This window comes from Bufo bufo, chromosome 7 (assembly GCF_905171765.1).
Source record: "Bufo bufo chromosome 7, aBufBuf1.1, whole genome shotgun sequence".
In the NCBI taxonomy this organism is placed as follows: Eukaryota; Metazoa; Chordata; class Amphibia; order Anura; family Bufonidae; genus Bufo; species Bufo bufo.
This window is the reverse complement of record NC_053395.1, coordinates 55,633,124-55,921,481: the sequence shown is the minus strand read 5'-3', so window position 1 is coordinate 55,921,481 and position 288,358 is coordinate 55,633,124. Positions and strand designations below refer to the sequence as shown.

Sequence of the window (288,358 nt, the reverse complement as noted above, 5' to 3'; positions counted from 1 at the left end):
AAAATGGGAAAAGTTGTCTTTTGCCAAGATATTTCTCTCACCCAGCATGGGTATATGTAAAATGACACCCCAAAACACATTCCCCAACTTCTCCTGAATACGGCGATACCACATGTGTGACACTTTTTTGCAGCCTAGGTGGGCAAAGGGGCCCATATTCCAAAGAGCACCTTTAGGATTTCACAGGTCATTTACCTACTTACCACACATTAGGGCCCCTGGAAAATGCCAGGGCAGTATAACTACCCCACAAGTGACCCCATTTTGGAAAGAAGACACCCCAAGGTATTCCGTGAGGGGCATGGCGAGTTCCTAGAATTTTTTATTTTTTGTCACAAGTTAGTGGAAAATGCTTATTTTTTTTTTTTTTTTTTTTTCATACAAAGTCTCATATTCCACTAACTTGTGACAAAAAATAAAAACTTCCATGAACTCACTATGCCCATCAGCGAATACCTTGGGGTCTCTTCTTTCCAAAATGGGGTCACTTGTGGAGTAGTTATACTGCCCTGGCATTCTAGGGGCCCAAATGTGTGGTAAGGAGTTTGAAATCAAATTCTGTAAAAAATGACCTGTGAAATCCGAAAGGTGCTCTTTTGAATATGGGCCCCTTTGCCCACCTCGGCTGCAAAAAAGTGTCACACATCTGGTATCTCCGTAATCGGGAGAAGTTGGGGAATGTGTTTTGGGGTGTCATTTTACATATACCCATGCTGGGTGAGAGAAATATCTTGGCAAAAGACAACTTTTCCCATTTTTTTATACAAAGTTGGCATTTGACCAAGATATTTATCTCACCCAGCATGGGTATATGTAAAAAGACACCCCAAAACACATTCCTCAACTTCTCCTGAATACAGAGATACCAGATGTGTGACACTTTTTTGCAGCCTAGGTGGGCAAAGGGGCCCACATTCCAAAGAGCACCTTTCGGATTTCACAGGTCATTTACCTACTTACCACACATTTGGGCCCCTAGAATGCCAGGGCAGTATAACTACCCCACAAGTGACCCCATTTTGGAAAGAAGAGACCCCAAGGTATTCGCTGATGGGCATAGTGAGTTCATGGAAGTTTTTATTTTTTGTCACAAGTTTGTGGAATATGAGACTTTGTATGAAAAAAAAAAAAAAAAAAAAAATCATCATTTTCCACTAACTTGTGACAAAAAATAAAAAATTCTAGGAACTCGCCATGCCCCTCACGGAATACCTTGGGGTGTCTTCTTTCCAAAATGGGGTCACTTGTGGGGTAGTTATACTGCCCTGGTATTCTAGGGGCCCAAATGTGTGGTAAGGAGTTTGAAATCAAATTCAGGAAAAAATGAGGAGTGAAATCCGAAAGGTGCTCTTTGGAATATGGGCCCCTTTGCCCACCTAGGCTGCAAAAAAGTGTCACACATCTGGTATCCCCGTACTCAGGAGAAGTTGAGGAATGTGTTTTGGGGTGTCTTTTTACATATACCCATGCTGGGTGAGATAAATATCTTGGTCAAATGACAACTTTGTATAAAAAAATGGGAAAAGTTGTCTTTTGCCAAGATATTTCTCTCACCCAGCATGGGTATATATAAAATGACACCCCAAAACACATTCCCCACCTTCTCCTGAGTACGGAGATACCAGATGTGTGACACTTTTTTGCAGCCTAGGTGGGCAAAGGGGCCCATATTAAAAAGAGCACCTTTCGGATTTCACAGGTCTTTTTTTACAGAATTTGATTTCAAACTCCTTACCACACATTTGGGCCCCTAGAATGCCAGGGCAGTAGAACTACCCCACAAGTGACCCCATTTTGGAAAGAAGAGACCCCAAGGTATTCGCTGATGGGCATAGTGAGTTCATAGAACTTTTTATTTTTTGTCACAAGTTAGTGGAATATGAGACTTTGTAAGAAAAAAAAAAAAAAAAAATCATCTTTTTCCGCTAACTTGTGACAAAAAATAAAAAGTTCTATGAACTCACTATGCCCATCAGCGAATACCTTAGGGTGTGTACTTTCAGAAATGGGGTCATTTGTGGGGTGTTTGTACTGTCTGGCCATTGTAGAACCTCAGGAAACATGACAGGCGCTCAGAAAGTCAGAGCTGCTTCAAAAAGCGGAAATTCACATTTTTGTACCATAGTTTGTAAACGCTATAACTTTTACCCAAACCATTTTTTTTTACCCAAACATTTTTTTTTTATCAAAGACATGTAGAACTATAAATTTAGAGCAAAATTTCTATATGGATGTCGTTTTTTTTGCAAAATTTTACAACTGAAAGTGAAAAATGTCATTTTTTTGCAAAAAAATCGTTAAATTTCGATTAATAACAAAAAAAGTAAAAATGTCAGCAGCAATGAAATACCACCAAATGAAAGCTCTATTAGTGAGAAGAAAAGGAGGTAAAATTCATTTGGGTGGTAAGTTGCATGACCGAGCAATAAACGGTGAAAGTAGTGTAGGTCAGAAGTGTAAAAAGTGGCCTGGTCTTTCAGGGTGTTTAAGCACTGGGGGCTGAGGTGGTTAAAGAATATATCTGGGAATAAATTAACTGGACCTATCATTAAGCTGGCAAAAGAAATATATAAAAGTTTCCATCAAACAGAATTTTTTTTTACCATATTGTTTCCCTGGTCTCCTCTGCTTTTAGAGGGTGTTTTGCAGGGTGTGGAGTGTTTTTGTGGGCTGATTTGTTTCTTTGTATAGTGTTATAGTGGAGATTTACTTTGCGCTGTTTTTTCCTTATAAAATCATGATGTGCTTCTCTCTGGTACATTCTCAACAGTTCTAGTCAAGGCTGAATTTCAGTCTTCCATAGAAATGGTCATATGTTAAGTACTATTTCTTCTCCAACAATATGTGATGGTGATGCATTATAGTCAGAATACATGCCTATACCAACCTCGTCTGGAATTCTATTGAATTAAAAGTACAATGCTCATATACTGTATTTCATTCAACTATTGATGATGCTATACGGCAAATACCTTAACACAAGCTTTTCATCTGTTGCTATGGATACAAAAGCATAACTACCAGGTCAGTAGACATAGCAGCTGCTATGGGGCCAAGCTACAAATACAGCCATACAGCAATGGAGTCACTGATCGCAATGCATGCTGGAAGGAGAGGGTGAAAAAGGTGAAATTATGTAAACTTGCTGCTGAAAGGGCAGAACTTCAATACAGGTGGGATCTGCAAACGGTTGTATTGTAATATTATGTATTGTTATCTAATGTTATGTACACACTGCAGGTTGGCAGGGACGGGGTTAACCACCCTGCTCCACCCTTCTTGGTAGGAGAGGGCTGGTCCGACTTCCTGTCTCGAGGGAGGAGTTCTAGTCTAATGAGTGAAGAGGGAGGAGTTCTAGTCTAGTGAGTGAAGAGGGAGGAGTTCTAGTCTAATGAGTGAAGAGGGAGGAGTTCTAGTCTAATGAGTGAAGATGGAGGAGTTCTAGTCTAATGAGTGAAGATGGAGGAGTTCTAGTCTAGTGAGTGAAGAGGGAGGAGTTCTAGTCTAATGAGTGAAGAGGGAGGAGTTCTAGTCTAGTAAGTGAAGAGGGAGGAGTTCTAGTCTAGTGAGTGAAGAGGGAGGAGTTCTAGTCTAGTGAGTGAAGAAGGAGGAGTTCTAGTCTAGTGAGTGAAGAGGGAGGAGTTCTAGTCTAGTGAGTGAAGAAGGAGGAGTTCTAGTCTAGTGAGTGAAGAGGGAGGAAGGAAGTTCATGTGCTCCTTCTCCTAAGGCCTCACAAACCAGAGACTAACCAATCTCTGTGAAAAGTACAGCAAGAAAGAAAGAAAGAAAAGACTTAGAATCTGCATGGCCAAGTATAGGAGTCAGCAAGGTAACCTGTGACTTCACCTATACAGACTTTGTTGCTTATGCGGTATTACAGTTAAGACACCCATCACATGTAACCATGTCATGGCCAGATGTGCCTCTACAAGCTATATCCCGTCGTGAGCACTACAGCTATAACTGTCAGATTACATTTGTTAGCCAAACATTCTAGTGAGAAAACCTTTACCAAGATGGCATACTAAGAGTGCCATTATTTGCTACTTTGCCAGCTTCCATACCTCGCCATCTAGGAAAAGTATTTTAACTGTGCACAAATTATTGTTGGATGTATTACAACTCCTACTATGCACTTAAGTAAAAACTTCTACATCTGGCCTCATTTTCTGACTCCTTTAACATCATGTGCTAGCCATTGCACTACTACACCTCCAGGCACTCATAGAACCACTAACATGAAGGGCTTCCCAAACTACCATCAGACAAGAGCCCCAACTTCAGGGAGTTTCCCGAGGGAAGAAAGGGTGCACACTCCTCTCACTGCACTGGCCATAGGGAGCAATGACCTGAGGGAAAACACTGTGACACATCCTATACTCAGAGCCACTAACACTTCCATACTCTGCTTCAGCTTCTTAAAGGGAACCTGTCACCGGGATTTTGGGTATAGAGCTGAGGACATGGGTTGCTAGATGGCCGCTAGCACATCCACAATACCCGTTCCCCATAGCTCTGTGTGCTTTTATTGTGTAAAAAAAAACGATTTGATACATATGCAAATAAACCTCAGATGAGTCAGAGCTTGAAAATATAACTCTTCTCTGGTCACACAAGTAAGATATGACTCTTTTATGTTAATTTGCATATGTATCAAATAGTATTTTTTACACAATAAAAGCACACAGAGCTATAGGGACTGGGTATTGCGGATGTGCTAGCGGCCATCTAGCAGCCCATGTCCTCAGCTCTATACCCAAAATCCCGGTGACAGGTTCCCTTTAAGGGCTTGCCGCAACGCTCGTCATAAGTGTTTCTGTGGTTACTTTTCTGCATTCTTTAGGCCATATTCCTGCTCATCATTCATTTTTCCCTAGCTGAGATAGCTTGCAATTTTCAGAATGTTCTGTGGATTTTGCTACTTATTTCATCCTTTGGATTGCAATTTTTCACCACATGGATTTTTGTAGCATATCAATTAAGTTTTGATGTGAAATCCATAATGAAAATCTAGAAATAAAACATCAGGCATGAGCATTTCCGTTTGTATGAATTAGGCTACATGCACACGACCGTTGTGTGTTTTGCGGTCTGCAAATCACGGATCCGCAAAACGTAGGCCTCTTTCACACTGGCGTGTGCGGCCCGTTGCCGTATTGTGGCCCGCAAAATGCGGGCCGCAATACACGGGTGCCGTACCGTGGGCATTCCGCATCACGGATGCGGGCCCATTCACTTGAATGGGTCTCCAAATCCGGAGATGCGGAATGGTGCAGAACGGAACCACGGAACGGGACCCTACGGAAGCACTACGGAGTGCTTCCGTGGGGTTTCGTCCCGGACTTCCGTTCCGCAAAAAGATAGAACATGTAGTATCTTTTTGCGCAACGGCCGGATCACGGACCCATTCAAGTGAATGGGTCCGCGATCCGCTGCGGCTGCCCCACGGACTGTGCTCGTGCATTGCGGCCCGCATTTTGCAGGCCGCAGCACGACCACGGGCTGCACACGCCAGTGTGAAAGAGGCCTTAATGTGGTAATAAGTTTGGAATGGTTTTACTTATCCAACCGATTCTGTGACTGTTTTCTCTGGACACGTAAAACTTCATGTTAGTAGTACATACAAGTCGATAAAGTTTTACCTTTATTTACAAAAAAAATACTAAATTTACCAAAAATTTTAAAACATTAGCAATTTTCTAAATTAGAAATTCTCTGCTTTTACGCGGATAGTAATACCTCATAAAACAGTTATTACTAGAGATGAGCAAATTTTTCAAAAATTCGATTCGCCGGTTGGTTTTTTGGAACAAATTCAGTTAGATCTTAGCAAATTTACTGTGAATCCATATGACATGCAGATGACAGGCGTCGCTCTTAGAATCACTCCACACTTCACTTATTTGGGCAGTCACAGGGCCAAAACTGACCAAATAACTCAAGTATGAATTCAGCCTTACAGGTCAATGTTAGTGCCAAGAAGAAGCGCACTCCTTTTACACCGTCGGCAGCTGATTCCACATAGATGTCTACAAAACCTGTTCTATTAAACGCTTATACAAGTAGAGCCCCCCGACAGAGTGGAGAGGGTGTCAGCAGTAAGTTTGTGTTGACGTCACTGATTATTTTGCCCTTCCTCTGATCCGTCAGAACAATAACCCCCAAAAAAACGCATCCTGTCTGTGGAGCATCCACCTTCACTCGGTCAGCATTTGGTCAGTAATCCATCAGTATTGTTAATGCCCAAAAAAACAGGAGTGGATCCAAAACAGAACCACTGGGTTGCTGGTCAAGACACGACCGCTAGATGACACCGGGAGCTCAGACCTCTTGCTGTGACTCCTGCTGCCAATCCCCCTTACTCTGCTGCAACCTGTGCCAGAAACATTTAGGCCTCTGCCACTCCCCTGTGCAGGGCCTGGCACTTCTCTGTCTGACATACTGTTAGATCAGATAAATAAATAAAAAGGAAATTAAAACACCCCAAAAAAGTCTGCAATTTTCTCACTTCACCACACAACAGCAAATAAGCCCTTTTTCCCCCCACTAATACGCGCCACAAACGGCTTTAGAACATATAACAACACCGCTGATCATCAAATATATATTTTTCTTTTTCCACTAATACACGCCACAAAAGGGTTTAGAACATATAACCGCACCGCTGATCGGCAAATATATATTTTCTTTTTCCACTAATACACGCCATAAAAGGCTTTAGAACATATACCGTATTTTTCGCCCTATAAGACGCACCGGCCCAAAAGACGCACCGAGGTTTTAGAGGAGGACAATAAGAAAAAAATATTTTTCATTAGACCTCAGATCAGCAATCAGACCCCCAATGTTAATCAGACCTCAGCTCACAGCCCCAATTAGATCCCCAATGTTAATAAGATCAATGTTAATCAGACCCCAATGTGAATGACCCCCAATCAGACCTCAGATCAGAGCCCAATATAAAGAAGACCCCCAATCAGACCTCAGATAAGACCCCCATGCCTCATATCAGCCCCCAGCCATATGTGATCAGCCCCCAGTCATATAATCAGCCCCCAGTATAAATCAGCCCCCAGCCATATGTACTCAGCCCCCAGCCATATGTACTCAGCCCCCAGCCATATGTACTCACTTACCTCTCCTGCTCCTGGATGACAATGCTGCTCACATCGCAATCATCTTCCGCCTGCTGTCGGCTGTGCTGTGAACTGGCGCGCACAGCGTGAGGTCACAGAGTGCCCTCATGCTGTGCGCATCCTTCACAACCGACAGCCAAAGGACCAGGAAGCGGTGAGTGCAGAGCCTTCACCGCTTCCTGGTCCTCCGGTACTAATGAGCGCTTCCATAAAACGCAAGGGAATTTTTCCCCACTTTAGGGGGGGGGGGGGAGTGCATCTTATGGGGCGAAAAATACGGTAACTGCACCGCTGAAGGGCAAATATATTTTACTTTTGACACTAATACACGACAAAAAGGGCTGCAATTTTTTCACTTCATCACACAACGGCTAATAAGCTCTTTTTTCCCCCATACAAGCCAAAAATGCTTTAGAACATACAGTATAACTGCACCGTACAAGGGACATTGAAATATTTCCTTGTAATAAACCCTGTTAATGTCTGTATCAATCAGCACTCGCACCCTAATAAGAACGGTTTGCTGGAATTACAGAGCTGTATAATGGCAATTTGGATCCCCTGTTCAACAAAAAAGTTGGGGAATGATTCCTCCCTATCCTTTCCCTACACCTTGAATAATCTTTCTCTGCATTTGTAAATCTTTTTTTTTAGCACAATTAAGTTTTTTCTAACACTGTCTACCTGCACTAAGTACACTGATAAATGGCAGAATCTAAGATGTCTGCCGGTATTTATAGGGTTGTGACATCCCAGGGCTGGCTGGCTGCTGATTGGCTGCATGCATGGCATTATGGGTGATCCCGCCTTCCCAGAGTTCCTTGCTCCATGTCCTCACACGTGCAGCAGCTATTTTAGAAATTCAGATTTGGTGCGAATCGAATAAAACCTGAAACTTCGATTCGCGCATCTCTAGTTATTACTTAACATTCCCTGTATGTCTTCTTTATGTTGGCAGTATTTGGTAAATGTGATTTTATTTTTTAGGACGTTAGAAGGTTTAGAAGTTTTAACATTTTTGAGAAAATTTCCAAAGCCCATTTTTTTAAAGAACCAATTCAGTTTTGAAGTCACTTTGTGGGCAATACATAACGAAAACCACCCATAAATTACCCCATTTTAGAAACAACACCCCTCAATTTTTTCTAAACTGATTTTAGAAACTGTGTTAACCCTTTAGGTGTCCCACATGAATTTAAGGAAAACAGAGGAGACATTTCAAAATGTCAGCTTTTTTTGCCAATGTTCCATTTCACACCAATTTTCCTGTAAAACACCAAGGTTTTACACCTAAACAAACCTCAATATTTAATACCCTGATTCTGAAGTTTACAGAAACACCCCATATATGATCATAAACAGCTGTACGGCCACATCGCTGGGTTCAGAAGGGAAGGAGTGCCTTATAGTTTCTAGAGAGTAGATTTTGCTGGGATTGTTTTTGGATGCCATGTCACATTTGAAGACACCCTGAGGTAACCCTAGAAAGGAAAGTCACCAAAAAGTGACTCAATTTTGGAAACTACATCGCTCAATGCATTGATTGAGGGGTGTGGTGAGTGTATTGACCCAACAAGTGTTGGCTGTGAAAATGAAAAATATTTTTTTTCCCAATAAAATGTTGCTTTAGCCCCAAATTTTTCATTTTCACAAAGGGTTGACATGATAAAATGCCACCCACAACTTGCTATGCAATTTTTACTGAATACGGAAACACCTGTTTGGGGACACAGCATTGAAACTGCTGTTTGGGGGCACAGCAGCATTCAGAAGGAAAGGAGCAACATATGGATTTTCTAACATGGAATTTGCCTAAATTGTTTTAGGGGCCATAACTTTATTTATTTTTTGTGGGAAAAGCTGTATTTTTTTTACCATTTTGGGGTACATATTACATATTACTTTTTTTTATCACTTTTTATACCATTTTTTGGAGGTGAGGTGGGCAAAAATTGTGATTAGATCAGTGTTTTTATTTTTTATGGGGTTCTCCATGCGGCATATATTATATGATAACTTTATTCTGTAGGTTGGTAAGGTTATGGCGATACCACATTAATATAATTTTTTTCATGTTTTACAAATTTTTCAGTATAAAATCCTTTTTATTAAAAATAAGCTATATTTTGCATTGCCACATACTAACATCCATAACATTATTTTTTTTCCGCCAATGTAGCTGTCTGGTGGCTTGATTTTCTGCTGTGGCAGCACAGAGGTATCAAATATAGCCGAAGGTTGAAGTGGTGATCTTATTAAAATGTAACTTTTAATTGATATCAAGATAGAAAAAAGTCCCTAAATATAAACAAAATAACAAATGGGTGCAAAAATGACACATAAAAAAAAAAAATTGGTACACGGCGGCACCTGAGTATAACCGGTTGTCCTACCATAACCCAGGTGTCATCCAGGTGTGGATGTTCAGAAGATGTTCGTCATACTGAAAATAAATTCTTAGTGGTGGGTACCGGACATGGATGATGGAGAGCTCTAAGTCCCTATTTCACCCTAGTGTCACGAGTTGGAGGTCCCAGGAGAGACCACCGCGTCGTCAAGCAATAAACAAACGGAAATCAGGTACAGACACACAAGAGTTTATTGCACAAACAAAAATCAGGGAAGGCAGCACAGACAAAACATGAGCTCTATGTACCATCAGCACAGTGGGAGAAAACCCCTACTGCGCCACTGTCTAGTAATACTCCAGAGGGGCATGACTAAGCAACTCCTGGTATTCACTAGGGCCCCAGAAGGTAGGGTTAGGCTTTGCCGCAGGAAGTTGCCAGGGTCCACTCTGGAGCGTGAACTAGACAGTGACAGCAGTAACGAATGGACAACAGGTACCAGAAGGTACCGACGGCACATAGGCAAACATAACAGACATGCAAATACAAAACAGGGCAACTAATAACACAAGCAGAAATACATAGCAAGGAAACAGGAGTGACAATGAGCAGAGAAGGACTTGCTCCACCAGTGGTATACTGCGTGGCCTTGCGCATGCCACTCTGCTGCAAAGAAAGGTGCAACAAGGGCTTGCAGAACACAGACATATGAATAAACACAAAGTAACTAAAACATAACTGGCAGAACAGATAACAGAAGGACGGGAAAGAGGACGTCAAAGAGGACGTCAATGAACAAGTAGGGAAACCCACAGAGCACAGACAGACACGGATCCCATGGGTCAGCAGCATGGGAGAGAGAGTACAAACCAGGAGCAGGACAAGACAACACACACACCTGGAGAGCTGACACAGAACTGAGGAAACCTCAGCCTTATATACAGGTTCCATGGGTGCAGCAGAGAAGCCACACCCATGGAGCAGACAGAGGATTAACTCCTAATAGGCACACAGGGGAGTTAACCCATAAAGAACCACAAATAACACACAGAAACAAAACTTCAGCGAGGCGCGCCGAACGAGCAAGGACGGAAGTTCACAGCCAGAGATGGTGGCTGTGACACCTAGGATAGGGATACTGATTTGTCCCTGGTGTCCTAACCACGGAGCACTCGTCCTAAATAGAACGACCCCGTCTGGAACTTTACCCTTACACTACTTGGCCCTGTTGTGCCCTAGTGCAGCTAATCCCTACATGCATGTTTCATGTACAAATCATCAGGGGAACTGTTGTGCAGTCGAGCAGGGCATGAATCACCTGGAATGTTACTCCAAGTTGATTCTAACATTCACACTGAAGATATTCAGGTATAACAGAGTGAGTGGAGGACACTTACAAATAATGAGCCCCTGGTGTGGGAGCCATTGTGTATCAGGGCTAAAACAGGCCTAAAGAGATGGGGCCATATATCAAGACAGGGAGGTCTGCTGATGTGCAGGTCCCTGTAATACAGCACCGCGGTATGTCCTGAGGTTATAGTACAACCTACCCGAGGACGCCTGCCCGTGCTGTTTTTAAATCTGATCATGCCTCAGAAAGAAGCTTGGAGCGCAGCGTGGTGACACGATGGGGGAGGCTTGCTTACCCGCGCATGCGCAATCTGATCGCGCCTCAGAGTGAGGCTTGGAGCGCAGCGTGGTGACGTGATGGGGGCGGTTCACGCACCCATGCATGCGCAGTCCGCGCTGGAGATAGCAGCGCTTCCAGGACTATGTCTTGCTTTCTAGCCAGCCAGGCAGGCAGACGTCATTCGCAAGGAGCCAATCGGTTGTGTCAGGAGCCAATAAGCCAGACACTGTTACTCTATTGGCTTGTGGTGAGAGTTGTTGCTATGTAACCGGGATTGTTTATAGCAACTATCACCAGAGCGGAGCTCTCCTAACCTTAAGGAGGCGCTCCAAATATAGGCATTTCGTGGCAATTACATAAAGTAAAAGGATTTGCTGATTATGGAGACCCACTCACAGGCAAAGGCACAAGGGACATGTCCCATCTTAGAGAGTATACAGGTGGGACACTATGCATTGAAAGGGGAGACTTTATCTTACCAGAGAAAGATGTATTCATAGTCCTACACGATGATAAAATGAAACAGCTATAACAGAGCTGTTCATTTAGGCCTAGGGGGGCTACGGTACGTAAGACATGGATCCATCGGGCCTCATGTTGGAGCAGTATGCGGTCCCAGTCTCCACCCCGAGTAAGGGGGGGGGTGACCTTGATGCCCATTGCCCTGATACTTTGGGGGTCCCCATGATGGTACTCCTGTACATAGCGGGATACAGCTGTGTCTCTCTTATTGGAGATATCCCCCAAGTGCTCCCCAATACGTCTACGCAGTTCTCTCTTTGTTTTCCCTATGTATTCCATAGGGCATTCGCATGTTAATTTGTAAATAACGCCTCACGTTCTGCAATTAACAAAATCCTTAATTGTAAAGGATCTCTTTAGATAAACACTCCTGAATGTTTTGCCTGTCTGCATGATGCCGCAGGCAACACAGCCACTACATCTAAAGCACCCCAAGGGCTTACGATCTAGCCATCTAGCCATGTATTCCCCCTTGGAGGTGGATTGTAGTGGCTGTGTACCAGCAGATTTTGAGGCTGTTTGCCTTCCTAAATGTTATTTGTGGGTAGTCATGAATCTTGTCTTTTAATGTCTGGATCCATGAGTAAAATCGACCAGTGTTTCTGTAGGATGTTCCTAACACAGTTGGCAGCCTCATCAAATGTACCTATTAGCCAGATTTTTTGTTCGGTTTGAGGTTTAATTTTGGGTACCAGTAATTCATTAGGTGTTGCTGCGAGCGCTGTCTGATAAGCTGGTCTTAGAACTACGTCAGGGTATCCCCTGGAGAGAAATATGCCCCTGAGGATAGCAGCCTGTTCCACAAACTCGGGTTTATCCGAACAGTTGCGTCTCAAACGCAGATATTGGCCACGCGGTATTCCTCTCTTCAAGGGTAGGGGGGAAGCTACTGTTCCAGTGCAATACCGAGTTTGTGGAAGTAGGTTTGCGATAAATGCTAGTACTCAGTTCATCAATACCCTTTTTTGAAATTAAAATATCTAGGAAGGGGAGAGTCTTGTTGTTAGTCTCATACATAAAACGTAATCCTAGGTTGTTGCTATTAAGCCTCTCAACAAAGGTAGAGAAGGCCTGTTCGGTCGCGTTCCATATGATGAAAATGTCATCAATGTACCAGGTAGCACAGAGGTCCAATGAGAGGGAGCTGCCATGGCAGCACAGCGTCCCGATGGGAGAGGAAGGGAGATCCCTCCCTCTGTTAACCCCTTTCATACAGACTGCAGCATGGAAGGGGTTAAATGACTGTTGCAGCAGTTGATTGGGGGGCACAATCAGGGATATACCGCTCGACCATTTTGAAATAGGCCCGAGCATATTGGGGGCTGCAGTGGGGGGTCATATATACATTAAATAAGGTTCTGATCCCCACAGTCATGAGTCATTAGCTGGCATTCCAATCCTCTGATTGGCTAGTTTGTACAGACTAGCCAATCAGAGCAATCGCAGACTCGGGACACCCCTCATTGGTCCCGGGTTGGTTAGCTGAGATCCCTGGCTCTGTGTAACAACTGCAATCTCAGTATTGTCACCATGTGTATAGACATGGTGACAATTTAGTGCCATGACAAATATATTTATCATAGAGCACTAAGTAGCAGTTATATATAGCATTAGGGGTTAAACATTTTCAACAGTTTCTGTTCAACAGGCATCTCATTCTGTGAATCTACAGAATATCTCACTTTCTGTTTTGCAGAGACTCCTCCAGGGCAATTGATCTTAGGGCTTAGCCCTTATCTCTGAACTCCTGACAGCTCATAAACACTCATTATAGCTAAAGTCTTTCAAACTTTTCTGTAGATACATTGAAAGTGAAGGCTGTAGAACAGAAACAGTTGAAAATATTTTAAATAGACCAAACAAAAATTTATATTTTGCCCCAAATTACTAAAATGCCCCTGAAGGTGATCATAGCATTTAAAGGGGTTGGCCTATCTCACACTTTGGTGGCATATCGCTAGGATATGCCACCAATATCCCAGAGGTGGGACCTACACCTATCTCTAGAACAAAGCCACCAAAGCGAAGGAGAGCGCACCACACATGCGCAGTGTGCTCTCCATTTACTTCTATGGGAGTTCTGGAAAAAGGAGCTAAGCAAACTCGCTCAGCTATTTCTGGAACTCCCACAGAATGAATGGAGAGCACATCACTCAAGCCACCATTCCATTTATCTCTATAAGGGTTCTGGAAATAGACAAGGCGGCGCTCAGTTTTTTTTAGTACTCCCGTAGAGGTGAATGGAGGGTGGCCATACTTGTACACTTTGAGGGCCCCCTTCTAGAGATAGGTGCAAGTTCCAGATGTGGGACAACTATATGACATTGGTGGCATATCCAAGTGGAAGTGATAAGTTGCCTTTTTACAGTCTCTTATCTGTTCCTTTAAAGGGGTTCTGCACTTTGTTTAAACTGATGATCTATCCTCTGGACCCCCGCCGATCAGAAGCTGATGATCTATCTAGAGGGGAGATCATCAGTTTAAACAAAGTGCAGAACCCCTTTAAATAACCTACCTCTTTGTGTTGATTTTGCTAAATTTTTGCATCCAAGCAAATGAACTCAGAACATGTCACAATGTTCTATGACAACAGCTCTCTTCACACTCATGGATCTCTCCCGCTGGCCTGCAATCTGTTAGACTGCATGCATTGTATCCTCTGTTCACTACATATTACTGGTCCTGAAGGTGAGAGCATCAGTACATGAGATTCTAGCAGTCCATGCTGTTTTTTATACTGCAGATAAATGTGCTGCTACTTAATAGCAACATATTTATTACCATAGGCGTGCGAAGCCTATTGCATTAGGGTGTGCACCCTAAGGCACAAACACACACGCCGTGCGCGCGTATGTATGTATGTATGTATGTATGTATAAATATATTATATACACATACACATATATATACACAAATACACTCTGCATACATACATACATACAGACCCGCACTCATAATTATCAATATAAACAAAAATAAAAGTTATATTACCCCTGTATAATAATGTACCCTGATACCCCTAGTTATATTACCCCTTGTATAATTTACCCCTTGGGAGGAGCACTTCCAGATTGTTTTGTGGCGGTGGACAGAAAATAATGTGGTGCTTACTTATTTTTTTTTGTTGCAATGTGCAGATAGTATTGTACCCCTCCATCCACCCAGGGCTGTAGCTAAAGGCTCTTGGGCCCTTGTGGAATAGCTCAACTTGGGCCCCCCTTTCCCTCAGTGCCTTGTGGCCAGGGTTACGGAAGCACATAGCCTTTGTGCTGCCTGAGTCAAAAATGTAAATGCCCCCCCATGCCAAATTCTTGACCTAACCCCTTCCCTCCAGCCAGAGGTGTAACTTGACCAGCATGCACTTTCTATAATACCAGTGTCTTCTTATGTGGCACAAGGGTCTTTGGGCCCCCTCAGGCTCCTGGGCCTGGTAGCAACTGCTACCTCTGCACCCCCTATAGCTACAGTTCTGAAGATTCCAGCAGGCTCAGGATCAGTGCTCTGGGCAGCTGGGCTCAGGGATGGAAGTGGGCACCGCTCTATAGTTCAGGAAGGAGACCTCTAAGACGCACCTACTGTAGGTTTTAGAGGGGGGCAATAGGAAAAAAATATTTTTCATTACACCTGAGGTCAGACCACCAATCAGACCCCCAATGTTAATCAGACCTCAGCTGCCAGCCCCAATCAGACCCCCAATGCTAATAAGACCCCAATAAGACCTCAAATCAGACCTCCAATCAGACCTCAGCTCAGACCCCAATGTAAATGACCCCCAATCAGACCTCAGATAAGAGCCCCATGCCTCTCATCACCCCCATAATCAGCCCTTATGCCTCTCAGCCCCCACTATCAGCCCTTATGCTTCTCAGTCCTCATTATGCCTCTCAGCCCCCATTATGCCTCTCAGCCCCCATTATGCCTTTCAGGAGTCTCAGCCCCCATTATGCCATTGCCTCGCCGAGTCAGCCCAATTTATGCCTCAGCCCCCCCCCCCTTCATTATGCCTCTCAGCCCAACTTATGCCTCAGCCCCCCATTATGCCTCTCAACCCAATTTATGCCTCAGCCCCCATTATGCCTCTCAGCCCAATTTATGCCTCAACCCCCCCATTATGCCTCTCAGCCCAATTTATACCTCAGCACCCCCATTATGCCTCTCAGCCCAATTTATGCCTCAGCCCCCCCATATTATGCCTCTCAGCCCCCCACCATATTATGCCTCTCAGCCCCCAGCAACCTGGCCATTATGCCCCGATTGCCCCCAGCAGCCTCAGATAAAAAAAATAAAACACTTTCCTCTCCTGCTCCTGGACTCTGCCGCTCCTCACCAGCACTTCCCGCGATCTTTTTCCACCTTCTGTCGGCTGGCGTGCACAGCGTGACATCACAGAGTGATTCACGCTGTGCACAGCCCTGCACAGCAGAGAGCCGAGGACCAGGAAGCGGTGAATACAGATCCTTCACCACTTCCCGATCCTCCGGTACTAATCAGTGCTTCCAAAATGGAATTGCTGATTAGTATTTACAGCGTTAAAGGGGAATCAGCGAGGGGGGGGGCACCCCGGAGCACGGAGGTGACAGGCTTGATTAGGGTGTGCCCACCGTGCGCACGCCTATGTTTATTACTTTATATCACTGAAACACTAACCCAGGGATCTCAAGTCTCCCTGAAGTTCAGGGAGTCTCCCGCTATTAGATAGCGGCTCCCTGACACCCGCATGTGAGACAATATATCCAGGAAAGGTTCACTGATAGCAGAGCAGAGAGATAAGAGAAGTGACAGGACACAGAGTTTAGATTACAGGTTGAATTAACCCTTTAGGGTCAAATTGGCTTCTCAAGGAGATATATATGTTAAAGGCATCTTCTTCTGTCTCATTCAGTAGCTATATAACTATTGAGAGAGATGTATTTTTTTTAAATACTGTACATTTACACATTTAACCCTCCATTTTAATTATATTATTTACCCCAGTGTTAAATCGCCCCCCCCCCCCTCCCCGATGCTTGTTTTTTTCCTACAGTGGGGTAGATAATTACACACAGGGTTCACTTGCTTCTTGTCAGCTCAGCGAATGAACCGAAGATTCGATTCATGAATCGGTTTATTTGAATGAACTGATTCAAATGAACCGATTCATGTGAAAGATCCGAACTTCCCATCTCTAGTTTACTCGCAGTAAACCTTTCCGGCAACCTGTAGCAGTGTTCCCTTCTCGGCGCGTGCGCACAGTGCAAGAAGAAGCCGATGCCAGCAGTCCGCAACGGCTCATCAGGCTGAGCCTGTGCGCACGTGCGGGATCTCAAAGCGGGAGGAGGGGGGGATGGAAGGAGAGGCGGCGCTGGGTACGAACGGCGATGCGTGCGGCCGGGCACCATGCATCCACAGACCTCCCCTGCTTGGGCACCTTAATTCAATGATTGACAGGTTAGTAAAACCTGTTTTTCCGCAGAATAAAGCCACAAATAGCTTTTATAAGGCCACCTTAGAAATCAGAATGCTGCCTGGACATGAGCATATGTTTAGCTCACAGGGCTTATAGGTGGTGACAGAATCCCTTTAATCATATACATAAATATGATAATTTGGGGCAGGGTAATGAGCCCCGTCCTCCACACCATAGAGCAAGGTGTGCAGATACTGCATATGTCTGGAAAATGTAATAAAAAGTTCGTGAAAGAAAAAAAAAAGAAAACCTCCCTGAAATGAGAAGTGCACCTCCCTGAAATGAGAAGTGCACCTCCCTGAAATGAGTTTTTGCAGGTTGGGATGTCTGCTAACCGGTTAATGGCGTTCTGTAGTGTAGAAAAACCACGGACCAAGTAATAGATCATTGAATATGGTGCATGAGAAGCAGAGCTCACACTGTATAGGGTGATTGCTTTATGTTCTGTCTCAGGCGGTTTATACTATGTGTCGGATCCTGTCAAATATTCCACATCCACAACTAACAAAACCAAATGTATAGCTGTGAATTGGTTAAAAAAATGACGGTCACTGTAAAGCTGCATAAGAGTACTGTGGATGGGAAATCTTCAGCATATGACGTTTTCTGGCTCACATGCTTATCCTTCGGAGGGAGGGTGAAAGGGGAATCCTGTTAACAGTGCGGTTCTCTGTGGTTGCAGTAGGTGTGAACCTTCACTTGTGTTTGTTTCTCCCCTCGTCCTTTTCTCAGTGGTTCAGTCGCTTGTTCTGTGGTAGCTGGCTGCATTCCTGTTGTACTGGCTGTGGTGTATGCTGGTTCGGGATGTTTGCTGGCTGCTAACTGGTGTCTGAACTGTGTCTGAGTGTGGACGCAGTGGTCAGTGTGGTCTCTCCTGGCTGTTCGTTGGTTGGTTTCCTGGTTCCTAGTTAGTGGTTCCGGGGTGCTGGCAGCAGTCCGGGGGAGACTCGCTTGCACTGACACTGATTCTGCAACTTTTTTTTCCCCCCCTCCCCCGTTGTTTGTGGGTTCCCCACTAGCTTCCCCTTTTCTGTTGGGGGAGGCTTTGAGGGGTGGGAGTGTCACGGTCGTATTGTTATTTGACCGTGACACGGTTGCCATGCAGACTGGTTGCCGGGGGCAACGTGTAGCTTTCGGTTTGCACGCGCACTTCCTCTTTAAGGTGTGTCTCCCTGCTGTTTGGTGAGCGAGGGGTTAATATTCTAGCTTGTGGGGATTTAGGTGTGTTCTGGGTGTGGCCACGTTGTGGATATTACCTGTGGCTCCCTGGCTGGAGTCAGTGGTACTCCAGCTGTCGTTGGTGCTGGAGCTCTGCTCCAGTCCAGGGTGTTCTGTCTGCCCAGTCCTTGAGGGCCACCTAGTGGGACATCGATGTCTCCTGTGATGTCTCTCCATTGTCATCCCTCTGTCCTCCCTTCACTACCCTTGCATATGTTTGGTGATGATTATGTATGGGTGGTTGTTGTCTTGTCTAGTCATTGTTACATGTCTGGTCCCTTGGTGTTTGTAGTCCAGCATGTTTGCTAGACTTGTTCCTGTGTTGTGTACCTCCGGAAGGGGTCTGGTTTCCCGGATGGGGAAACCATAAGCCTGTTGTCACAGCCAGACAGCTGAGAAGCGCTCACAGGAGCTTCTCAGATCCTCCTCCTTGAATTTCTTTGTTTTGGTTTAGTTTCTCATCTCGTTAGTCTATCTCAGCTGTAATGCAGTTAGGACTGATTGCTACCCTTTAAGTTCCTCCCCATAATGCAGTAGTGTGCGGCTGATACAACTTCCTGGAGTGTGTGTGCGTCCATGCTGTTCCCAGTTCCCAGTCCTCAGTCGTCAGTCGTCTGCAAGATAAGTGCTGTTTATGTATTTATGATTTTGTCTTTTCTGGATCCAGGTGACCCTGACTCCCTCCGTGTCAGTGTAGGGAGCCGGTGGTCGTGTCCCTTCACTATTGTAGGGTCTTCAGGTAATAGATAGCCGAGGAACGTGGATATGCGGCCATCCACCTTTGGGGTGTTCGCATAGGCTGAGCAGTGAGGGAGAGCGGCAGGTCTATTGCAGGGGTCTCCCTTTGTTCCTTAGTTGTGGATCCAGAGAGACATTGTTTATATGGTATTGTCTTGTTTCCTGTACACCATCCGTGACATTATCAGCCGCCAAAACCGTCTCAAGCATGGATCCGGTTTCACTTTTGGCTGAATGCTTTCAGGGTCTTTCTTTGGAGGTAGCGGATCTCCGTAAGACTTTTTCTCAGTTTCAAGTGACCGGTTCAGCTTGCGTTCATGGAGTTTGTGCTAAGCCTAAGATCTCGCTCCTGGATACGTTCTCCGGGGGTAGTGAGAATTTTGTGCGTTTTAGAGAGGCTTGCAAACTCCATTCTCGCCTTCTTCCTCATTCTTCTGGTGATGAAGAACGGAGGGTGGGGATCATTAGATCGCTGCTCAGGGGTAACGCTCAGTCCTGGGCCTTTTCGCTGCCGGAGGGGGCACGGCCCCTTCGTTCAGTGGATGAATTATTTTTAGCCCTGGGTCAGATATATGATGATCCGGATCGTATTGCTCTGGCTGAGTCTAGACTACGTCTGTTATGCCAGGGTAAACAATCCGCAGAGATATACTGTTCAGAATTTCGGAGATGGGCAGCAGATACGGGTTGGAATGATGCTGCACTCCGAAGTCAATTTTGCTATGGTCTTTTAGAGGGATTGAAAGATGCATTTGCCTTTCATGAAAGACCTACCTCCTTGGATTCTGCTATGTCTCAGGCTGTTCGTATTGACAGGCGTCTTAGAGAGAGAGGAGAGATCTCTCCTTTCTGTCATACTCAGTCCCTGGACAGTGCAGCGGCCTCATTCTGTGCACAGGGGTCTCAGTCGCTGTCAGCCCCTTCTGAGCAGGAGTCCATGCAGCTGGGGTTGATTGCCTCTGACAATAGAAGATTCAGCCCGCAGGGGAGGGTTTGTTTTTGTTGTGGAGGTATAAATCATCTGGCAAATGTTTCTCCCTCTAGGAGATTCAGGCAGTTTTCTGGGAGTAATAAAGAGACAAAAAGGAAAAAATCTTTTAAAAATGTTCCGTCTGTTACTATTGGCAGGGTTGAGGCGGAACTTGAAGGTTTTCCGTTTGCTTGTAGTTCCCGTTTTGTCCTGCCTGCTAGGGTGGCGCTAGAGAGCAAGAGCATTTTTTGTGAGATTTTTGTGGATAGTGGAGCAGCTGTCAACCTCATTGATAATCAATTTGCAATAACTCATGGTTTCCAGGTATGCACTTAGGGAAAGGATATTCCTGTTTTTGCTATTGCTTCAGCTCCACTTTCTCAGAAATCATTAAAGGGCATAGTTCACAATATCCGTTTAATTGTGAGTGATGCTCATGTTGAGGATGTGTCATGTTTCGTCCTTAGCGGTTTGCCTACTCCTCTAGTGTTGGGGCTACCCTGGCTCACTAAACATAACCCCACCATTGATTGGCAAGCGAGGCAAATAAATGGTTGGAGTAACTTTTGCAGAGAGAATTGCCTCATAACATCTGTTTCTGAGGTTTCTACTAAGACTGTACCACCTTTCCTCTCTGAATTTTTGGATGTCTTCTCTGAGAGTGGAGTTCAGGGTTTACCTCCGCACAGGGAGTATGATTGCCCTATTAATCTCATCCCAGGCGCCAAGCTGCCTAAATCTCGTTTATACAATCTCTCCCAACCTGAGAGGGTCGCTATGCGGGCTTATATCTCTGAGAGTCTGAGAAAAGGACACATACGACCCTCGAAGTCACCTGTTGCCGCTGGTTTTTTCTTTGTTAAGAAAAAAGATGGTTCTTTAAGACCTTGTCTGGATTTCAGGGAGCTGAACAGTATCACTATTCGTAATCCTTATCCGCTTCCTCTGATCCCGGACCTGTTTAACCAGGTTGTTGGGGCTAAAGTCTTTTCCAAATTAGACCTAAGAGGGGCATACAACCTGGTTAGGGTCAGAGAAGGAGACAAATGGAAGACGGCTTTCAATACCCCGGAGGGCCATTTTGAGAATTTGGTTATGCCTTTTGGTTTGATGAATGCCCCAGCCGTTTTTCAGCATTTCGTCAACAGCATTTTTTATCATTTAATGGGAAAATTTATATTAGTGTATTTGGATGACATTTTGATTTTTTCTCCTGATTTCAAGACTCATAAGGAACACTTACGTCAGGTCTTGCTCATCCTGCGGGAGAATAAATTATACGCGAAACTGGAAAAATGTGTGTTTGCGGTTCCAGAAATCCAATTTCTGGGGTTTCTTGTCTCCGCTTCTGGTTTTCGCATGGACCCCGAGAAGGTCCGCGCTGTGCTTGAGTGGGAGCTTCCTGAGAATCAGAAGGCGCTGATGCGTTTTTTGGGCTTTGCCAATTATTACAGGAAATTTATTTTGAATTATTCCTCTGTTGTTAAACCACTCACTGATATGACCAGAAAGGGGGTAGATTTTTCTTCCTGGTCGGTAGAGGCGCGTAAGGCCTTTTCTAATATCAAGGAGAGTTTTGCTTCCGCTCCCATCCTAGTACAACCTGATATTTCGTTACCCTTCATAGTTGAGGTTGATGCTTCTGAGGTAGGGGTGGGTGCGGTCTTGTCTCAGGGTTCCTCTCCCGCCAAATGGCAACCGTGTGCCTTTTTCTCAAAGAAACTCTCCTCCGCAGAGAGAAATTATTATGTGGGAGATAGGGAATTGTTGGCCATCAAGTTGGCTTTTGAGGAATGGCGCCATTGGCTAGAGGGAGCCAGACACCCTATTACCGTGTTTACTGACCATAAAAATCTGGCCTACTTGGAGTCAGCCAAGCGTCTGAACCCGAGACAGGCCAGATGGTCTTTGTTCTTTTCAAGGTTTAATTTTGTTGTTACGTTCCGCCCTGGGGTTAAGAATGTGAAGGCAGATGCCCTGTCACGTTGTTTTCCGGGAGGTGGGAATTTTGAAGACCCGGGTCCCATTTTGGCTAAAGGTGTGGTGGTCTCTGCTCTTTTTCCTGAATTGGAGGCAGAGGTGCAGGCAGCCCAGTCAGAAGCTCCTGATTTTTGTCCTCCTGGGAGGTTGTTTGTGCCTCTCGCTTTGAGACACAAGATTTTTAAAGAACACCACGACACGGTCCTTGCTGGGCACCCGGGGGCAAGAGCCACACAGGATCTCATCGCTCGGAGATTCTGGTGGCCTGCGCTTCGTAAGTCGGTTGAGGGTTTTGTGGCAGCTTGCGAGACTTGCGCTCGTGCCAAGGTCCCTCATTCACGGCCATCAGGTCCTCTCCTTCCTTTGCCCATTCCTTCCCGTCCTTGGACACATCTGTCCATGGACTTCATAACGGACTTGCCTCGTTCCTCGGGGAAGTCTGTGATTCTGGTGGTGGTGGACCGTTTTAGCAAAATGGTGCATTTTATCCCTTTTCCTGGTTTGCCCAATGCTAAGACGCTGGCGCAGGCATTTATTGACCACATTGTCAAATTGCATGGGATTCCTTCAGACATAGTCTCTGATAGGGGCACGCAGTTTGTTTCCAGATTCTGGAAGGCTTTCTGTTCTCGCTTGGGGGTTCGGTTGTCATTCTCTTCTGCTTTCCATCCGCAGTCGAATGGCCAGACAGAGCGCGTCAATCAGAATCTGGAGACATATCTGCGCTGTTTTGTGGCGGAGAATCAGGAGGATTGGTGTTCTTTTTTGTCCCTTGCTGAGTTTGCTTTAAATAACCGTCGTCAGGAGTCCTCTGATAAGTCACCATTTTTTGGTGCATATGGGTTCCATCCGCAGTTTGGGACTTTCTCGGGAGAGGGCTCTTCTGGTTTGCCTGATGAGGACAGATTCTCCTCGTCTTTGTCATCTATTTGGCAAAAGATTCAGGATAATCTAAAGAGCATGAGTGAGAGATATAAGCGTGTGGCGGATAAGAGACGTGTGCCTGGTCCGGACCTGAATGTTGGTGATCTGGTGTGGTTGTCTACCAAGAATATCAAATTAAAGGTTCCCTCCTGGAAGTTGGGTCCTAGGTTTATTGGGCCTTACAAGATCCTGTCTGTCATCAATCCTGTTGCCTACCGTCTTGATCTTCCTCAGACTTGGAAGATCCATAATGTTTTTCATAAGTCCTTATTGAAACCTTATGTTCAACCTATTGTACCCTCGCCTTTGCCTCCTCCTCCGATTATGGTTGATGGAAATCTTGAATTTCAGGTCTCTAGGATTGTGGATTCTCGTCTTGTCCGCGGTTCCCTCCAGTACCTCGTTCATTGGGAGGGTTATGGTCCTGAGGAGAGGATGTGGGTCCCAGTGACGGACATTAAGGCCTCTCGTCTCATCAGGGCTTTCCATAGGTCCCATCCTGAGAAGGTGGGCTCTGAGTGTCGGGAGTCCACTCCTAGAGGGAGGGGTACTGTCACAGCCAGACAGCTGAGAAGCGCTCACAGGAGCTTCTCAGATCCTCCTCCTTGAATTTCTTTGTTTTGGTTTAGTTTCTCATCTGTCATGCAGTTAGGACTGATTGCTACCCTTTAAGTTCCTCCCCATAATGCAGTAGTGTGTGGCTGATACAACTTCCTGGAGTGTGTGTGCGTGCATGCTGTTCCCAGTTCCCAGTCGTCAGTCGTCTGCAAGATAAGTGCTGTTTATGTATTTATGATTTTGTCTTTTCTGGATCCAGGTGACCCTGACTCCCTCCGTGTCAGTGTAGGGAGCCGGTGGTCGTGTCCCTTCACTATTGTAGGGTCTTCAGGTAATAGATAGCCGAGGAACGTGGATATGCGGCCATCCACCTTTGGGGTGTTCGCATAGGCTGAGCAGTGAGGGAGAGCGGCAGGTCTATTGCAGGGGTCTCCCTTTGTTCCTTAGTTGTGGATCCAGAGAGACATTGTTTATATGGTATTGTCTTGTTTCCTGTACACCATCCGTGACACCTGTATGCAGCGCTGCCTGGGGCTGCCGTGCACCTTGCGGCATGGGGTCCAGGCAGTAACTGGTGTGCTGGATTCCTGTGTGTGGGTGTTGTTGGTACGGTGTCCTGTTTGGTGTGTGGGCTCCTGTACTTATGCACGGGTTCCAGTTATGGTGGCTGCGGCAGGTAAGTGTGTTTCTGTGTACTTACCTGCTGATTTAGTTACTCTATACAGTCTCCTACTTTTCCTTGCAACTAGGCCATTTGAGACTCCTGTTCTTTAGTGTCTGGGAAGAACAGGTCGTCTCTCCCTTGCTTCTATGAAAGGGATTATCAGGGCGAATCATAGCCAAAGGTATCCTGGGTATGAGCCGTACTACCATCCAGGTCCGCTCATACGGTGAGGAGTAAGGGCGAGGATTAGGGGCGCTTTAGGAGTTGACCTGCTCACTGATCCCGGCGTCCTGGCCTAGCTGCTTCCCCTTTACACCTGACATTGTACGGTGGGGGGTTTTCCCCACCGTGACAGGTATTTGGCGTGAAAGTATTGAGAACCACTGGACTAGGGGAAAGGCAGCACAATTTCTTCATACAGGAGTATGATATGTGGTATTTTTGTTGTCTGCCTATAAGGAAGCTTTGTATAAAAGTCTTGAACGCACTGATTAGTAAACCAGCTTCCTCCACGCAATATCATTTATTTAAGCAGTTAGTTGAAGACAACATTTGCACAACTTGTAGGTTTCTTGGAATTTCTCAGTACTTTTCTTCCTATGACTCACAAATAGGGGAAACATGAATTGAAAGTAGGGTTATTTTTAAACGTGATTTCAGATAAAGTGGTTGCATATTATACATCTTCTAATGACAGATGCCATATATACAACAACATGAGTCACTCACCTCACATTAAAGAATGACTTCAAGAGCCATCCCACTCTGTTTACTTTTTATTAATAATTTCCAAGTCACTGTCATCAAGACGTGTACTTCCAAAACACTTTCTTCTATGAAAATACGATACAAGAGTCAACAGGCGTCCTTCCTTCCGTATATAAGATCGGTAAATCTGCACTCCCAACCCCAAAGACAAGGACACCATAAAAATTCATGGACTTCATTCAGAAATGTATCCAAACACCTCCATTTTTATACAGAGCATGAAAGAGGGCATTGAAATCCTGGAACACGAGTGGTTGCATCATCACTTGCACCCTGACCATAAAAATGACCTATTGATGTGCAGTGAAATATAATCATAAAGGGCAATTATCAAATATAAAGAGTCCTGAGAGATGACCCTATTGTAGAACCATCAATCATGCTTTTGAGGACTCATGGACGCAGCCATAGCATCATAGAACCTACATAGAACCTGTATCCAGCTGTAATAAGCCTCCCATACCGTTTTATGGGGTATGTTTTACCTATGTATGCCTGCAGTTTCATACAGAAGCATAGGGAGATCTTTTTGGCTGGATTCCGAATCCAACAGAAAATGCAATTGCGCCATGTTCCATCAGATAGGTTATTCTAGGGAGAAACTTTCCACTATTATGGTGCTGTAACAGCAACATGTGATGTGCCTATGGCTCAGTTGTATGGAGCTATAGGACTCTCTGTGCCCCCAGACAGGATCCATGCATACAGTTCTGCTATATGCATGAGGACTTAGTTCTTGGAAACCCAAAAATGGCAGCATAATGTATCGGACACGCTGTCTAGTTTGGCTGATTTTGATGAATCTTTGATGAAATGCAGGTTTCTAGCCGTTGACATCTGACTGTTAGGAAGGATTCCCTGGTATTCATGAACTGTGAGGCTAACCCCCCACCTCTGGCCACTCGATGCTGATTTACAGCTTTCTCCCTACTACTGGGCATATGGAAAAGCTATCAACCAGTGGCAGGAGGGCATGGGGACGGGCACATATAAGAAACACATTGCTAAAATCAGTCTTTCTGTCATTAGCTTATGCTGCCCTCTCTCAGATGGTGACTAATACCCTTTACAAATTAGCTGCACCGGTCAGAACATTATATAGGAACTATTCACCTATTTAGCTATGTTTTCAAGCATATACATTTTTCGCAAGCCCTCCCCTTTTTCTTCCTTTTTTAATTTAGGTTGAGGTTGTCAGGTTTGCTCATTATTACAAGTTAATTGATTATGGGGGTGTCCCTCTGCTGGGAACTGCAATGTAAATGTCACTTTCGGAAACAGGAACAGGTACTTAGCGACATGTGGTGCTGAGTGTACATCTATATATGTCGGATTGAGTCCTATTAAAAGCTGATGTTAAAAGGGTCATCTCATGCAGGCAATCATTTTCCACTGGTTTGGAGCACTGAGGGTGCAGGCCGAGGTCATAACACGCAGAGTTTGTGAAATCTGATAAACAGTTCGAGTTCAGGGTCGACAGCTCAGGGTCAGAACAGAGATCAGGGAGAAGTCAGGTCAAGCAGAGAAGGGTCAAATTTGTGAAACAGGCAGAAATCGGTTGATTCGTAGATGAACAGCAAACAGGACACTAGCACCTCCCTACCAGTGAAGATGCCTTAAATGCGTTGGCCACTTTCTGGCTACTGTTCAATGTGTTTGTAAGGTGTCTACAGTGTGTTTACCTGATGAAGGGGAGTGATTTCCCGAAACGCGTTGTCTACCTGCAATAAAGATCTCAAAACTTTAACTCTTTGGATCGTGATTGGTATATTGCGCTGTGGAAAATCTACTGTTCATGAAAATTTTGCATTTCCTTGGAGACTCCAGGCATCTCCGATAGGAAGACCCTAGTCCGTTGCTGTGCTCTCCAGCATATATTGCTACAAGCCTTCTCTAGAGTTGTGCCTACAGTTAGCACAACTTTCCAAGGTGAGCCTTTACTTGGAATTATTAAATATATTGTCTTATACAGTATTTCCCTATGGTTCGTCTCCGTTTAAACAGCAGAAACAAAGCCTGTGGATACATTTTTAAGGTGTCTATATGGCAATTACTAATATAGTTTTTGTTGGTATTCTGCAGCGTTTTCTATATTTCATAATGTATTTTTCCCTGTTGGCCAAGTCTTTTTTTGCTGACCAGACAAATCACCCAGAATCCTCCATTAAAATACACTGCACCTGCACTACCCTCGCAAAATTGCAAGTGTAGAAGGCAGGTGTGGTGTATTTGAGTGGAGAAGGTTGAATGATGTGTCTGGTTTTGCCTGGTCACGTGACCGTCCATCAGCGGCCATCTTATGGACAGGTCTCCCATGTTGACAGCACAACAAGGAGACATGGCTTATGAAATGTAGGAAATGACACAGAAAATCAACAAAGGCTATATTAGTAAGTGTCATATTGTCATCTTACATATATATTGATCACAAGTAGCAAAAAAGTGGCCAACCCCTAAGTAACCCAGCCATTGGCTGGATAAGATTGAGATGTGTGCACTGGCCCCTTCAGAGCCAAAGGGTACGCGCATACATGCCCTAGGGGCACAGAAGAAGCAGACCATGGCCAGCATGAAGGAGCGCGAAGCAAGCAGCGCTACTCCAGAGGCCAGGCCCATCAGGTAGAAGGTGAGGAATGGCGGGAGGTCTATATCACCAGCAAACAGGTGCGCCGGAGCGGGTAGGAGATGCCTTGCCCCCCTTCCAGAAGGAAAGGAGCGACAGTGGGCATGGACTGCTAACATAATCAAATCCTAAAAAGTTTCGAACAATGACATTTCTTGCCAGAGGTGAGCATATTTGCTCTCTCTATAACTAATTCAGGGGCTCTTATTTTATGCACCCCAATAGAAAAATAATTCACAGGTAGGTGAAAAAAAAACATGTTGCTAAGCAAATATATAACACTTTATTGCCATTTTAATCATTGACTCGAGGGATGTGTCCGAAGAAAATAGGAACGAAGCAAGTTAATGTGAGACACAAATCAAATTTGGAAACTAATATGCTGAGGGCACATCCTCTTGATGATGTGTTTTATAGACCATTTTCCTTAATCAGCACATTGTATATATCCTGCTCAACATCTTGTTTCAACAATGCCTTTGGGGACAGCTGTGGATAGCTACTGAATACTGAAACTCGCTGATAATTTGCACATTTTAAGAGCTCCAATAATATTTTATTACACGTTCTAGATGACAGAAGGAAACCAAACGTGTAGAGTATAATATGGAAACATTAGACTTTTTCTATTACAAGCAATAAAACACTTATAGATATAAAGGTAAGTAGCAGAACAAGGATCCTATCAGGAAACCAGGAGTCCCCATGTTAAGGAATATTAGATTTTCTATGCATTGCTACATATGCCAAAATTTGTGGATTTCAGCATTTCTAAAGAAAACAAATCAAGAGACTCTCCGTAGGGCGCTCCACGGGGTGGATTTCATATGATTCTTTTGTTTGATGAGTTTGATATGATTATGACGGATAATGTCCCCAAAGGCTTATTCATTAGCGTTATTGTCTTGGGGAATATATTGCTATTTTATCTTACATTGACTGCTTGACAGTGACATATGACATTACTGGGCCAGAAAAATTGCATGGCCTTCAAATCCTTTCTGCCCTTTACTGATGTATGAATAAAAGGTCATGTCCCTCTCTGGCAATACATACCCCCTGGAGTAACCCTCTGATACATCTTACAGTTAGACGATGACGGAAATTGCTTAATACAGCATATATATAGATTCTGGCTGGGTGATATAAAGAGACTTTTCTATAGAAAAGTTGCTGGATCCAGAATAACTTTTGCAAATCTCCGGCAGTATGTGGCCATTTTATACATCCATTCAGGTATATTTGAGGCACGGTACTTCATGTCCTGCTCATTTGTAGCATTATAAGTATGTGCGGAGACAAATCTGCTGCTAGCCATATTCGCAAAAAAAACGAAGAAAGGCTGGCCATGCACATGAGAAGCCTGTAGCCCAAAGACTTGTTTGGCCAACAGCTATCTCTCCCGACCTCAGCTGGGCCCAGTGTGCTTGTGTTGAGAATGGGGGTAGGGGCGTAAGGGTCAGGTCACACTAAGTTTTTGGCACAGATTTTTCTGCCTTCAAATCTTCTCCAAAAATGCCTCAAAACTGCCCCCTATTCATTACAATGGGAAACAGCACTTGCATCTTTTTTTACACGTGTGAAAAAGTAGCAGCATGTCCTATCTTGGGGCAGAATCAGCGTTCATTTTCCCAAATTAATGGGAAGTAGGAAAAAAATCGCCATTTGAGATGTGCACATACAAGCATTTATTTGTGTTTAAATGCGCCAATAAACGCTTGTGGGAAAAATACTACAGAATTTAATACTGTAAAGTCAAAAATCTGCCTGAAAAATTATTTATAAAAAAAGCATCAAAAGACGAGCGTAATTATGAGGCCTAAAAATACGCTTGGATTCAGCACTGATTTTTTACACGTGTATTTTGAAAATTAGCAGTGTAAACTGACCCTAAGCTGCCGTCTCTGGCTGTGGCTTATCTGCACAAGAATAAAAGGATTGAGCATGTTGAAATTCAACAGCCTGATCCTTATCACTCCCGACACCTGCATTTTTCTGCTGCCCACGTGGTTATTGAGCTTCCACCCAAAATTTAGAAGATCACAACACCCACTGGGATTTATGCATAAAAATATACATAACATATGATATATAAATATACAATATCTATAATATGTAAATTGAATTCTTCACCTATTTGTACATCGTGGCGTTTTATCAAGTATGATTTTTCATGCCTGGTGCATGGCAGGTTTGCAGTGGAGAGGATACAAGGAAGGCAACTCATATAGGCTCTAGAGTGGGGGGGGAGCACACCCACAGCAGTTCGTAGGGGGAAAGCAACAGTTTGTAGGGGGGGCATAAACAGTTGTAACTTTTGGTCTACCAAAATAATTTTTGGAACATTTTTTTATGTGACATATTGGGCTATTTAGTATATTTTTTTACATAATTTTTATTTTTATTTTGGGAAAACTGTTCACAACATTTTTTAAACATATTTTTTAAGGACGTCCTCCATGACAGCACCACATGGAAGATGTCTCCCCGCCTACTATTGAGACAGGAACAAAGAAAGGTTAAAAGCTCCCCCTCCACACACACACCCACCACTGTTTTTTCCTGTCCCAATAATGGACGGGGACATGAGAGCACCACATGAACCCGGAGACTCTGAACTCTGAACCCGGAGAGTGGCAGAGGTTGGATCGGGGGGCATGTTCCTTTCCTTCCCTCTCAGTAAGGGGCCATGCTAAAACCCTCTAAGCTGGGGGTCCCTTAGCTGTTTCCCCAGCCCCTCCGGTACCTGATGGCCAAGTGGCTGTAGGAAGGTCGGAGTTCCAAGTAGGCCGCGGTCTGGGGAGTTGGTTGCCGTAACCTCGGTGGAGCTCTGGGCACCAGGCTCCCTCCTCCTCATCGACGGACGCCAGGACTGCATGGAAGACGCGGTAAGCACCGACATTATTTCCGGGGCCAAGGAAGGGCACCCGGAAACAAGATGGCAGCGCCCATAGTGGCTTCAACGATATGGCGGCCGGTGAGGAGGATTGCGGCGTCCATCGGCGTCCAGCATGGCAGGGGACGCTGGAGGCCTGGCGTTCCGGCCTCTCGTCCCATCCGGTTAACTCTCCTAGGATGAGAGGACGGGCATCGAGGCAACAGGAGGGGTAACTGCCAGTGGTATTTATACCTCAGGGGAGCTAGCATCAGGGTCCTCACATTATGGATACTTCAGCTATCCGCAGAGAGCAATCCCCAGAGCCTCCTGTGCAGGGACATGTAAGTAAATATCTTATCCGGTCCCTTTCTTTATCCCTTGGGGTATCTACTCTAAAAGACTGTCCGTCATATCTTCCTAGGGGGAAAAAGAAACTATCCATAAGGTGTAACCTAAAAAGAAGCCTAAAAGATGTGCTACATGCAACAAGAGGCTTCAAGATACGTACACTGAACAACTATGCAGTGATTGTATCAGTAAAATTGTAAAGGAGGAACAGACGTCACTATTGACGGACCTCAGATCGATAATAAGAGAAGTGAAATTCTTTCTTCCAGTGTGGCATCAGAAAACTCAAAACCCGTAAGCGCTATAGATAATCCAGAAAGGCTACAAAATAGAATTTTTGGAAATCCCCCAAGAAAAATATCTGATAACTTGGTATGGACAAAATGCAGTACAGCAAAACCTTGTAAGGGATATTTCAAAACTAAAACAATTAGGAGCAGTATTTCAGGTACAGAAACATCAGGAAGGCGAGGGGTTTTATTCGAGACTGTTTCTTATTAAAAAATAAAAAAAAATGATGGTTCTTTCAAGACTATAATAAATTTGAAACTCCTGAACAAATCAATAAAATACCGATGCTTCAAGATGGAATCGATCAGATCTACTATACCCCTAATTCCTCCAGGAGCGGTAATGTGCACCCTGGACCTGAAGGATGCATATTATCACATGCCGATTCACCAAGACTACCAAAAAGATTTAAGATTTGCAATAAGGGAGAAATTATTGCCTTCTTAAAGAGGAAAGAGATAAAAATTGTGCCATATCTGGACGACTTTCTTCTGATTGCAGATACAATTCAGACTCTCGTCGACCAGACCCAGAGGGCTATTTCCCTCCTACAGAGTTTAGGTTGGATCCTGAACCTAGAAAAATCAGACCTAGTTACAGACACCAGGAAGATCTTTTTAGGGACTGTACTAGATTCCAGGTTGCAGAAATCCTTCCTTCCAGGAAACAGACGGATGAGCCTATTAGAAAAAGTTGCGGCCTTCCAAAAGAAATCTGTATGTACAATAGAGAAGCGATGAGCATCCTGGGTTTGATGACATCCTGTATCATGACGGTCCCATGGATTCAGTTCCACTCGAGAACGTTACAAAAGATGATTCTCTCTGTCTGGGATGGAGACCAACAATCACTGAATCAAAAAATTCATACAGTGCCTTGCAAAAGTACTCACCCCCTTGACTTTTTTCATGTTTTGTTAAATTACAGCCTTAAGTTCAATGTTTTGTTAATCTGAATTTTATGTGATGGATCAGAACACAATAGTCTAAGTTGGTGAAGTGAAATGAGAAAAATATATAAATAAAACTATTGTTTAGAAATAGAAAACAGAAAATTGGCATGCCCGTATGTATTCACCCCCTTTGTTAGGAAGCCCATAAAAAGCTCTAGTGCAACCAATTACCTTCAGAAGTCATATTAGTGAAATGATGTCCACCTGTGTGCAATCTAAGTGTCACATGATCTGTCATTACATATACACACCTTTTTTGAAAGGCCCCAGAGGCTGCAACACCTAAGCAAGAGGCATCACTAACCAAACACTGCCATGAAGACCAAGGAACTCTCCAAACAAGTAAGGGACAATGTTGTTGAGAAGTACAAGTCAGGGTTAGGTTATACAAAAATATCAAAATCTTTGATTATCCCCAGGAGCACCATCAAATCTATCATAACTAAATGGAAAGAACATGGCATAAACCCGCCAAGAGACGGCCACCCACCAAAACTCACGGACTGAGCAAGGAGGGTATTAATCAGAGAGGCAACACAGAGACCTAAGGTAACCCTGGAGGAGCTGCGGAGTTCCACAGCAGAGACTTGAGTTTCAGGACGACCATAAGCCGTACGAGTTGGGTTTTATGGCAGAGTGGCCAAAAGAAAGCCATTACTTTAAGCAAAAAACAAAAAGGCCCGTTGTGAGTTTGCGAAAAGGCCTGTGGGAGACTCCTAAAATGTATGGAGGAAGGTGCTCTGGTCTGATGAGACTAAAATCTAATTTTTCAGCCATCAAAGAAAACGCTGTCTGGCGCAAAGCCAACATATCACATCACCCAAAAAACACCATCCCCACAGTGAAACATGGTGGTGGCAGCATCATGCTGTGAGGATGGGACTGGGAAACTGGTCAGAGTTTAGGTAAACATGGATGGTGCTAAATACAGGGATATAATTGAGCAAAACCTGTACCACTCTGTGCGTGATTTGAGGCTAGGATGCAGGTTCACCTTCCAGCAGGACAATGACCCCAAACACACTGCTAAAGCAACACTTGAGTGGTTTAAGGGGAAACATGTAAATGTGTTGGAATGGCCTAGTCAAAGCCCAGATCTCAATCCAATAGAAAATCTGTGGTCAGACTTAAAGATTGCTGTTCACAAGCGCAAACCATCCAACTTAAAGGAGCTGGAGCAGTTTTCCAAGGAGAAATGGGCAAAAATCCCAGTGGTAAGATGTGGCAAGCTCATAGAGACTTATCCAAAGCGACTTGGAGCTGTGATTGACGCAAAAGGAGCTCTACAAAGTATTGACTTTAGGGGGGTGAATAGTTATGCACATTGACTTTTTCTGTTACTATGTTCTATTTGTTGTTTTCTTCACAATAAAAAAGAAAAAAAAAATCTTTAAAGTTGTGGGCACCTGTGCATTTTACCACTTCATTACCCATGTGCATTCTGATACAACTAACATCTAGTAACCATATATATATTCTCGAATCGAATAGGGAGTTATACTAAATGAGACGAAGTCCCCCGATTGCTTCTTCACCAATTTCTGATAAAAACACATCGAAAACGCACAAGAACCGCATGTGCGTTTTTTGTTTGTTTTTTCTTGATCCTACATATATATATACTGGTATTCTATATGAATTTAAAGAATGGTTCATGCCTTAATATTTTTAATGTTTGTTGAAGTTTCTTTGCTGTCTTTACACCTATGCACTTTATCACTTTATTACCCATGTGCATTCTGATACATTTAACAACTAGCAATCATATATACATATATTTTTGAATCAAATAGGGAGTTATATTAAATGAGATGAAGCTCCCAGACTGCCTTTTCACCATTTTCAGAAAAAGACGCATCGAAAACGCACAAGAAACGCATGTGTGTTTTTACATATATACTATGCTCAAAAAAATAAAGGGAACACTTAAACAACACAATGTAACTACAAATCAATCACACTTCTGTGAAATCAAACTGTCCACTTAAGAAGCAACACTGAGTGACAATCAATTTCACATGCTGTTGTGCAAATAGAATAGACAACAGGTGGAAATTATAGGCAATTAGCAAGACACCCCCAATAAAGGAGTGGTTCTGCAGGTGGTGACCACAGACCACTTCTCAGTTCCTATGCTTCCTGGCTGATGTTTTGGTTACTTTTGAATGCTGGCGGTGCTTTCACTCTAGTGGTAGCATGAGACGGAGTCTACAACCCACACAAGTGGTTCAGGTAATGCAGCTTATCCAGGATGGCACATCAATGCGAGCTGTGGCAAGAAGGTTTGCTGTGTCTGTCAGCGTAGTGTCCAGAGCATGGAGGCGCTACCAGGAGACAGACCAGTACATCAGGAGACGTGGAGGAGGCCGTAGGAGGGCAACAACCCAGCAGCAGGACCGCTACCTCCGCCTTTGTGCAAGGAGGAACAGGAGGAGCACTGCCAGAGCCCTGCAAAATGACCTCCAGCAGGCCACAAATGTGCATTTGTCTGCTCAAATGGTCAGAAACAGACTCCATGAGGGTGATATGAGGGCCCGACGTCCACAGGTGGGGGTTGTGCTTACAGCCCAACACCGTGCAGGACGTTTGGCATTTGACAGAGAACACCAAGATTGGCAAATTCGCCACTGGCGCCCTGTGCTCTTCACAGATGAAAGCAGGTTCACACTGAGCACATGTGACAGACGTGACAGAGTCTTGAGACGCCGTGGAGAGCGTTCTGCTGCCTGCAACATCCTCCAGCATGACCGGTTTGGCATTGGGTCAGTAATGGTGTGGGGTGGCATTTCTTTGGAGGGCCGCACAGCCCTCCATGTGCTCGCCAGAGGTAGCCTGACTGCCATTAGGTACCGAGATGAGATCCTCAGACCCCTTGTGAGACCATATGCTGGTGCGGTTGGCCCTGGGTTCCTCCTAATGCAAGACAATGCTAGACCTCATGTGGCTGGAGTGTGTCAGCAGTTCCTGCAAGACGAAGGCATTGATGCTATGGACTGGCCCGCCCGTTCCCCAGACCTGAATCCAATTGAGCACATCTGGGACATCATGTCTCGCTCTATCCACCGTTACGTTGCACTACAGACTGTCCAGGAGTTGGCAGATGCTTTAGTCCAGGTCTGGGAGGAGATCCCTCAGGAGACCGTCCGCCACCTCATCAGGAGCATGCACAGGCGTTGTAGGGAGGTCATACAGGCACGTGGAGGCCACACATACTACTGAGCCTCATTTTGACTTGTTTTAAGGACATTACATCAAAGTTGGATCAGCCTGTAGTGTGTTTTTCCACTTTCATTTTGAGTGTGACTCCAAATCCAGATCTCCATGGGTTGAAAAATTTGATTTCCATTTTTTAATTTTTGTGTGATTTTGTTGTCAGCACATTCAACTATGTAAAGAACAAAGTATTTCAGAAGAATATTAAATTAATTCAGATCTAGGATGTGTTATTTTTGTGTTCCCTTTATTTTTTTGAGCAGTGTATATATTGGTACTTTTTTTTTAGAATTTTAAAGAATAGGCCATACCTCAATGTTGTTAATGTTTTTAATGTTTGTTGAAGTTTCTTTGCTGTTTCTATTCTATGGTAAGGAAAACATACCGAAAATGGATAGTTGGTATATACACAACTGTCCTTAGGATGATATGATAGGGACTATGAATATTATATAGGAATAGATGCTGAATAATGTCATGGTGACAATCTAACATGATAAACAATGCTCCACTATCAACCTATATGTGAGTCCCGGCACAATAAAATCGGGATCCATATCCATGCTTTCCAAGAATCCCTCACTGTCCCAGCATACACTGCACCAGCTATGGACACTATATAAAAGGAAGAGATCTGACCATCACTGTTTCAGCTACTGAGGAAGGGGTCCTTTTACCCCAAAACACGTTTAGTAATAACAGTGAGGGACCAACAAGAAAGAGCGCTTTGGATTGCATGAACATACACACGGGAAATTTAACAACATTTGAAAAAGACTGTTCGCATCCTAATATGGAATGAAGCTCCGCCTGAATTCTTAATCACGTGACCTACCCGAGAACCACGTGGGACGCCACACAGGTCCTTGCAGGTCACAGCGGAGATCAACACTACTTTGTGCAAGTGGACCTCCAGCAGCGAACGCAGGAGTGGTAAAGTACTGCACCATATCAATAGAGCATTGTTTGGCAAACGGCCTTTACTCATCTGGGTTGGTAATACATGCCAATACATGTGGTACAATCGCAATAGATATTCCAAAGCCCAGTCCCATTGCGTGGATACTATTGTGACAAAAATTTCGTATGCACCCCAAATGACTTGTCCCTTCATATAGGAGATACTAAAATGCAAGAATTTGGTCATATATTTGAGGATGCCATTTATTTAAGACTGTGGTGAACATTTACTCATCCCACCAACAAACCGAATCTATCTCCATTTTGCAACCTGTATGTTTTTTCCTACCATACGTCATTATGCGCTTTTAGAATCATGTTCATAATTAGTGGTTATGTTTTAATCATGTTTATTGAGTGTATTACAATTTGATAAATAATATTTTTGATAATTTTTATCTACCAGCCTATCATTTGCCAGATACTGAGTGACCCCCAAATCCCCTTTTCAAATTCTCCATGTTCTGTAAATTAAGTAATTCAAATCCTCAAACAATTCATGTTAATTCCAGGTTGTGAGGCACCAAAACAGGAAAAAAGTCGAGGGGGGTTAATACTTTTGCAAGGCACTTGTAACAGACAAAGATCGAGAATCTCTGAAATGGTGGAAAAATCAGGAGAATCTCTCAAGACGGACTCCCTGGAACCTAAGTCCCTATATTGTGGTAATGACAATATACCAGTCAGCAGGGATACCAGTGACAATGATACCAGTCAGCAGGGAAGGGGAGCCAAAATAGGATAACATTACTTCCAAAGAGTTTGGAATCAAGAAACAAAGGAGAAATCCTTGAACTTTCGGGCAGAGCCAGGATCTTTTATGTGGTTACCACATAAGAATTTTATCCGACAACATGACAACAGTAGCTTTCCTCAGGCATCAAGTGGTAACAAGATTCCCTCTTCTTCCAGCTCTTTCCCACCAGATCTTTTCCTGGGCGGAAAAGAATGTCTTATCAATCTCGGCAGTCCATCTCGAAGGATCACAAAATCAGTCGGCAGATTTTCTGAGCAGACACCACCTAGACCCGAGCAAATGGTCTCTGAACAAACAAGTGTTCAAAGAGTATGGGGTATGGGTATGGGGATATCCCGAAATAGACCTTTTCGCTACAAACGGGAATGCGCAGATAGATTCCTTCTTCTCCCTAAATCTGCCTTATGTCAAAAGTGGGCTATGAAGCTGGCATACGTGTTCCCTCCGTTTCCCCTAATACCGGCAGTCCTCAGGAAAATCAGGACGGAGTCATCAAAAGTAATTTTAGTGGCCCCATTCTGGCCGAAACAATCATGTTTCCAGTCCTAATCTCCATGGCTACAGAACAGCCGATAACTCTCCCTCTAAGACCAGACCTTCTTTCTCAAGGCCCAATCTGGAATCCGGAAAAAAACTGACTAAGATTGACAGCATGGATCCTGAAAGAGATTTGTTAATATTACAGGGATTATCAAACAGCGTTATATCAACTCTTTAAAAGAGACATAAACAGGTAACCTCAGCTATCTACAACAAAATATGGAAGAAATTTTACTCATGGGTGGTATCAAAAAATGGAAATCCTCTGCTCCCAAAGTTGGCAGAAATATTGGATTTTTTATAGGAAGGGTTTGATAAGGGTCTTAAACCCAGCACCCTGCAGGTTCAGATAGCATCCTTAAACTGGTTCCTAGATTATTCCTTGGCAGAGAATAGATGGGTAAGCAGATTTATAAAAGCAACAACAAGAATTAGACCAACTCTGAAATCAACTGTTCCTCCTTGGGATTTATCGATAATTGTCAATGGTTTAATTAAAGAACCCTTTAAGAACAAATACAGAATTGCTCTTAAAAACATCTTTCTCTGAAGACTGTTTTTCTAGTGGCAATAACATCGGTCCAAAGGATAGGTGAGATACAAGCCTTAACCATCCGGGAACCTTACCTCCAGATGCTAGATTGACAGGGTCATTCTAAAGCTGGATCCTACCTTTTTACCGAAAGTGGTCTCTACGTTTCATCTAAATCAGTAAATAGTATTACCTTCTTCTGTGCAGATCTGAAAAATGACACGGAAAAGAGCTTCCACATGCTAGATGTCAGGTGGACTCTTCTGGAATATTTGGAGGTTATTAGCAGATTTAAGAGGGATACAAATCTGTTCATACAGTTTGCTAGCCGAAATAAAGGCAGGAAAGCTTCCAAAACAACATTGGCCAGATGGGTAAAAAGGGCAATTATAGAATCCTACGATCTGCAGGGTCTGGCTTGTCCACAAAATATTAGAGCCCATTCTACCAGAGCAGTGGCGGCATCTTGGGCAGAACATGCGGAAGCTTCAATCGATCAGATTTGCAAAGCAGCAACGTGGTCGAGTTTGCATACATTTTGTAAATACTATAGATTAGACAGTGCAGAAAGCCATGACCAAGGTAAGGTCCTCCATGCCGTGGTCCCTCCCTAATGAGTGAACTAATCTGGTATTGCTCCATGTGGTGCTGTCATGGAGGACGTCCTGGAAAGTAGGAAATAGATCTACCGGTAATTGTATTTCCAAGAGTCCGACATGACAGCACCCGGATTTCCGTCCCTTATCTTCCTTTAGTTATGTTCAACGTTATATGTTGAATAATTGATTCAAAAATAGTTTAAGTTTAACATCCATTATTGTGTGATCCTTTAAAAAACACTAGTGGGTGTGTGGGAGGGGGGGCTTTTAACCTCTCTTTGTTCCTGTCCCAATAGTGGGCAGGGAGACATCCTCCAGGTGGTGCTGTCATGTCGGACTCCTGGAAATACAATTACCGGTAGGTCTTCCTACTTTTCATACTATGCTTCCTTATTCTTTGAATATGAAAACTGTCATCAAAATAAATGATTAAAATGAGTTCCCTTTTTTGTGTTGGTTGTTTCTATATACAGTATAATATGTATAGTTTTGGATTCATGGGCAATAATGTCAATGGTTTTTGTCAGTGTGGGTGTTTTCATATTTTTATCTCATTTGTATTTTATGATTTTTTTTTATCATTGTTTTACATATTTTTTTAATATATATTTTTGCCACATAACATGCCCCCACCCTCCGAATAGTCATTAAAAAACCTCTGGGGGACACTGACATTTTTTTTATTGTTATTTTGTACTTTTTCCATTTTATTCTTTCCTTTTATTTATAATTTATTACCTTTTCATTTTATTTTTATAAAAATGTTCTTTTTAAAAAAAAAAAAATCATTTTATATATAATGTATCTATTTTTGCTACATAGTAGTCATTGAAAGACCTCTGAGGGGCACTGACACTTTTTTTTTGTATCTTGCACTATATTCACCGTAACTGGGGTAATCAAAGGAGCCCCAGTTACAGGGAAAAACAGCCCTTTGTACAATGCAAAGCTGATCAGACACAGCTCTGCTTTGTCCAGAAGGGTGGGGGACGCAAACCGTGGCTCTGCGGGCCGCATGGGACCTATGGGTTGAGTACCCCTGTATTACTGAAAGGGTAACAAACTGCATTTCAGAGGTTCCGAAAATGAATAAAGCAAGATTACAACCTGGAACTTATTTCAACATTGTTTAATCAAGGTAAATGTTAACTATGTAAAAATCACTTTCCCCATATCCAAGGTGTCTGTCGCTTATAAATTACACTGGCAGGAAAAAAAATTATGATTTACAATTAGTTCTAGATTTAAAATGTGTACATTCATCACGTCATTAACTTTCTAGAAAAATTGTTACCAACCAAGAATCTCCTATATAGAAGGATCACATGAAAAACACATTCATACATTCCACGCAGCATTAAAAAGCTCGGTCTCAAAGATCCTTCACTGTGATGGACTGAAGTTTTATTTGATATTCCTGCAGCACAGAACAGCATGGAAATAGAGAGCTAAACTAATGGAGAAATCCGGTAACCTAGATTAATGCTTATTAGGCCCAAATCAGAGTGTCTGGCATAAAAAAAGAGCGAGTGCATCAATACCTTGTGCTTTCCAATCGGTAGAATTAAATGTACGCGCTGCGCTAATGGTATTGACTGTTCCCTGAACATAAACTGACATCAGGGATTTCTGCTGCTGCTACCTCCAGCAATCATCTTTAGGGCTCATGTACACAGCAGGGCCCGTATTGCTGCCCGCAAATTGGTTCTGCCATATACGGGCCCAGGCCATTTGTGCACCGCAGCACGGATGCAGACCCATTCACGGGGGGGTTTCTCTCCGTGCCACAGCACCGCAAAAAAAAATAGAACTTGTATTTCTTTGCGGTACGGACGGATCACAGACCCATTCAAGTTGAATGGGTCTGCATCCATCGGCCGGGCAATGGCTGTGTGCATGAGCCCTTAATCTTTGAAGGATTCTGGCAGCGAGAGTTCAATATCCCTGCGGCTCCACCCCAGGAGAATTAAAGCATTGCACAGTGGCCATTGAAATCAATGAGGATGGATGTACAAAGTCCTCCAGAGAGAAAATTTTTTAGCTTTTTACAGTTGCTCATCATTCTGACAGAGATCCCCATTTTATTAATTCAGAATAATCTAAAAGGGAATTTGAAAACCTTTCTAAACCCGGGAACCCCTTTAAACATAAATTAAAGGCTATGAACACCTTTGGTGGAATTTTTTTTTATAATTGCACTTTTTTTTACACATTTTGGGCTAAAGATCTTTTTTTTTCAATTGGTCTTTATGAAAAATCTTCAACTGTTTTTGCTCCACAGGATTCAAAGGGGTTTTCCTGGATTTTGATACTTATGACCTATCCTCAGAATAGGTCATCAGTATCTGATCAGTGGGAGTCAGACACCTGGAAACCCCCGATGAACAGCTGTTTGAGAAGGCACAGGCACTCCTATCCTCAGGATAGGTAATCAGTATCTGATTGGTTGCGGTCAGCTGTTTTGAGAAGGCAGCTGGGTGCCGTGGCCTTCTCACAGCTTACCAAGCACAGCACCGTACATTGTATAGTGGCTGTGCTTGGTATTGCACTCAACCCTATTCACTTAAATGGGGCTGAGCACAATACCAAGCACAGCCGTGCTGTGCTTGGTAAGGTCATCAGTATCAAAATCCCGTAAAAACCCCTTTAAGTTTCAGTGTATCTGAAGAGTATCTTGCTTTCAATGTCCCATTGATCATGTCTGGTTGCTGCTCTTCCATCTGGATATACAGCCCTTATCTCTGAACTCCAGACAGCTCATAAACACTCTATAAGCCATATTCTTATCAGTTTGAGCTGTCAAGAATTCAGAGATAAGGGCTATACATTCAGCCATCAGAGCTACTCTGCAGATACACTGAAACTTAACCTTGAAGAACAAAAACTGTTGAAAATTGAGACTAATTGAAAAAAATATATATACTTTTAGCCTAAAATGAGTAAAATGCAACCATATAAAATTACTTCCAAAGGTGTTCATAGCCTTTAAATCATAACTTTGTGTAGCATTGTTACTAGGTAGAACATGCAGTCTACAACTTTCATGAAACAATAGATTGTAATTGCTCATGTTATTTCTTATGTTTTTTTGCTGTGATTGTATGTTTTCTTTATAAAACCTTGCATAAAAAGTATAAGGCCAAGTTCACACCAGTTATTTGGTCAGTTATTTCCATCAGTTATTGTGAGCCAAAACCAATAGTGAAGCCTACTCAGAGATCAGATGTAATATAAAGATTTGCACCTGTTCTGTGTTTTTGACCTGGTTTTAGCGCACAATAACTGATCAAAATAACTGAATATGTACAAACCGGATTCCAAAAAAGTTGGGACACTAAACGAATTGTGAATAAAAACTGAATGCAATGATGTGGAGATGGCAAATGTCAATATTTTATAATATTTTATATGTAATAGAACGTAGATGACAGATCAAACGTTTAATCCGAGTAAATGTATCATTTTAAAGGAAAAATACGTTGATTCCAATTTTCACGGTATCAACAAATCCCAAAAAAGTTGGGACAAGTAGCAATAAGAGGCTGGGAAAAAGTAAATTTGAGCATAACGAAGAGCTGGAAGACCAATTAACACTAATTAGGTCAATTGGCAACATGATTGGGTATAAAAAGAGCTTCTCAGAGTGGCAGTGTCTCTCAGAAGCCAAGATGGGTAGAGGATAACCAATTCCCACAATGTTGCGCAGAAAGATAGTAGAGCAATATCAGAAAGGTGTTACCCAGCGAAAAATTGCAAAGACTTTGCATCTATCATCATCAACTGTGCATAACATCATCTGAAGATTCAGAGAATCTGGAACAATCTCTGTGCGTAAGGATCAAGGCCGTAAAACCATACTGGATGCCCGTGATCTCCGGGCCCTTAAACGACACTGCACCACAAACAGGAATGCTACTGTAAAGGAAATCACAGAATGGGCTCAGGAATACTTCCAGAAACCATTGTCAGTGAACACAATCCACCGTGCCATCCGCCGTTGCCAGCTGAAACTCTACAGTGCAAAGAAGAAGCCATTTCTAAGCAAGATCCACAAGCTCAGGCATTTTCACTGGGCCAGGGATCATTTAAAATGGAGTGTGGCAAAATGGAAGACTGTTCTGTGGTCAGACGAGTCACGATTCGAAGTTCTTTTTGGAAATCTGGGACGCCATGTCATCCGGACGAAAGAGGACAAGGACAACCCAAGTTGTTATCAACGCTCAGTTCAGAAGCCTGCATCTCTGATGGTATGGGGTTGCATGAGTGCGTGTGGCATGGGCAGCTTGCATGTCTGGAAAGGCACTATCAATGCAGAAAAATATATTCAGGTTCTAGAACAACATATGCTCCCATCCAGACGTCATCTCTTTCAGGGAAGACCCTGCATTTTTCAACAAGATAATGCCAGACCACATTCTGCATCAATCACAACATCATGGCTGTGTAGGAGAAGGATCCGGGTACTGAAATGGCCAGTCTGCAGTCCAGATCTTTCACCTATAGAGAACATTTGGCGCATCATAAAGAGGTAGGTGCAACAAAGAAGGCCCAAGACGATTGAACAGTTAGAGGCCTGTATTAGACAAGAATGGGAGAGCATTCCTATTTCTAAACTTGAGAAACTGGTCTCCTCGGTCCCCAGACATCTGTTGAGTGTTGTAAGAAGAAGGGGAGATGCCACACAGTGGTGAAAATAGCCTTGTCCCAACTTTTTGGGGATTTGTTGACACCATGAAATTCTGATTCAACATATTTTTCCCTTAAAATGGTACATTTTCTCAGTTTAAACTTTTGTTCCGTGATTTATGTTCTATTCTGAATAAAATATTAGAAGTTGGCACCTCCACATCATTGCATTCAGTTTTTATTCACGATTTGTATAGTGTCCCAACTTTTTTGGAATCCGGTTTGTATATGGAATACATATAATAAAGGGTGATCTCACAATAAGGACACATTTTAGGATTTTATGGCTGCAAAACCTGTTCTGGAAGTCATTCAATTATACTGAATGGCTCTTAGATAACCGTTCTGTAGTAGTCGAGCCGGTCCCATGTTTTCAAACCCTCTTACATCGGTAAGTGAACAGTAGGAAGCAGATAGAGTCAATGGTCACCAATAGAGATGAGCGAAGTTTTGTAAAATTTGATTTGGCTGCTTTGCAGAAATTTGACGAAATTTGTGACGAAATACTTTGTCATGAAGCGCATTTCTTTGTAAGTAGTGGGTGCAATGACAGGGAACGGCGATTGTGCTCAAACCGCCCCCGGTCATTGTACCCCTCAGATACTGTGTTTATAGCTGATAGAAATAATACAGTGTAAAATAAAAATAAAATAATACTTGCCTGACCCATTTGCTCGCAACGGGCCGGCAGCTGCCATCTTGCTTGAACATCGGGCGGGACCATTGTGATCAGGTAAGTATTATTTTATTTATTTATTTATTTTCCACTATTTCAGGTTAAATTGATTCGCTACCGTGAAGCATGAGGAAATTCGGCTTCGCATGAAAATCAAATTTATCCTGAAATTCAGACAAAAGTCCACTATGTGGACTTCAATTCGCTCATCACAGGTCACCAACATTATAAATAAATTTGATGTGGACCTTTATGTGCAGGGATATTCCTTTCTTTATAGCCCAAGACGCACATTTCCATATGAGCGCTCAGAAGCTTCTTCATTACCATGTTCCCCTAGCTAGAATCAATTAAGCAACCTGTACATTCTACGGAAAAAAGTGTAGCACAGAGATGCCTTGAGAAACAATTGAAATTTAAACGTACAATCTCTGGACACATAATAATTTGTGAAATTTAAGAAGCTTTTCTCTAGGGTCTGACTGAGCGAATTAATGTAAGAATTACATAACAAGGAATGAGCATTTGGAAATCCCTATTCAACAGAGAATACCATGAAAACGGTGCTAAAAGTAATCAAACTTAGGGGAAGATTAAATTAACTTTCAGGAACCCTTGTGTATTCTCCCAGACTATTATGTTCATTCGGCTATGAGGTGTAATAAAAATATACTACTGGCCCATCACATCTCCAGAAGCAAGCTCTGGCACGTACATTTAGGTTAATATCGCTATCACTTTGGGTATGCAGCTCTAGAAGAACTAGGGTCATTAAAGGGGGTTTCCAGTCTGCAGACACTGATGACCTATCTTCAGGACAGGTTAGTAATTTCAGACCAGTGGATTTCCAATCACCCAACAACCCCACAGATAAACAGTTTGTCGTAGCCGCCAGTGGAGCGGCAGTACAGCCACTACACAGTGGACATTGCCTTCTGCTTCTGTCTACTTTACAATTTCTGGCATCGGCAGCTGCCGAAAACAGCTGATCAGTGAGGGCACCAGGGTGTTGGACTCCCACGGAGGATAGGTCATCCATATCTACAGGTTGAAAAACCCCTTTAGCAAAAAACAAGATAATCAGATGATGACCAGATTCCTTTGTGCATTGTTATTCAAAGGGAATTTGTCATGGTAGCAGTCTCTGTATCACATGTGATATATTAAACAGTTTCCATTGGACACTGCTGTGATTTAGCAGCCATTGCATGGCCAAACAGGTGCTTGGGTTTCCCAGGATTATGGGTATTCCTTCTCTAGGATCTCTAAAGAACAGTGGTAGGGCCACTAATAATAAACCAGACAGAGGTATACTATACATAATGCTGAGTGGGGCCGCCTTTGGAGCCAATAACTTGCCTCTAGGGTCTATTTCTCTGAATCAAAAGACTATTAGACTTGATGATAAACCTATTAGACTTGGTCATATGGGGTTTGGGCCCCGAAAATTTTTCTCCTGGTGTGATGAAGGAACCTGCTTAAACGGGTGCTCAAGAAAAGCTCATCCATAAGAATAACCCTGATTGCTAATCCCCTTTTTTACCCCTTCAGTATGTACAGTATTACAGATTAACCAGATCAGTTGCCAAGTACTAATGGTGATATTGCTGCACGTGAGGCCATAACACTATGTTCAGACATTTAGAATTTAATGAGCATTTCAGCGTGGATATGTGCTGAAATTCTCATGAAATCTGCTAACATTTCAATGCAAGTCAATGGGATATTTTCCCATAACAGATACACATGCAGGAGAAAAAAATCTGTGCCAAATATGCAGTATACCCTTTCATAGGTTAGCCTCATTAAATGACGATGGGCCCAATCCTTGTGCCGATCCTATGGCAGAAATCTGAGATTCTTTGTTAAAGGATATAAATTCTAAGCCTGTGAACATAGCCTAAGGAGGTGTTCACACAAGGGAATTTCCACAGGAAAACTGTGCGCATTTGATTGCTAGTGGGAATCCATTCTGCCATTCATAGGGCTGTGTACTTTTCCATGTGGATTTCAAAAGCGCTTTTAAGAAAGAATATGTGCTTTTTTAGGGTACTTTCAAACTTGCGACAGAGGATTCCGGTAGGCAGTTCCTTCGCCGGAACTTCCTGCCGGATCCGGCAATCCAGACGCAAACTGATGGCATTTGTCAAACGGATCCGGATGCGGATCCGTCTGACAAATGCATTGAAATACCGGATCCATCTCCCCGTCATCCGGAAAAACGGATCCTGTATAAATTGTTTTTGCATTTTTAAAGGTCTGCGCATGCGCAGACCGGAAAGCCGGATCCGTTTTGCCGGAACACTTAATGCCGGCACTAATACACTTCAATGTAAATTAATGCGGCATCCGGCATTCCAGAAAGTGTTCAGTATTTTTGGCCGGAGAGAAAACTGCAGCATGCTGCGGTATTTTCTCTGTCCAAATAACGTAAGAGGGACTGAACTGAAGACATCCTGATGCATCCTGAACGGAATGCTCTCTATTCAGAATGCATTAGGATAAAACTGATCATTTTTTTCCGGTATTGAGCTCCTGTGACGGAACTCAATACCGGAAAACAAAATTGCTAGTGTGAAAGTACCCCTACTGCAGCTCCTGTTCAGAAACTGAAGGGAAGCCATGCCAGGTGTCCCCATGTGGACTAGCCCCATTGAATGGGGTAATGTTATTGTCGGATCTACAGCATTAACACTACAAATCTGTAGCAGTAGAAATTTGAGCGTCAGCCTTGGTTTTCGGCTATGGATTCCATGGCAAATATACATTGGATTTTTCCAACATGCATTTCTCCTGTGTGGACATAACCTAAGGAATACAGTGATAAGATAAACGCTACAGATTTTTGGTTTATCGTCGATCAGCGCTCGTCCTGCCCGAACATCAGGCAGTCTAATAGGGCCCTTCTATATCACTGGTCTGTTCATAGTTTAGTCCTCAGGACGGCAAAACAATTGAATCTAATGCCTTGCAAGAGCTGAAGGACCTGTGATGACATCACAGTCCATGTGATCAGTTCTAAATGCAGTACCTGAAAAGGACCTGCGATGATGTCAACATCATGTGACCAGTGCAGGAGAGGAGGGCTCAGCAGTGAAGAGAAATCCTGGGAAGAAGCTGTGGTGAGGTCTGCTACATGATGAGAGGTAAGTGAAGGGGTAGATTACTCAGTGTGATAGGCAGAGCAATGTTGGGAGTTGTAGTTATTTAACTGGGACTGTATGTTAGTGCTGAAGTTATTTATGTGGGACAGTGGGGTGGAGTGATTTTATTTACATGGGACTAAATATTGAGGGGTGATGTTATTTACATGGGACTGTATGTTGAAAGTGGCTGGGGAGGAGGTGATGTTATTTACGGGGGACTGTATTTTGGAGGGGGCTGTAGATAGAGAGGGATGTTATTTACATGGGACTGTATATTGGAGGGGGCTAGAGAGAAGGTGTGATGGTTTTTACATGGGACTCTATGGCGGAGGAGGGAAATAATATTATTTACATGGGACTGTATGGAGGAGGGGCTAAGGAATTATAATTTCTGAGGACAGTAAACAAAAGAATATAATTACAGAGGGCACTGCAGGGGGCATTATAACAGTAGGGGGCAATATAAATACTGGGGGCACTGTGTGGGCATTATAACAGTAGGGGGCGATATAAATACTGGGGCACTTGAGGGTGAGCATTATAACAGTAGGTGGTATTATAAACACTGGGGGCAATGTGGGGACATTTTAAATCCAGGGGACATTAAGCATTCTTATTACTACTGGGGGCTCTATAGGAGGGACTTATAGATCCACATTATTTCTATTAAGAGCATTATGGGGGGCCTTATTACTACTGAGGGGTCAGTAGATAGCTTTATTACCACTGGGATAACAATAGGGGGGCCTTATTTCTACTAGGGGCTCTGTAAGGACATTATTAATACCAGAGGGCTCTTCTACTAATGGAGGCACTCTTGGGGAGCACTATCACTGTTGGGGGCACTGTAGGGTGCAGTATTACTAATGAGGGAATTCTAGAAGGGAATTGCTATTGTTGGGACTATGAGGAGTACTATTACTCTGGGGGGCACTCATTTTTCGAGAATTGGGCAATATTCATTGGGGCTTGGGCCACGGATCTTTTGAGACCCTAGCAACGCCCCTGCCTGAAATACATAAAGAGTTCCTGCATTATATAATCTGTAGAAACCTGGTCTCCATTGTGAATTATTTTAGTTCTATGAGTAAAGTCAGAAATGTAGACAATGATAATTTTTTGACAGTTGCCATGGCAATGGATATGTATCTATCTCTATTATAATCATGTTTCAGTGTTTATTTAGATTTATTATAGGAAAAATCATCGGCGTGTGGACTAAACTCCATTAATATAGTTTACATGTACTGAATATTATTCAGGCCCCCATACAGGCAAACCATGTGGGCCCACTTGCACTGGCCCTTCTCACATTCATAGCCACAATTTTTTATATTTTTTGCATCAGGGTATTTTGCCCTAGTTTCACACATGGGTCAAGATAATCCAGAAGGCTGTTCCAGCAGAGGACAGCCTGCCATGGTTCTCTGGATAGTGCTGTGTGCCCGACGGACCCCACTGACCATAATGGGAGGCAGTGGGGATCCGGCAGCTCCCTGGCATATATGCCAGGATTTAGCCAGACAAAAACTGCAGCAATTTGTGTCCATTTGTGTGTGTGTTCTCTGAATCCCAGCTGAAATGCCAAATAGCGGTCAGATCCCCTATTCATCCCATTATAGTCAGTAGGATCCAGCAGGCACACACCACTATCTGGTCCGGATCCAGAGAACTCTGGTGGGCTTTTCTCTCCTGGATTTCTTTGACACACGTGTGAAAGTAAAGTATGGAAGATCTGAATTTCTATTAACCTATATAATGGTAAAATAAAGGGGAGAAAAAACAGATTTTACAAACTTTGTTAACCCTTCAGGTGTTGCACAAGAGTTATTGGCAAATGGGGATGAAATTTGCGAATTTCATTTTTTTGCAAAATTTTCCATATTAACCCATTTTTTCCACTAACAAAGCAAGGGTTAACAGCCAAACAAGACTGTATCTTTATTGCCCTGACTCTGCCGTTTACAGAAACACCCCATATGTGGCCGTAAACTACTGTACGGCCACACAGTAAGGCGTAGAGGGAAAGGTGCGCCATATGGTTTTTGGAAGGCAGATTTTGCAGGACTGGTTTATTTACAACATGTCCTATTTGAAGCCCCCCTGATGCACCCCTAGAGTAGAAACTCCATAAATATGACCCCATCTAAGAAACTACATCCCTCAAGGTATTCAAAACTGATTTTACAAACTTTGTTAACCCTTTAGGTGTTGCACAAGAGTTAATGGCAAATGGAGATAAAATTTCAGAATTTAGATTTTTGGGCAAATTTTCAATTTTAATCAATTTTTTCCAGTAACAATGCAAGGGTTAACAGCCAAACAAAACTCAATATTTATTGCCCCGATTCTGTAGTTTGCAGAAACATCCCATATGTGGCCCTAAATTACTGTACGGGCACACAGTAGGGCGTAGAGAGAAAGGTGCGCCATATGGTTTTTGGAAGGCAGATTTTGCTGGACTGGTTTATTTACACCATGTCCCATTTTATGCCCCTCTGATGCACCCCTAGAGTAGAAACTCCATAAAAGTGACCCCATCTAAGAAACTACACCCCTCAAGGTATTCAAAACTGATTTTACAAACTTTGTTAACCATTCAGGTGTTGCACAAGAGTTATTGGCAAATGGGGATGAAATTTGAGAATTTCATTTTTTTGCAAAAATTTTTAATTTTAACCAATTTTTTCCACTAACAAAGCAAGGGTTAACAGCCAAACAAGACTGTATCTTTATTGCCCTGACTCTGCCGTTTACAGAAACACCCCATATGTGGTCGTACACTACTGTACGGCCATGCGGCGGGGCGTAGAGGGAAAGGAGCGCCATATGGTTTTTGGAGGGCTGATTTTTATGGACCGATTTATTTACACGATGTCCTGTTTCAACCCCCCTGATGCACCCCTGGAGTAGAAACTCCCTAAAAGTGACCCCATCTAAGAAACTACACCCCTCAAGGTATTCAAAACAGATTTTACAAACTTTGTTAACCCTTTAGGTGTTGCACAAGAGTTATTGGCAAATGGGGATGAAATTTTTTTGACAAATTTTCCATTTTAACAATTTTTTCCACTAACAAAGCAAGGGTTAACAGCCAAACAAGACTGTATATTTATTGCTCTGACTCTGCCGTTTACAGAAACACCCCATATGTGGTCGTACACTAGTGTACGGCCACACGGCGGGGCATAGAGCGAAAGGAGCGCTGTGTGGTTTTTGGAGGGCTGATTTTTATGGACCGGTTTATTTACACCGTGTCCTGTTTCAACCCCCCTGATGCACCCCTGGAGTAGAAACTCCCTAAAAGTGACCCCATTTTGGAAACTACGGGATAAGGTGGCGGTTTTGTTGGGACTATTTTTAGGGTACATATGATTTTTGGTTTCTCTATATTACATTTTTGTGAGGTAAGGTTACCAAAAATTGAAATTCTGAAATTGTATCTCCATTTGCCATTAACTGTTGAGGAACACCTAAAGGGTTAATAATGTTTGTAAAATCAGTTTAGAATACCTTGAGGGGTGTAGTTTCTTAGATGGGGTCACTTTTAGGGAGTTTCTACTCTAGGGGTGCATCAGGGGGGCTTCAAAAGGGACATGGTGTCAATAAAAAAGGCCATCAAAATCGGCCTTCCAGAAACCATGTCGGTCCTTTCCTTTTGTGCCCTGCCTTTTAGTGATACAGCAGTTTACGACCACAAATGTGGCGTTTCTGTAAACTGCAGTATCAGGGTAATAAATATTAAGTTTTGTTTGGTTGTTAACCCTTGCTTTGTTACCGGAAAAAACGGATTGAAATGGAAAAGTGGCAAAAATAGCTGTTTTGGCACAGTTTTTTTTTGGACCGTGTTAATCTGTGGGGTTAGGTCATGGGGTATTTTTATAGAGGAGATTCTTACGGACGCGGCGATACCTAATAAGTCAACTTTTTTACAATTATTTAGGTTTTAGACTATATTATCAAAACAATTTTTTTGTATCTCTAAAGTCTGTCATTTTTTTTGTTTGTTTTTTAGCCGATTATCTTATGTAGGGGCTAATTTTTTGCGAGATGAGGACGTTTTTATTGGCACTTTTTTGGGGGCTATATGACTTTTTGATCGCTTGCTATTAAACTTTTTGTTATGTAAGGTGACATTTTTATAGAGGAGATTATTACCGACGCGGCGATACCTAATTTGTATACTTTTTTTAAAATTATTTTAGTTTTTACAATTTTTTGGGGTGTCTCAAGTCTGAGAACCAATTTTTTTTATCCGATTGTCAGTGGCTAAATTGGGATATAAATTTAGTACTCCATGGAAGTGTGGTACTCCCTGAAGCAACCGTCAATGCAGAGGCCCGGATGATCGGGGCACGTGTCGCACTGAGTAGTGGTGTCCTTCCGTATCCCCCTCCTGCGACACACTCTGTTCATCCCTTCTTTCCAGTATGGGGGACCACACCTGGAAAGTGTTGGCCAGGGACGATCCGGGCGCCTCCAGTTCCCGAGGTACTCCGGCCTGCTCTTTCCCGGTCCGAAAAGATCAGGGCCTTGAGGACTGCCTCATAGAACTGAAGGAATGCCCCTGTGTTGCCAGCGCTCCGGGACAGCACAAAAGAGTTGTACAAGGCAACCTGCACCAAGTAGACCGCAACTTTTTTGTACCATGCCCGGGTTTTGCGCATGGCATTATATGGCTTGAGGACTTGATCAGAGAGATCAACTCCTCCCATATACCGATTGTAGTCGACGATACAATCGGGCTTGAGGACCGTTGCCGCGGTACCTCGCACAGGGACAGGGGTGATGCCGTTACCATGAATTGTGGACAGTACAAGGACAGCCCTCTTGTCCTTATATCTGACCAGCAACAGGTTTTCACTGGTAAGGGCACGGGTCTTACTCCTGGGGATAGGTACCTGGAGGGGGTGGGCAGGGAGGCCCCATAGATTTTTCCGCACGGTCCCACAAGCGGACGTGGATCTGGCGGCGAGGCACTGGAACAAGCAGAGGGTGCATAAGGTCCCACACAAGTTTCCCGCTAACACCCAGAGTGGGGGGACATTCTGGGGTTTGAATACGGGAATCTCGCCCCTCGTACACACGAAACTTGTAAGTGTACCCTGAGGTACTCTCACAAAGTTTGCACAGCTTCACGCCATAAGTCGCCCGCTTTGAGGGAACATACTGGCGGAAAATGAGTCTCCCCTTGAACGCAATGAGAGACTCATCAACCGCGACCTCCCTTCCAGGTACATAGGCCTGTACAAATTTGGCCCCAAAGTGATCGATGACCGGCCTGATTTTGTACAGGCGGTCATAGGCAGGATCACCTTGGGGGGGACATGCTGCATTATCTGAATAATGCAGGCATTTCCGGGTGGCCTCCAACCGGGTACGTGTCATGGCCGTACTGTAAAGTGGGGTCTGGTAGAGGATGTCTCCACTCCAGTAATGCCTGACACTAGGTTTCTTGACTAGGCCCATGTGCAGCACGAGGCCCCAAAATGTCCTCATCTCGGCTGCACTGAACGGGGTCCAGCCACCGGGCCTAGCCAAAAAGGAGCCCGGGTGTTGAGCAACAAACTGTTGGGCGTACAGGTTTGTTTGCTCCACCATTAGATTTACCAGTTGGTCACTGAAAAAAAGACTAAAAAAGTCATATTCAGTGAAGCCCACTGTGGAAATCTGGATTCCTGATTGGCCTACAAACTCAGGAATCACAGGCTCAAATCGCTCTGGGGTACACCAGACAAGTTCACTGGTGGATTTAATTGGTGGGCCGGAAAACTAGTACGAGCCCCAGAGCTGCTCGTACTAGGGTGGGCCACAGGGTCCCTAGCATGGTGGTCCCCTTGCTCTGCCTGGCGGCGTCTCCGCTGCCTTGGGGGCTCATCATCATCGCTAGATGATGAGGAGGACGCGGGTGACAACAGGAAAGTGGGGTCATCCTCGTCCTAACTAGGACTCTCGGACTCAGAGGCAAGCTGGGCGTATGCCTCCTCGGCCGAGAACATCCGGCGGGCCATAGGGGAGTGTGTGTCTGCGTGTGTGTGTGCGTGCGTGTAAATCTTTATTCAGTGTGTGTGTGTGGGGGGGCACGGGTGTTCACGTACTTATCCCTAAAACTAAAAAAAAATAAAAAATGTGAAAAAAGTTTTTAAAATAAATTCAAAACCGCTGATCAACCATCCGAAGTTGATCAGCGGTGGGCAGCGATGGACTGGCCATCGGGAGTACCGGGAGAATCCCGGTGGGCCGATCGAATTATGGGCCGGCCAGGGCCGCCAGGCATCAGGGGGGTAAAGCTCCAGTAACAGCAGGCAGTGTGGGGGCGGCGCTCACTCACTGACGTCACACGCCTGCTCCTCCCACTAGGCGGCGCAGGCGCGTGACGTCAGTGAGTGAGCGCTGCCGCCCGCACTTGTTACTGGAGGCTGGAGGCGGGAGCTGAATAAGGTAGTAAAGACTCTTTACTAAAGAGATGAGCGCTGTGCCCCCACGTGTAGTAGAATACCTACCTGGAGCCAGTGCCAGACTGTGCACAGAAAGGGCACTTTGTCACTGTGGACAAAGTATGGCACTTTCTGTGCACAGATTGGCTCTAGGTGGGTACAGTGTGGCACTGCAGTCACTAAGGGCACTATTTATCTGGGCATAGTAGGGCACTATCTGCCCACATAGTCAACATATGGCGCTCTGGGCACTGCCATATAATAGTGTGGGTACGGTACGGCGATATTTGGTTCTATGTGGGCACTGTATGATTGTGGGCAGATAGTGCCATACTATCCACAGATAAATGGCGCATTTAGTGCCTGTCGTGCCCACATAGTGCCATATAGAACCCATACTCGGAAAGCGCCATACTTGTGTAGACAGAGTATAATTATAGGCAAAGTATGGCACTTTCTGCCCACGTTTTAGCTCTAGGTAGGTATGATATGGCACTTTGTGGGCACTGTAGACACTAAATACACAACTTATCTGAGCATAGTATGCCCAGGTCTTCCCACGGTCATACAGTGCTCAGATAGCGCCATGTTATGCACAGATAAATGGTGTATTTCTTGCTTATGGTGCCATACAGTACCTACCTAAAGTGAAAACCTACAGTACTTTGGCCACAGTCATACAGTGCCGACATAGAGCCAAAGTATGGCACTTTCTATGCACCTAGGTAGGTACTATATGGGTACAAATGCGCTATTTTTCTGTGAATAGGAGGGCACTATCGTGCTCTATGTGGGCACTGTATTACTATTAGGGCAGATAGTGCCATAGAGACAAAATGTCTCCCAGCACATTATACATGGCTCGTCATCATGGTTACGACCTCCCTGTAATCCAGCATTGGTGGTCGAAAAAAGTCCCAAACTATGTGCACTCCCACAATCCCGGCTACTCCTATAGTGTGCAAGCATGACCACCGCTGCTGGATTACAGGGTGGTCAAAACCATGGAAACGAGCAGTGCATAATGTGATGGAAAAATGACTCCCGCCAGCAAAGGAGGCAATATGGACAATCACAATACATTAGTAAGTGCCTTGTATTAACTTTCTCTACAAGATAAATGCCACTTGCTGAAGAGACATAACCCCTTTTTTGAGTGTGTTTGGGAAAAATAAAGTGGGCCGGTCTGGCTGAAGTCCAGGGCCACTTTATTGTCCCAGTCCATCCCTGGCGGTGGGATGAGCGATGCGCTAACAGTGGCCGGACGCTAAGAGTGACAGCCACAGTCAGCGTACACACAAAAAATAAAATAATGCCTGCTCCCCAAAAAAGTTGGGGGGGGGGGGTCAGGGGGGCAAGCGGCGGCACCCCTGGGGGGTCTAGGGTCACACAGCTGTGCTGTGGACCCCAGACACCCTACTTAGGGTGATGCAATAAAAAAAAATTCACACTAACTTTCCCTTTATTATCCCTGCCTAGCCCAACCTTTCCCTAGACTTTCCCTAATTACCTGCTGATCAGATGGGGGGTGCTGGGGCATAGATCGGGTCCTAGGGGCAAGGATGGGTGCTGGGGCACAGATGGGGTGATGCTGGCTCAGATCCACACGTGCATAGCAGCGCTCCTCTCTCCTCGGGCTCCGGACACAAAAGGAGGAGGAGAGGAGCGCTGGCAACATTTAAATCTCCCGCCCACCTACCAATCAGAGGCGATCCTGAGAGGTGATGTCACCATCACCACTCAGGATCGCAGGATGGTGATTGGTGGGGTAAAAACACACCACCGATCACCATCCTGTTCCGGGTTATCGGATCCTCAGAGACCCGAATAACCCGGAAACGCAGCAAACCGCAGGTCTGAATTGACCTGCGGTTTGCTGCGATCGCCTACACGGGGGGGGGGGGGGGGGTCACAGGACCCCCCGGCGCATTTGCCCCAGGTGCCTGCTCAATGATTTAAGCAGGCACCGGGTTCCAATCACCGCCCGCCGCGCGGCGGTGATCGAAAATACACAGGGCGTACAGGTACGCCCTGTGTCCTTAAGTACCAGGACATAAGGGCGTACCTGTACGCCCTGTGTCCGGAAGAGGTTAAAAAGTATAAGAAAGTAAAGCAAAACTTTCATTTTCCTGACATAACCTGTAGTGATGGACGAACATCGGCCAGGACGGTTCGCGAACGCAATCAAATGTTCACGAACCGCAAGTTCGTGGCAGGCCCCATTCACTTTAAAGGCATGCGAACCTGGAATACCTTCAGGTCATATTTGTAGCCATCAAATACTTACTAGAAGTGCACAAATAGTCCCACAACATGGACAGTGACATACCAGATGTATTATTCGAATTTGCGATCTCCATTCATTATTTTTTTCAATGCGAAATTGGATGCGATCAGAAAAGATGATTGGCAACAATTTTCGCGACGTTGAGGAAGAATTTTTGATCACTGTAATGCCTCATGCAGACGTCCCTGTCAGTTTTGGATCAGTGGTAACACGGACCGCGTTCAATCCGTGTTTTCTCCCTTGACAGATCCGTGTTGGGTCCGTGGGTCCGTTTTTTGCTGTCCGTGTTGCATCCGTGTTTCAAATTTGGCCCCAAATTTTCTAAAGGCCTCCGAGTCCACCAGTTTATATGGCAGTAGTTGGTGGGATAGCAGTTCTGACAAGCCGTTGGGCAGGAGGGTTATCCGACGTCATCATCTTTTTTCGCTCGAACATTTGGGGCAAGGAAGCCTGCCTTTTGCCAGATGAACGCGACAACGGCACAGTGGAAGGTGGAGTGGATGATAACTGGGAGGAGAGAGAAGAAGGAGAAGAGGCTGGACGGTGAGCGCCGGGAGTGTGGCTTTGTGGGTTCTCACGGTGTTGCTCCCACTGTGCTCGGTGATGGGAGGCCAGGTGCCTTCTTAAGGCGGTCGTCCCTAGGTGAGTGTTGGGCTTACCGCGACTTATGCGTTGACAGCACAGGCTGCAGATGGCAACACTATTATCAGCAGCTGACACATTAAAAAAAAGCCCACACTGCGGAGCCATGTGCCGGCGTCCTGGGAGCGCCAGATGTGAAATGCATGGTGAATGTTTAGTTCCAGATATATTAGCAGTCTGCTTTTTGCCTCCTGTGCACTGTAAGTTCTGCCTGCTTCTCCTCCCTATGTGCTGCTCCGTCTCTCCCTCTGAACTCCCTTCCTCTTCCTCTCTTGTGGGCACCCACGTGATGTCCATAGACACTACTGTACATCATCGGATTCGTCACCTTCACCACCACTGACATTAGAGATCTCGGAGTAGGCAGCAACAGCGGGGTCCAACCTCCTTGGGCTGATCTGGGTACTGTCATCAGACTGCTGGGTGGCGACTGTTTATACCTCCTCTTCCTGATCCAATGGCAAGAATGGCTGCGCATCGGTAAGGTCTTGGAATGTATGGGAAAATAATTTCTCTGACTCGAGCAGAGGGTATATGGTGGTGGTGTCTTTGGGGGTGGAGACAACAGAGAGTGAAGAGGGTGCAGATAGAGAGGATGAGGAGGGTGCAGAAGCGGAAGGCTGAGTGAGCCACTCAACCAAGTCTGGTGCGTCCTTTGACGTAATCTCACGCACTTTCTGCAACTTCCCACTTAGGCTCCGGCCTGGTGCACCTGCCCGACCCCTACCACCCCTGCGGAATGGCCTGCCTCTTCCTTTGCCTGTCATTTTCAAAATGACCCTGTGACAAAAGTCCCTATAGAAGAGCAGTATTTGTGGAAGAAGGTATATCGCACCCCTGCCTCAATCATTTTTTGGGGGGGGGCAACTGGTAAATCACACCAGTAGAAATTATTTCTTTAAATAGTGTTTTTCACTCTGTGTAGATGCGGTAACGCAGCAAAACCCGCAGACAAATGCTGCACTACATAAATGCACTATATAGAACGTATATTATATGTATATAACACTCCTGCCTCAATAAGTTTTTTTGGGGAGCAACTGGTAAATCACACCAGTAGAAATTTTTTGTTCAAATAGCGTTTGTCACTCTGTGTAGCTGCAGTATCGCAGCAGAACCGCACACAACTGCTGCACAATACAAATGCACTATAATATACTTTCTGTTAGAAAGTATATTATAAGTATATCACACCCCTCAGTATGTCACACCTATCGATAGCACACCTATACCAGTCCTTAAAAGGACTTTTGTGGCCCTATTAGCTAGCGATTTGTGTCCCTAACAGCCTGTCCCTGCTCCACACAGCAACCTCTCCCTACACAGGCAAAAGACTGAATGCAAAATGGCGGCCAGATCAGGTTTATTTATAAGGTAGGGGGTATGTCCATGTGCTGAAACGTCTCAATTGGCTGTCCTGTACCACCTGATGGATGTGTAATGGGTCAAAGTTCTTCACAATGTAAAATATTATGGCGGGCGCGAATATCGCCATATGTTCGCATGTTCGGTGAATCGCGAACGTGCAAAGTTCGCCGTGAACCGACTGCTGGGCGAACCGCAAGGCCATCTCTAATAACCTGTTTAGTAAGTGTGTGTGTCATCAATATCATATTGGTGGGGGACTGAGGTCCACCAACACTCAGCACAATGCCAATCAGAGCAACAGCCAGGGCTGGAAACTGATCATATATTGATAACCAATTCCCAGAGAACCTCTTTGAGACCATACTGACTGTGTCTTTAAAGGGGTAAGGTTTCTTTATATTACAATTTTTCCCTTATTGTATGACTAAACAAGTTAAGAATCCCCTTAAATATGTGTCTACAGGTAGTCAATTCAGCAGTAGACAATAGGGCTGGGTTGCCATGTAGTGGTCTTGGGTGCAAAAACCTTTTTGTTCATTTTTTTGGCAGAATCTGCAATGGAGGTCCTGAACAGAGCTTCCAATGAAGTTGTGACCATGCCTTTACATGGTGTAAAAATGTTATTGCTAAAGTACTAGAGGGGGGTTTATAAGATAAAAGGAATGCAGAAGGCTATATGGTTTCAGCAAAGTATAGTTTGCTAGAGCTGGGTTATTCAGACTTTGCTTATGGGCTGGATTTTTTTTGGAATGGTAGGTAGAATTGGTAGAGGGACCTATCATTCCACCCCACTCCAGTACAGCTATTATCCCTAGCCTGAGGTGTCCCCAGGTGTGGTCACTAAGATTGTTACTGGGGAATAAATAGAGGGCTTGGTGCCTCAGTCTGGGTCAGAGCCTTGAAGCTGGTAGACCTGTCTCCTGTGAAAAGTCTGATCTGCATTGGATTTGCAACCAGGTGAGGTAGAAACCACGGTTTAGTTAGTGCCCAGATGGGCCAGGACTTTGATTTAATGTGTATGTGTTATTTTGGGGCCTTGTACTTGTATAACTTGGATGCCTTGTTTTGTGCTGGATACAAAATAAACAGACTTTTAAGACTGCTGAACCCTATGACATCTGTCATCGCTGGCCCTTTTCACACACAGACGCCTACAATGGATAACTGTGTCTATAGTACCATCGTTCCAATAAAGGTAAAGTGGCAAAAGTTCCTATTTCCCGCATATCTCTGGACCGCTGGATTAACATTTTCTGTTACCAAGTGAAAATGCAAAGTCTGCTATAAATGTCTTTTGTCGAAAACAAATTATCTTGTCATGTTGCAAATTACCCATACTTAAATAATGCAGCGCCTATACACCAAACACTTTACCGAGAAATGTATTTATTAACACACTGTATTTATAACGCATTATATATTTTTAGTGTATATGTAATAATCAGCATGCAATGGGCAGCGACCTAGCAATTTCACTTATGTAATGAATACATTAAGTTTCCATCAAGTGGCTCCAACCTACTCCTGAGGAATCATACGGAAATGAACGCGTACTCATTCATCTAAATACAATCTATGTATGAATGGATTTCGCAGCCGATTGCTAATCCAACATTATTGTGACTTCCGTTGCGGTAGAACATGATTATCTTTGCCCATCAGCAGATTTTACAGCCAATTAAATGTGGTCAATCATGTCCCTTTAAGGGGTTGTCTCATCTGAGATAATGGGGGCATATGGCTAGGATATGTCCCCATTGTCTGATAGGTGCACCTATCTCCTAAACAGAGCCCCGAAAAGTGGTGGAGGGCGTATTGCGTATGTGCCCGCCGTTTATTTCTATGGGGCCGCTGAAAATAGCTGAGCGCCGGCTTGGCTATTTCCGTCGGCCCCATAGAAGTGAATGGGAGTGGTGGTCGGTCATGAGCGATGCGCTCCCATTCACTTCTATGGGGAGAGCACTTGATGGCGTGCTCCGTTCTTGATATAGCTGGGACCCACACCTATCAGACAATGGGGACATATTCTAGCGATATGAACCCATTGTCTCAGATGAGACAACCCCTTTAATGCCCTTCTACATGGGCAGAGAGAGTGGGCAGCGACCAGGAACAAACACTCATATGATTGGGTTGTATGGGGATGAACAATTGTTACTGCGATCATTCATCCCCAATAGAGTTTCCTTGTTTGTCGGGAGAACGTCCCGGTCTACGCAGGGCAATGAATGGGTATTTTATGTGCCACATAAAAGATGCAATCACCTGGCACATTTACATGGAGCAATTATTGGGAAGGAGCATTCATACCAAGACTCATTCTCCTGTCGAGTTGGGACTTCCCCATACAAACAAGATCATTTATGGGTTCAGACACCTTTAGGGTCCATATTCCTCGTGACTCAATAACAAGAATTATGTGCATAAATTTATGACCACTGCTCAACTGTGATCTGCAGTGGAACCTGGCATTAGATGGGTTTTCACTAAAGGAGTTGTCCCGCAAAAAATATTCAACAGTTTTCAAACCAGCACCTGGATCTGAATACTTTAGTAATTGCATGTAATAAAAAATTTAGCATAGCCGCTGAGTTATTCAATAAAATTTCTGTATAGCGCCAGTTGCTGATAGCCGCACATGCTCAGTTTCATCCTTCAACTGCCTCCTGTGCTGTGATAGGGAGAGCATGGACACGCCCCCTGAGCTGTGATAGGGAGAGCATGGACACGCCCCCTTAGCTGCAGCAGAAAAGACACTCCCCTGAGCTGCCAGCTTGATATAAATCTAGCAGAGCAATGACTGGGGAGCTCTCTGGATCCATGTGAGGTACAGGGCTGGTTCTAGCTTTGTTAGAAAGATATTGTCATGTACTATATGATGTCTGATTTTCATTTTTTACATTAGTCATGGGATCACCTCAATAACAAGGACAACCAATATTTATTCCAATTTCATGCTTGATGCACATTGCAATACAACCACAAACATCACACCAGCTGTATCCTGATAGTCTTAAAGCTGTGCAGTTACTTACACTGGGTGACAATGTGACCGCTTGGCCAATAACTGGCTGCAGGGACCAGGAAAAAAAGACCGGTGGAAACTCAATCAGCGATGGAACGGGAGTGGCTGGTTGTCATTGAGGTGAGTATTATTTTTAACATTTTTTTAACCCTTAATGACCCTTTTTTTTTTATATATTTACCAGCCTGACAGCCCCTTTAAGACAATTACTGCATGTCACATAATATGTGGAATTCTCTTCTCGGGGACCAGGAGAGCTATTATTTGTAGGACATTTTATTTTCAGTCCTAGTGCAAATTACTTTTGTCACTTTCAATACAATTTCCATTCGCTTGACCATGGCGGTTATTTCTCATATTCCCAGCAGTACAGCCAGCAGCTATGAGATTTAATTCAGGTTTTAAGTGCAATGATTTTAACATGCAGCGGCTCCCAGATGTGGCCGATACCTACCGTATTTTTCACCACCTTAAGACGCACTTTTTCCCCCCAAAAGTGTGGGGGGGGGGGGGAATGGCAGTGCGTTTTGTGGGGCGAATGCTGTCATTTTTACATCGCTAACGCTGATACATAGCCGGCTGCAATGCTACACAGCGCAGCGATGCATCAGCGGGGGAGGAGGGGCTGGAGGCCGGCAACTCGCGGCGGGGCCCGATGCAGTCACTGTACTCTTACACCGGGCCCCGCCACTCACAGCAGTATACATATCTAAACAGTAATCCTTAACCTCAAGTAACTTTAACTTTAGAGCAGCGCTATCCTGTTTACTACCTTACACTCAAGCTCCGGTAACAGGCAGAGTGGGAGGCAGCGTAACGTCACTCACTCACGTCACGCGCCTGCTCCTCCCACTTTAAAGCAGGCAGAGCAGACGTGAGTGAGTGACGTTACGCTGCCTCCCACTCTGCCTGTTACCGGAGCTTGAGTGTAAGGTAGTAAACAGGATAGCGCTGCTCTAAAGTTAAAGTTACTTGAGGTTAAGGATTACTGTTTAGATATGAATACTGCTGTGAGCGGTGGGGCCCGGTGTATTGGGGGACACTGTTATGGGGGGGATCTGTGTATGACACATATAGCATAAGATGCTATATAGTGTCATCCACAGATCTCCCCATAGCATGGCCATCCACAGATCCCCCCCATAACAGTGTCATCCAAAGATCCCCCCATAACAGTGTCATCCAAAGATCCCCCTCCCCATAACAGTGTCATCCACAGATCCCCCTCCCCATAACAGTGTCATCCACAGATCCCCCCATAACAGTGTCATCCACAGATCCCCCATAACAGTGTCATCCACAGATCCCCTCCATAACAGTGTCATCCACAGATCCCCCATAACAGTGTCATCCACAGATCCCCCATAACAGTGTCATCCACAGATCCCCCATAACAGTGTCATCCACAGATCCCCTCCATAACAGTGTCATCCACAGATCCCCCATAACAGTGTCATCCACAGATCCCCCATAACAGTGTCATCCACAGATCCCCTCCATAACAGTGTCATCCACAGATCCCCCATAACAGTGTCATCCACAGATCCCCTCCATAACAGTGTCATCCACAGATCCCCCATAACAGTGTCATCCACAGATCCCCATAACAGTGCATCTACATGGATTTGCTGTGGGCAGACAGCTGTACAACTCCATGCTGGTATTTTAAGGGTAAATGCACACGATCAGGATTGCGTGCGGATTTTCGCGTGGAAAATCCACAGCGTAGGTCATGTACATTGTATTCTATGAGAATTCGAAATTCTCATGCACACGGTGCGGATTTTGCAGCATGGCAATAGATTTTATTTTTCCTGTCGGATTTTCTCTATTCACTTCAATAGGGGAGAGGAAAATCCGCACCAATTGATGCAGATTGACGGCACGGATTTCCCTGCGGATTTCGCCCATAAATCCTGAACGTGTGCATTGACCCTAATGGTCCCCAAACCAAGTGAGAAACTCCCTTTATGATGAATTCTATTATTTGTGTTATTCTTTATTCCTGAACCAGAAGACAGCATGAAGAGCAGATAGAACTAGGCTGTGACAGAAGGCGGGCAGCCCCGGGACAGGACAGGACAGCCGACGTCCCGAGGGACAGAAACCGCAGGGCACCGCCCAGGCTGATCAATCAACACCCCGATGCGAGCCGGTGCCATCCAGCTCTGCTCCTGCCAGGCAGTAAGAGCGGATTGCCGAGTGTATCAGGAAGTCTAGCGGCGGAGTTCTTGTCTGGTTGTGTCTAAACTCCAGACACCAAACGGACCTGGTCCTTTTGCAGTATGGGAAATAGCCAGGTCTCTAAGAGCTGTCTAAACTCCAGACACGGTACGGACCTTTTAGCCCCCTAGTGGACGGGTCCGGAACAGAGCTAGTGTTTAGCCAGTTCACAGTGATTTGGCTAAACTCCAGACACGGTGCGGACCTCTCAGCCCCCTGGTGGTCAGGTACGGAACTATGATGGGATTTAGCAGATTCAAAGTGAATTGGCTAAACTCCATACTCCGTAAGGACCTTCTTAACCCTTTGTGGTATGTGATCCATTACAATTAATTTTGCCAAATAAAGATGAACAGATGAGTGGTAGAAAATCTCTTTTTTATTTTTAATCCTTATAAGGCCTCCTGCAGAAGACCAGATGGTTTTGCGGTCCGTTTTAAAAGGATCCGTTTTTACATTTTTTTTGTTTCAGTACTGTCTCAGCTTCCGTTCCGTTTTTCCGTTTGGTTTGCGTTTTTTGAGGAACGGAAATGGAAACAAGGCATATACAGTAATTACATTCTAAAATTCGGCTGGGCATAACATTTTCAATAGACGGTTCCGCAAAAAAATGGAACAAATACGGAAAACATACGGATACATTCTGTATCCGTTCATTTTACAGCCCCATTGACTTGAATGGAGCCACGGGACATGATTTGCGGGCAATAATATGACCTGTTCTATCTTTGAACTGAAAAACGGAAACTGAATGCATACGGAGTACATTCCGTTTTTTTTGCGGACCCATTGAAATGAATGGTTCCATATATGGAATTGAAAAAGCGTTCTGCCAAACGGAAACAAAAAACGTTTGTGTGCAGGAGGCCTAAATGTTTAATATCACCATAAAACATGAATCCGTATCATGGACGCACTTCATCCCGAGTCCTGTGAGAACAGGGTCTGAGCTCAGATGATGCTGCAGAGGAGCCTCTAATCACGGAGAAATGTCCGCCGTCCAGTGTCCGAGAAAACTAACGGATCGGCTCAAATTTTCTACTCATCAAGAGTTATCTGTGAAATGTTCCCATCAAAGTATTCAGATTGCAATACTCTGGCGGTAACCTGTGATCTCACCATCATCATGGTCAAAGGAAAGCTCAGCATGTGGCCCCATCAGATCTCCTGCTGGTGAGGTCCTCTTCAGGTATGGAGTTTAGCCTGCTCACAGTGAACTGTCTATTTCCCATACACCAGACAGACCTTTTCTATGTGTTATATAGAGAGGTCCTCCTGCTGGTGAGGTCCTCTTCAGGTATGGTGTTTAGCCTGCTCACAGTGAACTGTCTATTTCCCATACACCAGACGGACCTTTTCTATGTGTTACCTACAGAGAGGTTCTCCTGCTGGTGAGGTCCTCTTCAGGTATGGAGTTTAGCCTGCTCACAGTGTACTGTCTATTTCCCATACACCAGACGGCAATACAGGTGCAGAAGATGTCTGGCTTTGCAGTTGTAGTAGCAGTTGGTTGCAGCAGTGACAGTGTGGAACATGACGGACAAGATGCAGGAGATGATGTCTGGCTGTGGTGGGTTTGCAGTGCCGGCAGGAGTGGACATGTTACTAGTGGACGAACCTAGAAATGATTTTCTTTTGCCAAACATTTGCTAACCAAATCTACCTCTGTCTACCACACACAATTTTTTCCAGAAAGAGTTGCTTTACACCCACATTTTTCACTTTCACAAGAGGTAACAGGACAAAATGCACCCCACATGATGTATAGCCGCACGGAAGGCTTCAGAGTGGAAGGAGCACCATATGGCGGTTAGGAGAGAGGATTTAGCTGGAATGGTAATTGGGAGCTATGTCGCATATGAAGACACCCAGAGGTGGCCCTAGAGTGGAAACCCCTAAAAGTTACCCCATTCCAGAATATACATCCCCGTACAAACATTTTAAGTGGTGGAAAGGGTCCTTTTTACCAAACAGGAGTCTCACAGAAGGCAGAAATACTAGAGAGAGGATTTCGAAGCACACATTTGTAAAAATGAAAAATTACTAGCAGACCCCAATTTTTCACTTACACAAGGGGTTAAAGGAGAAAATGCACCCCAGTATATGTTCCCCATTTTGCGAACACCCCATATGTGCTCGTAGTCTGCTGTATTGGCGCACAGCAGGCCTCTACAGGCAAAGTGCAAAATATGGTTTTTGCAGGCCTGAATTGGCAGACATGGATTTTTGCTGCCATTTAACCACCTCAGCCCCCAGTGCTTAAACACCCTGAAAGACCAGGCCACTTTTTACACTTCTGACCTACACTACTTTCACCGTTTATTGCTCGGTCATGCAACTTACCACCCAAATGAATTTTACCTCCTTTTCTTCTCACTAATAGAGCTTTCATTTGGTGGTATTTCATTGCTGCTGACATTTTTACTTTTTTTGTTATTAATCGAAATTTAACGATTTTTTTTGCAAAAAAATGACATTTTTCACTTTCAGTTGTCAAATTTTGCAGAAAAAACGAGATCCATATATAAATTTTGCTCTAAATTTATTGTTCTACATGTCTTTGATAAAAAAAAAATGTTTGGGTAAAAAAAAAATGGTTTGGGTAAAAGTTATAGCGTTTACAAACTATGGTACAAAAATGTGAATTTCCGCTTTTTGAAGCAGCTCTGACTTTCTGAGCACCTGTCATGTTTCCTGAGGTTCTACAATGCCCAGACAGTACAAACGCCCCACAAATGACCCCATTTCGGAAAGTACACACCCTAAGGTATTCGCTGATGGGCATAGTGAGTTCATAGAACTTTTTATTTTTTGTCACAAGTTAGCGGAAAATGATGATTTTTTCTTTTTTTTTTTCTTTTCTTACAAAGTCTCATATTCCACTAACTTGTGACAAAAAATAAAATGTTCTATGAACTCACTATGCCCATCAGCGAATACCTTGGGGTCTCTTCTTTCCAAAATGGGGTCACTTGTGGGGTAGTTATACTGCCCTGGCATTCTAGGGGCCCAAATGTGTGGTAAGGAGTTTGAAATCAAATTCTGTAAAAAATGACCTGTGAAATCCGAAAGGTGCTCTTTGTAATATGGGCCCCTTTGCCCACCTAGGCTGCAAAAAAGTGTCACACATCTGGTATCTCCGTACTCAGGAGAAGGTGGGGAATGTGTTTTGGGGTGTCATTTTATATATACCCATGCTGGGTGAGAGAAATATCTTGGCAAAAGACAACTTTTCCCATTTTTTTATACAAAGTTGGCATTTGACCAAGATATTTATCTCACCCAGCATGGGTATATGTAAAATGACACCCCAAAACACATTCCCCACCTTCTCCTGAGTACGGGGATACCAGATGTGTGACACTTTTTTGCAGCCTAGGTGGGCAAAGGGGCCCATATTCCAAAGAGCACCTTTCGGATTTCACAGGTAATTTTTTACAGAATTTGATTTCAAACTCCTTACCACACATTTGGGCCCCTAGAATGCCAGGGCAGTATAACTACCCCACAAGTGACCCCATTTTGGAAAGAAGACACCCCAAGGTATTTCGTGAGGGGCATGGCGAGTTCCTAGAATTTTTTATTTTTTGTCACAAGTTAGTGGAAAATGATGATTTTTTTATTTTTATTTTTTTTCATACAAAGTCTCATATTCCACTAACTTGTGACAAAAAATAAAACCTTCCATGAACTCATTATGCCCATCAGCGAATACCTTGGGGTCTCTTCTTTCCAAAATGGGGTCACTTGTGGGGTAGTTATACTGCCCTGGCATTCTAGGGGCCCAAATGTGTGGTAAGGAGTTTGAAATCAAATTCAGTAAAAAATGACCTGTGAAATCCGAAAGGTGCTCTTTGGAATATGGGCCCCTTTGCCCACCTAGGCTGCAAAAAAGTGTCACACATCTGGTATCCCCGTACTCAGGAGAAGTTGAGGAATGTGTTTTGGGGTGTCTTTTTACATATACCCATGCTGGGTGAGATAAATATCTTGGTCAAATGCCAACTTTGTATAAAAAAATGGGAAAAGTTGTCTTTTGCCAAGATATTTCTCTCACCCAGCATGGGTATATATAAAATGACACCCCAAAACACATTCCCCACCTTCTCCTGAGTACGTAGATACCAGATGTGTGACACTTTTTTGCAGCCTAGGTGGGCAAAAGGGCCCATATTCCAAAGAGCACCTTTCGGATTTCACAGGTCATTTTTTACAGAATTTGATTTCAAACTCCTTACCACACATTTGGGCCCCTAGAATGCCAGGGCAGTATAACTACCCCACAAGTGACCCCATTTTGGAAAGAAGACACCCCAAGGTATTCCGTGAGGGGCATGGCGAGTTCCTAGAATTTTTTATTTTTTGTCACAAGTTAGTGGAAAATGATGATTTTTTTATTTTTTATTTTTTTCATACAAAGTCTCATATTCCACTAACTTGTGACAAAAAATAAAAACTTCCATGAACTCACTATGCCCATCAGCGAATACCTTGGGGTCTCTTCTTTCCAAAATGGGGTCACTTGTGGGGTAGTTATACTGCCCTGGCATTCTAGGGGCCCAAATGTGTGGTAAGGAGTTTGAAATCAAATTCAGTAAAAAATGACCTGTGAAATCCGAAAGGTGCTCTTTGGAATGTGGGCCCCTTTGCCCACCTAGGCTGCAAAAAAGTGTCACACATCTGGTATCCCCATACTCAGGAGAAGGTGGGGAATGTGTTTTGGGGTGTCTTTTTACATATACCCATGCTGGGTGACATAAATATCTTGGTCAAATGCCAACTTTGTATAAAAAAATGGGAAAAGTTGTCTTTTGCCAAGATATTTCTCTCACCCAGCATGGGTATATGTAAAATGACACCCCAAAACACATTCCCCACCTTCTCCTGAGTACGGAGATACCAGATGTGTGACACTTTTTTGCAGCCTAGGTGGGCAAAGGGGCCCATATTCCAAAGAGCACCTTTCGGATTTCACAGGTCATTTTTTACAGAATTTGATTTCAAACTCCTTACCACACATTTGGGCCCCTAGAATGCCAGGGCAGTATAACTACCCCACAAGTGACCCCATTTTGGAAAGAAGAGACCCCAAGGTATTCGCTGATGGGCATAGTGAGTTCATGGAAGTTTTTATTTTTTGTCACAAGTTAGTGTAATATGAGACTTTGTATGAAAAAAAAAAAAAAATAAAAAAAAAAATCATCATTTTCCACTAACTTGTGACAAAAAATAAAAAATTCTAGGAACTTGCCATGCCCCTCACGGAATACCTTGGGGTGTCTTCTTTCCAAAATGGGGTCACTTGTGGGGTAGTTATACTGCCCTGGCATTTTCCAGGGGCCCTAATGTGTGGTAAGTAGGTAAATGACCTGTGAAATCCGAAAGGTGCTCTTTGGAATGTGGGCCCCTTTGCCCACCTAGGCTGCAAAAAAGTGTCACACATCTGGTATCTCCGTACTCAGGAGAAGGTGGGGAATGTGTTTTGTGGTGTCATTTTACATATACCCATGCTGGGTGAGAGAAATATCTTGGCAAAAGACAACTTTTCCCATTTTTTATACAAAGTTGGCATTTGACCAAGATATTTATCTCACCCAGCATGGGTATATGTAAAATGACACCCCAAAACACATTCCTCAACTTCTCCTGAATACAGAGATACCAGATGTGTGACACTTTTTTGCAGCCTAGGTGGGCAAAGGGGCCCAAATTCCTTTTAGGAGGGCATTTTTAGACATTTGGATACCAGACTTCTTCTCACGCTTTGGGGCCCCTAAAATGCCAGGGCAGTATAAATACCCCACATGTGACCCCATTTTGGAAAGAAGACACCCCAAGGTATTCAATGAGGGGCATGGCGAGTTCATTGAAAAAAAAAAATTTTGGCACAAGTTAGCGGAAATTGATTTTTTTGATTTTGTTCTCACAAAGTCTCCCTTTCCGCTAACTTGGGACAAAAATTTCAATCTTTCATGGACTCAATATGCCCCTCAGCGAATACCTTGGGGTGTCTTCTTTCCAAAATGGTGTTATTTGTGGGGTGTTTGTACTGCCCTGGCATTTGAGGGTCTCCGCAATCATTACATGTATGGCCAGCATTAGGAGTTTCTGCTATTCTCCTTATATTGAGCATACGGGTAATGAGATTTTTTTTTTCCGTTCAGCCTCTGGGCTGAAAGAAAAAAATGAACGGCACAGATTTCTTCATTCGCATCGATCAATGTGGATGAAAAAATCTCTGCCAAAAAAAGAAAAAGGAGGGGAAAGGCGTCTGCCAGGACATAGGAGCTCCGCCCAACATCCATACCCACTTAGCCCGTATGCCCTGGCAAACCAGATTTCTCCATTCACATCAATCGATGTGGATGAATAAATCATTGCCGGGATTTTTTTTTTTATATATACAAAGTGTTTGCCAAAGTATATGAACACCGCCACCTCCTCAGCTCATATGCCTCGGCAAACATATCTTTTACTGCAGAGGAGAAATCTCGTCTTGCAGCGCCGCATACACCGACTTGCGTGTAATCTGACAGCAGCGCAATGCTTCTGTCCGAATGCACATCAGTGCTGCAGCTGGTCGATCGGTTGGTCCACCTGGAAGGTAAAAAAAAACAAAACAAAAAAGAAAAAACCAGGCCGCAAAGCAATAACTTTATTAACTTTAGAACAGAACATATTAACTTTTTTTAACTTTTTTAACTTTTTTACTTACCGGTAATTTTTTTTTTGTTTAGTTTTTTTTACCTTTATAGAACAAACCTCTCCTTCCCCATGGGACAATGTGCAAAGCGCAAATCGCCCAAAGATGTGGCGAAGTACGTTATGCACTTTATCCCAGGTGAAAGGAGAGGTTTGCAGCAGCTGTGAGAGAAAGGGCCCTAATAGCCCTGTGTGCCTGTCCTGGTGAGATGTGATCCCTATGCTAGGTGTACCTGTGTGTGGTACTTCCGGAAACACTCACCATAGCATAGGGCAGGGTGGTCCGGACAGTCAGGACAGAAATAGCGGGTGTCACGCCTTATTCCACTCCTGCTACAGACACAACATTTTTTTCGGGGTGGCGGTTGGGTTGAGGTACCAGCAACGACACTGGGGAAATGTCGCTCGTTTAGACGGCTAACTACACTGGTGGATGGGGCCACGGAACCTCCCGGATAAATGAGGTTCTCGATGATCTCTTCCTGGAATTTGAGGAAGGATCCTGTTCTCCCAGCCTTACTGTAGAGAACAAAACTATTATAGGCAGCCAATTGAATTAAATATACAGACACCTTCTTATACCAGCGTCTGGTTCTGCGGGAAACTAAATAGGGAGCCAACATCTGGTCATTGAAGTCCACCCCTCCCATGAGCGCATTATAGTCGTGGACTGAGAGGGGCTTTTCAATGACACGGGTTGCCCTTTCAATTTGGATTGTCGTGTCTGCGTGAATGGAGGAGAGCATGTAAACGTCACGCTTGTCTCTCCATTTCACCGCGAGCAGTTCTTCGTTACACAAGGCAGCCCTCTCCCCCCTTGCAAGACGGGTGGTTACAAGCCGTTGGGGGAAGCCCACGCGACTAGTTCGCGCGGTGCCACAGGCGCAAATCCGTTCTAGAAACAAATGCCTAAAGAGGGCCACACTTGTGTAAAAATTGTCCACATAAAGATGGTACCCCTTGCCGAATAAGGGTGACACCAAGTCCCAGACTGTCTTCCCACTGCTCCCCAGGTAGTCAGGGCAACCGACCGGCTCCAGGGTCTGATCTTTTCCCTCATAGATCCGAAATTTGTGGGTATAGCCTGTGGCCCTTTCACAGAGCTTATACAATTTGACCCCATACCGGGCACGCTTGCTTGGGATGTATTGTTTGAAGCCAAGGCGCCCGGTAAAATGTATTAGGGACTCGTCTACGCAGATGTTATGCTCGGGGGTATACAAATCTGCAAATTTCTGGTTGAAATGGTCTATGAGGGGCCGACTTTTGTGGAGCCGGTCAAAAGCTGGGTGGCCTCTGGGACGGGAGGTGGTGTTGTCGCTAAAGTGCAGGAAACGCAGGATGGTCTCAAATCGTGTCCTGCACATAGCAGCAGAGAACATGGGCATGTGATGAATCGGGTTCGTGGACCAATATGACCGCAATTCATGCTTTTTAGTTAGACCCATGTTGAGGAGAAGGCCCAGAAAAATTTTAAGTTCGGAAACTTGGACTGGTTTCCACCGGAAAGACTGGGCATAAGAGCTTCCCGGGTTGGCGGATATAAATTGTGTGGCATACCGGTTTGTCTCTGCCACGACTAAGTCCAAGAGCTCCGCAGTCAAGAACAGCTCAAAAAATCCCAGGGCCGAACCGATTTGAGCCGTCTCAACCCGAACTCCAGACTGGGCGGTGAAAGGGGGAACTACAGGTGCGGCTGAAGTTGGTGACTGCCAATCAGGGTTTGCCAGCACCTCAGGGATTCTAGGGGCTCTACGGGCCTGTCTGCGCGGTGGCTGCGACGGGGTAACTAGTGCACGTGCCACCGTACCAGCTTCAACTGCCCTTCTGGTGCTCGCCACGTCACCATGTTGTACGGCAGTGCTGGTACTAGGTCCAGGAAGGGCTGCGCTGCTGGTGTATGCCTCACCACGTGATCCGGCAGCGACAGCCCCACTCTGCTGCTCTTGAAGCGGATCCTGCATAACCTGTGGTCTAGCGACACGGGGCCGGGTACGCCTGGTGCTGCCAGGGACCTCCACCTCCTCGTCCGAACTTTGGGTCAGAGAGCCACTGCTTTCCACAGGTTCATATTCTGACCCGCTAGATTCGTCAGATGAGGGTTCCCACTCCTCATCCGACTGGTTCAGAATCCTGTAGGCCTCTTCAGAAGAATACCCCCTGTTTGACATTTTGGACTACTAAATTTAGGGGTATTCCCTGAGACTACCCAAGAAAAAAAGCAAGCCTGTCTTACAAAGGGGAGGCTAGCGAAGTACCGGAGGCCGCTGTGGTTGATAAAAAATATCAAAACTGATTTTTTTATCGCCGCAGTGCGTGTAAAGTGAATGTGCAGTGATCAAAAAACAAATTTTTTTTTGTCACTGCGGTGGGGCGGGCGTGGGTGAACGCATGTGTGGGCGACCGATCAGGCCTGATTGGGCAAACACTGCGTTTTGAGTGGAGGGCGAACTAAGGTGACACTAATACTATTATAGATCTGACCGTGATCAGTTTTGATCACTTACAGATACTATAAAAGTACAAATGCTGATTAGCGATACGCTAAACAGCGAATAAAAGTGACTGCGGTGCGGTGGGCTGGGCGCTAACTGACGCTAACTACCTAACCAAGGAGCCTAAACTATCCCTAAAACCTAACAGCCAATACTAGTGAAAAAAAAAAGTGACAGTTTACACTGATCACTTTTTGTCTTTCACTAAGTGATTGACAGGGGGCGATCAAGGGGTTAATTAGGATGATGGGGGTGATGGAAGGTGATCAGGGGCTAAGGTGTAGTGTTGGTGTACTCACAGTTCAGTCTGCTCCTCTGCTGGATCCAACCGACGAAAAGGACCAGCACAGGAGCAGAGAAGCCATATAACAGATCATATTTACTAATATGATCTGTTATCTGGCTTCTGATTTGATTTTTTGAAAATCGCCAGCCTGCCAGCCAATGATCGTGGCTGGCAGGCTGGTGACGAAATACTTCTTTAACTTTTGCCGGCCCGCGATGCGCATGCGCGGGCCGGCAATGCACGAAATCTCGCGTCTCGCGAGAGGACGCACCGGCGCGTCCACCCAGAGCAACAGGACCGCCGCAAAGACGCAATCCTGCGTACGGCGGTCCTGAGGAGGTTAAACCGCTTCCGGGTCATGGTCTGACTGTAAATTGGAGTCTGGTAGAAAATGTCAGAATTCCAATATTGTCTGACGTTTGGCTTCTTTACTACGCCCATATGCAGCACGAGTCCCCAAAACTTCATCATCTCTGCTGCATCTACTGGGGTCCAACCTAGGGGTCTAGCGTATGGCGAACTAGGTTTCTGAGCAATGAATTGTTGGGCGTATAAGTTGGTTTGGGCCACCATTAGATTTACAAAATCTTCAGAGAAGATTTTGAAAAAATCTAGCTCAGTGAAGTCCGCACAATCTATCAGAAATCCTAAGTGACCCATGAACTCCGGAATTTGGGGCTGATAATCGTCAGGGGGTGGGGTCCATGTGGGCTCACTCTGGGGGGCTGCCTCCGCTGCTACCCTGTGGCACCTTCTAAAGCAGGCATGCTCAACCTGCGGCCCTCCAGCTGTTGCAAAACTACAACTCCCAGCAAGCCCGAACAGCCTACAGCAGGGCATTGTGGGAGTTGTAGTTTTACAACAGCTGGAGGGCCACAGGTTGAGCATGCCTGCTCTAAAGGGTCCCTCATCAGCAGATGATGATGAGGGAGTAGAGGAAAGTGGCATCCTCTTCTTCCCCACTGGCAGACTCTGTATCGGAGGCAAGCATGGCGTATGCCTCTTCAGCTGAGAATAGTCATTGGGATGAATGGGACATCTTTATTTTATTGGGGTGTGACGTGTGAAACGTGTAAACCTTTATTTAGTGTGGGGAGTGTATGTAGTGTTTTCACACATGAAGGGGCTTGTAATAAATTTAAAATTAGAAGAAAAGTTCTAAAAAAACAAAAACATTTTCTGCAAAAAAAAAAATTACTTGTAGCGCAAACTGAGCAGTCGCGATCAATAATGGACACTACTGATCGGTGCTCAGTGGTTGCAAAAGGCACGTACGCAGATGGTGCGTTCGTGCTGAAATCTAAACTGACACTAACTGAAATTGAGATAGATATATCTAACTAACTACCACTAACTGCAGTTATTTTTTCACACACAAGTGAAAAAAAAACCTCAAATGTGCAGATGCTACTGAGCACACTACTGATTGTGCGTGCTGCAGAGCACCACAGATCGTATAAAACATTACTACATTGGCTAAAAATGTTACTTATATCTAATATATATATATATATAACTCTATATATATTTATATAAAGCCCTAACTACCAGTTCTTTTTTAACCCAAAAAAATAAAATAAAAAATTGTGCAGCTATTCCAGATGTTGTTGTTCATTCTTCTTTTCAGCATGCAAAGGCGTTAAATTCGTAGTGGTGGTGCAGCACAAGTCCCAGCAAGCCACAGCAGCACAGAACCTCTCTGCAAGCAGTCACCAGCTAGAATGGCTGCATGCAGGGACGTTCTGCCTCTTCCTGTGCAGCTATAGCGCTGCCATTGGCTGGAGCGTTGTTTTAGATAATCGCAGCGCTGGCAGGGGACCCAAAACACTGGTGTCCCCTGCCTCACCTCGGATGTGACCGGTGCTGACCAGCTCAGCACCAGCCACTGTCCCCTGACCTCCTCCCGACCCTCCTCGCAGCTGCTGACAGCTTCCTGTGCTGCGATGTGACCGACACATTGATCATCCAATCGCAGCGCTTGGAGCTGCAGGGGGGTGGATCGGCACCATGCTGCTCTTTCCCGGCATAGCTGCCTACCGGTAAGAGCAGCCATGGTGCAGCGATTCCACCCCGATCTTCCCCCAGACCTCATGAAGTACATGTACGTCATGGGTCTTTAAGTCCCATCAAGATATGACATACATGTACGTCATGGGTCCTTAAGGGGTTAAAACAGCACCCAGCAGCTATGGTGCTCGAGAGCGGCTGCCATATTTAAATACCCACCCACCGAGGTGCAGTCCTGATCAAAAGTTTAAGACCACTTGAAAAATGGCAAAAAATCCTATGTATCATGGCTGGATCTTAACAAGGTTCCAAGTAGAGCTTCAACATGCAACAAGAAGAAATGGGAGTGAGACAAAACATTTTTTGAGCATTCAATTTAATGAAAACAACGAATAAACTGAAACAGGCTGTTTTTCAGCTGATCCAAATTTTAGGACCACATGCCTTTAAAAGGCCAAATCTGTGCAAAGATGTGGATTCATTGTCATTTTCTGTCAGGTAGTCACACGTTGTGATGGCAAAGGCAAAAAAACTCTCCCTTTTTGAACGTGGTCGGGTTGTTGAACTGCATAAGCAGGGTCTCTCACAGCGCGCCATCGCTGCTGAGGTGGGACGCAGTAAGACAGTCATTTGGAATTTCTTAAAGGGCTTCTACCACCAGAAATACTGTTATGTAGCTGACTGATATAGCGATGCGCTAATGTCTGCACTACATAACAGTATGTTTCTAACATTAGTCCCTGCAGCCGTTTTTGTAAAAAAAAAGCACTTTTATTATATGCTAATGAGCCTCTAGGTGCTATGTGGGTGTAAAATCAGCACCTAGAGGCTCCGTCTACTCACGCTTTATCCCGCCCAGGTTCTCTGTTCTGCCCGCCCCGCTCCTCTTGATTGATGGCACAGTCCACCGCATTGTTGACGAAATCCTGCGCCGTTCACTTCTGTCTTCGGCGCAGTGAGTGAATGATGCAATCCTGGTGCTGGATTCCTCACTGCGCCGGATACGTCACAGTGAGGAAGCCGGCATCAGGAGAGCGGCCTTCACTCACTGCGCCGAAGTGAACGGCGCAGGCGCGGGATTTAGCCAACGATGCAGAGAACAGTGGCATCAATCAAGAGGAGCGGGGCGGTTCAGAACACTGGACCTGGGCGGGATAAAGGGTGAGTGGACGGAGCCTCTAGGTGCTGATTTTACACCCACATAGCACCTAGAGGCTCATTAGCATAGTGCTGCAGGGACTAATGTTAGAAACATACTGTTATGTAGTGCTGACATTAGCGCATCGCTATATCAGTCAGCTACATAACGGTATTTCTGGTGGTAGAAACCCTTTAAATGATCCTGAGGGTTATGGAACAAAAAAGTCAAGTGGAAGAACCCAAAAAAATGTCACCAGCCCTGAGCCGGAGGATCCAATTGGCTGTCGGTCAAGACACTGGACGATCCTCGACCCAAATCAAGGCCCTTACTGGTGCTGACTGCAGCCCCATAACCATCAGACGGCATCTGAGACTGAAGGGCTTCAAAAACAAAAAACTTCTTCAAAGACCTCGTCTCCTTGAACGCCACAGAACTGCTCGTTTGGACTTTGCAAGAGAGCACCAAACATGGGACATTCAAAGGTGGAAGAAAGTTTTATTCTCTGATGAGAAAAAATGTAACCTTGATGGTTTCCAACGTTACTGGCATGACAAGCAGATCCCACCTGAGATGTTTTCTACTCTCCACAGTGGAGGGGACGCCATAATGGTCTGGGGTGCTTTTTCCTTCAGTGGAACAATGGAGCTTCAGGAAGTGCAGGGGCGTCAAATGGCCGCTGGCTATGTCCAGATGTGGCAGAGAACATTCCTCATGACTGAGGGCCCTCGTCTGTGTGGTAACAGGACAACGCTACAGTACACAATGCCCGCAGGACAGGGGACTTCTTCCAGGAGAATAACATCACTCGTTTGGCCCATCCTGCGTGTTCCCCTGATCTAAATCCAATTGAGAACCTTTGGGGATGGATGGCAAGGGAAGTGTACAATAATGGACAACAGTTCCAGACAGTAGATGGCCTTCGCGCGGCCGTCTTCTCCACTTGGAGAAATGTTCCCACTCACCTCATGGAAACACTTGCATCAAGCATGCCGAAACAATAACAGCGGAGCTACTCATTACTGAGTTCATGTTTGGAGGTTGGATTTCTGTTTTGGGGGGGGGGTTTAGTTTTTTTTTGGAGGTGTGGTCCTAAACTTTTGATCAGCTAAAAAACAGCCTGTTTCAGTTTATTCGTTGTTTTCATTAAATTGAATGCTCAAAAAATGTTTTGTCTCACTCCCATTTCTTCTTGTTGCATGTTGAAGCTCTACTTGGAACCTTGTTAAGATCCAGCCATGATAAATAGGATTTTTTGCCATTTTTCAAGTGATCTTTTGATCAGGACTGTATATTTACGTTGGGTGGTCACAAAGGGGTTAAAGCATTGTACAGGGAGTCCCCTTGTAGCGGTAAATGCTGCTCCTCACAGATCCGCAGGGCGGTGTAATGTGTGCGTCTGTTAGGCCATTGTTGGTGTCAAGGGCAGTGAGCGTTGGAGGCTTCATCCGAAGTCGCTTCGTTTAAAACTTCGGATTAATACTGTACAGTGATTAATCTACGTAGTCCTAGAATGTATGGGCTCCGAGGAGCCGAAGTTAGTTATTCATGAAGTTGCGAGAGACACCACTGAATAACTCAGGTAGTTGATTTTTTAAGTCGAAAAACACTTTAAAACTTGAAACCGAACTCGTCTTCGGTCCATTCTAGAACCTCTGAACCGAAGCAGAGTTCTGATTAAAGTTTTAAAGTGTTTTTCCACTTTAAAAATCAACTACCTGAGTTATTCAATGGAGTCTCGTGCAACTTCGTGAATAACTTACTTCGGCTCCGAGGAGCCCATACATTGTAAGGCTCCATTCACACGTCCGCAAAATGGGTCCGCATCCTTTCCACAATTTTGCGGAATGGGTGCGGACCCATTCATTCTCTATGGGGACGGAATGGTTGCGGACAGCACACAGTGTGCTGTCTGCAGCCGCAATTGCAGTGCGCGGCCCCGTTTTTGGGTCAGCAGCGCCGCAAAAAGATAGAGCATGTCCTATTCTTGTCCGCAGCTTGCGGACAAGAATAGGCATTTCTATGGGAGTGACGGGCTGGTGTGTTGCGGACCCGCAATTTGCGGGTCCGCAACACACCACGGACGTGTGAATGTAGCCTTAGACTGTACAGAGACGAATCACTGTACAGTATTATTCCCAAGTTTTGAATGAAGCATCTGAAGCTTCACTCAACACTGACCATTATTTACGTCTGCGTCCGTCTCTATGCACAGCTACAAGCGCCGAGAATACAGAAGAACTGCAATAAAAAAATAATAAAAAAATAGAGAAATGAACATAAAAATATAGAATACATTTTTTTGGGTTCAACAATAAGTTTTTATTAAAAACAGTAAAACCTGCAGCTTTCACTTCGACTTGTACAGTAGAAAATATATAAGAATAAATATCTGGTGCGGAGAAGATGAAAACCTGTTATTCTATTTAGTAAAACATGTGACATACAACGTGGCCCCCCAGATAGCAGCCTGCAAACAAAATCACACAGCAACCCCCCTGCATCCAATATTACAATGCCGCCCCCCCTGCATACAATATTATACGGGCCCCCCCCCTGCATACAATATTATACGGGGCCCCCCCTTGCATACAATATTATACGGGGCCCCCCCTTGCATACAATATTATACGGGGCACCCCCCTGCATACAATCCCACACCATAGAGCCCCCCCCTGCATACAATCCCACACCATAGAGCCCCCCCCCCATCATACAATCCCACACCATAGAGCCCCCCCCCCATCATACAATCCCACACCATAGAGCCCCCCCCCCATCATACAATCCCACACCATAGAGCCCCCCCCCCATCATACAATCCCACACCATAGAGCCCCCCCATCATACAATCCCACACCATAGAGCCCCCCCATCATACAATCCCACACCATAGAGCCCCCCCATCATACAATCCCACACCATAGAGCCCCCCCATCATACAATCCCACACCATAGAGCCCCCCCCCCATCATACAATCCCACACCATAGAGCCCCCCCATCATACAATCCCACACCATAGAGCCCCCCCCCCATCATACAATCCCACACCATAGAGCCCCCCCCCCATCATACAATCCCACACCATAGAGCCCCCCCCCCCATCATACAATCCCACACCATAGAGCCCCCCCCCCATCATACAATCCCACACCATAGAGCCCCCCCCCATCATACAATCCCACACCATAGAGCCCCCCCCCCCATCATACAATCCCACACCATAGAGCCCCCCCCCCATCATACAATCCCACACCATAGAGCCCCCCCATCATACAATCCCACACCATAGAGCCCCCCCATCATACAATCCCACACCATAGAGCCCCCCCATCATACAATCCCACACCATAGAGCCCCCCCCCCCATCATACAATCCCACACCATAGAGCCCCCCCCCCATCATACAATCCCACACCATAGAGCCCCCCCATCATACAATCCCACACCATAGAGCCCCCCCATCATACAATCCCACACCATAGAGCCCCCCCATCATACAATCCCACACCATAGAGCCCCCCCATCATACAATCCCACACCATAGAGCCCCCCCATCATACAATCCCACACCATAGAGCCCCCCCATCATACAATCCCACACCATAGAGCCCCCCCATCATACAATCCCACACCATAGAGCCCCCCCATCATACAATCCCACACCATAGAGCCCCCCCATCATACAATCCCACACCATAGAGCCCCCCCATCATACAATCCCACACCATAGAGCCCCCCCATCATACAATCCCACACCATAGAGCCCCCCCATCATACAATCCCACACCATAGAGCCCCCCGATCATACAATCCCACACCATAGAGCCCCCCCATCATACAATCCCACACCATAGAGCCCCCCCATCATACAATCCCACACCATAGAGCCCCCCCATCATACAATCCCACACCATAGAGCCCCCCCATCATACAATCCCACACCATAGAGCCCCCCTATCATACAATCCCACACCATAGAGCCCCCCCATCATACAATCCCACACCATAGAGCCCCCCCATCATACAATCCCACACCATAGAGCCCCCCCATCATACAATCCCACACCATAGAGCCCCCCCATCATACAATCCCACACCATAGAGCCCCCCCATCATACAATCCCACACCATAGAGCCCCCCCCCATCATACAATCCCACACCATAGAGCCCCCCCATCATACAATCCCACACCATAGAGCCCCCCCATCATACAATCCCACACCATAGAGCCCCCCCATCATACAATCCCACACCATAGAGCCCCCCCATCATACAATCCCACACCATAGAGCCCCCCCATCATACAATCCCACACCATAGAGCCCCCTCACAGAATTGTCAGCCCCCTCCACAGGCTTCACATGTACCTCTCAGGCAAACACTCTCCCCTGTCAGTGCTAAAGACGCTGGTGCGCAGAGCAGCCATGCCTAACCTTCCTACTGTAATGGTAGCAGCACTGAAATAGAAGCGTGCGCTGGCTGCTGACCCACGTGACCTAGAAAGGGTCACGTGATAGTGTGACGTCAGAAGGTCCGTTTCGTGTCTGGAGTTTAGTCGCTACCGTTCTTGTCTCCTTCAGGATCATGTCGTTGTTGGGCCGGGAAGTGTTCTTGAGAGCTCGGGGCAGGACCTTCACTTCATTCCGAGAAGGTAGAGACCTGACCCGGGGGTAGAACTATCTAGTGCACCGGTCTGACACCAGCTGCTGAGACACTACTACTCCTAGCATCCGGCCGTGTCGGGAGTCGTAGTTCATGGCATGCTGCAGTGCCATAGGTTGCAGAATAGGAGTAAGCAGTGCATTTGGAGCATGGCAACCCTGGCAGGAGGCATAGTTGTACAGATAGGTTTGGCACACAGGACTGGTGCCCTGTTGGTGACGCCCCTGGCACCACGTATGGCACCATAGTAACCTATGACCATACAATTCTACTACAACAGAAGTACAAGTAAAACCTGAGAGTCGGGAAGAATGTGGTTGGGCTACGTTCCCAGATGGCAGCCTGTGATAAATCACCGCCAGATCCCCATTGATTACAGTGGGGTCCAGCAGTGATCCGGCTGCTTTGTGGCACAAATGCCAGGTTTCGGACGGGCAAATAACGTTTTTTGTCTTGCCGACAGTCGGCATTTATTCCAGAACAGGATACTGGAAGAGGCGGATGTGAACCGCGCCTGTGAGCTGTGTACCCGGCAGTTACCGGTCAGCGGTAACCATTGTACTGAGGATAAGGCTACCTTCACACTAGCGTTAGAAGAATCCGGCAGGCAGTTTCGGCAACCCGTATGCAAACGGATATCTTTTTTTTCCGGATCTGTTAGACTTATGCATTGAGATACCGGATATGTCTTTCCGGTATCATCCGGAATAACGGATCCGGTATTAAATAATTTCAAAGCTAGAAAGAACTGCGCATGCGCAGACTGGAAAACCGGATCTGGTGATGCGTCAATTTCCGAAACACTTGGTACCGGATCCGGCATTAATACTTTTTTAATGGAAATTCATGCCGGCAAGTGCGGTACCGGGATTTTGTCCGGAAAAAATACCGCAGCATGCTGCAGTATTTTGTCCGGTCAAATACCGTACAAGGGATGAAACGGAAGACATCCTGATGCACACTGAACGGATTGCTTTCCATTCAGAATGCATTAGGACAAAACTGATGCGTTTTTTTTTCTTTTCTGGTATTGAGACCCTTTACCGGATTTCAATAGCGGAAAAGAATAACGCTAGTGTGAAAGTAGCCTTACGCAGATCTGCGATATGGCCATGTGCCTGTTTTAGGCGAAAGTAGCGCAGGCAAATACCTTTATATGTTTGCGTTAACTTTCATTAAAGGGTCTGTACGGTTTCAGGAGGGAACTGAACAACACAGGGGATCCACCTGCAATAAAAAAAAAAGTGCTCATTACTTACCTGGCAGATGCACTTAGGGTCCATTCACACGTCCATATGTGTTTTGTGGATCCGCAAAACACGGACACCGGCAATGTGCGTTCCACGTTTTGCGGACCGCACATCGCCGCCACCCTCATAGAAAATGCCTTTTCTTGTCCGCAATTGTGGACAAGAATAGGACACGTTCTATATTTTTGCAAAACGGAAATGCGGATCCGCAAATGCAGATGCGGACAGCACATTCTGGCCCCGTTTAAAATGAAAGGGTCCGTACCTATTCCGCAAAATTGCGGAACGGATGCGGACCCATTTTGCGGACGTGTAAATGGACCTTTAGGCTGGTTTTACATCACTGTTCCGTTCTTCTGATCTATCCGAAGAAAAAAAAAAAACGGATCCTCTGCATCCTTGATGCACATTTGGCATCCTTTTGAGCCATTTCCGTCAGAGATCCCTTTTTTCCTGCATGCGGGACTTAAAAACACTGATCTCAGATGGAAATGGCTCAAACAGATGCCAAATGTGCATCAAGAATGCAGAGGATCCGTTTTTTTTGTTTTTTTAATAAGATCCTGCTTTTTTTTTCTTCTGCTCTTCTGATGGATCAGAATAATGGAAAAAGAAACGGTGATGTACCCAGCAAATTTCGAGCCACTGCCAGGATTTGTTTAACGTGGCTTCAGCAGAGCGGTGACATCACGCCGATTGAGGCCAAAGTTTGACTGCAGCGGCCGTGTATTGTTCATGTGACATCACTGCTGTAGCTGGGTAAAAATATCCCAGCCAGGACCATCAGAACGCTAGCATGGTATATGCCAGGTAAGTAATGATTTTATTGCAGGTTGATCCCCTGTGTTGTCTGGTTTCCCTCCTGAAATTAGACACAACCCCTTTAATTTTCCAGCACCTATGCAAAATACATTTTTTCTTCACAGGATGTGTCATGGCATTATGGGAACAGCCTATTAGACCATGAGTAGGGATGATTGAAATTCTGTTTTCAAGTTTGGCGTACAAGGTTCGTATGCTGAACTTGATAGCAGAAGTTCGCTCATCCTTAAAGGGCTTCTGTCACCCCATTAAACCGTTTTTTTTTTTTCTTTACTAATAATCCCTATAGTGCGATCTCATCATACATAAGCTAATTATTGATTTTCGTTCAGTAGAATTTGCTAAAAATCGATTTTTGAAATATGCTAATTACCTTGCTACCAGCAAGTAGGGCGGCTATCGACGCAGGCTCATTGAGGATGGAGCGGTCGAGCGAGCGGCCGCCTCTCAGTGCGCCTGCGCCGATTGAAGACAGGTACGGCGCAGGCGCGAGATTTCAAATTCTAACAGCGCCAGCAGAGAACGATTCCCTTCCCTGGCCCTGTCAATCAGCATGCGGAGGGGGCGTCATTACGAACGGAGGATGCGGCTGCTACCAGCAAGTAGCCGCCCTACTTGCTGGTAGCAAGGTAATTAGCATATTTCAAAAATCGATTTTTAGCAAATTCTACTGAACGAAAATCATTAATTAGCTTATGTATGATGAGATCGCACTATAGGGATTATTAGTAAAGAAAAAAAAAAAAACGGTTTAATGGGGTGACAGAAACCCTTTAATCATGATAATCAGTGAAGACACAGATGATGACTTCACAGCATGCCTTCTAGTGCCTCTGCAAGAGAAAATCCCGTGACATCAAGGATTTCACTAGGAACCGCTTCTGCACGCGGGAACACTGCGCTCAGTGCGGCAGATTTATTAGACGGTATCTTGTCAGCAGATTTGTACCTGTGACACTGGCTGACCTGTTACATGTGAAGCTGAAGGCATCTGTGTTGGTCCCATGTTCATATGTGTCCGCATTGCTAAGAAAAATTATGTTTTAATGCAAATGACCCTTTAGGAGCAACAAGGGCGTTACCATTACACCTAGAGGCTCTGCTTTATCTGAAACTGTCACGCCCTCTGCACTTTGATTGACAGAGCCCGGCTTGATGATGTTTTCACTGCCTGGCCCTGTCAAAGTGTAGATGGTGCTGCACTTCTTCTTCCTCTGCCGCAGCCTCAGCACTGCCCTTAACAACACCCAGCTCGTTACATAGACACTCCCCTATCACTGTCCAGCTAGTTTATAGCTCCTCCCACCCAGCTCGTTACATAGACACTCCCCTATCACTGTCCAGCTAGTTTATAGCTCCTCCCACCCAGCTAGTTACATAGACACTCCCCTATCACTGTCCAGCTAGTTTATAGCTCCTCCCACCCAGCTAGTTACATAGACACTCCCCTATCACTGTCCAGCTAGTTTATAGCTCCTCCCACCCAGCTAGTTACATAGACCTTCCCCTATCACTGTCCAGCTACTTTATAGCTCCTCCCACCCAGCTAGTTTATAGCTCCTCCCACCCAGCTAGTGACATAGACACTTCCCTATCACTGCCCCACCCATGGACATAACACCACAGGAAATAAGAAAGAGTTGCATGGACAGGGTCATGTGACCACAGGCCAGAACAGCAGATAGGAACAATAAAGGTAAAATAAATACATTACAAAATAACAGCTGCTAGGGTTGAGCGCAGCGAGCTTAGGATCATAAATCCGAATTCGCTTCGGCCATAACTTAGTTTTACTGCTGCTCGGAGATCCATTTCCATACAGCATTTAAATGTATGGGCTCTGGCGAGGTGAAATTAGTTATCATCGAAGTCTCACGAGACTTTAAAACTTGATTCTAAAGTCGGCTTCGGTACTGGTTGGTACCTCGCATGAATGGGTCCGCATCCGTTACGCAATTTTGCAGAATGGGTGCGGACCCATTAATTTTCAATCGGGCCGGATCCGCACTTCCGTTCCGCCAAAAAATACACGCTAGACACGGACAAGAAAAGGCATTTCTATTAAAGTGCCTGGCATGTGCAGTCCGCCAGTGTCCGTGTTTTGCGTGTGAATGTAGCCTAAAGGGGTTATCCGGGAAATTGATATTGATGACCTATCCTTAGGATCGGCGGGGAGGGGGGGTCTGACTACAGGGACTCCGCCAATAAGTTGTTGGAAGAGACTGCAACACTCTTTGAGCACCACGGCCCCTTCCTAGGCCAGTGACGTCACTGTACATCAGTCACATGGCCTAGGCTTAAAGGAGCTGAACCCGGACATCCCTCCATTTTCACCCCGGCAGCCCCCCTGACATGAGCATCGGAGAAGTTCATGCTCCGATGCTCTCCTTTGCCCTGCGCTAAATCGCGCAGGGCAAAGGCATTTTTTGGAGATTCGGTGACGTACCGGGGCTCTCCATGGAGCTGCCAGGAAACCCAGTGACGTCACCAGCACTGATGGGCGGGATTTAGCTCTTCCCTAGCCAGTAAAATGGCTAGGGCAGAGCTAAAGCCCGCCAATCAGAGCACACTGCCGGGTGGAAGTTACCGCCCGGCAGTGTGTTATTGTAAACAAAAGAGCCTGTGCCCTGCGCGATTTAGCGCAGGGCACGGGAGCGCATCGGAGCATGAGATGCTAGGCTCAGGGATGCTGCCGAGGTGAAAATAAGGGTATGTCCGGGTTCAGCTCTGAACCCGGACAACCCTTTTAACTCTTTCCCATTCAAGTGAATGGGGCTGAGCCGCTATAGCAGCCGCTATACAATGCACGATACTGTGGTAAGCTGTGAAGAGAGGGGGCTCTAGTGAGCACAGCAGCCTCTTCAAACAGGTGATCGGCAGGGGTACCGGGAGTCAGACCCCGACCTATCGGATATTGATGACTTATCCAGAGGATCAAATTCCATCCTATCCTCAGTATCAAATTCCCGGATAACGCCTATAATGAGATAAAGCTGCGGTGAACTGTAATACCGGGCACAACCACTACTAAACATACGGCGCTGTATCTGGTAAAAACTGTCAGGGATGGGCCGCAGCGCCACGGAGTCGGACCCCGCTCCTCTGAAATTGATTTCCTGTCCTATTGTGTTATCCTATTGACACGGTCATTAGGGTATAAGCTTCACCAAAGCGCTTTTGTTACCGAGAAGGATTGGTGACAGCATAGTTATGGCTCGTCAGGCAACTTCTCCAATATTCTTCTTTTAAATTTTTTTTACTTATTGCCATTTATTTTGCGTGCATTTCTTTTTTTGATGTAATAATATATGTAACAGAAGGTCCTAAATCATCACTGTGTATTCTCATCAGCCCCCGTTAACACAATAGGAAAAGGTGGACGCGAGATGAAACAACCATTGCGCTGGGATTTAGCGAGGACCCGTCGTCCAGAGCGCACTAACCTCCCCCTGCCGGAGGCACCAATAACACCCAGTTAGATTGGTTTCCCAGCATGTTACTGGACCTCCTCCAGGGAATTGGTTATTTCCAAGGCAGCAAAGACACAAACAATTGTCTGCCCTCGGGAAAGATTTCACTTTGTGTATTGGAAAGGTCAGCAGCTTGCAGATCTCTACCCTTCTGAGGAAAGTTCCTTTTTTTTTTTTGAAAATGTAGCCTTTTCATAATTGGCTCCTTGTTAAAGGTCCTGGAGATAAATATTTCGAGGCCTATTATCAGTACGTAATTACTAGGAGGATGTGGCCGCGTACACTGCCAAACTCTGTAACGTTTCTCTTTCTTTCTTCTTGGAGATGACGAGAAGGAGTGGAAAGGACCGTTCTATTTTATACAAGGAGCAGACCCGCAGTTTGGCCTCATGAAATCGTGGGCAATTGGCGAAAGTGATTTTGGAGGAGATGAGTGGGAGGAGGAGATCAAATTAACAGAAGAGGCCGTGGAAGCCATCAATAAGTTGTGTCCCAAGCCAAAGTTCCTTGTCCTTTGTGGAGACCTCGTTCATTCCATGCCAGGTAGGTATTGGGAAGTAGATGGTGACCAGAGGACTGCGTTATCAGGGAGAGAATGGGTCTTAAGAAGGCAATTGTGGATATCCCATGTCTTGTGTGCTATGAAGAGGGACATCGATAAAACAAAAACCAAAAAGTGCTTCATTAACCATTTAATGTCTGACCCTGAGGAGAAGATAGAAGTGTTTGTGCTGTGAGGGCAAATACCCCTGCGTCTATGATTATGGGTTCCGATATGTAGCTATGTGATTGCAGGTTGCCCTCCGACAATGCCAGTGACTAATGTCATTACAGTGGGATGTTGTCACCTGTAAGGCCTCTTTCCCACGTCCGTGATGACATTATGACGGTCAGTGGTTCATCTGTGAAGATGTCCATGAAGGATCCATATTTGGTCCATTTGTCTGTTGTTTGCCCTCCGTGTGTCTGAAAATGAGTTTCCAGATCATCTCCTACCAGTGGTCCGTGAAAATCACTGAGAGGACACGCATGCCTTCAGTGTTGTCAGTGGTTTTCACGGACCCATAGACCTCAGTGGGCATGTTTGGTCCACATCACTGACCGGAGTGGTGCGCGCCTCTGTGTTTTTTCCGTACCAAATGGAACGGAATGCATTTTGGTGCGTTTTGTTTAGTTCAGGTTTGTCCCCATTGACAATGAATCTCAATAGCGGAATTGAAAACGTTAATGTGAAAGTAGCCTAAAAGGTCTCTGGTCATTTTGGACAGAAGCACTCTGTTAAGGGGTTAAGACATTTTTGTTACCTGTGTACTGCTCAGTTTACTGTTTGTTTTGTTTTATTTTAGGATTTCTTTTTTATTTCTTTTTTGTGTGAAGACGTCTTTCACACCTTCTTGACTGATATATAGTCGATTTTTATCACAAATCCTAGGTTTTACACTTACAGTATCTATAAGACCGGACACGATTCACACTGTAGCTCGTTCTTGCTGGAGAATTTACAACTGGCTAATTAAGGCCATTGTAGTACAGCGTGAATCCAGGGCTAGCAGAGTAATCAGGCTTGGCATGAGACTATTGATGGGCAGGTAGTTGTGTGCCAGGTGTCCCTACAGAGACCAGCTGTGAATGGACACTTACTGGCAGTGCTCTATGGTATGGCGGCTTATAGGCAATGCTCCATGGGAAAATAATATGAAATGAGGTTTCTCCCTCGGAAAAAAGAACTATCTCACTAGCGCCACCTTGTGGAAGTGGCTGCCTATGGGTCAAAATCCAACTTTTTAACAAGGGAACTGGCTCTCCTTAAAGAGACCAGCTGTATATGGAGACATAGTGGCAATGTTTCATGTGAGAGGAATATGCAAAGAGATATCTCTTGATAAGGAATCCATCTCTCTAACACCACCTTATGAGTCAAAATCTGACTTATTAATAATCATTGGGACATGACAAGGGAAAATAACCAAGCCGTACACAGCTGTTTTGAGGGGTCTTGCCCCTCCTCAGTATGGAGTAAGATTCTGGCTGGCTGAGTGTGTAGTCGTATCTTAAACTTAAAGGCTATGTACACCTTTGAGGACAATTTTTTTTAAAGTATTGCATTGTACTTATTCTGAGCTCAAATTTTTTTTTTCAATTGGTCTTTATTAAAAATATGGAGTCCTTTTTTGTGTACATAGCTGAGATACTGTAGTAGCAGCCTGTGGATTTTCAGTTTTTTTTCGTCAGTTGGGGAGCTGACGGGCTCCTTATCTCTACTCTCTGACATTATAAACAATCATTATAGCTCAGTTTTATCTTACTGATAAGGATATTGGCTTAGGCTACTTTCACACTCGCGTTTGGTGCGGATCCGTCACGGATCTGCACAGACAGATCCGTTCAGATAATACAACCGTCTGCATCCACTCAGAACAGATCCTTTTGTACTATCTTTTCCATAGCCAAGATCCGTCTTGAACACCATTGAAAGTCAATAGAGGACGGATCAGTTTTCTATTGTGCCAGATTGTGTCATAGAAAACCGATCCTTCCCCATTGACTTACAATGGCTCAGTTTCGTCAGACGGACACCAAAACGCTGCAAGCAGCGTTTTGGTGTCCACCTCCAAAGCGGAATGGAGGCTGAACGGAGGCAAACTGATGCATCCTGAGCGGATCCTTTTCCATTCAGAATGCATTAGGGCAAAACTGATCCGTTTTGGACCGCTTGTGAGAGCCCTGAACGGATCTCACAAACGGAAAGCCAAAACGCCAGTGTGAAAGTAGCCTTAAATAAGTGTTTATGACCTCTTAGTAGCTTAGAGATGAGGGTTATTAGATGACCGGCACAAAGTAAAAAAGTGAAAATAGCAGTCACACAGTTAGAACAACAATTAACCCTTTGTGACAGAATGGCTCAATATTTTTAATGAAGGCCAATTGGAAAATGTGATTTTTAGCCAAAAATGATTAACGTGCAATCATAAACCAAAATTGCCTCCAAAGGTGTACATAGCCTTTAAACCCTATTTTGCAGACCAAGGACCCCTAATTTGGGAAACCTCATTTAAAGTGGTCGTCCGGGTTCACAGCTGAACCCGGACATATCCCCATTTTCACCCCGGCAGCCCCCCTAACTTGAGCATCAGAGCAGTTCATGCTCCGATGCTCTCCTTTGCCCTGCTCTAAATCGCGCAGGGCAAAGGCATTTTCAGGAGTTCCGGTGACGTACCGGGGCTCTCCATGGGGCTGCCAGGAAGCCCAGTGACGTCACCGGCACTGATGGGCTGGATTTAGCGCTGCCCTAGCCAGTAAAGCGGCTAGGGCAGCGCTAAACCACGGCTATCAGAGCCGGTAAGGTCATCGATGTGTGTTATTGTAAACAAAAGAGCCCTTGCCCTGCGCAATCTAGCGCAGAGTAAGGGAGCGCATTGGAGCATGAGCTGCTCCGATGCTAACATCAGGGGGGCTGCCTGGGTGCAAATGTGGGTATGTCCGGGTTCAGCTCTGAACCCGGACAACCCCTTTAAATTGTATTGGTATTGCTTGTTGTATGGCTCTATTATAATAATCTGTAATGTCAGGGAACTCTGCTGGAAACCAGAGTTTTAATGGGTAACTATTCTGTAGCATCTGAATGTTATGGCTGTGTTACTTTAAAGGGTATTTCCCATTTGCAATATTTATTACCCATGTACAGAATCAGTTATAGATGAATGATCATCAGTCCATTGTATGAATGGAGGTGTGGGGTGCATGTGTGACCACTGCTCCATTCACTTCTATGGACCTAACAAAACTAGACGAGCACTGCATTAGCAGTCCCATAAAAGTGAATGGAACTTTGGTCGCACACATGCATCACCGCTTCATTAACTCAGGGGACTCTGGGACCCCCTTTCTCATGACTGATGGGAGTCCAATTGGTCGGAGCTCCTTTTTCTCATTAATGGCTATGTACACCTTTCGGGGCAAATTTTTTTATTATTGCAGTGTACTCATATGGTAAAAATTATTATTTCAATTGGTCTTTATTAAAATAATATGGAGTCCTTTTCTCTGTATAGAGCCTAGATGCTCTAGTACAGGGATGCTCAACCTGCGGCCCTCCAGCTGTTGTAAAACTACAACTCCCACCATGCCCTGCAGTAGGTTGATAGCTGTAGCTTGTCCAGGCATGCTGGGAATTGTAGTTTTGCAACAGCTGGAGGGCCGCAGATTGGACATCCCTGCTCTAGTAGATTGAACTTAATTTTCTCTCTGATCCTTCAGTTGTGGAGCTGACGGGCTCCTTATCTCTGCTCTCTGACCTTATAAACACTCATCAAAGCTCATTCCTTATCTTACTGATCAGAATGTGGCTTAAATAAGTATTTATGACCTCTTAGTAATTTACAAATAAGGGTTATTAGATGACCAGCATAATGTGGAAGTGAAAGTATAATTCACACAGCTAGAAAAACAGTTAACCCTTTGTGACAGAACGGCTCCATATTTTTAACAAAGACCAAGTTTTACATAGCCTTTTTAAAGAGATTGTTCACTCCCGGGGGTCTTTCAGGCAGACCTCCCCTACGTGACTGAACATGCGGACAGAAGCAAGCATACTTACCTGCTCCCTGCCACTGGGTTCCGGCTTTTTCGCTCACTCGCATTTGTCTCCACTCTCCCTTTGTCAACATCTGGTTTGACATGGGTCATATCAGTGCTCCAGACCCAAAAAAATGACCAGGAGCCATTGGCTCCTAAACTAAAAAATTTAGGAGCCAAATTAAATTTTTTAGTCGCCAAATTTAAAATGCATATCATTTTTAAAAAAGGACTTTGAGAAGATGAGACGCAGGTGCACTACATATAGGAGAATACAGCACCACATACCTCTCACATCCAGGGACATTTTCTGGGGGACAAGGTGACTAAAAATGGCGAATTGCGTGGTTTAGAGTTTTTTTTTCTGTTACGGCCTTCACCGAGCGGAAATATTTTTTTATATTTTAATAGCTCACACTTTCTGGGACGTGGCGATATGTAATATGTTTATTCTTTATTGTTTGTAAATTTTATATGTAAAACTGGGAAGGGGGCCATTTAAACTTTTAGTATTTTGGTGTTTTTTTAAAACTTTTTATTTAATAACCATTTCCCCCCTTAGGGACTAGAACCTGGATCTTTTCATCCCTTGTGCTATTCACCCTGATAGAGATCTATCAGGGTGAATAGGATCTCACATCTCCCTGCTGCCCGGTGCTCTGTGCACACAGCAGCAGGGAGCTGAACATGGCAGCCAGGGCTTCAGTAGCGTCCTGACTGCCATGGTAACGATCTGAGCCCCAGCAGTGTAATCTGCCACTGCCACCAATGAAGGGGATGGGACCCTGTGGCCACCATATAACAATGGGGGGGGACACGACGACTTGTGGCCAGTGATAATGGGGGGGGGGGGGGGAAGAGGCTTGGGGGGGGGCGCACTGCACCACCAATGAATGTTTAAAGAGGACCTTTCGTGTGTCCAAAGAATATGAACTTATCAGCAGGCTGCATAGAGCGGCGCCCAGGGATCTAAGTGCACTTACTATTATTCCTGGGCGCCGCTCCGTTCGTCCGCTGTGGCCCCCGGTATTTTCAGCTTGCAGAGGAAGGAGGAGGAGACGCCAGTGTCTCTCCGTCTACATGACAGCAGCGCTGTCCAATCAGAGCTCAGAGCCAGGGAGGTTTTTTCTCTCCCTGGCTCTGAGCTCTGCGCTGTGATTGGACAGCGCTGCTGTCAGGGAGAAGGAGAGACACTGGCGTCTCCTCCTCCTTCCTCTGAATGCTGAAAATACCGGGGGCCACAGCGGACGAACGGAGCGGCGCCCAGGAATAATAGTAAGTGCACTTAGATCCCTGGGCGCCGCTCTATGCAGCCTGCTGATAAGTTCATATTCTTTGGACCCATGAAAGGTCCTCTAACTCCTTTATACAAGTGTCTGCAGCGGTATCACAGACCCGGCCTCAATAACAGGGCATGCGATCTGGGGCACCTGAGGGGTTAATTGCCGCGGATCGCATGCCCTGTTATTGAGGCCTGGTCTGTGATACCGCTGCCTATACTTATGTTTTACATTCATTGGTGGCGCAGTGGCGACAGCTCCTCCCCTCCTCCTCCCTGCTATCTCCCCATTGGTGGTAGTGGCGGCCGCGTCACAGTGGAGAGGGAGGGACTCCTTCCTTCTCCACTGTGCAGTGTGCTACTGAAGAGAACGTAGGCTGCGCAGGATCGCGGCGGTACAGTCGCAAATGGCGACAAGACTAAAAAGTCTTGTCGCCATCTGCAAATTTTAAGGCGCATTGGCGACCGTTTTGGTCGCCATCTGGAGCCCTGCATATGGCTGCTGCCACCAATGACTGGCCGCAGCGATGACGTGTCCCCCATGTGTCAGGTGACATGATGCATGAGGGACACGTCACCACTGCGGCTAGTCATTGGCTGCAGTGGCCACGTGACCCGTGTCAAACCAGATGTTAACATGGTGAGAGTGGAGTAGGTAAGTGTGTATCTCTCTGCAGGTCCAGCCCTGTGGGGGGAGGATCTGCCCAAAACGTTCCTGGGGTGAACAGCCCCTTTTTTAAGGCAACCCCTTTTCATTGCACGTATTAACACCATAAAGGGAGTCCCCTGTTCAAACCCTCTTCTATGAGCTAGTGCAGAGCCACTCTGAGAGCAGGTTCACCCAGACTCCCATTAAGGGTCCATTCACACTTCCGCAGAATGGGTCCGCATCCGTTCCGCAAATTGCGGAACGAGTGCGGACCCATTCATTTTCAAAGGGGCAGGAATGGATGTGGACAGCACACAGTGTGCTGTCCGCATCCGCATTTCCGTAGCGCGCCCCCGATCTTCCGGTCTGCGGCTCCGGAACAAAATAGAAAATGTCCTATTTTTGTCCGCAATTGCGGACAAGAATAGGCAGTTCTATGGGGGTGCCGGCCGGGTGTATTGCGGATCCGCAATACACTACGGACGTGTGAATGAACCCTAATGCTGTATAAAAAAATCATACATTAAACTGTGAAAAATACTATCTTAGACTAGATATTAGTAGAAACTACAAGTCCGGTGCAGGTTTTTTTGCTCTTGTCCCTAATTACGTGCTTTCTGCCCTGCACGTCAGCCTTGTCTTAGGGACTTTTCAGTATGGGGCAGCAGATTTGATAGAAGTGCACCATCCAGTTCTATCTGTCCTGTTCAATGAGTGACACGCAGAACAAAATGGAGGGATTACACGTTCTTATAAGCCATTGTTGGACTGTCACGGGGATGAATAAATCTTCAGCCATCGCCCAATGTAAAAATGCATTGAGCAGATTAAATGACATTCCCGAAACACAAGTGGTTTTCACTTCCTTCTTTCAACGGACGCCCCAAGCGGGGAGTGGTTGGCACTATGAACTATTCTGTTGACCCCTCTTTGAACGAGAGGGATTTATCTCCATTCTTAAGGAGTTAACTTTACCTGCAGCTGATGAGCCGCTTTACACTAGTAGGCTTAGCCGTTGGGTTGTTGGCTTCAGAGTCAGCACTTAATACCCATGTTGACAATATGTCTGATTTTATGTCCCATCTGTCCTGAGGCAACTTGTACAATGCTTAGTGATGAGCAGCTGTAGAAAATAAGGAAGGAAGAAAAATGAAGAGAAAAGGCCGTGTGTGTTTTTTTTTTTTTTTGTAAATGGCTATATGGAGGTATATTACATGTATGTGTATGTATAAAGACTTTGTATAGTTATTGGCCCATTTTTTTTTTATTACACCTGCTTGTTATCTTACCTTAGTCTTGCATTTGCACCTTCTTGTTATTGTGCCTTATTCTTATTATACCCTATACCTGTATTTTTCGCTTTGTAAGACGCACTTTTCCCAAAAGTGAAGGAAAAATGGCAGTGAGTGAATTTATGATGGAAGCGCTCACTAGTGTGCAGGAGGTGTGGAAGAGGTGAATGTAGCGCTGGCTGTACTCGCCACTCCCTGGCCTGCTCCGGGTGCTGCACTACATGATCCTGACTGCATACAGCGGCAGGACGTAGTGTGCACATCATGACCTGATGCTGTGCAACGTCAAGTCCCAGTGCAGTGTGGGCCCGTAGAAGACCGGGGAGCAGTGACTGCAGGAAGAGCGCCTGGATGTGCAGATTGGCGTTGCCGTCTTGAGCATTAGAGGTAATTTTATTTAGTTATTTTTAGTCTGATATGGGGGTCTGATCTGAAATATTTTTTTCTGATTTTCCTCCTCTAAAACATAGGTACGTCTGATAATCCGGTGAGTCTTATAATGTGTGTGTGTATATATATATATATATATATATATATATATATATATATATATACAGTGGGGGAAATAATTATTTGACCCCTCACTGATTTTGTAAGTTTGTCCAATGACAAAGAAATGAAAAGTCTCAGAACAGTATCATTTCAATGGTAGGTTTATTGTAACAGTGGCAGATAGCACATCAAAAGGAAAATCGAAAAAATAACTTTAAATAAAAGATAGCAACTGATTTGCATTTCATTGAGTGAAATAAGTATTTGAACCCCTACCAACCATTAAGAGTTCTGGCTCCCACAGAGTGGTTAGACACTTCTACTCAATTAGTCACCCTCATTAAGGACACCTGTCTTAACTAGTCACCTGTATAAAAGACACCTGTCCACAGAATCAATCAATCAAGCAGACTCCAAACTCTCCAACATGGGAAAGACCAAAGAGCTGTCCAAGGATGTCAGAGACAAAATTGTAGACCTGCACAAGGCTGGAATGGGCTACAAAACCATTAGCAAGAAGCTTGGAGAGAAGGTGACAACTGTTGGTGCGATTGTTCGAAAATGGAAGGAGCACAAAATGACCATCAATCGACCTCGCTCTGGGGCTCCACGCAAGATCTCACCTCGTGGGGTGTCAATGGTTCTGAGAAAGGTGAAAAAGCATCCTAGAACTACACGGGAGGAGTTAGTTAATGACCTCAAATTAGCAGGGACCACAGTCACCAAGAAAACCATTGGAAACACATTACACCGCAATGGATTAAAATCCTGCAGGGCTCGCAAGGTCCCCCTGCTCAGGAAGGCACATGTGCAGGCCCGTCTGAAGTTTGCCAATGAACACCTGAATGATTCAGAGAGTGACTGGGAGAAGGTGCTGTGGTCTGATGAGACCAAAATAGAGCTCTTTGGCATTAACTCAACTCGCTGTGTTTGGGGGAAGAAAAATGCTGCCTATGACCCCCAAAACACCGTCCCCACCGTCAAGCATGGGGGTGGAAACATTTTGCTTTGGGGGTGTTTTTCTGCTAAGGGCACAGGACAACTTATTCGCATAAACGGGAAAATGGACGGAGCCATGTATCGTGAAATCCTGAGCGACAACCTCCTTCCCTCTGCCAGGAAACTGAAAATGGGTCGTGGATGGGTGTTCCAGCACGACAATGACCCAAAACATACAGCAAAGGCAACAAAGGAGTGGCTCAAGAAGAAGCACATTAAGGTCATGGAGTGGCCTAGTCAGTCTCCGGACCTTAATCCAATCGAAAACCTATGGAGGGAGCTCAAGCTCAGAGTTGCACAGAGACAGCCTCGAAACCTTAGGGATTTAGAGATGATCTGCAAAGAGGAGTGGACCAACATTCCTCCTAAAATGTGCGCAAACTTGGTCATCAATTACAAGAAACGTTTGACCTCTGTGCTTGCAAACAAGGGTTTTTCCACCAAGTATTAAGTCTTTTTTTGTTAGAGGGTTCAAATACTTATTTCACTCAATGAAATGCAAATCAGTTGCTATCTTTTATTTAAAGTTATTTTTTCGATTTTCCTTTTGATGTGCTATCTGCCACTGTTACAATAAACCTACCATTGAAATGATACTGTTCTGAGACTTTTCATTTCTTTGTCATTGGACAAACTTACAAAATCAGTGAGGGGTCAAATAATTATTTCCCCCACTGTATATATTCATTACAGCTGTCAGCCATAAAACTAGTGTAACCCATGGCCAGCCAGTTGATACTAAGAGCTGTTTGCTTTATTGTAGCTATTTCCCCTGCATTTAAATCAGAAAGCTGAGAAAATTATCTGGAAGGAAGCCGGGGGCTCTCACTATTTTCAGTATTATGTGCAAGGGGCTGGAAGAGTCTGTGATGGGACATTTCAGCCAATAGCTGCAAATAAGGAAGTGATATTAGGAAAGAGGACATCCCCTTTTCTCATCTAAAACCCAGTAATAGTATTGGAAGGAAGTAATGATTCTGGTATGTTACATGACCACAGCAGCTCCATCTTAGGCTACTTTCACACTAGTGGCAGGACGGATCCGACAGGCTGTTCACCCTGTCGGATCCGTCCTGCCGCTAGTTCGCCGGACCGCCACTCTGTCCCCATTGACTATTATGGGGGCGGAGCTCCGGCAGTGCACGGCGAGAGGCCACCGGACTAAAAGGACTGCATGTCCGACCTTTTAGTCCGGCGGCCTCTCACCATGCACTGCCGTGCTTATAGTCAATGGGGACGGAGCGGCGGTCCGCCGGCAAGGCGAAATAGCAGCAGGGTGAACAGCCTGTCGGATCCATCCTGCCGCTAGTGTGAAAGTACCCTTAGTAATTATAAATTACTTTCCCACATTTAAAGGGTTTATCCCATGACTAATGTAAAAAATGAAAATTAGACAACATATAGTACACGACAACCTCTTTCTAACAAAGCTAGAACCAGCCCTGTACCTCACATGGATCCAGAGATCTCCCCATTCATTGCTCCGCTTCGTTAACACAGGGGACTCTGGGACCCCCTTTCTCATGACTGATGGGAGTCCCATTGGTCGGACCTCCTTTTTCTCATTAATGGCTATGTACACCTTTTTTTATTATTGCAGTGTACTCATTATATGGTAAAAAAAAAAAATTTCAATTGGTCTTTATTATAAAATTCGGAGTCCTTTTCTCTGTACAGAGCCTAGATGCTCTAGTAGAGTGAACTAAATTTTCTCTCTGATCCTTCAGTTGGGGAGCTGACAGGCTCCTTATCTCTGCTCTCTGACCTTATAAACACTCCTCAAAGCTCATTCCTTATCTTACTGATCAGAGTGTCGCTTAAATAAGTATTTATGACCTCTTAGTAATTTACAAATAAGGGTTATTAGATGACCAGCATAATGTGGAAGTGAAAGAGTAATTCACACAGCTAGAAAAACAGTTAACCCTTTGTGACAGAATGGCTCCATGTGCGGCCATCTCAGTGAGCAGGACAAAGAAATATGGAAAAGAACAAACAGCAGGTGGCGAGATACAGATATAAGTTTATTGAATAACTCAGTGGCTAGTTTGAAAAGTGTAGAATATTCTTCGTAGGACAACCCTTTTAAATTGTAGAGATGATGCTTCCCAGTACCGCCACATGGGAAATAATGTATTATGTTGATAAGTGCAAGATAATGCACCTGGGACGTAAAAATCCAAGAGCAGAATATAAAATCAGTGATACAGTCCTAACCTCAGTATCTGAGGAAAGGGATTTAGGGGTCATTATTTCAGAAGACTTAAAGGTAGGCAGACAATTTCATAGAGCAGCAGGAAATGCTAGCAGAATGCTTGGGCGTATAGGGAGAGGCATTACCAGTAGACAGAGGGAGGCGCTCATGCCGCTCTACAGAGCACTAGTGAGACCTCATTTGGAGTATTGTGCGCAGTACTGGAGACCATATCTCCAGAAGGATATAGATACTTTGGAGAGAGTTCAGAGAAGAGCGACTAAACTGGTACATGGATTGCAGGATAAAACTTACCAGGAAAGATTAAAGGACCTTAACATGTATAGCTTGGAAGAAAGACGAGGCAGAGGGGATATGATAGAAACTTTTAAATACATAAAGGGAATCAACAAGGTAAAAGAGGAGAGAAGATTTACAAGAAGAAAAACTGCTACAAGAGGACATAGTTTTAAATTAGAGGGGCAAAGGTTTAAAAGTAATATCAGGAAGTATTACTTTACTGAGAGAGTAGTGGATGCATGGAATAGCCTTCCTGCAGAAGTGGTAGCTGCAAATACAGTGAAGGAGTTTAAGCATGCATGGGATAGGCAGAAGGCCATCCTTCATATAAGATAGGGCCGGGGGCTATCCATAGTATTCAGTATATTGGGCAGACTAGATGGGCCAAATGGTTCTTATCTGCCGACACATTCTATGTTTCTATTATATATGGTAACCACTCAATCTAGTGAAATATTTGCTTAATGCATTGATGTGAAAGGTCCTTCAGAATGGAAGATGCTCTTTGTTTCCATTCAGGCTTTGTTTCCATTCAGATTGTAGATTTTTTTTAAAATTTGATTATCTGATCATGATTATGGGGTCGGCCATCTTGTCTGAGCTGTTGTTAACAGCATTTAAATATATACTTTACACCAGCCACATGGACCGTAGGACACAATAGACTGTAGATGACTCATTGAGTACTATGGGAGTGTTTTCTAGACATGCTCAGGGCTGGTGCTGGTTTTTCACCAGTTAAAACCAGATAGTGATACATATCCTCTTTTTTCTAAGATGTTTTTATTTTGTGATTGCAGATTGTTTTATTATTTTTCCTGAAAAACATTGAGGCTGCCATCTTGCCTGAGCTGTTCTTAACAGCTTTTTGAGACATGCTTTGCAGCAACCACCAAGAGTTATAGACACAATGGTCAGGACCTCATTGACTTCTATGGGAGAGTTTTCTAGGCATGCTCTGTGACCTGTACAAATGTCAGGAGGGAGCTGATAAGCTTTGATATCTCCTATTGTGAGTGGTGGACCTGTCTATCTATCTATCTATCTATCTATCTATCTAGGTGATATCTGCAGTTATGTCATCTGCAGATAACTGCAGTAAAGTGATCTGTACAGAACAAGAAGTGGCGCCCATTATGAGCCTCGGAGACCAGCGTGAAAACTGCAGGATTTAATGTGTGTGTATAATATATATATATATATATATATATATATATATATATATATATATATATATATATATATATATATATATAGAAAAAAGAAAAAAGAAAAAATAATGGCGGCACTGGAAACAGGTAGTATGGGTGCTACGTCCAGGGATATAGCTGCTTACCCCAAATAGACAAAGTAGAAACACGGACAGCACTCCAAGTAGAAAAGTGGTATTTAATCACCCATGCAGATGGCCATCTGCATGGGTGATTAAATACCACTTTTCTACTTGGAGTGCTGTCCGTGTTTCTACTATATATATATATATATATATATATATATATATATATATATATATATATATATATATATATATATATGACCTGGGCATGGGGGTTGGGGCCAGCGATGATTCACAGGTAACAGGTTAAAAGTTAAAATAACTTTTTATTTTAGCCCAAATGAGACACAGTGGCATCAAAGATGCACAGTCACTTTGGACAGTTTACAGGTATTGAACACAAACCACAAGAAGAAGCAAAATATCTGCCCATCTGGACGCTGACTAAACATTGATTACCTCACTTATTCACTTCGATACAAGCATGGGAATCAGACTCTTGCAGCTTACAGACACTGAATAAGCTTTTCGGACCGTGTATTTATTCCCCCAGTAATGATCCCAGTAGCTTCACCAGAGTTTGCCTCGGGCTAGGGGAAATACTGTACCGGAGTGGGGAGGGAATGGCAGGACCCTCTACTACCTACCCAGAATTCCATTTTAAAAAATCCAGCCCATGAAACACTGAAGAAAAGTGCCTTAGCGAACTATACACTGCACTGAAGCAACCAAACTTTCCCAGATTCATTTACTGTACCCATCTAAGCATTCTGAGTGAGATATACGCCTCCAGTGCCTTTCCGGACACAGTGTTACAGGATATTGACATGGAAAATGCAAAATAACGACCCAAAATTCTTTAACAATATGTTTAACCCCTGAGTGACCACACACATTTAAAAAAAAATGCATTCCAAGAGCTATAACTTTTTTGTTTTTTCATCAATGTACTTGTATGAGGTCTTATTTTTTGCAGGACAAGTTATAGTTTTTAATGCACCATTGTAAGTACATGTAATGATTGATTAAAGCCAGCTGTTTAGCTAAAACCCCCTTTTGTTTACGTCAGTAAAAAGGCGTATTAGTGGTCACAAAGGCGTTAACATAAAAGCATGATTTAAACAATAAGTGACTTTCTGATGACACATTCCCTTGAAGGCATACTTGAAGCTACGGTGCTTATATTCTTGAATTCGTGCCTTACTGGTAAAATGTTGATGTCACGTTTATCCGTGTCTTCAATTTCAGAAGATTTCACAGCTCATTAGCGCACAGATCTCAGCTTTTCTTGAAGAACTTGTTTAAAAATCAAGCTCATGTTTGTCATCACCAGCGAACAAGATCTGAATTTATTGAGGTCAATATGATAATAGTAACTGCGGGACTGTGTAAGCGATATTCTGAGGCTTCTCCGTCTCTATTCACTGTTCTGTTTCCTAGTTTTAAAGCAAAAACAAGAAGGGGAGATGACTGTATATACCGTATTTTTCGCTTTCTATGACGCACTTATTTTCTCCCAAAAGTGGGGGGGAAATGGCAGCAAATGGTGCAATTTTTACATTGCTGACACTTTGTCTACAAGTAGGCATACTGAAAGGAATAGTCTACTGTTAAGGCTACTTTCACACTCGCGTTTTGGCTTTCCGTTTGTGAGATCCATTCAGGGCTCTCACAAGCGGTCCAAAACTGATCAGTTTTGCCCTAATGCATTCTGAATGGAGAAGGATCCGCTCAGAATGCATCAGTTTGCCTCCGTTCCGTCTCCATTCCGCTCTGGAGGCGGACACCAAAACACTGCTTGTCGGCCTGACGATGCGGAGGCAAACGGATCCGTTCTGACACACAATGTAAGTCAATGGGGACGGATCCGTTTTCACTGACACAGTATGGCACAATAGAAAACGGATCCGTCCCCCATTGACTTTCAATGGTGTTCAAGACGGATCTGTTTTGGCCATGTTACAGATAATACAAACGGATCCGTTCTGAACGGATGCATGCGGTTGTATTATATCACTGTTGAACGGAGTGTGCCTTATTGTAGTTATTTAAAACATAACATTTATTTCATTTAATTTTTAAGATATTGAGACACTGAATTGAAACAATGCTGTAGGTGCACTGCTTTACTGGAAGGATGTCGAGTATAACGGGCAGCTCTAGTCCCATATATGTCAAGCGGTAGTTTGTCGGGGGGGGGGGGGGCGCTGAAACAATATTTTGATGGGGGATGCTCGGCCTAGGTTCTTTCCCTATATAAGCTAATTCAGGAGAGCCGGGAGAACCCTAACAGGCTGTATTCCGGGCACCCGCCGCTGGAACCTTGGGTCTATTGCTGTCAAGCCCTGACAAATAGTCCTTCCTAAAGTGCAAATGTCTGACGCGTTTCACCACAAAGAATTATGGTTCTTCAGGGACAAAAGGTATATATCGTCGGGGCGTCTGGTGCAGTGGCAGCGCTCCCGCATGTATATTAAGGCAGTGGCGTTTGTGCAGATCCATGACCGATCCACACCAAACTCGAGTGTGAAAGTAGCCTAAGCTGGCCATACACAATAGATCTATGTTGGCTGTACCCGATGATTTTGGTGAACGTAACCATGTAATGTGTATGGAGCCCTCCCGACTGTCCTCTAACATCAGCCATAAGAGTCGGGCACATTGGATTTTAACTACCTAAGGCTTTGTTTTTAGGAGATAAGACACTGCCAGAGTGGACTGGCAACGACATACTCCCCTCTCACTACATATGCATTCTTGGCCGAGCCAATCTTTATTTCACCCGACATCTGGAGTAGGGAATATATGCCGGCTTGGCAGACCTTTTAGAAAATGTCTTCTTCACTAGAAGAAAGGAGTGCCCTTTTATGATTCCCTATCTCCAGGTTAAGATGACTGGAGTGCAGAGACATTTCGTCAGTATAACTGAGTGATAAGGAAATGTCCATGTTAATCCAAATGGCCGCAACGCCTTCATTGTAGGGATCGGTTAGCGACCCCAGCGAAGATGAAATGCGCACCTGCTGTAATTTGTGAGTGATGGCTGCTGTAACACATATTCATTTTGTATTGTTTCTCGGGTTCTATATTTTTTCTTAGGCTGGTAATTGCATCTTGTACCGTTCTGCGTACAGTCACAGAGAAGTAATGTTGTCGCCATGTACATCTTGTTCTGCCGCAGTGCCAAGTATTCTTGGAGAGTCAGCTGTCATTTCTGCCATACGTGTTGACACAATGATGGCATTGATAGAGACTTGTTATTTTTGCTCTTAAAAATTGAGATTTTGGCGAAACATATTATCTGAGGGCAAATATATGTTTGACTCTTGTCAATTTGTCAGGGCATTTTTTTTTTTCAAAGCCACAACTCTGGTACTTTTTTGGCCTGTGTAGAACATGCTGCGCTGCTGGGTGGGCCTGCCCTCCTCTCTGCTGACGTGGTGCTGAAGGGACAGCATGGCAGAGCCAAGAGGCTGCCGTGAAGTCTGTTATTTTTCAAATGTCCATTCATTCCCCCAGGTCAGTGTTCTTATTGTATATATATTGCTGCTTCTTCTTATATTCTTGTAGTACGCCTGATGAAGGGACCGGTGATGTCTCGAAAGCTCGCTATGTAACATCATTACTTCTATTTTTGTTAGCCATTAAAGGGTTTCTATCACTTCGTATGACATAATTAGCTGTCAGACACTAGCGATCTGCTAGTGTCTGCTCTGGCCAACCATCCTACTATAATCGCTTGTGGGGCAGCGGTTTTGCTAAAAAACGAACTTTTATAAATATGCTAATGAGCCTCTAGGTGCTATGTGGGCGTCATTAGCACCTAGAGGCTCCGTCTACCTTCATAAACAGTCGCCGCCCTGCGCGTCCCTCCAGCCCGCCCATGTCCTGCTGAATGCGATCCTCCGTGTGACGCAGCGGCCGAATTCTCGCGCATGCGCCGTGCGCGGCTGTATTCGGCGCATGCGCATTGGATGTCTGCTCCCAGCTCAGACGTCTCAAATGCGCCAAATACAGCCGCGCACGGCGCATGCGCGAGAATTCGTCCGCTGCGTCACACGGAGGATCGCATTCAGCAGGACATGGGCGGGCTGGAGGGACGCGCTGGGCGGCGACTGTTTATGAAGGTAGACGGAGCCTCTAGGTGCTAATGACGCCCACATAGCACCTAGAGGCTCATTAGCATATTTATAAAAGTTCGTTTTTTAGCAAAACCGCTGCCCCACAAGCGATTATAGTAGGATGGTTGGCCAGAGCAGACACTAGCGGATCGCTAGTGTCTGACAGCTAATTATGGCATACGAAGTGATAGAAACCCTTTAAAAGGTATCAAACCTGCAATACTCTTATTTTGTTTCACTAAACCAGTACTCCATGTACATGCATTGATTACAGGGAACAGCAGCACTTGTGGGGGCTCGGTATTGTAGAGGAGGGTCTGTATGCAAAAAACTCTGTACCAAACAAATCCAATGCAAGAGAAATTCCCATAATATAATGCTAGTTTGAAGCACATGGAACATGAAGCCATATTTAAAGGGGTTATCCAAGATCTATAATGCCCCCCCCCCCCTTCCATATGCCAGGGCCCCTCACAGAGGTTGTACTTGCCTCACCCACGTCACTTCTGATGCTGGCACGGCTGACTCCCTTGAAAACATCCAGGGAGGGGGTGGGTCAGCCAAGAGCAGGTGGTGACAGGGAGGAGCCTCCCTAGCATCGCGGGTGATGCTAGGGAGGCCTGTCCCTGCCAACGCCTGCTATTGGCCCAAATCTCAACCCCGGGGCCGGATGTTTTCATCCGCGCGACAGGGAGATGCAGTGGCAGCTTTGTCAGCATCAGAACGACACTGGTGCCAGGAAGCGTGGTAAGTACAAGGCCCAGGCATATGTGGGGGGCGTTATAGATCTTGGATAACCTCTTTAACTACATATTGCAGCACATTTTTTATCTACAATATAACATTTTCGATAATTCCCCCTAAATTGTACAAATGACTAACTCTCATTGACTGTAATTGAGAATGTCTGCACATGTGTGTTCACTTTTCTGCAGAAGATCCATGACGGGAATCCAAGGCTTGCGCTCAGATTTCTGACCACGTACGTGCCCGAGGATCACCACCATTGTCCTTTTGAGCCAAAGCTAGAAATGGATTGGAAAGGAATGAGAAATATAAAGGAAAGATTACACTTCTCGTTCCTACTGGATCCACTTCTTGCTTTGGCTCCACCCTAAGGGTCCATTCACACGTCCACAAAATGGGCCCGCATCCGTTCCGCAATTTTTCGGAACAGGTACGGACTCATTCATTTTCAATGGGGCAGGAATGTGCTGTCCGCATCCACATTTGCGGATCCACACTTCCGTTCTGCAAAAAAATAGAACATGTTCTATTCTTGTCCGCAATTGCGGACAAGAAAAGGCATTTTCTATGAGAGTGCCGGCGATGTGCGGTCGGCAAAATGCGGAAAGCACATTGCCGGTGTCCGTGTTTTGTGGATCCACAATTCGCAAAACACATACGGACTTGTGAATGGACCCTTACAGTAGTGGTTGTCACGTTGGTTTCCATAGACCCTAAAGAGTATCTAGAACTACATTACCCTGATGTCTCCCTCTTTACTTGAGAGTAGTTGTAGGTTGTGCATGCACTAGGAAAATCGGGATTAGCAGCGCTATAGGTTCCACCCAGATCGAGGACTGCTGCAGAACATGACATTAAAAGATGACTGAATATTTTAAAATGTAAAAAATAAAACCCTGTTGCCAGGTGGCTACAATTGTTGGACCTTCAGAAATAATAAATTCTAGAATATCAGATATATAGAGATGGCTTTTAATGCCCTATGTATAATTATAGTGACTGTCGAATCAGCTAGTCTCTTTACATGTAAGATTGTCTTAAAGGGGTTGTCTAGCCTTGGACCCGATATTGCCTGTCATCTGGACCTTTACTCCTGAACGTAAAAAAAAATCTGACTCCCTGCCGCTACTCTGTTCTGCTGTGTGTTACCAATCGAGCTAATGTTGACGCTGAGGCCTGTGATTGGCTATAGCAATCACCGGACCAAGCCGAGAAATAGAAGCCGCTATGAACAGAGCACTGGCGAGATAATGGGCAGGTGAGTCTGTTTTTTATGTTCAGGGGCACAGGAAACGATGGACAAGATGCCACACTACCACAGCTACAATTGCGATGGGTATTAGACCACCTGTTTACATGGACATCTGTCAGCAGATCTGTACCTAGGACACTGGCTGACCTGTTACATGTGCGCTTGGCAGCTGAAGGCGTCTGTGTTGGTCCCATGTTCATATCTGCCCGCATTGCTGAGACACATGATGTTTTAATATATGCAAATGAGCCTCTAGGAGCAACGGGGGCGTTACCATTACACCTAGAGGCTCTGCTCTCTCTGCACTTTGTCAAGGCCAGGTGTGATGACGTTTACACTGCCTGGCCCTGTCAATCAAAGTGGAGATGGAGTGGCAGCTGCAGAGAGAGCAGAGCCTCTAGGTGTAATGACAACGCCCCTATTGCTCCTAGAGGATCATTTGCATATAATAAAACTTCAATTTTCTCAGCAATGCGGACACATATGGACATGGGACCCACACAGATGTCTTCAGCTGCCAAGCGCACATGTAACAGGTCAGCCAGTGTCATAGGTACAAATCTGCTGACAGATGGGCTTTAAAGTGTTTTGCATATTTTTTAGGTTGTGAGATATTTCATATTTAAATTTAGTAAAATCCTGTAGAGAATGGGGACGTAAGTAAGTAGCAGACGGCAGTGAATCTAAACATCTGTACTTCAATAATGCATGACATCTGTATGGCACAGTCTTGTAGAAGACGTTCTCCTTGGAATGGAAAGTCTTCTGCATTATTTAAGTTGGATCATAAGGCATATTGCAAGGGCCAGTGTGCAAAATGAGCACATTAGTTGGGCACAGTATGATAATCTCATGACAATGGCTGCAGAAATAACCTACATTTATGTGGAATACATAATGTCTTCATTATCTATTTATTGGCATATTGAGGACTACTATGCACATTAGCGCGGACTGTACACACAAAGCTATCCAACATGGGGATTTCTCTCGTTACTGCTTGCAATAAAGGAAGAAAAAAAATAGAGAGGTTGGCGCCGCTGTAGGGTAATCTCATCGGGACCGATGGTGCTACACCATCCACAGTAAAAGCAATGCTCATCTCTGAGTTGTGCATGTCTACCGATGTGGAGAGTTATTCTCAAGGTGACCATGGCTTCAAACTCAGTTGATCACAAGCATCAACCTGGAGGTGTATCTCAATGTCGAAGTTATGTGTAAGAAGAAAGGCAGTGCTGCCATACACAGGTCGAAGAAATATGGAGTTGGGCTACAAGATCTCTGAAGATTTGGATTCTTTATTCATAGGATGCGAGTCGTTTTAGCCTCATACCGAAGTCTATAACTGGAGCTTCACGTCAAAAGTGCTGGTAGACTCCCTTTAAGAATTCGTGAGCCTGTAACATTTAACCCTGTGGTGACCAGCCTGTTTTGGGCCTTACTGACCAAGTGTTTTTTTTTCCTTTTTTTCATTATCGCGTTCCAAGAGCTATAACTTATTTTTCCATCTATATAGCTTTATGTTTTTTGCGGAACAAGTTGTAGTTTTTAATGGCACCATTTTGGGGTACACATAACTTTCTGATTAACTTTCATTAACTCTTTCTGGGAGGGAGATGGGAAAAACAGCAATACTGCCACTGCGTTTTTACGTTATAAATCTTACAGCGTTCATTTTTCGGTATGAATAACTATCTTTTATTGTTTGGGTTAGTACAATTACAGTGATACCAAATGAATAAAGTTTTTTGTTACGTTTTATTACTTTTTTGCAATAAACCCCTTTTTTTTTTTTTAAGAAAAAAAAGTTTTTGCATTGCTGCTTCCCAAGACCCATAACTTTTTTCTTTTTCTTTCTATGGAGTTGTGTGAGGGCTTGATTTTTGCAGCACGACTTGTATTTTTCATTGGTATCATTTTGGAGTAAATGGCGCTTTTTGATCGCTTGTTATTACGTTTTTTGGGTGGCAACTAAGAATAAATTAGCAATTCTGTCTTTTTTTTTACGGCGTTCAACGTAGGGTTGGACGATATCAAAAATATTCCCACGATAACGATATTAAGAAATTTATCGCGATAACGATATATATCGCGATAAATGCCCATTTAGAAGAAAAAAACACTTGGGGCCACAAGGAGACATTATACTGTATGGGGTAGCCACAAGGAGACGTTACACTGTATGGGGGGCAACAAGAAGACGTTACACTGTATGGGGGCAGCCGGGCAGCCACAAGGAGACGTTATACTGTATGGGGCAGCCACAAGGAGATGTTACACTGTATGGGGGCAGCCACAAGGAGACGTTATACTGTATGGGGGCAGCCACAAGGAGACGTTACACTGTATGCGGGCAGCCACAAGGAGACGTTACACTGTATGGGGGCAGCCACAAGGAGACGTTACACTGTATGGGGGCAGCCACAAGGAGACGTTACACTGTATGGGGGCAGCCACAAGGAGACATTACACTGTATGGGGGCAGACGGCCCCGTGCCCCAGCCTCTGATCAGCCCTCCCAGCCTCTGATCAGCCCCTCATGTGCCTCCCAGCCTCTCCCTCTTATCAGCCCCCTCTGGTAACCCCCCCCCCCCCTAGTATTAATCATTGGTGGCAGTGGCCACAGGGTCCCCCTCCCCATCATTGGTGGCAGTGCCCCTTCCCCCCAGTATTAATCATTGCTGGCAGTCGCCACCGGGTCTCCCCCCCCCCCCCATCATTGGTGGCAGTGGGCAGTGCGCCCCCCCCCCCCCAGTATTAATCATTGGTGGCAGTGGCCACAGGGTCCCCCTCCCATCATTGGTGGCAGTGGGCCCCCCCCTCCCCAGTATTAATCATTGGAGGCCACAGGGTCATCCCCCCATCATTGGTGGCAGTCGGCCCCCCCTCCTCCCTCCCTCCCCAGTATTAATCATTGGAGGCCACAGGGTCTTCCCCCGATCATCGGTGGCAGTCGGTCCCCCCTCCTCCCTCCCTCCCCAGTATTAATCATTGGAGGCCACAGGGTCGTCCCCCCATCATTGGTGGCAGTGGGCCCGGGGCCCCCCCTCCTTCCCCAGTATTAATCATTGGAGGCCACAGGGTCGTCCCCCCATCATTGGTGGCAGTGGGCCCCCCCTCCTCTCTCCCTCCCCAGTATTAATCATTGGAGGCCACAGGGTCGTCGTCTCCATCATTGGTGGCAGTTTGCAGTTCCTATCGGCGTCCCAGCAGTGTAATGCTGGGGCTCCGATCGGTTACCATGGTAGCCAGGACGCTACTGGAGCCCTGGCTGCCATGGTATGTTAGTGAGCAGCATTATACTCACGTGCGCCGTGGCCGCCGGGCGCTCCTTCTTCTGTCTGTGCGGCGCATTGCTAAGGCTTATAGCATTAGCAATGCGCCGCACAGACCTATGAGAAGAAGGAGCGCCCGGCAGCCACGACGCACGTGAGTATAATGCTGCTCACTAACATACCATGGCAGCCAGGGCTCCAGTAGCGTCCTGGCTACCATGGTAACTGATCGGAGCCCCAGCATTACACTGCTGGGACTCCGATCGGAACTGAAAACTGCCACCAATGATGGGCGGACGACCCTGTGGCCTCCAATGATTAATACTGGGGAGGGAGGGAGGAAGGAGGGGGGCACTGCCCACATTCCCGGCACCCGACCTCTGAGAGGACGCTGTGATCACCTGAGGGGTTAATTGCGTGGATCACAGCGTCCTCTCAGAGGTCTGGTGCAGGAAATGCGAGTCACAGAATTCCTTCCCTCCCCCACGCTGGCCGAACTGCTGAGAGAGCCGCCGCCGCAAGCGGCCAGCAGGTATCGGGGGCATTTGCACGAGTACAAGTACTCTGCAAATGTCCCGTATCGGTTCATGCTGGGGCGGGCGGCCGCAGATTTAGAAGCGGTCAGCGCCCATGACCGCTTCTATGACGTCACGAAATACCGCGGTATTTACGAAACGGCGATATCGCCATATTGCCGTTTTTTTAATACCGCGGTATATCGTGATACCGGTATATCGCTCAACCCTAGTTCAAAGTAGGGGTTAATTTACATGATATTTATGTAGTCCAGGTCGCCCATTGTGTAGCAGATGGAGCCCATTACTACCACACTGCTCCCACTGAAGTACAAGGAGGCCACAATACTAGGCTTCTTCAAATAGCTGATCAGTGGCAGTGCAATGATTTGGATGCCCACCGATTTAGATATTGATGACCTATCCCATGGATCAGTTTTTCATTCCCGGAAAACCTTTCTAAAAGGGGTTGTGTAGGATCCTCAGGGTAGGCCATCAGTATCTGATCAGCCGGGAATCCGACACCCCGCACCCATGCTGGTCAACTGCAGTAGCTCCCGCAATCGAGCTTATCGGCAGGGTCAGAGCTTCACCTATAATATATTAATGGCCTATACAGAGGATAAGCCATTAATATAAAAGTGCCAGAAGACACCTTTAACTGAGACATTTGAGGGGTCATTTATTATCCAGAAATACACCTATATTAGGCGTATTTCTGGGCAAATTACAGTGCAACAGTTAGGTTCGCTGTAATTTGCGACTTTTCCCTGCTCACGCAGGTTCCAAGAAAGTTTAATTTATCATTTTCTACGCCTGTTTTAGGTGTAGTAAATGGTCTGAATGTAAGCCAGCAAGGAGGCGGCGATGGATGCGCTCAAGTTATGTAGAGGCCTGCTTTTTAAAAACATTGAGCTTTTAGCACCCAGTGATGGCACCCTATTGCAGGTTCATTCGTTGACCTTCTTTGGACCAGTTTAGGTAGGTTCTAACCACTGGATATTGGGAACAACCCAGAAGATCTGTCATTCTGTGTTTGATCGTCTAACCATCACAGTTTTGCTAAGATCCTTATGCTCACTCATTTTCCTGCTTCTAACACATCAGCACAAGAACTGACTTGCTATCCAATATATCCCACCCCGACAGGTGCCATTGTTACAAGATAATCCATGTGATTTACTTTACCAGTTTTTGGCTGTACTATTATGACGGATGTATAGGTCCTGGATAAGTCACAGTGCTTTATGCAAATTGTAATAATTCGCAATCAGTGGCGTATATAATGTAATGCTATTTATGTCTTTGTAATGTATTAGTAAGCTTGATATGTGGAAAAAAATACTTTCCTTTTGTCATATATCCGGGTGGTCATTAGATAAGTGAGACTCCCCTCTGTGTATAGTGGCTCAGTGGTTAGAACTGGTGTCAGTTCTTGCAGACCTGGGATCCTAGGTTCAAATCCAGTCAAGGACAACACTCTCACCTTGCTGCAAGAAAGAGAGAGTGACCAACATTTATAGAAAGCTCCATGGATTTTGCCTTTCTTGCTCTTGGAATATGTTAGAAAACTGTAGATAGCTGTTTATGGAAGTGTATCAAACAGGTATGGACCTACAGTGTTGCAGTCGATATGACTTAAGTTATTAAATCTTGGCGTTTAGTCAAAGGGATCCCCTTGGTACTCACCCTTTAAACTTTGTACAGGGATCTGGCCTTCTCTGCAGCAAAACCCTTGGTCAGAATTGCAGGAGTAGTCTCTGATAGCAACAGATAACACCAGCTGGTGACACCAAAATGTGGTCTAGAATCAAAAACAGAAGTCATGGTCAGGTGGGCAGAGTTCAGGCAACACAGAAAAATGAGCACAAGATCAGGGCATATGGCAGACCTGGCCTGCTCAGTAGTAAGAGAGATAACAGGAAACACACCTTAGCATGGTATTGGTACACTAATGAACCTGTTTCTCGGGGGCAAAGAGGAGGATCTCTATAATCCTCGGGGAACAGGGCATTGGCTGAGGCAGATTATTGGTGCGTCTTGGCTCTTTAAGAAGTTCAGGTCAGTGTGTGTGCATTAGGAGCAACACCACAGGTATGATTTAATAGTTAAAAACTATCTCTACCAGATGTCTGATTGTTCTTACCAGTAGTTGCCCAATTGCTGGTACAATGTGCCAGAATAAGGACTCTGACCATACAGTGGGACAGTCGGTGTGAAAGGGGTTATCCCAAAGATCACTTTTATGACTTGTCCGTTTTGCAGCTATTTCTGACCTTTTATCATGCATACATATGAATGGAATTTAACTCTGGACAATTGATAAAGTCCTTTAAATAAAACCACAAATTGCTCTGTTCTTGTACATTCTCTAAGGAGTAATTAAGGTGAAGTTATCACATTTAAAGCTGAACCTGTCTCCTGTGCACAGCAATATGAGGGATTGTTATCAGCCATGACATCTCATTAAACTCTCTGCATAGCCTTGGGTAGCTGAACTGTTACACTTTAATCGGATATTGTGTGACAACTTGGATGCTAAGGGACGCACCTCTATAGAACAGATCAACAAATGCATTCTTCCAGGCTCTAGATACCAGAGGTTTTTGTTTCATGTTATTAAACCGTCTATGGTTCAGCATAGGCTGTAAGCTCTTGCTAGCAGGGCCTCAATGCTCCAGTTTAAATTGGAAATTAGTTTGTTACGCTGTAAGGTCTGATTTTGTCAGTATGTGCCCGATCTGAACTGTAAAGGGCCGTGGAATTTGCCAGTGCTGTATAAAAAAAATAGGTTCTACGGCTTCCTAATACCTGTGAAAGTGAGCTGCTGTTCCGTTTAGTTTTCCCATTCTCGACTTCTGCCTGCTTACCAGATTTGACCGTTTGCTGGATTTACTGGATTAAACATATTGTGCCTGCCCTGACCTTGGCTTGTCCACAGACTACGATTTTGCCTGTCCTGTCTGTGCCATGCATGAGTGTCTTTTGACCCAGCTGTCACTGAACAAAGAATACTCCAAGAGGTAGTTTCCTGGTGGTTCCCCCGCACTGGAGTCCAGATCCCTGTACAGGGGTTAAAGGGTGAATACAGGGGTGAGGGGCACCTTTAAAAGTAGCCCCAAACCATATCTTTTCATTGACTTATTGAGTCCACACCCGCTTCCTGACATTATTGCTTGTTCTTGTGCCCCCCCCCTTGTAGTAATAATTTATTTATTTTTTCATAATGTCTGCTTATAAATGGAGATATTCTGCTCGTAAGAATAGAAATGACGGAACTGACCTTTATGCTGTTTCCTGATACATTATTGTTTCTTCCGACCATGCATGCACAATGTTGCTTGCCTAATAATCAGTGATTACCGATAACCCGACGGTCCCTATGGTATTTCAAGTGCTTCTTTATCGTATTGGCCACAAGTCCTCTTTCTGCTTGACTTCCTGCAGCATGTTGAAAACATGCCTGCTCTCAGAGGGGCTTTCACATTATCTGCTAAACCAAATGCTCACATCCCTTTCTTGGCTTATGCCGTCTTTCAATTTATTGCATGAATAAGTTGCATGATGGGTCAGTAGTAAAGAATTCCTTGGGTAGCCATAATGCACAAATTGTAAACTTTGAACTGATGTGCCTTGTTACTGCCAATCTTCTCTGATATAGCATAACATATCCTCTCTCCATATGATATGTGTACTCATCTAAGATAATACTCAGTTATTACTGAATCATTGACCATCCCTGATATTATTGACGGAGGGTTCAGAAAATGTTTAGCAGGCAGTGGTAAGATTGTCTGCTCTTGCCCAGGGAAAGGCAAATGTCGATTTTATGCATGCTACATAATGGCATTGCTGATGGTCCACTGCCTTTCCATTTTAGCTCATATCTGCCCATCACTGTATTAGAAAAGTGGAGTATTTCAGAAAGGAAAGGATCCATGAAACAATTTCCATCTAAATGAACAAATATTTTCCACTTTCTTTATACCACTGAACCGTAACATTCTACTCTTTTCAGTTGTTGTATTGAATAGCCTCATATTGTCCCGCTCCCTTTTGGTGCCATGGTTTTTGGTGCTGCATCTTCACTCAGCTGCCGCTGGTCTCAGTGCTCAGAACTACAAGTCCCATAACTTCCCCCACTCTTCTCTCTCCCTCTGCCCTGTACAGCGGAGGAGATTACTCACCCAGGGAGTACACAGCAGCAGCATGGTCACATAACATGCATGTACTAAACTAAGTGTATCAGTAAGGGCTCGCGTTCAGACGAACATGTGGCCTCCGTGTTGCGGACCACGAATAGCGGTCCGCGGTACATGGGCACCCGCTTTGTGAATTCCTTAATCAGGTGCGAACCCATTGACTTGAATGGGTCCACAATCCACAAGATACGGAAAATGATAGGACATGGTGCAGAGGCACGGATCGGAAGCCCATGGAAACACTCTGAAGCCCTTCCATGATCTTTTTCGCCTCTGCACTGAAAAAGATAGGACATGTCCTATCTTTTGCTGTATCTTCAGATTGTGGACCCATTCAAGTCAGTTATCAGCTGCTCAAGAAGGCACTGGCGCTTGTAGTAGTGCCACGGCCTTCTCTTAGCTCACCAAGCACAGTGCCACACGATGTATAGCGGATGTGCTTGGTATCGCAGCTCAGCCCCATTCACTGCAAGCTGATCCTAGACCATCTGACCGATGAATGGGACGTCACATAGGCAAACCTGCAAGGGGACCGCAGCGCTTCTGCAAACAACTGATTGGCATATGTCCTGGGTGTCGGACCCCCATGATCAGATACTGTGATAACCTATCAAGAGGACAGGTTATCAGTTAAAATATCTTGGAAAACCCCTTTAAGATTTAAAATGACCACAGGTTTATGTCTTTCAGGCTGCATGATGCATTATGGGGAAGGGGCTCAGTTATGTACAGCTGCCCACTGACCTCTGGGTACTGAGGTACCTACTATACAGCTCAGTTACTGGCCTTGGAGTCAGGGAGATAGCAGCCCCATAGTGCTGCAATGGAAAGGGATATGTAGTCACTAGAAATAAAAGAGAGCAGAAAGCCTGAACAATGTAAAAATAGAGAACACATATATTTACCAAGCGGTCGCTGATTTTTCAAATTTAACCGAAGTGGTCCTTTTAAGGCTTTTGGAAGGGTTGTACATTGACTTATTGAGTAGTCTACCGTAGGTTTCTTCTGTCCGAAAAAAAAGCTATTTTTCTCTGGGGTATGTTTTAAATAAAGGACTTCCGGTCAGCTGGATGTCCACAAGGAGAATCAGTACCTTCTAAGAGGCTTATATCTATAGAAGTCAGTTACAATTGAGGAGTGGGAGGAACATGTTCATTGACGACATATCCCAACCCATGACATGGCTGTAGTTAGACCTGAGCCTTCTAGTATGATAGTTTGTTGCTTTTCTTTGCCAGTACAGTTAAGGAATTATACAAGTTTGGAAATGAAGGGTGTTTTTTTTTTACTTTTTAGGGAGAACATATCTAGAAGATATCTCTTCGGAAATTCAGCGGATGATGTAGCAGTGATGTTTTTCCAATGAAGTATATTTTTCTCCTTTTCCAAATAAAGTGACCTTTCCTGTAGAATAGTTTCATCTCCGCGTAGAATTCAGGCGTCTAAAGTTTCTCTGAACTTTTTGTCATCTTCCCCCTATATTCCATAGTTACTATAAAAGTGTTAAGTGATGGTGGAGTGATAAATGAAGCAATACTTTTTTGAGGAGCATGGGTAGCGTCTGTGGCGAGGATCCGCTGAAATGAAGCATGGAGGTTATTTTCACAGCTCAAGGTGAACCAATAATGTGCACACACAGGCAGCTAAATGGACACTAGTGTATTTCGAAACGTAGAAAAATGCTTTGAGAAAGCTAGTTTAATAACACATAAACTTGAGACATCACACGGCAGGCAAAGTAGGACCCGGGATTTCAGAACAATTTTGTTGGTTACAATGGCATTTCTTTCATGCCTTGTTAACTCTCGCAGTCGTCTTCTCTTATCAAGTAAAGTGAATTATGCTTGGAAATTCCCTTTTTCTTCATTTTATTTTGGTTTCATTTTTCTCTGTTCGTTGCAATGTATTTTTTTATGCACATAAATAGTTTATAGTTTTCAGATGATATAATGTTTACTTTCTGTTAAAGGAAAACTTTGTACCGAAGCTTATTTTGATATTTATTTTTTTAGGACTTTTTTCTATGACTAACAAGGTCAGATAAGAAGTAAAAATTGAACTGCAGAAATGACTGAAAGAAAACAACTACAGTTAAAGAGATATTCCCATACCATAACGTGATGGCATATTGTAACGTAAAGTGATTTCGAAAGATTTGAGAATGAATAAGCTTACGCAGGCTACGTGAATAAATATTTACTAAGTGATTAAATATACCATAACACAAAGAAATCACAGACTGAATAATAAAAAGTCAATAGAGATCACAAGCCTAAATAGGATGGAGACTCCGTCAATCATGCTATAACCCATGGCTGTCTACCCCGTTATAACACATGACTGACACCTCAGGGTGTACACTAGAAATAGGACAATCATACTCACATTCTACCTAGAATGGAGGCCTGGTGGAGTCTGCTGAGTGAAGGTGAGTAGCAGAGTTTTAACATGTTAGCCCCCTCCTCCAGTGTGCAGCTTGCATGTCTCTGAGATCACTCAGGAATGTGGTCTTATCAGCACAATGGGGGACGGGTACTATCTCTAACCCATTTAATTACATGGGAAACTTATAAACTATTAGAGTATTAATCAGAATTAAAGGGGAGAACCAATCAGTCACTTAAAAATACCCTTTCAATACACATATCAATAGCGTATCGCTGTGCTTGACCTCTCAGACTCCCACATATCCTGAGCTTTCACCTCACAATGATACTTCTGGCCACCCAGCTGTACAGGGAACTGCAGCTGGCTCCATTCACCAGGGCTGCAAATATTTCATTTTCAGGACTGATGGGGATCACGGAGGTTGAACCCCTTTAAGTCATAGGCCTCATGCACAAGACCTATTCATTTCAGTGGGGCCGCAAAAGATGTGGACAGCACTCCGTGTGCTGTCCGCATCCGTTGCTCCATTCCGTGGTCCGCAAAAAAAATATAACCTGTCCTATTCTTGTCCGTTTTGCGGACAAGAATAGGCAGTTATATTAATGGCTGTCCTCGCCGTTCCGCAAATTGCGGAACGCACACGGACACTAACCGTGTTTTGTGGATCTGCAATTTGCGGACTGCAAAACACACAACGGTCGTGTGCATGAGGCCATAAAGTGATGGCATATCTTTTTGCAATACACTATCACTTTTTAAGATGGGAATACCCCTTTAACCACAATATTCAGTTCTTTGGATCTATGAAGCTGAGATACATGGAAATGTTTATTAGGGCTCTTTCATTGGAAACTGCTGACTTCCACTGTGCTGTCTCAGTTAATAGCTCCCATTTAGAATTCATTATTGTATTTTGTGTTATATTTATTCACTATACTTGGTGTACTTTGCTGCAATCTAGTGACCATTTTTATGTTTGGTTTTATGTAAGTTATCTATGGTTTTATTTCATTATGTCATTCATCTTGTAACTCCTCCTCTTCTGTCAGCTTCCATCCTGTGTCCTTCAGTCCTTTCCTGTTTGTCAGACTTGAATCACAGAGCTGGAGAGAGGATTTTTCTTGGCACTCTATCAACATTTCTCAATGTACATTCAATACAGTACTTAAAGTCATATCCATTGCATCCTCACTGGAATTCTACATGCAAATGGTATTGCTAGGGGGATGATTATAGTGCGTTTACTGTTTGCCATTGCCTGTACAAGAGATGAGCCCATGACGTTCATTAGAGACTTCTCTCTCGTTCATCGGTTGCACAATAGCCACTCTGTGACCATGTTTTTTGCTATGTATCCATTGGGCTTCGAGCATAAACATTGTAAATGTTGCTAAAATTCTCTGATATTGTAACTGCAATACCTGACACTCCCTCTGGAGAGGAATGACGCCATCACACAGCCTATTGCAGGGCAATTCTGATTAGAAGTTATCTATTCACAGGATAGACTGTTTGGAATCTAACCGCTGTGGCCCCCACTGATCATGAGAACAGGGGCCCTGCACCCCCAAAATGAATGGAGGGGTTGGTCAAACATATGCATTGCCACTCCATTCATCATATTTTTAACATTGGAACGCACTGGTATCCGTTGGAGGTATATTTATAGTAACCATCCTGATATATAGCTCCGGCAGAAAGAAGTAGAGCAACTCCGCTAATTCAATTTCTTTATTTTTTTTTTTTTTTTCCATTCACAGTTTTTGTGGTCACTTTCCAGAGATGCTGAGGTTATTTGTGAATGTTCTTCTAATGTAAAGCAAATTGCTTTATCGATGTGTATCTTACAGCATATTATCTTCTCAGGAATTGAATGGAAAGACGCTCAAGAACATGATCTGAAAACGGTTCTCCTGAAGACCAACCCTGACATCCCAATGGTGTTTGTCAGTGGAAACCATGACATTGGCAATGCTCCAACCCCGGAGACTATACAAACCTTCTGCAACAACTGGGGCGATGACTACTTCTCCTTCTGGGTTGGTGGAGTTTTCTTTCTGGTCTTAAATACACAGTTGTTCTTTGATGCATCGAAATGCCCGGAACAGAAGGAAAATCAGGACAAGTGGCTTGCTGAGCAGCTGGCCATAGTCAAACAGCGGCAGTGCCAGAGAGTCATCATTTTCCAGCACATTCCTCTATTTCTCCAGAATGCTGACGAAGATAACAACTATTTCAACCTGGAAAAATCCCTTCGACGAGAGCTATTAGAGATGTTTCAGAACGCAGGTACTGTGCATTAATATCGATAAATAATTCATGTTGATATGTCCTTGTCTGCTTTGTTGTAGAAGAAATGTTACACTCTCATATCCTGGGTATGTTTTGTATGAGATTTACAGAAACATATTACTGGTATCTGATCTGCCCTCCAATGCGGAGAAAACACGTCTTGCCTGAAGAGTTTTGATGTGGCCTTAATCCCTATTTATTGAATCTGCCAAAAGGCATAATATATTACTACTTCCGAGATAGAGAGTACACGGCTTGATAATGTCAGGCGCAGTGACTTCTAGGAGAAATAGGCACTTTAATACAGTTTACTACATGCCTTAAAACATAAATGCATAAACTGGATATGAAACTGACATACATACTGTGTAGCATGTGCTCAAGAACTCAAAATGGATAAAGCCAAAAACAAAGTGCATCTGGCAGTGCCAGAATGGGTTAAAGGAGTATTCCCCAACTAATGATGTTATGGCATATCACCAGGATATGCCATAACATCAAGATCGTGGGAGGCTGACTTCTGCCACTAACTGTGCAGGAGACTGAACCGCAGCCCCATTTAAGTGAAGGCCAGAACAGCATTGCTGACGTTCCTTCACTCTGTGGATCGGTGGCGATCGCCTGGCAGTTGCCTGTTCTAGTCATATGCAATCACTTACCGTCGCTGAACTTCTCCTTTAATACAGCTGCCACCAGAGGTGTCCAAGTTGGAACAAGGTGTACCAGCGTGGACACCTCTGGTCTGCTTCTTCCATACACATGTACTGTTATCACTTATTAATGATATGCTATCAGCACTTCCAGCAGGGCCAGATAAAGGTAAGTAGAGGCTTTAAGGGGGTGTATTACGATGCTCTGTAAACTGTGCAGAGGTCATTGTGGAGGGAGGGGGGTAGATAAGCTGTAATATATATACACTGCTCAAAAAAATAAAGGGAACACTTAAACAGCACAATGTAACTCCAAGTCAATCACACTTCTGTGAAATCAAACTGTCCACTTAGGAAGCAACACTGAGTGACAATCAATTTCACATGCTGTTGTGCAAATGGGATAGACAACAGGTGGAAATTATAGGCAATTAGCAAGACACCCCAAATAAAGGAGTGGTTCTGCAGGTGGTGACCACAGATCACTTCTCAGTTCCTATTTTTCCTGGCTCATGTTTTGGTCACTTTTGAATGCTGGCGGTGCTTTCACTCTAGTGGTAGCATGAGACGGAGTCTACAACCCACACAAGTGGCTCAGGTAGTGCAGCTTATCCAGGATGGCACATCAATCCGAGCTGTGGCAAGAAGGTTTGCTGTGTCTGTCAGCGTAGTGTCCAGAGCATGGAGGCGCTACCAGGAGACAGGCCACTACATCAGGAGACGTGGAGGAGGCCGTAGGAGGGCAACAACCCAGCAGCAGGATCGCTACCTCCGCCTTTGTGCAAGGAGGAACAGGAGGAGCACTGCCAGAGCCCTGCAAAATGACCTCCAGCAGGCCACAGATGTGCATGTGTCTGCTCAAACGGTCAGAAACAGACTCCATGAGGGTGATATGAGGGCCCGATGTCCACAGGTGGGGGTTGTGCTTACAGCCCAACACCGTGCAGGACGTTTGGCATTTTCCAGAGAACACCAATATTGGCAAATTCGCCACTGGCGCCCTGTGCTCTTCACAGATGAAAGCAGGTTCACACTGAGCACATGTGACAGACGTGACAGAGTCTTGAGACGCCGTGGAGAACGTTGTGCTGCCTGCAACATCCTCCAGCATGACCGGTTTGGCATTGGGTCAGTAATGGTGTGGGGTGGCATTTCTTTGGAGGGCCGCACAGCCCTCCATGTGCTCGCCAGAGGTAGCCTGACTGCCATTAGGTACCGAGATGAGATCCTCAGACCCCTTGTGAGACCATATGCTGGTGCGGTTGGCCCTGGGTTCCTCCTAATGCAAGACAATGCTAGACCTCATGTGGCTGGAGTGTGTCAGCAGTTCCTGCAAGACGAAGGCATTGATGCTATGGACTGGCCCGCCCGTTCCCCAGACCTGAATCCAATTGAGCACATCTGGGACAACATGTCTCGCTCTATCCACCAACGTCATGTTGCACCACAGACTGTCCAGGAGTTGGCAGATGCTTTAGTCCAGGTCTGGGAGGAGATCCCTCAGGAGACCGTCCGCCACCTCATCAGGAGCATGCACAGGCATTGTAGGGAGGTCATACAGGCACGTGGAGGCCACACACACTACTGAGCCTCATTTTGACTTGTTTTAAGGACATTACATCAAAGTTGGATCAGCCTGTAGTGTGTTTTTCCATTTTAATTTTGAGGGTGACTCCAAATCCAGACCTCCATGGGTTGAAAAATTTGATTTCCATTTCTTTATTTTTGTGTGATTTTGTTGTCAGCACATTCAACTATGTAAAGAACAATGTATTTCAGAAGAATATTTAATTAATTCAGATCTAGGATGTGTTATTTTTGTGTCCCCTTTATTTTTTTGAGCAGTGTGTGTGTGTGTGTGTATATATATATATATATATGTATGTATATGTGTATATATATATATATATATATATATTAGAGAAAGAGAGAGAGATATAGAGCTGTTACCTTTTATTGTATTTTTATTGTAATCCTGCCTCTGATAATAATGAGATGACTGCTCAAAAGTTATATCTAAGAACATAAGAACAGGAAGCTTCAGCTTACTGTAAGGGTCAGTGTAAAAACTGCAAGATTTAATTTTTTTTTTTTTTTTAACGTAGATATTTTCCTAAAAAATTAACAGAAATTCTTTAAAAATTCTTAAATATGTTTAACATAATTTTGTATTGGGGCTGCAGCTATTGACTTTTTTTGTAATCAAGTATTCTATCGATTAATCAAGTACTTTAATAACAAAAAACTAATTTAAAGAACGTTTTTCTTTATAAAAATCCATCAGCTGCCCCCCCCAGTGCCATCATCTGTCCCCCCCAGTGCCATCATCTGTCCCCCCCAGTGCCATCATCTGTCCCCCCCAGTGCCATCATCTGTCCCCCCCAGTGCCATCATCTGTCCCCCCCAGTGCCATCAGCTGCCCCCGCCTGTGCCATCAGCTGCCCCCGCCTATGCAATCAGCTGCCCCCGCCTATGCCATCAGGTGCCCCCGCCTATGCCATCAGCAGCCCCCGCCTATACCACCAGCTGCCCCCGCCAATGCCATCAGCTGCCCCCGCCAATGCCATCAGCTGCCCCCGCCAATGCCATCAGTTTCCCCCGCCAGTGCCATCAGTTTCCCCCGCCAGTGCCATCAGCTTCCCCCGCCAGTGCCATCAGCTTCCCCCGCCAGTGCCATCAGCTTCCCCCGCCAGTGCCATCAGCTTCCCCCGCCAGTGCCATCAGCTTCCCCCCCCCAGTGCCATCAGCTTCCCCCCCCCCCAGTGCCATCAGCTTCCCCCCCCCCAGTGCCACCAGCTGCCCCCTAGTGCCATCAGCTTCCACCCAGTGTCATCAGGCTCCCCCCTAGTGCCATCAGGCTCCCCCCTAGTGCCATCAGGCTCCCCCCTAGTGCCACTAGTGCCATCAGGCTCCCCCCTAGTGCCATCAGGCTCCCCCCTAGTGCCATCAGGCTCCCCCCCAGTGCCATCAGGCTCCCCCCCAGTGCCATCAGCTTCTCCCGCCAGTGCCATCAGCTTCCCCCGCCAGTGCCATCAGCTTCCCCCGCCAGTGCCATCAGCTTCCCCCGCCAGTGCCATCAGCTTCCCCCTAGTGCCATCAGCTTCCCCCGCCAGTGCCATCAGCTTCCCCCCCCCCCCCCAGTGCCACCAGCTGTCCCCTAGTGCCATCAGCTTCCACCCAGTGCCATCAGGCTCCCCCCTAGTGCCATCAGGCTCCCCCCTAGTGCCATCAGGCTCCCCCCCAGTGCCATCAGCTTCTCCCGCCAGTGCCATCATCTGTCCCCCCCAGTGCCATCATCTGTCCCCCCCAGTGCCATCAGCTGCCCCCGCCTGTGCCATCAGCTGCCCCCGCCTATGCAATCAGCTGCCCCCGCCTATGCCATCAGGTGCCCCCGCCTATGCCATCAGCAGCCCCCGCCTATGCCATCAGCTGCCCCCGCCAATGCCATCAGCTGCCCCCGCCAATGCCATCAGCTGCCCCCGCCAATGCCATCAGTTTCCCCCGCCAGTGCCATCAGTTTCCCCCGCCAGTGCCATCAGTTTCCCCCGCCAGTGCCATCAGTTTCCCCCGCCAGTGCCATCAGTTTCCCCCGCCAGTGCCATCAGCTTCCCCCGCCAGTGCCATCAGCTTCCCCCGCCAGTGCCATCAGCTTCCCCCCCCCAGTGCCATCAGCTTCCCCCCCCCAGTGCCATCAGCTTCCCCCCCCCCCCAGTGCCATCAGCTTCCCCCCCCCAGTGCCACCAGCTGCCCCCTAGTGCCATCAGCTTCCACCCAGTGTCATCAGGCTCCCCCCTAGTGCCATCAGGCTCCCCCCTAGTGCCATCAGGCTCCCCCCTAGTGCCATCAGGCTCCCCCCTAGTGCCATCAGGCTCCCCCCTAGTGCCATCAGGCTCCCCCCTAGTGCCATCAGGCTCCCCCCCAGTGCCATCAGCTTCTCCCGCCAGTGCCATCAGCTTCCCCCGCCAGTGCCATCAGCTTCCCCCGCCAGTGCCATCAGCTTCCCCCTAGTGCCATCAGCTTCCCCCCCCAGTGCCATCAGCGCTTCCCCCCCCCCCCCCCCCCAGTGCCACCAGCTGTCCCCTAGTGCCATCAGCTTCCACCCAGTGCCATCAGGCTCCCCCCTAGTGCCATCAGGCTCCCCCCTAGTGCCATCAGGCTCCCCCCCAGTGCCATCAGCTTCTCCCGCCAGTGCCATCAGCTTCTCCCGCCAGTGCCATCAGCTTCCCCCGCCAGTGCTATCAGCTTCCCCCTCCAGTGCCATCAGCTTCCCCCTCCAGTGCCATCAGCTTCCCCCTCCAGTGCCATCAGCTTCCCCCTCCAGTGCCATCAGCTTCCCCCGCCAGTGCCATCAGCTTCCCCCGCCAGTGCCATCAGCTTCCCCCGCCAGTGCCATCAGCTCCCCCCCCCAGTGCCATCAGCTTCCCCCCCCAGTGCCATCAGCTTCCCCCGCCAGTGCCATCAGCTTCCCCCGCCAGTGCCATCAGCTTCCCCCGCCAGTGCCATCAGCTTCCCCCCCAGTGCCACCAGCTTCCCCCTCCAAGCCATGTCCCCAGCGCCAGTGAAATAAAATGCCTCTCCTGTAGGGGCACCGCTCCACAGCTTGTCCATCTTCTCCACGCGCTGCACTGACGTCCTGACGTTGTGTTAGTAGGAAAGTGTGGTGCGGGCCGGCGGGTGACCACGGAGCGGTGAGTAATAGCAAGCGCTTTACTCCTGCTACATGCTCACATGACACAAACAAATCCTTGATGCAAAAAGTTTGCATCAAGGATTTTTTTTGTGTTGAATTAGTTGATTCAATCGAGTAATCGTTTCAGCCCTATTTTGTATTCAACAGTAAGCCATTTTTGTAATGGCACATTTCCCTTAAGGGTACTTTCACACTTATGTTGGTGGATTCCGGCAGGCAGTTATCTTTTCCACATTTTTAAAGGTCTGTACATGCGCAGACTGCAAAACAGGATCTGTTTTTCTGGAACACTTGGGGCCGGATCCGGCATTAATGCATTTCAATAGAAAATAATGCCAGATCCGGCATTGCGGCAAGTGTTCCGAAATTTTGGACGGAGAAAATACCGCAGCATGCTGCGGTATTTTCTCCGTCCAAAATTCGTACAGTGACTGAACTGAAGACCTCCTGATGAATAATGAATGGATTGCTCTCCATTTAGAATGTATTCGGATAAAACTGAACAGTTTTTTTCCGGTATTGACCCCCTAGGACGGAACTCAATACCGGAAAAGTTAACGCAAGTGTGAAAGTACCCTAAGATAGTCACGCACGTTGAATAATTGTTGGTTCATCCTACTCCTGTCAACAGTATTTGCCAACAAGCTTATGTGTATGAGGGCAGCCCAACTGTTCACATTTTGTGTGAACAATAAGAGCATAGAAATTTTAAAGTTAAACATTACCCAGCAGATCTACTGATATGAAAACAAAGTATACAGTCAGGGGTTACATAGGCCTCAAAATGGACACTGTCAACTTTGGGTAAGGTTTGTTACATAATGGATGGCAAAAGTACAGAAGACATGGACCAAAAAAGTAATCTAAAGATAGGAAAGGAATGACAAGAGAGAGGAGCCAAGAAAACAAGATAAAAGGTGGGGGTGTACCCTGTAGGGGGATCTGTATCATGCAAGGACTCCAATCCACAAACCTTGTATCACTGTAGGATCTGTGCCATCCGAGCTGTGACTCAAGGAATCAGTCTTGAGCTTCAGCCATGAGTGATTCCATCCTTATAAGATGGTCCATTTTGATGACAGGACCATGGCCAAGGTAAGCAGAGGTGTCTGGCAGCTTCTTGTCCTCCTCTCCACTGAGCCAATGGATTTCTTCAGGTTAGCAGTAAAGGGAACGCCAAACAAAAGTGTTCGGGGAACTCCAAACAAAGTCGTTTCCAACCCTTTTGTAATATGTTTGCTTGAAAAACCTGCACAATCAACTCTACTGTTACCTACACACTTTTTTATTTTTTGGAGGTACACTACAAAAACTTTCTGCGTCTCGTTGCTGGGAGTTTCTGGGAAACATTTGAAGGAAGTGACTGATAACTGTAGGATCAGACTACGTTCAGGTTTTATTTGTAGTCTGTAACCATAGGCAGACCTACAGGAGGTCTTCATCAGAACGGTGTTTATATAACAGTTGGATATTTTTAATCAAGGCTGTTTGCGAGTGTGGTGTTTTTTTTTTTTTTTAATATCTATGAAAAATGCTTATCATCAAAAGCCAAAAATGCTGTTGTTTGAGTAGTGAACCAGTTTACCTGTGTGAAAGCAGCTCGCTCTATACTCTGTGGTTGCACTCAGCATGTCTTCTAACTTGTCTTTTTTTCTGTAATTAAAGAAGCAACCTTTCCCTTGCACAGAAAGTTGCTTCAAGGGTAAGTGGAGCATGATGGACATTAAAGCAATTTAAATACGAAATGTGTTTCTTCCATCTAAGCAGTACACCGCATGTGATGCCGAGCAATGTCAGACATTATCTTTGCTCACTGTTTCTTCAAGGGGACACAATGAGATGGGAGCCTGGACCCCACTGATTCCCTAATTGAAGCTCTGTACTTTTCCATCAATGTATCTTCTGGTAGCATATCATGATAATTGTGTTGGAGGGCTGTACATAGGAATGGTCAAAGTACCAGGGGCCCTTCAGATGGGGGACCAGAGCAGACTTTTGGTGCACAGCACACTGAGATAATCTCTCTTCTTCCCCTATCACAGGATGCAGCTTAAAGGGGTTCTCTGGGAATTATTTAACATGGCCGCCAGCAAGTTGTCCTCGAATGTGAGCAGGACTGCCTGCCGCCACTTGCAACCCTGTCTGGGGGGAGGGGAGGTGGCAGGGCCTCACTCAGGGCGGACTGGAAACTTAAAGTGGCCGTGGAAAAAAGTAAAATTGGCCCTATGTAATAGGCGCTCCCAAATTGACAGAAGGTGAATTAGTATAAGGGGTCAACTCAAGTAGGAGGGGTGAGCAATGTCTTAGAGGGACAGTAAATTGTGCTAGACTGTGCTGTCTGGTTCTGCTGGGGCAGTATATTGTGCTAGACTGTGCTGTCTGGTTCTGCTGGGGCAGTATATTGTGCTAGACTGTGCTGTCTGGTTCTGCTGGGGCAGTATATTGTGCTAGACTGTGCTGTCTGGTTCTGCTGGGGCGGTATATTGTGCTGCACTGTGGTATTTGGTTCAGCAGCAGAAGCAAATACCAAAGTGCAGTATAGTATCCAACCCCAGCAGAACCAAATAGCACAGTGCAGTACAATATACTGCCAAGCAGAACCAAATACCACAGTGCAGCACAATATACTGCCCCACCAAAACCAGATACCACAGTGCAGCACAATATACTGCCCCAGAAGAACCAGATACCACAGTGCAGCACAATATACTGCCCCAGCAGAACCAAATACCACAGTGCAGCACAATATACTGCCCCAGCAGAACCAGATACCACAGTGCAGCACAATATACTGCCCCAGCAGAACTTCTGAGGATGATGTTAGATTGTTATGTACCCAGCCAGCGTCTGTGTCTGGGGTCTTGGTAGTCCACTGGGCAATTTTTCCTGTGTGGTCTATGGCCAGTGCACCCCCGGCCTCACTACACTCTTCTCTGGCACTTGCATATACTACATATTGGGGAGCGTTCCTGTCAGGCTGCCCAGCCATGATGGTATATCATAGGCAGGATCACCTTTTTGCCATCTATTGGCCCCACACCCTCGCCCTCTAGGCCGGCCAGCAATAGAGGCAACCAGTCCTGCTCACATTCTAGGACAGTTTGCTGGAGGCCATTTTGAATCAGTCTTGGAGAACCCCCTTAACAGAGAGCCTTCAGCTGCACCCCCCCCTCCCTTCCTCCTTGTATTATTTGTACTATATTACTCTACACAGATTTTGTCAGGACTTATTTGGTTTCTGAACATTCACAGAGAACAAACTGGAAGGTCAGGCAGATGCCACCTCCACTAATAAGATATATTACAAAATGTTATTAAGCCCCCATGCACACGACCTCTGTTCGGGTGCGCATCCGAGCCGCAGTTTCTGCAGCTCGGCTGCGGACCCATTCACTTCAATGGGGCCGCAAAAGATGCAGACAGCACTCCGTGTGCTGTCCGCACCCGTTTCTCCGTTCTGTGGCCCTGCAAAAAAAAATATATAGCCTGTCCTATTCTTGTCCGTTTTGCGGACAAGAATAGGCATTTCTACAATTGCGGAAGACACACGGGCGGCTTCTGTTTTTTGCGGATCCGCGGTTTGCGGACCGCAAAAAACGGAACGGTCGTGTGCATGAGGCCTTAAAAAGACTAAACAAAACCCTGTTTTAAAATTATTTTTGGTGACTAGTCATTAGCAGTACCATTAGTATAACAACAATTGGCAAACAATTTTGACAACCATTTCTATGACACTTTGACAGAGTTTGTGACATTTATTTGATGGATGCCACCTCTAAATATACCCAGGTTCCTTGGCCAATGCAGCCTCAGGGAAGAAATAAAGCGGCATCGTTTAGGTCCTGTGATGTTGTCATACAGTAGGAACCCGCACTGACGGTATGTGTCTGGTGTGATTGCATTGACAGGAGCCTTTGTCCTTTTTCTTCTCACTTGATGGGTGAAACCAGCAGATCCCTGACAGAAAAAGGCTACTTTTTTCTAACCACCTTTGATTTGCTGCCTGTTTTGATCTGTTCAGTTGGCAGGTTTTTAAGCTTAATCACACCTCCCAGAACGTTTGTACAGAGAACAAATGGCGTCTACTTAGATCTTCATACATTTTTTGTTTTGTTTGTTTTTTATATTATGGACCATGATGGACACATTTTACAGGCTCTCGAAGTGCATGTGTTGCAGTAGCAGAAATACAGGCGGTGTATGGAGTCAGGCTTTGAGCTGCTTTCATGCACCGCTTCTTGCAAACACTAAAAATCAGGGACTGTCAAAAAGAAAACATGTCATTGTTGCCTATAATAGCCAATCACAGCACAGCTTTCATTTGGTGTTATGCGCTTGAAAAAAATGAACGCTGCCGCAATGTTCTCTTCTTATGGGAAATTTTCCACGGGCCAACAAAGAGCAGAACAGACGTCGCTCGCTCCAGATCATTGCCCCATTAAAACAGGCTGCCCATTTGTCAGGTGACAGCACTAAAATCTTTTGCGGACAGATGCACTGCCTACAATTGAAAACTTATGGGGACAATCGTTTTACCGATCATTCGCTCCCGAACTCGTGATGATTGCCACATAGGCATAACTTATCATAAGCCAGTTGACACACTGTAACGTCGATTAGTGCTTATTAGAGGGTTTCTGTCACCAGAATTTACCCTATTAAACTGGTTGACATTTGCGATGTGCTAATTTCAGCAGACCCCAAGGGTACTTTCACACTAGCGTTTTTCTTTTCCGGCACTGAGTTCCGTCAAAAGGGCTCAATGCCGGAAAAGAACTGATCAGGCATATCCCCATGCATTCTGAAAGGAGAGAAATCCGTTTAGGATGCATCAGGATGTCTTCAGTTCAGTCTTTTTGACTGATCAGGCAAAAGATAAAACCGCAGCATGCTACGGTTTTATCTCTGGCCCAAAAAACGGAAGACTTGCCTGAATGCCGTGATTTTTTCCATAGGAATGCCGGATCCGACCTTCCGGTCTGAGCGAGAATGCGCAGACCGAAAAAAAAGTGGAAAAAATAAATGTCGGATCCGTTTTGCCGGATGACACCGGAAAGACGTATCCAGCATTTCAATGCATTTTTCTGACTGATCAGGCATTTTCAAGACTGATCAGGATCCTGATCAGTCTTACAAATGCCATCAGTTGGCATATGTTTTGCCGGAACTGCTTGCCGGACCACTCTGCCGCAAGTGTGAAAGTAGCCTAACTCCTATTCTCATGCTTATGATGCGCCCCTTACTGCACTATTTTAACTTTGATGATATGCAAATTAGCCTCTAGGAGCAGGGAGAGCGTTGCTCATGCTCCTAGAGGCTCTGTTCTCCCACCTCAAGTCACACCCTGCCGTCCTTGATTTACAGGGCCAGGCAGCGTTCATCTCCTCCTGCCGGCCCTATGTGCTGGGTAAACGGCACTGCGCATGCGCGAAATTTATCCAGCACACAGGACTGGCAGGAGAAGACGAACGCTGCCTGGCCCTGTCAATCAAGGATGGCAGGGGGCGTGACTTGAGGTGGGAGAACAGCGCCTCTAGGAGCAACGCCCCCCCCCCCCTCCTGCTCCTAAAGGCTAATTTGCATATCATCAAAGTTAAAATTGTGCAGTAAAGGGGCGCATCCAGAAGCATGAGAATAGGAGTTAGGGTCTGCTGACATTAGCACATCGGTAATGTCAGCCAGTTTAATAGGGTTAATTATATTGACAGAAACTCTTTAACCCCTTAGGGACCCATGACGTATCGGTACGGCATTGGTTCCCGAGTCCTTAAGGACCCATGACGTACCGGTACGTCATGTGTTGTTTCGAACAAGGTGCCTGCTCAAATCATTGAGTCCGCGATCGCCGCCAAACCGCAGGTCAATTTAGACTTGCGGTTTGCGGCTTTTCTAAGTTGCGGCAGCGGTGGTGCCATCGGGTCCCCATGGGGCTGTGGGGGGGACCCGATGGCATAGAAGGCAGCGCGATGTCTAAGGAAGGCAGCCCCCTGGATCTCACAAGCTGTATTTGTAATACAGAAGTATAGGAATGCATTGTAAAGGATTAGACCCCCAAAAGTTCAAGTCCCAAAGTGGGGCAAAAAATTTAGTTTTCCCCCAAAAAATTAAAAGTTTCAAGTAAAAATAAACAAAAACGTAATTTTCCCCAAATAAAGTAAAAAAAATTGGTAAAAAATAGGGGGGGGGGGGGGGAGTATACATATTAGGTATCGCCGCGTCCGTATCGACCGGCTCTATAAACATATCACATGAACTAACCTCTCAGATGAACACAGTAAAAAATAAAAACTGTGCTAAATAAACCATTTTTTTGTCACCTTACATCACAAAAAGTACAACAGCAAGCGATCAAAAAGGCATTTGCGCACCAAAATAGTACCAATCTAACCGTTGCCTTATGCCGCAAAAAATGAGCCCCTAAAAAGACAATCGCCCACAAAATAAAAAAAATATGGCTCAGAATATGGAGACACTAAAACATCTTTTTTTTTTGTTTCAAAAATGATATTATTGTGTAAAATTTACATAAATAAAAGAAAAGTATACATATTAGGTATCGCCGTGTCCGTATTGACTGGCTCTATAAAAATATCACATGACCTAACCCCTCAGATGAACACCGTAAAAAAATTTAAATAAAAACTGTGCTAAATAAACCATTTTTTGTCACCTTACATCACAAAAAGTGTAATAGCAAGCGATCAAAAAGTCACACGCACCCCAAAATAGTGCCAATAAAACCATCATCTCATCCCGCAAAAATCATACCCTACCCAAGGTAATCGCCCAAAAACTGAAAAAATTATGGCTCTCAGACTATGGAAACACTAAAACATGATTTTTTTTTGTTTAAAAAAAGAAATCATTGTGTAAAACTTACATAAATAAAAAAAAGTATACATATTAGGTATCGCCGCATTCGTGACAACCTGGTCTATATAAATATCACATGATCTAACCTGTCAGATGAATGTTGTAAATAACAAAAAATAAAAACTGTGCCAAAACAGCTATTTCTTGTTACCTTGCCTCACAAAAAGTGTAATATAGAGCAACCAAAAATCATATGTACCCTAAACTAGTACCAACAAAACTGCCACCCTATCCCGTAGTTTCTAAAATGGGGTCACTTTTTTGGAGTTTCTACTCTAGGGGTGCATCAGGGGGGCTTCAAATGGGACATGGTGTAAAAAAAACCTGCAAAATCTGCCTTCCAAAAACGGTATGGCATTCCTTTCCTTCTGCGCCCTGCCGTGTGCCCGTACAGCAGTTTACGACCACATATGGGGTGTTTCTGTAAACTACAGAATCAGGGCCATAAATATTGAGTTTGGTTTGGCTGTTAACCCTTGCTTTGTAACTGGAAAAAAATTATTAAAATGGAAAATCTGCCAAAAAAGTGAAATTTTGAAATTGTATCTCTATTTTACATTAATTCTTGTGGAACACCTAAAGGGATAACAAAGTTTGTAAAATCAGTTTAGAATTTTTGGGTGGTTTCTATTATGTAAGCCTCGCAAAGTGACTTCAGACCTGAACTGGTCCCTAAAAATTGGGTTTTTGAAAATTTATGAAAAATTTCAAGATTTGCTTCTAAACTTCTAAGCCTTGTAACATCCCCAAAAAATAAAATATCATTCCCAAAATGATCCAAACATGAAGTAGACATATGGGGAATGTAAAGTAATAACTATTTTTGGAGGTATTACTATGTATTATTGAAGTAGAGAAATTGAAACTTGGAAATTTGCAATTTTTTTACAAATTTTGGGTAAATTTGGTATTTTTTTTATATATAAAAATGATTTTTTTTAACTTAATTTTACCAGTGTCATGAAGTACAATATGTGTCGAAAAAACAATCTCAGAATGGCCTGGATAAGTCATAGCGTTTTAAAGTTATCAGCACATAAAGTGACACTGGTCAGATTTGCAAAAAATGGCCAAGTCCTTAAGGTGAAATAGGGCTGAGTCCTTAAGGGGTTAAAGGGGTTGTTCGGGCTTTTACTATTCATGACCTATCTTCAGGATGGGTCATCAATATCAGATAGACGGGGTTCCAACACCCCCCCCCCCGCCGATCAGACCATAGACAGCAGTAGCGGACAGGAAGAGAGAAGCAAGACGGCACGTGCGCGCCAGCTCCTCATACAGACCCCGCCGATCTGATATTGATGGTCTATCCTGAGGATAGACATCAATAGTAGAAGCCTGGACAACCCCTTCAACAGGCAGAAATCTACCCATGTAGAAGAACCGTTTTTTTAGATGCACATGAGCAATACCTTTTTTTATTTAAGCTGTGCATCCTCTTTAACATTCTCTAAGCACATTTCTACGTAAAATTTGCGTTCTGTGCTGTTTAGTCTGTCATGTACATGTTAGAAAGGGTGAGTATGGAGTTTATTCTCGCTATAGTTATAGTAGGATGAGAGTATTGTGAAATCAAACCATGTAACAATGTCAGGTTGCTTCAGGAAAAATAAAATGGTTAATATATATGGGTATTCTGGTTGTGAGAAGCTATCCCCTTTCCATAAAATAGGGGATACTTGTTATATTAATGGAACTCCTACTGCCAGCGCCTCCACCGATCACGAGAATGGGGACCCCCAATGAACAGCGTGACAGGTTGGGCATGCACACTGCTGCTCCATTCATCTCTATGGGATTTCTGTACTTGCCTGTCTTCAGAACTCCTCTAGAGCCCCAAGGGGTAATGGGTCCCCATTCTCATAATCAGTGGAGGTCCCAGCATGCTGCGGTATTATCTCCGTCCGAAATTCCGGAACGCTTGCCAGATCCGGCATTAATTTCCATTGAAATGTGTTAACGCCAGATCTGGTACCAAGTGTTCAGGAAATTGTCGCATTGACGGATCCGTTTTTTCCGGTCTGCGCCTGCTGCGCATCCGGTTTACCGGATCCGTTTTTTCAGGATGAAACCGGAGAGACGGATCCGGCATTTCAATGCATTTGTCAGACTGATCCGGAAACAAATGATATACGTTTGCATACGGATTTCCGGATCCGGCAACGGAACTGCCTGCCAGATCCTCACAACACTAGTGTGAAAGTACCCTAATATATAATAATAATAATAGTATAATGCTGCCAATTCTTTCATGGATTGTGCAGCGTTCAACGTTGATGAGATGTGGCAATCTATGGTCACTCTTAGAAAAAAATAACTTGAGTGAAATCGGTACATAGATAGTAAGTCTAAAAAGAAAATCGATGTTTCTGCGTATTCTGCCTTTTACTGCAGGTTGCTATAGAAACTGATGCAGCCTGGTTTACTTTTGTGTGTTTTTTTTTTCTATCCCCTTTATGAATGTATGTTTTGCATGCTACAAAATATTGTGGAAATGTACAAATAAGCAGTTATCACGGCAGGACAGATACGCAGATGTGCTCTGACACCGGTTATTTTCCCTTTTAGTGTCTTGCCCAGTGATAATCAATTTTCAGCACATCCTTGCTTATGAAATTGCCTTTTTCCTTAAATCAACCCATGCATACTTGGAAGACGAAGAGACAGACAGCAGATAATGAAATCCATCTCCTAATTTTTTCTTTTTTTTTTTTTCATTTTTCTTTTTTTTTTCTTTTTTTTTTAAATACATTTAAGGAGCTTAACCTCCTGAACGTTTAATATTTATTCCAATTTTCTGAACCTAATGAATATAGAGCAAAATGATTCTGTCGCTTTGATGAAAGTTCTCCCTGCCTTTCTGCGATCTGTTGCTCTCTTGACTAGCCGTAGACTTATTGGAAGTGTGTAAGATAAGTAACTGGGTCAGCTGGTAATTATGGAACCTGAAAAGTAGAAAAGATTACATTTTTAGACAGTGCTCCAGAAATGGAAGGAGGACAGTTTTGAAAGATGTCTGGCTGATTCGAGCATCTGTTTACGCGGCACAGGGAACTCAAGGAGGCATTAATGTTTTAATTTCTCTTCTTGTCCATCGAGTTTTCACTAAGGGTACGGGGATTACATTATATTTCAGAAGATTTTGTCAAATAGCTTAGAGAAGTTTGCAGAAGTTTGAAATGGATACAGTAGTATTGCCAACGGTTTATCACTAAGTCCTACTCTCCTATCAGCACTTGGTTAGGATTATATTAACAGTATCTTATTTCCACTTTTGTGGAGCCTAGGCTATATTGATGGCATTGAAGTACAGATTTTACCAAGGTATTGCTTTAGATTCTTAAAGAGGTTCTCCAGGAATGATTTAAAGGGCATCTGTCAGCAGATCTGTACCTATGACACTGGCTGACCTGTTAGGCTACTTTCACACTTGCGTTAGGAGCGGATCCGACTGGTGTCTGTACAGACGGATCCGCTCCTATAATGCAAATGCTTGCATCCGTTCAGAACAGATCCGTCTGCATAACTGTTTATTTCAGATCTGATTTTTCACTTCGGGAAAACTCAGATCCGACAGTATATTCTAAACACAGAAGCGTTCCCATAGTGATGGGGACGCTTCAAGTTAGAATATACTAAAAGAACTGTGTACATGACTGCCCCCTGCTGCCTGGCAGCACCCGATCTCCTACAGGGGGCTGTGATCCGCACAATTATTGTGCGAATCATAGCCCCCTGTAAGAGATCAGGTGCTGCCAGGCAGGAGGGGGCAGACCCCCTCCCTCCCCTGTATTAAATGTGACCAGTGCGGCCCCCCTCCCTCTATATTCATTGGTGGCCAGTGCGGCCCCCCACCCTCCCTCCCCAGTATTAAAAGTGACCAGTGCGGCCCCCCTCCCTCTATATTCATTGGTGGCCAGTGCGGCCCCCCTCCCTCCCCAGTATTAATTGTAACCAGTGCGGCCCCCCTCCCTCTATATTCATTGGTGACCAGTGCGGATTCCCAGTATTAAATATGACCAGTGCGGCCCCCTCCCTCTATATTCATTGGTGGCCAGTGCGGATTCCCAGTATTGTGACCAGTGCGGCCTCCCCTCTCCCCCCCCTAATTAAAATCCCCCCCCATCATTGGTGGCAGCGGAGAGTTCCGATCGGAGTCCCAGTTTAATAGCTGGGGCTCCGATCGGTTACAATGGCAGCCAAGACGCTATTGCAGTCTTGGCTGCCATGGTTACTTAGCAATAAATAGAAGCATTATACTTACCTGAAGAGCTGCGATGTCTGTGACCGTCCGGGAGCTCCTCCTACTGGTAAGTGAAAGGTCTGTGCGGCGCATTGCCTATAGCACAGACCTGTCTTTACTTACCAGTAGGAGGAGCTCCCAGCCGGTCACAGACATCGCAGCTCGCAGGTAAGTATAATGCTTCTATGCTTCTATTTATTGCTAAGTAACCATGGCAGCCAAGACTGCAATAGCGTCTTGGCTGCCATGGTAACCGATCGGAGCCACAGCGATTTAAACTGGGACTCCGATCGGAACTCTCCGCTGCCACCAATGATGGGGGGGGGGTGATTTTAATTAGGGGGGGGGGGAAGAGGGGAGGCCGCACTGGTCACAATACTGGGAATCCGCACTGGCCACCAATGAATATAGAGGGAGGGGGGCCGCACTGGTTACAATTAATACTGGGGAGGGAGGGGGGGCCGCACTGGCCACCAATGAATATAGAGGGAGGGGGGCCGCACTGGTCACATTTAATACTGGGGAGGGAGGGAGGGGGGCCGCACTGGCCACCAATGAGTTAAATACAGGGGGGGGGTCTGCCCCCTGCTGCCTGGCAGCACCTGCCAGGCATGTACACAGTTCTCAGTATATTCTAACTTGAAGCGTCCCCATCACCATGGGAACGCCTCTGTGTTAGAATATACTGTCGGATCTGAGTTTCATGATGTAACTGAAATCCGATGGTATATTCTAACATAGAGGCGTTCCCATGGTGATGGGGACGCTTCAAGTTAAAATATACCTTCGGATTGGAGAAAACTCTGATCTGATGGTATATTAATAGGGACTCCTGACTTTACATTGAAAGTCAATGGGGGACGGATCCGTTTGAAATTGCACCATATTGTGTCAACGTCAAACGGATCCGTCCCCATTGACTTGCATTGTAAGTCTGGACGGATCCGTTTGGCTCCGCACGGCCAGGCGGACACGAAAATGCTGCAAGCTGCGTTTGGGTGTCCGCCTGCTGAACGGAGCGGAGGCCAAACTGTGCCAAACTGATGCATTCTGAGCGGATCCGCATCCACTCAGAATGTATTGGGGCAGTACGGATCCGTTCGGGGCCGCTTGTGAGAGCCTTCAAACGGAGCTAACAAGCGGAACCCCGAACGCAAGTGTGAAAGTAGCCTTACATGTGCGCTTGGCAGCTGAAGGCATCTGTGTTGGTCCCATGTTCATATGTGTCCGCATTGCTGAGAAAAATTATGTTTTAATATATGCAAATGAGCCTCTAGGAGCAACGGGGACGTTACCGTTACACCTAGAGGCTCTGCTCTCTCTGCAACTGCTGCTCCCTCTGTACTTTGACAGGCCCAGGCAGTGAAAATGTGATAACACCTCGTCCTGTCAATCAAAGTACAGGGGGCTCTAGGTGTAACGGTACAGTTTTCAGCGACAAGTTGTTTCCATATCCTTTTATCAAACAGAGACCTTGGAAATGATGATGGACTTAAAGAGGAGGGAGTTTGCCAAGCTTTGCATTCTGGAATTCTGGCTTCAAAAAGGTGCCAAATAGGGCTTTTTTTTATTTGTGCACAAATTTTGCAACATTTAGCATTTTTCCATCACTCCAGTTTTTAAAAGTCAGTGAAAAACAGGCTTGGGGAAGTCATATTCATCCACTGGGACATTTTACAACATTTCCAAAATTGGTGCAATTTTACTTCAGTAAAGGGATGGGTGTAGAAAGTGGAGTTACATCTGAAGACAGAAATGTTCGACTTAAAGAGGACCTTTCATGGTTTTGTATTAATTGAGACCTTTACTTGATGCTGCCACCCTGCCTGATTTTTTTAAGTACCGCTCCTGCGCCCCGCTGTGCCCCCCTGCTGTTTTCCCGCCCAGTATGCTAATACTGAGCATCGGTACAGGAAGGAGGAGACGCCAGGGTTTCCTAATAAGCGTCTCCTTCTCCCTGGCTGCGGCGCGATCCAGTCACAGGGAGAAGGTGAGCTTTTTTTTCCTCCCTGGCTGTGGCGCTCTCCGCTGAGATTGGATGGCGGCACAGCCAGGGAGAAGGAGACGCCCATTGAGAAACTCTGGCGTCTCCTCCTCCCTGTACCGATGCTCAGTATTAACATACGGAGCGCGAAAACTGCAGGGGGGCGCAGGAGCGATATTTTAAAAAATCAGGCAGGGCGGCAGCATCAGCGGGGGGGTACCCCTCAAGTAAAGGTGTTTATCTCAATTAATACAAAACCATGAAAGGTCCTCTTTAAAGATCTTTTTTTATATAGCGCCAACATATTCCGAAGCGCTTTACAGTTCAGGGGTTCATGTACAAACGGTCATAGATAACATAGCAACAGACAACTCAATAATCGGAACGAGGGCCCTGCTCGCAAGAGCTTACAATCTATGAGGGGAAAGGGGTGACACAAAGGGTAAAAGTGCTTGTTTGGTGCAATGGTCCGGGCATCTTGGGAGAATAGAGGAGCAGATATAAAGCTGCATGAGCCGGTCAACAGCCAATATCTGTAGCGCTTATGGGTGCAGTGGAGAGTTTGGTGGAGGATTAGGTTCAGGCAATGATAGATGGTCTATATATGGAGAGGAGTTAGATCAGGGGATGTGATAGGCCACCCTAAAATAATGTGTTTTTAGGGAGCTGTGTGTATTGCGATTTAAGCTAATTTCTTGGGGTAGGACATTCCAGAGAACTGGTGCAGCTCGGGAATAGTCTTAGAGCCGGGAGTGAGAGGTTCGGATTATGGCGGATGTCAGTCGTAAATCGTTTGCAGAGAGAAGAGTATGGGTAGACAGAGATGAAGGAATATATGTAGGGTGTGGAGAGCATTGTGGGTGAGGACGAGCAGTCTAAATGGGATTCTATACTGTATGGGCAACCAGTGCAATGACTGGCACAGAGTGGCGGCATCGGAGTAGCAGTTAGACAGATAGGTGGCCCTGGCTGCTGCATTAAGGATAGATTCGAGAGGGGGAAATCTGGTGAGGGGGAGGCCAATTAATAGGGAGTTACAATAATTAAGGCAGGAAAGGATCAGGGCGACAATGAGAAATTTTGTTGTTTCCATAGTGAGGAAGGGGCAGATTCTAGGTGCAGGTGACATGGGTCGGAGACTGAATATAGGGGATGAAGGAAAGATCAGTGTTGAACACAACACCTAAATCCTCTCCTAAAATATATTAGAAAGTTGCAGAACTTTACATTATAAAATGATTACGTAAAACCTGAAGAATTGGTCCATGATTAGAAAAACATGGCACTTTCTGACAAAACCAACTTCACCCTGTGTGACCTGTCCATGCTTTGTGATCAGCTCTATGGAGTGATTGGGAAGAAGCTTCAATACCACACACAACCCGTGGACAGGCGTTTTTTATTTTATTTGTTTGTTGTAACAAATGGTAATGAAAACATTACAAGATATATAAAATAAATACTAAATCGAAGAAATAAGCAGGACTTGAAGTGTTGGTTGTCATGGTGCCTAAGAAATGCCCAAAGGCACCCAAACGTCCCTACCTGTGACCTGCTTTAACAGTGGCAATTGCTAGTTCAGTAATTATGTTTACTGGCCGCCCGCTGAAGGGGTTTGCAGCGTCTTTAGAGCATAATTAGTCCCGCGAGCAAAGAGAATGTACAGGATTCACTGCAAAGTGTCAGCACACGAGTGGCTCTGGTTTTCCGTGATAAGATGCCCTTCTCCTCAAGTTATAATATTCGGTAGACTATTGTAGTCTTGTAACATTTTTGTTTATCCTATATAACTATACCCAATGTGACGGTCATCTCAGGGCCGGCCTTTGGGGTGTGCGGGCTGTGCGGCCACACAGGGCGCCATAGTAACAGGGGCGCTGGGCGGCCGACAGCTCGCAATGTAATATGCGGCAGGCGAGGCTGAACTTGTGTTCTCCCTCGGGGCGCCCCCTCCATCTAGCCCTCCCCTGTCTGACCTGATTCGTTCCTCCTCCCCTGTGCCTGACCTGCCTGCTGCCCCCGCCGCTGCCAATAAGAAGAGACAGGAGGAGGAGGGGAGGGGCTGTGGCCACTGCGCCACCAATGAAGATAACTGACCTGAAATACAAATATAGGAGGCGGGTGCTGGAATCAAATAGCCGACACCCGACCTCTGTGACAGGGAGCTGCGATCAGCTGCAGTTGAGTTAACCCTTCAGGTGCGGTACCTGAGGGGTTAACTGCCGCTGATCGCAGCTCCCTGTCACAGAGGTCGGGTGTCGGCTATTTGATTCCGGCACCCGCCTCCTGTATTTGTATAAGAAACGTTGGTGGCACAGTGCGCCCCCCAACACCCCAGTATAAGAAACGGTGGCACAGTGCGGCCCCCCCCCCACCACCCCAGTATAAGAAACGGTGGCACAGTGCGGCCCCCCCCCCCCCCCCCCCAACACCCCAGTATAAGAAACATTGGTGGCACAGTGGGAAGTGCCAGTGAGGGTTAAAAAATAATTAAAAAAAATTAACTCACCTCCTCCAGTTGATCGCATAGCTGCCGGTCTCCTGTTTTCTTCAGGACCTGTGGTGACGTCACTGAGCTCATCACATGACCCATTACCATGGTGATGGATCATGTGATGAGCACAGTGATGTCACCACAGGTCCTTTGACAGGTCATGAAGAAAGAACAGAAGACGATCAATTGGAGGAGGTGAGTTAATTATTTTTTAACCCTCATTGGCACTGCCCACTGCGCCACCAATGTTTATTATATTGAGGGGGGGCGCACTGCGCCACCAATGTTTATTATATTGGGGGGGGGCGCACTGCGCCACCAATGTTTATTATACTGGGGTGTTGGGGGGGGCGCACTGCGCCACCAATGTTTATTATACTGGGGTGTTGGGGGGGGCCCACTGCGCCACCAATGTTTATTATACTGGGGTGTTGGGGGGGGTGCACTGCACCACCAATGTTTATTATACTGGGGTGTTGGGGGGGGGGCGCACTGCGCCACCAATGTTTATTATACTGGGGTGTTGGGGGGGGCGCACTGCACCACCAATGTTTATTATATTGGGGGGGCGCACTGCGCCAATGTTTATTATATTGGGGGGGCGCACTGCGCACAACGATGGGTTAGGGAAATTTCACAGCAGAGTGCGCATGCGCTGGGAGCCTCGCCGGCGGTTAGGGTAGGGAAAAATTATGGGCCAGTGCACAGGTGCGGTGATCGGATGGATGTTCTCAGCTGGACACCGGCCGACACTGCGCATGCGCTGGGAGCCTCACCAGCGCTTAGGGTAGGGAAAAAGCACTGGCCCGTACGTAATTTTTCCCTTCCCTAACCGCTGGTGAGGCTCCTGGCGCATGCGCACTCTGCTGTGAAACTTCCCTAACCTGTCGTTGTGCGCCTGCGCGGCGCTGCACACCTCCTCACGTCATGTCCGGTGCGACTGGAAGTGACGAGGGTAGGGAAATCTCACGAAGTAGGGAAGTATAACATTACACCGGCCTTTGTGGTGTGTGGGCTGGTAACTACTTGGTTGGATAGTCAGCCAGCCTATGCCATGATGCCAGTGTTTTTTTGTTTTTTTTTTGGGGGGGGGGGGGGGCGCCACAAGGTTAGCTCGCACAGGGCGCCTGAACACCTAAGGCCGGCCCTGGGTCATCTCATGAGTGACAATGAAGACACTCCTTGGTGTGTGAATACCATGGTACCCTAGAAAGTAGTGTTCTCCATTGAGAACCTAGTATGTACGGTATTGGTCTGCTCATCTCAGTAGTTATAGTATACAGTGCTTATCCCTTCCTTCCCATGAAGGGTGACACATGCTTTTGAAATATGAGCTCTTGTCTATGCTGCTTCCAGAGAGTAAAAATTGGTGTGTGTTGATGGCCATTGGAAGAGGATTGGGTTCTTCAGTAATGTGAACTTGGTGCTCCATTTATAGAGGTTGTCCCATCTGGACATTGGATAAGCCATAAATGTCCTGGGATCTTCTGTCTCATGCACAGTAGCCCACCATGCACCGAATTAAATGGATGACCCTGCATGCACAGCTCTCTCCATTCTCTGCTATGCGAATTCTGAGACCTATTTAAACTTAAAGGGGTTGTCCCACAAAAAGTATTCTACAGTTTTCAAACCAGCACCTGGATATGAATATTTTTGTAATTGCATGTAATTAAAAATTTTGTATAGCTACTGCATTATTCAATAAAAGTTATCTGTATAGCGCCACCTGCTGTCTGTTCTTTTTTTTTTTTCTTTTTTTTTTCTTTCCCTTATTTCTTTGGCTCACTGAGAAGGCCGCACATGCTCAGTTTCATTCTTCAACTGCCTCCTGAGCTGTGATAGGGAGAGCATGGACACGCCCCCTGAGCTGTGATAGGGAGAGCATGGACACGCCCCCTTAGATGCAGCAGAAAAGACACTCCCCTTGGGCTGTCAGGTTGATATAAATCTAGTAGAGCAATGAATGAGGAGATCCATGTGAGGTACAGGGCTGGTTCTAGCTTTATTAGAAAGAGGCTGTCATGTACTATATGATGTCAGATTATTCATTCTTTTCATTAGGGAGGAACTCCTTTAACTTTTGCTCTGAATATTAAAAGCATACCAACAGTAAAAAACTACCACAGAGCAGCCACCCTGACAATGGAGACCCTGTCCAGAAACCTCCTGCACCTTATATTTGCCCTAGTCACGCCCGACATGCCATGTTTCTGTCTTAGTAATTAGACTCATCAGTCAGTGGACTAAGGATTGGTCTCTAAGGGTCCATTCACACGTCTGTGAATGTGTCCGCACCCGTTCCGCAATTATTCGGAACAGGTGCGGACCCATTCATTCTCTATGGGGCAGGAATGGATGCGGACAGCACACAGTGTGCTGTCCGGATTTCCGGAGCGTGCACCCGATCTTCCGGTCCGGCTCCAGAAAAAATAGAACATGTCTTATTCTTGTCCGCGGACAAGAATAGGCAGTTCTATGGGGGTTCCGGCCGGGTGTATTGCGGATCCGCAATACACTACGGACGTGTGAATGAACCCTTAGGCCTCATGCACACGACCGTATTTTGTTTCCGTGTCCGATCCGTTTTTTTTGCGGATAGGATGCGGACCCATTCATTTCAATGGGTCCGCAAAAAACGCGGACAGCACACCGTACCAATAAAAACGAGCCCCTGCACAAATCTGACCTGCAAAAAAATGGCTGAATTTTTGGACAAGTGGTGTGTCGATGAGAGGCTTTTAAAAAAAATTATATATAACTCATTAAGCTGATAAAAATGGACAATATTGTAAGCAATCTGTTTACCCGTTCCTCTAATTACTTTCAACTGACTTTTTTTTTCTGGATTGTAACGGAAAGTGCTGTATTTGCTTGTTGCTGGATGGAATAGTGCAGACATCAGTGTTTTCCCATCCAGATAAAAAGACTAAGGACAAATGCAATCTAGCAAAACGTGTGCATTTTTGTCATATTGTTTTATAGAAGCCTATGTATCCGTTAAACACACCTGTTTTTCTAACAGTAAAAAGGAATACTTTAAAAGTGTTGTCCCATGCAACACCCGGGACCCCCGCCGATCAGCTGTTTGAGAAGGCAGCGGTGCTCCAGCAGCGTCGCGGCCTTCTCACTGTTTACCGCTGGCCCAGTGACGTCACGACTAGTATTAACTTGCCTGGGCGGGGCTAAGCTCCATTTAAGTGAACAGAGCTCAGCCCCGCCCAGGCCAGTGATACTAGTAGTGACGTCACTGGGCCAGCGGTAAACAGTGAGAAGGCCGTGGCGCTGCTAGAGCGTCGCTGCCTTCTCAAACAGCTGATCGTCGGGGTTCCTGGGTGTCGGACCCCCGCCGATCAGATGCTGATGATCTATCCAGAGGATAGACCATCAGTTTAACCACCTCAGCCCCTATGGCTTAAACACCCTGAAAGACCAGGCCACTTTTTACACTTCTGACCTACACTACTTTCACCGTTTATTGCTCGGTCATGCAACTTACCACCCAAATGAATTTTACCTCCTTTTCTTCTCACTAATAGAGCTTTCATTTGGTGGTATTTCTTTGCTGCTGACATTTTTACTTTTTTTTGTTATTAATCGAAATTTAACGATTTTTTTTTGCAAAAAAATGACATTTTTCACTTTCAGTTGTAAAATTTTGCAAAAAAAACGACATCCATATATAAATTTTGCTCTAAATTTATTGTTATACATGTCTTTGTTAAAAAAAAAAATGTTTGGGTAAAAAAAAAAATGGTTTGGGTAAAAGTTATAGCATTTACAAACTATGGTACAAAAATGTGAATTTCCGCTTTTTGAAGCAGCTCTGACTTTCTGAGCACCTGTCATGTTTCCTGAGGTTCTACAATGGCCAGACAGTACAAACACCCCACAAATGACCCAATTTCGGAAAGTAGACACCTTAAGGTATTCGCTGATGGGCATAGTGAGTTCATAGAACTTTTTATTTTTTGTCACAAGTTAGCGGAAAATGATGATTTTTTTTTTTTTTCTTACAAAGTCTCATATTCCACTAACTTGTGACAAAAAATTAAAAGTTCTATGAACTCACTATGCCCATCAGTGAATACCTTGGGGTGTCTTCTTTCCAAAATGGGGTCACTTGTGGGGTAGTTATACTGCCCTGGCATTCTAGGGGCCCAAATGTGTGGTAAGTAGTTTGAAATCAAATTCTGTAAAAAATGGCCGGTCAAATCCGAAAGGTGCTCTTTGGAATGTGGGCCCCTTTGCCCACCTAGGCTGCAAAAAAGTGTCACACATGTGGTATCTCCGTATTCAGGAGAAGTTGGGGAATGTGTTTTGGGGTGTCATTTTACATATACCCATGCTGGGTGAGATAAATATCTTGGTCAAATGCCAACTTTGTATAAAAAAATGGGAAAAGTTGTCTTTTGCCAAGATATTTATCTCACCCAGCATGGGTATATGTAAAATGACACCCCAAAACACATTCCCCAACTTCTCCTGAATACGGGGATACCAGATGTGTGACACTTTCTTGCAGCCTAGGTGGGCAAAGGGGCCCATATTCCAAAGAGCACCTTTCGGATTTCACCGGTCATTTTTTACAGAATTTGATTTCAAACTCCTTACCACACATTTGGGCCCCTAGAATGCCAGGGCAGTATAACTACCCCACAAGTGACCCCATTTTGGAAAGAAGACACCCCAAGGTATTCGCTGATGGGCATAGTGAGTTCATGGAAGTTTTTATTTTTTGTCACAAGTTAGTGGAATATGAGACTTTGTAAGGAAAAAAAAAAAAAATCATCATTTTCCACTAACTTGTGACAAAAAATAAAAAATTCTAGGAACTCGCCATGCCCCTCACGGAATACCTTGGGCTGTCTTCTTTCCAAAATGGGGTCACTTGTGGGGTAGTTATACTGCCCTGGCATTTTCCAGGGGCCCTAATGTGTGGTAAGTAGGTAAATGACCTGTAAAATCCGAAAGGTGCTCTTTGGAATGTGGGCCCCTTTGCCCACCTAGGCTGTAAAAAAGTGCCACACATGTGGTATCGCCGTACTCAGGAGAAGTTGGGGAATGTGTTTTGGGGTGTCATTTTACATATACCCATGCTGGGTGAGATAAATATCTTGGTCAAATGCCAACTTTGTATAAAAAAATGGGAAAAGTTGTCTTTTGCCAAGATATTTCTCTCACCCAGCATGGGTATATGTAAAATGACACCCCAAAACACATTCCCCAACGTCTCCTGAATACGGCGATACCAGATGTGTGACACTTTTTTGCAGCCTAGATGCGCAAAGGAGCCCACATTCCTTTTATGAGGGCATTTTTAGACATTTGGATCCCAGACTTCTTCTCACGCTTTAGGGCCCCTAAAATGCCAGGGCAGTATAAATACCCCACATGTGACCCCATTTTGGAAAGAAGACACCCCAAGGTATTCAATGAGGGGCATGGCGAGTTCATAGAATTTTTTTTTTTTTGGCACAAGTTAGCGGAAATTGATTTTATTTATTTTTTTCTCACAAAGTCTCCCTTTCCGCTAACTTGGGACAAAAATTTCAATCTTTCATGGACTCAATATGCCCCTCACGGAATACCTGGGGGTGTCTTCTTTCCAAAATGGGGTCACATGTGGGGTATTTATACTGCCCTGGCATTCTAGGGGCCCTAAAGCGTGAGAAGAAGTCTGGAATATAAATGTCTAAAAATTTTTACGCATTTGGATTACGTGAGGGGTATGGTGAGTTCATGTGAGATTTTATTTTTTGACACAAGTTAGTGGAATATGAGACTTTGTAAGAAAAAAATAATAATTTCCGCTAACTTGGGCCAAAAAAATGTCTGAATGGAGCCTTACAGAGGGGTGATCAATGACAGGGGGGTGATCAATGACAGGGGGGTGATCAGGGAGTCTATATGGGGTGATCAATGACAGGGGGGTGATCAGGGAGTCTATATGGGGTGATCACCCCCCTGTCATTGATCACTTCCCTATAAGGCTCCATTCAGATGTCCGTATGTGTTTTGCGGATCCGATCCATGTATCCGTGGATCTGTAAAAATCATACGGACATCTGAATGCAGCCTGACAGGGGGGTGATCAATGACAGGGGGGTAATCAATGACAGGGGGGTGATCAGGGAGTCTATATGGGGTGATCACCTCCGTCATTGATCACTCCCCTGTAAGGCTCCATTCAGACGTCCGTATGCGTTTTGCGGATCCGATCCATCTATCAGTGGATCCGTAAAATTCATACGGACCTCTGAATGGAGCTTGACAGGGGGGTGATCAATGACAGGGGGGTGATCAGGGAGTCTATATTGGGTGATCACCTCAGTTATTGATCACGCCCCTGTAAGGCTCCATTCAGACGTCCGTATGCGTTTTGCGGATCCGATCCATCTATCAGTGGATCTGTAAAATTCATACGGACCTCTGAATGGAGCTTTACAGGGGGGTGATCAATGACAGGGGGGTAATCAATGACAGGGGGGTGATCCGGGAGTCTATATGGGGTGATCAGGGGTGATCAAGGGTGAATAAGTGACAGGGGGGGGGGTGTAGTGTAGTGTGGTGCTTGGTGCAACATATAACTGAGCTACCTGTGTCCTCTGGTGGTCGATCCAAACAAAAGGGACCACCAGAGGACCAGGTAGCAGGTATATTAGACGCTGTTATCAAAACAGCGTCTAATATACCTGTTAGGGGTTAAAAAAATCACATCTCCAGCCTGCCAGCGAACGATCGCCGCTGGCAGGCTGGAGATCCACTCGCTTACCTTCCGATCCTGTGAACGCGCGCGCCTGTGTGCGCGCGTTCACAGGAAATCTCGCGTCTCGCGAGATGACGCATATATGCGTGACTGTGCGCAGGGCTGCCACCTCCGGAACGCGAATCTGCGTTAGGCGGTCCGGAGGTGGTTAAACAAAGTGCAGAACCCCTTTAAAACATCATTTTTTTGTTTCAAAATGCTATTATTGTGTTAAAGTGAAATTAATAAAAGAAGTATACATATTAGGTATCGCCACGTCTGTAACAACGAGCTCTAAAAATATCACATGATCTAACCCCTCAGGTGAACAACGTTAAAAAAAAAAAAAAAAAACGGTGCCACAAAAAAAGATTTTTTTTGTCACCTTACATCACAAAAAGCGATCAAAAAGGCGTATGCCCCCAAAAATAGTACCAATCAAACAGTCACCTCATCCTGCAAAAAACGAGATCCTACCTAAGACAATCGGTCAAAAAATAAAAAAAACTATGGCTCTCAGACAATGGAGACACTAAAATGAGATTTAATTTTTTTTTCGCTTCAAAACTGCTATTATTGTGTAACACTTAAATAAATAAGAAAAAGTATACATATTTGGTATTGCCAAGTCCCTAACGATCTGCTCTATAAAAAATGTCACATGACCTAACCCCTCAGGTGAATGCTGTAAAAATAAATAAATAAAATAAAGTTTTTGGTCACCTTGCCACATAAAGTGTAATAATGGTACCAATAAAAACGAGCCCCTGCTCAAGACGATCGGCAGAAAAATGCAGACACAAAAACATAATATTTTTTTCAAAAATGCTTTATGTAAAACTGAAACAAACAAAGAAAGTAGACATATTTGATATCATTGCGCCCGTAACAACCTGCTCTTTAAAAATAGCGCATGATCTACCCTGTCAGATTAACGTTGTAAAAAATAAAAACTGTGCCAAAACAGCAATTTTTTGGTTACCTTGCCTCACAAAAAACGTAATATAGAGCAATTAAAAATCATATGTACCCCAAAATAGTACCAATAAAACTGGCACCGTATCCCCTCGTTTCCAAAATGGGGTCACTTTTTGGGAGTTTCTACTGTAAGGGTGCATCAGGGGGGCTTTAAATGGGACATGGCATCTAAAAACCAGTTCAGCAAAATCTGCCTTCCAAAAACCATATGGCGTTCCTTTTCTTCTGCACCCTGCTGTGTGCCCTTACATCAGTTTGCGACCACATGTGGGGTGTTTATGTAAACCGCAGAATTAGGGTAATAAATATAACGTTTTGTTTGGCTGTTAACCCTCGATGTGTTAAATAAAAAAAATGGATTAAAATGGAAAATCTGCCAAAAATGTGAAATTTAGAAATGTAATCTCCATTTTCCTTTAATTCTTGTGGGACACCTAAAGGCTTAACAAAGTTTGTAAAATCAGTTTTGAATACCTTGAGGGGTGTAGTTTCTACAATGGGGTCATTTATGGGGGGTTTCCAGTATGTAAGCCCCACAAAGTGACTTCAGAACTGAACTGGTCCTTAAATAAAGCTGACTCTGGACATTTTCTTGAAAATTTTAAAAATTGCTTCAAATATTCAAAACCTTCTAACGTCCTAAAAAATTAAAAAATAAACATTACCAAAATGATGCCCACATAAAGTAGACATATGGGGAATGTTAATTAATGTATATTTTATGATGCATCACTATATGTCTTAAAAGCAGAGATTCAAATTTAGAAAACAGTGAATTTTTTTCAAATTGTCGGTAACTTTTGGATTTTTTAAATAAATAAAGGTAAAACATATTGACTCAAATATACGATTTTAAAGGGGTTGTCCGGGTTCAGAGCTGAACCCGGACATACTTCCATTTTCACCCTGCCAGCCCCCCTGACATGAGCATCGGAGAAGTTCATGCTCCGATGCTCTCCTTTGCCCTGCGCTAAATCGCGCAGGGCAAAGGCATTTTTTGGAGATTCGGTGACATACCGGGCTCTCCATGGGGCTGCCAGGAACCCCGGTGACGTCACCAGCACTGATGGGTGGGATTTAGCGCAGCCCTAGCCAGTAAAACGGTTAGGGCAGCGCTAAAGCCCGCCCATCAGAGCCGGTCACCGAACACACTGCCGGGCAGAAGTTTCCGCCCGGCAGTGTGTTATTGAAAACAGGACATGTCCGGGTTCAGCTCTGTTCATTGAAGTACAATGTTTCACGAGAAAAAAATCTCTGAATGGCTTGGATAAGTAAAAGCGTTCCAAAGTTATTACCACATAAAGAGACGCATGTCAGATTTGCAAAATTAGGCCTGGTCAGGAAGGGGGCAAATGGCCCGGTCTGAAAGTGGTTAATTAGGAACATCATGATTCTACCATAGACTGCAGTGGTAAATCATTGCAGTTTGCGGTATAAGCGGTCAAACGATCGCAAGTCCTCTAGGGGGGATAAAAATAAATGTTAAAGTTTTTAAAACTGAACTCTTATTGTGCACCCAACCTGTTTCTGCTAGCTTGCCGGTGCTTTAATCCCATGACTTCTATACATGGCTCTTGGTTTTTTTGAGTTAACCATGCAGCAGTTACATTCACCTCCTGCACCTAGTACTCCATAGGAGCAGTATACACAAAATAATAAGTTGCTTATTTTTTTTAGTTCTATCTACTTTAAGGCAAATAATATGATTCTAAGGGTCGATTGACATGTGGCATAAATGCTGTGGATCCTCTGCAGCGGAATTTTGTGTGGAATGTCCACAGCATTTACAGTACAAGCAAAGTGGATGAGGGTTTAGAAAGGTAAAATGCGCGGCATGTCCGTTTATGCTGTGGGTTTTACCCATGGAATTCAACACTCTGGCTTAATGCACACGACCGCATCTGTTTTGTGGTCCGCAAAACACGGATCCTGGCCACGTGCATGCCGACAATTTGAGATTTTTTTTTTTTTACTTGTGTAGAAATGTCCTATCCTTGTCCGCAAAACAGACAAAAGAGGACATATTTTCTGTTTTTGCGGGGCCGCGGAATGGACATGTGAATGTACATTGCACACTGTGTGCCATCGGCATCTTTTGTGGTCCCATTAAATTGAATGGGTCTGCATCCAATCGTGTGCATGAGACCTCACAGTGCAAAGGTTGAGGCCTGCTTTTATGCTAGCAGCAACGCCGCTGCCGAAAAAACTGCCAATTTCTGTTGCTTTTGGCAGTTCGCTGTGGACTCGCTACATGTGAACTTACCCTAAAGAAGGCTTTACAGAATTGGCTTTTTTCCCATCCACCGAGAACAACATAATCTACTGTATTTCCATGTTGTCCGCCACAATTAAGAAATGGTCCTTTAAATAAAATGTGATGTGATGAAATCTCCAGTCCACTTTGATTTTCCAATTTTTATTCAATCAGATTTGCGGGTACAATTTAAACCTTTTCTCATATTGCCGTGCTGAAACGGCAGCGCATAAATGGAGTTTGATATGATTAGTACCATTTGTGTTCAGAGAATTTACCCTGCTCTCCTTAATCAGCCTAATGGTGCAAAGATAAAATATCTAGTTTTGCTAGCTAAAAAAAATCCATTTAAAATCTGTTGGTGCTACCTCCCAATAAAAGCCATTTTTCCTTAGCCTACTGCTTTACTAATGTGATGGCATTCATCATTAGCCTAGATGAAAGGCCGACTGCAGAAACTGCATCTGGTGTGCTGTAATGAAACACATTTCTCATATTTGAGGTACATTTAACATTCAAGTTAATTGAACACAAAATAACATTTTTATTATAAATATTATAAAATAGAAAATGCCAATTGTCTCTTCTAATCATAAGCGTTAATTTCCCAATTTGAACAACTGTCTGCGTTTAGTGGAAGTTGTTCCCTCCAGAGTCGCATTAAAGGGGCTGGCTCCTTCCCAATGACCTATGAGGACATCTGGACTTAATAGTGGGACCACTCAGGACCCTCCTTAATTAGCCCCACGGCGGAGCCCTTAGCGGCCATCGACTCTTGGTCTGGAAGACCCAGCCCATGCTTTTATGTAATACATTTCCCATGCAGTGGACAGTGTATGGCCCGCTACAGCACCCGACAATCTGCTGATTTCACCCAGGACTTCTGAAGCTGGTCGTGCAGCTATCAGCTGGTCTTTGGAGCACTTTCAATCTAAAAAGGGGTTTTCAAGGAATTGATTTGGAGTTGCCTTCAAAATATTAGAAATATTCTTAGGCCCCTTTCACACGGGCGAGTATTCCGCGCAGATGCGATGCGTGAGTTGAACGCATTGCACCTGCACTGAATACCGACCCATTCATTTCTATGGGGCTGTTCACATGAGCGGTGATTTTCACGCATCACTTGTGCGTTGCGTGAAAATCGCAGCATGTTCTATATTCTGCGTTTTTCACGCAACGCAGGCCCCATAGAAGTGAATGGGGTTGCGTGACAATCGCAAGCAAGTGCGGATGCGGTGCGATTTTCACGCACGGTTGCTAGGAGACTATCGGGATGGAGACCCGATCATTATTATTTTCCCTTATAACATGGTTATAAGGGAAAATAATAGCATTCTGAATACAGAATGCATAGTAGAACATCGCTGGAGGGGTTAAAAAAAATAATAATAATAATTTAACTCACCTTAGTCCACTTGATCGCGTAGCCGGCATCTCCTTCTGTCTTCATCTGATCTCTGTGCAGCAATAGGACCTGTGGTGACGTCACTCCGGTCATCACATGATCCATCACATGATCTTTTACCATGGTGATGGATCATGTGATGACCGGAATGACGTCACCACAGGTCCTGTTGCTGCACAGAGATCAGATGAAGACAGAAGGAGATGCCGGGCTGCGCGATCAAGTGGACTAAGGTGAGTTAATTTAAAAAATATATATTTTTAACCCCTCCAGCGATGTTTTACTATGCATTCTGTATTCAGAATGCTATTATTTTCCCTTATAACCATGTTATAAGGGAAAATAATTCAATCTACAGAACACCGATCCCAAGCCCGAACTTCTGTGAAGAAGTTCGGGTTTGGGTACAAAACATGCGCGATTATTCTCACGCGAGTGCAAAACGCATTACAATGTTTTGCACTTGCGCGGAAAAATCGTGGGTGTTCCCGTAACGCACCCGCACATTTTCCCGCAACGCCCGTCTGAAAGAGGCCTTAAAGTGGTTCTGTGACCAGTTTTTGAGGAGACCTCAGCTCTTCTCAGTAGGCGTTTCTTGGCTGTGATGCTGTGCACCGCTCATAAAGACTAGCTGTTCTCGTGAAATTTGGTAAATCTTGCGAGAACAGGGTATGTAAGTGAGCATAGTATTTGCTGTTCTCGCTTAAAGGGAACCTGTCACCGGGATTTTGTGTATAGAGCTGAGGACATGGGTTGCTAGATGGCCGCTAGCACATCCGCAATACCCAGTCCCCATAGCTCTATGTGCTTTTATTGTGTAAAAAAAACGATTTGATCCATATGCAAATTAACCTTAGATGAGTCTTGTCCCTGAGATGAGTCCAGCGTGAAGCAGCCCAACACCGCCCCACATCCTCAGAATCTCCTCCTTGCTCCCCGACGTCACAAAGCTAGAGCGTCGTAATCTCGCAATGCGCGAGCTAGCGCATGGGCCGTTTGTTCCCTGAGGCTGATGCCAGCACAGGGAAGGAACACTATGCCGACACTGCGCGGGATTACGGCGCTCCAGCGTTGTGACATCGGGGAGCAAGGAGGAGATTCTGAGGATGCGGGGCGGTGTTGGGCTGCTTCACGCTGGACTCATTTCAGGGACAGGACTCATCTCACGTTAATTTGCATATGTATCAAATCTGTTTTTTTTACACAATAAAAGCACACATTGTGGATGTGCTAGCGACCATCTAGCAACCCATGTCCTCAGCTCTATACCCAAAATCCATGTGACAGGTTCCCTTTAAAAAGCCTGTTTTCGTGAGAGTTACCAAATCTCACAGGAACATCTCGTCTTCTCCCTGGCTGCGAAGGGTTCTGTAGCGACAGACAAGCAGAGAGAAGGAGACGCTCACTGAGAAGAGTTGAGGTCTCGTCCTCCCTGTAACGATGCTAGTAATTTAGCATATTAGGCACCAAAACCAAACGGGGGCATAGCACCACAACGAAGGAGCAGATTATGGGGGAAAAAATAAGCGAGATGGACCTGGTCTACAGTAGGAGGCATTGCTTTTATAAAAAAAAAACAGGTGAAATAGCCAATTATAACGTCTTAATATAATGAACGCACCATTAAGACTTGGTGGAGATTCAATTGCAGAGCTTTTGGAGGAAAAATTTAATTACTTTACCCTAGATTGTCATCACTAGGCCAAAGGCCGGATTTTTTATACATGCCACCAGATTCACAGGAAAATCAATAAGGGATTTTAGATTTTCTGGGCTGTATTCTGCAGCTCACTATTAAGGTTTGCTGTGCAGACTGGGACACAGTCAGCACAGTTATTTCATTATCATTGGAGTATAAGCAATTTGAGAGCTATTTTGTACTGCTGGTGGCCTACTTAACCCCTTTTTACCCTGTGATGCACTATTGGCAGCTATGCACATAATGCGATCTGCTATAATAGAGTGTGTCACTGTGAGTGCAGACACATGAGCTGTGCCCGTGCCAACACTTGCTTGTGCTGGATTTATTATACAGGCAACACCCCCTCTAACAACAGGGATCAGGGTGATCAATACAGTCAGCACCATCTATGTGCTTAAGGGCTTATGCCCACGAGCATGTCCTGGCCTGGTCCTTCCTGTGGACCGCAAATTGCGGTCTGCAATGCACGGGCACCAACCGTAGGGCCGCCGTATGTGGACGCAGGACCCATTTACTTGAATGGGGCCCAGGATCTGCATTTGATGGTCCGCAATGCATGCACTACTTTTTTGCGGTGCAGAGGCAGGAAACCCACGGAAGCACTCCATAGTGCTTCCGTGGGTTTCTGTGCCTCCGTAGGGCCGCCGTATGCGTTTGCATTCGTGATGCGTTACACAAACGGCAATACGGGCACCGGCCGACAACTGTCATGTGCATGAGCCCTAAGTCAGAGAGCGAGGGCTCTCTCTGTCACTCCATTGGCACCCCCGCAATCAGGTGCCAGTGGAGTGGTGCTCTCAAGTCTGCCATGGACAGAGCCTTGTAATCTGTCTGTGAGTATATTGCTGCCAAAATTTTTATTTATTAGTCTACTGACATTTTATCTGACCCTTAACTCATTCATTTCAGCTGTCATAAAGCACACGCTGTCTATGCAGACAATACAGGAAGGAAACGTGTCTCCAATTTGGCAGCGCCAAGGGACATTAAAATTTAAAAAAGACAACTAATAAATCGCTACAGCAGCTAAAGAAACATTATTATCTTCTCCATACTTACATTTAATTATTCCCTTTAAGCAGAGGCTCAACAGCTGTGAGCTCAACAGTAGATATGGAGAAATTGCAGCACTCTTTATACCAAATTAAAATGTGTATCCTGATATGAATCTCTCAACAAAAGTAGCAAATCAGGCATTCAAGTGAAATCAGAGGATTCCGAGACGTCGGCCACCTTGTAATCATGTAAATCCTGGTAAATAGATGGCTGCCAGAATCCGTTCACACAGATGTATGTCTTTTGCATGTTTCATATTTGCTCACACATCTACAGTGTTTCTCCAATGCAGTGTACTCTACTGATGACTATGCCTCTTAAAGGGAACCAGCCACAGAATAAGTCATTAGTGGTTCATAGGGGAACTTAGTGGCTGCTTCCCTTTAGCCAACTAATGTGACTACACAGTCCATCTCCTACTCTCACATGCCATCACGCTAATGTGTCACCCTTGCCAGCTAATGCAAGCTATTCTATATAGTTTCTACCCCCAGCAGCCAGACACATAATGCACCGAGCTGTGCCTGTATAATCATGGGGTGCCAATGGATTGCTATAGCCCTTAGGTCTGCCATATTACTTCTATCAGGCAGAGGCTAAAAGGATGCCTGTCAGTATTTTGCTGAGAGGCATAAATAAAGGGGTTGTCTGAGTTCAGAGCTAAGCTTTGGCATATTTTATTTATTTAATGCACTTATATAGCGCTATTATATTCCTAAGCGCTTTACAGCCTCCAACTGTCCCCAATAGGGCTCACAATCTAGGTTTCAGTGTGTCTTTGGCATAAGCCCCCCTTCACTGATTTAGCCTGTCTGAGTGGAGCATCGGAGCAACCCCCCCGCTTGCCTTGCATCCCGCAGGGCAAGGGCTTTTTCTATCGGGGACGTACTGGGCTTCACATGGGTATGCTAGTCAGAGGCTTCAGCCTAGCAGTGAGCCCGGTGACCTCACCGACACAAATGGGTGGTCTTTAGTGCCGCCCTAGGTGATGTCATCGGGATCACTGCTAGGCTGAAGCCTCTGACTAGCATTCTGAGACAGCCGGGTACGTCACCAGCAGTAAACCAACAGCCCTGGTACTGCGCTATCCAACGCAGGGTAAGGGGGAGCATTGGAGCTAGAAATGCTCAGATACTCCTCTCGTACAGGAGCTTATGTCCAGGTTCAGCTCTGAACTCGGACAACCCATTTAACTGCAATACACAAGTATGACCAACCTAAAAAAAAAATAAGGGGCAGAAGTTCTGCTCTGAGTGCTCTACCCCTTCAGCTTTCCTCAGCACTTCTTGGCTTTTCTACAGATCCCTAATGCACACACTCAAAGATCTGAGCACAGCTGATGGTACCTTTTAAGGCCCAGACAAGGTCACTATCTAAGGGACATGGCTTAATGGTGGCTTTAGGAATGAGAGTTGCCAGGCATTTTGTACCTATAGGCTGAGACATAGGCTCTTTTAAACAGGCTAATGATCAAGGCAGTCATCAGAAAGGAACGTTCCTAGGAACGCTCATTCCCAACAATTGCCATGTGCAAAAGTGCCAACGATCACCCTATGGACGCTCATTTTTCAGATGAAAACATTCATGTTCACGAGGGCACCAAAATGATCATTTCTAGCCAGCAGATTGTCCTGTGCAAAAGGCCATCTGCTGTCCATAAACTATGATCCCCTAGACTAGCGATCACAGCAATGCTTGCTTCCTCACCACCTCTGACAAGCAGGCAGGTATCGAAACAAACCGCTACCGATATTTGCCTGCTATATCGGTTCATGTAGAAGCCGCCTTAAGTTCAGCACCTACCCTAACGCACTTCATAGTTAAAAACTGATGTAAACAAAGCTAAAGTTTGGCAATGGTCAAGCTGGAGCAAAGGTCTAAAAGGGGGTCCCTGCCTAGAACCCCGATTGCTCTGCTCGGTCTTGTTTGGGAGGTTTTTAGTGCACATTCACAGTGCTGTCAGTCTTTGCTTGGCTGAGCTATTTACTTTGTTCAAGCCCAAGCTATTTAATGAAAAATGCAACAATCCATGAAGATATTTTCTCGTCATTATGAACATCAGGGGAGTTGATCAAGATACAGTTTTTTTTTATGAGTATTCACTAGCAGATTGATGAAGCAATTCATTAAGCTTTGTACAGTTTTTATTAGAACAGCAAAGTTTTCATCACTTGGAATCTGGAAGACGAGTAATTGAATTTGGAGACGTGTTAAGCCTTGTATAATGACTAGGGAATGCCTGATGTAATTGATTCCTCTGATTACACTGTATTGTAACTTTTATTTAGGTGTAAAGAGAAAAAATATATATATTTTGGCACTCCATATTCTAGATTATTATTATTATTTTTTTTAAAGAGGCTTCATAATTTTTGTATTTTCAAGCCAAGCAAGCAGATAGATTGACTGATCGATCTTCAGATGGATAGATAGATATGTGGTATGTCACTCCTCAATAAAATGAATATTTAAATAGTAAAGAATTTATATGCCGCTCATATGAAAATGTAATATCCAATATTGCGGACATAGAGTGTTGATGTATTCCAGTTTAATAATCTGTGTTGCCTGCAACAGCGTTTAAAGCAATCATTACTGAAAGATTTATCCACAAATTGATTTTCTGCTGATGGTGACGATGCGGCGTATTATTATCTCTTTTTCTATTCACTGGAGACCTTTCAATGTAAATAGAAAACTGCCCCGCAGAATACGAAGTGGGAGTCATTGCCGGAGGATGCGCCTAATTTATGACGTGGCCGATCCTCCCGCATTCCATGTCCCTGACTGGAGTCGTTTTCAATTCTCATTTGCTCCTGGACACAGGTATACATGTTAATAAATTTGCCAGGGCCGATGCCCCGGACCTCGTCGTGCCCCCGACACTCCCTAATGTTGAGGGCAGCGTAAAAACACCCTGTGCAGGAATAATGTTGTCAGACTGGGGTTTAATAAAGTCGCAAAACTGGGCCTTGCACTTTTTTAAGCCAACAAAAGGCATAAACCAATGTGTTGCGGATTATATTCTGGAGTAGGCTCCATACTGGGTATAATGCAACTAATAAAACTGGACAAATAATAATAAGCTTGAGTGTGGCTTATTTTGCATACAATTCACTTTACAGAAAACGTAGTTATCTGACCAGATGTCAGATGGTTCACATGCTCATTCAGCGTGTGGCACAACAGCCTATCTCAAGCAGGGTTCTGTAGAGATAGCCCCACTTTTGGCAAAAAAAAGTTCCTTCTGCATATTTTCAAGGGGTTTTCCAGGAATTTAAATAGGGATGACCTATCCTCAGGAAAGGTCATCAATATCTGATAATGGGGGGCTGACACCCAGCACTCCCGATAATCAGCTGTTTGAAGAAGCCTTTTCCTCGGCCTGTAAAGTCAAGTCTGTTGCTCGCATGGCCTTTGTGCAGCTCAGTCCCATTCAAGTGAAATGGATTAAGCTGAAATACAAGGCACAGCCACTATACAGTGTTTGGCACCGTGTTTCATATAACACAGCATTGGAAAACACTTTTAACCCCTTCCTGACATGTGCCATACATGTACGGTGCATTTCGGGTCTTTTAAAGGGTTTTGCACAGCAGACACCTAGAGGTAAGGTCTGTAATCAGTGATCACACCGATCATGGACTTTTATTCCCTCTGTGGTCAGTTGCTACGATGGCAACTGAAAGGTCTTTTCCTGGGAGTGCTGCGTTCCCAGGGCCCGAACAGCTCCCCCATGCTCGGATCGGGGGATTCATTTATTTATTGTGGCAGTCCTCGGCCTTCTGCAGGCTCCGAGCCCTGCCGCAGCGGGGCTCCATAAGAACATAGTGACTCTCCCATATACTGCAATGGTAATTCATTGCAGCCTTTGGGAAAAGTGATCTCATGATCACATGTTAAAGTCCCCTGGGGGACTTTAAAAAATTTTTTATGTATCCTCTGATAGGTCATCAGTATCTGTTTGGTGGAGGTCAACCAATCAGCTGTTTCAGAAAGCACCAGTGTTCGCAGTACCACTGCAGCCTTTGCTGAGCTTTCCCTAGGCTAGTGAAGACACTTTCATCAGTCACGTGGCCTAGGCGCAGCTCAGCCACATAGAAGTGAATGGGGCTGAGCTGCCATACTGAGCAAAGCTGCTGTACAATGTACGGGTCTGCATTTGGTTAGCTGCGAGAAGGCCGTGCCCTGGTGCCTTTAAAACACCTGATTAGCGGGGGTCCCAGGTGTCGGACTCCCACCGATCAATTACTGATGACCTATCCAGAGGATAGTTCATCCGTATTAAAATCTTTTAACATCTCCTTCCTGACCTCTGCACGGGTCACAGAGCATGCCTAGAAAACTCTCCCAAAGAAGTCAATGAGGTCCGCTCCTGTCCATTGTGTCTACGGCCCATGGTGGCTGCTGTAAAACAAATATCTAAATGCTGTTAAGAACCGCTCAGGCATGATGGCAGAATAAACAAATCTATCAGAAAATGAAAACAGATTAGAGAAAAAGGATTTGTGTCATCTGGTTTTAACTGGCAGAAAAAAAATAATAGGTGACATATATTTCCTTTAAGTCGACTGAGCCCCTGTAAGCTATTACGAAGGAATGCTGCACGCTTGCAGATATGCCCAGAAGGAATATATGCCTGGGTCCTAGTTTAGTTCAATAAAGATGCTTTTCTGCAGAGCACTTAAAGTACCCTGTGAAAGTAGATCAGTAACCATGGCATCTTCCACTTTCTATACAGTTATTTGTCATAAATATTTCATATTAGTGAAGGGTGTAAATTCTAATTAAATATCGTAACCTATGAATACTGATTCTTCTTTTCTAAAGCCCGTCAGTTACTGTTAGGAGAATACTAATGCCGGCATCATGCGCCCTATATATTGTTGCCATCACCTCTGTTCTCTATTTCTCCTTTAATTCTAGAAACATGAAAAGTTTTACTAAGACTTTTGATTATTTTTTTCGTTCAATTACTTTGTTAGAAGAAGCTAGCTCTGCCAGGAAACAAGACTTTTGAAGTTTAATACACTGAATTATAGATGCAATGGGTATCCTAGGTAGATATTCACGGCTTGTACAGAATAAAGAAATGAAATGAAACGAAAGAGGTGTATCACGTTCAGCTGACAGTGGGATTGCCTTTGAACCAATCAAGTCCATATTTTACGTATTGTTTCACACGAAGGACTCCTTGTATGAGGTGACGGTGGAAAATAAACAAATCTCCAAATTTTATTGTTCACTTAATCACTGTGTAATAAAGCCCAAGTGTTCGACATGACTGAAAGAGCAGCAGGTCCCTGTTAAGCTACAAAAATACCGGTGGATGTAAGTGAGAATAATGTCTTTCCACCATAGACCTCTTCTATGCTTTTATTAATGTCAAGAAGAATGACACTTTTTTGGTTTTAGTAGAGAGGAAAAAATCCAAAAGCTACTATTGAAGGGCTGCATGTCCATAGGATAGTAACTTATTAGGCCAGATGTTTAAAGGGGTTGTTCAGCTGTTAAAGATGTTGTTAATTAAAAAAAAAATATAAGAATCATGCATCACCGATCCCTTGCCACTCTTATTCCTGCACTAAATGGTCCTCTGCCAGGCTCTACCAGGAAAATGGTTTCACTGGTGACCAACCTTAGGCAGTTATTGGCTGTGAAGTCATTTTCTGTGTGCTAAAAGGGAGCAGGAAGTAGAGACTGATGGGGGGGGGGGGGGGGGGTCATTGAGTTATGATTTTTTTTTTTTACACCCGATTCTCATCATTTTCAAAATCCATTTTTATTGTCCAAATAAAACCCTTTAACTGTATTAATAATTATGGAAAAGGGAGATGTGACTGGCAGCCAAGCACATAGGGCACTGCTAATCTTGAGAGAGCTGGAGGTAAGAAAGCAACCAACTGGGAATTTTAAGTCTTCCAGATAAAACCATAATTTTAGAACTTTTTGCTAATTTATTAGCTAGAATTTTGCATGGACATGTGTATTCAGGCCCTTTACTGTGACATTTAAAATTTAGCTCAGGGTAGCCTCCCATTTTTCTTGATCATCTTTGAGATGTTTTTCTACACCTTGAGTGGAGTTCACCTGTAGTAAATTCAGTTGATTGGACATGATTTTGAAATATACACCCCTGTCTATATAAGGTTTCAGAGCTGACAATGCATATCAGAGCGAAAACAAAGCCATGAGGAGGAAAGAGCTGTTGGTAACATAGTAACATAGTATATAAGGCCCAAAAAAGACATTTGTCCATCCAGTTCGGCCTGTTATCCTGCAAGTTGATCCAGAATGAGGCAAAAGAACCCCTGTGAGATAGAAGCCAATTTTCCCCACTTAAGGGGAAAAAAATTCCTTCCCGACTCCAATCAGCCAATCAGAATAACTCCCTGGAGCAACGACCCCTCTCTAGTAGCTATAGCCTGTAATATATTATTACACTCGCGAAATTCATCCAAGCCCCTCTTGAATAATTTTATTGTACTCACCATCACCACCTCCTCAGGCAGAGAGTTCCATAGTCTCACTGCTCTTACCGTAAAGAATCCTCTTCTATGTTTGTGTACAAACCTTCTTTCCTCCAGACGCAGAGGGTGTCCCCTCGTCACAGTCACAGTCCTGGGGATAAATAGATGATGGGTAGAGATCCAAAATATGATTGTATGGAGGCACAGATCTGGAGATGGGTACAAAAAATTTCTGTTTCACTGAAAGGTCCCAAGAAGCCTTCATAATTATTACATGGAAGAAGTTTGGAACACCCAGAACTCCTCCTAGAGCTGGCTGTCTAACAAACCTAAGTAATTTGGGGAGAGAGGTGACCAAGAACCCAATGGTAATTCTAGCTGAGCTCAGAAGAACCTGTGTGCAGATAGGAGAATCTTCCAGAAGATCAGCCATCACTGAAGCATTCCACCAATCTGGGCTTTATAGCAGAGTGGCCAGAAAGAAGCCTTTCCTCAGTAAAAGACTTGTGAAAGTTAGCAAAAAAAAAAGCACCTAAAAGACTTTCAGAATGTGAAAAACAAGATTTTCAGGACTGATGAAACCAAGATTTACCAATTTGGGTTCAATTCTACGTGTCATATTTGGAGGAAAGTAGACACTGCCCAATACCATCTCTACAGTGAAGCATGGTGGTGGCTGTATCCTGCTGTGGGGTGTTTTTCACTGGCTGGGACTGATCCAGACTGGGCCAAAGGTTCACCTTCCAACAATGTCCCTAAGCCACTTGTTTTGCCTGTGTGATTAGGGTCAATTCTGAGAATGTACTTAAGAGCCCTAACTTGAACCCTTTCGAATATTTCTAGAGAGACCTGAAAATATCAATGCAAGATTTTAGTTTTTGCTTTTCAATAAATTAGGAAAGATTTTGAACATTCTGTTTTCACTTTGTGAAATGGGGAAAAATTTTAACTTTTTAATATTTTAGCACAAGGCCGCAACATAAAATGTGAAAAAAGTGAAAGATTCTGAAGCCTTTCCGAAAGCATTGTATGTTACATTAAGTCAGGGGTGGTACTACATAGAAAAAGGCAAGGTGGCCATGGATCTTTTATTCTAGGGAACCTAGTCATAACCCAAATGACCCTCACACACCAGAGCCATTACAGATACCTGAAATGGCAGTGCCCTTATATCTTCATGATATGTATTGCCAATTGTCCATTTCTTGCTTCTACAATACTAACTTTAATGTTGACCTAGACTTCAAAAAAATACCATTATATTATCCGAAAATGGCCCTCATTCTCCCAGTTGATTGATGAGCTGATGAGACCATCTAGTGCTTTATAGGCATTAGCAGGCAGGCGGGACCTATTGCTCCTCTTCCTCCCAGAGCCAAAGACTGGAGCAAATTATTGATATTCTGTTTTCTGCCTGCTCCTGTTTCCTAGACTTTGTTAGTGTGTGCCAGTTTTCCAGTAAAAAAAAAAAAAAAAAAAAGTTGTAAATTTTGGTGCATAACATTTTTGTACTATAACCTTTTGAGAAAAAGCTTAGCAGAAGGGAGGGTGTCCTCCTCAGCATGACAGAAGTATGTGGCATAACTTATAGCTGAAATCTAGATCAGCTTATAGTTGGCATGAATTTCAGTTTGTGGCACACAAAGGCTAAAGAGGTGTCTAATTTATTAATAGAAATACTGACAGTGCCTGTCACGACCTTTGTGGTCTGGCGAGCTGGTGGACGTGAGGCGCAAATCACAACTGGATTAGACAAGTACGGGTTTATTGAAAGACAACGCGTTTCGGGGTGCGCATGACCCCTTTATCAAGTCTGGTGTGCTGCAGCTGCAGGTGCAGCTGGATGTTTGCTGTTTGTTTAATGCTCCCCGGTCACTTTTACTGACAATGTAGTACAATGCTTTGCCAGAGATGAATTAGGTATGGCTGAAGCGCTGTGGCTTTGCTATTATACTTCGTCAGGCAATGCTGTTGCGGTGGTGAGGCTGGTGTAGCTGGGGTATTCTGACCCGGCTACTGCACGTGGTGTGTGCTGTAAGGACACAGGGAGCAGTCAACCTTACAGCACACACCACGTGCAGTAGCCGGGTCAGAATACCCCAGCTACACCAGCCTCACCACCGCAACAGCATTGCCTGACGAAGTATAATAGCAAAGCCACAGCGCTTCAGCCATACCTAATTCATCTCTGGCAAAGCATTGTACTACATTGTCAGTAAAAGTGACCGGGGAGCATTAAACGAACAGCAAACATCCAGCTGCACCTGCAGCTGCAGCACACCAGACTTGATAAAGGGGTCATGAGCACCCCGAAACGCGTTGTCTCTCAATAAACCCGTACTTGTCTAATCCGGTTATGATTTGCGCCTCACGTCCACCAGCTCGCCAGACCACAAAGGTCGTGACGGGCACTGTCAGTATTTCTAGCAATTAACGAAGTGGCGACTTGGCCCTCGCCCTTGGTTCTTTTGGACACGGCAGCTCCAACCTGATACCTAGCTAATCCAGCAGACCTTTATCACGGTTGCACCCAATCGGTGCAACCCAAACAGGTGAGCAGCACATATTCACCTTAAATTGAAGAACGCTGTTTCATCTTTACCTATTTACCCTATGAGCGCCTTTCTCATCCTGTGGCCACATATTTGCTTAATTTATTAATAGACAGGCCAAATTTATTAAGCGATGTGGACCCTTAAATTTGCGCATCTGATTCAAACAGACTTTTGACAAAACTGGCTTATGAAACCCCAGTCTTAGGCTGGGTTCACATCACCGTTTTCCGTTCTTCTGATCCGAAAATAAATTTTGCTCAGTTATGCATATTTGGCATCTGTTTTAGCTATTTCCATCTGGGATCCATTATTTTAGACTGAAAAAAAGTCCTGCATGGAAATCGCTAAAACGGATGCAAAATGTGCATAACTTTTCATTACGGATGCTTAAAATACATGTTTTTTGTTTATTTTTCTGTGCTTCTGACGGATCAGAAGAACAGAAAACTAAACGGTGATGTGAACCCGGCCTTAGTCAATCTGCATGTATGACTTTTCCCCATACCATATGGAGGGGAGTGGTAGCCTGATGTATTAAAGGGGTTGTCCGCTTATTTTCCGTCGCAAACGTAGCGTTACACTTCAATGGGACGGCTCTGTAGTATTCACTTGAATGGGAAGGAACTGTCCCATTGAAGTGAATGGGACAACTTACTTGTAATTGCACCTGCTCACCTCTGAGGTTGCGACGGCTAGCAGGTAAACAGTGAAGAGAAGGCCGCACTTGTATGCGCACTGCCGTCTCTTCGAACAGCTGATCTGGTATTGATGACCTATCCTGAGGATAGGTCATCAATATTAAAAAGCCCGGACAACCCCTTTAAGATAAACCATCATGAGTGCTGCAAGTACTTTGGAGAGCATTTACCATTAGAGAGCATTTGCTTTTATATTTGCTGACTAGGCAGTGTTAGTCAAACACTGTGCTGTACTTTCAACATTATAACTAAGCTTTTAGGAGGATGGTCTGAATTATTGTCACAATTTTTTAAAATATAATAGGAGCACTTCCTAGTGTGATCGTCACTTAGAATGGTCTTATCATAATTGGTAACACCCGTGTGGTTGTCCTTGGACCTTCTCCTTTCTTCCTTGCTGGGGAGAATATTTTTCCATTGATGAGCAACTAAAATGAACTTCACTCCTGGAACGGGTGCACCATTTTTACAAAGACTACAGTGTTTTTTTCATCCCACTCCCCTCATATCCTTGTCTATATATTGTCTACAAATCTATAAGGTTTGCAACTCTTCTGTAGTAATATTAGAACCTCATGGTCCTCCATGTTTTCACAGCAGTACATTTGCGATATATAGAAAATGAATTGGACCTCCCACTGAGTGAAATGCAGAATATTAAAAGGTTGATACTATTAACACATCAGTTCCCTCAGATTTCTGCTTTATAAATAAAATAACATCACTCCCTAGCCAAGCACTGAATATACCGGTAATATCTGAATATGACTCAAATTTCACTTGCCGAATTATCTCTTGCAGGAGTAAAAGCCATATTCTCAGGACACTACCATAGGAATTCTGGAGGAACATACAAAGACATAGACATGGTAGTGACATCGGCCATTGGGTGCCAGCTTGGAGAAGACCAACATGGCCTTCGTGTGGTGGTGGTCACTGAAGACAAGATCGTACACCGATACTATAGCCTAGACAAACTGAAAACCCAAGGTCTTGATGATGATCTCATGGACTTGATTAGAAAGAAATAGTGTGTAACACAGATATTTTTCACTTTTTAACACAATTTATTACAAAACTCTATTTTAGTGATTCTTCAACTTATTATATTGTTATCTCATGGTAGTGTAATATTTGATTAAAGTGTCGCTGTCTTTTCAGTTTATTCTTAATATTGTGCCTGGACAGTGATTTTAAACATTTTCTAATATACTTTACTAGGTTCAGGTGTTCAGTTTTACTAGAAAACCGTGTGTAAAGGGTCTCCTTAGCAACCTTCCGAGTTTTACATTCTACTCAGGATAACTACTGTATGTGGAGCATTCAGAGGCAGTCTTTTCTGCCTGCCTCTTATCTCACTATCCCATTCCCTTGGCTCCTTATATGTGCCCTAACGATCTGTATGACTTGCCAGCACTCATTGCTCCGCTCCTTTAGCTAGAACAGAGAGGAGAACAAGACTACCAGCTACAGCAGGCGTATAGGAACATAGGGGCACATTTATAACCCCCTGTGCTGGCGGTGAATCCTTGCTGTATTACATTCAGACCATTTTCTATGCCTAAATCAGGCGTAGAAAAGGATGAACTCATTCCCACGCCGCGCCACCTTTTTTACACCTGGCGTGAGCTTGGAAGAAGTTGCAGATTCTTCCGCAACATGGCATGCAACGTAATCTGCGCCAGATATACGCCACAAGAGTGGCGTATATCTGTTTGTAAATGACCCCCATAGTACATTTATGATTAGTGCTAAGTGATGGCAGCCCCGGTCTTCCCTCTCTCCTATCAGTGCTTATCAGAGAAGCACAGGAAATAGAGATAAAGGAACAGAGCTTTTAGCGCTGGCAGCAAGTCAGATAGGCAGGGATACAGGCAGACATTGTTAGCACACAGAGCGAGCCAAGGGCTCGTGAGATGAGAGGCAAGCTGAGAAGCCTGCCTTTGTATTTTCCATATAGTCATCTGACAGCCTGTTCTTAGCAACACTTAGACTTTTTACATGCTGTTTTCTAGTAACTTTCCCAAATAAAGTATATTACAAAATGCTTAGCATCCTTCTCTGTACACAATATAAAAAAAAAACGAAATCGCTGTTACATTTTAATGATAACTAGAAATTTTGATAGAAAAAATAGAACTGGATCTTGTTTTCACATTCATTAAAGGGGTTCTGCAGTTTGTTTAAACTGATGATCTATCCATTCAAGTGAACAGAGCTTAGCCCCACCCAGGCCAGTTTTATACTAGTCGTGACGTCACTGGGCCTGCGGTAAACAGCGAGAAGGCCGCGGCTCTACTGCCAGCACCGCTGCCTTCTCAAACAGCTGATCGGCGGGGGTCCCGGGTGTCGGACCCCCGCCGATCAGATGCTGATGATCTATCCAGAGGGTAGATCATCAGTTTAAACAAACTGCAGAACCCCTTTTTAGCATTCCCTTCTAAAATCAGAAAGTCCTACATATGTCTGCTTCTGTGAAGTTATTAAAAGTTCTGTTCAGCTACTTCCTGTGTGAGCGGGATCCTCCGTTCTGGACTTGCAGAAGCACACGACATTATCATGATTTATAATGCTATGTGTCTCTGCTTGACCTTACTTCTACAGAATCATGGCGACATAAAGCCACCCGTATGATTCTGTAGAAATAATGTCAAGCAGAGGCACATAACATTATAAATCATGATAACACCGTGCGCTCCTGCAGATCCAGAACTGAGGATAACGCTCACACACAGAGCGTGATTCCCACAATGGACTTGCTTGTGTGAAACAACCCTAACACCAAGGGTGGGTCAAGCCATCTTGGTGCACAAGGCAAGAATTTTAGAATGCACTCCACATTCAGTCCCTACAATTGTGCATGATAGCTGTTGGATAGACATTCATTTCTTTAAATACCTCCTGTTGCTTCTCTCCCTTCCCCACCAGTACCTTGCGTTCTTATTTGTAACACATAGTTAAAGGGGATATCCTATGGAACATGTTTCTATGCAATAAATGAGGCATTACAAATGAAGTTTTTTTTATTGCAATATACATGCAATAAAACTATTGTATATTTATTTACATTACATCTTCCTCTCTGGTAGCGCCCCCTTCCGTTTCTCCTTTGGACGAAACTCTTGTCAACCTTTTGCATTCAGTGGTTGACCAACCTGCTTAGTAGCTCCTCTACTGTCTTCTTCCTCTCAATGCTGACCTAGTGATCACATTGTGAAGTGATGCAGACACCTTTCATTTATTTGTCCCTCCTACATTACTTGAAATATATAGCTATATCTCTCTGGGCATTGGGGAGGGGAGGTGTTACATACCATACTGCTATTTATTAGGAATTGCTGGAGCTGTGTGTGAGGGACTGTTTTCTACGCACAGGAGAAGCTGCCGAGGAACCACCAAACATCTAAAATGGCCCTATATAGTGGCAGACTGTGAGGTAAATTCCTGTAAATCTGGCAGACAATATACAAAGGTTTTATTTTATCCTTTTCTCTTTGTATCTACACTCCTGCCTAAAAGAAAAACTTTTGAAACATGATACTGTTCAGTTTCTTGATATTACTCAACCCTAGTTGTCACCCATCTTTCCTAGACTCTTCAAAGCGGATATACTTAGGGTTATAGGGATACATTAGCCAGAAATAGGCCTCTACCTGGTCGGTATACATCAATATACTGTAAAAAGTATGGAATAGGTTAGCAGGCTATGTTATTCCATACAATCGTATCCAGGAAAAGAACATATACGTTTTGTGCAATCAAACCCTATAGGTGCTGTAAATGACATGTACATTAAATGAAGGCCACAAATGTGATATGTACATAGCTCTAACGAGTAACTACGCTTTACATAATCTTTTTTTTATGTCAGAGTGACTGTAGCGGTCTGAGTGCTGTGCGCCCATTGAGCCTGTCTCTCCTCGTTGCTGAAGACAAAAGTGAAGATGGCCTCAATAGAAAATCTGTGGAGACCGTCCTCACTTCCATCTTCAGCAGCGAAGAGAGACAGTGCTCTTAACATTTTCCATCTTTATTCACATTTTACAGCATACACAAAATATACAAATAAACCCCCTAATATTACTGCATTTTCACACTAAAAGACGCACCATAAAATTCACGTAGGTTTTAGAGAAAGAAATTAAGAAAAAACTATTTTCATCAGACCCCCAATGTTAATCAGGCCTCAAAACAGACCCCCAATCAGACCTCAAATTAGACCTCAATAAGTCCTCCTATTAGACCTCAGATCAGACCTCAATAAGACGCACTGACATTTTCTCCCCACTTTGGGGGGAGGGAGAATTGCATCTAAGGCTGGGTTCACATTGCGTTTTTCCCATCTGTTTAACGTGTACAAAAAATGTATACGTTAAACAGATGCCTCAGACTGATGTCATCCAGTGGCATCCGTTCACCATAGTGTTTCATTGTAAAAAAAAAAAAAAGATTCTTCTTACTGTACTGCAGAATACAAGAACGTAGTGTGCTGCATTTTTTTTTTTTTTTTATTAAAATTTTATTTTCTTCAATATTAGTTACAAAAAAGCTATTAAACAGAGCGGAAGGAACAAAAATAAGCCAAAAATATAAAAAGGAAGACAAAGCTTATACTCATATGCCAAAGATGTTAATATAATTTCAACATTATCATAGCCAGTAACATTCAATCCAACACTGTAAACTCAAGCCTAAAACCTTTAAGCCCCACTGTTCCCCCTCTTTCCCTTAGCTGCTGTCGCTGATAGCCCGGACCCCGTATCCCCCCCCCCCGTACCCATCCCTATACTCCACCCTTCAAGCTGAACTAATCAATTCATCTCACTTCTGCAGAGCAGCATAATAACGCATGCCTCTCAACCTCCTCATAGAGCTTTATTTGGGGCATGATCCGTCTCCACTCCTCAAGTACAGGGGAAATGGGGGAACCCCATCTCTTGACTATCAGCACCTTTGCAATCAAACAGCCCTTCAGCCAAGCTAATTGATGTACGGAAGGGTTAGGACTGTCAGGTATATAAACGCCCAAAATTGCCGAGATCATATCTGGTGCAGAGGATTGGGGAAGATCCCCCTGCAATGCTGTAAATACCTGCTCCCAAAAACGCTTTATCACACTGCATTCCCATAAAAGATGGATAAATCCAACATTGGGTCTGCCGCACTTTCGACAGAAAAAATCACGTCCTCGGTTATTAGCAAATTTAGCCTGCATTTGCGGTATATAGTATAACCTGTGAAGAATCTTAAACTGGATCAAACTATAGCTGGCTGCCGATACTACCTTTTTCATATTTTAAAAAATCTGTGACCAGGGGAGGGAGGAGATTTGTAATTCCTGCTCCCATTTAGGTATACTTTTAAAAGGGAACACCGTGGACAGTGAATCTCGCATTTTCGAGTAAATCTGTGCCATTTTAATCTTTTTCCCTGCGTGAGAAAAACAATAATCAAAAAATGAATGTTGTGCAGTAATCATATATGTTTTGTTAAGTGTGCCGTCGTATGCATGTTTTAGACGTGCGTACATAAATCGATCTAAGAAAGTGTTTGTGAAGTAAAAGTCCCCTAAAACTTTAAAACGATCTACAACAAACAAATGAGCCACTCTGGTATTACCCCTACAACTCCAATAAGTGTAATCAGTTATTTTCAAAAATTCCCATAAATTCAGATTTTCCCACAACGGGGTAAAATAAAAAGCGTGTGTCACCTGCAAGGTTGTTTTCAATGTGTCCCAAACCCTCTGTAGCATTCTCGCGATAGTGTCCAAGGTGCCAAAATGTGCGGTTTCTAAGTGCATAAAAATATTATCCAATGACCTACCTAATACCCTAGTTAAGTACTGCCCTAGTGCATTCTCTCCAGCATTGCAACATTTTTGTAACTGCGCAGAGAAAAAATAGCCTTGAAAGAAAGGGAGTGATAGTCCCCCATCTGGCTCAGCCAGCCACAGATACCTCTGCTTTATGCGGACCCTCTTCCTCGCCCATAATTAGGTCATTTATTAAGACTTCCAATCGATAAAAAAAAAAAAAGCATCGTCTATCCAGATAGGGGAAGCACAGATCGGATACAAAACCAGCGGTAATATGATCATTTTTACTAATGCCAGACGATCGGTTTGCGATATTACCAATTTTTGCCAGGCTCTCATTTTCCCCTTTACTTTATCTATTACCGGGGAAAGATTTAACTCCTAAAATCTACCTATGGGGACACCTATCTTTATCCCCAGATAATCCAGGGAATCATCCGTAGACAATATCCGAACCGGGGGCCTCCGTCGGGGGCATTTCGATTTAGCGGGAGGAGTGAGGACTTAGCCCAGTTAATTAAATAACCAGACAGTTGACTAAACTCCTCTATCACCTGCATAACGTAGGGGACAGCATTCCAGCCCTGATCCAAAAAGAGTATGACGTCGTCGGCGTAAAGCCTGATTTTGTCACTCTCTCCCGCTACCCCGAACCCCCGAATCTGACCGTCCAAACGAATCCTGCAAGCCAACGGCTCCATAAATAGCGCGAATAATAAGGGAGTGTGCTGCATTCTTACTTTCTTACTTTTTTCAGGCCCCCAAGGGCCTGACAGCATACAATTGTCGGATTGCCATTTCTCAGAACATTGCTAAATAGAAAATTCAGTATGTAGTGCTTCCACCTGCAGACCTACGTTGGAATATACCTGTGAAAGGCCTGATAGGCGGGCTCAAGCCTTTCACAGAAAAGGAATTGCTTTCTCAATCGTTGCGTAGGGGAGCTGTTCCTGACCTGGAATTGTAGCACTTCTGGGTTTTCAGCTCTCAGGTGTGGTGATCACATTTGACTACGGCATCTAAGGGGTTGTAATCGGCGTTACCGCTGATCGCAGACATTAAATCCTTGGAGTCTGCTGTTTAACAGCTGAAACCTGTTAGATATGGCGCACCATTTTTAAAGACCAGACTTGTACGGAGCAGGTTGGGAATGGGTTAAGGGAATTTGTGTCTGCAACTTTTCACATTGCTGTAAGAAAATGCGCCATAAATTCAGGCATTTTGTTGCAAAAGACGCATGTGGTTTTTTTTTTGTGTGAGGATTTTTGCTGCAGCACAGCCGCGACCTGTGGCACCACCCCATCTACAATATTTGCAGGAGTCTCAGCACTCAGTACGTAATGCTGATATAAATTTTTTTTATGAAAAGTGCATATAAACAGTAAACAGGCAGCACTCCCAAAATAAAAAGAAGCCTGAGAAAGGCTCTATGGCTGAGCCGAAACGTCACGTATCCACATGGGTGATTAAGGAATTCTTATTTTTATTTTTGGAGTGCTGCCTATAGACCAGAACATTCATATTCATAGTCACAGGTACATATCCATCAAGCAAACATGGTTGATAAAAAAAAATGGCTGCATAACTTTACACATACAAACAATAGAGCTGAGAAATGGGGATCATTCTAAATGAAAGTGGTATAATGCCTACTATAAAGCCACCTTGACGCCTGGTAGATGGGCCCGACACACGTTCGATCAAAAATGTGCGCTAAGAGCTTCCATTTTTCCATTTATAGTAGGCATAAGACCACTTTAATGTAGAATGATCCCCATTTCTCAGCTCTATTGTTTGTATGTGAAATGTTGTGCAGCCATTTTTTTTTTATTAACCATGTTTACTGTTTATGTACATTGGGCAATATTCTGGTCCCTTTGGGCTTGCACCCGGTTTTTCCTTTTTTTTCTTTTTTTTTCCCTTTTTTTTTTTTTCTTTTTGTAGTGCTGCCAGATTTTCTCTTTAGTGATGGAAAGTGTAGTTACTCATTTAAATATAGCAAATTCCTCTAAATGACTGACTTAGCAAATCTATTGCACATTATACTCTGCGGTCAAAGTTTCCTTTCCCTAATGCGCTAGATTATGGCAATAATAGTTATGTGTAAAAATGCAAATTGTGGTTTCATCTTTTGTTGAACTCTAAAATGATAGATTTGAGTTACAGTGGGTATTAATGACTTCACAGACTCGTTAAACTGTGACGTCTTGGTTCACCCTGCCCTGAATGAAGTAATGGCATGTCTTAAATAACATTTGCCTCTAATACATCTGACATTGCATTATTTATGTTACCCTATGTGTCTGGTTGTAGCTGAATTATTGCAAACAAATAGTTAAAGGGGTCTAACTTCAGCAAATGGCATTTATCATGTAGAGAAAGTTATTACAAGGCACTTACTAATGTATTGTGATTGTCCATATTGGTTCCTTTGATGGCTTAATTAATTTTTCCATCACATTATACACTGCTCGTTTCCATGGTTATGACCACCCTGCAGTCCAGCAGTGGTGGCCGTGCTTGCACACTATAGGAAAAAGTGCTATGTTAGCACGGCTACAACTTCTGAATTGCAGGCAATGTGGACTTTGTCTACATGATAAATGCCATTTGCTAAAGTGAGAGAACCTCTTTAAGTAAGGTGGTTGCTCGTGGTCTAGTGGACCTAGCCTGACCATGTATTACACAGTGAACCATTTAGCTGACATGTAGAATTACATTTTCCCTGCAGTAGAAATTATGACAGAGGGTTCCCAAAGCTTTCTGCTAATCACCAGGGTGAGTAGCAGGGAAGTTCTTGAATTCTTGGATTTTTTATTTTATTTTAGCACAAGACCTCAACATAACAAAATGTGAAAAAAGTGAAAGGGTTGGAAGACTTTCCGAATGCATTGTATGCAGTAGAACATTTCCCACCCCTGTATAGCTGCATAACAAGGCATACAGGTGAAACTCGAAAAATTAGTTCATTTATTTCAGTAATGCAACTTAAAAGGTGAAACTAACATATGAGATAGACTCATTACATGCAAAGCGAGATATTTCAAGCCTTCATTTGTTATAATTTGGATGATTATGGTTTACAGTTTATAAAACCCCAATTTTGAGGTACCCTTTGCTCAGGGGGTACGGATTAATTAGCTGACTAGAGTGTGACACTTTGCGCCTAGAATATTGAACCTTTTTACAATATTCAAATTTTAAGTTGCATTACTGAAATAAATGAACTTTTGCACGATATTCTAATTTTTCGAGTTTCACCTGTATTTCTCCGAATGGAGGTGAAGGAATTCTGGCTGATGATCTCTATGGAAGCTGTAGTAGCAGTCATATTGGTTGTCACCTAATTTCCCTGTCTTGTGATCATTGGTACCTAACAAGGGGCTCCACAGTAGGATTCTCTTTTAAAGGGGAAAGGATGATTACATTCAAATTAAGCTTTATGACCATTAATATAAAGGTTCTAGAATTAGATATTTTGATTGTCCAGGAGGTAAAAATTATTTGCAAAGCCCTCAAAGTGGAATTATAAATATAAAAAAGCTCTAATTACTATTACCATCCATTCTTCAACTCCAATGATCGGTGGGTCCCCACTGGTCTCTGTTTGCTGTCCTGTCTCGACAATGCCTGTAGATGCCTGTTTATCCAACCACTGACAACAGCAGTTTGACTCAACAGGCATTTCCTCTGTGTCAGGACCAGATCTGGAAGCATTGGAGCAAGGTAGCAGAGGATCGGTGTGAGGAGTATGGCTTCTTTATCATACTCTGAGGCCTTAAATAATTTTTCCTCCCTGAATAATCCCTTTAAACCTAATGATGTCCTACATAGCATGATTATTAGAACATTATTTCCAGAATGTTCTAGCAACTGTCATAGGCTTTCTTTTCTATTCTTTGTGTATGAATAGATTCAGTTTAATGTTTTATACAGGTTGTGATACATAAGGAGTAGATACTGTGATTCAGTACAGTAGGGAGCATACAATGCCTGTGACTCATGATTGTGATAAAAGAATTGCATATGTCTTTGATAACAAAATGTTATAATGTAATAACGTCACATATGAAGGCTGAAATACCAGTCATATGAGCTGGGCTCCACCTGGTTGTGTCAAGAGTCAAGCCCCATTCGCAAGGCCCACAGACCCCACTTTTATATGTCAATGAAGAACCCATCACAGAGACCTACAATGTTCCTTGATTCATCTAGTTTTTTGTTCTTTTTAGGCCAGTTTCACATGAGCGTGTTTTGTCTTGGAAACGCGCTCCTTGTGATGGACACATTTCCTGGACCAACCCCTGCTAGTCTGACCAGAAATCGCTGCACCATAGGGATTTATGATGCCGTGAGTGTCTGCCCAACTGAGGGTCTACTGTGCCATTCATACAGCATCGTGTGAATAGAGCACAGGAGACGTGTGGTCAGGCAGGAGCTTACACCATCATAAGTTACTATGATGCAGTGAATTCAGATCAGACGAGTCAGTCAGTTTGGGAAATGGGGCCGTAACACTGAGCATTTTTCTATATTCATGTGAAACTGGCCTTGGTTTACTAACCCTCTGATAAAATCTAGCTGTTGTTATTTTTACATTATTACACTGTTTGGAGCTGTATTGTTCTATCTTATTATGCAAAAAATACAATTAATTACAATCTATGCAAATAAAGGTCTTGATTTTTTCAGTTATACAGTTTTACTGATTTTATTTTTTTTGTTCCATTTTGTTAATTAATATTGAAATCTGACTTATTATTCAGGTGCTAATGTTGTTGAGGATTCTTCCAACCAGTAGTGTCAAAAAGATTCTTTGCCTCCATTAGTGAAAGTCCAGTGTGGCCATACTTGTGACAATACCTTATATATTAGGATCAACGGTTCCTTCATTTGTTATTAGGAGGTATACATTATTGTCCAGTGGAAACTTTCACACTTTTCTAAAATTGAGTACAGATTGCTCATGTTTTTAAATGATGGCTATCTGTCCTGTTCATGTGATGATTACACACTACACATCAGAGCAGCGTCTTGTAAGAAGTCTTGCAATAGGGATGAGCGAATCAGTTCTAACAAATAGATTTGTCTCCTTAGCAGGGACTCTTCACCAGTGAGGGACTGTCCGCACAAGTGAAGAAGCGCCCACCTGTGTGTTGATTGACAGTGCTGCTACACCTACAGTGCCTTGCAAAAGTATTTACCCCCCATTGAATTTTTTCGTATTTTGTTACATTAGAGCCTTAAATTCAAAGTTTTGTTAATCTGAATGTTATGTGATGGATCAGAACACAATAGTCTAAGTTGGTAAAGTGAAATGAGAAATATATAAATAAAACTATTGTTTAGAAATAGAAAACAGAAAATTGGCATGTGCGTATCTATTCACCCCCTTTGTTAGGAAGCCCATTAAAAGCTCTGGTGCAGCAAATTACCTTCAGAAGTCACATAATTAGTGAAATGATGTCCACCTGTGTGCAATCTAAGTGTCACTTGATCTGTCATTACATATACACACCTTTTTGAAAGGCCCCAGAGGCTGCAACACCTAAGCAAGAGGCATCACTAACCAAACACTGCCATGAAGACCAAGGAACTCTCCAAACAAGTAAAGGACAATGTTGTTGAGAAGTACAAGTCAGGGTTAGGTTATAAAAAAATATCAAAATCTTTGATGATCCCCAGGAGCACCATCAAATCTATAATAACCAAATGGAAAGAACATGGCACAACAGCAAACCTGCCAAGAGACGTCCGCTAACCAAAACTCACGGACCGGGCAAGGAGGGCATTAATCAGAGAGGCAGCACAGAGACCTAAGGTAACCCTGGAGGAGCTGCAGAGTTCCACAGCAGAGACTGGAGTATTTGTATATAGGATGACAATAAGCAGTACGCTCCATAGAGTTAGGCTTTATGGCAGAGTGGCCAGAAGAAAGCCATTACTTTCAGCTAAAAACAAAAAGGCACGTTGTAAGTTTGCGAAAAGGCCTGTGGGAGACTCCCAAAATATATGGAGGAAGGTGCTCTGGTCTGATAAGACTAAAATTGAACTTTTCGGCCATCAAAGAAAACGCTGTCTGGCGCAAACCCAACACATCACATCACCCAAAGAACACCATCCCCACAGTGAAACATGGTGGTGACAGCATCATGCTGTGGGGATGTTTTTCAGCAGCCGGGTCAGAGTTGAGGCAAAGATGAATGGTGCTAAAACAGGGATATTCCTGAGCAAAACCTGTACCACTCTGTGTGTGATTTGAGGCTAGGACGGAGGTTAACCTTCCAGCAGGACAATGCCCCCAAACACACTGCTAAAGCAACACTTGAGTGGTTTAAGGGGAAACATGTAAATGATTTGGAATGGCCTAGTCAAAACCCAGATCTCAATCCAATAGAAAATCTGTGGTCAGACTTAAAGATTGCTGTTCACAAGCGCAAACCATCCAACTTGAAGTTGCTGGAGCAGTTTTGCAAGGAGGAATGGGCAAAAATCCCAGTGGTAAGATGTGGCAAGCTCATAGAGACTTATCCAAAGCGACTTGGAGCTCTGATTGCCCCAAAAGGTGTCTCTACAACGTCTTGACTTTAGGGGGGTGAATAGTTATGCACATTGACTTTTTCTGTTATTTTGTCCTGTTTGTTGTTTGCTTCACAATAAAAAATAAATTAAAAAAATCTTCAAAGTTGTGGGCATGTTCTGTAAATTAAATTATGCAAATCCTCAAACAATCCATGTTAATTCCAGGTTGTGAGGCACAAAAAAATATGAAAAAAGTCAAGGGGGGTGAATACTTTTGCAAGGCACTGTATCTGTACTAATACGTGAGAGCTAGTGAAGGCAGCAGCAATTGGACACACACAGCATGTATGTAACTGTGAGGGACACAGAGAAGCCTGAAACTAGGAACAGACTGCAAACATGATATCATGGGGTCTGAAAATGAATTAAAGGGAACCTGTCACCTGGATTTTGTGTATAGAGCTGAGGACATGGGCTGCTAGATCGCCGCTAGCACATCCGCAATATCCAGTCCCCAAAGCTCTGTGTGCTTTTATTGTGTCAAAAAAACGATTTGATACATATGCAAATTAACCTGAGATGAGTCCTGTCTCTGACTCATCTCATGTACAGGACTCCTCTCAGGTTAATTTGCATATGTATAAAATCGTTTTTTCCCCACAATAAAAGCACACAGAGCTATGAGGACTGGATATTGCGGATGTGCGAGCGGCGATCTAGCAGCCCATGTCCTCAGCTCTATACACAAAATCCAGGTGACAGGTTCCCTTTAAAGAATGAATGTGGCAACTTTTTTTATTCAAGGTCACTACTAACATATATAAAAATATATTTTTCTGTGTCAAAGGTGTTCATAGCCTTCAAAGGAAACTGTTGTGTGATAGAGAAATAATGTAGAGGAGATAATGATGGCTGAACGTGCAGTGATTTCATTCTAGTGATAGGTGAGGGTCTGAGTCCTTAGGCATCCACCTAAACTATTGCTGTACGTTTCTATTTCTAAATTTTACTTGCAAAATATGGTTCCTTTTTTTTTTTTTTTTTTTTTTTTGCCCATTTCCGCCAAACTGAAAAGATCACTAATACAAATTGCAGAAAAAATCTAAACTTCCATGATCATTATCATATCTCCAGTTCTGCGAGCCTCCTGAAACATTTCCATGCGTATGTGTGAAAGATATTAGCATCTCATCTCCTAACACTGCTGACTTTACACTCCTTGCCGCTTTCAGAATCAGATAAGGTTTCCTAGAAAACAGCACACAGCATATAAGAACAAACAATTCGGACTGTCAGCAGAATGACCACGGAGAAACAATGTTAGAAGTCGGCATTTGCTGCAGTGGTATCACAGTAATATCATTGTATCCATAGAGAATGATGCGTGCAGTCTAATAAAATCCGGCAGCTATGTGTATAATCAGCACACTCGCTACATTCACAGTCAGATCACTTCTCGGCCTTTTGGCTAAGATCAAGTGTAGTATCTGTTCTTAGATTCCTGGTGGCCAGAGCCCTGCCAGGATGTAGAGCAGAGAACCACACAGCAAGCCTAGGGTGAACGGGTGAGTTTAAAGGTACCCTTGCTTGGTGACCAAGGCCTCTGCTGGATCTAAGCCAGGGGCTGAGATGTTTGAAAGCCCGAGGTGCAGAAGTGCCCCAGGAGTGGTGACCCTGGGGTGCCTGAACTCACTGGGGTGGGAGACCACTGAGTGACGGCACATTTGCACGCACTTCACTTTCTCACATTTTGAGCTCTCACACTTCTTGTTGCTCGGCTTCGGCCCAGAAAAGATGAGGAATTTTTATAATTACGGTCGAATGTCCGCGTCGTAACGGCACATATTCACTTGTATTTATTTTTTATGTCCACTGTGTGTTCACTTTCCACGTTTGTTTTGTCACTAGGATTACATTCAGATAAAAAAAGAATATATATAAAGATACTTATGCCTATAGTTGATTATGGTACAATCAGATTATAGAAACCTCACCACATCAAATTAATCGCACTGCTGCTTGACAAGAGTAATGTCTATATTGACCGAGATGAATACATCAGCTATAGATAGATCGCCACCATATGGTTACTCACGGAACTGTTGACCAGAGGCGGATATTTGTATCAACAGGAGTATAGTTACCCAGGTATCAGTGGATGCCCAGTGAAAATCGTCTTGTCGGACCTTGTTATTTCTGATAATTCTTGATTCTATTCCAGGAAGATAGGACCAGTTTAATTATAGTGTCAAAACAGACTACAGGTCCACTCATAGGCAGTATGGGAGACTATCCCTATCGACTATGCTTACCCTGCCTACAAGCTGAGTAATCGCTCCGAAAGGTGGGGCCTCACTTCTCGGTGGCTGTACCCTATTATGTTGTCCCTACCTGCCAAATTCCCAGATGGTGGGGACTGCCAGACGTTAACATTAATAGTTTCACAACTTAAATATAGTAAAACAAAGGGGTGAGGTATCCTGGTAGGGACCTTTAAAAGTGGTGATAATGGAAATAGGTATAAAGTTTAAAAAAAAAAAAAAAGGCTTAAATCACGACGCGTTTCCCCTTTAGAGTGAAAAGGTTCACCAGGGGATCGTAGTCATCATGCTCGGTGGCGCTGATGAAGATAATCCTGCCATTGGATGATTAGCTATTGTGTCAGTGAAAAAACGGATCCGTCCCCATTGACTTACATTGTGTGACTGCATCGTCAGGTGTTCGCCTCCAGAGCGGAATGGAGGTGGAACGGAGGCAAACTGATGCATTCTGAGCGGATCCTTTTCCATTCAGAATGCATGATTAGGGCAAAACTGATCTGTTTTGGACCGCTTGTGAGAGCCCTGAAACGGATCTCACAAACGGAAACCAAAACGCCAGTGTGAAAGTAGCCTTAGTCGTTGAGGCTCCATGCTACACCTGGGGTGGCACACAGGTTGAAGACCGGAGCCACAGACGCGGTGTGGCTTCGGCTGAGGTTTGCCTGGGTGTACCCCCGGCTTCGGCTGGGGGTTACCTGTTTTGTCTCGGTCCCTTGCAGGAGCCTTCTCGCCCGGAGGGACTGGGAAAGGTTGAGGGGGGGACCCTTCTTCTATGATAGACCGTACCTAGTGCACGTTTTTGTATGACACTCTGCACGATTTTGTTGCACGGGTGTAGAAAGCATGTTCCTCGGGCTTTAAAAAGAAAAAAATAATACTTGTCAGATATTATTAAGGCAGTGGGTTTCACCGCTCAAACCGTAATTATATTACTGTACTACTTCATACAAGTCATTTCTAGTTACACAGGGCCTCCACCTGTGCTAGGCTGGTTCCATAACTGTAGAGACTTAGGACTCATTCAGACGGCCATAGTGTTTTGCGGTCTGCAAATTGCAGATATCGGCCGTGTACATTCCACATTTTGCGGACTGCACAAGGCCGGCCCCCCTGATAGAAATGACTATTCTGGTCCGCGGACAAGAATAGGACTTGTTCTATCTTTTCGTGGAACGGATGCTGACCCATTCATACGGTCGTGTGAATGAGCCCTTAAAATGAGGCAAACTAACACAACTCCACTTGTACTCTGCTCCCCTCTTGCCCAATAGGGATCAGGGAACTTCTGTTATACAGATAGGTAGGGGTCATAGAGGTGAGACCCCCACCAATCAGACATTTATTGCACATCACCTGGGACATGCAGGTGTATGGTACATGACAACTTGTCAATCACTGTCCTCAACGGTAGACTGCTGAAGACCTGCTGTAGAAGGGTAAGGCTACACAGAGATTTAGGGCGCAACGTGTTGCGTGCTCAAATATCGCATTGAAGCAGGGCTGCCACAGGAATGACTGGGGTCACAGTATGACTCGCATGTTTGCTGCGACATGCGAATTGCAAAAAATACAGCAATTTCACTGCAACCCCATTTATTTTTTGCTGCCCTGCTACACTGCGATACTCGGGCTCCGTGTAGTCGCACGATAATAGCATGCCACCACTGCAGTTTGTAAACTAGAAGTGGCAGGAGGACGGGACCGGCAGCACAGAGAACGTTGCTGGAGAAAGAGGTAAGTATACCCTCGTTTGTTATTTTAGACTATTCAGGGACTTTTCTGAGATGTTAAATTATCTCTGACAACCCCTTTGAGATGTGACAAAATGGGGTCTCCATGGATTGGTACGATGATCGATCGGGAATTCAGAATTTGGAGACCAAATCGACACCTTGAACTCTTTGTCATGTTCCTCAAACCATTTCTGAACAACTATTGCAGTGTTGCAAAGCACATGCTGCTAAAAGTGATGTACTGTGTTCTCACACCTCTCAATCATAGACAACCTTAACTTTGTCGGCAATTTGTGCTACAGTAGCTCTCCTGTATGATTGGACCATACCGACTAGCCTTGAGTGCTCATGACCCTGTGATCAGTTCATTGGTTGTACTTCATTAGACCACTTTTGGTTGGTACTAAACACTGCATATTGGGAACACCCCACAAGTTGTTTTGGAATGCTTTGACCCATTTACCGTACCTAGCCATCACAATTTGACCCTTGTCAAAGTCACCCAGATCCTTACACTTTCCGATCCCACACCAAAGTAAACAACTGACTTCTGAGGGTACTTTGCATCTGCGGCATGCTTGATCCACCACAAATGCTGGTTGTTGGACAGATGGAAACCATTGCATGCAATGGTTTTTGTCTGGCCAAAACCCGGTATTTATGCCAGAAACCAGCCAGACCCCATTACAGTTAATGGGGATCCTGTGGTGAACTATAGAATTTGGCAATGCCGGATACGGTGAAATCCGGCGGGCTGGTCCCTGCCGCAACAGCCTGCTGAAAACTCTGACGCAACTGTGAATGTACCATGACATGCTTCCTAATATACTCCTACTGCACCCCGGTGCCATGTTAAAGCCCCGGTGGTTAATATTCTGGGAACAGAGATGCTCGAGGATAAAGTTGATAATTAGCATTACATGGATAGAAAGAACATTTTGTACAATTGTATAAAGTGTTAAAAACTGTTGATTCCTATATATTTTGTGTTTTTGTTCTCAGCTTTTTAGACCATTTGCCTCTTTTGCCCGGTGTTTCAGTCCAACAACTTCATATCCTCTGAGGACTTAATTGTGAGATGCTCAGCTTGCAGCCCAATGATTAGCAGAAATCAATGCATTGTTTGTTCATTGGAATTCCTGTATGGAGCTTTGATTAACAAGTCTATACTTCATTGAATAGCAGGTTCTACTCGCAGGATTTAGCTGGATGCACCTTAGCGATGCTTGGCAAAATCAAATGGTATCCCGACCATCTGTTGCAATACAGCCCCATCTGTTTCCCAGTAAATTGCTACTGCACACTATGTGAAAGTTAAGTAAATTCAATATTACTTGTGGATTTCCAATCAAAAAGCTTTTTTAATAGGAAGGTAATGCAACGGTTGCAGAAAGATCCTTTCTTATATATAACTTAATGAGGGTCATTCATGATGGGCACTACCAGTTTCTGGTGTAAAAAAAAAAAGTCACAAGATTCCATTTTTGTGAAAATATTTTGTCGCACAAGCATTTTTGCGCCGTGACCACCACTTAGAAGTGATGGAGATGTGGCAGGGGCCAGGGAAGGGACATTGGGCCCAACACATTTACCAACTTTTACGCCTGGAAACAGGTGTAAAAGCGGAGTGAAATCTATTGCAGTCAGGGGCTGGAATCATTTTTACTCCAGGTGTACAGACTGCCGACGTACGCCTAATTTATGACAAGGTGTGAGCCGTAAATTAGGTGCTTTCTCCAGCAGCTGAGGGGGTAAACAAAGTAAATGCTAGTCTTTGTAAATGATCCCCAATGACTTGTATTTGCTTGTGGATTTTATGCATTTCCCAAATCATCTGCATAGTGTGTACAATTAGAAGCTGACTTGTTTGTCTTAGGCCTCATTCACAGATCTGGCAGGCTGTTCCGGCAGAGAGCAGTCTGCCGGTTCCTCTACTTCACAGCTGGATCCCCATTAACTACAATAAGGTCCCATTGCCATTTGGATGCTTTCCAGCGTAAATGCAATATTTTTTATGTCCAGCCAACAGCCAGCATTTGCGCCAGATCAGGCAGCTGCATCTCCTTAACAGAGGTGTGAAAGTAGTCTTAGGGCTCTTTCACACTTGTGTTCTTTTCTTCTGGCATAGAGTTCCGTCGTCGGGGCTCTATGCCGGAAGAATCCTGATCAGTTTTATCCTAATGCATTCTGAATGGAGAGAAATCCGTTCAGGATGCATCAGGATGTCTTCAGTTCCGGACCGGAACGTTTTTTGGCCAGAGAAAATACCGCAGCATGATGCGCTTTTTGCTCCGGCCAAAAATTCAGAACACTTGCCGCAAGGCCGGATCCGGAATTAATGCCCATTGAAAGGCATTAATCCGGATCCGGCCTTAAGCTAAACGTTGTTTCGGCGCATTGCCGGATCCGACGTTTAGCTTTTTCTGAATGGTTACCATGGCTGCCAGGACGCTAAAGTCCTGGCAGCCATTGTAAAGTGTAGTGGGGAGCGGGGGAGCAGTATACTTACCGTCAGTGCGGCTCCCCGGGCGCTCCAGAGTGACGTCAGGGCGCCCCACGCTCATGGATGACGTGTCGCATGGATCACGTCACCCATGCGCATGGGGCGCTCTGACGTCATTCTGGAGCGCCCCAGGAGCCGCACGGACTGTAAGTATACCGCTCCCCACTACTACTATGGCAACCAGGACTTTAATAGCGTCCTGGGTGCCATAGTAAAACTGAACGCATTTTGAAGACGGATCCGTCTTCAAATGCTTTCAGTTCACTTGCGTTTTTCCGGATCCGGCGGGCGCCTCCGGCAAATGGAGTGCACGACGGATCCGGACAACGCAAGTGTGAAAGAGCCCTAAGTAGTTACTTGCATTCCCTATTACATAACAATTATGAAACATTTTTTTCTTAGAAAATACGGTGTGCTGTCTGCATCTTTTGCAGCCCCATTGAAGTGAATGGGTCCATATCTGATCTGCAAAAAATGTGGATCGAATGTGGACTAAAACAATGGTCCTGTGCATTAGCTCTTAGGGAGACTCTACACTGGAGTTTCAGAGGAGAAGGAAGCAAAGTCCATATGCTCCATCTTCTTGGGCCTCAGGTTCCAGAGACTAACAGATCTCTGTAAGATCTACAGAAAGAGAGAGAGACAGAGTCAGTAATGCAATCTGCAACTACAGACATTACTGAAGTGGAGAAACAATGTTAAGATACCCTTCACACCTTTACATGTCCTAGCCAGACGTTCCATCAGGAACTTGTATCCTGCAGTGGACAATACATCCACCACTGCCAGAGTACTTAGATTCTACAGAGAGACTTTAGCAAGATATAGAGGAAATAGGGCCATAACTACAGTAAAGACATTTATTCTGATCAGAATCAGGGTGTGTCCCAAAGGAAATAAGCATGCCCTCCTTCTTTTACTGCACAGCCCAAGGGCGCAACAGTGTGAAGTCAGTCGCCATGATTGACTGTGACATCCAGAGCCACTACCATTTCCATCCTCTGCTCCGACTCCTCACTGGTCGTTGTAACTGTATAGGCCTCTACATGGAATATATAGGTGTTGCCATATATATTATGATTTTAAGGGGATGTTCACATTATTCTGTAAGCAGCACACACTGCATTACTTTTCTTCAGTAAAATCACACCTACAGTAACTGCTCACACAAAAATGAAAGAAAGGCTTGAGAGCAATGAAGCAAACGACGGTGACTAAGCAGTTAGCAACTTTGCATATTAATTAAGACTAAATTATGCAAAGGCTAAGAGCTATTTAAAGTTTTAAAGTAAGCCTAACTCAAGTCTCCATTGGTTTAACTTAACATACAATTAAACTTGTAAATCTGAATTCCTTCCCGACTAATCCATTTTCTACTGAGGAGTGATTCGAGTGTTTCGTTGTTTTGTTGTTTGGATGACGCCGCTGCTGGGTAATTAAATTTTTGCTCTCAATGACATCTCCCTGGCAGTATGAATTTTTACGCACTTCACATTAGTTTAATCCTATTCTGCAAAGTTTCTCAGCTGTCATCATTTCCCTGTATTTTAGATATTGTGCTGAATGTATCACCTTTTCTGATGCATCAAGCCTTGCACAGGTACAAGATACAAGCAGATTCCATTACTGGAAATGGTAGTGGACAAGTCTGCAGCAGTTTTTGTAGTTCCGCTGCAACGCACGTACTATATGCGTTCTGTGCCATGAAAAAGCCACTGGACTTCACACTCCCTATTGCAAAAGGTGAAATCCACAGCATGAATTGACATGCTGCAGACTTCAAATCCGCACTGCAGGTCAATTTAAATTGTAGGGTTTTTGTACGCAAAGTGTGGATGAGATTTATTATTTTCCTATCCTTGTCCATAATACGGAAATTTATTTTTTGCGGGGCCGCAGAATGGAGGTACGGATGCAGACAGCACACGGAGTGCTGTCCGCATCATTTTCTGCCCCATTAAAGTGAATGGGTCCACGTCCAAGCCGCAAAAAATGTGGCTCGTATGCGGACCCAAACAACGTTCGTGTGCATAAGACCTAAGGCTGCTGTTCTTACATGAAATATGTACTTCTCAAATACAGCAGAGTTACATGACCTGGATTTTTGGCTGTACTACAGGCACAGATATGTACCCGTATTATGATCATGCGAATATGGTAAAAAAAATAAAATTAAAGAAAAGCAATAAAAATATTGTATGACTGAAAAAAACGCCCATATAAAAAAAACTGAATTTCCTTGCGGTTTTTTTCAAGCTTAAATGCTACAAAAATTCTGTTGCCCACATTTACTGATCCTGTCGGATCTGCATCAGATTTATCACAGGGGCTCATATACAATTTGCAGAATGTTTCCATGCAGAAATTGACCTGCATTGTGGATTTCCATATCCACATAATGTCAATTATGTTTGCAGTTTTAGCTGCGGATTTCACCCTTTTCAATGGAAGGGTGAGATCTACGGTCAAACTACATCTAATCTGCACCAAAATCTGCAATTAGAAATTGCAGATTTTGGGGCGGATATGCTGCAGAAGTGCACATAAATCTGCACGGAAATTTTTGCGGATCTTATGTGTGTTCACCCGCACTCGTGTGCAGGCAGCCTAAAGAGGCCATCAATTACTTGTCCAGCTGTGAAACCTGTAACATATGTGGGAAATGGCTATTGCATGCTAAAAACGGTGTCTTGGTGTGTTTTCAGTTAAATTATTCAGTAAAGAACTGTTCTGCTGCACAACTGCCTCCTCATTGCTTCCTGCACAGCTGTAGTCACAGCCCCTCCAGTGACAGAGGTTAGAAGATCTGAGAGACTGGTTGCACGTTATGTCATCTGACAGGTCATTACTGCTCCTCTATTTAGTCTGGACTCACACTTTATACCATGCGGTTGAGATTCTCTGCCTGTAGTTGGAAGAGCTGGTGTGTGGTCCTCATCTGAGTTCCTGCTCATTCTTTTTGTATTGAAGATAAGTGTACTTCTCTTGGTATTTTGTTGCTCCCATTTGCTCGTTGTTTACTAGGCCTCAGGGAGACACTGGTTCGTTCATCTGGGAAGGAACCAGTAGTCTCAGACCCTGTCACTAATCCTAAGGATTTTCAGGGTTACTAGGGCCTGGGTTTCCGGTGTATGAATATTCCCACCTTCAGGGTCTATTCATACTGACAGGAATCAGGGCTAGGTTTAGGGTTTCCTTAGGTGGTCACCATTTTCCTTTCCGTAGCCTTGAGGCCTAATTCCTGGTCATTTTCCTTCTGTTGTCATTCTGGTGTTCCTCCTCTCCCCTACACTGTGACATTATCAACTGCCGAAAAACCGCCATTTTGTTTGTGTCAATGCAGCGATGGATATGATTTCTGCACTGTTCGGACAACTGCAGGGGCTGTCTTTGGAGGTAGCTGACCTCCGCACGACTGTCTCACAGATCCAGTAACCACAGGCGGCTGGTTCCGGCAGCGGGAACCAGGCCTGCCCTGAACCTAAGGTTGCTCTCTCGGACAGATTTTCCGGGGGAAATGACAACTTTATTAGGTTCAGGGAATCGTGTAAATTATATTTTAGACTACGTCCTAACTTTTCTGGGGACGAGAGTCAAAGAGTGGGTATAATCATTTTGTTACTTTAAGGTGATGCTCAATCTTGGGCTTTTTTGTTGCTGACCAGAGCTCTAGGTCTTATCTATGATGATCCAGATCGGATCTCCCTGGCCGAGACTAAGTTGCGTGGCTTACGGCAGGGAGAGCGTTCTGCGGAGACCTATTGTTCTGAATTTAGGAGATGGGCTACGGATACAGAGTGGAATAAACCAGCTCACCCTAGTCAATTTTATTAAGGGTTTTCCGAGAGCCTGAAGGACGCGTTGGCGTTTCACGAATATCCTGAGTCATTGGAAGTGGCCATGTCCCTTGCTGTACGTATTGATAGACGCCTGAAGGAGAGATCTAAGGTTCATCACTCTCAGGACATACTATCATATAAGGTGGCGGCCTCCTCAGGCACTTTGGGTAGAGAGACACTTGAGTTCATGTCTGGTGACAAACCAATGCAGCTGGGAGGAGCTACTCCTGGACCTGGTGATAAGAACTTTAGGCTTAAGAAGAGACTCTGCTTTTTCTGTGGAAAAAGGGGACATTTTGTTAACGTATGTCCTTATGTTCAGCATCAAAGTGAAAACAAACAAAAAAAATTTAATCCTCATCTAACTTTTGGTGGTGTGGGTGGGGAATCTGAGAATTGACTTTTGTTATTTGTCAGTAGTACCTGATTTCTCCTGTCCACCGAGGTGGCGCTAGATTCCAAAACTGTGGGAATTGAAATGTTTATTGACAGTGGGGCAGTTTATGGTCAGTTTGTCCATATGCATGGGTTGACAACAAGTGCATTAGACAAAAATATTTCGGTGTTTGCAATTAATTCCGCTCCACTCACACAGAAATGTTTGTCACAAATGGTGCAGGACGTCCGTTTAAAAGTGGGTGATTTTGATCAAGAATCAATTTCGTGTTTTGTGCTAGAGGATCTGTCTGCTCCCTTGGTGCTAGGTTTACCATGGTTAAGCAAACATAATCCTGCCATCTATTGGCAAGCGAGACAGATTTTTAATTGGAGTGATTATTGCACAGACAACTGTCTTAGCACATCGCTTTCTGTTGTAACCACTAAAGTTATACCTTCGTTTATTTCCGACTTTTCTGATGTATTCTCGGAAACTGGAAACCAGAAGTTACCTCCACATCGGGAGTATGATTGCCCCGTCAACCTTGTTCCCGGAACTAGGTTGCCCAAGTCTCGGTTGTATAATGTTTCTGAACCCGAAAGAGCAGCCATGCGAGAATATATCACTGAAAGTTTGTCTAAAGGTCATATTAGACCATCCAAATCCCCAGTGGACACAGGGTTCTTCTTTGTTAAGAAAAAGGATGGAACTCTTAGGCCATGTTTGGACCTCCGTGATCTTAATTGTTTTACTATCCGTGACCCTTATCCCCTTCCTTTGATCCCGTATTTGTTCAATCGGATTGTCAGTGCCAAGGTGTTCTCTAAATTGGATTTGAGGGGGGCATATAATCTGGTAAGGATTAAGGAGGGAGACGAATGGAAGATGACCTTTAATACCCCTGAAGGTCATTTTGAGAATATGGTCATGCCTTTTGGGTTAACCAATGCCCCTGCGGTTTTTCAACATTTCATCAATGACATCTTCCATCATCTGGTGGGCAGGTTTGTGGTGGTGTATCTGGATGATATTCTAATTTATTCTCCTGACATTGAGATGCATCAGGATCACGTGAGACAAGTGTTACAGATCCTAAGAGAGAATAAATTGTATGCTAAGTTGGAAAAGTGTGTATTTGCAGTTCAGGAAGTGCAATTCCTGGATTACTTACTCTCATCTTCAGGTTTTCGTTCAGATCCATAGCAGGTCCATGCTGTGTTGGACTGGGATTGACCCGAAAATCTTAAAGCGCTTATGCGGTTTATGGGGTTCACCAACTACTACCATAAATTCATTTTGAACTACTTGACTGTGGTTAAACCTTTAATGGACATGACTAGGAAAGGTTTGGATGTCTCAGTCTGGTCTAATGAGGCATTACAAGCCTTTCAAGCGGTGAAGGAATGTTTTGCTTCTGCTCCTATACTGTTGCAACTGGATGTGTCACAACCATTCATTGTGGAAATTGACACATCCGACGTAGGGGTAGGATCAGTCTTGTCACAGGGTCCTTCACCTAGTAAATGGCGCTCATGTGCTTTCTTCTCTAAGAAGCTCTGAACTGCTGAAAAAAATTATGACGTAGGTAATAGAGAGTTGCTGGCAATTAAGTTGGCTTTTGAGAAATGGCGTTATTGGTTGGAAGGAGCGATTCATCCTATTACGGTAATTACTGATCACAAAAATCTGGCTTACTTGGAGTCTGCTAAACGTCTGAACCCAAGGCATACCAGATGGTCGTTGTTTTTTACCAGATTTAATTTAATTGTCACCTATCGCGGTGCGGTTAAGAATGTCAAAGCAGACGCTTTATCGCATAGCTTTCCTGGGGGGGGGGGGGTGATTCAGAAGATCCTTCTCCGATATTGGCTGAAGGGTGGAAATATCCGCCCTTTATCCCTGAGGGAGAGGTGTGGGAGGCTCAGGGAGATGCACCAGAGTCCTGTCCTCTGGGGAATTTGTTCCTTCCGAATTACGACACAAGGTGTTCCAGGAACATCACTGTACATTTCTTACAGGACTTACAGGTCGATCTCATTTCTCGTAGGTGGCTGGGGTTGCGTAAATGTGTTGAGGGCTATGTGTCAGCTCGTGGTACTTGTGCACGTGCTAAGGTGACACAAACTCGGCCTTCAGGATCTCTACTTCCGTTGTCCATCCCGTCCCAACCTTGGACTCATTTGTCCATGGACTTTATCACAGATTTGGAAATAAAGAAGGGTGAGCACTCAACAAAGGCGTTTGGAAACTGAGAGTTAAAATTAAAAGTTTAATTAAACACTAAAATATTAATAAATAAAATAGTATTATACTAGATGAAGGATAAATAGCATAGATTAGTGTATAGCATATAAATATAAGGTGTGGTCAAATTCATAGATGAACAATTCGCATCCAATCTCACTTCACAGGAATATGCACATATGTGCTGGTGGCCCATATACTAGGCAGTCTATAAGTGATATAGGGCACTATCCTGAATCAATAGTCCTGTCCAGTGATCTCTTGTGCTGATTGATGCTGAATAATACTTCTCCAGTGATATCAGTCGATATCGTATGACGCTATGCGTTTACTGGTCTCCCAATATATGGTGCCGGTGTACCTGCATTCCCTGGATTTTATGTGGCTGTCATGGCCCATGAACAGGTAGGAACAAGAGTTAGGGACCACTCATGAGACGACCTTGACGCGGTGAGTGGCTTACTATGCTTTGGCCAAAATATAAACCAATGTCTCATCCAGCATGGAGGGCAGAGTGCTGGATGTAGTGTGCGATCACATTTGCATTTTCCGTTTATATATGTATTTCGCCATAGTGATCTGCACCTACAGGCAGGTTGTGCTGACCCAACCCCTTATTTTTTTCTTTGTAGTATATATTGGAGGCGTGGTGATCTCCTTGGAGTCATTGCACACCTGACCAGTTAATCTGTCCTTGAGGCTGGTTTTAAAGTCAGTATAAAACTGAGTCTGCTTGTATAGAACCTACCATTAGCCATCTGGCTCCAGGAGAAGTATATGGTGGGTTCAGCATGCATGTTGGTACTTGCATCCCTGGATCCGATGAAAGCTGTAATGGCACCGGACGGGGTTACAAGCAAAGTGTACTTGGCTTGCATGCTGACCTGCATTCCCTGGATTTTATGTGGCTGTCATGGCCCATGAACAGGTAGGAACAAGAGTTAGGGACCACTCATGAGACGACCTTGACGCGGTGAGTGGCTTACTATGCTTTGGCCAAAATATAAACCAATGTCTCATCCAGCATGGAGGGCAGAGTGCTGGATGTAGTGTGCGATCACATTTGCATTTTCCGTTTATATATGTATTTCGCCATAGTGATCTGCACCTACAGGCAGGTTGTGCTGACCCAACCCCTTATTTTTTTCTTTGTAGTATATATTGGAGGCGTGGTGATCTCCTTGGAGTCATTGCACACCTGACCAGTTAATCTGTCCTTGAGGCTGGTTTTAAAGTCAGTATAAAACTGAGTCTGCTTGTATAGAACCTACCATTAGCCATCTGGCTCCAGGAGAAGTATATGGTGGGTTCAGCATGCATGTTGGTACTTGCATCCCTGGATCCGATGAAAGCTGTAATGGCACCGGACGGGGTTACAAGCAAAGTGTACTTGGCTTGCATGCTGACCTGCATTCCCTGGATTTTATGTGGCTGTCATGGCCCATGAACAGGTAGGAACAAGAGTTAGGGACCACTCATGAGACGACCTTGACGCGGTGAGTGGCTTACTATGCTTTGGCCAAAATATAAACCAATGTCTCATCCAGCATGGAGGGCAGAGTGCTGGATGTAGTGTGCGATCACATTTGCATTTTCCGTTTATATATGTATTTCGCCATAGTGATCTGCACCTACAGGCAGGTTGTGCTGACCCAACCCCTTATTTTTTTCTTTGTAGTATATATTGGAGGCGTGGTGATCTCCTTGGAGTCATTGCACACCTGACCAGTTAATCTGTCCTTGAGGCTGGTTTTAAAGTCAGTATAAAACTGAGTCTGCTTGTATAGAACCTACCATTAGCCATCTGGCTCCAGGAGAAGTATATGGTGGGTTCAGCATGCATGTTGGTACTTGCATCCCTGGATCCGATGAAAGCTGTAATGGCACCGGACGGGGTTACAAGCAAAGTGTACTTGGCTTGCATGCTGACCTGCATTCCCTGGATTTTATGTGGCTGTCATGGCCCATGAACAGGTAGGAACAAGAGTTAGGGACCACTCATGAGACGACCTTGACGCGGTGAGTGGCTTACTATGCTTTGGCCAAAATATAAACCAATGTCTCATCCAGCATGGAGGGCAGAGTGCTGGATGTAGTGTGCGATCACATTTGCATTTTCCGTTTATATATGTATTTCGCCATAGTGATCTGCACCTACAGGCAGGTTGTGCTGACCCAACCCCTTATTTTTTTCTTTGTAGTATATATTGGAGGCGTGGTGATCTCCTTGGAGTCATTGCACACCTGACCAGTTAATCTGTCCTTGAGGCTGGTTTTAAAGTCAGTATAAAACTGAGTCTGCTTGTATAGAACCTACCATTAGCCATCTGGCTCCAGGAGAAGTATATGGTGGGTTCAGCATGCATGTTGGTACTTGCATCCCTGGATCCGATGAAAGCTGTAATGGCACCGGACGGGGTTACAAGCAAAGTGTACTTGGCTTGCATGCTGACCTGCATTCCCTGGATTTTATGTGGCTGTCATGGCCCATGAACAGGTAGGAACAAGAGTTAGGGACCACTCATGAGACGACCTTGACGCGGTGAGTGGCTTACTATGCTTTGGCCAAAATATAAACCAATGTCTCATCCAGCATGGAGGGCAGAGTGCTGGATGTAGTGTGCGATCACATTAGCATTTTCCGTTTATATTAAGTTGAAGGTACCTTCTTGGAAGTTGGGTCCAAGGTTTATTGGTCCATATGAGATCTCTGCCATTATTAACCTGGTAGCCTTTCGTCTTGAACTTCCACAGGCTTTAAAAATTCATAATGTTTTCCACAAATCATTGCTGAAGAGATATGTCGAACCTGTTGAACCGTCCTCGTTGCCTCCCAGCTCCTGTCATGGTGGATTGTAATCTTGAAGTTCAGATCGCCAGGATAGTGGACTCACGAATTCTTCGTAGATCCCTTCAGTACCTCGTTCACTGGAAGGGTTACGGTCCAGAGGAGAGAATGTGGGTTCCAGCGGCTGACGTTAATGCTAGTCGCCTTGCGAAAGCCTTTCACAGGGCCCATCCGGATAAGGTCGGTCCTGGGTGTCCGGAGGTCACCTATAGAAGGGGGGGGGGGGGGGGTACTGTCATGGCCCCTCTAGTGACAGAGGTTATAATATCTGAGAGACTGGCTGCACGTTAGGTCATCTGACAGTCTGTTTTCACTTGTTGCAGTGTTGTTTTTGGTAATGACCACACCTCTTGTCTCAGGTGTAGCTTGTGGTCATTACTGCTCCTCTATTTAGTCTGGACTCATACTTCATACCATGCTGTTGAGATTCTCTGCCTGTAGTTGGAAGAGCTGGTGTGTGGTCCTCATCTGAGTTCCTCCTGATCCATTTTCTATTGAAGATAAGTGTACTTTTCTTGGTATTTTGTTGCTCCCATTTGCTCGTTGTTTACTAGGTCTCAGGGAGACTACTGGTTTGTTCATCTGGGAAGGAACCTGTAGTCTCAGACCCTGTCACTAATCCTAGGGATTTTCAGGGTTACTAGGGCCTAGGTTTACGGTGTATGAATATTCCCACCTTCAGGGTCTATTCATACTAACAGGAGTCAGGGCTAGGTTTAGGGTTTTCTTAGGTGTTACCCTTTTTCCTTTCCTTAGCCTTGAGGCCTAGTTCCTGGTCATTTTCCTTCTGTTGTCATTCTGGTGTTCTTCCCCCCCTCCCCCTACACTAACAGCTGCAGTGGTCTGTGGTTTTCATGGACCATTGGTAGGAGATGATCTGGGGACTAATTTTAGGTCTATCCTTTCTTGTTGCTGTTTTTGTTTTGTTCTTTCTTGGCGTTTTTTTTTTTTTTTGCACATGATGGCCCAGATTTACTAACTCAAAAGCATCATGCACACGACTGTGTCCGGGAACTGGCCATGTGCATTCCATGGAATGTATTGTCCAGCCCTCAATATAGCAGTCCTATCCTTGTCTGCTTGTCTTTGATACGGACAAGATTAGGACATGTTCTATTTTTTTTTTTGCAGGGTGGCAGAAGTGATGTGTGCTGTCCGCATCTTCTGCAGCCCCATTAAAGTGAATGGGTCCACATCCAACCCTTATAAAATGCGGCTCTGAGGCGGACACAAACCTTAGTTGTGTGCATGAGGCCTAAATGTCATAAGCTTAATCAGGCTGTCTACACCTGCAGCAGATCTATCACAGGGGCTCAGGCTGGATGATAAATGTGGTGCAAGGACAGACGCTTTTCTCTATGTGGCACATTTACTAATGGACTTGCGAAACTTTTAGGCGTAAAAGGTGTCGCAAGTCCCCTTTTCTTTCCGACCGTGTCACACAATTTTGGAGCAGGGACGATTTTGTACCTTGTACATCAGTTGGGCGTGACAGGGGCATGTTGGGTGCCATGCTGGGGCTGAACACAGGAAAAAATGCACACTTTTGTTTTTTTTGCGGACCCATTGAAGTAAATGGTTCCGCATACAGTCCGCAAAAAAAACTGAATGGACACGGAAAGTAAATACGTTCGTATGCTTGATCCCTAATTTATGACAAGGCGCACACCTTATCATAAATTAGACGTATCTAGCGGCAGAGCAGATGGGGAAACTAAGACCGGCGTATAAAGCCAGTAAATGTGCCCCTATATCTGCTATTGGTTGGGTTACTTTGAGATACTGTAGATTTTTACACCAGAATTGCTCCAAAATTTTGCACAAAATTGTGCCTCTTTCCCACAAAGCTCCACCCACTTTCCATTAAGCCTCTTCCCTTGCCAAGCATGTCAAAAAATGCGCCAATTTGTGCCACTTTTTTAGACAGATTTTTGGTACAGACAAATTAGTAAATCTGGGCCAGTGTATCTTATCATTAGCATTTTCTTCATGAAGGTGTTATCAAAATGGCTGAAAAAAATACCAAGAGCTCCAGCATGCTTCATTTCTGAAAAGTTGGAAAGACAAAAATACCACCTAAAGATCAATAACACTAGTAGTAAAAAAAAAAACACCTGTACGTTTCATATTTCCCATAGACCTTCCGCTAACATCTCAAAAGTGCAGAAGCCACCAGAAATGTATGTGTGAAAGCAGGCTAAGGGTAGATTCACAGGTGACTAAAAATCCAGCGGAAAAATGCACAAAAAAGCAACATTGCGAGATCCGCAAGAAAATCTGCTGTATAACTTGACATGTGGATTTCAACTCTGCAATACCTCCGCTTTTCTGCTGTGTTTTTTTAATGCAGCATGTGGATGAGAATTCAGAAATTCTCATCTACTTTACTGGTGCTGTACAACACTGCAGATCTGTCTGCCGCCCATGACGGTAAATCTGCAGCTATTCAGTCACCTGTTCTGGCCTAAAAGTGTATGTACACATAGGTTTCTAGCAGCATTGTTCTGCACTTTAGGCCTCATCCCGAGCCTCATTTTTTTCGGGTCAGATGCTGACCCATTCACTTCAATAGGGCCGCAAAAGATGCAGACAGCACTCTGTGTGCTGTCCACATCCGCATGTCCGCAAAAAAAATAGAACGTGTCCTATTCTTGTCTGAATCAAAGACAAGGATAGGACTGGTCTATTGAGGGCTGGAGGTTCCGTTCCGCAAAATGTGAAACACACACTACCGCCATCCGTGTTTTGCGGAACCTTGTGTGCATGAGGCCTTACTGGCATTTCTTGCAACTGCAATATTGGGTGCATTTTTTGCAGCAAAAACACCACATTTTTTTTTGCTGCATTTTTGTTAATTAGGTGACTTTTTGATTCAGGCATGTTTCACTCCTCTTCTCTATAAGTAAAAATAGCTGGAAAAAAAGCTATTTAAACATGCGTCAATGAAAACCGCAAGCATTTTTATGGTGTATCTTAGCAATAGCAAATGTGTGTGTCCAGGAAGCCTTAGGACTGTTTTACACAAGCGAGTCCATTGTGGGAATCCTGCTCCGTGTGTGATCGTGATCCTCCATGCTGGACTTGCAGAAGCATAAAGCTGTCAGTATGATTCTGTATCAGTAAGGTCAAGCAGAGGTACATAGCATTATAAATCATGATAATGCCGTGCACTCCTGCAGGTCCAGAACAGAGGTTCACGCTCACACATGGAGCGTGATTACTGCGATGGACTCGCTCGTGTGAAACAGCCCTTACGCCTCGTCCACATTTCTGTTTTTCACTGACGTGTGCTGTCCGCATTTTCCACAGCACAGCACATGTACCCATTGCTTTAAATATGTCTGTTTACATTTCAGTATTTTTTTATACTACTACTTTTATCCGTGATACGGACCATGCACGCCCATTGAAGTCTATGTGTCCATGAAAAGCACACAGACACAACACGGATGGCCATCCATTTTTCACGGAGGACAGATGAAAAAATACATTTTCAGCTGAGCCACCCTGCTACTATGTCTAATGGGCTAATATAATGTCATCTTATGTATGTCTTTCCAGGTCCTCCACAATGTGGATTCATAATCTTGTTATGTAACTGTTTATTACATGTAATGTGCCTGGTTCATCAGCAGGTGGCAGCATAAATGGCAGAGCTATCCTTAGAGAGAATGGAACTTACTATTCCATTCTCCCCCTTTGGGCAAAAGTGGGCGAGTCCTGCTTCCTTACCATAAGGAGGTGTGGCAGTTCTAGTTTGTGCTGGTTTAGACTCCATGTTGGAGCGGCCAGGATTCTAACCTATTCCTTTGCTGAAGATAAGTCAGACTAAAAAGTCAAATGCAGCCTACAGAAGCAGCCAAGTTATCCAGTCAGCTTGTCAGTACAGCAGAGTGAGAGAAGGATAGAGCAGAGTTGAGTTTGCCTGCCAGTTTAATGCTAAAGCCTGCTGGAACCAAGACAAATCCTGTAAACTGATTGAAGAAATGTTTATTCAAAGTAAGGCTACTTTCACAAACCAGCGTTCAGGGCTCCGCTTGTGAGTTCCGTTTGAAGGCTCTCACAAGCGGCCCCGAACGGATCCGTCCAGCCCTAATGCATTCTGAATGGATGCGGATCCGCTCAGAATGCATCAGTTTGGCACCATTTGTCCTCCGCTCCGCTCAGCAGGCGGACACCTGAACGCAGCTTGCAGCGTTCGGGTGTCCGCCTGGCCGTGCGGAGGCAAACGGATCCGTCCAGACTTATAATGTAAGTCAATGGGGACGGATCCGTTTGAAGTTGACACAATATGGCTCAATTTTCAAACGGATCCGTCCCCCATTGACTTTCAATGTAAAGTCAAAACTGATCCGTTTGCATTATCATGAACATGGTAATGCAAACGGATCCATTCTGAACGGATCTAAGAGTTTGCATTATAGGTGCGGATCCGTCTGTGCAGATACCAGACGGATCTGCACCTAACACAGGTGGCATTGAATTTAATCTCAAGGTCTGGACTCAAGTTATTCTTTCCAATCCCTCAATTATTCCCCCTATTTATTGCTTAGGAGCCAAAGCCTGGGGTCCAGCTGTTTCCAGATAGGAGCACCGTGACACATAAAGAAGCGGCCTGCACTATACAACTCGGCATTCCTACACCTGGGTCGTGACATATAGAGGGCCGCCCTTTGCACACACATAGGGAAAAAACGTACACATGGATCCTTCACGGACATCTTCACTGATGATACATGGATGCTTTTTTTTCCCACTGACCTGACACTGACAAGTGTGGACAAAGCCTTAGGTCTTTTTCACACGGGCGAGATTTCCGCGCAGGTGCAATGCGGGAGATGAACTCATTGCAACCGCACTGAATCCGGACCCATTCACTTCTATGGGGCTGTGCACATGAGCAGTGATTTTCACTCATAACTTGTGCGTTGCGTGAAAATCGCAGCATGCTCTACTTTGTGCGTTTTTCACGCAACGCAGGCCCCATAGAAATAAATGGGGCTGCGTGAAAATCGCAAGCATCCGCAAGCAAGTGCAGATGCGGTGCGATTTTAACGCATGGTTGCTAGGAGATGATCGGGATGGGGACCCGATCATTATATTATTTTCCCTTATAACATGGTTATAAGGGAAAATAATAGGATTCTTAATACAGAATGCTTACTAAAACAGGGCTGGACGGGTTAAATAAAAATAATTATAAATTAACTCACCTTAATCCACTTGTTCGCGCAGCCCGGCTTCTCTTCTTTACTGTGCAGGAGGAAAATGACCTGTGGTGACCTCACTGCGCTCATCACATGGTCCGTCACATGATTCATCACCATGGTGATGGACCATGTGATGAGCGCAGTGACGTCACCACAGGTCCTTTACCCAGGTCCTGAAGAAAGAAGAAAGAAGAGAAGCCGGGCTGCGCGAACCAGTAGATTAAGGTGAGTTAAATTTTTTATTTTAACCCCTCCAACCCTGTTTTAGTAAGCCTTCTGTATTAAGAATGCTTTTATTTTCCCTTATAACCATGTTATAAGGGAAAATAATTACATCTATACAACCTTGAACCCAAACCTGAACTTCAGTGAAGAAGTTCGGGTCTGGGTACCACATTCAGTTTTTTTATCACGCTCGTGCAAAACACATTGCACCTGCGCGTTAAAAACTGAACAACAGAACACAATCGCATTAAAAAGTGAATGCAATTGCGCACCTACACGCGCGGGTTTGCTGCAATGCACCCGGGACGCATCCGGAGCCAAAACGTGACGCCCGTGTGAAAGAGGCCTTAGAGTTTTTTTTATTTCACTGATGCTTTTCTGAGAAATGCCCGTTAAAACCGTCTCCTTCAATTGTATGGGCTGTCAATCTGTGAAAACGGACAAAATTGGACACACACCCTATAGTGCCCCCAGGGCATATAATGGCCCCATAGTGCCCCCAGTATATAAAATATTCAATTTTTATTTTTCAGAACTCCTTTGGAAGAGGAAAGGTCGAATCTGATTGGTTGCGATGGGCAGTTAAGCCAGTTCTACTTTACACCAGTTTGATAAATCTTCCCTGTTGTACTGAACTTGTCCCTTCTCATGTGCTGCTGAATCTTCTCCTAATTACCCCCCTCCTCCAAGTGCAACCACGAGTGGAAAGTAGAAGGTCAGTACTTCCCAGTGTTTGATACATGCCAGAAGTCCTTATGCCTCATCCTCACTGCTGGAACAGACAGAACTGAGCAATTTTCTGCCATCTAGATAGATCCAGAGGCTCCCGTCAGGGGGTATTACAACTGTGGATGTTCCGTCTTTAGACCCATATTGGCCGAGTGCATCCTTCTTTGGTGAGTTGCAAACAATCCCATTCCACCTACTAATGGAGAAGCTCAGCTACACCTTAGGGCTCATGCACACGACCGTTTAATGTTTTGAGGTTTGTAAATTGCGGATCCGCAAAACACGGATACTGGCCAGGCGCATTCCATATTTTGCGGAACGGAACATCCGGCCCCTAATAGAACAGTCCAATCCTTGACTGTAATGTGGACAATAATAGGATATGTTCTTTTATTTATTTTATTTTTATTTATTTTTTGTGGAACAGACATACGGAAACGGAGTGATTTCAGTTTTTTCTGCGGCCCCCATTGAAGTGAATGTTTCCACATACGGGCCGCAACAAAAATGGAGAGGACACTGTAAAAAAAATATGAGCCGTTATGGGGGTAATTTATCATTGTAGGTGTATTGGAGGTTAGCTGTGTAGTTGCTGTGCACATCTGCGCAAATTTATGAAACTGTGATGCGCTCAGTAATAATACATTTGGTGCAAGTACAATGTGGTTCAGCCTTGGGGATGCTTGCTGTGGAGTTGTGACCTTTTAAAAAGTTGGCACTTCATAAATGTGTCACAAAAAGTGATCTGCTCTGACATTTTGATTAAATTTACACTCCAAATATGTAGGTGGCACTGGATGGTGCAGTGCTCAAAGCGTCACAGGGGCAGATTTATCAAAACTGTTGCAAAGGAAAACTGGCTGAGCAGCAAAGGAGCTCTGAAAAATGAAAGGTGGACTCTGTTTGGTTGCTATGGGCAACTAAACCAGTTGTACTTTACACTGGCTTTGATAAATCTCCCCCACAAGCTTTGTGCACACCTCATAAATTAGAAGAATCTTATGGTAATGCGAGAGAGAGTCTAAGACCTCTTTATAAAGCGGGTCTGGGTAAATGACCCCCACTTAGCAGATTTGGGCAGATACTGTATATCACTGTATTTCCATGATGGGGGAAAGCGTTGATGGATCTGTCTATTGTATGTATACTGCCTGACAGAAATCATTATACTTGGGATGAATAAATTCACTATATTGATTACATGATTACAGACCACATTGATTATAAGGAAAAGATTTGCTCTGTAATGTTTTAAAGGGGTATTTCAGTTGTTTGAAGTTGTCCTCTATCCACAGCTATTAGATCGGTGGGGGACCTACTGCTAGGGCCCCCACGAGAACGAGGGCCACGTATCCCCTGCAGCCCTCCTGAAATGAACGGCGCAGATGGTTGGGCATGCGTTTGGCCGCTCCAATCATTTCTTTGGGAATTCCAGAGATAGCCGAGCACTGTACTCGCTATCTTCGGAATGGAGCTGCCGAACCCATGCCTAACCGGCTGCTCTGTTCGTTTCAGGGTGGGTACAGGGCTCCTTTCTTGTGATCGGAGGGGGTCCCAGTGGTAGGACACCCATCAATCTTAGTTATTCCCTGTCCTGTGGATTGGGGATAACATCAAACATCTGAAATTCCCCTTTAAGCTTCAGCTGTTGTTGGTTCTTATGTCTCCTTGTGTTAATAATGTCAGAATTATACATTTTATTGTTTCCATAATCTTACCCCTGAAAGGTGGTCCGATTTAGCTTTGATATTTCATTTCTGTTTCAGTGTTAGAGTGGGTTGGGGGATCATTCATTAAGACCGTCATTTTTTGATGGTCTCTGTTGTCCTTTTTACGCCAGCGTTGCTGCCTGAAGTTGCACCTAATTTATGACTGGGTGTGCACCTCATCATAAATTAATTATCATTGGTGGCGCAGTGTGCCCGCCCCTCCTCCTCCTGCCTCTCCTCATTGGCAGCGCGGCACAGGGGGGAGGGAGAGAGTGACTCCTTCTCCCCTGTGCTGCTGACAGCAGCACGCTCATGTTCTGTGATAGCGCGCTGGACGCATTATCGGCGTTATTGGCAAGGTTAAATGCCAATACCGATAACTTTGAAAATCATGAATATCGGCCGATAATATCAGTAACTCCGATAATCGGTCGATCCCTAGAAAGCGTACAACCCCTAAAATGTGTGTAACTTACAGTAGTGTGTACCTTATCCCATATAAGACAAAGGATATTGGGGAGATCTCCCCCATTGTTTTTACTCTGAAGGCTATATTTAGTAAGTTTATTCTATTATTTATTCTGTCTACCACAAAGTGCACTAAATACAAAGAATAATTTGACTACTGTCATATTCCACCCAAGACATCTGTAAAACAGCTCCATTTATCTCCTTATATTGGAATTTGCTAGAATTTGAAGAACATTTTCACAGCTTAGTTGCACCAGAGGCATCTTTATATTATATCATTATTGACTTTATGTGGTTTTGCTTCCATAAAAAAGAAACTTCAAAGATGAACAGAGAACAAGCAGAATTCACTTTGATAAACCTTGGGATGATATTTTATCTTTCAGTGTCGATGGGAATCTAGACCAAGGTCTGTCGGCATAGAGAGTGGTCTGACCCACAGGAGTGTTGAATATAATAAGAGTACTTTTGATGTTGACATCAAGAAACTTCTAAAATAAGAATCTTGATAAATGTATTATCATTGCCCCCAGTTGGCAAGAAAACAGGAGACACATATTCATACTTCTGCCAGTGCCCTTACAGGTGGCTCAATCTTGAAGCCACTTTTAAGTATATGTTGGATGTAATCATAGAGAGGCTTCCTGATGCAATGTTATATTACTGGTGTTAAAGAGTCTTTTGCAATTCAGGGGTAATAAGATATTGTTGACTCTGCCACTGTGCCTGTGTAATCATAACCAGAGCAAAAAGCGTAACAGAGAGCCACTGATTCCTTCTGATCTCCGATATTTAACTCTTTCCTGGACACTGATTCCAGTATTGAAAAATAGAGTCTGAGAAGGAGACCTGCCTTACATCCCTGTGATATGAGCGGGGGGGCATATGGCAAACAGCTCTGGGTCCATTGAAGGAACCCAAGATTGACTAGATTCTATGTTGTTAGGGCTTTGTGTGTATGCTCTAACAACTGCCTGTGTGTTTTTAGAATGTGCTGGTATATAGAATCTTACTAGATCCACAATCTAGCCTGAGCTAGAGCAGGCTGAAGTTGGATCTACATAGACTTGAAGCCTTCACTTCATCCTTTGTGGACTTTTGTTCATGTTATCACCCCTCTCCCCCTTCCACCTTATCTGTCAAACCAAATGCTTTTTCTCTGTGTAACCAATAAGACATTTGTAACTAATAAGACCCTATGTAGCTAATTAGACCATTATTGACTCCCGAAGCTGGAAGTTTACCAGCATCTGGTTTTGGAAGGGCAAATAAGTTAACCAAGCACATACACAACACAGGCAAACATCTATTTTTTCAGTGTTCCTATCATGTTGGTACCCCATCTTTATCTAAAAAAAAAAATAATGTCTGACTGATTATCAGTAAAAGAGAATATCTAATACATTTCTGACAAATGTAACATTTCTGACTGATGGAGCAGATTTCCACCAGTCAGCAATAACATTTCACTAACAGATTGTACCTGTAAACAATAGTTTCTAATTATCCCCCCCTCCCTCCTCCAACCTGCAAAAATTGATTGGTGCATTCCTACGGTCTTAAACTTTTATGCAACAGTGAACATATTCGGGTGATATGTATGAACTCCTCATACTCTATCTTAGGGGGTTTGTTTTTGCAAAGTACTTTTTTGTTTGCATAAGGGGTCTGCTTGTATAATTGGTTCATTCACAAAGTATATATTTTATGCAAATTTAGGTTAAAATCACTTATGCAAAATCATCAAAGCGAATTGTTGTTTGGGGTGTCATCCACATCTGTGAATGGCCGACAAATATTGCATGGCTGATTGTTAGAGTTTAGGGTACCAGCTCTTGCTGATGGTTTTGGTCCCATTATGAATAATATGTTCATGGAAACCAATAAGTTGCACATATTTCAACTTTTCACTTTTTGCTTAGCTGTGCGAAGTTGCAGATTATTGGCAATAACTCGAACACGCTGTCGTATATGCCGATCCAGAGCATCCCAAACATGCTCAATGGGTGACTTGTCCGGTGAGTATGCTGGCCATGCAAGAACTGGGATGTTTTCAGCTTCCAGGAATTGTGTACGGATCCGTGCAGTATAGGGCCGTGCATTATCATGCTGCAACATGAGGTGATAGTTGTGGATGAATAGCACAACAATAGGCCTCAGGATCTTATCACGGTATCTCTGCGCATTCAAAATGCCATCAATAAAATGCACCTGTGTTCGTTGTCCATAACATATGCCTGCCCATACCATAACCCCACCGCCACTATGGGCCACTCGATCCACAATGTTGACGTCAGCAAACTGCTAACCCACACGATGCCACACACGCTGTCTGTCATCTGCCCTGAACAGTGAAAACAGGGACTCATCCGTGAACAGAACGCCTCTCTAACGTGCCAGACGCCATTGAATGTGAGCATTTGCCCACTCAAGTCGGTTACGATAATGAACTGCAGTCAGGTCCAGACCCCGATGAGGACGACGAGCATGTAGATGAGCTTCCCGGGGACGGTTTCAGACAGTTTGTGCATAAATTATTTGGTTATGAAAACTGATTGTTGCTGCAGCTGTCCAGATGGCTGGTCTCAGACAATCATGGAGGTGAACATGCTGGATGTGGAGGTCCTGGGCTGGTGTGGTTACACGTGGTCTGCGGTTGTGAGGCCACTTGGATGTTGTAACGGTCGCGTACACACACAGGGGGGAGGAAAGTGACCACTGCGCTCCACCCTCACCCCTGGCCCTGCCTACTTGCCTCGCAAGTCCTAATGGCAGGGGACAACTGGACGGCAATCCCTAGCTTGGAATAAGTGCAGGAAGGACAGACCAGACAAACAACAGAATGTGAACGGACCGAGTCAATACCAGGAGAGCAACGAAGTACAAATGGAGCAAGCAGAGAATAGTCAGGAGAAGCCAGGGTGATAAATACCAGGAGAGTCGTGAAGTTCCAAAGGAGTCAGCAGAGGATTGTCAGGAGGAAGCTGGGGTCAGAATACCAGGAGAGCAGCAAAGTACACAAGGAGCAATCAGAGGATTGTCAGGAATTCAGCAGGAGGTAAGTACGCCAGGAAAGACAAAATCGCAGGTGGAACCTAAATAACAGGCAACCTGTGGCCAGCAGGCTGCCTGTTTAAATACTGACTAGCAGGGGTAATGTGACGTGGTGCTCAGGCTTATCCTGGTTGCTGGGGGAACCGAGGATGCCGGCCGCGCTAAGGAGACGTGCGCGGCCGGGTCCGTCCCGCCCCCTATCACCTAGGAGATGAGGACATGCACGCGTCCTCACTCCTGCACAGAGGCGGGGCGCCGTCGGCGCTGCGGAGAGAGCGAGCTCATCGCCGGCGCCCCGTGACAGATGTACTGCCAAATTCTCTGAAACGCCTTTGGAGACGGCTTATGATAGAGAAATGAACATTCATTGCATGGGCAACAGCTCTGGTAGACATTCCTGCAGTCAGCATGCCAATTGCACGCTCCCTCAAGCGACATCTCTTGCGACAGCTCTGGAATTGTTCTGTGTGATCAAACTGCACATTTCAGAGTGGAATTTTATTGTGGGAAGTCTAAGGCACACCTGTGCAATATTCATGCTGTCTAATCACCACCTTGATATGCTACACCTGTGAGGTGGGATGGATTATCTCGGCAAAGGAGAAGTGCTCATTAACACAGATTTAGACAGATTTGTGAACAATATTTGAGAGTAATGGGTCTTTTGTGTATGTAGAAAATGTTTCAGATCTTTGAGTTCAGCTCATGCAAAATGGGAGCAAAACCGAAAGTGCGTTTATATTTTTGTGACACAGTGGGGGGTTGTGTCTGGCAAGGCAGGTATTTTCCTCCCAGCATGTGCGGCTGGGCTGGTTTCCAGCCAGGTGAGGTCAAATACCGGACCGGAGTTTAAGTGCCGCTCTGAGTTTTGGCAGCACCTGGCTGTCCTTAAATAAGCAGCTGGGCTCAGCAGAGATGTCTCTGTTTTTGGGATCTGAGGCTTTGTGCAGTGCTGGAGGGCTGAGAGCCTGCTGTGGACTACTGGAGGCAGAAATGCCAGAAAGGTGACTTGTGTTATATGAATTTTCCATTGTGTGTGAATTAACACCAAGACTGCAAAGGTACGTGTTTTTTGAGTTAAGAACTTGTATTTTGCCTCTGTACTGCGCCCGCTTACCCTATCTACCAGAGCGAAACCCCACAATTGGAGGAGGATGCGTGCAAGAGCAGTGAGGCTGGCGTAAACGCCGATATTTTTGGTTTCTGCATTTTTCAGGCACGGTTGTATGTCGTACATTAAACCAACTGTATTACAACCAGTGCCCCATGACAAAATGGAGGCTCTTGTGAAGGCCTTCATGGAGGCTAATCTGCAGCAGCGAGAGACAAACCTGCAGCAACGCGAGGCTAATAAGCAGCAGCAGGAGACTAACCAGTTGCTGCTACAACACGTGATGGTTTTCCAGACAGCAGGAGCAACCCCAAGCGTCCACGATGCCCGGAAAGCAGTCCGTGCTGTTATTTTTAAGATGACCCCCACAGACGACATCGAAACCTACCTGGCGATGTGCGAGAAAGTGGCCATCAGGGAAAAGCTACCCTGTGACCAATGGGCTGAGGTCGTCGCTCCATTTCTGGCATCCGATTCCCAGCGGGTGTATTTCGACTTGCCAGACAATGAAGCGGCCGACTACCAAAAAGTAAAGGGTGAGGTTTTGGCAGGACTGGTGGTGAATGTGCTGGTCCGTGCCAAGCGGGTACATCAGTGGGGGTTTAAGCCGGCTGAGCCTGCGAAGACCCAGTATTATGACTTATTCCACCTCTTGCAAAAGTGGCTACAGCCTGATGTGCTGAGTCCCACGGTTATGCTGGATAGACTATTGGCTGATATGTTCTGGAGGGCTCTGCCATCCCCTCTCCAGCACTGGATCGGCCAGGTGTCTCCTGGCAACGCCCTAGAAATGGTGGAGCGCTACAAGCCTACAAAGACTGTTACAGGCGGTTCTTTTGGGAGGTGTGCAATCCCCATAAATCTGCATTCCAGACCCGGTGACTTGTACAAACCAAACCTACCCGGGGTGTATCCTCTACGGACCTGGCTCCAATAGTCTGCTGGCGGTGTCAGGAGCCGGGCCATGTAAGAGCTGACTATCCCCATCAGGTGGAACCCATGGGTACTAACTATGGCTACCGTCAATCGCTATATGCCAGGAAGATGTGTGCAGCAGGTACCCCAAAAACTGTAAACCACCTGTGCCAGGTGGAGGTAAGAGACACTCCAGCGGAGGCTCTGCTGGACTCAGGGAGTTTGGTGTGCCTAGTAAGGGCTCCCCTAGTACGGTCAGCGGAGTATACTGGCTGGAACATCGGGGTCATGTGCATCCATGGAGACTTAAAAGACTATCCCACCGCCCTGGTGTCTCTAACCACAGGGGCTGGCAGATGGACTCACGAAGTGGCAGTTGCCGCAAATTTACACTACGAACGTATAATAGGGAGAGACTTCCCGGCACTGTGGCCTGCTATGAGATTGACTGATACCCATGAGACAGGGGTAACCCTAGCAGAGTAGCCCGGCTCAGGGCGGAGACCAGAACCCTGGGAACCTGAGACCAAAGGGCCAGCGGTAGGGGTGACCGCCACTTCGGTGTAAGAGGGGGGAGACGACCCCGCTAAGTGTGATGGTGGGAGACGTGGAGGACTTGCCGCCGGGTCCTGAATTGACAGACCTAAATGTCTCCTGGGATAATTTTGGTACCGCCCAATGTCGGGACCCTACCTTATCCCGCGCCTGGAAAAATGTGTTAATAGTAGATGGTGAACCACAACAACCTGGGGCAGTCAGTGTTTCCCCGTTTTGTGGTTTATCAGGATATGTTGTATCAGGTAAACTAACTACGGGGTGAGCCTATTGAACAGTTGGTGGTCCTCAAGGCTTATCGCAAGCTTGTGTTATATCTAGCCCACCAACACGTTCTCGGGGGTCACCTGGGGCTGCAGAAAACTCAGGATCGTATTCTACAGCAGTTTTACTGGCCCAGCATATTCAAAGAAGTGGAAGAGTTTTGTAAGTCTTTCCCAACCTGGCAGATATCTAGCCCCCAGCCACATTTCCGTAGTCCCCTAGTACCTCTCCCGATTACTGAAGTACCGTTTGACCGAATAGCTATGGACCTCATAGGCCCAGTAAAGAAGTCCACCAGAGGGCATCAACACATCTTAGTCATTCTAGACTACGCCACTAGGTCCCCGAAGACGGTGCCACTGCGACATACCTCGGCCAAACTCATAGCTAAGGAGTTAATGGAGATGTTTTCCCGAGTAGGACTACCTAAAGAGGTTGTGACCGACCAAGGGACCCCTTTTATGTCCAAGGTGATGAGGGAACTCTGTAAGTTGCTGCACATAAAACAACTACGGACGTCCGTTTAAGAAGAAGAAAATCCCTTTATTGTCCCTCAGTGGGACGCAAAAGGATGGTCTGGTAGAACGGATTAACCAAACATTAAAAAAAATGTTGAAAAAGGTCATTTCTAAAGATGGGAAGGACTGGGACCTCCTTCTGCCCTATCTAATGTTCGCAGTGCAAGAGGTACCCCAGGCCTCTACTGGGTTCTCGCCCTTCGAACTGCTATATGGCAGACACCCTCGCGGTCTCTTGGACGTGGCCAAAGAGGCGTGGGAACAACAACCCACTCCACATAAAAGTGTCATTGAGTACGTTACCCAGATTCAAGATCGGATAGAGACAGTTTTGCCTCTTGTTAGGGAGCATATGGAGGCAGCTCAGTGAGCCCAGAGTAGGGTATATAATCGGCAGGCTCAGGTCCGGATCTTTAACCCGGGTGATCGGGTTTTAGTTCTGGTGTCAACCGTGGACAGTAGGTTCCTGGGTAGGTGGTAGGGGTCCCTACAAGGTACTTGAGAAAATTGGAGATGTAAACTACAAGGTACACGAGCCAGGGCGGCAAAAGCCGGAGCAGGTTTACCATGTGAATTTACTCAAACCGTGGAAAGATAGGGAAACCTGTACAGAAGACAGCCTGCGGCCGGGTTTTCTAGGAGAAGAGGTACCAGCCCCTCTGTCTGATGCAAGAGAGGCGGCTGCCACAGTAAACATTGCTGACAGCCTCTCCTCTAAACAGACTAAGGAGGCCAGGGAGTTCGTTAGTCAGAACACGGATGTGTTCTCGGACCTCCCTGGATGCACTTCCATAATCCAGCATGACATTGTCACTGAGCCTCAGGAGTGAGTTGGCCAGTCCTATAGTATTGATACCCAAGCCGGACGGGACGTTGTGGTTTTTTAACGATATTCCAAAACGTAACAAGGTTTCCAAAATCGATGCATATCCCATGCCCCGGGTGGATGACCTTATCGAGAGGTTAGGACAAGCCTGGTATTTTTATGTTTTGGACCTCACGAAAGGGTACTGGCAGGTGCCCTTAACGGAGGCTGCCAAAGAGAAAACTGCCTTCATCACGCCTGAGGGGCTGTATCAATATAAGGTCTTGCCCTTTGGTTTTCATGGCGCCCCTGCCACTTTTCAGTGACTAATGGACATTGTGCTTCGTCCACATCGTCAGTACACTTCGGCTTACCTGGATGATATTGTCATCCACAGTACCGACTGGGAAAGTCACCTACCCAAAGTGTGGGCTGTAGTGGACTCCCTTCGGAAAGCTGGCCTAACCGCTAACCCCAAAAAATGTGCAATAGGGTTAGAAGAGACTAAGTACCTGGGGTTGTGACGAGGGGACATCCTCTCCGTTTGGAGGAAAGAAGGTTTGTACACAAACATAGAAAAGGATTCTTTACGGTAAGAGCAGTGAGACTATGGAACTCTCTGCCTGAGGAGGTGGTGATGGTGAGTACAATAAAGGAATTCAAGAGGGGCCTGGATGTGTTTCTGGAGCGTAATAATATTACAGGCTATGGCTACTAGAGAGGGGTCGTTGATCCAGGGAGTTATTCTGATTGCCTGATTGGAGTCGGGAAGGAATTTTTTATTCCCCTAAAGTGGGGAAAATTGGCTTCTACCTCACAGGGTTTTTTTGCCTTCCTCTGGATCAACTTGCAGGATAACAGGCCGAACTAGATGGACAAATGTCTTTTTTCGGCCTTATGTACTATGTTACTATGTATGTCATTGGGCGCGGAGTCGTCAAACCCCAAGTGAACAAAATAGAGGCGATATGGAATTGGCCCCGACCTGTCACCACTAGGCAAGTAAAGTCATTCCTGGGAATGGTGGGCTATTACATGAGGTTTTTTCCCCACTTTGCTACTCTAGCCACCCCCTTGACAGGGCTCTTGAAGGGACGGAAATTAGTGATGGTTCGCTTGGATGATCGGGCGGAAGAGTTTGTGGTACAAACGGATGCCTCCGAAGTAGGCCTCGGTGCTGTACTGTCTCAGGAAGTCAACAGGGAGGAGCATTCCGTTGTCTTCCTAAGTTGCAAGCTCACCCCAGCCGAAACCAGGTACAGTATAGTGGAGAAAGAGTGCCTGGCTATCAAGTGGGCTCTCGAGTCTCTCCGCTACTATTTGTTGGGGAGAAAGTTCCGCCTGGTGACTGACAACTCCCCTCTCAAGTGGATGAGCCAGGCCAAAGACAGGAATGCCCAGGTCACCAGTTGTTTTTTTTTCTGTGCAGAACTTTAAGTTCTCGGTAGAACACAGAGCAGGCCGGTTGCAGAGAAACGCGGATGCTCTGTCCCAGGTGCATTGTCTGGCGTGTGTCTACTCCCTCAGGGTTGAACAAAGGGGATGGGTATGTGACACAGTGAGGGGTTGAGTCTGGCAAGGCAGGTATTTTCCTCCGAACATGTGCGGCTGGGCTGGTTTCCAGCCAGGTGAGGTTAAATACTGGACCGGAGTTTGAATGCCGGTCCGGGTTTTGGCAGCACCTGGCTGTCCTTAAATAAGCAGCTGGGCTCAGCAGAGATGTCTCTGTTTTTAGGATCTGATACTTTGTGCCGTGCTGGAGGGCTGAGAGCCGCACGCTGAGGAAACAGGCCCCCTAAAGCCTGCTGTGGACTACTGGAGGTAGAACTGCCAGCAAGGTGACTTGTGTTATATGAACTTTCCATTGTGTGCGAATTAACACCAAGACTGCAAAGTTATGTGCTGTTTTGTGCAATTGCCTCAAGCGTGAATAAACACTGACATTTTAGTCAAGAACTTGTATTTTGCTTCTGTATTGCGCCCGCTTACCCTATCTACCAGAGCGAAACCCCACTATATACAGTACAGACCAAAAGTTTGGACACACCTTCTCATTCAAAGAGTTTTCTTTATTTTCATGACTATGAAGGCATCAAAACTATGAATTAACACATGTGGAATTATATACATAACAAACAAGTGTGAAACAACTGAAAATATGTCATATTCTAGGTTCTTCAAAGTAGCCACCTTTTGCTTTGATTACTGCTTTGCACACTCTTGGCATTCTCTTGATGAGTTTCAACAGGTAGTCCCCTGAAATGGTCTTCCAACAGTCTTGAAGGAGTTCCCAGAGATGCTTAGCACTTGTTGGCCCTTTTGCCTTCACTCTGTGGTCCAGCTCACCCCAAACCATCTCGATTGGGTTCAGGTCCGGTGACTGTGGAGGCCGGGTCATCTGGCGCAGCACCCCATCACTCTCCTTCATGGTCAAATAGCCCTTACTTTGAAAGTTTTCTCAATTTTTCGGCTGACTGACTGACCTTAATTTCTTAAAGTAATGATTGCCACTCGTTTTTCTTTACTTAGCTGCTTTTTTCTTGCCATAATACAAATTCTAACAGTCTATTCAGTAGGACTATCAGCTGTGTATCCACCTGAATTCTCCTCAACGCAACTGATGGTCCCAACCCCATTTATAAGGCAAGAAATCCCACTTATTAAACCTGACAGGGCACACCTGTGAAGTGAAAACCATTTCAGGGGACTACCTCTTGAAGCTCATCAATAGAATGCCAAGAGTGTGCAAAGCAGTTATCCAAAGCAAAGGGTTGCTACTTTGAAGAACCTAGAATATGACATATTTTCTGTTGTTTCACACTTGTTTGTTATGTATATAATTCCAAATGTGTTAATTCATAGTTTAGATGCCTTCAGTGTGAATCTACAATTTTCATAGTCATGAAAATAAAGAAAACTCTTTGAATGAGAAGGTGTGTCCAAACTTTTGGTCTGTACTGTGTATATATATATATATATATATATATATATATATATATATATATATATATATGACAGTGGATATAAAAAGTCTACACACCCCTGTTAAAATGTCAGGTTTTTGTGCTGTAAAAAAATTTGATAAATCATTTCAGAACTTTTTCCACCTTTAATGTGACCTATAAATTGTACCACTCAATTTAAAAAGAAACTTAAATCTTTTAGGTGGAGGGAAGAAAACAAATAAAAAACTAAAATAATGTGGTTGCATAAGTGTGCACACCCTCTTATAACTGGGGATGTAGCTGTGTTCAGAATTAAGCAATCACATTCAAAATCATGTTAAATAGTAGTCAGCATACACCTGCCATCATTTAAAGTGCCTCTGATTAACCCCAAATAAAGTTCAGCTGCTCTAGTTGGTCTTTCCTGAAATTTTTATAGTCGAATCCCACAGCAAAAGCCATGGTCCACAGAGAGCTTCCAAAGCTTTAGAGGGATCTCATTGTTAAAAGGTATCAGTCAGGAGAAGGGTACAAAAGAATTTCCAAGCCATTAGATATACCATAGAACACAGTGAAGACAGTCATCATCAAGTGGAGAAAATATGGCACAACAGTGACATTACCAAGAACTGGACGTCCCTCCAAAATTGATGAAAAGACGAGAAGAAAACTGGTCTGGGAGGCTACCCAGAGGCCTACAGCAACATTAAAGGAGCTGCAGGGATATCTGGCAAGTACTGGCTGTGTGGTACATGTGATAACAATCTCCTGTATTCTTCATATGTCTGGGCTATGGGGTAGAGTGGCAAGGCTAAAGCCTTTTCTTACGAAGAAAAACATCCAAGCCAGGCTACATTTTGCAAAAACACATCTGAAGTCTCCCAAAAGCATGTGGGAAAAGATGTTATGGTCTGAAAAACAACACTGCACATCACCAAAAGAACACTATACCCACAGTAAAGCATGGTGGTGGCAGCATTAGATAAGCTAGAGGGAATTATGAACAGTTCCAAATACCAGTCAATATTGGCAAAATATTGTTTTTTCTGCTAGAAAAGCTAAACATGAAGAGGAACTTCATCTTCCAGCATCACAATGACCCAAAGCATACATCCAAATCAACAAAGGAATGGCTTCACCAGAAGAAGATTTAAAGTTTTGGAATGGCCCAGCCAGAGCCCAGACCTGAATCCAATTGAAAATCTGTGGGGTGATGCCCTCGCAATCTGACAGATTTGGAGTGTTTTTGCAAAGAAGAATGGGCAAATCTTGCCAAGTCAAAATGTGCTCATACCCAAAAAGACTGAGTGCTGTAATAAAATCAAAAGGTGCTTCAACAAAGTATTATTTGAGGGTGCGCAGACTACTGCAACCATATTATTTTATTTTTTATATTTTTTCTTCCCTCTACCTAAAAGATTTCAGTTTGTTTTTCAATTGAGTTGTACAGTTTATAGGTCACATTAAAGGTGGAAAAAGTTCTGAAATGATTTATCTTTGTCTCATTTATTTACATCACAGAAACCTGACATTTTAACAGGGGTGTGTAGACTTTTTATATCCACTGTATATATATATATATATATACATACAGTCAGGTCCATAAATATTGGGACATCCACACAATTCTAAAATTTTTGGCTCTATACACCACCACAATGGATTTGAAATGAAACAAACAAGATGTGCTTTAACTGCAGACTGTCAGCTTTAATTTGAGGGTATTTACATCCAAACCAGGTGAACGGTGTAGGAATCACAACAGTTTGCATATGCGCCTCCCACTTGTGAAGGGACCAAAAGTAATGGGACAGAATAATAATCATAAATCAAACTTTCACTTTTTAATACTTGGTTGCAAATCCTTTGCAGTCAATTACAGCCTGAAGTCTGGAACGTATAGACATCACCAGACGCTGGGTTTCATCCCTGGTGATGCTCTGCCAGGCCTCTACTGCAACTGTCTTCAGTTCCTGCTTGTTCTTGGGGCATTTTCCTTTCAGTTTTGCCTTCAGCAAGTGAAATGCATGCTTAATCGGATTCAGGTCAGGTGATTGACTTGGCCATTGCATAACATTCCACTTCTTACCCTTTAAAAACTCTTTGGTTGCTTTTGCAGTATGCTTTGGGTCATTGTCCATCTGCACTGTGAAGCGCTGTCCAATGAGTTCTGAAGCAGTTGGCTGAATATGAGCAGATAATATTGCCCGAAACACTGCAGAATTCATCCTGCTGCTTTTGTCAGCAGTCACATCATCAATAAATACAAGAGAACCAGTTCCATTGGCAGCCATACATGCCCACGCCATGACACTACCACCACCATGCTTCACTGATGAGGTGGTATGCTTAGGATGATGAGCAGTTCCTTTCCTTCTCCATACTCTTCTCTCCCCATCACTCTGGTACAAGTTGTTCTTAGTCTCATCTGTCCATAGGATGTTGTTCCAGAACTGTGAAGGCTTTTTTAGATGTCGTTTGGCAAACTCTAATCTGGCCTTCCTGTTTTTGAGGCTCACCAATGGTTTGCATCTTGTGGTGAACCCTCTGTATTGACTCTGGTGAAGTCTTCTCTTGATTGTTGACTTTGACACACATACACCTGCCTTCTGGAGAGTGTTCTTGATCTGGCCAACTGTTGTGAATGGTGTTTTCTTCACCAGGGAAAAGAATTCTTCGGTCATCCACCACAGTTGTTTTCCGTGTCTTCCAGGTCTTTTGGTGTAGCTGAGCTCACCGATGCGTTCCTTCTTTTTAAGAATGTTCCAAACAGTTGTTTTGGCCACGCCTAATGTTTTTGCTATCTGATGGGCTTGTTTTGTTTTTTTCAGCCTAATTATGGCTTGCTTCACTGATAGTGACAGCTCTTTGGATCTCATCTTGAGAGTTGAAGCAACAGATTCCAAATGAAAATAGCACACTTGAAATTAACTCTGGACCTTTTATCTGCTCATTGTAATTGGGATAATGAGGGAATAACACACACCTGGCCATGGAACAGCTGAGAAGCCAATTGCCCTATTACTTTTGGTCCCTTAACAAGTGGGAGGCACATATGTAAACTGTTGTAATTCCTACACCGTTCACCTGATTTGGATGTAAATACCCTCAAATTAAAGCTGACAGTCTGCAGTTAAAGCACATCTTGTTCGTTTCATTTCAAATTCATTGTGGTGGTGTATAGAGCCAAAATTTTTAGAATTGTGTTGATGTCCCAATATTTATGGACCTGACTGTATATATATATATATATATATATATATATATACATACAAACCGGATTCCAAAAAAGTTGGGACACTAAACAAATTGTGAATAAAAACTGAATGCAATGACGTGGAGATGGCAAATGTCAATATTTTATTTGTAATAGAACGTAGATGACAGATCAAACGTTTAATCCGAGTAAATGTATAATTTTAAAGGAAAAATAAGTTGATTCCAATTTTCACCGTGTCAACAAATCCCCAAAAAGTTGGGACAAGTAGCAATAAGAGGCTGGAAAAAGTAAATTTGAGCATAATGAAGAGCTGGAATTAACACTAATTAGGTCAATTGGCAACATGATTGGGTATAAAAAGAGCTTCTCAGAGTGGCAGTGTCTCTCAGAAGCCAAGATGGGTAGAGGATCACCAATTCCCAAAATGTTGCGCAGAAATATAGTGGAGCAATATCAGAAAGGTGTTACCCAGCGAAAAATTGCAAAGACTTTGCATCTATCATCATCAACTGTGCATAACATCATCCGAAGATTCAGAGAATCTGGAACAATCTCTGTGCGTAAGGGTCAAGGCCGTAAAACCATACTGGATGCCCGTGATCTCCGGGCCCTTAAACGACACTGCACCACAAACAGGAATGCTACTGTAAAGGAAATCACAGAATGGGCTCAGGAATACTTCCAGATACCATTGTCAGTGAACACAATCCACCGTGCCATCCGCCGTTGCCAGCTGAAACTCTACAGTGCAAAGAAGAAGCCATTTCTAAGCAAGATCCACAAGCTCAGGCGTTTTCACTGGGCCAGGGATCATTTAAAATGGAGTGTGGCAAAATGGAAGACTGTTCTGTGGTCAGACGAGTCACAATTCGAAGTTCTTTTTGGAAATCTGGGACGCCATGTCATCCGGACCAAAGAGGACAAGGACAACCCAAGTTGTTATCAACGCTCAGTTCAGAAGCCTGCATCTCTGATGGTATGGGGTTGCATGAGTGCGTGTGGCATGGGCAGCTTGCATGTCTGGAAAGGCACCATCAATGCAGAAAAATATATTCAGGTTCTAGAACAACATATGCTCCCATCCAGACGTCATCTCTTTCAGAGAAGACCCTGCATTTTTCAACAAGATAATGCCAGACCACATTCTGCATCAATCACAACATCATGGCTGCGTTGGAGAAGGATCCGGGTACTGAAATGGCCAGTCTGCAGTGCAGATCTTTCACCTATAGAGAACATTTGGCGCATCATAAAGAGGAAGGTGCAACAAAGAAGGCCCAAGACGATTGAACAGTTAGAGGCCTGTATTAGACAAGAATGGGAGAGCATTCCTATTTCTAAACTTGAGAAACTGGTCTCCTCGGTCCCCAGACGTCTGTTGAGTGTTGTAAGAAGAAGGGGAGATGCCACACAGTGGTGAAAATGGCCTTGTCCCAACTTTTTGGGGATTTGTTGACACCATGAAGTTCTGATTCAACATATTTTTCCCTTAAAATGGTACATTTTCTCAGTTTAAACTTTTGTTCCGTGATTTATGTTCTATTCTGAATAAAATATTAGAAGTTGGCACCTCCACATCATTGCATTCAGTTTTTATTCACGATTTGTATAGTGTCCCAACTTTTTTGGAATCCGGTTTGTATATATACAATGACTGGTTAGCAAGTGGTTATGTTAAAAATCAAAATCTGTGCCAAATTTGTGTTGAAAAGCATGAAAGCATTCCTATGCCAAAGGAGCATGGCCAGAGAGGATCACCTTGATTTTCAAAATAATATTGGATGGAAGTATGGTAATGATAAAGCATCTTCTTAGCTCATATGGCCATTTATAGGTAAGCCGTTTTCTGGCCATGGTTTCTTTTTACTAAGTCTACCAATAATTCTCCATAAAGATTCAATCTGATATTGAGTAGAATGTACATCAATATTTCAATTAGCATGAGTGTGACTACCCTGAATGCATCTGTGAATACATCTGAATGCATTTTCTAATTAGTCGAGGCATTAACCCTTATGGACACAACGTCTCATGTTGCTTAGACGTGTCAAACAAGAAAGATCATACTGGGCCAGATTATTAAATAATGCACCTCTAGGTGAAATTGAATCATTACTTAGGAAAATTTGCCTTTGATGTGATGACAATGAATGTGTTGTATCCCACAGAGAGGAGTCTGTGTGTGCAGATTCTCTACAACTGGGGCTGAGTCGTTTCCTTACAATGTGTACATAAAAGAACTGGAAAGAATATCCTTGACTTTGATGGTCAGAATTATATAAAATTGTAAGTTTACCGAGGTGCCGTTGTTTTATTCATAAAGACTTGTGTTTCCACAGTGATAAGTGGTAATTCTGAAGGGGCTATGCAGTATGCCAAGAATCCTGTGAAGACAGTCTGAAGATGTAACAGTCTACTAGGTCCTTTCCTCTTAGCACCTTGACAAGTGACTTGAATTGATATAGCAATCTTTTTCTTGAACGTGAATACAGACTTAAATACAGTGTAAATACAGAAGTTACATAGCCCATTATTTCATTGGTTTATGCCATCTCTACTAGAGATAATCACATTTTTTAAAAATTCAATTCGGCCAGTTCACCAATTTTTTTAATAAAATTTAGTTTGATCCGAATTTATTTACGGCAAATTGCGTTAAAAAACGGCTATTTCCTGGCTGCTAAGAGCCTTTATAGTGGTCCCCAACCACCGGTCCGCAGCCCAGGACCGGGCCCTGGATGATTGTTTGGTTGGCCGTGGCAATACAGACAAGGAGAAATGCAGGAGCCGGCAATCTCCATACCAGTATGACAATCCCTCAGGTAGCTGCTCCCAGCCAATCCCAGTGATTCTTTCATGTACACCTGATGTGAGAGCAGTTATAACAGGCCCGCTGATTGGTTAGTGGTTAGACAAATGCTGATTGGCTATAAATGGATCTGGGGCGGGGCTTAGAGCAGTCGGAAGTGTAGTGTTTTCAGGTTAGTGTTGCTTGCTGTATATTACTCGGGCTGGTGACTACCTGCAGTGCATGACCCTGTGTGCTGTGTGGGCCCTAGCTGCTGTCATGGGGTTGTCACTAGGTAGGTGATGCTTTGTGTTTGCATCATACAATTTGTTAGTTAAAGAAGCAACCTATGGCCTTAAGAGCACTACAAAGCCCAGCAAGCCCTCAGCTATTTACACCATGCAGACACTGAATAGATATTGTAGAGGGGGGGGATTGTTGCACCATGCAGTATAATGTCACCATTTGGCCCACCCCATGCAGTATAATGTCACCATTTGGCCCACCCCATGCAGTATAATGTCACCTTGTCCCCAGCCGCCTTGTACAGTATAATGTCACCTTAGTCCCAGCAGCCTCATACATAGTGTTATAGTGTTATATATTTTAATATGCACCTTGTGTTTTGTAATGCACGTGAATCAGTCAGTGTCGACCAGATCCCACCTAAGCCCGCTCTGCCCCCCCGGTCACTGGGAAAATTGTCTTGCATGAAACCGGTCCTTGGTGCAAAAAAGGTTGGGGACCACTGGTGTAGAGCACTGTGCCTTGCAGTAACACGCATAGGGAGTCTGCTGTGGTAGTGAAATAATACTGTGAGTTAGTATGACATGCAGATGACAGGTGTCACTCTTAGAATCACTGCACACTTCACTTATTAGGGCAGTCACGAGGCCAAAACTGACCAAATAACTGAAGTATGAACTCAGCCTTATAGGTCGATGTTAGCGCCAAGAAGAAGCGCACTCTTTTTACACCGTCGTCAGCTGATTCCACATAGATGTCTACAGAACTTGTTCTATTAAACGCTTATACCAGTAGAGGCCCCCGACAGAGTGGAGAGGGTGTCAGCAGTAAGTTTGTGTTGACGTCACTGATTATTTTGCCCTTCCTCTGATCCGTCAGAACAATAACCCACAAAAAACTGATCCTGTCTGTGGAGCATCTGCCTTTACTCAGTCAGCATTTGGTCAGTAATCCATCAGTATTGCTAATGCCAAAAAAAACAGGAGTGGATCCTAAACAGAGATGACCAAGTCAACCATTCAAGAACTGCTGGGTTGCTGGTCAAGACACGACCACTAGATGACACCGGGAGCTCATACCTCTCGCTGTGACTCCTGCTGCCACGCCCCCTTACTCTGCTGCGACCTCTGCCTGCGCCAGAAACATTTAGGCCTCTGCCACTCCCCTGTGCAGGGCCTGGCACTTCTCTGTCTGACTTACTGTTATATCAGATAAATAAATAAAAAGGAAATTAAAACACCCAAAAAAATTCTCTAATTTTATCACTTCACCACACAACGGCTAATAAGCCCTTTTTTTCCCACTAATACATGCCAAAAAGGGCTGTAATTTTCTCACTCACAAAACGGCAAATACTTTTTTTGTGCCATTAATACAGGCAAAAGAGGGCTTTAGAAGATATAACTGCACCGCTGAACGGCAAATATATTTTTCTTTTGCCACTAATACGCGACAAAAAAGGCTTTAGAACATATAACTGCTCCGCTAAAACGGAAATTTTTATTTTTATTTTGACACTAATTCATGCCTAAAAGGGCTTTAGAACATATAACTGCACCGCTGAACGGCAAATATATTTTTCTTTTTCCACTTATACACACCACAAAAGGCTTTAGAACATATAACTGCACCGCTGAACGGCAAATAGGGCTTTAGAACATATAACTGTCACCGCCAGTTCTGTGAGAAGGTCTGGCAGACGTTCTTCTCTACCTCTTGTATGACGTTCTTTGTTTTGGTTTCACTTTGTCATCTCCTTTACTTCTGCCAGGTGCCACTTATTTAGACTAATCGTCTTCCTTTATATTCCCTCCCATACTGCCTCACTTTGCGGTTTATACTACTTCCTGGGTGAAGTGTTCACTGCTAGAGGCTGCTGCTGCTGCTGCTTGCTCAGATAAGTCTTTTCCTTTATTGTGTTTCCTTGCTGGCTTGATTCTAGGTGACCCTGACTCCGTCCGTATTAAGTGCAGGGAGCGGGTGATCCTGTCCCCTCACTATTATAGGGTTTTCAGGTGTCACACAGTCAGGTACGTGGGCATGCAATCGTCTACCATTGAGACCCTTGCATGTGCATAGTAGTCAGGGAGAGCTCTTAGGGTTTTAAAGGGCTCACCTATATGCTCCTTAGTTTGGGATCAAACCAGTCGGTCCTTTATTTATACATTCCGGCTATCTGCAACTTCATCCGTGACAATAACTGCACCGCTGAACGGCAAATATATTTTTATTTTGCCATTAATGCACGCCAAAAAGGGCTTTAGAACATATAACTGTACCGCTGAATGGCAAATAGGCCCTTATTTTATTCAACTTATACACACAACAGAAGGCTTTAGAACATATAACTGCACTGCTGAACGGCAAATATATTTTTCTTTTTCCACTTATACACGCTACAAAAGGCTTTAGAACATATAACTGCACCGCTTAACAGCAAATATATTTTTCTTTTGCCACTAATACACTCCACAAATGGCTTTCGAACATATAACTGTACCGCTGAGTGGCAAATATATTTTACTTTTGCCACTAATACACGCCACAAATGGCTTTAGAACATATAAGTGCACCGCTGAACGGCAAATATATTTTACTTTTGCCACTAATACACGACAAAAAGGACTTTAGAACATATAAGTGCACCGCTGAACGGCAAATATATTTTACTTTTGCCACTAATACATGCCAGAAAAGGCTTTAGAACATATAACTGCACCGCTAAACGGCAAATATATTTTACTTTTGCCACTATTACACGACAGAAACATTTAGGCCTCTGCCACTCCCCTGTGCAGGGCCTAGAACTTCTCTGTCTGACATACTGTTATATCAGATAAATAAATAAAAAGGAAATTAAAACACCCCAAAAAAAATCTAATTTTCTCACTTCACCACACAACGGCTAATAAGCCCTTTTTTCCCATTAATACATGCCAAAAAGGGCTGTAATTTTCTCACTCGCACAATGGCAAATACTTTTTTTGTGCCACTAATACACACAAAAAAAGGGCTTTAGAACATATAACTGTACCACTGAACTGCAAATATATTTTTCTTTTTCCACTTATACACGCCACAAAAGTCTTTAGAACAGATAACTGCACCGCTGAACGGCAAATATATCTTTCTTTTTCCACTAATACACGCCACAAAAGGCTTTAGAACATATAACTGCACCGCTGAACGGCAAATATATTTATCTTTTTCCACTAATACACAACAAAAAGGGCTTTAGAACATATAACTGCACCACTGAAAGGCAAATATATTTTGCTTTTGCCACTAAAGTGCAGTAAATTTAGCACTTCACCACACAACGGCTAATACGCCTTTTTTTTTCCACTAACACAAGCCAAAAAATGCTTTAGATCTTATAACTGCACCGCACAAGGGTAATTAAGATGTAGAAATATTTCCTTGTAATAAACCCTGTTAATGGCTGTAACACCCCAATAACAAGAACGGTTTGCGGAAATAACAGAGCTGTATAATGGCAATTTGGGTCCCTAGTCAGTGCAGCAAGGTGTAATAGGACTGTTCCTATTACCTAGATTGTCACCTCCCCTACTAAACCCTGTTCAACATAAATGCTGTGGAATGATTCCTCCCTATCCTTTCCCTACTGTCATGGTCTTACCTGCTTGCTGCTCTCCTTCGTTTGACATGTGCTGGCGGCCATCTTGGTTTCTGGGTTTCTTGTAGCCTTCCACCCTGCGGCTCCTCCTTCCCCTGGGAGGAGCTGGATGCCTAGCTCATATATATAGGAGGTCTGTGGCTTCAGTTCCTTGCTTGGTCCTCTTGTGTTCACATGCTTCTAAGACTGCTGCTGCTTCTGGTTCCTGATCCTGGCTTCGTCTGACTACCCTTCTGGTTCCTGATCCTGGCTTCGTCTGACTACCCTGCTGGTTCCTGATCCTGGCTTCGTCTGACTACCCTGCTGGTTCCTGATCCTGGCTTCGTCTGACTACCCTGCTGGTTCCTGATCCTGGCTTCGTCTGACTACCCTTCTGGTTCCTGACCTCTGGCTTCGCAAAGACTCTGCTCGGTTTCACCATCCGTTTGGACTTTTGCTTTACAGCTTTATTTTCAATAAAGCCTTCTTATTTTCACTTATCTCTTGTTGTACGTCTGGTTCATGGTTCCGTGACACCTACACCTTGAATAAACTTTCCCTGCATTTGTAAATCTTTTTTTTAGTACAATGAAGTTTTTTCTAGCACTGTCCCTAGCGCCTGCTAGTACAATGGAAAATTACAATGGAAAATTGCAGAATCCAAGATGGCTGAGGCTATTTATAGGGCTGTGACATCACAGGGCTGGCTGATGATTGGCTGCATGCATGGCATTATGGGTGATTCAGCCTTCCCAGAGTCCCTTGATCCATGTCCTCACATGTGCAGCAGCCATTTTAGGAAAAAATGCGATTCATTAGCACAAGCGTGAGGAAATTCTCATTTGTTGCAAATCAAATTATTTTTGGAAATTCGGATCGAATTCCACTTCGTCAACTTTGATTAGCTCAGCTCTAATCTCCACCCCTCATCCTGGAAGAGGAGGACCAAAAACTTGATTTAAAAAGTTTCGGTCAGCAGGATAAAACCCTATTAGACCATACAAAATGCATGTAGTGTTCACTCTGCTGAGTTAAACAATATGATATTCTGTTGGGATGCTCCAGGTAAATTAACATTTTATTATTATTTTAATTAGGTATTCAGAGCATTGAGGGGTGGGCCTGATACCCTTAGGCACCAGAGCTCCTCCACCCTCAAAGTCACAAGGGCCAGGAATCTTGGTGAAGTGCCTGGCCTTGTCATTCATGGGGGCATTAGGAGGGGCTGTAAGTGAAAGTCAAGGAGCTCGGGTCCTCTGAGAGTCTCGGGGCCACCTTTCAGTGCGCTGAAGATAATTAACATATCGATGAAATGTACGTTTTTACCAAAACTTTCCAATGGAATAACACAAGATGGGATCAACCCGACCAGATTCTATGTTTGGTTTCATAGTGTTCCTCCTGCCGACAGAGGCTCTGTAAAGCCAACCCCCCCCCCCCCCCCCCCCCCACCCATCCAACCCTTAGTGACCTCTTGTGGCAGATGGAAGTATTAGCCATCTTAGGTAGGCTTAACTTGTGGAGAATTTTAGTCTTTTAAAAAAAAAAAATTGTGAACATTTTCTCCAAACACCAGGCAGCTTAAGGGTTAAACCAACTTCACCCATCTATAAGTTTTTGACACTGTGACTAATAGGCTTTTTATTGTAGACTTTTCTAGTGGTGTAATTATATATAGTCCCTGCAAAATATTTAGTAGGCCTGGCACACCAGGGGGGCACAGATGTCACATTAATGTTAAAATGAGGCCCACATTAACAAATAATACATCAGAAATGTCAACCTGACCCTTTCCATCCTTGAAATATTAGTCTGCTCCTGGTCTTGACTTCTGACTGTCGCGACCTGAACTCCATCAAATTTGTAAAATAAAAGCCTTTAAGTAAATGAACTGGATTGTTCCCAGAATAGTGCTGAAGGCAACAGGATAAATACATACTCGCAATGAAAATTAGTCTGGAGGTCTACAACAGTAAATTTATCATAAAACTAGAATTTGGGATTTATTTATTGATTTGAGTTTTTTGCACCTTTCAAAAATCAAGCCCCCGCTAAGCTTCATCACCAGAAAATGGGGAAAAAATTTGTGGGTGTCAGAATATAAAAAAGCAAAGAAATTTTTACTTTTAAAAGGGGTAAAACATAACAAAAAAAAACATAAATTTGGTATCTCCACAATCATACTGTCCTGCTGAATAGAGTTTGACTGAGTGTTTAATACTGATAGTCTATGCTCAGGATAGGTCATCAGTATGTGATCAGTGGAGATCTGACTCCCAGCACCCCTGCCAATCAGCTGTTTGAAGAGGCATCTGAGCTCTGGTGAGTGCCACAGCCTCCCTGCAACTTACCAAGTACAGTGCCGTCCATTGGATAGTGGTTGTGCTTGGTATTGCAGCTCAGCCCCATTCACTTGAAAGGGACTGATTTGTCCATAGGCCATTTGACTGATGAACATCATGTCAATGGCCTAGGAAGAGGCCAGTGACATCTCTTCAAACAGCTGAGCAGTGGGGGTGCCAAGAGTCAGACCCCACTGATCAGATACTGATGACTGAGGATAGGTTATCAATATTAAACACTCAGACAACCCCTTTAAAATGTCACTATTACCAGGCAGTAAGCACCATAAAAACAAAACCATAAAAACAATGGTGGCGTTGTATTTTTTTTTTACACTTTTGCCCCAAAATTTGGTCTAAAAGTTATAGAATACATTACAAGTATCTGAGAAAGGTGGCATTAAAAATACAATTTGTCCTACATTAAAAAGGCCCTCATATGGCTATGTCAATGGAAAAATCAAAACCTTATAGCTTTTGAAAATTACACTGCATCCTAAATATACCTGTGTGTGTGTATATATATATATATATATATATTCATACCATGAGAATGCATGCCACACTTTATTATTTTTTTAATAGCTAGAACCCTGCTCATCATAATGTTCTTTAGGCCTAATGCACACAACCATATTTTTTCTGCATCAGATTAGCATTTTTTGAAGACTGGGTGCGGACCGATTCATTTCAATGTAACCACAAAAAATGCAGACAGAACAGGTTGTCCGTCCTGCAAAAAATTAAACTTGTCCTATTCTTGTCTGTTTTGTGGACAAGAATAGGCATTTTGACAATAGGGCTCCTGGAAATTGTGGCCCGCACACATTTTGCGGAGCCGCGGTTTGTGGACTGCAAAATCCATACGGTCGTGTGCATGAGGCCTAATGGGGTTATTAGACCAAAAGGGAAAATGAATTTGTCCCACAAAATGTATTCTCCCATTTTCAAACAGACACCTGGATCTGTATACTTTAGTCATTTCATGTAATTAAAAACTTAGTATAGCCACTGAATTATTTAATTAAATCTATCTGTATAGCGCCACCTACTGTTTTCTCTTTTTCCAGTTTCTCTGTCCACATCACTGAGGAGGTTGCACATGCTCAGTTCCACCTTTCAATTGCCACCAGCTGCAGCAGGCAGGGTACGCCCCTGAGAAAGCCAGCTTGAAATACATCTAGCAGAGTAATGAATGTGGAGATCTCTGTGAGGTACAGGGCTGGTTTTAGCCTTGTTAGAAAGAGATTGTCATTTAATAGTCTATGTATGATTTTCATTTTTTTACATTAACCATGGGTTTTCACTTCCAAATTTGAGAAAGATGAACCACACAATGTTTTGCTCAGAATAAAATATTTTCTTCCCTGTAAAAATAAATGAGCAGCAATGGGAATTTGAAGCGGTATAATCCCGAGCAGTGTTTACCGTGAAGCTTTGTTAGGAAATGGAATTAAACACTACTTTTGACCAAGTCAATTCACGTGATCCATGTTAATAAAGCCTCCTGCTGACTTGACTGGATTGTGAAACAATGTCCTTAGCCTATGTGCTGCACTTGTGTATTATTTGCTGTCCTTCAAGGGAAAAGAGGAACATTCCAGCCCCATTACGTGGGAAAAGTGCTAAATAATGTGTCATAGCACAATCAATTTTACAAGACTGCTGAATATGAGCAATCTATAGATGAGAGGTTTAATGCTATAGAAACCACATTTCTTTTTGCGTTTTGTTTTAATTCTTGAGAGGATACAATTCATAAAACCATAAATGTCTTGATAAGGAAAAAAATATACATGTTATAGATTATTTAGCGACCCTTAAAAATTTGTCCCCCAATTTATTTATTTATTTTTATAATTTGTCAAATCGGTTTAATGGCCTGATCAGCGTGAGCCTCGTCTTTACACCAGGCCTGTGGAATCAGTAGGCCAAATTCCTGACTCCAACTCCTTCATAAATGGCCAATAATTGGCAATACAGTTACTGTAGTAAAATAGCAACATCAGGCTTCTTCTCACCAACATGTAAGTAATCAAGCTACCTACTGTAGAAAGAACTTAAAGGGGTTGTCTCACTTCAGCAAATGGCATTTATTATGTAGAGAAATACAAGACACTTACTAATGTATTTTTATTATTCATATTGCTTCCTTTGCTGGCTTGATTATTTTTTCTATTGTATTATACACATCTTTTTTCCATGGTTACGACCACCCTGAAACCCAGCAGTGGTGGCCGTGCTATCACACTGTAGAAAAAAGCGCATACCCCTCTGGTGGCCGGTACCATGGGTGTGCACATAGGACAACACTTTTTCCTACAATGTACAAGCACAGCCACCACTGCTGGGTTTCAGGGTGGTCGTAACCATGGAAACAATGCTATGGAAAAATGAATCCAGCCAGCAAAAGAGGCAATATGGACAATCACAATATATTAGTAAGCGGCTTGTAATAACTTTCTCTACATGATAAATGCCATTTGCTGAAGTGAGACAGACCCTTTTAAACTAAATTAACGGGAATACAATTTCTGAACAAATAACTTATTTACATTTCTGTAATTTGCTATGCAATTGACTATAACTCTGATTTATAAGGCCTTCACTCCAGAATTCTGGGTTCAAAATGGGCTCTTGAGACGTTTTGGGCTTACTTGCACAAATATTTTGTGACTTTTTTTTTTTTCATTTTTACACGACTCACTCCAGTTTTGAAATATGGATGGTTAGCTATGTTAATGAGTTTCATTCCAAATTTAGCACTGAGATTTTTTTAGGGACCACCTGTCAGTCATGAGTTCAGAATATCCAACAGAATGAACACCTGTGGTAAGTCCTGATGCATTGACCCTAATTATATCACCTGCTCAATACGAAGGAAAACATGACCGGCAGGTGGGCCCCAAGGACTAGAGTTGAACACTGTCATAAAGTACACCAACACAGAATCAAGCAAAAATAACTTAAAATATCCCCTTCATAAAAAATTGACCCCTATGTATTTAAAGGGGTTTTCTGAGATTTTAATATGATGATGATGACCTATCCTCTGGATAGGTCATCAGTATCTAATGGGTGGGGGTCCGATGTTTGAGAAGGCAGTGGCACCCACAGTAGCGCCGTAGCCTTCTCGCAGATTTCCCTCGGCCAGTGACGACACGTTCATAGGTCACGTGGCCTAGGTGCAGCTCAGCCACATAGAATTAAATGGGGCTGAACTGCGATACCAAGCACAGCAGCTATAGAATGTACGACACTGTGTTTGGGAAGCTGCGAGAAGGCCGCTGTGTTCACAGAAGCACCACTGCCTTCTCAAACAGCTGATCGTGGGGTCCTGGGTGTCAGACACCCACCGATCAGATACTGATGAGTTATCCAGAGGATAGGTCATCATCATCAGTATTAAAATCTAAGAAAACCCTTTTAATACTGGTGTGCACTTATTTAAGAAATGTATGAAAAGTATTTCCTCAGTGAGAGTCTACTTCATAGATGCCCTCAAATCCAATCCAATTATTTTGAGAGCAGAGAACAAACTTTCTACGCTGAGAGCAGAGAACAACCTTTCTACGCTGAGAGCAGAGAACAACCTTTCTACGCTATCTTGGGTTGGTAGCAAAGCAGTAGCCACAATAAAACCGTAAATAGTGATAAAATGTGTTAATTTAATTGAGAGCCAGTTGTCTGCGGTATATAAATGTGTGTGTAGTTGGTAACGCTGTAAGAAAAGAGACCACAGTGTCAGAGAGTCAGATAACGTTATGCAGCTATATACAGTATGTATGTCCTGGAAATACAGAGAATTGTGCTAGTGTAAATTGGGGGGGAAAAAGGAAACTTTAAAAAGTGCAGCTGCTATATTCATGTCTTGCTTTAATACTGTCTTTTGTTCTGTCTAGCAGTTCTGAAATGACTGCAGACATGCCCAGTGGTAAATTCCTTCTCTGCTCTTCGAGGAGGAACTCACTACTGAATATGTGCAGCACAGTTTAAGGCATTGTTACTAAGGGCCTAGGAGAGGTGAGAACTGATTATCTATCACCACTAGAACACCCTGTTTATCACAAATTATAGTATAAGGCACAGGAGAGAACACAGGAGAGGTGAAATACTTTGTTGAAGCACCTTTTGATTTTATTACAGCACTCAGTCTTTTTGGGTATGAGTCTATCAGCATGGCACATTTTGACTTGGCAAGATTTGCCCACTCTTCTTTGCAAAAACACTCCAAATCTGTCAGATTGCGAGGGCACAGCCCTCTTCAGATCACCCCACAGATTTTCAATCGGATTCAGGTCTGGGCTCTGGCTGGGCCATTCCAAAACTTTAATCTTCTTCTGGTGAAGCCATTCCTTTGTTGATTTGGATGTATGCTTTAGGTCGTTGTCATGCTGAAAGATTAAGTTCCTTTACATGTTCAGCTTTCTAGAAGAAGCCTGAAGGTTTTGTGCCAATATTGACTGGTATTTGGAACTGTTCATAATTCCCTCTAGCTTAACTAAGGCCCCAGTTCCAGCTGAAGAAAAACAGCCCCAAAGCATGATGCTGCCACCACCATGCTTCACTGTTGGTATGGTGTTCTTTTGGTGATGTGCAGTGTTGTTTTTGCGCCAAACATATCTTTTGGAATTATGGCCAAAAAGTTCAACCTTGGTTTCATCAGACCATAACACCTTTTCCCACATGCTTTTGGGAGACTTCAGATGTGTTTTTGCAAAATGAAGCCTGGCTTGGATGTTTTTTCTTCATAAGAAAAGGCCTTCGTCTTGCCACTCTACTCCATAGCCCAGACATATGAAGAATACGGGAGATTGTTGTCACATGTACCACACAGCCAGAACTTGTCAGATATTCCTGCAGCTCCTTTAATGTTGCTGTAGGCCTCTGGATAGCCTCCCAGACCAGTTTTCTTCTGGTCTTTTTATCAATTTTGGAGGGACGTACAGTTCTTGGTAATGTCACTGTTGTGCCATATTTTCTCCACTTGATGACTGTCTTCACTGTGTTCCATGGTATATCTAATGCCTTGGAAATTCTTTTGTACCCTTCTCCTGACTGATACTTTTTAACAATGAGATCCCTCTGATTCTTTGGAAGCTCTCTGTGGACCATGGCTTTTGCTGTAGGATTCGACTAAGAAGATTTCAGGAAAGACCAACTAGAGCAGCTGAACTTTATTTGGGGTTAATCAGAGGCACTTTAAATGATGGCAGGTGTATGCTGACTCCTATTTAACAGGATTTTGAATGTGATTGCTTAAGGGTGTGCACACTTATGCAACCACATTATTTTTTGTTTTGTTTTGTTTTCTTCCCTCCACCTAAAAGATTTTAGTTTGTTTTTCAATTGAGTGGTACAGTTTATAGGTCACATTAAAGATGGAAAAAGTTCTGAAATTATTTATCTTTGTCAAAAAAATTTACAGCACAGAAATCTGACATTTTAACAGGGGTGTGTAGACTTTTTATCCACTGTATATATATATATGTATATATATATTTATTTATTTATTTATATATATATATATATATAGCATAATAATAACAGATACTGTATTTCTTTACACTGGAGTCAGACTCCACAGCCCTGGGTTACACGTCTCAATCTGGTGCCAGTGCTTTTAGAGCAGCGTGGCATGAGATACATGGCTATTTTGCAATTAATTCTTAGCACTGGAGATTAGTGACAGAACATGATTAATTTCAGGACATGTTAAACTGTTCGTATACATCAGCATTTGTTGCTGGAAGCCTCCAAAGATGAATTTTGTAGGGAGGTTTATTATACAACTCCGACATCCAGTCTTGGGCTGTTTATATCAGTGATGTCGATACTGTTGTTTGCCCTTCCAGTGCCTCCACGTTTCTGAAATCAGCAATACCAGTGGTGTTGGGCAACCATTCCTACTTCTTTGTGTAACCTGTTCCTCTACATTTTGGGGATTGAGGAGTGAGTTATTTTTTCCCCCAAGCCTGGAAAATCTCTTTAAATATGATACGGTACAATCATTAAATAACATAGAATGAAAAAGTGAAAAGCAAGGACACTTGACATTCATAAATTAGTTTTTATCTCTAGTTAGTCAGATTTCCCTTCATTTGGGTCTCATGAGAATGTATTATAGGGGGTCATTTATCAAACTGGTATAAAGTAGAACTGGCTTAGTTGCCCATAGCAACCAATCAGATTCCACCTTTAAATTTTCATACCTCTTTTGGAAAAACTAAAAGAAGGGATCTGGTTGCTATGGGCAGTTTGTTCCCCCTAATACCCCTAATTGTCAAACCCTTTTAAGATCATGCTGGGAACACATATGGGGTCATTTATCAAACTCCCTAGGTTTTTGAGGACTTGTACGTCTTTACATAGGATTATTTGAAGAATTGTCTTGTGAGTGGATGTTCCCTTTTTTTTTAAATATATTCCTTACTTAAAGAAGTTGATCTCTTTTTAGCTACTTGTGACCAATCTGTCTGAATAATGACTATATCACACTTGCTTGCAGTATTTCATAAGCCATGCCCCCATGTTAGAACTGGCTTAGTTGCCCATAGCAACCAATGAGATTCCACCTTTCATTTTTCACAGGTCCTATGGAAAATGAAAGGAGGAATCTGGTTGCTATGGGCAACTAAGCCAGTTCTACTTTACACCAGTTTGATAAATGAACCCATATGTGTTCCCAGCATGATCTTAAAAGGGTTGTCAAGGATTTGGGGTAACAAACTGCTGTTATTTCTCCCCAAAAATCTGTCACCACTTGTGTCCAAGGTATGTGTCTGGTATGACACGGAATTCCCCTTTATCTAATATCTATATGTCCACCCTCAGCTGTGCTCTAATGTGGTTAGATGATTCAGTGCAACATTGCAACGTCCTAGCTAAATCCTTGACAGACTACATTGCATAACCTCCGGGCCAAATATGGAAACATAGCGGATAGACCTCTCATGACAGAATATCCTGAAATCATATTTTTTAAAACCTGGTCGTCTTGCGCCACACCTTGAGATTTGTTGAACCAGTAAAGAAAGACACATTTGTAAATTAGCATTAGCTGCAATACTTATCACAGCCAATAGTAGAGTGTCTCTATTCCTGTGAAAAAAAACAAGCCCTTTGTCGTCTTAGAAACCCCATAAAATTTACATTAACGTGTGTCATTTTTAATGGTTTTGTTGTTGTTACCTACTTTATAGGGTCACAAATGGCAATAGTGGGTGCTGCATACCGTATCAAATCTATAAAGTTCAATTTACCCACAAAAAGCTTATTGATTTTTTTGTCTTATATGACGACAATGATGATATTAGGTCATATCACAATACAATACATTCATATGAACCTGCTGACGGAGGTCAATTGCCTCTTCTACGTTCTAGCACTGTTCAGTATTTGACACTCTCTGCATTTAACATCTCCTCGTATCGGTGGCAAAATTCTGCAGAAATCCAATGTTCAAGCATTTAATATATGTAGATTACCTTGTGGATCGATGTAATGGCAGCATGCGGTGCCTACTATCTGGCACATACCTCCATCCTTCGCAGTCAAATAGTCTAATACTAGAGTGTGTTGGTTAGTAACTATTATAAGCTGATTCTGGACAATATTGGATGTGTTCAGCAGTTTCATTATCTCCCAAATCTGGTCATCTAAGTAATCAGTAGCCATGACTAGTTTGTCATAAGTTTGCATAATCATAGGATAAATAAACAGGGTACTGAAGAATTTGTTGGCACCACTCATTTCCACAAGATGAGGTTTACCATTTGGTCTGGGAATGTTGTCTGCAGCTCTTTTATACAAGGTGTGTTTGGGGATAACATTAACATTCAGGTTTTCATGGGGCAGTAGAAAAGTGGCTGGCGTGAGTCTGGCAATTGTACACAAACCATTGAAATCCGGTGGAAGCCATTTATATGCCCTGTGTCCACATACTATGTATATGTTTTCTGGAACAGAGACCACTGTGGTATTGAACAAACGAGTGATTAAGTAGGCTAATACGACACCTTCTGCTAGTTTTTGACCCTCTTTCTGACCCTCTGTGGTGTTACTCTTTATCCCTGTTATTAAGTCACCTATACTGCGGCGGGCGCACGCTAAATCACCACTCGCTCCAGCATATATGCCAATGCACTGTACTGGACTGTCCGGGTTGGAATCGTTACAGCCTGATTTGTTATGGGAACTAAAAACCATACCTTGGGTCTGGACCTGTAGACAGTGACAGTGGGTCCAATTTGGAAAGCAGGATACATTGCTCCACATGTAGTCATTCCAGGGCATATTGCTATACTCAGCTGAGGGTCCAGTTCTGTTTATCATTAGCCAGGGGGACCCATCCCATGCTACCACCATTAGGGAGGCTTTCCTGTTGTTATCTTTAGGCGTTACCTCCTTTATGCTAGAAAGGAAGATAGCTGATCCTGCCAAAGCTTTCAATTCTAGGAGGGTTAGGGGTACAGCTAAATAAGGCATAGCCCTAGCATTTACTGGGCCATGTGTACATATCCAACAATCTTTTAGTGAGGAGGTGGTGTCAGATTCACCTTCCTTCAGGCTCTCATACAACACCTGATGATGTTTGACAAACTTATTGTCCCACCCGTCATCCTGTGGGAGAGGTGTGTATGCACTGGTGAGTGTTAACAATGCTAACAGACAGAAGAAAATCATTTTATTAGCTCTGGATCTGGCGGGTTCCTTATCCTTTTGCAGTGGGAAGCGTGGATCCAGGTGGGTCTTCCTTCGAGCTTTACAGAAGTCGGAGTGGTCAGTAGCACTTGGTAGGGCCCCTCGAAGCGTGGTTCTAAGGTACTTCTGACGTGTTTCTTGACCACTACCCACTCTCCTGGTTTCAGAGTGTGACTGCCCTCTAGGGAGTTAGGATCTGGAATGGAAGAAGAGACTTGTGCATGGATGTTAGACAACTGTTTGCTCAAAGCTATCACATATTTTGCAACAGATTCATAATGCATTTGCAATTGTTGTGGGAAGTACAGTCCCATCCGAGGTCCTGACCCAAACAATATCTCATGTGGAGTCAGCTTGTGAGGAGGTTTGGGAGTGTGCCTGACTGCAAAGAGTGCTATTGGTAAACACTGAACCCAGTTGAGCCCCGTTTCCCTAGTCATTTTCAGCATTTTTGACTTTAATACCCCGTTCAGTCTTTCGACCTTTCCACTACTTTGGGGTCTGTAGGGAGTGTGAAATGCCAGATGTGACCCTATCATCTTCCAGACCTCTTGGGTTAGGTTAGCAGTGAATGCTGGGCCCTGATCACTCTCAATGACCTCAGGTACCCCGTACCTACAGACAGTTTCCTGCATCAATTTTTTAGCAGTAGTTATTGCTGTCTGGTTTCTGACGGGGTAGGCTTCTGGCCACCCAGAGAACATGTCTACCACTACTAACACGTATTGAAACCCTTGGCACATTGGCATCTGGATATGATCAATCTGGATCCTCTGGAAGGGGTATAAGGCTTTTGGGAGACATCTTTTGGGCGTGGGCTCAGTCCTACCGGGATTGCATTGGGCACAGATTAGACATGACTGGACATATTTCACCAGGACAGGGGTAATACCTGGGGCTACCCATATTTTATCAATGAGCTCCTTCATTATTGTCTTAGATTGGTGAGTGGGTCCATGGGCCACAGAGGCAATTACAGGATAGAGCGCTCTAGGCAAGCACACTTTCTTCCCTTCTGTCCAAAGTCCGGATTCTTCTTCAAGGGCTGACTCTTTTATCCAGGTTTCTTTTTCTGAGCGAGTGGCTTGCTTCTGCATCTGTTTCAGTAGATCCCATGATACTTCTTGTTGTTTGAGATCCTCTTGTGCCAGCATGATTTTATCTGGCTGTGCTCCTTCCTCTTTCATTGCTGCCTGTTTAGCTGCTTGGTCAGCCAAGGCATTTCCTTTGGCTTCTGGTGTGTCAGCACGGGTATGCGCCTTTACTTTGATTACTGCCACTTTGGTGGGCAGGAGTACTGCAGACATTAAAGCCTCCACTGCCAAAGCATGTTTAATTGGAGTTCCTGCGGCTGTAATGTAATCTCTGGCCTTCCATATTACTCCAAAATCATGAACTACTCCAAAGGCATATCTGGAGTCTGTGTAGATGTTGGCAGTGGAGTCTTTTGCTATGAGGCAGGCCTCAGTAAGGGCAATGAGTTCAGCCTCTTGTGCTGACTGGTCTGGGCGCAATTGTCTTGCACACAGCACTTGGTACTCACTAGTGACTGCCATGCCCGTATGGAATTTCCCTTTGTCATCAGCATACCTTGACCCATCCACAAACAGTGTCCACTGTGGGTTTTGCAAAGGAGTATCTTGTATTGATGGTGCTGTTCCCACTTCAGCTTCCATCATTGTAATGCAGTCATGATCTGGTTCCTCATTAAGTGAGGCAGTAGCTGTCCATAATTCCTCTTCCTGGAGATCCTCTTCTGCTTGTAAATCAATAAAATCCACAGAATCTCTTTCTGCAGTATACTCCCCCCTTGGGAGAGGAAGGAGTGCAGCTGGGTTGAGGATGTTGCATCTCTGAATGGTGACATTGTCTGGCAGAAGCAGACTACACTGAAGCCTGAGGTGGCGTTGTGCAGTGAGGTGTTTAGGTTGTGTCTGTTGAAGGATAGCCGAGATGTCATGAGGAGCCATGATGGTGAGGGGGTGTCCTAGGATAATGTCAGCGGTGGCGTTCAAAAGGGAACTAGCAGCATGAACGGCCCTGACACAGGAAGGGGTGGCTCTGGCTACAGGGTCTAGACGTTTTGAAAAGTAACCTAGAGGTCTATTACGACCTCCATGGCTTTGGGTGAGAACTCCTGTTGCATGACCCTGGCGTTCCATGACATAAAGGCGGAAAGGAAGTTTATAGTTAGGAATGCCAAGAGCTGGGGCAGTGATAATGGCTTGTTTGAGAGATTCGAATGCTTCTATGGCCTCTGCAGTCATTTGGAAAGGAACAGTAGCAACACGGGGTATGCAGTCATACAGTGGCTGCATCAGAACGGATGCATCAGGAATCCACGGCCTACAGTATGAAATTAGACCCAGAAAGGTCTGCAGTTGGTGAGGGGTATCCGGCAGTGGGATGTCTGAGACTGCTTTCTTTCTGGCATCCGTAAGGTGCTTACTGCCTTGTGAGATGCAGTGGCCTAGGAAAACAACTTTTGGAAGACATAACTGCAATTTGGAACGTGAGACTTTACACCCAGCATCCGCCAGGAATTGGAGAAGTGAGGTAGATGAGTCCAGGCAGACGGGGTGTGAGTCAGCACAAAGAAGTAAATCATCCACATATTGTAAGAGTTCCACCTCAGGGTGTGCTGCCTGCCATGGGTGTAAGATGAAAGCCATTGCCTTGCTAAAGCAGGAAGGACTATTCTGAGCTCCTTGAGGCAAAACTGTCCAGGTGTATTGTTTTCCATCATGAGTAAAAGCAAAAAGAAATTGAGAGTCAACATGCAATGGGACAGAGAAGAAGGCATTTGCCAGATCAATGACTGTGAAGAAAGTGGCTGTAGGAGGAATGCTGGCAAGCAAGGTGTGGGGATTTGGAACAATGGGGGTTTCAAAGACCGTAGCTTCATTGATTGCTCGTAGGTCTTGGACCATGCGATATACAGGAGGCTGTCCTTTTTCCCTTTTCTTTTTGACTGGATATAAAGGTGTGTTACACGGTGAAGTGGTAATTTTGATAGCCCCATTTGCGAGAAGAGCCTGTATCTGGAGAGTGATGGCATCTCTCTGGGAAATGGAAAGAGGGTATTGGGCTTTGTATGGTAGTAAGTTGGGATCCTTCAAGGTTACAGTGACTGGCTGGACCTTGAGACGCCCAACGTCCTGGGGACCCTTTGTCCAAAGGGTGTCAGGGATAAGGTGCAAAATGCTTTGCAACGTATCCCCTTGTTCGGGTAATTCAGGGGGCTGAGCTACTAATGCCATTATGAGGCAGGTTTCTTCAGGACACAGTGCGGTACCTAGGGCAACTGTACCATTTTCTTTGAATTGAATGTTAGCCCGGACTTTCTGAAGGAAATCTGAACCTAGTAAATTAAAAGGGCATGTCTGGCTTACAACAAATTGTGACATTACTCCAGTGGGTAGATGCAACTGTGGGGATTGGCCTCGGGACTTAGTGGAGGGAGTGATCAAGAGAGGCTTAGTAACAGGGTTGTGTTGGGTGACCCCTTCTAAACCAGAACAGGGTAAATGGATATCTGTGAGCCAAGAAGGGAGTATGGCGGTCTCGCATAACACACTGCGGGCTGCACCAGTGTCTACAAGGAATGAGAGTTCCTTCCCCGCCACATCGAGGGTGATTCGAGGGGCGGGGCCAGCAGGAGGGGCAGAGACTGCCATACACGAAGTGTCCCCTCCCAGCAGCACTGGTTTGCCAATATCCTATTGGGGCGGAGCTGGCCATGGAGGAGGAGTTCCTCTTTGACTCTGGGCTGCTGGCCACAGATGTCTGGAGCGGCAGTTCCTCTTTATGTGTCCTGGCTTGCCGCACCCATAACAGACACGGGGTGGGGGCCTTTCCTCTCTCTCCTCTTCTGTCATGACAGCCATAACTGCTGTGCGGGTTTTCTTGGTATTGCTCTCTAGTCCTTTTGCAATTTGTTCTAAGATTTCTAATGTTAATGATTTCCATTCTGGGCGACAGGTAACAAGAGCTTTGTTTAGGTCTGGCCTAAGGCCATCTACAAATGATCGGGCCAGAAGTCTCAGGTGCACAGGTTCATTTAGACTGAATCCCATATCTTTATAATTCTGTCTAACTCTCTGAGCAAACTTCTCTACTGACTCTGCTTTATCCTGTACCATATCTTGTAGAGTGGTGGATTGTTCTGCTAATTTATCCTTTGCCCACTTAAATAATTGTTGGATGAAAGGGTCACCGGATTCTGGATCTCGAGTGTCAAAATTTGCTCCACGGAGCTCCGGCTGGCGTATATGATCCATTATGAGTGAGGAATACTCGCCAGTCTTATTTTCTACTATACTTTGCAAGTCTGACCAAGTACACCCGTATGTCTGATATACTTGTGACAATTTTCTGTAAAAAGGCATAGGGTGCGTATCTGGGTCTGGCATGAGGTTCACTATGGTGAACAACTGCTGGGGGGTGAAAGACACATACTTAGGTGGCCCGACTGGGCGGGTGCTTAACAATGCTTCCTTTATAACTTCCAAATTCCCTCGTTCTAAATCATGGACGTCTCTTTGCAACTGTTCAATCTGATTTTGGAAATAGTCATTTGCTCCCGGGGTAATTGGGGAGGAGACATCAGAGAAGGGCTGCATACCCGACCCTCGTAACGGAGTTTGCCCTAGACCAGGATTTGTGGTAAAGTCCACCGTCACCTGCGATTCCTCCCTTGCCTCCTCTTTAGATTCCTCCCCATCCTGATCCTCCTGACTTACGCCGTCCTTTCCTAGCATCATTATATGAGCAGGCACCGTTGGTCTGGGTGGCGGCATGTAGGTGCCGTCAGAATTTACAATGGGAAGTATATTAGTGACTCGGGGTTTGACAGACGGGACAGGTTTAGGGGAATTTACAAGTCCAGCCTTGGGCGTTGGCTGAGGACAAGATGGCGCCATTATAGGGACTGGTGGGACGTGCTGGGGAGCTAAAGGGGTGTGGTCATGTGGGCGTGGAGCACCACAGGCTAAGCACGTAACGCGGAGGGCAGGCTGCTGCTGACCACACACTGTACAAAACCAACTTCCCCTTTCCTTCTCTGCGGCGCCATTATAGGGCGGTGGCTGTTCCCGCGCTAGTACTAGGCCAGGTCGATAATAATGGCGTCCTGACTTTTCATCAAACATTACATCTCCTTTTGTCTGTTCAAATTCTTTGCTACAGTCCAGCCACACCCTGACTGTATCTATCAACTTGTCATCTTGCAATTTACCTCTCTTTTCAGTCAATAATGTCTGCCATGTAGCAGAACACAATATACCCCCTTTTGCAATATCATAACTTTTTTCTAACTGGCCCAATCTTTTAACATGACGTTTTCCTCTCCGGTCCGCCACGTATTGTTCAGGTGAACAATAGCCCTTCGGGACACTTTCTTGGTTACCCATTATGCTAAAAACACGTTCTGGGGCCTTCTCTTAAAACACGTTCTGGAGCCTTCTCTTTTTGTTTCTGATAATTGGATAGCACAGACACTGACAAACAAACGCCTTGAGCTTGAGATTAACACACACTAGGTTATCAGCAAGCCGTCTCCTTCCCTTCTACTATTTCTTGGGGTCACACACCGGGGTTACCCCTCAATGTAGGCACTTGGGAGACTTCTTTTCTGTTGTTCTGTCAGTCTATGCCTCTCCTCACAGAAAAACCAACCATACTCATAAAAATAATAAAACACAGTACATCAAGCTTTATCAATACAATATGGGGTTCTTACTATCATGCCCCGGAGGATACCTCACTGCCGGTGCACCCCTCCCTAGAACGAATATGGATAGACTAGGCCAAGGGACACAGATAGGTAAGATGAATATATTTTCTCACCTCTTATTACGGGCTGCAGTCCCGGTGTCCGTTGGCTCGTCTCTCCGGGTCCAGTCTCTGGGGGTACGTCAGCAGGAGGTCCAATCCTTTCGGGCCCCACGTTGGGCGCCAAATGTTCTGATTCTGGTTCTGATCCAATAGTCAGGCTAGGTTGATGTACTGCTCCGAATCGAAATCAAATGGTAGGCATACGTACGCCGAGAGAAATCATACACAGACTGTCACAGAGAAGTCAATGCTAGATGTTCCGTTTATTATTAGCGATACATGGGTTTATATAGGGTAATAAGGGGAACTTTATGACTCAGCTGGTTGATCTCATTGTCACATTATTTGACCAGTTGTCACGTATCACATATCACAAGACAATAGCAAAAGTCAGCAATATCATAAAGTGTTTAGTAAGGGATTAGTGTGGGTGTTGGCAGTTTCATCAGGGGCCATTTTGTTAAGCAAACTTTTAGTCATTATACAAGCAAGTATACACTGAATATATGATTCCACAACAGAACCAGTAAAGAAAGACACATTTGTAAATTAGCATTAGCTGCAATACTTATCACAGCCAATAGTAGAGTGTCTCTATTCCTGTGAAAAAAAACAAGCCCTTTGTCGTCTTAGAAACCCCATAAAATTTACATTAACGTGTGTCATTTTTAATGGTTTTGTTGTTGTTACCTACTTTATAGGGTCACAAATGGCAATAGTGGGTGCTGCATACCGTATCAAATCTATAAAGTTCAATTTACCCACAAAAAGCTTATTGATTTTTTTGTCTTATATGACGACAATGATGATATTAGGTCATATCACAATACAATACATTCATATGAACCTGCTGACGGAGGTCAATTGCCTCTTCTACGTTCTAGCACTGTTCAGTATTTGACACTCTCTGCATTTAACATCTCCTCGTATCGGTGGCAAAATTCTGCAGAAATCCAATGTTCAAGCATTTAATATATGTGTTCGGGCTAATAAAATTTCAATTACAGCATCCACTTTAACAATGTTTAATCATGCCTGGAGGATTCCCCATAAAGTGCAGCTTATATAAATTATACCTGGAGCTGTTTTTAACACTTACACAGGAATAAGTTATTCACCTTTACAAAAATATGCAAACGATAATTACATAATGAACCGTCAGCGTTCAGCCCCATTACCTCTTTTATTGAGTTATCCCTGCTGCCAATGGCCTGATCATATTTACTTACGTTGTGTCATTCTCCTTTCCATACCTTAAAGGGCTTCTGTCACCCCCCCACACAGCAATTTTCAGTATTGGACTTAATATAATTGCTAATGTACGCAGAGTCCATATATATATATATACCCCTCTTACTTCTGGCTGTGCTTTAAATTCTTAAAAAATAGTACTTTTGTGATATGCAAATTTCTTCACTACCAGCAAGTTGGGCGGTTACTTGCTGTAGCCGCCGCATCCTCGGTCTAAAAAAACGCCCCCTCCTCCACTTGATTGACAGGGCCAGCGAGCGCTCTCCTCCTTCCGCTGGCCCTGTCTGCAGCTGAAATCCCGCGCCTGCGCCGTACCGGTCCTCATTCGGCACAGGCGCTCTGAGAGAAGGACGCTCACTTCGCTGCTCCTTCCTCAGTGCGCCTGCGCCGATGACGTCAGCCCTACACGCGGAAGAGAAGATGCCGGCATCGCTGGCAAGGAGGCGGAGAGTCCGGTGACGTCGCTAGATGCTTGATTCAGGTAAGTATTTGCCTAATAAGCATGCAGCCACTACAACCTATAGTTGTATATATACACTATATATATATATATATGTGTGTGTGTGTGTATATATATATATATATATATATATATATATATATCACACAAATATATATATATATATATATATATATATATACATACACTCACCTAAAGAATTATTAGGAACACCATACTAATACGGTGTTGGACGCCCCCTTTTGCCTTCAGAACTGCCTTAATTCTACGTGGCTTTGATTCAACAAGGTGCTGATAGCATTCTTTAGAAATGTTGGCCCATATTGATAGGATAGCATCTTGCAGTTAATGGAGATTTGAGGGATGCACATCCAGGGCACGAAGCTCCCGTTCCACCACATCCAAAGATGCTCTGTTGGGTTGAGATCTGGTGACTGTGGGGGCCATTTTAGTACAGTGAACTCATTGTCATGTTTAAGAAACCAATTTGAAATGATTCGAGCTTTGTGACATGGTGCATTATCCTGCTGGAAGTAGCCATCAGAGGATGGATACATGTTCTCATTCTGTTTACGCCAAATTTGGACTCTACCATTTGAATGTCTCAACAGAAATCGAGACTCATCAGACCAGGCAACATTTTTACAGTCTTCAACAGTCCAATTTTGGTGAGCTCGTGCAAATTGTAGCCTCTTTTTCCTATTTGTAGTGGAGATGAGCCGTACCCGGTGGGGTCTTCTGCTGTTGTAGCCCATCCGCCTCAAGGTTGTGCGTGTTGTGGCTTCACAAATGCTTTGCTGCATACCTCGTTGTAACGAGTGGTTATTTCAGTCAACGTTGCTCTTCTATCAGCTTGAATCAGTCGGCCCATTCTCCTCTGACCTCTAGCATCCACAGGGCATTTTTGCCCACAGGACTGCCGCATACTGGATGTTTTTCCCTTTTCACACCATTCTTTGCAAACCCTAGAAATGGTTGTGCATGAAAATCCCAGTAACTGAGCAGATTGTGAAATTCTCAGACCGGCCCGTCTGGCACCAACAACCATGCCACGCTCAAAATTGCTTAAATCACCTTTCTTTCCCATTTTTACATTCAGTTTGGAGTTCAGGAGATTGTCTTGACCAGGACCACACCCCTAAATGCATTGAAGCAACTGCCATGTGATTGGTTGACTAGATAATTGCATTAATGAGAAATAGAACAGGTGTTCCTAATAATTCTTTAGGTGAGTGTATATATATATATCACACCTATATAAATATATGTATATACTGTATATAACACATATATTTATTAATTATATATACATTTATTAATCATGGGTATATTATTTATAAGCGTTGGTGGTATAGTGTGTCTAAATATACTTTTTGTAAAATAATGGCACCCCATTTCGTTGGTGGTTGTAGTGGCTGCATGCTTATTAGGCAAATACTTACCTGAATCAAGCATCCAGCGACGTCACCGGACTCTCCGCCTCCTTACCAGCGATGCCCGCGTCTTCTCTTCCGTGTGTAGGGCTGACGTCATTGGCGCAGGCGCACCAAGGATGCGGCGGCTACCAGCAAGTAACCGCCCAACTTGCTGGTAGTGAAGAAATTTGCATATAACAAAAGTACTATTTTTAAAGAATTTAAAGCACAGCCAGAGGTAAGAGGGGTATATATGGACTCTGCGTACATTAGTAATTATATTAAGTCCAATACTGAAAATTGCTGTTTGGGGGGTGACAGAAGCTCTTTAAGTAATATTCATGTTCTCATTTTGTTTGCGCCTAAATATACTGTCTATCGTGTGCATCAGTTCAAGCATTTGTTGCATTCCATCGCAAATTCTGACGGCCATTTTTGTAGGGTAAGTATTCTGTTCGGCTTGGATAAGGAGACAAAATATTTATTTTACAAATTCTCAACTCCATAGGTTTTTGAGGACTTATACTTCTTGGGGTAAAGGGTATGGAAAAGTCTTGGAAGGGGTGTATATCTCACCCAGGTTCCTCAACTGGGTGAGTTAAGAAAAATCCAGAAAAGCTAAAGTGGTTTCAGCTAGGTGTAACTTGCTGAGACAGTTTTGTTAAAAGTTCAAGGGCTGGATTTTATTTGGACTGGGAAGGTAGGTTTGGTAGTGGGACCTCCCCAGTCCACCCCATTCAGGGCAGGTTTTCCCCTAGCCTGAGGGATCGCCAGGTGTAGCCAGCTGGGATCGTTAGGGGGAAATAAAAGCACATCCCAGGCTATCAGCTGCCTGGAAGAAGTCTAGGAAGCTGGCTGCCTTGCTGGCTAGAGACGCCGGAGTCTCTGTGTGACCTGCGCTCAGTAGGTGAGCTAGAAACTAATCTGTATTAGTTAGAGCCCAGACGGGCAGGAGTTTATTTTGTTTGGCTTTTGTTTTGTGGTGCTGTAACTTCACCGTACCTAGTGAACTATAACTGGGTTTGCCTGTAAACTGACGGAGTGTCATAAAATAAAGCATCAATTTGTACTTTAATCCTGCTGTCTGCAAACGAATCTGTCACCGCCGCCCTGCTTGAGAGAGCAACCCCTTACAGTCTTTACATAGGATTATTTGAAGAATTGTCTTGTGAGTGGATGTTCTATTTTTTTTTATTTATATATATTCCTTCCTTAAAGGAGTTGATCACTACTTTTTAATTACTTGTGACCAATTTGTCTGAATAATGACTATATGACGCTTGCTTGCAGTATTTCATAAGCTATGCCCCCATGTTAGTCAAAAATATTCTGTACTGTCTACATGGAGGTTCTCTCCAAGATGGCTGCTGATGGAGGGCCATGTGACCAGACACATCACTCAGCTTCCTCCATTCTAATATTGCACGTGCTCTAAACTCCCTGCAGTACAAGGGCAGATGGTAAGTGCAGTGTATTTGAATGGAGGAGACGTTACATACAGGTGATTTGCCTGGTCACATGACCCTCAAGCAGCAGCCATTTTCTGGCCTCGACTTCTGCGTGGACAGCACAAAAGTCTTGGCAAAAAAGGAGGCATATCTTATGAAATATAGAAAATGGCAGAAAGTTTCAACAAAGACTATATTAGTAAGTACCATGTAATCATTTTACAAACACATTGGTCAACAGTAACCAAAAAGTGACCAACCCCTTTAACATCCTATACAAAGGAAATTGAAAAGATGTTTACCACAAAACCTGCATAATAGAAATCATTCGTGATTTAAGATTAGCGAATGACTGAAAATTAGATTTGGGTTTGATTCGGCCAATATGGTTGACTGATTCGATTCAGGTCCGAAATCTATTCTACCCAAATGAAACGTGCCCCATATAGCCTGAAGATGTGCAGTGGCATCGCTACAGGGGGGCAAGGGGGGGCAATTGCCCCCCCGGGTGCCCACCCCGCTGATTCGCTGCTGTGCCCGGCCGCCCGCACTACTGAGTGAGTCAGTGATTCTCAGATCACAACACAGACAACATACAATTACACAGACATGACAGATGGGGGTGGGGGCAGCGTTCGGACCCAGCGGAGGCAGAGCGTGCAGGGCGGGCGCAGGCTGGGAGTGCGGCAGCCGCACTGTTGACGTCACCGACTCACCACGTTAAGCTGCGTGCCTGCCCGCCCGCACGAACGCTTGCTTCTGTTCTGCGACTGCAAGCTCTGCTACTGCGTGCGTCTGCTAGTGTCAGTGAGCCTGTCTGTGCCCAGCCCAGGCCCCAGCAGCTTCGGACAGGAGAGGACTCAGAGGAGAGGTCCAGAGGAGGACTGTGTCTGTGTGTGGCTCACTGTCGCAACTTCCCAAGAACTCTGCCTGGCACCGGAGATGTAATCAGAACTAGCTAAGAGTGGAGACCTGCTGGCATACCAAGTTATAATTATAATTAGCAGGATAAAAACAAAATCAGGACTGATGAATTGGATTAACAGGAACGGGAGGCTAGAAACACTGTAAGGATGCCTAACAAAGCAGGTTAAAAGAAAATGCCAGAATTGATGCAATCAGGCCATGATGGTTGCCACAGCAACCTGGCATACTGCTGGATTGGAGAGTATTGATTGACAGGCTGCCCAGTAACATCACTAGGCATCATATGTTAGGCCATGTTCACACTTGGTTTCTGTTTATAATGACGCAATGACGGCTGTGGTGGATACTCAGTCTATTGACCCTTTCAGTACATCAAGGTTCTCATAGCAGACTTGTCATAAAAAATTATAGGAACCCTGTAGGGAAAATGTGAACAAAGCATTAGCAAGTTATTATCTAAAAAACTGTCCTACAGCAGGAGTTCACAACCTTTTCTGGTCCAAGGGCAATAACACCAGATTGTATTGGGACCGCAATAAAACTTAAAGGGGTTTTCCCATCTAAAGCATTCATCATGACATATTGACAGTATATGCCATACATATATGACAGATGGGGATTCCACTCTTTGGATTAGCTAAACGTGTCACAACTCATGGTCGCCTTCACCTCTCATTTTCTGTGCTCTGGAGTGCGAAGCAGGGCATCAGAGACTACTATTCTCCCAATTTATGGTGATCCCAGAGATGAAACTCCCACCTATCAGATATTTATGGCATGTACGGCCTCAACTATTAGGACAATAACTATCATGTCTGTATCCTTATGGTTGGGGGCTGCAGAGATCAGCACAGTGAGATGTTTAGCTCCTGAACTGCAAATTGTGCATTTCTGCCCTACAGGTTACTGGTAAGAAGTCTGTAGAGCAAAGGGCAAAGGACTTTATGATTCCTTATGTCTCTGCGGGTTCGTTTCAGAATATCCCTATGGTGGCACACATTAACACTTACTAAAAAATACTATTTACCTCTTAAATCTCCTGATAATCCAGCACAGACACTCTGGCAGTCTCTGGAAGTCATTGTTTAGACAGCCAATTATAATGCACAGTATCGGCATGTGAACCCACTACAGCCTCAAAGCTGAAGAAGGTTGGATAGAATACCAATGGCACCTTTACATAGGAAATCAATCGAGGCAAATTTTATGAATATGCTATTCCAGGATTTGTCATGGTAGAATTTAGGTATGATCGCTAAACAAGGAATCTCACCTATTGTCTGTGATGCTCCAAATATTGGGGTTCCCTCTAGGGCAGTGTTCCTCAACTCCAGTCCTCCGGGCCCACCTGCTGGTCATGATTTGATAATATCTCACAGAATGAATACCTGTGATGTGTCCTGATGGATTGACGCTAATTAAATCACCAGCACAATACTTAGGAAATCCTGAGAACATTACCAGCAGGTGGACCCTGAGGACAGGAGTTGAGGAACACTGCACTAGGGATAAGGGAATGTTCCTGGCCACAGAAGACATGACTCTTGATGGTATGTGAGTCCTCTTCTGACCAACTCCCAGAAGTTTCCTTTATTTTATTTTAAAAGCTCTGGGACTTGCCCTTTACAATCTACAATTAATTCAATAATACAGATGTAGAAGGGTTAGCACTCACACTCTTAAATTTCTTAAATCATCGTGTTATCTTGAAACAAAAGCCATTGAAAAGCAATTGAAGGTGTTTGCTTAGTTTAGATAACACATCTCAGAAAGCATGAGTGTTAACTCTACTACATCGGTAATTCGCTATGTGTTTAAATATGGACCTAAGGCCTCTTTCTCAGTTTTGTCTGTGACTGCATTCAGTGTGTGCACATGTTTTTTTCCCCATCCGGATTGTATCCTGATTGCATGCAGTTTTCACGCGCATGAGACAAAACTGATCGAACTTTTTCTGAACAGATCCTGACACAATCCGTATCGCTTGTGTGAAAGAACCCTTAGGGCTCTTTCACACAACCAAGTTTTCCGTCCGGATGTGATGCGTGTAGCAAATGCATAGCATCAGGACTGAAACCTGTCCTATTCATTTCAATGAGCAGCAGTCCTTAAGTACGTTCCGTGTCTAAGGAACATTAAGACCAATAATTTAAATTATGTTTAACCATTTCTGTTCTTACTTTCTCAAAATCTTCATTTATGTATATAGTGGCCTTCACGGGCCTCCCACCAACACCCAAAAATTATACGGTGTGTTGAAAATTGAACTTATTGCAGAACTTTCTTTTTGTTATTTTAGAACATTTGCTGCTTTTTTTCCCTAAACTCTAAGAACAACCATTTATTTTAAGAATAATTTGTAGAAAGCATACTGCAGAATAACATTTTCCCTCCTCATGTCAATGGGGATTATCTGTAACAAAACCCTGGTCAATAGCCAATTGATAGAATACTGTATGGCTTTATAAAACATCTGCTTTGCTTGCTGCGACTGTCTCCCTTTGCAGCCTCTTAACATTTTGAGCCTCGGTTTTCAGATGTGTAATCTCTGTTGGGGGAAGGCTTTTAATTCCTTCGGTGGGAGAGCCGCAAAGTGATAGTTCATTGAGAACATTAAAGTAATTAGCTTATGATCAAAGCCGAGTCAAAGGGAATCTTTCCACTCTCCCCCACTGAGGCACAAATGGTACCACAGTATGAAGTCGGTGATGTTTAACTCCGTAATACAACCCAGAGAAAGGCCCAAATCTCATTTGCGCCGTCTTCGCTTATGGGAAGCGCTTCTACAGTATGGAGCATTTGACAATAACCTTCCTACGGATTCAGGTTCTTGAACTTTATTATATGTCTCTCCCCTTTAGACAGACTTACATTTTGCTCTCGTACAGATCTTGACACTGCAATCACTGGCTTTGCCACTTCAGGAGGCTGCTTTGATTGTAGAATTAGCATATGAGAAGTGATTACACTAGCGATGGATGTGCCGTTCCGCGCTTGTCCTCATAACGCCTCTACATGCTAGGAAGGGTTTACATTTATATGCTGAGGTGATAATTTGCTGCATTAATTAATTGCTAATTCATAAAAAGAATCAAAAAAAAAAATCTTGTAATATAATAAATTCATATTCTCCTAAAAATAATAAATGCACATTTGAAAAATTGAAGACGACAACAGTGTTGGAGTACAGAGACCCCACAGCCCAAGGCAGGACTAGAACCAAATCAGTACCGCCATTTTAAAGACCAGAATCCTACTCCCTTCCCATGCAAAATATGCTTGTGCGCCAAAACACCATTATAGCCCCTGTAAGGGATCGTCTCTCTTTCAGGGGGTCACACTCACAGACATCTTCACAGACACCAGGATTTAAGGGCCAAAACTGTGTTTTATTGCGGCACGTCCGCGTAAACAAACAGTTGTACAAAATAAACTCCTGCCCGTCTGGGCTCTACCTAAACACATAGGTTTCCCTGACTCACCTCTAAGTACCGCTTAGTGTCAGGGTCTCAGGCTCCAGGCCTTAGCAGGTTCCACTCAGGGGAGAGATCAGGCTTCGCATAGCCTTGTAGCCCCTCAGTCTTCCTGACTGAGACCACACACAGAGCCACAGACTGACCTACTCTGAGGCGCTTTATGCAAGCCTGATTACAGCAGGCCTCACCTGCGATCACCTCAGGTAGAAAGGAAAACCCGTACTGGAAGGGTGTGGACTGGGAACTCACTGTACCAAGTCTAGCCACCAGTCCAAGTAAAATCCAGCCCAGAAAATGTATACAGAAATGTCTCAGCAAACTATGCTTTGCTGAGACTACTGCCACTCTCTGGATTTTATCTGTCTCACTCATCTAAGGTACCTAAAGTGGGACAACACACCTTCCAGCACTGTTCACATTACCACACCCCCCAAAACTTGTCCCACTTCTCCTCCATGTAGCAGTTGCATATTGACAGGCTTGTAAAGAAAACACAGGCTTTGATCATATAGTCGTACAGCAGATTGAACAGCACAGCTGTAATTATAAAGGACTATGTGGGTGGCCATGACTGGCCCCAGGCTTGGACTCGTCCACAGGGGAACAATGGAATTCCCTGGTATGCCCCTGACAAAGGTGGGCCCCCAGCAGAGCATCTCAACTAGCCTATATCGATTAAGAAAAAGGGGTAGATTAATATTATATTGGCATCAGGTGGCTTCTAGATACAAAGGCAGGCCATCCAGTAGTCTCTTTCCCCAGGAACCCACCTTCTCCAAGTTGCTGCATGGACCCCTTAATTAGTATTGGGCGAGCACGCTCTGCCGAACACTAATTTAACTCGATGCTCGAGTCTCCTCCCCGCACATTTATTGGCTGCTACGCAGTCAATAAACGTGCGCGGGGGTACTGGCACTCACTGTAATGCTGTAGCCATGTTGACTACTGGCATTACAGTGATTGGCTGGCCGGAAGGAGTCATCGGGTGCTTTATAGCACCCGATGACACGTGTTCGGCTCAGTCTTAATCAGGCAGAGCTGTGCTGAAGAAGGGACAGATAGTGTAGGGAGTGAAATAGTAATATTTTAGTGAAAAAACTTGTTAGAGACCTAAAAGTCCTTTTAAAGACTATTGTATCAGGCAGCAATATAATTATTAGCGCAACCTGCGTTAAATTGCGTGGAATTGTTAGAGACCCAAAAGTCCTTTTAAGGACTATAGTTGTATCTGGCTGCAATATACAGTATATTATTAGCGCAACCTGCGCTAAATTGCCTGCAATTGTTAGTGCCGCTTCTAATAGTGACACAACCTCTGCTATATCTTTTATTTTATATTTGCGCAGCCTAAATATCTGTGACATTCAGCGCAATTGTATGGCCGCTGGTGACCTCCTGTATAACGTTTGCGCATCCTAAATATCAGTGACATTCATTCAGTGTAATTTTTTATTAGCCGCTGGTGACAGCGACATTACTTGCGCTATACCTCCTGTATAAGATTTGCGCATCCTAAATATCAGTGACATTAATTCAGTGTAATTTTTTATTAGCCGCTGGTGACAGCAACATGACTTGCACTATACCTCCTATATAACGTTTGCGCATCCTAAAATTATCTGTGAAATTCAGCGACATTATCTGTGCTAGATCTCCTGTTTAACGTGTGGGCATCCTAAAAATATCTGTGACAGTCTGTGTACTTTATTTGCGCATACACTTACAAAACCTGCGCTGTACGTGTGACATAGTTGCAAGCATATATACCATTTAATATGCACAAGGCGAGCAGTAAGGGACGGGGAAGTGGCCGTGCTGCTGTTGGTGCACGCAGAGGCGTGGCCCTGGGCACGGTGAAACTGTGCCTGCTGCCAGAGCACAAGAAACACACTCATCCACGATACCTAGCTTCATGTCCCAGTTTGCAGGGCGGCGCAGGACACTACTTTCGAAGTCATACCAGTTCGTCCAGTTGGTCGTTTGGATTGCAGCAGATAATGCTTCCAGTCGGTTAAACACCAACCTGTTTTCCACAAAGTCCAGTCTCAGTAGCCAAGAGTCTAGTCAACAGAATCCTCACCCTGATACTCCTTCCACCCACCATGGAGAGTCTTGGCAAACAAGTGATCCCACACTCGGATATTCAGAGGAGCTCTTTTCATCGCCATTCCTTGATTTGGGCCTCTCGACAAGCCCGCTTGAAGTGGGACATGAGGAGATATTGTGCCTTAATTCCCAAACTCTTGAGCCTCCACAGTCACAAGAAGATGATGGTGGGGAACGGCAATTAGTGTTTCACGAGGTGGATGATTATACAAAGTTGCCAATAAGTCAACCGCAATTAGTGTCTCTAGAGGTTCATGATGAGGATGAAACACAGTTGTCAATAACTGAGGTTGTTGTTAGTTCAAAAAGTCAAGATGATAACCAGAGTGAGTAAGTGGAAGAGGAGGTGGTGGACGATGAAGTCACTGACCCAACCTGGGAAGGTGGCAAGCCGAGTGAGAACAGCAGTACAGAGGGGTAGGGATCGCAGCACCGCAACAGGCTAGAAGAGGCAGTGGGGGGAAAAAGGGAGAAGGCGGGCCTGCAACTGTTCCCCGGAGCACCCTCTTGCGGCAATCTCCCTTGCCAAGGGGTAGGTGTTCCGCAGTCTGGCAATTTTTTGAGGAAAGCGCAGACGATAAAAGAATTGTCATTTGCAACCTGTGCCATACCAAAACGAGCAGGGGCATGAACACTAGCCTCACCACCACCAGCATGATCTGCCACATGGCATCAAAGCACCCTAATAGGTGGGCCGAACGCCTGGGTCCATAATCAATGTCTGCGGGTCACACCACTGCCTCCTTTTCCCCTGTGTTATGTGCTGGACAATCCCCTGTCCAAGATGCAGGCCTGGATGCCTCCCGCCATGCACCTGGACCTTCACAAGCACCATCAGCTAGCACATCCACTTCTGTGTCCCAGTGTACAGATGTCTATACCCCAGGCCTTTGAACGAAAGCTCAAATACCCAGCCACCCACCCACAGGCCATAGCACTAAATGCACAACTTTCCAAATTGCTGGCCCTGTAAATGTTGCCATTTAGGCTTGTGGACACTGAGCCTTTCTGCAGCCTGTTGGCAGTGGCCGTCCCGCATTACTCTATCCCTGACCGCTAATATTTTTCACGGTGTGCAGTCCCAGCCTTACACCAACATGTGTCCCGTAACATCACCCGTGCCCTGACCAACACAGTTATTGGGAAGGTCCACTTAATGACTGACACATGGACAAGTGCTTTTGGCTAGGGACGGTACATTTCCCTGACGGCACACTGGGTGAACGTTGTGGAGGCCGGGAGCAAGTCGTACCCTGGGATGGCACAGGTGCTAATGACACCAAGGATTCCGGGCCCTACTTCCATCAGGGTTTCCACCACCACCTACGTTAGTGGCTGCAACCCCCCTCCCCCCCCCCCCCGCCTTCTCCTCCTCTTCCACCTCTGAATTATCATCTTGCAGCACCAGTCAGTAGCTGGAAGCAGTGAAGCACTGAAGTGGGGAAGCGGCAACAGGCCATGCTTAAACTGATACGCTTAGGTGACAAACAGCACACCGCCAAAGAGCTGTGGCAGGGAATAAGGGACTAGACTGAGCTGTAACTTGGTGGCAAGCTCACACACATACCATGCCTAGCCCACATGTTCAACCTAGTGGTTCAGCGGTTTCCTCAAAACCTACCCCAATTTGCCTGAGTTACTGGTGAAGGAGTGCCACGTGTGTGCCCATTTCTGCAAGTCATCGACCGCTTTCGCCCGTCCATCCACGCTGCAGCAGCACTTGCAATTGCCAGCTCACCGACTGTTGTGCAACGTGAGCATGTTCTGGAACTCGACGTTCCACATGTTGGCCAGGCTTTGTGAACAGCAGAGGGCAGTAGTGGAATATCAGCTGCAACATGGTTGTCGCCTTTCCAGTCAGCTTCTGCTCTTCACAAGCGCAGAGTGGGCATTGATGTCTGACCTCTGTGAGGTTTTACGCAACTTTGAGGAATCAACACAGATGGTAAGTGGCGATAACGCTATTATCAGCGTAACCATCCCACTTCTGTGTCTACTCAAACGCTCGCTGCTCACAATAAAGGCGGATGCTTTGCATGTGGAAGAGGAAATGGGGGAAGACAGTACACAGTGTGATAGCCAGACCACCCTCAGTTGCCTCCGCTACAGAGGGTAGTACCCATGTAAGTTTTATTCCATCTGTTCAGCGTGGATGGGTAGAAGAGGATGAGGAGATTGGGAGTCATCCTCCTGATGAGGACAGCGAAGTCTTGTCTGTTGAGACTCTGACACACATGGCTGACTTTATGTTAGGCTGCCTTTCCCGTGACCTACGCATTTTGGCCAACACCGATTACTGGTTTTTCACCCTTCTCGACCCCCGCTACAAAGAGAACTTCTCATCTCTCATTCCTGTGGTGTAGAGGACGAGCATAATGGTGCACTACCAGAAGGTCCTTGTGGAAAAATTGCTCCAAAAATTTCCAGCTGACAACGCTGGCTGCAGAGTAAGTAGTTCCTTGGCCAACCGAGGAGGGGATACGAGGGAAAGCACAGCAGTTCCAACAGAGGCAGGGCAACACTCTCCAAGGCCTGGGACAGTTTTATGACACCCCGCCAGCACCTTCAACCGGATGCGTTGCTTAGTGTCACAAGGAGGGAAAATTTTTGGAAGATGGTGAAGGAGTACGTAGCAGACCGTGTTCAGCATCCTCAGTGATCCCTCTGTGCCTTAAAAACTATTGGGTGTCCAAGCTGGACATGTGGCACGAACTGGTGCTCTACGCCTTGGAGGTGCTGGCCTGCCCCGCCGCCAGCGTTTTGTCAGAGCATGTATTTGGTGCTGCTGGGGGCATAATAACTGATAAGCGTATCCGCCTGTCAACTGAAAATGCTGACCGGTTGACTCTTATAAAAATGAACAAGGCCTGGATTGCCCCTGACTTCTCTACTCCACCAGAGGAAAGCGGCTAAACATAAAGGCACTCTAAATGTGGCTTTTATGGTGTATTGAATACACTGTATTCCCATGCACCCCTTTCCACCACTAAAAAGGGTATATGGTTCAATCTCCCTTTTCTCGTCCTCCTCCTCCATCATATCAACATGCTTATTAGGCTGCCCTCGCTCCTAATGTTTTAGAGGGTCAGCTCAACAGCAGGCCCTCACTCATAATGTTTTAGAGGGTCACCAGCAGGCCCTCGCCTATAATGTTTTTGAGGGTCACCAGCAGACTCTCAAACCATAATGTTTTTGAGGGTCACCAGCAGGCCCTCGCCTATAATGTTTTAGAGGGTCACCAGCAGGCCCTCGCCCCTAATGTTTTTGAGGGTCACCAGCAGGCCCTTGCCCATAATGTTTTAAAGGGTCAACAGTAGGCCCTCGCCCTTAATGTTTTAGATGGTCAGATCAGCAGCAGGCATTCGCCCCTAATGTTTTAGAGGGTCAGCTCAGCAGCAGACCCTCACCCCTAATGTTTTAGATGGTCAGATCAGCAGCAGGCACTCGCCCCCAATGTTTTAGAGGGTCAGCTCAGCAGCAGGCCCTCGCCCCTAATGTTTTATAAGGTCAGATCAGCAGGCCCTTGCTCCAATAGTTTTTGAGGGTCACCAGTAGGCCATCAATCATAATTTTTCAAGGGTGTGTAGGATGCCCTCCTTTATGTGTAATAAAGGGTGTATTGTAATGCTGGTTCCTTGTAATTTTTGGCAGCCCTTTCACTTGGTGCATAGGGCTTATGAGTGTTGGAGTCCCACTACCTGAACAATTGCACCACAATGTGAATGAGGCCCTCCTGATATACAGGTTGTATCGGAGTGCCTCTTCCTTGTAATTTTTGGCAGCACTTGCACTTTATATACAAGTAAATATACAGGAAAGAATGTTTCCTAACAATTTTTCCTCTAAAATCGATTTTATTATTGTCAGTCTGTACAAGTGGCGTACTACTCGGACAACATCGTTCCCAGCAGCGACCTGGGAGTCCAACCAAGCTGCATCCAGACATCCTCCCCATGCTGTTCCCGAACCATGTCAGTGGTGTTTCCATCAATTTCTGACCTTTTCCTGTGAACCAGACACCCTCCCCTCTTCAGAGCAGGGGGTGCCTGGTTTAATGCTCTGGTTCTCCCATTGACTTCCATCCTGAGGTGTTCTACTCGAGCACCCGAGCATTTTGGTGCTCGACCAACACTACCCTTAATCAATCATCTTGAGCGTCTTATTGCTGCCTGTTGCTCTGTGAGCAGATAATATTTACATGTAGCTGTGCAGTGGGCCCCAAGAATTTATTTTACTGGAGGGCCCTAGGCACCCCAATCCAACACTGACTGGCCCACAGTGCACCAGCCCATCAAGCATTTACCAGAAATACCAGATCACCAGTCTGGCCCAGCTAAAGTCATATTGAACAAATACCATGGCAAGTTCCAGCTACCTAATAATTGTTAACCTACTAGTCCCTGAGGACAATTTGTATATTTGTGAACTAACTCTGATAATGTAATTATACCAAGGTCTTTTACATGGGCCATCTGAAAAGGCAATTATAGGGAATGAATGGGGGGGGGGGGGGGAACCTGTGTTTATATGCAAAAATCAGATGTGATTACCCAATTAATGAGCATGTGCTCATTCCTCAGGTGATTGGTGGCAGATTTACCCAGGGCAATGATTGAGAGCAAGTGTACCTAAGAACACTGGTTTATGATAATGGCTCCAACTGTTAGCCTGTGCTGCCCCCTTGAGATGGTGCTGTTTTCTTACTGGACCTCATGGTGACATTTGTGGCTTAGGCCCCATTAGGCTTACCAAAGGGTCTTCCAGTCCTTTAGAAGGTCAGTTAAACTCTGGGCAACGTGTAATATGATGGTACTTACACACCACAGTCTCACTAAGATGATCACAGATTTCACTAAAATTGTTTTATAAATGGCTGTCACCCTCAACCAGCACAGGCAACCAGTGCATATACATGCATATTTCAATATTACTAATGAACTACCCAACTGTATCAACAGAGCTGCTGTAAGACCTTGAGGACCGGATTTGGCCACAGCTGACACCAAGACATTCCAATTTTATATCATCTGAAAAATGGTCCCACAGGGATATGATAACCTAAAGAAGACGTTTTGTATTCTGTAGAACAGTTTGGGACAGGGACTGTTCAAATGGACTGTACACTTGCATGGCTCTTCAGGCACATATTTTGTATTAACAGGTAAACAATTGTCCCCCTTTAGGCCACAGTCCTCAAGATAAAATATTAGAGCAGGTCATGTGCTTGATGAACTTATAGTTATATACTCTCTGAGAATATGGGTATTACATCTACTGTGAATAACATGTGGTTCCACTAGACTAGGCAGAGAATGGCAGTACAGTGAAGGTGCACAATGTTCTGACGTATGTAATCATACAAAATGCAGTCCCTGTGCCGTCTGCATTTTTTTTTTTGCAAATCTATTGACTTCAATGGGTCTGTGGTCAGCATTTTGCGGACATATCCTATCATTTTGCTGAACAGACATACGGACGCGTGCTTTCTGCATCCGTATGTCCATTCCCCAAAAAGGATGTAACACAGAGGGTATGAGCATTTTGGGGATCTACAATTTACAGTCCGCAAAATACACACGGCCAGGAGTATGTGCCCTTTTTCAGTGTGTAATACTTTTTCGCTGATTACATTGATGGGAATTGGTGTTGAGAGAATCAAAGTTAATGAAGAGGACTTCGATCCGAAATTCTGGAAAAATGTGATTCAGCACAAAGAAGAATTTTCTTGTGCTTCGTAGTAACTAATACATTTTTTCCAATACATACTCACCTCATCCATTTGCTGGCGGAGAGGCTGTTGTGGCCATCTTGATTGACTAAAACGCTCCATATCTCATGCACGCTTACGTGTAGCGTCACCACATCTTCATGCTGGCCGGGCACGGTGATGTCAGCACGCATGAGATTTGGAGCATTTTCTTCAATCAATATGGCCACGATGGCCTCTCTGCAAGCAAATGGATGGTGGGCATGCATTTTTTTTGTTATTAACCCCTGAAAGGCCTAAATGTGACTGTCAGATGCCGCGATGAGCGTTGGACGCAGCATCTGAGGGGTTGATAGGGGTGGGGCAGCTCTATCCCCATTTTCCGTCATTGTGCGCCCTACATACAATGAAATGCGATTCGTAATTATGAAGTAATTTGTAACAAATCAAATTTCTTTGTGAACTTCGGCGACTCAGCCAAGTTGAATTTTTTTGATAACTTTGCTCATCACTAATGAGAATACTTACCTGTGTTTATTTACAAGTATCGGTTTACACCGTCATTGCCTTTCTTTTATATGCTGAACCTTATCATGATTGGTGCTACTAGGGGGGGGTCCCTCTACTTTTGTGACCCCCTCCCCAAAATTGTACCTGCTTTTTATCCCAGTCTTTCTGATGTGTTGCTCTTTGTTGGATAAAACGAAGTTAGATATTTTTGCGCGATCTGTGTGGGTGTGCACAATTTACATGGTGTGTTGCTGTTTTTCATGTATGACTGACCCCCTCCTTTTAATGAGTAGCAGTGCCCACCATTATTTTTTTTTGTATATGTAGCCATATTTTGTGGTGTCAGACAGGCCTGCATTATTAGCTGTGTTTTACATTGTAGAAGCAAGACATTCAATTATTCCAAAAAAGTCAGTGTTTTTTTTTTGTTTTTTTTAATCTATGGAATAATGATTCCTATCAAATCTGTTAAAACAAATACAGAATAAGGCAATGGGCCTGAATCACTACGTTACCTTTATAGAACAATGTTTTTAACCCAAAATTTAGAAATAGGGCGACTATCGTTACCAGGTCGCTATGCAGTTTGATTGCTTGCAGACCGGCCGGCTTATGTAGATGGCAGGTTTCTGCATGTACAGTAACTCTCTGTAGAGTTTGCAGCTGCACAGAAATTGTGCAGCCACAGGAGGGTAAAGCTGACTGCCAGAGACATCCACACCCCCCACGGAGAAGGCAGAGATTGTGACTTCCCGTCTCTGCCTTCCTAATCGCCTAATGCCATGTGCTGAGTAGCTGCAGAAAACCCAGATCAGCTCTACAGCAGACGTAATGTTAAAATGTCCCTCAAAGGATAAGAAACAAAGAACTCCACCGCCAGCCCAAATCATAGTGGTAGCCCCTACTACTAAACACCCTCTATAGAAAAATGACAAAAGAATAACATTAACAGGGTAACACAAAATGTATATCGGTGGTATGCTGCAAATGCTATGCTACATCGAAACGCAGTGAAAGTGAATGGAATTGCTTTGCAAATCACAGCTTACCATGACAATACTGTCACAAGCAATCCGGCAGTCGCAGCGCGACTCCATTCACTTTCTCTGTGCTTCGATGTAGCATGGTGAAAATGGGATCTTTGCACGATTGGTGTCATGGCCAAGATCTCTATGTGTGGCCCCAGAGAAGGGCTACATGTAAAATAGCTTGATGGCTTTTAGAGCCATAAAGAACTTAGGCCCCGGTTACTACTGACGCCCCATAACCTTGCAGTTCTCTCAGATTAGCAGACATGAATAAAGGGGGTCATTTACAATCAGAAATACGCCTATATTAGGTGTATTTCTGACGCAGATTGCAGTGTTACGGCGGGTTCAGACCTGAGCGTACTGAACGTACGCTCTGTGCGCGCGATTGTACGGGCGTTTACAATCGCGCGTCGGACAGAAGCGAACGACCATTGTCGCGCGTTCCCGGAAGTCTATGTACGGGAACACGCGACACTACGCCCCAAAGAAGCTCCTGAACTTCTTGGGGCGTCAGGCGTTTTACAGCGCGATCGTACGCGCTGTAAAACGCCCAGGTGAGAACCATGCTGATAGGGAGGCACTGCTTTCTCCTTGTTGAGAGTTTTACAGCGCGTAGGAACGCGCTGTAAAACGCTCAGGTCTGAACCCGCCGTAAAGGTTATTTGAACCGTAATCTGAGACTTTTTCCCCCGCTCACGTCAGGTCTTAAAAAGCGGGCATGGCATGGGAAACTAAGGACATGGGCCGGGAGGCCCGTCTCACTCATCATTTTCTATGCCGGGTTTAGGCATAGAAAATGGTCTGAATGTAAGCCAGAAAGGACGCTGGCTTACATTTAGACCAGCGTCTTAAACACCGGTATTAATAAATGACCCCCTAAAGTGTCCATCGCTAGGGTCTAGAAAAACATTTGGAGCCAGAGCCTTCTGTCACGTGGCCCCCACTCTCAGAAACTCCTTATCTGGACCAAGGAGACCGATAACATCCTTGAAAGCATTTTCATCAAGACCCTTGCTCTATACATGAGAACATTATAACAAATTGATCACTTCACTCCCGGACTGCACTTTGAGTCCTTTGCGAGAAAAGTGCTTTACAAATACTGTAAATGTTTGATGTTGAAGGATCGTTAAAGTGGACCCATAATCTCTCCAGACATTTCTGTTTTAGTAACTACTTGCATCCACCATGTAATCACAATTCTTAAGCATCTGTTCTTATGACTCTATGTTGTGTCATTCCTTTATTTTTCCTGCTAGAAGTTATGAATCAATTACTAGTAGTTTGCACTGAAGGTCTAGATGGGTGCTACCAGTTGGGTTTGTGTCCCTGCCAGTCTGACATTGGCAGCACTGATTTGAATAATGTCACACTGTGCAGAGACCCCCCCCCCCACTAACTGTTAACAGCAGGACAAGTTACTTCACAACACTAAACTAAAGAGCTGCATCATCCTCCTGTCTGCTCTACTTGTCAGGGATTATGATTAGGGATGAGCGAATTTCATATTTTGAAGTTCGTGTGCGGGTTCGTGTTGTGGTATTTACTGAATTGCATTATGGATTCCGTTACCACGGACCATAACGCAATTCCATGATGGAAGGCATAACGGAATGCGTTTAGAGACATTCCGTTATTCATTCCGTCATAATAGAAGTCTATGGCCTGCATAACGGATCCGTCCGGTTTCCGTTATGCAGGAGAGGACTATCGTAGCACAACTCCAAAGCTGGAGGAAAGTGGCAAAAATTTCTAATGTAGACTTCTCAAAGGGAACCTGTCATCAGGATTTTGTGTATAGAGCTGAGGACATGGGTTGCTAGATGGCCGCTAGCACATCCGCATTCCGCAATACCCAGTCCCCATAGCTCTGTGTGCTTTTATTGTGTAAAAAAACCTATTTGATACATATGCAAATTAACCTGAGATAAGTCCTGTACATGAGATGAGTCAGAGACAGGACTCATCTCAGGTTAATATGCATATGTATCAAATAATTTTTTACACAACAAAAGCACACAGAGCTATGGGGACTGGGTATTGCGGATGTGCTAGCGGCCATCTAGCAACCCATGTCCTCAGCTCTATACCCAAAATCCCGGTGACAGGTTCCCTTTAACTCTAATGCTGTGAACAGCATTTAGAGGCTTTACAGCAACCACCTTAGCCATAGACACAATAGACAGAAGATGTTCACTGACTTGGAAAAGTTTTCTAGACCTGTTGTGTGACCTGTGAAGGGGTCATTGTGCAGGGAGGGGAAGTAGATGAGTTGTGACCATTACCCATTGTGAATATTTGATCCTGTGTTATCTGGTATTATCTGTCAGTGTATTCCTGCCTTTAAGAGTAAGGAGATGTCTGCTGAAAAGTGATCTTTGCAGAACATAAAGTGTGAGAATGGTATTAGGCTTATTGGCCAGTATGAAAACTTCAGGATTTTAGTATTTCTTTTAAAAATAGACCTAGCAAGTAAAAAAAAAAAAAAAAAAAAAAAGATCATCAGATGTTTTTAAAATATACACTTAAAGGGGTTGTCCGGATTCCGAGCTAAACACGGACATACCCATATTTTCACCCAGGCAGCCCCCTGACAAGAGCATCTCCTCTCCTTTGGCCTGCGCTGAATTGCGCAGGGCAAAGGCATTTTCAGGAGATCTGGTGATGCACTGGGCTCTCCTTAGGTCTGCCAGGCAGAGACTTCCGCTCATCACTGAGCCCAGTGACGTCACTGGCACTGATGGGCGGGCTTTAGCGCTGTCCTCACCTGTAAAATGGCTAGGGCAGCGCTAAAGCTGGCCCATCAGAGCCAGTGACCTCACCAAATACAGCCCAGCAGTGTATTATTGTAAATAAAAAAGCCCTTGCCCTGCGCGATCCAGCGCAGGGCAAGGGAGCACTTTGGGGCATGAGATGCTCCGATGCTAACATCAGGGGGACTGCCTGGGTGAAAATATGGGTATGTACGGGCTCGGATCTGAACCCGGAAAACCCTTTAATATATAAACTTGATTTGAACAATGAATCGTTTTCTGATAATACGTTCCCTTTGAAAACACAGCCTATTTTGGGCTTTAGATATGCTGCATCATGGGCTATGGGAGTATTTATTTTGGAGACTAAGGGGCTTCATAATATGTTGGTGGGGGCACATAAGGGGCACCATATTGTGTTGGGAGCACATAAGCAGGGCATTATTCTGTGTTGGGAACACATACGTGGGCATTATACCTTGCTGGGGCCACATAAGAGGCGTCATACTGCGAGAGGGACACATAAGGGGGCGTCCTACTGTGTGGGGCAGTACATACGGTCTCACCATATTGGTGGTGTGAAGTGGCTCTACAGCTGGAGCTTCAGTTTAGCTGTCATTTTTGCTGATTTATTTCTTGTTTTATTATAGCCTCAGCTCTGTTTTTTGGCTACAGAGCTCCAAATCCCTGCATTAAATTGGTTACGTTAGAAAAATTCAGGCTGCCCTCTGCCACCACTGGGAGGAAGTGGGGGCTTTAGGAGCATACTGGATACTGCTTCTGAACGGGGTGGACCTCCACATGAAGGCAGTATTATCTATACCGGAGAGGCTCTGTATTTTCTAGTCTGGTTTTCTCTATGCATCTAAAAGAATAAAGCCATGAGATGACTTCTTATCCCTTTCTTCCTTTTCTCCCTCTCTGTTGCTGGCTAAAGAAGAAGGTGACTCTTGTCTTTGTATTGGTTGAATTTATGAAAGGGTGCAGACCTCTTAGATTTTCTCACTGGGACTGGGGAGCAGGGGTCCTATGCATTTTCTTCCTAAATCAGCATGTGTCTTAATAATGTTCTAGTCATTTACCCTGCAGCTTCTTCATATCAGCGACTCTTTGAATCTAGGACAATTACAACCTACAGTAAAATTGCTGAAGGTTTAACCTTCAAAATAGAATAAGCACAAAAAGGTCTTTGAAATTGTGTGTTCTTGTTAAAACAGGCTGAATCTCTCCATCAGTATTTACTGCAATTCTATTAATGTAAGCAATAGATTCATAGTATGAGGGTCAGAAATGGGAAGACTGGGTAATAGCTTATTCAAAAGCTACTCCTAAAAATGATGTACAACAAAATGTTGGAACGATGGCAACCAATGCTATGTATCATTAACCTTCACAAATGTTGATCCTTTGGAGTGATATATCCACAAAGAACATTTATTACCTATCCAGGTGGTTATGTGATAAATCTATAAATGTTAGATCACTGGGGTCCTACTTAAAGGGGTATTCCCACTTAATTAAATAGGGTTACATTAAATCATTGCCCCCCCCCCCCCCCACTGAACATTTCTTATAATACATGTAATAAAAAAAAAACATACCATTCAGCATAAAAATGCTCCTTTCACTCCCCTGTGTTTGTGCTGGTATCCCATGGATACGGCCACATCTCGCCGGCCGCATCCATGCCGCACTTGCGCACTGGTTTCTATTGTGATCCTGCAGTCGGCCTCTCACTCACACTGTGAGCGCGCACGAGTGAAACGGCTCAGTCAGATTAGCATAGAGGCAGCAGCAGGCAGTGTAATAGGAGCCGACAGTGGAAGCTAGACCCGCCCCTCCACACCCTCCAACCAATCAGAGCCAACCAGCAGTCCAGCACAGACTCACAGCACAGGGGGAGTCGCAGGGACTCAGAGAATCGTCTGAGTTTATTAGTTAAAAGAATCGAATGAGTCACAGACTGTGTCACCGAGTCCCTGCCAGACAAGTCCGTCGGGGGGGGGGGGGGGGGGGGGGGGGGTGGTATAGTATTGCATGTAGCAGAGCTGTGTGTGTATAGGGTGCTATAGGGGGGGTATAGTATTGCATGTAGCAGAGCTGTGTGTGTGTATAGGGTGCTATAGGGGGTATAATATTACATGTAGCAGAGCTGTGTGTGTATAGGGTGCTATAGGGGGGTATAGTATTGCTTGTAGCAGAGCTGTGTGTGTGTATAGGGTGCTATAGGGGGGTATAGTATTGCATGCAGCAGAGCTGTGTGTGTATAGGGTGCTATAGGGGGGGGTATAGTATTGCATGTAGCAGAGCTGTGTGTGTATAGGGTGCTATGGGGGGTATAGTATTGCATGTAGCAGAGCTGTGTGTGTATAGGGTGCTATAGGGGGGGTATAGTATTACATGTAGCAGAGCTGTGTGTGTATAGGGTGCTATAGGGGGTATAGTATTGCTTGTAGCAGAGCTGTGTGTGTGTATAGGGTGCTATAGGGGGGTATAGTATTGCATGCAGCAGAGCTGTGTGTGTATAGGGTGCTATATGGGGGTATAGTATTGCATGCAGCAGAGCTGTGTGTGTATAGGGTGCTATAGGGGGGGTATAGTATTGCATGTAGCAGAGCTGTGTGTGTATAGGGTGCTATGGGGGGTATAGTATTGCATGTAGCAGAGCTGTGTGTGTATAGGGTGCTATAGGGGGGGTATAGTATTACATGTAGCAGAGCTGTGTGTGTATAGGGTGCTATAGGGGGGTATAATATTGCATGTAGCAGAGCTGTGTGTGTATAGGGGGGTATAGTATTGCATGTAGCAGAGCTGTGTGTGTATAGGGGGGTATAGTATTGCATGTAGCAGAGCTGTGTGTGTATAGGGTGCTTGCAGCAATGTAGCAGAGTAGGAAGCCTGGCAGGGACTCGGTGACAGGATTCTTTTAACTAATAAACTCTTAGACAATTATCTAAATACTTGCAATAACTATACAGTGTAATTACATCCCAGTCTGCTCCACTGCATTCACTGCAGCAGAGCTGTGTTTGCCAGGAGCGAGTCCCTCCTGACCTTCGGTTCACTTGAGAGCCGACTCAGCAAGTGAACCGAAGATCCGATACATGAATCGGTTCTTTTGAATGAACTGATTCAAATGAATCGATTCATGAAAAAGATCCGAACTTCCCATCTCCCAGAATGATGACTCATCCACATGAACGAGCACGCAAGGACTGAGCTCTCAGGGTGAGTCATGAGGAGGCGTGGCCGGCCTTCATTTAACTGCCTGAGCCAAACCAGGAAGTTATCAGGACATCTACTGCTGGTAAGATTGAAAAACCAAGATGGGACAACCCCTTTAAGGATGAGCAAATCGATTCCAGCAGTTCAAGATTTGTCCCAAATTAAGAGAAAGGGAGAGACAGGGCTTTTGGCCTGAAACATTGTGGCTTTCTAGTTTTGAGATACATCAGAGGATCTGAAAACCGGAGTTAAACAGATCCGTGCCATTTAATACATCCAGATGCATCTGTTTCGGCCAGATCCGGTTGTATTTAAACTAAACTGAGCTATTTTCCTAGTCTTGCTACATAAGTATGTTTAAAAGGCTGGAAATAACTGGAAGGATATACTGTAATTGCGAAACACTCCGTTTTTTTCAATACTTTTGGAGGAAAGGTGAATTTTTGACATGTGGATGTCTCTTTATTTGTCTGAAATGAATTGCAAAATATTTGGGCTTGTTAGAATTTAGAATTAGCAAATCATTTTTTACATTTTGAGATTACACCCATATGAACCAGAGAGAGACCCCCCCCCCCCCAAAGTAATATTCAGCTGAAAGTGAGACAAGAGAACTAGAATATCCCACCTAGAATTACACTTCTCTCAGTGAGACATGCAAACTAGCTCTTTCCAGAAGGACAAAGAAGCAGAATGTCTCAAGAGAAAGTTGTCTTGCTTGGCTGACTGGCTTTGAGGGTTGAGGGGGGCTCTTTGGGGTGTGCGTTATCATTAGGGAGACCAAACAATATGTATGATGAGTATTGTATGTCAGATGACACTTATCATTAGGGAGACCAAACAATATGTATGATGAGTATTGTATGTCAGATGACACTACTCTTGGTTTCTAGGAAGAATGCATGCAAATTTGCATATCTTAAATTGGCTGGCATAAGATAAGATTAACATTTTTTTTTCTTTTTTTGCAAGAAAAGCTACTTTGAATATCTTTCCTAGTAACCTAAAGATATGTAAATTAGCTTGCCTGACAAAAATTAAAAGAGGAGATATCCTGTCTAATGCCAGCATAATTAAGATCTGTGAATCTGAACCTATTCTTCCTAGAAAGCAAGAGCAGTATTTCCTGGCATACAATACTCATCATGATTTTTTTTGGTATCTGGTATCACTAATGATAAAGAGCACCACAAAGAGTACTCCCCAAGACGTATAATCCTGGGTGGGATATTCTAGTTGTTTTAGATGAAAAATTTGATTGCATGCCTCACTTTCATTTGAATATTCAGTAGGTCTCTCTTCTAGGCTTATGTTTATTTGGTTAGGCTTTTTAGAAACAATGAGTCCTTTTTTTCATAGATCATTTTCCCCTAAGTTTTCGGTGGTAGCCTCAAACTGTTCAATTCTTTTTTTTAATGTGATTATTATTTTTTTTATCTATTGCTATGCTGGCATCTCCACATAATATTTCTCTAGAAAAGAGACATAAAAGCTAGTCTCCCTTTTTAAAAGGGAAAAATATAGGAAAATTTGCATATCTTACATATGCTGGCATCAGATAAGCTGATTGGAATGTCTTTCCCAGAAACCCAGAGGGGCATTGCCTTGCCTACAATACTCCACACACGTCTCTCTCACTCTTTCTCTCTCTCCCGTAGAATCGATTTGTTTCCAAACCAAATTTTTCTAAACTTTGGCGAACCTAAAACAAATGGAATCTTCAAAGGCTTAGCTCTAATCCCACTGATTACTAGTATGGAGACCTCAGTACTCCAATCCTCACTGGCACATGCAATCAAGCTTGCAAGGCTGAAATTAGAGACTGAGATTTGCAATACTAATGATTTACTGTGATTTTGACACTTTGGGAGTCATTTACAATCAGAAATATGCCTATATTAGGCGCATTTCTGGCACAGATTATGGCGCACATGTTAATTGCGCCGCAATCTGCAACTTTTCCCCGCTTACGTCAGGTCTAAAAAAGTGGGCGTGGCGTGAAAGAGGTTGGGCCAGCAGGCCCGTCTCATTTACCATTTTCTACGACAGTTTTAGGCATAGAAAATGGTCTAAATGTAAGACAGCGAGGATAAGCTGTCTTACATTTAGACCAGCGCCGGATAACGCAAACTTATGTAGAGGCCAGTGTCTCTACATAACTTTGGCGGATCCACTGCCAGTGGGCTTTATTAATTATTATTATTATTGATTTATTTATTACTTATTTCTTACTTATTATTTACTACATATCCATTATTATTAATAAATAACCTTCTTTATGTATACAGTTCCTATGCAGATCTATATGTCTCCATGGTAACAGACTACAAACAAATACTCTGTAGTCTGATCCTGCAGTCATTCTACCTTCCATCTGCCTGTTACTTTTTCCTAACATATATTTAGCAGTTTTACTCGCCTCATTTATATGAACAGTAACCTGATGATCTTTTTCACACATGTGCTTGCTTTAGTTGCTTGTAGTTTATAATGATGCTATCCTTTTCATCAACTGCTTATGAATTATGAACAGGAATGCAGTGTAAAGCATAGGGAAGTAGCCACAGTCTGATTCTATGATAAGGCAGGATTTCAGACTGTTTTAGCCTACCAAAATGCAATGTAGATAAGCTGCAATCACTGATCATAGCTGAAAAGCACCCACCTCTGAAGAAAAGAAAAAGCAGGTAAGCGCCACCCATAGGTGGTGACTGGCATATCATTTTGAGTGGAGGCCAACTTTAAAGGGGGTTATCTCACAAATTTACAACTTTTGTCTGGAGGACTTTCTTCCCTTTGTGTGTGTAGGCGGTAGCTCCCATGTGATAATCAAGCACTTGCATCTCTCAGGTAGCGTTGAAATAAGCTCTTGTTAACTCCTTCCTCCCCTGCATGGAAAATAGTCCCTCAAATATAACATAGTATGTAATGCTGGAATGTCCCTCTACACTGTCTAGAGAGAAATAGCTATATATTTCTATGATTTTAGAAGCATGAATGAGTAAATGAAAGGTGTCTGAGCCGCTTCCCCTGCAGCACTATGAGATCACTAGGCATGTTAGTCCACCTCTGAATACAGGAGAAGGTGGACCAGAAGGCTAAGCAGCAGGGGGCACTACTAGAGAGAAGAATGTAACATACATAAAAATAAATAAAAAAACTAGCAATGTTATATATATATATTGCAATGATACTTCAATTGAAATGCACTATTCATTGCATTGTGATGCTTTTCGTGGGATTTCCAAGCTATGTGCAATGAATAAAGCAATACTTTCCGTTGCAGGTGTTGTATTATATAGTGTACAATTTTCAAGTACAGTAACTATCTGCCAAGGGAGCTCATGTTAAATACTTGCAAACATACAAACAGAGAGATTAACATTTTCCCCTGGCTGTGTCTCCAGAACATTTAGGCAGAAGGTAATCTATGAATCTTGGATGTAATTATGATATATTTTCCCAGAACACCTGAAGCTGATCTCCTTCCATTTGTATATTGTAAAGTAGTAACAGCAAAGCAGTCCGTTAATGAGACGCGGAGATTGGCTTTGGAGCCTCAGTTTACAGTTTGAAGGCACTTCACCTAAGTCACCAGGGGATTATGCACACTGCACTGTCCTGATACATCACTAAGTAAGGGCTCATGCACATGAACGTATTTTTTTTCCATTTGTGTTCCGTTTTTTTTTTTACAGGTCCGTATGCGGAACCATTCCGGGAGAAAAATAGAACATGTCCTTTTCTTGTCCATTTGGCGAACGAGGGCAGGGATTGTTACAATGGATCCGCAAAAAAAAATGGATGCAACATGGACGTCACACAGATGTCATACAGTTTTTTTGCGGATCGCACAATACATACAGTCGTGTGCATGAGCCCTAAAACAGATACAAACAGGACGCTGAAAACAGAGCTCCACTAGCATCTCAGTAGTCAGCGAATGCACAATCTAGCATCTTTACAATACATCTTTTTTTTTTTTTTACTGTATTCATTTATTTTTCAGTTTTCTTTTACTGTAAGTGTAGAAAAAATATTTTGTTACCCTGAAATCTAAATTTCAAGGTATAACACATAAAGACATCTATACTTAAAGGGGTTGCCCCATGAAAAATATTCAGCATTTTTCAAACCAGCATCTAAATCTGAATACTTTTGTAATTACAAGTAATTAACAATTCAGTATAGCCACTGAGCTATTTAATAAAATCTCTCTCTATATCGTCACTTGCTGTTTCGTTCTTATCCTTATTTCTCCGTCCACCTTACTCAGGTGGTCGCACGTGCTCAACTGTCATCTTCTGTTAGAAGCTGTGGTAGTTAGGCCTTTTTCACACTGGCGTTACTGGTTTTGGCAGGGGAACATCCTGCCGGATCTGTAACTACCGTGTGCAGCCGTGCACTGCTGGAAGTCAGTCCGGCCCGGCTTAACTATAATGGGGACTGGTGAAGATCCTGCCGCAGCACAACAAATACGCTGAGAGGCGGACGGACAAATACCGCTGCGCGCAGCGATATAGGCAATTTTGTCCATCTTTCTATTTCACTGGGATGAGAACACAGGATTGCCTTTGGAGCTGACCCCATTATAGGTTAAAACAGTTGTACCACTAATATAAATGTATCACACCCAACTGATATCGCTGTTATATCACTTTCCCCAAATACCATCATTTATTTAAACTGTTCTATTCTAAAGTTATTAGCCTGCCATTGCACCCTGTGGCAAATCTGTTTTGATATTCCAATGCTGTTGGTTACGTCCTGTATTGGAGCCCTGTAATGTAGGACGTAGGAAGCATCATTGATGGTGTGGTTAGTGTCACATGTCCTGCTGATGTCAGGACACATCTCACTGCCCTAAAGCATGATGGGACAGCAGTCACATGAAAAACCAGGAAGTAGGATTTAAAGAGGACCTTTCACCGATTATTACACTATGAACTAACTATACAGACATGGAGAGCGGCGCCCGGGGATCTCACTGCACTTACTATTATCCCTGGGCGCTGCTCCATTCTCCTGCTATGTCCTCCGGTATCTCCGTTCACTAAGTTATGGTAGGCGGAGTCTGCCCTTGTACTTCTGTAGCGCTGGCCAATCGCATTGCAGTGCTCACAGCCTGGGAGAAAATAACCTCCCAGGCTGTGAGCTCTGCGCTGCGATTGGCCAGCGCTAGAGCAGAACAAGGGCAGACTCCGCCTACCATAACTTAGTGACTGGAATCTCTGCCTACCATAACTTAGTGAGCGGAGATACCGGAGGGCATAGCAGGAGAACGGAGCGGCGCCCGGGGATAATAGTAAGTGCAGTGAGATCCCCGGGCGCCGCTCTCCATGTCTGTATAGTTAGTTCATAGGGTAATAATCGGTGAAAGGTCCTCTTTAAGCATGGGAGATAGGAGAAAACTGCTAATGAGGTAAATTTGAAAGAAACAAACAAACAGGAATGGGACCTAGAAAAATTGATGAAAATACACTTTAGAGTGAAAAGTAGTCTACGGCACAACCCCTTTAAATGAGGTCTGCCGGGATTTGTATCAGATCTCTATCAGTTCAAACTTGGATCAGGCATAGCAGTCATAGGTCTGTTATTATGGGAAACCATGACGCTAGTCTGAATAGAGTCTTATTGGCATAGCCCCCTCATTGTGGGAAACCATGACGCTAGTGAGAATAGAGTCTTATTGTCATAGCGCCATCATTAAGAAAAAACATGACGTTAGTGTGAATAGAGTCTTATTTAGATCTATGTATTTCATAGTAACTATGTCAAATGACTAACTGAATACTCCTACATAAAACATATAAAACATGCTGATATTCAGTCAATGTGTGAACATAATTCCATGCCTGACCTGAAAGTGTTAAAACCAAATGTCAGGAGTCAAGACCTGTAACATTCAAAGCTAAAAATTGGAAGTTTGCTGGAGGGAAGCATATTCCTGGAGATACATTAACTGGTACAGTGTTATTTTTATGGTCTGATTACTTGATTGAAGGTACTCGCAGGAGACAGTAGCTCACAAAATCATTGCTGAACTAATGAAGATGATTTTTATGGCTTTTGTTAATATTCACCCATCAGTTCCTTACAGAACCCTCCATACCAAATGCATGCACTTAATGATGATGTGTGTATACCATGAATAGACACATATCTACAGTCCTGAGAATAAACTACGGCTTGACGTTATCACTCGTTTAAGGCTCCTTTCACATCACCGTTTCTCCTTTCCGTTCTCCGGCTCTGTTGAGGAGCAGGAGAACGGAAAGGACGGATTCTGCAGATAACTGAGACCTAACTGAGCGTAACGGAGCCTAAAGACCCCATAGACTATAATGGGGTCCGTTCGGTGTCCGCTCAGAATATGATTTTTGAGCGGAGACGAAAGTCCTTTCCGTCCTCAACGGAGCCGGAGAACGGAAAGGAGAAACGGTGATGTGAAAGGAGCCTTATCGTCATTTCTGTTATGGCGAAATAGCTCTTGAGATAATTGAGTAGTGATATTGCTCGCACATGTGCTACTCGTGAGTATGTATGGGGACAGGCATATGGTATGGAAGGACAGGAAGCGTGTGGGTGCTTTTGTAAAATTACGTTTATAGTTCATTGCCTGTCCCATTCTAGAGGATAGGGTTGAGCTGCATTACCAGACACAGCCGCACCAAATGTGCCCAATTTTTTTTTCATTTGCTCCTGATCAACAGACTACAAACTTTTACTTTGTAAGTTATTACATTGCTGCACAGCAACTGTCAGAATTTTATGTGCATTTTAGTCAGTGCAAGTATGTACTCTTTATATTGAGTATGGGATATGGGGTACCCCTTTAAAGAAATATTCAAGACAGCAAAAGTTCTACACTTCAGAAAATTGTAAATCTATTTCCCATAACAGACACTCGTATAATACTGCGTTCTCCTGCTAATAATACTCACGACCATCTGTTTTTGCTTTTGTAAAATTAAGTATATAGTTCATTTGGTTAACACAAAGAATACAAACTGTGTAAATTTAAAGGGAATGTATCCCCAGAAAATATCTATTTTAAAATTAAGTTTTTGTTAAATATACTTTTGTATATATTTTTTTATTTTATTTTATTTATTTTTTACATTTTTCCATATCCCTGTCTATATTTTTTTTATTTCTCCCTGTGTTTGTGTGGGTTTCCTCTGCGTTCTTCGGTTTCCTCCCATACTCCAAAGACATACTGATAGGGAACTTAGATTGTGAGCCCCATTGGGGACAGCAAGTGATGCTAATATCTGTAAAGCGCTGTGGAATATGTCAGCGCTATATACAGTACAGACCAAAAGTTTGGACACACCTTCTCATTCAAAGAGTTTTCTTTATTTTCATGACTATGAAGGCATCAAAACTATGGATTAACACATGTGGAATTATATACATAACAAACAAGTGTGAAACAACTGAAAATATGTCATATTCTGGGTTCTTTAAAGTAGCCACCTTTTGCTTTGATTACTGCTTTGCACACGCTTGGCATTCTCTTGATGAGCTTCAAGAGATAGTCCCCTGAAATGGTCTTCCAACAGTCTTGAAGGAGTTCCCAGAGATGCTTAGCACTTGTTGGCCCTTTTGCCTTCACTCTGGGGTCCAGCTCACCCCAAATAATCTCGATTGGGTTCAAGTCCGGTGACTGTGGAGGCCAGGTCATCTGGCTCAGCACCCCATCACTCTCCTTCATGGTCAAATAGCCCTGACTTCTCCTCAACGCCACTGATGGTCCCAACCCCATTTATAAGGCAAGAAATCTCACTTATTAAACCTGACAGGGCACACCTGTGAAGTGAAAACCATTTCAGGGGACTACCTCTTGAAGCTCATCAAGAAAATGCCAAGAGTGTGCAAAGCAGTAATCAAAGCAAAAGGTGGCTACTTTAAAGAACCTAGAATATGACATATTTTCAGTTGTTTCATACTTGTTTGTTATGTATATAATTCCACATGTGTTAATTCATAGTTTTGATGCCTTCAGTGTGAATCTACAATTTTCATAGTCATGAAAATAATGAAAACTCTTTGAATGAGAAGGTGTGTCCAAACTTTTGGTCTGTACTGTATGCAAGTGCGTAAAATAAATAAAATAAATAAAATAAACCCATTGATTTGGCATTCTCTTTGACGAGTACAGGGAGTAGATAAGCTGTAATATCACCTATTATTGAATGGCGGATCCTGTGTTATCCATACAGAGGTGATACAGTATGTCATTGTAATTCTGTGATAATAATGTGAAGGCTAATGAAAAGCTACCTTTACCTGTACAGAAATCTTGACATATTTTAGGCCTAATGGTCAGGATTTTCGATTTTTTTTTTCAACTATACAGTAGATCTTAACATGAAAAAAAAAATCTAAAAAGAAATATGTAATACTGTCCCAATAGTGCTATACTTCCCTCCTCACTGTGTAGCTGCGGGATCGCAGCAGGACCGCAACGTAACTGCCGCACTAATGTAGTCGATAGGACAGAAAGAAACAGTGATACCGCGCTCTAACTATATGAACCTAAGCTGCAATCACCACTTTCCCCATCCCCTGGTTAGAAAGCTCCCCGCAGGGCTGAGATCAGGCTCAGTTACCTTGTCGGTCAGCTGCACATTTCACGGGGTCCTGCGACTTTCGTGGGGTATTCTTTAGGTTGCTGCAAGCACAGGTCAGGTGTCTAGAACATGGAGCCGCACCCCGGCCGGTGGCGCGGCTCTTCTGATACACTATTGCGGTACGGAGCGAGAGTGACGTCACTACTATGACTACGGAGAGTCACAGGTACCACTAGACATCTCTACGCGTTTCGGATAGAATCGCTATCATTCGTCAGGAAAGATTGGTGGTTGTTCCAGGATACTCCCCCTTTTTTGTATGTGCCTGCTGCACTCCCGCTAATTTAACCATTTAGTCGCTGCTGCCTGGTGTATATTGCCTCTTCTGATATCAATGCAGTTCATTTTATATTCTCACTCAAATCCAAATAGTTCTATTTCCATGTTTAAGCCCGGTGGGGCCAATGTGTCCATATTGAAAATCCATCTCGTTTCTGATTTTGACATATCTTTAATGTAGTCACCGCCTCTTCTGACTATCCTGACTATCTCTATCCCGCAAAAAGTTGATCCTGTCCATTTTCCTAGATATTTTTCCCTATAATGTTGTGATAATGGGTGCCCTTCAAATTTTCTTTCAATGTTATATATATGTTCTCCTATTCTTTTTTTTAAATGTCTTTTAGTTCGGCCGATGTATATTTTTCCACAGGGGCAGGTGATGGCATAGATTACACCTTGATTATTACAGTGAGAATATAAAATGAGCTGTATTGATATCAGAAGAGGCAATATACACCAGGCAGCAGCGACTAAATGGTTATATCAGCGGGGGGTGCAGCAGGCACATACAAAAAGGGGGAGTATCCTGGAACAACCACCAATCTTTCCTGACGAAGGATAGCGATTCTATCCGAAACGCGTAGAGAGGTCTAGTGGTACCTGTGACTCTCCGTAGTCATAGTAGTGACGTCACTCGCTCAGTGCATGCGCGAACCCCAATAGTGTATCAGAAGAGCCGCGCCACCGGCCAGGGCGCGACTCCATGTTCTAGACACCTGACCTGTGCCTGCAGCAACCTAAAGAATACCCCACCAAAGTCGCAGGACCCCGTGGAATGTGTAGCTGACCGACAAGGTAACTGAGCCTGATCTCAGCCCTGCGGGGAGCTTTCTAACCAGGGGATGGGGAAAGTGGTGATTGCAGCTTATGTTCATATAGTTAGAGCGCGGTATCACTGTTTCTTTCTGCCCTAAAAAGAAAATATGACTAACATAAATATATAATTTGGTCACATTCCCTTTAAATCCAACCTTCTGTGTCACATAGTCCCTGTAACACCACTGGATGTTGCTATGAAGACACTTGGTAGAGAGAGACTGGGTTCACATCTGCGCTGGGAACTCCGGCAGTCTGTTCCGGCGGTGGAAAAGACTGCTGGAGTTCACTGCATCCGGCATAGTGGGATACCACCGTGCACCGCCAAATTCCCATTCACTGTAATGTGATCCTGTGGGGATCCAGCCACTTTCTGGCATATATGCTGGCTTTCGGCCAGACACATAATGCTGCATGTAGTACTTTTTGTCCGGCCGAAAGCCGGCATGAACGCCGGACACAGTGAACTCCAGTAGTCTGTTCCTCCACCAGAGTTAACAGTGCATATGTGAATGTGGCCAGAGCCTCCAGGCTGATAGTGAATGCAGGGTTCAGGGCTCAACCCTTAGTAATGTCTTAAGATAGCACAATGAGGACTGGCTTGTCGTATTAAAACAACGTAGACAACCATCTTATGAATATACAGGCATAAAATATTAACAGTGTTAAAAACCTAAAGAGCTAAAAAAAACATATCATCTGCATAGCATAGAGCCTGAACCGGGAGCAGTGACCCTGCACATCAATGCCAACACGCAACTCATCATTTACTGGTGTGCAAAGAACGTCACATTATAAGCCATGACATGCTGAATGATTGCTCTTCTATGTGACATGTAATTAGGTTTATCCTTGAAAGTATAGCCGATTCATAATTAACTACTGGGCAGGCCAAATTCAATTACAGTAGACCTGGGTCTACAGGTAGATGACAATGTCTGGTATCCGAGCCATCAACAAATGTGTATTTCGCTATTATGTTAAGGTGCCCTAACACCTTTAATGACTGATCGTCAAAGTCTTGTTTGGTTGAGAGCTTTTCTTCCTGACTCCCCCATAAATATCCCACTTTGGCCGAATGGCCATGTGTTCCCAAGTGATGAATTATCTCCTACCACAAGAAAAGGTTGTTGAATATCAACAAGCCTAATCCTTCTTTCCCCTGACGTCTTCTGTCAGGAAGAGTTGAAACACACTCCCATACATGGCTGGTCCTACCAAAATTGTCAGATTCCGCTGGCGTCCATTTTTAATCTTTTTTTGAACTAGGATTAAAAAAAGAAATGCTGGGACCAGTTGTGCAATAAGAGGAAGTGCAGTGTCCTGAAACTGCTTAATATTGTGATTGTGTTTCATGAAAATGTGCTTGTGCCTGAAATCCCATAAAGTTGCATAGGGAGGCGGAGGTTCTAACAACCTCCCAGGGCTGACACTCCGCCCCGGCTCTCTCAGAGGAGGAGAAGGAGGAGAGTGTGATGTCTGAGGAAAAGCTGCACCTTAGCAGCTATTTTGGAGAGTTATCTAAACTCCAGAGTTAGTTCCATGTACCAGCCCATAGAAGGGAAAGATTATAGAAGATCCAGGCAACCCAGAGAGGGAGGGAGAATATTGGCAAAGGAAGGTAATTGTCGTTTATCGGGCTCTAGTCTCCTTTGCATTTGGTGGAGAGATTCTAAGCTACCAGCTACCCACCATAACCAAAGACAGAAAGGCCACCTGTCAGGAGATAGTATTCCTAGAGAGGATACAGAAGTATATGACTATACAATACAGCAGAGATAGTACATCCCTCCAGCCTGGAGAAACAAGGAATTGATTGTTATAGAGGAAAACTACCCCTTATGCAAGTTTTGGGAACTAACCTAAGCCATTGTAGAAGCTGCCTTGGTGTAAATGACTTTTGCGCACATTGATGACCTTTGGATCAGCTTCAGTAAAGTACTGGGGATTTGTTAAGAGAACTGGTCTCCTTTTTGTGCGAACTTATCACCTATTTGCACCTTACGGTGCTGGCGTCACGAACACCAAGGACCCTGCCTCCACGGCACCTTAAACCCACACCACCAAGGGAACCTCAACCACCATCTGGTGGGGTCCCTGGAGAACAGAGTGTGCCCCGAAGGAACTGGTGCTGTCCTTCCATTCACTGCACGCCGGCCCAGGGAACGCTGCTACTGGCTCTCGCAGTAGCTCTGTGGCCTTCTCTCAGCTCACCAAGCGCAGTTCCGTACATTGTGTAGTGACTGTGCCTGGTATTGTGCTTCAGTAGGGCTAAGCAGCGCCTAGGCCATATGACCAATGAACGTGACATCACATGGCCTAGGCTAAGCTGGGAGAAGGCCACAGCGCTACTGAGTAGAATGCAATGATACAAAGAAAATGCCCCCAAAGGTGTCTATAGCTTTTGAAGGGGTTTTGCAATATACTTAGTATAGGCAACTATATCTCATGGATGGAGGTTTATTGGGTTCAAGCCATACCTAGTACTGCAACTCACAGCAGCTAAGTCCCATTCTAGAGGATAGGATTCATCTGCATTACCAGACACAGCCACACCAAATGTGTATCACACCCCATTTTTTTCAGTTGCTCCTGATCAACAGACTACAAGCTTTTACTTTGTAAGTTATTACATTGCTAAACCTCAACTGTCAGAATTTTTAGTGCATTTTAGTACACTTTATACTGAGTATCGGATATAGGGTACCCCTTTAAAGAACTACTGAAGACAGCAGAAGTTCTACACTTCAGAAACTTGTAAATCCATTTTCCCATAACAGACAGCTCGTATAAAACTGCGTGCTCCTGCTAATAATACTCACGACCCTCTGTAATCTTGAAGCCTTATGTTTCACAGCTAAATGGACTTATAACCCAATTTGCGTTAGAGGAGTCATTGTGCAGCATCAGTGTGTTCATCCGACTTCTCTGCTTTTGTCAAGTAAATCAACCTGAAAATTAGGTCAAAGAACAGGATGGATTTCAATTTGTGTAAAAATTATTTTAAATGAGTCCTTGGTTGTTAAAACCTTCTTATCGCTGCATTCCGCCATCAATTTTCTGCATCTGCGATGACATTAAGATGATGAAGTACAGTGCATATTGAGGACCCTGCTAGATCAATTGCAGGTCTAATTTACATATGTTATATAAGCAAGCGGCTTCTCCCGTGTAATGCGGAGCTGTGAGGAACAACAGCTCCAGTGACTTGTGAAGAGCGAGAGCCGACCATTATTGCCGAGTCTGAACCTCGAACCACAGCTATGGTCTGGAAATGTAAAAGAACCCACTTATCTACACCAAACTGCAGAGCCCACTGTTTACACAACTACTCCAGGAGGCCACGTAGATGGCATCATATCCTCTATATGTCTTTTCATTCACTGCATAAAGTTTCTTCTGGATCTCTTGACTTACGAATGTGATTCCAGAGAAGGAGTAGACCAGGGATCACCAACCTTCGGCACGCCAACTGCTGTGAAACTACAACTCCCAATATGCAAACATGGTTGGCTGTTCTGAAAACTCCCATAGAAGTGAATAAGCATTCTGGGAGTTGTAGTTTCAGAACATCTGGAGTGCTGGAGGTTGCTGATCTCTGGAGTAGACAATACTTTCCTATTTACGCAGATTATTTATTTATTATTTCCAAACAAAGCAACTTACTTTCTATTATACTTTCTCCACACTGACCTCATATGAATATTTATATAGTGAGCTCCCCCTAGTGGCGGCTAAAGGAAACTAAAATATTATCATTCTATGGCCACATAAAGGGAGGCCCTGTTCTGACTCTTCCTGTGAGGAGACAGTCTTGCTGGCACTGTTTTAGTGGTATACTCTGCTGGTAGGAATGTTTATGATGGAGGGTGCTCTGCTTGCATGGTTTATGGCTTCTCTCAGGTCTCCCTGGTCTCATCAGTTATAGATATGACATATCCTTTGTATATCCAATAAATGTTTTTCATGGGCAAACCTTTATTATTAGAGTCTAGGGTCTCGGTGTTCAAGTTTAGTCCATAGATACCTTCACAATTCTGCTGGTTGATACTTGAATCTATCAACAGCTGGGGCGTAGCTATAGGATCAGCAGGGGAAGCGCCTCCTTTGGGACCCAAACTCAGAAGGGGCCCACCCAGGAGGAGGAATAAAATATTTTATTGTCAGGGCCCCCTTAACGGTAGTATGCAATGACATTATATGCAGTGACGCTGTAGGAATTGGACTGAGCGGCTGGCAGGCCTCATCTGAGAGAACGATCTCGACTAGCCACAGGAGTGGCGGTTGCACGGGCGGAGGGGGTTGCAAAGAAGTTGCTGGGGGTGCAGTGGGGGCATTAAAAAATTTGCTGAGGGACCCAGTCATTTCTAGTTATGCCACTGATCAACAGGAACATCACTTACATCTTATGGCTGATTTACACGGCCCACTTGTCAAGCCTCTTATAGGCAGCAGATCGTGCTGTGTGAACAGCAATATTGCAAACCGGACAATTCCATTAAGTGGATCTACCACATTGCAGCAGAGCTAGTTTTTCCTACATCAAGTTACTTCTTGGCATCTGGTATAAATTTGGTATGGATACTGAACAAGTAGGGCATGTCTGGGAGATGTGAGCTCAGCACCCTGCAGAATTGTGAAGCTGAAAATAGCTTACAGTACAAGCGACTAAAGAGGAGTACAAGATAAGTAATGTGGTGAATATACAAGGCTAGGCATCTGAAATGCTCCATTGTATGTAGAGTATATCTGGATATAACCCTTCATAGAAAACGGTGATATGGTATAACTGTGATCTGGAGTATAACTAACTATACTTTAACTACTGATTTTAAAAGGTTTTTGTAACTAAATAATTGTTTTGTAAAACCTGCTGAGCGTTTTATCACCTAGAGGCCTTCCATACATATAGAAAGTGTCCATGTTCATCCAGTTATTCACAAAAAATCACCACATTAACTCTGCAGGGAGCAGCCATTTTGTTGTCTCTATCATATGCTCAGCTGAGGTGAATTAAGTGCAATTACAACATATACAACCATTTTATTTCTCCTGGGGTAGTAAGCCAATTGTAAAATGCTTCATGAACCTAGATATAGGCAGATACAGTATATGGCTGTTAAGACAAAGAAAGAATGAAAAGTGGAGCCTTCAGTCTTAGGCCTCATGTATAATTTGGCCCATTGTACACAGTGAAAAACAGAACTATAATGTGTACCATATTTCGAGACAATTTGCAATGAAGGAGACTCCATTTTATGTAGCGAGTTTTTCTCTAGAAGCACAGAATTTCCCTCCCCAGGGGAGAGAGTGGTCTAATATACAACACGTGAAGAAGCAGCAGCTGGGCTTTGTAACTGTGGACTCCATGTGCATTTACCACTGTTTTTTGGTAGGCAGTGGTAGGCATGACCCCATTGAAATGCAGAATCTCTGCACCTGGGGTTCAGCGTTGGACTGAAGTCCCTTAGGCCCACCAGATGAAATTATTCTGAGGGCCCACCTTCTATGTATACAGGACCTTAAGAGCCTCTGTTCTATTAGGGGTCCATTATTGTCAGAGCCCGGGCCCACTGGAGGATCCTCTAGTACTCTGGTGGGCCTGTCTGACCCTGCCGGGATTCATGGTATATACAGTACAGACCAAAAGTTTGGACCTTCTCATTCAAAGAGTTTTCTTTATTTTCATGACTATGAAGGCATCAAAACTATGAATTAACACATGTGGAATTATATACATAACAAACAAGTGTGAAACAACTGAAAATATGTCATATTCTAGGTTCTTACCTTTTGCTTTGATTACTGCTTTGCACACTCTTGGCATTTTCTTGATGAGCTTCAAGAGGTAGTCCCCTGAAATGGTCTTCCAACAGTCTTGAAGGAGTTCCCAGAGATGCTTAGCACTTGTTGCCCCTTTTGCCTTCACTCTGCGGTCCAGCTCACCCCAAACCATCTCGATTGGGTTCAGGTCCAGTGACTGTGGAGGCCAGGTCATCTGGCGCAGCGACCCATCACTCTCCTTCATGGTCAAATAGCCCTTACTTTCAAAGTTTTCCGAATTTTTCGGCTAACTGACTGACCTTAATTTCTTAAAGTAATGATGGCCACTCGTTTTTCTTTACTTAGCTGCTTTTTTCTTGCCATAATACAAATTCTAACAGTCTATTCAGTTGGACTATCAGCTGTGTATCCACCTGACTTCTCCTCAACGCAACTGATTGTCCTAACCCCATTTATAAGGCAAGAAATCCCACTTATTAAACCTGACAGGGCACACCTGTGAAGGTTGCTACTTTGAAGAACCTAGAATATGACATATTTTCAGTTGTTTCACACTTGTTTGTTATGTATATAATTCCACATGTGTTAATTCATAGTTTTGATGCCTTCAGTGTGAAACTCTTTGAATGAGAAGTTGTGTCCAAACTTTTGGTCTGTACTGTATATCACAAATACTGTTGTGTTTATGAGGCCTAAGCCCAAACTTAAAGGGGTTGCCTCACTTCAGCAGGTGGCTTTTATCATGTAAAGAGAGCTAATGCAAGGCACTTACTAATGTATTGTGATTGTCCATATCGCCTCCTTTGCTGGCTGGATTCATTTTTCAGTCACTTTATACACTGCCCGTTTCCATGGTTATGACCGCCCTGCAATCCATCAGCAGTGATCGTGCTATTGGAAAAAGCACCGGCCTCTCAGGTGGCCAGGGCCATGGGAGCGCACATAGGCTGGTGCTATGGGTGGAGCTTACATAAGTCTCCATCATTTTCTGCATGAGAGGACCCACATTTGTAGGGACTGTTATCAAGATTAGGTACAGTCCCTGTGGGCAACTATGCTACACCTTATTAATCTCCTGCTCTATCTCTATCTATATATCTTTCTCTATATATATATATATATATATATATACACTCACCTAAAGAATTATTAGGAACACCATACTAATACGGTGTTGGACCCCCTTTTGCCTTCAGAACTGCCTTAATTCTACGTGGCATTGATTCAACAAGGTGCTGATAGCATTCTTTAGAAATGTTGGGCCATATTGATAGGATAGCATCTTGCAGTTGATGGAGATTTGAGGGATGCACATCCAGGGCACGAAGCTCCCGTTCCACCACATCCCAAAGATGCTCTAGTGGGTTGAGATCTGGTGACTGTGGGGGCCATTTTAGTACAGTGAACTCATTGTCATGTTCAAGAAACCAATTTGAAATTATTCGAGCTTTGTGACATGGTGCATTATCCTGCTGGAAGTAGCCATCAGAGGATGGATACATGTTCTCATTCTGTTTACGCCAAATTCGGACTCTACCATTTGAATGTCTCAACAGAAATCAAGACTCATCAGACCAGGCAACATTTTTCCAGTCTTCAACAGTCCAATTTTGGTGAGCTCGTGCAAATTGTAGTCTCTTTTTCCTATTTGTAGTGGAGATGAGTGGTACCCGGTGGGGTCTTCTGCTGTTGTAGCCCATCCGCCTCAAGGTTGTGCGTGTTGTGGCTTCACAAATGCTTTGCTGCATACCTCGGTTATAACGAGTGGTTATTTCAGTCAACGTTGCCCTTCTATCCGCTTGAATCAGTTGGCCCATTCTCCTCTGACCTCTAGCATCCACAAGGCATTTTTGCCCACAGGACTGTCGCATACTGGATGTTTTTCCCTTTTGACTCCATTCTTTGTAAACCCTAGAAATGGTTGTGCGTGAAAATCCCAGTAACTGAGCAGATTTTGAACTACTCAGACCGGCCCGTCTGGCACCAACAACCATGCCACGCTCAAAATTGCTTAAATCACCTTTCTTTCCCATTCTGACATTCAGTTTGGAGTTCAGGAGATTGTCTTGACCAGGACCACCCCCCTAAATTCATTGAAGCAACTGCCATGTGATTGGTTAACTAGATAATTGCATTAATGAGGAATAGAACAGGTGTTCCTAATAATTCTTTAGGTGAGTGTATATGTGTGTGTGTGTTTCTATATACACACTGTATATGTATGTGTGTGTATATATACTGTAAATCATATGCACACACAAGTCAATTGTCTTTGACACTGCTATTCGAAGAGCTCCATAGGACACAATACATAGAAAATCACTTGACCTGTTTTAGCAAATACAGATTTTTAAAATGTCCCCTGAGGTATGCAAATCACTTACAGCCGACAGGGATGTTTCACTGTGTTGCGAGACCTGGGCTCATCAGTCATTCAGGTTGCTTTTTTTTCTTATTAACCTTTTCTAACCCTGTTGCGATAGAGATTCCTCTGACTGCTAGCCCTTGAGGGGTTTATTGTATTTCTGCATTCTGGGATCAAATACTTGCATGCAAGTCTGCAAAGTTGTTCCTTAAGAATGACAAATTTGATCTAGGAGCGTCACCTCATTTATCATACTGAGTTTGTGGTGCTTTAATAGAAACCGATAAGATGAATATTTAACAGTTCTCTGGTCATCAGGAGCCATATCTTGTATGTTTCACGTGGCTCACAGTAAGTGGTTTGTATATTTCCTCCAGGTAGTCCATTTTCCTTCCACATTGCAAAGACATTTAGATTTAGGTTAATTTGGAATTTGGTTTGAGACCCAATTGGGATTAGGGTTGATGTGAGTTATGATAATTTCTAGAAATAAATTATTAAAATAAGCAGTATTGACTTAAGCAATTTGTTAGAGTATAAATCCTGTACCCTGTGATAACACTATGGCCAGATCCGGCAGGGCCGGCGCCACCAGTAAGGTGAACTAGGCAGTCGCCTAGGGCGCCATTTAGCAGGGGGCGCCCGCCGCCCGGTGCGGTTTAAAAAACAAAACAAAAAAAACGTTGGTAACTAGTTAACATTGTCAGTGGCGGCCGGCCGGTGGCGCCCCTCATGCTGCGCCGCCTGAGCGCTCTAAAGAATCCCGGCGGCGGGCGGCACATGTCAGAGACAGCACAGACTGTCAGACACAGGCGCAGGCAGGCTGCGCAGCACTGAGCTGAGCCGGCGGCCGGAGAATCTGAGTCGCCAAGTCGGAGATGAGAGATCGGATGAATGATGATTCGATCATTTCAAAATTCGATGCATGTTTTTTGTATTATCCTGAGCCGCTGCCTCAGTGAAGCCGTGGGGGTGGGGCGGGGGCGCACAGGCGCAGCAGACCAGAGAGACAGTCTGTCACTGACAGTGACAGTATGACACCGCTGTCTGTCTCTCTGGTGGTCTGACGTCCTTAGTGACTATTCTAACTGCTAGCTTACGCTTACCTGGCTTCAGGCTGCTGAGGGTGGAGCGGAGGCGGAGCTCTGCCGACTTTGGAGCTAATGATCTTCTTGATTTGAACCCCCTGACCCCTCCCTGACCCCTCTCACCCTTGAGCACGTGACGCAGAGAGAGGGGTGGAGCGAAGGAGGAAGAGAAGGCGGCAAGGCCGCACACTGAGCAGCAGCCGAGCAGCCAGCCTCGGCCACGGTAGCCACGGTGGCCACCACCAGCAATTTGCCTCCCCCGACCCCCAGTGCGGCAGTGCAGTGCCTTCTCCTTCTGGGACAGAACTGGAAGTGGGCTCCTACCTGCCTGGATTGGAGTGCAGCCTGCAGGTGCAGCTGCTTTCTTCTTCCCCAGGACCCCAGGGCGACATTGGTGAATGGTGTACGTACCGTGTTTGTCTCCAGTCCCAGAGACCAGCTCATCTTATTGTCCTGGTGGTAAGTAGTCAGTAGACAATGCAATATGTTTATTATTTACTGTATTTTTTGCCTTATAAGACGCACTTTCCCCCCCCCAAAAGTGTGTGGGGGGGGAATAGCCGTGCGTCTTATAAAGCGGATTGCGGATACTTCGCTGGCTGCTATGCTGCAAAGCGTGGCCAGCGAAGTATCAGTGTGGAGGGAGGAGGCGGGGACACTCATGGTGGGGCCCGGTGCAGTGATTCTACTCTAATACACCAGGCCCCGCAGCTGTTAAGTACATTCAATCCGAATGGGTCTGCAATTACTGTTCTGTACTTACTGTACTAGTACCTTATGTATAGCATTAAGATGGCGCAGACCGGCAGCTCCCTCGGTCATGCGCCGCCTGCCGCAGCTCCCTTCTCGTGCGCCGCCTGCCCGTCTGCCTGTTTATTCATAAAGTGAGATAAGCAGGCAGGCGGCGCATGAGGAGGGAGCTGCGGCAGGCGGCGCATGACCGAGGGAGCTGCCGGTCTGCGCCGTCTTAATGCTATACATAAGGTACTAGTACAGTAAGTACAGTACAGTAATTGTGGACCCATTCGGATTGAATGTACTTAACAGCTGCGGCGGGGCCCGGTGTATTAGAGTAGAATCACTGCACCGGGCCCCACCATGAGTGTCTCCGCCTCCTCCCTCCACACTGATGCATCTGATGGGGGATCTGTAGATGACACTTATGGGGATCTGTGGATGACATAAGTGTCATCCACAGATCCCCCCCATAACAGTGCAGCATCAACAGATCCCCCCATAACAGTGCGTCATCCACAGATCCCCCCATAACAGTGCATCATCCACAGATCCCCCATAACAGTGCGTCATCCACAGATCCCCCCATAACAGTGCGTCATCCACAGATCCCCCCATAACAGTGCGTCATCCACAGATCCCCCCATAACAGTGCGTCATCCACAGATCCCCCCATAACAGTGCGTCATCCACAGATCCCCCCCATAACAGTGCGTCATCCACAGATCCCCCCCCATAACAGTGCGTCATCCACAGATCCCCCATAACAGTGCGTAATCCACAGATCTCCCCATAACAGTGCGTCATCCACAGATCCCCCCATAACAGTGCGTCATCCACAGATCCCCCCCATAACAGTGCGTCATCCACAGATCCCGCCCATAACAGTGCGTCATCCACAGATCCCCCCCATAACAGTGCGTCATCCACAGATCCCCCATAACAGTGCGTCATACACAGATCCCCCCATAACAGTGCGTCATCCACAGATCCCCCCCATAACAGTGCGTCATCCACAGATCCCCCCCATAACAGTGCATCATCCACAGATCCCCCCATAACAGTGCTTCATCCACAGAACAATCTAATACACAGGCTTGTTTCTTTAGCTATGGCTTAAGTTATGGTAGTTATTCTCCACCATTCTTAATAGGGGGCTTAATTGCAACATATAACTCTCTTTTAATTTAAATGCTGAGAAAGGGGTAGAACATGTGTGATGTCATGATATGGGCAGATCATCTGATAAGGGGGGGGGGGGGGCGGCAATTTTTATCTTGCCTAGGGCGGCAAAAATCCTTGCACCAGCCCTGGATCCAGGTGTACCTTATGTAGACCTTTGGGCAACAGTCACAATGGCCCCTCTCTAACCAACCCTAGACTTGATAAATGTAGAGTGTGTGTACCCAAATTGGAAAAAGTACTCTATAAACCCTGTGGGACCTGGCATTTACCCAGCTGACTACAACTGTGGGAGCCACCACCAAGAGTCTACAGTGTTTGCTTTGTTTCCACCAAAGTTTTATAATTCACTTTTATTTATTTTAATCATTTATATAGCATCAACATATTCCACAGCACTACACACATCACCCACATCAGCCCCTGTCCCTACTGTCGCTCACAAATCAAAATTCCAGATTAACCTATCTGTATGTTTTTGGAGTTTAGGGAGAAATGGAGTACAGAGAGGAAAGCCACGCAAACATGGGAAGAACATACACACACAATGCAAATGTTGTCCTTGCAGGACCCGAGGCGGGAGCACTAACCACAGAGTCGCCCACATAATTAGATTAGTAAAATTATTGACAAATGGGGACTCTTAGGCCCCTTTCAGACGAGCAGGTGTCACCCCCCGATTTTCAGATTTTGAAATCTGCAGCATGTCAATTTTTTGTGCAGATTTCATACTTTTCAATGCAAGCACGAAATCTGCACATGTAGTGTTTGGGGTGGATTTGGTGTGGAAATGCATAGAAATCCACACAAAAATTTGTGTGTAAAATATCTGCATGACAGCCCCACCCATGTGCAGGTATTCTTATGGTTAACTTTGCTGTATAGGCCATCTACACTTTTGTGTGACTGGCTTCGATTTTGTTGCCATGATGGAGTTAAAAGTGGTTCTTCTTTAGGTCTCGTTCATATCTCCGTTGGTGGATCCGGCAGGCTGTTCCGGCACAGAGCATGCAGCGGTTTTCTTCTAGCCAACACCCTGCAGTGAGTGGAGATCCAGGGGTAATGTAGAAGATCTGACAGGCTGCTCTGTGTCGGAACAGCCTGCTGGACCTACAAATGGAGATGGGAACGAGGCCCAAGTAGGTGTTACTTAAGAAGTGGGTCACTATTGTAAATTAAGTCTTTAGAGCATTATCTGTATTTGTTAACTGGACATTAAAATGATGCCTACATTTAGAGGGGTTCTCCAGAATTAGAAAAACATAGCAGCACTATACCTCTCCACAGGTTGTATACAGTATTGCAGCTCTGTCCCATTGTCTACAAATGGAGCTGAGTTGCAATACCAGACACAACGTATTGACGGGGTGGAGGTGTTTTTGAAAGAAAGCCGCCATATTTCCTTAATCCTGTAGAATCTGTTTAATGACCTAACTATTGTATAAAATAGTAAGGAACGATTGGAATTACAATTATCTTTGATCGCATGGTGTTTACAAGATAAAATTCTGTATTATGTTATATTCATTATATATTTACTAGCAGAAGGACCCGGCTTCGCACAGGTATATTTCATCTATTTCATTTTATGTTGCCGTGTGTCGTAAAAAGATATAAACAGTATCCCCCATAATTGTGACCTCTACAGCACCTGCCCCTTCGACAATGACCTCCACAAGCCTGCCCTTTTTACAGTCATCTCCACAGTGCCCGCCCCTTTAATAGTAAAATCCACAGTGGCCACCCCTTTAACAATGACTTCCACAGTGGCCGCCCCTTTAACAGTGCCCGCCCCTTTAACAGTGGCCTTCATAGTGGCTGCCCCTTTAACAGTGACCTCCACAGTTCCCACCCCTTTAACAGTGCCTGCCCCTTTAACAGTGACCACATCTTTAACAGTGACCTCCACAGTGCACGCCCCTTTAACAGTGAACTCCACAGCATCCGCCCCTTTAACAGTGACCTCCACAGTGCCCACCCCTTTAACAGTGCCCGCCCCTTTAAGTGACCTCCAAAGTGCCCGCCCCTTTAACATTGACCACCCCTTTATAAATGACCTTCATAGTGGCTGCCCCTTTTAACAGTGACTTCCACAGTGCCCGCCCCTTTAACAGTGACCTCCACAGTGCCCGCCCCTTTAACATTGACCACCCCTTTAACAGTGACCTTCACAGTACCTGCCCTTTTAACAGTGACCTCCACAGTGCCCGCCCCTTTAACATTGACCACCCCTTTAACAGTGACCTTCACAGTGCCCGCCCCTTTAACAGTGACCTCCAAAGTGTCTGCCCCTTTAACAGTGACCTCCACAGTGCCCACCTCTATAATAGTGACCTCCACAGCGTCCACCCCTTTAACAGTGACCTCCACAATTTCCGCCTCTTTAACAGTGACCTCCACAGTGCCCGCCCCTTTAACAATGACCTCCACAGTACCTGCCCATTTAACAGTAATCTCCACAGTGCCCGCCCCTTTAACAGTGACCTCCACAGTGCCCGCCCCTTTAACATTGACCACCCCTTTAACAGTGACCTTCACAGTACCTGCCCTTTTAACAGTGACCTCCACAGTGCCCGCCCCTTTAACATTGACCACCCCTTTAACAGTGACCTTCACAGTGCCCGCCCCTTTAACAGTGACCTCCAAAGTGTCTGCCCCTTTAACAGTGACCTCCACAGTGCCCACCTCTATAATAGTGACCTCCACAGCGTCCACCCCTTTAACAGTGACCTCCACAATTTCCGCCTCTTTAACAGTGACCTCCACAGTGCCCGCCCCTTTAACAATGACCTCCACAGTACCTGCCCATTTAACAGTAATCTCCACAGTGCCCGCCCCTTTAACAGTGCCCACCCCTTTAACATTGACCAATCCTTTAACAATGACCTTTATAGTGGCCGCCCCTTTAACAGTGACCCTCACAGTTCCCACCCCTTTAACGGTGACTTCCACAGTGCCCGCCCCTTTAACAGTGATCTCCACAGTACCTTCCCCTTTAACATTGACAAACCCTTTAACAGTGACATCCACAGTACCAGGCCCTTTAACAGTGACTTCCACAGTGCCCACCCCTTTAACAGTGACCTCCGCTGTGCCTGCCCCTTTAACAGTGAACTCCACAGTGCCCGCCCCTTTTACAAGGACCTCTGCACTGCCTGCCCTTTTAACAGTGACCTCCACAGTGCCTGCCCCTTTAACAGTGACCTCCACAGTGCCCGCCCCTTTAACAATGACCTTCACAGTGTCCGCCACTTTAAAATTGACCACCCTTTTAACAGTGACCTTTATAGTGGCCACCCCTTTAACAGTGACCTCCACAGTGCCCGCCCCTTTAACAATGACCTTCACAGTGCCCGCCCCTTTAACATTGAACTCCACAGTGTCCTCCCCTTTAACAGTGAACTCCACAGTGCCCGTCTGTTCAATAGTGGCCCCTGCCCCCATGCATGTAGCAGTGTAGTTGTGCTGTCATACGTCATATGACTGAATATTTAAAGGTCTTCTGTCACCCCACTAAACTCTTTTTTTTTTTTTTTGTGTACTTATAATCCCTATCCTGCCATATTATGTTATTAATAATTTTCGTTCAGTAGATTTAGCAAAAAACTTACTTTTATGATATGCGGTTTTCTGCGGCTGCTACCAGCAAGTAGACGCCCTACTTGCTGGTAGAAAGGTAATTAGCATATCATAAAAGTAAGTTTTTTGCTAAATCTACTGAACGAAAATTATTAATAACATAATGTATGGCAATATGGCAGGATAGGGATTATAAGTACACACAAAAAAAAAAGAGTTTAGTGGGGTGACAGAAGCCCTTTAAGGACCTGCGAACTGCTAAAACCTGTGATCGGTTGTTATGACAACCTAGAGTAGGACCTGCAAGCTTCTATTGGCTAATAAGGGACCTGTGACCGTGTAAATGGCAGTTTGGATTTCAGTGAAAGGCTTGCTGGCTTCTATTGGCTAATGCAGGAACTGAGAGCTGAGACCCGGTCTAAAACCTTCCTGGACACCTGATGTACCTGTGTGCTAAATTTGGTGAAGATCGATCCAGTCGTTTGGTCGCGCATAAAGAACAGACAGACAGACTTCCAGACAGAAACTCATTTTTATATATATAAGAGAAAGAGATATATACATATATTCATATATTGTCCGTAATGCTAAAAATGATCATGCTTATGCCCATATATACTCTTCATGGTACTCAAAACTATGTGGACACCTCTTTTAAATTAGGAGTTGAGGTCATTGCCAACAGGTGTAAAGAAAAACAACCCCTAGCATACAACCAGGTGATAGATGGATATTAGTATTATACTGGGTCTTGTTGCAGAGGTCTATGACTTTTCACATGGCAGCTTTGTAGGGTACCAGTTGGTCAAGTGTCTGCCCTGCTAGAGCTGAAGAGCTTAGTTCAGACACAGAATGCTGGCGTGTGTTTCAGCATCACAACCCCCACCCCTCTCCTGCTCCAAGTGAGGTCAACAAAGCGTCTGACCTCAACCCCCATCAGACACCACAGGGATGTATTTGACAGCAACTTTAAGGAAGATCAATGCCCAAGCCAGACTACAGTTCTTACAGCAAAAACACACACACACACACTATTTGACGTTTGTAGCTATATGTAAGATTAGGTACTGTAGGATGGATTAGATTGATTAGGTAGATGATGGATTGATTAGATAGATGATGGATTGATTAGATGGATAGATATTCCATGCAGCTCATATGACCTATATATACTGCAGAAAATAGTGGATTGGGGGGGGGGGGGGCACTGTCAGAAGAAGTTAACCTAATTGTCACAAACAATGTAGCTTAGTCACATGACATGAACTATGGGTCCCTGCAAGCAAACCCAATCTTCTCACCATGTATAAAACGGAAGAGGAGAGTCATCAACCCATGGCATACAGGATGGTCACCCATAGGGACAGTTCTCTTCCTCCTGGAACACAGCTGTTTTGCAGACCAATATGGCTGACACCAGAAAAATTTAAGTCCTCATCTATCATAATCTTCATTTGTTTAATCTACTATTGAACCTACCTATCTGAAGAGTGGATAACCAGGAAAGGGGGTTCACATTTCCTGTAAGAGAATGCTCTGAAGATGCCTCAGTGCAAACACACATTTTAAGAAAGTTTTGCATGGTCGACTCGTAATGGAATGAGAATAAAAGTTTCAGCCGTGTGACCTAATTACAGTGAAGATGCGGAAGGTAAATGTGAATGTGACTGTAAATCCTTAAATATTCAGGAACATGAATGTAAATGTCGGGAGTGTTTATTGTGCTCATTAACACAGTTAAATATTCATTTCATTCTGCAAAGCAGAGGGATGATATTACAGGCAGACATTAGACCCTGTCGGAAACTTGGTGAATTAGAATACCTGAAAATATAAACTCTACTAAAAGCTAAAAAAAAAATTTTATATCCTAAAATATTCACCAGTGGTTTGTCATCAGGTAAACCAAATATGTTAACGGTATACTCATGTTGTGCAGCATTGTAGCCAGTTCTTTGCAATGAAGTCAAGGCTTTCTTCTGATCCTGGAGGAGAACCAACAATATAAGGCCTAAAAGAAGCCGGTCCCTTTTTTTTAAATTTTTTTTTTAAATATATGCTTGGTATGTTAAGATTCTTGTATGTCCCCCATAGTTGGTTAAAAAAAAAAAGACAAAATGTTAGAAAAAAAGGTTCTTGACTCTAGACATAGGCCTACAACCTAATCGTGAGTGATGTCATATGAAGTATTTCCATCCAGATGGTTTGAAAGGTTAGTCTTTCTGTTCTCTGGTTAACAAGTGTTTTTAATGGACCTGGTTGTGATTACATTCTGCAAACTCTCTGTAATACTTTTTATAGGTCCCTGAGCTTCTATCCAATAAAAAGGTTGCTCATAGTTGCTGCCTTTGTAGTTGGAGGGACACTTTACTGGTATATAAAGGATGTCCTTATTATGTCTTTACCTGCAACAGAAAGTATGGTGCACCTCTTCCACTCTGCTATGTTATCCAGTTCAGGTACCAAAAGTTAGGCTAGTTTCACATATGCGTTTCAGCAGGATAATCCAGTCTGACGGAGTTCATTGTATCAGAAATAGCTGGATACTGCAAGAGCCTATTGATTATAATGGGATCCGTTGAAGCACCCTTTTTTGTCCAGCTAAATACAGGCACTCATGCTATAAACTATCTGGATCTCTGTCAGGACCCATTATAATCAATGGGGTCTGGCGGTACTCCTTCCCTATCCAGCTATGCCGGATACAATGAACTCCACCAGGCTGTTCCTCTGAAGGAACAGCCTGCCAAATAGTTTTAGCCCATATGAAAGTAGTTATAAATGTCTCACTTCATTTCACTTGAAAGGGTTATTGTGCACTGTTTAATACTGTGTAACTGCATTTTATACTTATGTTGTGAAATATATCCTGTTCATTTGCACGACTCTGTGGAAATTGAATACTGAGAGACTTTTGGGACTTTGAATGAGAAACTTGTAATTTTCCACAGCTGCCATAGTGTTTAAAGAAGAGCATGTTTTGCAGGGAAAAGCCAGGCTTGTTTACCACCAAAACCAGACAGGCTGACCTTTTTGAATGTCTGGTTTTAGCTATGTTGTTATGTCTGGAAACTTGTTTTTGTCTGCAAAAACTACTGTGTCATTGTCATTAAGGCTCTAATATAAGTCTATGACAGACAGGAATGGTAACTTTGTAATTGTTTGTGCTGAGTTTCTGCACTCCACCCCTGGCACTGGAAGGTTCCAGTCTAGCTAGAAACTGTGTATAGGAGAGCAGTCAGAGCACCTAGTGTTCTGCAGTTGGGGACGAGTTTTTGGAGTAGGAGACTCATGCCAGTCTGCATGAGTGACCAGAAGAAGATGCTGAGATGGGGGACACTGAGCCACAGACCATGAGTCACCAGCCCTGTGACCAAGGAGCCACCCGGACTACTGAGCTACAGACCGTCGGCCTCCAGCATTGGGCCAGGGTACCAGCCTTCGGAGAGAGTTTTATTTTGTCTCATTACAGTAAAACCAAGAACATATAAAGAAATCTTTATCTCCCAGGAGATCATCCATGTCCACCATACTCCTATAGTCC

The 288,358-nt window shown here is 44.3% G+C and overlaps 1 protein-coding gene, 1 long non-coding RNA gene and 1 pseudogene across 2 annotated transcripts; 2 read left to right on the top strand and 1 right to left on the bottom strand.

Annotated features, from left to right (window-relative positions):
• The first annotated feature begins 63,033 nt into the window (after positions 1-63,033).
• Positions 63,034-163,835, top strand: CPPED1 (calcineurin like phosphoesterase domain containing 1). Its single transcript, XM_040439839.1, has 5 exons — positions 63,034-63,089; positions 80,282-80,369; positions 86,247-86,465; positions 117,345-117,767; positions 163,372-163,835. Exons 2-5 carry the CDS (start codon positions 80,303-80,305, stop codon positions 163,599-163,601), a joined length of 939 nt encoding a protein of 312 aa, XP_040295773.1. The 5' UTR covers positions 63,034-63,089; positions 80,282-80,302; the 3' UTR covers positions 163,602-163,835.
• A 12,523-nt stretch (positions 163,836-176,358) lies between these two features.
• On the top strand, positions 176,359-176,454 carry LOC121009079 (annotated as a pseudogene).
• Positions 176,455-235,484: 59,030 nt separating this feature from the next.
• On the bottom strand, positions 235,485-238,406 carry LOC121008383. The gene is made up of 4 exons (XR_005780570.1): positions 238,396-238,406; positions 237,396-237,401; positions 236,941-236,945; positions 235,485-235,668 (listed from the first exon to the last, which is right to left on the bottom strand). It is a non-coding gene; the product is annotated as an uncharacterized LOC121008383 (long non-coding RNA).
• Between the last annotated feature and the right edge of the window lie 49,952 nt (positions 238,407-288,358).

Bases quoted from the DNA above. Each gene is read 5' to 3' on its own strand.
- CPPED1 (XM_040439839.1), top strand. From the start codon at position 80,303: ATGTCGTTGTTGGGCCGGGAAGTGTTCTTGAGAGCTCGGGGCAGGACC. The intron at 80,370-86,246 runs GTAGAGACCTGA...TTCTTCTTGGAG, and splicing joins CTTCACTTCATTCCGAGAAG to ATGACGAGAAGGAGTGGAAA. The intron at 117,768-163,371 runs GTACTGTGCATT...TATCTCTTGCAG, and splicing joins AGAGATGTTTCAGAACGCAG to GAGTAAAAGCCATATTCTCA.